The 275,697-nt window shown below is 36.7% G+C and overlaps 11 protein-coding genes across 15 annotated transcripts; 6 read left to right on the plus strand and 5 right to left on the minus strand.

Moving 5' to 3' along the window:
• The first annotated feature begins 12,464 nt into the window (after nucleotides 1-12,464).
• Nucleotides 12,465-17,049, plus strand: LOC133522730 (large ribosomal subunit protein uL24). The gene is made up of 4 exons (XM_061858155.1): nucleotides 12,465-12,549; nucleotides 12,783-12,964; nucleotides 15,046-15,186; nucleotides 16,873-17,049. The coding sequence occupies exons 2-4, from the start codon at nucleotides 12,797-12,799 to the stop codon at nucleotides 17,008-17,010; spliced, it is 447 nt and encodes a 148-aa protein (XP_061714139.1). The 5' UTR covers nucleotides 12,465-12,549; nucleotides 12,783-12,796; the 3' UTR covers nucleotides 17,011-17,049.
• A 2,093-nt stretch (nucleotides 17,050-19,142) lies between these two features.
• Nucleotides 19,143-22,666, minus strand: LOC133522731 (protein PBDC1). Its single transcript, XM_061858156.1, has 3 exons — nucleotides 22,508-22,666; nucleotides 21,430-21,528; nucleotides 19,143-20,513 (listed from the first exon to the last, which is right to left on the minus strand). Exons 1-3 carry the CDS (start codon nucleotides 22,508-22,510, stop codon nucleotides 20,124-20,126), a joined length of 492 nt encoding a protein of 163 aa, XP_061714140.1. The 5' UTR covers nucleotides 22,511-22,666; the 3' UTR covers nucleotides 19,143-20,123.
• Nucleotides 22,667-24,189: 1,523 nt separating this feature from the next.
• LOC133522733 (proteoglycan 4-like) lies at nucleotides 24,190-46,970 on the plus strand. The gene is made up of 8 exons (XM_061858159.1): nucleotides 24,190-25,965; nucleotides 27,222-27,337; nucleotides 35,779-35,945; nucleotides 36,297-36,467; nucleotides 39,116-39,243; nucleotides 41,479-41,619; nucleotides 44,492-44,609; nucleotides 45,115-46,970. The coding sequence occupies exons 1-8, from the start codon at nucleotides 24,712-24,714 to the stop codon at nucleotides 45,204-45,206; spliced, it is 2,187 nt and encodes a 728-aa protein (XP_061714143.1). The 5' UTR covers nucleotides 24,190-24,711; the 3' UTR covers nucleotides 45,207-46,970.
• Nucleotides 46,971-48,068: 1,098 nt separating this feature from the next.
• On the minus strand, nucleotides 48,069-49,977 carry LOC133522732 (bifunctional lysine-specific demethylase and histidyl-hydroxylase NO66). Its single transcript, XM_061858158.1, has one exon. The coding sequence runs from the start codon at nucleotides 49,822-49,824 to the stop codon at nucleotides 48,091-48,093; it is 1,734 nt and encodes a 577-aa protein (XP_061714142.1). The 5' UTR covers nucleotides 49,825-49,977; the 3' UTR covers nucleotides 48,069-48,090.
• A 5,914-nt stretch (nucleotides 49,978-55,891) lies between these two features.
• Nucleotides 55,892-58,048, minus strand: LOC133522744 (uncharacterized). Its single transcript, XM_061858176.1, has 2 exons — nucleotides 57,261-58,048; nucleotides 55,892-56,398 (listed from the first exon to the last, which is right to left on the minus strand). The coding sequence occupies exons 1-2, from the start codon at nucleotides 57,663-57,665 to the stop codon at nucleotides 56,138-56,140; spliced, it is 666 nt and encodes a 221-aa protein (XP_061714160.1). The 5' UTR covers nucleotides 57,666-58,048; the 3' UTR covers nucleotides 55,892-56,137.
• A 4,489-nt stretch (nucleotides 58,049-62,537) lies between these two features.
• Nucleotides 62,538-151,619, minus strand: LOC133522741 (potassium channel subfamily K member 1-like). Of its 2 annotated transcripts, XM_061858172.1 has the most exons (7): nucleotides 151,297-151,619; nucleotides 89,494-89,602; nucleotides 83,147-83,260; nucleotides 68,101-68,241; nucleotides 66,973-67,182; nucleotides 65,624-65,812; nucleotides 62,538-64,249 (listed from the first exon to the last, which is right to left on the minus strand). In XM_061858172.1, the coding sequence occupies exons 2-7, from the start codon at nucleotides 89,591-89,593 to the stop codon at nucleotides 63,939-63,941; spliced, it is 1,065 nt and encodes a 354-aa protein (XP_061714156.1). In that variant the 5' UTR covers nucleotides 89,594-89,602; nucleotides 151,297-151,619; the 3' UTR covers nucleotides 62,538-63,938. The 2 variants fall into 2 exon arrangements, with proteins under 2 accessions (XP_061714156.1, XP_061714155.1); XM_061858171.1 differs by lacking the exons at nucleotides 83,147-83,260; nucleotides 89,494-89,602; nucleotides 151,297-151,619 and adding an exon at nucleotides 79,376-80,236.
• Nucleotides 136,884-138,214, plus strand: LOC133522734 (uncharacterized). Its single transcript, XM_061858160.1, has one exon. It carries the CDS (start codon nucleotides 136,940-136,942, stop codon nucleotides 138,212-138,214), a length of 1,275 nt encoding a protein of 424 aa, XP_061714144.1. The 5' UTR covers nucleotides 136,884-136,939.
• Nucleotides 138,235-140,331, plus strand: LOC133523119 (uncharacterized). Its single transcript, XM_061858628.1, has one exon. The coding sequence runs from the start codon at nucleotides 138,235-138,237 to the stop codon at nucleotides 140,329-140,331; it is 2,097 nt and encodes a 698-aa protein (XP_061714612.1).
• Nucleotides 151,620-160,916: 9,297 nt separating the features above from the next.
• On the plus strand, nucleotides 160,917-166,707 carry LOC133522735 (uncharacterized). 4 transcript variants are annotated; one of them, XM_061858161.1, is made up of 4 exons: nucleotides 160,917-161,057; nucleotides 163,428-163,628; nucleotides 164,240-164,360; nucleotides 164,662-166,707. In XM_061858161.1, the coding sequence occupies exons 2-4, from the start codon at nucleotides 163,430-163,432 to the stop codon at nucleotides 165,143-165,145; spliced, it is 804 nt and encodes a 267-aa protein (XP_061714145.1). In that variant the 5' UTR covers nucleotides 160,917-161,057; nucleotides 163,428-163,429; the 3' UTR covers nucleotides 165,146-166,707. The 4 variants fall into 4 exon arrangements, with proteins under 4 accessions (XP_061714145.1, XP_061714146.1, XP_061714147.1 ...); XM_061858162.1 differs by having other exon boundaries at nucleotides 164,677-166,707; XM_061858163.1 differs by having other exon boundaries at nucleotides 164,255-164,360.
• A 1,278-nt stretch (nucleotides 166,708-167,985) lies between these two features.
• Nucleotides 167,986-176,029, plus strand: LOC133522736 (pleiotropic regulator 1). Its single transcript, XM_061858166.1, has 10 exons — nucleotides 167,986-168,263; nucleotides 168,754-168,878; nucleotides 170,117-170,341; nucleotides 171,122-171,208; nucleotides 171,401-171,486; nucleotides 172,657-172,779; nucleotides 173,517-173,588; nucleotides 174,175-174,349; nucleotides 174,800-174,945; nucleotides 175,702-176,029. The coding sequence occupies exons 1-10, from the start codon at nucleotides 168,148-168,150 to the stop codon at nucleotides 175,891-175,893; spliced, it is 1,347 nt and encodes a 448-aa protein (XP_061714150.1). The 5' UTR covers nucleotides 167,986-168,147; the 3' UTR covers nucleotides 175,894-176,029.
• Nucleotides 176,030-176,557: 528 nt separating this feature from the next.
• Nucleotides 176,558-180,660, minus strand: LOC133522737 (tubulin-folding cofactor B). Its single transcript, XM_061858167.1, has 5 exons — nucleotides 180,441-180,660; nucleotides 179,688-179,887; nucleotides 178,558-178,701; nucleotides 178,237-178,395; nucleotides 176,558-177,431 (listed from the first exon to the last, which is right to left on the minus strand). The coding sequence occupies exons 1-5, from the start codon at nucleotides 180,561-180,563 to the stop codon at nucleotides 177,314-177,316; spliced, it is 744 nt and encodes a 247-aa protein (XP_061714151.1). The 5' UTR covers nucleotides 180,564-180,660; the 3' UTR covers nucleotides 176,558-177,313.
• Nucleotides 180,661-275,697: the final 95,037 nt, after the last annotated feature.

Below are 275,697 nucleotides of genomic sequence, written 5' to 3' on the forward strand. Positions count from 1 at the left end.
GTAAGAATCCCACTAAGGGCATTCATTTGTGTGATGAGCGCAAATGATAGAGCGAGAGGTGCATGTTAGCAGTATTATGCATATAATGTTGTTATTATTATATTTGTCGTGTGTAAAAACGTGTAAAAATTCAATATAAAAAGTACAGTTTTGAGTTAGCCCTCCCTTAAACGGTACCTAGAATACCTAGATTTATAGTTTGGTATTGTCACGAGCGTGAAGCACGCTCCCGACTGAGAGTTAAACCGCACGCGTGAGCCGATTTCCTAATTTTTCGTTCAAATAATTTTTATCATAAAAGAACCGCCTTCTCAAAACAGTTTCAAATGCATTATTTTAGGCTTCTGCAGTTCAATTTGACAAAGTGCTTTTTATTAGCAAGTTAATGCACTATACAATATCACTTTACAACTAGACGACATTCGGAAGATTGCGGGTCACTTCTGGATGAGATTAGCTCAGGACCGGGACAAGTGGCATACTGGAAGAGATGCCTATGCTCAGCAGTGGGCGATAAAGGTCTGAGCAAGTATACACGAAAAAACATGACACACAGGAAAAGGAATAATTGAATTTACATTATTGTACTACAATAGCTCAACGTAAAATTCTATGGAGCATTTGCTACGCGCGCTGTGACAATAGGCTCGGGACTCTTTGGCATTTATTTGGTTAGCTACATAGACTGCACCTGACTCTCAGTTTATACAATAAAATACTTAAAAAGCTCCAGCTTTTTTAAGGATCCATCCTTTCATGAAATGTTTGCATTTACTCACAATTTTATTTTAAATGAAGATGTGCGAGTCGGAATCGCCCACCGAGGGTTCAAAACTTTTCAGTGATTTTTGTTATCGCAGCAACAGAAATACTATCACTGTTCGCGAGATATAGCCTCGTGACAGACGGACAGACAGACAGACAAATGGACGGACTTAAATCTGTCATGCAATAAAGCTTAAAGCGGTTTGGCCTTTCCAGATCCAATGTGTTGCATTGATTTTCTTTAAGTTATTTGAAAAGTTCCATATCAGGATCCTAAGTAATTCTGACTTGATGACAATGGGACCAGCCGTAAAAAAAAGAATTTCCCAAGTCAGTTCTACCTTAAGATATCGGTTATTATTCCTTTAAAAAGACAAAAATTCCGATGCCTATTTTTAGAAGATGGTTATTAAATTGATATCTGTGGGTTTAGGGTTCCGTAGCAAAAATGGCAAAAACTGGAACGGAAACTTACGTCTTGTATCCGTCCGTCCGTTTGTCTGTAGGTATGTCACAACCATTTTACTCGAAAACGGGTGTGACATAGAGCAATTTCAACGAAATAAGGAAGGCCGCTACAAAGTTGAGGAATTACATTTTTAAAATATGTACATACATACATATAAATAGATCTTTGGGAGTTTTAGATCCCAAGCTTAAGCTTAGGATTTTTTTTCTCGAACGTGTCAGATAGTGATAACTTGCAACCCGTGGAGATCTATCTCAGCCTCTTTTAGCCGTCTATGTTGGTGAGGTGCCTGGTGGGGGACGTAAGATCACAAAGATGCAAAAATGTTTAAATTTAAATGAAGTTATGACGTTTAAAGTAATACTTCCACAGTCTATGGTATCAGCAAACACGTAGCGAAGATAGTTTAGATGGACACCCGCTTTGTACTCGTAGGTACAAATAAATGTTACAACAATATTTTTTTGGAAAATAAAAACTAAATTTGAAATCAGATATATTTATTGTATAAGCTGTGTAGATACAAACCCCTTATTCATAAAATTGTACTAAAGTTACGACGCCGCTGATCATCGTTTGTCGCTTTCCATCATATCAAAACGTCGGAAAGGGAAAAACGATGATCAGCGGCATCGTAACTTTAGTACACGTTTATGAATAAGGGGGAAAGAGTATAACTCTCTACTCTCTACTCAATCTTGTTTGACCCGTCCGCCCCAGATTATCTCCGTTCGAAATTTAAATTTCTTACCCCACGTCCAGGCACAAGATCTTCTCTCTTCCCGTAGTCTTAAGCTCATTGTCCCCCAACACCGAACGGGTTTCATGTCCAATTCTTTCACTGTCCAGGCAATCAGACTTTGGAACGTTCTCCCACTCTCTATCAGACAAGCGCAGACCAAATTCACATTCAGGCACTGGTCCCACCGCCGGCTACAAACTATAAGCGAGTGAAACTATAAACTACAAACTAGTGGGCGAGCGGCGAGAAGCGAGTATAGTTTTACTAGTTTAGACGCTGAGCTATAAGCGAGTGTTTGCGTGCGACGGGCGATTACTCGCTCCACTAGCTCAGCCGGGTGGCCCAGCATAAAGGTAAAAAACTTAAGAGGGCCCTATTCGCCAATGACCTATACAGGGTGGAAATAGATTTTGGGTCAGTGAGTGCAGCCACCAGATTCCGTACTGCTAAGCGAAAATGGTCTTAGAAGACCTTCCTTCTATTTCAAATTAATAAAGATTGGCGTTTAAAGATTTTTGAAAAAACATACGGGGTGCGAGAAAATTTTTGACAAACTTTTTTATTATGTCTATCGATTCTATTCCTATCCAGTATCAATAGTTTCCGTGGGTCAGCTTTCGGTAATGTACAAAAAAGTCAGAAATAAAAAAAAATGTTTTCGTACATTTACTATGAAGAAAAATTTACAATTGAGTGTTACAAAAATAGGTACCTTATTAGTGCGGTAGAGACAGGTAGAACCCGCAATTTTTTCCTTTATATAATAAGTTCGATCGCCCACTTGCAAAGTATGGTTAACTATGTACAAGGTATATTTAATTGCCGCAGCCAAGGTGTTAAAAAAAAGAAAATCCTAATCAAAATGTTTGTTAAATAAATCGATCTCTTTCAATTGGCACATGGCACACGTCAAAATCTATCAATCTAAAAAAAGTATAGAATTTTTTCATTTTCGTATAAGCACTTGCTTATGCTCGGCCTCCTAAGGAATGAAATCTTGATATCCTCGGAAAAAATCACTTACTTATGTTTATACTATCACCGAGAAAAGTGGCTTGCTTCCATCTAAAAATGCAGCTTTTTTCATAACATCTTCTATGATCCTAGCAAGGGTCGGGATTACACTATCTGAAGGAAGGGGTGTATGACTAAACATACTGGACCCTTTTTTTAAATTTGTGATGTACGCAAACTATACGTATTGTATGCAAACTCGTTATTACTTATCTTTCAAGTTTGATTTATCCTGTCCACTTATGATTTTACTATCGTGATAAAATATAAACAGCATCCACCTCATAAGGTAAAATGATCGGTCTGATCGCCAAGCAGGCACCGGCGAGTACCGCTGAGCTAGTTTTATAGTCGATAGCTTTTATCCCCGCGGTCAACTAGAAAACAGTGGTCCCACCGCCAACTATCAGCGAGCTCGGCTATCAACTAGTAAAATTATGTACTAGAAACAGTTGACAATCAGCGGGCGGCTAGTAAACATTGTATGGAATTATCGCTTACTCGCCGGGCGGTGGGAGAGTGTCTTCGCCGGCGGTGTGAACAAGCCAGCTATGAACTATAAATATATATCTCTCTCTTTTATTTACACGAAAGCGATTATCTTTTGTTCGTTTCTTGAGCTAGAAAATAGCCGATAGTTCATGGCTTACTCGCTCGCGGTGGGACCAGTGCCTCAAGCGCATGTTGCGCAAGTATTTCCTTGACAAACTTTCTTCTTCATCAATTTAATGATTCACACGTGTATACGTTTATTTGTATTAATTACACATTACATGTGTAAGTTTAGTTGTGCGGTCATAAGCTACAATTTTGTCGGAGGGGTGCTGACTTGCGGTGAGTGCGGCCGTACATTTACTGCGAAAATAGGCTATGTCAGCCACCTGAGAGCTCATGATCGTCGTTCTCACTAGCCTGTACAAAATCAGTCGCCGAGGCCGAAACCGGCTAGGACGGATGATGATGATGATGATGATGATGATGTGTAAGTTTATCAATATATACTTAGTTTATATTCATATATAGTCTCGGTTACAAATTCATTTACTTTAAAAAACACTGCACCTACTTAATCTTTCTGGTTTAACCCATTGGTTGACTGGTAGACTGGTAGAGAATGTCTTAAGGCATTAAGTCCGCCATTTGTACCTTCATGAATTATGCAATAAAGATTAAATAAATAAATAAATAACTAGGTAAATTTGTTAATTAGTATTCAACAGTTTCACCCTTTTCGAGCATACAATTTAAAACAAACCAAACGTGTATTTATTTTTCCTTTCGATTCTTACGTAATACTCGTAGGAGGGACCCCTTGGTCTATTCTTATTTTTTCTTACACAGGGGAAGGAAGAGGTCAAAAACTGGCAAAAATCGTCTTACGTAATAAATAAATGGCGCTATTATTTCTAACCTAGCGACGTTTGTGTAAATATCCTTATGCTTAGTTCTGCAGTTTACTTTCAGGAGCGAGATTGGAATTGTATGTACCAAAGGATAGAAATCCTATGCAAGTTGGTTGGAAGGAGCATCTAAGTGCAACTGACATTTCTGAAACTTCGTAAGCACGATGTTCTTCATACTACGAATACTACTAATACTACGAAGCGATAATTATATGGGTGCTTCACATAATATGTTCTACTTGTAAATAGCACGGGAACGAGCTATTTGCAGATTAAGCCATTTGTAGGTTATTTTTATGCATTTAAAATTTCGAATCCTGTCCCCGCGAAGTTTACGGGCGGCTGGATCCGTATAAGGTCTATGGGATATAATTAATTATGTGACACTAAGATGATGTTGTATTATTATGAATGATGATGTTGGTGATGATGAGTATGAAGTTGTGAAGATGTTTTGGCAAATAAATAATAAATAAACTGGTTGGTGACATGTGCATGCGAACCAACGGCGATGTGGAGCTGAGCAGGCGGGCTTCCATCGAAGAATATACTACAGCCGAAAAACCTACATCGTTGTGTCCCTCAACTCCTTCGTCGTCAGTTTCCCTATTTTCTTCAGTTCCGTCATCACCAGCCTCTTACTTAAATATTTCAGAGAGCGAGAGAACGTCAGCGTGTTCTTCACCCTGTATTAATACGGCCGAGGACGTTGTGCAGGAGGCAAGTACTGCCAACCAAGCTGCACCCGCCGCGGATCGTCAGAATGTGCGTAAGAAATGGTCACGAGACATGAACATTTTCATCTTACGCGCATATTTTAGAATCACAGCTCTTGAAACTGAAACTCGAAAATACTTACCACAGCTCCACGCTGAATTCAGTGAAAAATTCCCGACTCATGAAGCTAGCAAACAACGAGTAGGTGACCAACGTAGGGCCATAATGCGGAACAAATTACTTTCCGATAAAGATATTGCAGAGATTAAGAAACTAGCAGAAAACGATCTAAATTCCCCAAGACCCTCCCAGCAGACATACACACATAATAGCAGCCAACGAATGATCTGGACCAACGAGATCAACGAATCGATAATAAAGGAATATTTCAGAATAACACAATTGGAAAGAAACATAACAGCTTATAGAAAGCCACTACATCAAGCTATTATAGCCAAGCATCCTCAAGTATCTCACGTATCCGAGCAAAGAATAGCAGACCAACGACGAGCTATCATTAACAATAAATACATAAGTGAACAAAGACTTCAAGAAATAAGGGTAGAAATATCACAAGGCTTAGCTTTAGACGGAGATAATTTGCAAAACAGAAATAATTTAATCCAATCTTTACCGACTGACCATACTGATAATTTACCTATAACTGAAAATTTCTCAGAAATAAATCATGACTCTCAATCTAATAATTTAAACCAAAGCGAACAATCGACACCACAGTATTCTCTTCCGACAGCAACTCAAGAGGAAATTGAACAAACTTTTCTATCTGCTATAGACCACTTTTACAATTCTGACCCCACAACTAGACCCAGTATACCTAAACAAAAAATATCTAAAAAATTTACTTCTATTGTTCACTTCATTAATAACGTAATATTGCCGAAATATTTACCCCAAGACTCAAATTTTGAAAATACCCAAAGTACCCTTTACTGCGCAGCGTTTGCTGCAGCCACCCAAAATGGATCTAAAATTACTGACTCTCACAATATTCGCCAGCATAATAACCAGCCCCCCCTGTGGCAAAAGAGACTACAAAATAGAATAACGGATCTTAGAGCTAAAATAGGTAGAGTAACAGAGTTTATTAATGGAAACTCTAGTCCGCGACTTTTAAGACATATAGATGCAGTTAAGCGACAGTATAAACTACATTCCCGACACGAACACGAAAACACACACCTAACTCATTTTTTGGACACCCTTAAGCAAAAACTTAGTGCACTTACAAATAGACTTCGTAGATACAAGCTTACAACCCTGCGCCAAAAACAAAATAAACAATTTATTAACAATGAAAAAGTATTTTACAGAAATCTTCAGAACAACATTACAAATGAAACTGGACAAAATTCAGGCCCTGACGGTGAATCCCCAACTGCTGAAGACTTGCACCATTTCTGGTCCAAGATCTGGTCCCAGCCAGTTGAACATAGAAATGCTGAATGGATTGAGGCTGATAAAGAATCTCTCAAATCCGTTCCTGACATGGTTTTTGATCAGATTACCATCGATTTACTACAATCAGTAATAGGTAAAACGCATAACTGGAAAGCCACTGGGTCAGATAAAATTCACAACTACTGGCTAAAAAAGTTTACTTATTTGCACCCAATATTGCTCAGACAAATTAATGAATTCATTAACGCTCCAGAAACACTACCGAAATATATTACCCAAGGCGTAACATATATGTTAATTAAAGATAAATCAGACAGAACGAATCCCGCTAAATATAGACCTATTACCTGCTTACAGACCATCTACAAAATTATAACATCATGTATTAGCAAAATTATTTACCATCATGTAGAAGCACACAATATATTGGCCGATCAGCAAAAAGGATGCCGCCAAAACAGCCAAGGCTGCAAAGAACAGCTTACAATAGACGCCGTCATCTCCAAACAAGCCAAAAGTAACAAGAAAGATATCTACACTATGTACATAGATTATAAAAAGGCCTTTGACTCAGTGCCGCATACTTGGTTAATCCATATTCTTAAGCACTACAAAATACACAGCTCTATCATACTCTTCCTAGAAAATACTATGTTACATTGGTCAACTGTTTTGAAAATAATCAGCAGTACCACTAGTGTCGAAACGGAACCCATCAACATTCGCAGGGGCATTTTCCAAGGGGATGCCCTGAGTCCACTTTGGTTTTGTCTTACGCTCAACCCGCTATCCACTTTACTGAACAACAGCAAATCTGGATATAAAATCCACTACGAAGATACCTCGTACACAATATCGCATTTGATGTATATGGACGATATCAAACTCTATAGTAACAACATAGATAATATTCATAAGCTTGCTGATATCACACAATCATTTTCATCAGATATACACATGGAGTTTGGCATTGACAAGTGTAAAATCCAGTCAGTTCGAAATGGTAACATAGAACGTAATAGCTACACCCTCAACAATGGAGAAATAGTAGATCCTGTCGACGAAGAAACTGGCTACAAATACCTCGGTTACCAACAAACACAGCAAATCCACCATAAAATAACTAAAGCTTCACTTAAACACAAATTTACAGGCAGGCTCCACAAAATTCTCAACACTTACCTTAATTCACGTAACACCATCAAGGCCATTAATACATATGCAGTTCCCATTCTAACCTACTCTTTCGGTATCATACAGTGGTCACAAACAGACCTGTGTAATCTTCAACGAATAATTAACACTTTAATGACCAAATACCGAAAGCACCACCCGCGAAGCTGTATCCAAAGACTGACTCTACCAAAATCTGAAGGCGGAAGGGGCTTAATTGACATTCAAAATCTTCACAACAGACAGGTAAGCTCACTTAGGAAATTTTTCCACAATAGGTCTACCCATTCCGTAATACATCAAGCTATTGTAACCGCCGATCAAAGATATACCCCATTGAACTTAAAGGACCGTAGGACACAGAAAAGTGAGGTAATAGTAGATCACCAGCAAAAACAACAAACATGGATCCAGAAGTCACTCCACGGTAGACACCGACTCGACCTGATCAACCCTAGTGTCGACAAGCTGGCGTCCAACATGTGGCTAAAGAGAGGTGAGTTGTTTCCGGAAACCGAAGGATTTATCATAGCCATTCAAGATCAAATAATAGATACAAAGAATTACAGAAAATATATAATCCGCGACCGTAATATACAAACAGACCTGTGTCGACGCTGCCATGCTGCGTCCGAGACAATACAACACATTACAGGAGCATGCCGATCCATAGCTCAGACCGATTACAAACACCGCCATGACCAAGTTGCAGCTGTCATTCATCAATATCTTGCATTTAAATACCACCTTATTAATAACAGGTCCCCTTACTATAAATACATCCCACAAACTGTGTTAGAGTCTACCAACTACAAACTTTATTGGGACAGAACTATCATCACCGACAAAACAATACATTACAATAGACCTGACATTACCCTCCACGATAAAGCTGCAAAAACTGTGTATCTCATTGATGTAGCCATACCCAACACACATAACCTCACCCCAACTCACACTGAAAAGATCAGTAAGTACACAGATTTATCAATAGAGATAAAAGCCCAATGGCGGGTGAATACCGTAAAGACTATCCCAATAATAATTTCATCGACCGGTGTTATCCCTCGTACTCTACATGCCAGCCTCAAAACCCTCGACATACATCCACTCACCTACATCCTTCTTCAGAAAGCTGTCATAATGAACACATGTAGGATAGTACGCAAATTTTTAGTTTTAGAAAATTAGGGGAAAATATATCCTTCTATATTCGTTTGGCCAAAAGCCCGCGAATATGGAAGTAAAATCACCTCCAATTGGAGAGAAAAACAAATATTGGAAAATAATAATAATAATAATAATAAAGACGTTTATTCAAAAAGTTTAAACATAAGTACATATTTACATATGTGCCGTTGAACTTTTTTTTTAGATTGTTGATTTGTAGGTGGTAGGTGATGTGCCGCAATGCTTGCATTTACTCATACTAGAACAGACGTGACGCTACGCCTATTTATAGACAAGGAGGATGAACGACAGAATTCGTGCAAAACGGCTATGATGCTCGGAAGTCGGAACTGTCTAGCCATTGCCATATATATTTCCACTGAATTCACTGTATTTATAACAGTCGCCAGGTGTAACGCTGGATTGACTGTCTATGGCAAAAGTACGTATAATTTTTAGATGTCTCCTTGAGTCATTTTTACATTAGCAAGTGCCAATTGCAGGCGTCCATAGAACTTGATCCCAACCGGCTTAACTAATTTTCAGATAGTTTTGCACTTTTACTACAGCTCATGAAGAAAAGCAAAGCTAAATTAGTTCCAACGTGCCTATGGATACTTTTGACGCACAGCTACTGTTAGGCTTAGGCGCTTGGTGAGCAGGATATCGCTTTAATACGTGCATAGCGTTGTCTCGCTCAAACATCGGAGGGAGCGACGTGCGAATCGGAACCAGTGTGCCAAGCGTCTTAGAATGCGGTTTCAGAACCGCAAAACAGCGTACGGCATGCTTCGCGCCCAAAACGCTCTTTGAAAATTGTGTGACGTCACAGTTTACGGTTTGACATATAACTATGTACATACAGAACTTGAGTATTAAATTCGCCATTTTAACATCCTGCGTGATTTGATCATATCCATTTTATTGCGTTAAACAGATGATTATGATGTACAGTCAACCACTTTGAATCCTAGGCCACTATAGAACCTTGTCGCTTTAACTACTAGATACTTGACACCCATCACTCAATAATTAAAGCACTGTCGTAGAAGTCATTATGGCGTGGTTCTATAGTGGCCTAGGAATCAAATTGGTTGACTGTACACATAAAAATGTCCTACATGCTCCTCTCAAAACAAAACTTTTTATTTGAATGGCTTTGAAACTTTATCCGACAGTTTCTCGGCCTCAGATACAAAGTTTAATACTTATACAGAGAGTTTAATTATGAAGTTTTATTAAACATTGGTTATTAAATACATTATTTTTTTAATTATAAATTTCATACAACGAGTTGGTCGAGTTGGCTCAAACTCTAGTGGCGCCATCTACAATTAGCTTTCAGCCGCCTTCCCCATTACCAAACACCCCCGACTCTTCGCTTCCGGCTCCCCATCGCTACACGCATTATTATTAAATAAGCACAAATTTTACAACGGCTTAGAATTTTTGTTGGGATTCCAACCCGAGCTGGTACCATTAGTAGATTACGTAATAAAGCGTTTATGGGGTGATTTCTCAAACAAAAATGTTGATAGCGCGATTCAGGATTTTTGCTTCATGTAACAGCGCCATCTAGCGTGCAATTTACAAATATAACTATATTTGCTTTGAACCCATGGTGATTATCCAAGGAAAAATGTTAATAGCGCGATTCAGGATTTGTACTACAGGAAACACCGCCATCTAACGTGTGATAAGTAAGCGAAAGGTTTCTTTTTTTTATTTACTCTCTGGGCAGGCTAAAGCACTAAGCCATCCTGCTTTGTCATAAGCTACCTATACTAAAACTATAATTTTCACTTTTGTTAGAGATACTGGCAGCGATAACAAAGGCGATAAACGAAATTTATTATCTGCCTTTCTATCACTCTTGCATATACTCGAGGGGGTGTCCTGTCGTTTGGCCAAAAGATGTTTAGCAAATTGACACTTGGCAACCAACTACTGGCAAAATTATATTTTAGCAAATCATTTTTTTACAAAAATATTTTTGACAAATTATTCTTATTACCAAATAATTAACTAATAAAATTTCATTTCATAACAGATCTTTTTGACAAATGATTATTTAACAACAAAGTTAACAAATAAATCTATCATTGGTCAAAAAATGTTTGCTATAATGTATTATTTGACATGTGTTTCTGTACTAATCATTAATATTATGGGTCGAATTGAAACATTTAATTTTGAAACAAATCATATATTATAATTATACATTTTACACACTTCAATCATCATTATTGTAATTTTAAATGAACTGACAGCGATTTTAATAATTTTACCTCTGAATAATCGTTTTCTTCAAACCAATATGCAATAGTTTTGCTATATTCATCAGTCAGGTTTTCTAAATATTTGTTAAAATATAGTGGAATATCTGTTTCGTTTAGATGGCTGAGCGCGAGTAGACATTTAATATCCTTGTTAAAATGTGCATTTTGTGCATACTTTTTCGCCATGCCGCTACTTTTGACTATCCTGAAAAAAAAAGAAAATTAGTTGATAACTATTGCATGGAATAATTAAAAAGTAAAGATATTTAACTTGCTCCACTTGAAATGTTGTAAGCGAGCGAGCCAGACCTGTCGGGGCAATCCGACTCGGACAGGTTAGGTTAGAAGCCTAAGGCGGGAGCAAAGCTCCCGCCTTAGGCTTCGAGGTTATTTTTTTTTTTAACAACGCGAAAAATGTAAACAACGATTGCTTGCTTGTCTTGCAACTAAGTAACTTACCTCAAAATAATCTGGCCCAAATGAAAATTGCAACCATGCAGAATAGTACCTTCAACACTGACGATTTTATCAAATAACAATGTGTTACATGACATTTGGTGAATGTATAAATTTGCTAAACATATTACTAGGTGACATGAAAAATATAAAATTGATACTTTGTATTTTGACATATTGTAATAATGTATTATTTACTAAATGATTATTTGTCAAGTGACTTTTTGTAAAATGATACATTTGCGGAATAATATATTTGCCAAATAATACTTTGGTGAAACGTTTTTTGTAAAATGAAAATTTGCCAACATTGTTTTGGTTAAACATTAGTGAACCACTCGAGGGACATAACGAAACGAAACAAATTATTATCCCAAGAAATACCTATTAAAAATCTTGACACGTCTTTTTGAGAAACACTTTAAAAATCAGTATAGCTACTTGCAAAAGAATGTAAAAGAGTATGATTTATAATTGTTACATACATTATTTGCCGTGATTTATTTTTCAAGTGTTTGTCAATAAAAAGACACGTCGAAATCGCTTACCTTCTTTCTGCTGCAATAAAAACGGACTGTAGATAGCGCGAGTATGCAAGATAAACGTTAACTTCGTACTATGGAACGCAAATATATCTAGTGTTGCCATTTACATCGTCCACGGTGAAAATTAAAGGAATTAAAAGTTACTCCTTTTTAAAACAAACTCTACAATATAAATTTAAATAAAACTCATACAACGTAAATTTAAAACAAACTCTAGCTTCAAAATAGTTATATCGTCTTTTATTTAGTTCTCATTACACAAATGTGTATTTAAAGTAGGTAACAAAAAAATTGTTAGTGTATGAAATGACATTTAGTCATTATTACTTTTCGAAAAATGGCAACACTAGATAACAAATTCTTTTTATTTCGGTTCTTTGCCGTGTTGTTTAGGGTACGTTGTTAAATCCTTAAGAATCTTACTAATTTCTACAAAACTCGTTGTGAAAATACTGTTGGATAATATTTAAATATATTTTAGTTGTTACACTATGCGTATTTTTGCCATTACGTTTGTTCACAATAGAAATATTAGTCGCGGCAGTTTGACGTTTCGCACGCAGAGTGGAACATTTAACCTAAACATTAAGCCAAAGTAAAGGTTAAACGTGATATTTCGGTTTTCAGCGAAGAGGACCAAGATGAAGTACAACAAGCTCGTGACTTCCTCGAGGAGGAAGAACAGGAAGAGGCATTTCAGTGCACCTTCTCACATCAGACGAGTTCTCATGTCCTCACCCCTATCCAAGGAATTGAGGCAAAAGTTCAACGTGAAATCTATGCCCATCCGCAAAGACGACGAAGTACAGGTAATTATTTTTATTAAACCTTATATTAATTTTCTTAATGTTGTTTTATAGAAAGTTGTTATAGGTTATGTTCGAAAAATTCGATATCTGGTAACTGGAGGATATTTGAGACGGATACCAAGTTCATCTTTAAGTTGACTAATTCGTGCTGATCAACTAGTAACACTCACATTAACATCCAAAAATCAATGTTGTACGAAGCCTTACAGCACTTGAGGAACTGCAAAATCTCATATCAGGGCAACAATATTTTAGATTCCTTAGAACTTCAGTGATATAATACATATTCGCTTCGAAAATGCCAATTGAGGGGTTCGCCTGGGCTGCGATGTTTGCGAACCTCACATATGCATCTGCGGCACTATGGTTGAGAGTAATGGTCACCATGCGTTGAGTTGTTGTCGGGGCGTGGGGAGGTTTCCACGGCACCATGCCCTAAATGATATTGTAAGGAGAGCACTTTTGTCAGCAAATGTACCGTGCTTGATGGAGCCTCCAGGACTGAGCCGGTCCGATGGCAAAAGACCTGACGGGCTGACTCTTGTACCATGGGAAAGGGGTAAGTGTCTTCTCTGGGATGCCACTTGTGTCAGCACTTTTGCCGCCTCGCACATTGGCCGGACTGTCCGGACGGCAGGAGCGGCGGCTGAATTTGCGGCACTCCGAAAGCGCGATAAGTACTCGGCGCTGCTGTCGAGATATATGTTTGTCCCGTTAGCGGTAGAGACGTCCGGGTGTTGGTGTGCCGAGGCCAAAATTTTCTTGGGCGAATTGGGGCGGCGGTTGAGGGAGAGGGGTCATGACCCTCGTTCCGGGTCATTCCTGATGCAGAGGCTGTCTATCGCGATTCAGCGTGGCAACGCGGCGAGCGTGATGGGCACCTTTGCGTCTGGGAGGGCTCGGGACGGGTTGTTTGATTAATTTTTGTATTTGTGTCTTTCTTTTTGTTTACTTTTACTCCTGTTTAGTTTATAGTCAATTTTAATGTTTTTTTTTTCATTGTATTTTAGTGGATTAGTTTCTATACATTTAGTACCTATAAAAAAAAAAAAAAAATTGAGGGGTTTGTCTTATTTTCATAAATGTAGATATATACAATACATGTGGTCAATTTGATGTTGACTTAAAACGTCACAGGTTATTTATTTAAAATTCCTAAGGCAAAATGAAATGATGATCACAAACCATTCACAGACTGCAATCACTGCTTCCTCGGGAAAGTGGTGCCGAAGGTTTTCTTCGGTGACACTGGAACTTGGTTGCCAGGTTGCACCATGGTTCAAAATATGGCTCTGATTGTTTTGCCTTATGTTTCATATTTATGCCAGGTTTCTTGAAAATAATTTTTAACAATTAACTTGCTAATAGGCTAGTAAATATAATTTTATTGCTTGTGTATTTGCCAGGTGCACAACTGGTGCTGCTGTCATTTTATTGGCTTTTCTACATTAATTTGTTCCAATGGCTGCCCCCTAGCCTTCATGTTTAACATTCCATTAGAATATAATATATAATAAAGAGTTTGTTTGTAACAACCAGGGCCACTTCTCCCTGCACTGACTTCGCAATTTACCAATAAAGGTTAACCTATTTCAAACTCTAAAACCCGACCGATTTTAACCACACATTCTTTGAGGTCATAAGGAGCAAAATATGTTATATGCGTTTTGTTAAAAAAAATTGAGTTTTTTGCACACTGCAGCTTACATCTTGGTGAAAAAAAAAAACTACAAAAAATAAGTAAATATTTTTTATTTTTCAGATTAAAACTCCATACCAAGTCACATAGTGGCAGTGTCCATAAATTTTCACATATCTCTAAAACAAGACCAATTTCAAAAAACTTTGTATGACATTTTAGTCTCTAAATGCACGCAAGAATACACCTTTAAAATCTGTCGCGTGAGGTCCAACAAAGGTACCAAAAGTAGAGACTTTTGGCACCTTTGTTGGACAAATTAATTTTTTTTTACATTATTAACAAAAAATACAAAGCAAGAGCTTAAATAAACTCCAAATCTGAACTCGCCTTAAGAGTCAACCTGTTGATGTTATAATGTTATTTAATTACATCTTTTCAGGTTGTCCGCGGTCACTACAAAGGCCAGCAGGTTGGCAAAGTAGTCCAGGTGTACCGTAAGAAATTCGTTGTCTACATTGAGAGGATCCAGCGTGAGAAGGCCAATGGAGCCAGTGCATATGTTGGCATCCACCCCTCAAAGGTAATTCCGAAACTTTGTTTGGTATTTTAATTATAAAGGTAATATTAAATTAATGTATCCTGTGTAAAGGAGTATGAGACAGCACATTAACATGTTCAGTCAAATAGATATTGCATATTATATAGCAACAATTAATGTTACTGGTCCAAACATGTTAATAGTTTTAAAAGAATATTTCTCAACTTTTCATGTTAATAAATAAGATATTAATAAGTTTTTTGTAAAAAAAAGAAACAAATTATTTTTCTTCTGCATTATGGGAATGAACTGTGTTAAGCAAATTTGTATTGCCCTTGTGATGTAGATTACATTTCTAACACATTGAGCGAAAGAAATCAGCAGTTTGGCTGTAACGATTTTTAAAAACTTTTACTTGCCTGCTTGGCTCTTGTGATAGTTCATTTTGAACATGAACAACAAATTACATAAGTACTATGAAAATGATGTGATTGATATAAAACTATATGCAAAAAATATATGGGTTTGTAATATGTTTCACCTTTTTTTTTTACCATGAGGGAATAAAAGGAGTTGTTAGAGAGGCAAATAAATGGTGCTTTGTCAGTATAGCATTTTTAGTAGCAATCTCAGCTAAACACTTTGTATGAGTTTGTATATTCTTTACAATTATTAATACAATTATCTTGTGAATATTGTGATGTGAGCTCAGACCAATATCACAACTTTTTAATTTGATTTTCTAAAGGGCAAACTAGTTGTGTTAACACTGTTAACCACAGGTCACAATTACCAATTTGGAATTGTCTCTCGCGCAAACTATTCAGTTTAGAAAAAAATATATATTAGAAAACTCAATATCATTTTTGCAGACCCATAGAAAACCGACATGTATGGGTTTGATGAAAAAATTTATTTTTATTTTGATGTATAGTAAAAACTACTTACTAGATCTCGTTCAAACCAATTTTCGCTGGAAGTTTGCATGGTAATGTATATCATATATTCTATTTAGTTTTATCATTCTCTAAGTTTAGAAAAAAATGATATTAGAAACCTCAATATCATGTTTGAAGACCTATCCATAGATACCCCACACGTATAGGTTTGATGAAAAAAATATTTTTTTTAATTTTATGACAAAAAAAAACTACTTACTAGATCTCGTTCAAACCAATTTTCTGTGGAAGTTTTCATATATATATTTTTTTAGTTTTATCATTCTCTTATTTTAGAAGTTACAGGGGGGGGGGGGGGGGGCACATTTTACCACTTTGGAAGTGTCTCTCGCGCAAGCTATTCAGTTGAGAAAAAAATGATATTAGAAACCTCAATATCATTTTTGAAAACCTATCCATAGATACACCACACGTATGGGTTTCATGAAAAAAAAATTTTTGAGTTTCAGTTCCGACAGACGGACATGACGAATCTATAAGGGTTCCGTTTTTTGCCACTTGGCTACAGAACCATAAAAATAGACATAGACCTTAGTTAGCCCTCTTCATCTTAGTTCCATTCTTTGTAACCAATATGTTTATTAATTTTAAATGATGATCATTTTTCAACTTAGACCGTGCCAAGACGTATTAACGCCTGAAGTCTCGACTGATGGCCAATACGCCTAGCACGGCTACTGCTGATACACTTCCATGGCTCTGATAAAAACCCCACCGATTAAAAAGATAACCTCAAACGCACATCATCTAACCATATGTTCTCTTTCAGTGTGTTATCGTAAAGCTTAAGATGAACAAGGACCGCAAGGCGATCCTCGACCGCAGAGCGAAGGGCCGTCTCGCGGCGCTCGGCAAAGACAAGGGCAAGTACACTGAGGAGACCGCCACCGCCATGGAGACCTCGTGAACACCTAGATTTTAAGCTAATAAAAAAGATAAAACACGCTATTGGATTTTATTTATTCTAGCTTATGCTCATTTTCGCCGTAAAAGCAAAAGCCAGCTATACTCAACATTTCTTTTATGAGGGCCGCTAAGACGGTTTTGCCTTTTAGCCCTAGGCCGCAAGATGAATTTGCTTAAAGTGACGTTGGGATAGCAAGGTTGTCTATACCAGGATCACCTGGCTACCGCCTAAAAAGGCCCGGCGGGCCGTAGGATGAGGTACCGCTGACCTGGAGTTACGAGAGGACAGCGTCGGCTATAATCGCAAACCTCTTAACAACTCAGTTTGAAGGAAATTAGGAATTTGGCTATTTTATCCAACAATACCTTAATGTGCCTTAATAATTGTCCTTTCATGAGTTTGCGACTAAAGTTCAGTCGGCAATAAATTGCATAAAATATCACCAACTTGTTGCGACATAAAGTACGTAAGTGGGGTTGTATCAATGTTTCTACAGTTGCTGCTGATGATAAAATTAAAATATTTTATAGGGTTTCAGCATACGAAACTCTGCTTACGCTCCACTGAAAAGCGCATTCGCATCTTACCTGCCGGCCAAGAGCATGTCGGGCCATGCTCAGTGTAGGGTTCCGTAGTTACCCGTCCGTCAAATAGGCTGCCTTAAACGGGGGTTATCATGTCGGGTATCTTATCAACAAGCAAAGGGAGTACCTTAGTAGCACTTTTACTAAGAAGGGAAGACTGCAAAAACGTCAAGTTCGTTAAGTTAATCACACTCTGATTTAATTTAAAAAAGCATGGACGTTATGACACGACTATAGCCCAGGATATATCTTGATACGTGTGCTCTCTAGCGTGTACCTACTTTCAACGAACTAATGAGGATACCTTGTGGATAGAAATTAGCTACCCCTTATCCTCGGAAAAATCTTATAGCTTAATTCAGGATTTTTACTACATGGAACAGCGCCATCTAACGTGAAATTCAGATACTATACAAAATTGCTAGAATCTGGGGCCATTTACCCAGACAAAATATTTAATAGTACATTACGATACAAGTGCGAAAAATAGGAAATTCGAAACGAGTGGCGATAAATTAAAACACGACCGAAGGGAGTGTTTTAAATCGACACGAGTTGCGAATTACCTATTCGCACATGTATCGTACGTTTTACAGTACATATGGCCCTTTAAATGTTCGACACAGTAACGTAATATGCTACTTCTCGCACTAGTGCTATAAAGTAGCCCCATATGTACTGTAAAAACTTTTATTATAGAGAATAGCGCTATCTAATGTACGATTTATAAACTACACAAATATGCTGATATCTGGGGACCTTATTGCATGAAAAATCTTGATAGCGCGATTCAGAATTTTAGCACATGGAATAGCGCAATCTAGCGTGCGATTAGGAAAACTGCAGGAATCGAAAGGGCTTACCGCAAACATATTCGTTAGATCTGCCTGTTGGAAGTTTACAAGAGCGACAGAGACAGATAACGAAATTTCGATGTAAATGTAGGTAAGAAAATCTTGATAGTATACGTAATTCACGTTTCTACTACACAGACCAGTGCCGTCTAGCTATCAATTTTATATATGTAATTTATATTATATTATATACCGGGTGTTTCCTGTAACACGAGCAAATAATTAAACCATATATTGTACTCCTAAAACGATATAACTTTTGATTAACAATTTTTTAAAATTATGAAATCTTAAGATTTTATCTTTTTCATACAAATTAAATATTATTTTCAATGTACGCTGACATCAGTGTGTTTGACGTTGCTTGTCACGCTTTAAACGTAACAAAATTCGCAATACATTGCGTCTTAGAATTAACTTGAATGTGTAATAAAAATTAAAACATAAGTTATTTTTAAAAGTTGCTGAACAAATGTTGGTGAGTTTGAGGAGTACAGCCTACAGTTTAATTTATTGCTCGTGTTACAGGAAACACCCGGTATATATTATAACGAGCCCATTGTGTCCCACTGCTGGGAAAAGGCCTCCCCCTCTTCTTCCACTCATCCCGGTTTTGAGCAGTTTGAGCTACGACCGACCATTATAATTGCTACTGGGCTAATTTCGGAAAGAGCGTGAAAATAATCCACCAAACTGTAGTATAAAATTTATTACACAAAATGTATGAGTTATTGAGCACCTCATTCATTTTACTAACCTATTCCTTAAACTAGTACTGAATACTTAGCAGCCAAAGGTAAACAGGTTATATCAAGGTATGTAGGCTTATTAATAATGATCTTAGCCCATTGAAATACGCTTTTCAACAATGGCTGTTTATTAGGTTTTTTTAATTATTCATAAACAGTTTGTAAGGACCAGTGATTTTGGCTATCGCGTTGATATGCGTCGTAGTCAATGGCCAGAGATCTTAACACTAATAGGCTTTTATGGAAATAATTCTACACGGCTGGCTATTGACACTTATGCCCGAGGCAATATTCATGTTTACATATTTATAATCAGATTCTTTCTTCTTCCAAAAAAGTGGTAATAACACTGAAATATTTCAGGTAATTATTGTAATGGCTCCTTGACACTGTACCAAAATTTCAGTATCCAAAATTCGAAATATTTTGTTACAACTCTCCTTGGTAGGTAGGTATAGAAAAAGAAAATAAATAGAACAATATTTGACCAAAAACTACGAACAGTGTAGGCGCCATACAATAAGTAAGTATTTTAAAGATTTTATTTTCAGAACTGCTGGCCAAATATAATTTCATGTAAATTTAAAAGTGGAAAAATTACTGCCTTAGTGAGACTTGTACCTACTTGCGGTCTCTGGATATTAAACTGACAGATAATTGAGAGAATAGAATTGGATCCAGAGGCCCTGAGTTCAAATCTACCCAAGGCAGTAATTTTTCCACTTTTAAATTTATTTTAAGCTTAATAATTTCATGTAATTAAAAAAATTCAGCTTATTTTGACTTCTTAACTTAATCTGTATTGGCAACACCTTAAAATTAAACGGCCATTTGAAAAAAATGCCTGCAGTGCTAATTGCCATGACTCGATATAAAATGTATCAAAATGTTGGTGGTAATTAGATAACAGACACATTTTCTAAGACCTACGCGGTGACAGCAGTTTTGTGTTCCTGAGCCTCTAAATTAGCTTTAGACTGGCATTTGAACCGTTTCTTCACTTCATTGTTCAATCCTTCACGATTCCGAGCAATTTCTATAGCATAGAACTGCACTCTTGGCACTAGTATGGTATTCTGTTCTGAGTAGTCCCCTTTTGTGTCTGCTCTCATCAAAGTCCCAAAACTGTAGTCTTCAATGATATTTTTGAATTTTTCGCAATACGCACGCCATTTTGCTTTGTTGTGGTTGTTTTTAATTTCATTTTCTTTGATGTAGGCTACATTAAGGTCGGGGAAGTCTTGCCTGAAGTGTGTGTATATTAGGTCGTCTTGCGGGGTGAGGCGTAGCAACCGTGTATCTACTGAACATAAGACCTGAAACACAAATGTTCTAGATGTTTACAAAAAAGAAATAACAATGAACCTTACATAAATTAAATTTATTGACATAAAATTAAATAACACGGGTATTACATTTGACTACAACCAAACAATACAAAAAGTTACATTTCTAAATAAATAAAACATGTCACGTTAAAATTAATTATAAAAAAAATAACATTAAATCTACAAACTATAAAACTAAATCTAAAATAATCCCCCCTGGGTCGTACCTGGCTCAAAGGTTCCTTGCTGAACCGCAATGGAGACCTGTTGACCAGATACGACCCAGAGCGAGGACCGCAGCCCGTCTCTTATTCCAACGCAGAGTACTTCGCGTGCTTAGAGTCCGCTGCTGAGCCAGCACAACTTGTGGTGTGCCTCAAATGGGACGCAGCGAAAGTGACACAAGTGGCCCTTCGCCATGGAATTAAGGTTAGTCCTTATTTATCAGGCCTTATTTATTTTTTACCTGAACCACTGAAGAACAACATTTAAACAGAGTGTTTTTTCAACCCTTCTATTCTCTGTGAGTTTAATATCCTCAAACATTCAAAAGGGACATAAGCTTTACATTGCATCAAGGAGTAACTTTTGTATTTATCTATTTAATTATTTTGTAAGTAGAATGTGTTTGAATAACTGGAAGTCAATTATCCTCTTAAACACAAGTTTTTTTGATCACAAACATGTATGACCAGGGTATTTACCGTAGGGCCAAAGTCATGGTCCGGGGCAGCAGGCTGATAATGGCGGCAAACAGGGTTAAATGAAATAAATTATCATCACAAAATGGGGCGGTGAATCTAATTGGTGTCAAATATTTCAATACCCCTCTGTGTATGACCCAAGAGTAAGGCAAGCCACCATTAGGTAGTAAGGTCTTTTTTCTGACAATTATGACACTTACGTTAAAGTAAATGTCACTGTGTTCCATAGCCTTTGCAGCCCACAGGTGCTCCAATGTTTCATCATTTCCAAACTCTTCCGCAGGCCTGGTTAGGACATCCTGAAGCAAGAAAACCAAATAAGAACAAATATAAACTCACTCGATAACATAATAAAAGAAATCAGAAATAGTCAGGTAGGTATCCCTATTTCTACAAGCGACCACAAAATTATTTTCATGTACCGAACATTTTGTCAAGATTTTTAGTTGCCTGAGAAGGTCTCCATTTCAGATTGGGCAAAAACGCTTTTGTATGTCCGGATGTTCTCATCTACAGGTCACATTTCTCAACCAATTCTCATGAAATTTTATGAGCAGGTCCAATAATTAAATAGTTTTTTTTTATGTAGATTCAGTTTTCGGAGTTTTTTCAGAATAGCCATACCATGGGGGTTCGCAAGGTCTACAGCTCACTGAGCCACTAGAATATTTTTTATAGTCAAATGAGGTAAGATTACTAGACTTGTCTGTGTACTTAAAAATGTTAAGTACTGTTAAAATAGAGTCAGACCATACTAAGTTATCATATCAAGTATGGTGATTCTATGAGATATGTATACATTGTCACCACCATGTCAGTGTAATCTTCGCAAGGTCTAGAATTGGGAATATCAAGTGTTAGTTTTGGTATGTATGGTTTTAGTGTATTCATGACATGAGACATAAGCAAAATTTAAATCAGGTGCTCTTCCGAAACTGAGTAAGGACAATTCTCTAATCTAAACTAAATAAATCTTAGAAGGCTTACAATGTACCGCATCTCGTAGACAAAACACCGGCAGTACAAAAGCCACAAAAGTTAACCTTTTGTTGCACAAAAGTTAACAATTTATTTAAATTAAAACAGTAGATTTTTTAAATACTTTGAATTATAATATATCACATATAATCTTCATTATCCATTTCACAACAGCATTCATTTCTAATTGAAATGCATACTACTCGTTACTATTGATTGTAAATGTTAACCCAAATTCTACGGCGACTTATAATAACTAATTAACTGTCACGATGTAAGTTATAGTCTATATATACGTACCATCCTTGTTGACTATATTAAAGTATATTGTTATAATAAGTTTATGAGATGATTTAACACGTGCTTTATTAATTTTTAACACAGGCCGTACGTAATATTCATTCACTCGGTCATTGACAATTTGTTGATAATGACATAAAGTAGATAGACTGACGTTTCAGTAGATGTTACCAGTGTTAGAAATTAGTAATTGTAAAAAATCTCAGTAAATCTCATAATAAAATTTAGATTTTATGTTAGATATTATTCTTCAGACAGCAATTGAAGTATCTAAATGAACCAGAATTACCTTCACATTCCCTTATTCTCTTAACAGTATTTTGAACCGTTTAGCCTATGCTGACGACTGTGCGAATGAAAAAAATCATATACACGGTAGAGCTATATCTACTTTACTACTTTACTTGATGTTTAACAAACTAAAAATTGTTGTGGCCAAGTTAATCTAAATAAGACCATTCCAAGTAGGTACTTATCACCTGCTAAGTGCTAAAAAAAAGACATTTTAACAATCGTTGTAATAGTTTATTTCATATTAACCTTTTAACCACCGTAGTCCGATATATAATACACATGATAGAGTCAGATAAATAAAGCGAATTAAACTAACATTTTCTGCTATGATCTTATATTTATTATGGGTCATTGACATATATCTAAGGACATGCCTTACGGGCAATAAGAATGGGGCCAGTACAGCAACGACGCGATTAGTGTATGCGTTCGCATCACGCGTGCGATTGGTTGCAACTAATTGCGTTAGACTGCACGATTGGCTCGAATACGAATTTGAGATTCGAATACGAACTCACGAGAGTAACACCTCTCAGTAAGGTCTTAGTGCCCGTAAGTGGCCCGTCCCTAAATATGTCAAAGATATGGTGTAATAAAATACGGGATATTGTAACAGTCTATCCTTCGGAGCCCCCTAAGGAAGGGGGGCCGGGCACGGGCCTTGTGTGTGTGATAATTAAACGTCATAATTTCACACAGACATCTCAAACGCTTCGATGTAATTTCATAGAAGTTTGACGTTTCAAATAACACTTGCACAGGCTGGGCTACCAAAATCGCTGCCAACTTAGCTTGGTCTGACTCTATCCAGCTCATTTCGCTGCAGTCTGATAAATAAGACAAAACTTCGTGTAACTTTGTACCGGCGGCGTCGTCGATGAAAAATTCTAAGTGGTTAAAAGGTTAAAGATGAATACAATGACTACCAATACTACAATGAGATACTTATTGATATGTTGACAACATGATTTTACTGTGACAGGTATTAGTTTACGAGATGGGATAAATTAACACAATAATTCAAAGATTAAGGTACTAGAACTGGATCCTAGAAGCTTGGTAAAACGCTTCAATAGGCTACCTACAGGTACTTTATTTGCGTACTCAAATTAGATCTGGCACTTATAATTTTTAAAAATGAATAAATTTTTGGGAATACATTTCCGTCAATCCCTTTTTCGTGCTCGTAACATTCAAATATGAAAGAAACGTTTTAATTTTATTTTGCTGCTGTTCAATCCATCATTCTTCAAACAGAATGTGACCATTATAGAGAAAGAGATAGCAATATAGATATCTTACTTCGTATCCTGTTGTAAGACAAAGACACGAGATTTTACTTCTCAGAAGGATTCGTTCGCTTGGGCTTGGTTTCATTGGACGAGCGCTAGAAGGAGGGTGGCGCATGCGCGTTCGGCCGACGCCATCTCTAACTACTGTGCGTACTTATTCCTAGAGTGAAATGAATGCTAACTCGTGTTAAAAAGTGTAATTTATCATGTAATTATATCGCCGCCGGTGAGATAAAGTGACACCACATAGTGTTTAACCTACGCAGTGCAAGCGTAATAAAATCACGGTCGTAAATTTGCGGAAGTTTCTTAGCTATACCAACGCATATTTTTTGCGGCCGTCTCCGCGGCCACCGCATACATCGGGCTACTTGATGGGCCTTTGTCGCCGGAGTGGCTAGTGGTAATTTACTGCCTTATTATCAACCGACGCCGCCGTAGAAAGCGTGCTAAGCGAGCCAAACGCGTTACGCGCCTATCGGCCGGGCTGAGTTCGATTACGTACGATTGTTGTGGGTCAAAGACTCCGCGGTGTTGGCGCGCGTCTACGACAGTTCTACAGCTCATCGCTTATGTTTCAGATTTTACGCTTCGTGTTCGTGTGAGTGTTCGCGTGATATGAATTCTGTAAAGCCCGTTTTGCCCCAGCCTGGGGCGCCGGGTGTGCAGACGAGTCCCGCGAAGGCGACTGTCGCCGGCGGCGGATTGGGCGCGGGCGGGAACTTGCCCAACCTTGGGGGCAGCCTTGTCGGGCAGAACCTGACGCAGCCCGCAGCCGTGCCACAGCCGCTGGCGCCGCCAGCTCAGCCCCTCGCACACGCCGTGCCTTCCATGGCGCCGGTCTCCGCAAACATGGCGCAAATGGCTCAAAATATGAGCCACCACGGTAATTTATCGCACGTCACTCAGAACTCTGTTCCACCCGTGGCCACCAGTCCTGCCAAGACGCCTGCCAGTGCTCCATTGAGTCTTGTCCAAGACAAACCTCCAGCACCAGTCCCTTCTCAGCCCTTAGCATTGACACGAACTCCAGAGAAAAAGGAACCTGACTCAACTGTCCCACCGGCACAGTCAAATGGCACAGTTGATTCTCCAAAATCAGCTGCAAATGTCCCCACCACTTTGAAACCACAAAATCCTGAACCAAGTAAATATATTGATATTGCTAAAACATCACCAAGTACACCAAAACCCCCTGAGAAACCTTCAAGTACTCCCAGTACTCCTCAAAAGGCTGAATCTGCCAATGCTAGCCAAGCGGCCGACCCTGCTCTGCCTAAAGTGGCCACTGCCAATGAGGCTCCAGAGAAATCCCCAGCCAAACCAACTGAACCCAAGCCTGCACCAACAGCTGATGTTGCACCATCCCAAAGCGACAGTAAGCCTGTTCCAGAATCGGCTAAAGACAGTCCGTGCCCTGAAAAGGCCCCAACTCCACAAAAACCAGAACCTCCAGCCCAACCGGCAGCCGGAAGTGCCAAGGTACAAAATGATGTAAAACCTGAAGAGAAAAAACCAGAGTCTGAACCGGAAAAGCCAGCAGCAAAATCAGTCGAACAACCAGCTAAACCAGAAGAGGCACCTAAAAAGCCAGAAACTCCTAAAAAGGAGGAGAAGCCAATAGAAACTGCTGAAAAGCCAGTTGAAAAAGTTGAAGAGAAAAAACCAGAAAAACCAGAGATAAAAATCCCTGCTAAACCTGAACCAAAACCTGCTCCAAAGTCTACTCTGAAGCTTGCAACAGTCACACCACCAATGAGGAAGAGAAGGCATGCAAGCCCAACCAAGTCAACTGATAGCCCCAGTGCAGCTAAGAAACCTGCTGATGATCCTTCTACACCTGACTCTCGGTCTAAGAGGAATAGGAAATCGGTAAGATATCACATTTACTCTTTTTATTGTCTAGTCAGCAATTTACTCAGTTTGATGGAAGCACATAGAATTACATCTTCTAAGAGTGCATACTGTAGGTATAACAAAGTACTTTACTTACTGTGCAGATAAAAAAATTATATCAAACTATGTGCTTATCTATTATGTTTTTTTTTGTTGATTGCAACTTTGCCAAAACAAATGAAACTACATTACATACACAAAACAGAAAACAAATTTAAATCTACAAATAGTTGCATCTATGAGAGTAACCTTGGTAACTAATTATATCTAAGTATAAGGAGTTTTTAAATACATAAGTATGTAACATCTTAATTAGTGTGTAGATAAATTATAGCAAATCAAACTGTAATTAATTGTTACTTGGTCAGTTGCTTTGGTATTTTAGGTGTAGTTATCACTTATCAAGTTATCACACATCACTTAGTAGTATTTTGTGCAACATCCTTTGTGTTTAAAGTCAAGGGCCAAAGTTACAGAACAAAACAAAGTTGACTTTGTAAAGACAGGCCCCAGAATTTGAAGACCTAATTATGTTCTGTTGCACACAATATTTTTTCTAAGCAAACACCTAAAATGATAAATAAAATTAAAGTAAACATTGGTTGGTAGATCATTGCTTAGAAATCAGCATTAAAAAAAAAATACAACAGTTGCATAATATTGTATGATTATTCCTAACAACTGCTGCTGCTGCTGTTATAATTGTATAAACAAGAGCCCCCCCCCCCCCCCACGCACCTTGCTTCCTAGGTATGGAGTTGATTTCGATCTGGCCATCATGTAATTGACAAACAGAAGTGCTGTAGTAGAAAAAAGTTAATAGAATTTAATATAATATTCAACTAGAGTTTATTGTGGTTAAAAATATTTGCTATTTAAAATCAAATGTCCACGGTCAAAGAGTAAAGTAAGTATGCCACAGCTCATTGAAAAGCCCTAATAATGTTATTATAGCATAGATATCTACAACAGTTATCATTTGTAAACCATTACAAAATAAATAACCTAAAAACTAATTTTTAGGGACCCTAAGCCTAATTTATGGTGGTGTTATGATAACACTTAGGGAGTACAGAAGGGTTAGCGATAGGCAGGGTATAGAATTAATATGCTACCAAATCTGTCAGATATGATAACTAGTTTCAATTCATGGACATATTAAGGCTGATGTACAATTTGTATCTCAATATTTTGTACCGTACAAAATATTGACAGTAATATTGTAATTTCAGGTGCAACTATACCAGTCACCGACTCCTGAGATCGCCATGGCAACCAAGCTGTCCGCCTCTGCTGGCAGATCAACCCCAACTAAACCCAATGATGACAAACTTATTGTGTTTTACAAGTAAGTCACTTATGAATCTTATTATAACAAGTATGTCCATGTCAACCTGGCAAATTTTAGCCTCCATAGGTTTTTACCAGTGATCAGAATAGGCAGAGTGTACACCGTGGGCTAATAAAACCTGACAGATTTTAAAGGTGTATTCTTGACCAGTTAAGAGATTAAAATGTCATACAAGGTTTTAAAGGTGTATTCTTGACCAGTTAAGAGATTAAAATGTCATACAAGGTTTTTTGAAATTGGTCTTGTTTAATGGCATAATCACAATTCTTTTAAATAAACATAGTTATTTGTGCAACAACAGGAAAGTTGGTTTTTCTTGCGAGTGTTGATTTTGAGTCCCGAGTAAGCGAAAGATTCTAAGTTAGAATCTTGAGCGTAGTGGGGACTCAAAAACACGAGTTGTAAAATAACTTTTGCTCTCGTGTGACACATACAACTTTTCACCTCAGTAGTGAGAACATATTAAAGGTTAAAAAAATTCAATCAAGTAAAGTTAACCACATTTATTTACATTCATGAATGAAAGGCATCATCATCAGCGGTCAGCACGCTCAGCTGAAATGGAACTTTGCAAAGGCAGACTATCCACAGTTATACGCGTCACTATCGTCCATTGACTGGACCCTGCTGTATAATTTAAATAGTGTAGAAGAATGTCTACTTTATTTTTACGCAATCATCAACAATAACGTTATAACCGAATGTGTGCCTAAAAAAACACAAAAGCCGTGTACTTTTAAGTACACTTATCGTATTAGGTATAGCGTTGATGTGATTCGTGAAATAAAGTCTAAAGCGGCCCTTCATAAAAAATATAAGGCTGAAAAATCCTATGAGAATTATGACGCTTTTGCGAAGTGTAGGGCACGGGTAAAATATTTGATTGAAAGGGCTTATGTGCAATATCAGGAGCGTATTCAAGCGCATCTGAAAGAGGACCCAAGGGCTTTTTGGAACTATGTAAAGTCTAAGACTACGCATGGAAGCACTCAAAAGATTTTTAAGGACGGGATGGCTCTCCACGAGAACAAGTGTGCTAAAGAATTTGCAGAGTTCTTTCAATCTGTGTATAGCACCGTTCCAGCTGAACTAGACGTAAATGCAGCCGTCGCGGAGGCAGAATGCGTGGTTAGCTCGGCGCGAATACATTTTGAATAGCTGCATCTGGCTGATGTGATGCGAGCTCAGACGAACCTTAAACCAAGTTACTTTAAAAATATTTTTAAAAAAGCTTACAGGATGATTGGTTTTGTACCGCGTCGATCTTATAGTTTTACAAACATTGGAGCAGTTGCGGCCTTATATAATGCTCTCGTCCGCAGCAGCATCGAATTTAACGCAGTCATCTGGGCTCCGCATGAGGCGAAGTACCAGTTTAATGGTCGAACGCATACAAAATAAATTAATTCGTTTTTAGGGTTCCGTAGCCAAATGTTTGTATTTACGGCAATATGGTGTATATCCTTTTTACCCTCTTATGTATCCCACGTTGTTTGTCCTGGGCGTGGTGGGTTACAACGAGTTGCAGGTGCACAGAGAGCTGAGTTTGGCGAAATACTTGTTTCGGTTGCTAATGGGTAAAGCCTACAACAGTTAAGTGTTGAGCTGTGTGAGCCTGTACGCGCCCGACAGGTACGTGTGGCGGCGGCGCCGGCCGCGGCTGCTGGCCGAGCGGCGCGGGCGCACCAACCTGCCCACGAAGGCGCCGTTGACGCGCGCTGTGCGGACCCTTAACCTAGTAGCCGAGAGCGTTGATTTGTTTTGGTGTTCTCTGACTGAATTCACAAAGTCCACATTGTTCACATTATGTTATATGCGCCATAAGTTAGAATATTTTTTTGTTAATAGTTACACTATTGTCTTAGGTTTAGTACCTGTAAAGATAGTTGTAAGTGTGGAAATAAATAATAATAATAAATAATCATTATGACGAAAGCTTCTAGAAATATTCCTGTATTCATGGCCTTCACTAAATTAAAAAGCTACTTTGTCTCACTCCCTGGAGTGACGAAAGAAGGCTTGTTCGAGCTGCTGAGGTGAAAAAAATATTTTTTTTTCGGCAAAAAAAGAAGTTTGAGCATAACTCATATAACTCATATAATCCGTCTTCTTTTCCTGACTTTAGGCCTATTTCTATCTTGCCATTTCTTTCCAAAGTCTTAGAGCGTCTAGTGCACTATCAACTTACTTCGTTTTTAAATAGAAACTCCCTCCTTAATCCATTTCAGTCTGGTTTCAGATCTGGTTGCAGTACGGTCTCCGCTCTAGTTAAAATTACTGACGACATCCGTTCAGGAATGGATAACGGGAAGCTAACGATACTGACATTGCTTGATTTCACCAACGCATTTAATACTGTAGACTTCGATATACTATTAGGGGTGCTAAGTACTCTCAATATATCTCCTGCGGCGTCTGGGTGGTTTCGCAGTTACTTGGAAGGTCGTCGGCAACGTATTAAAATAGATGACGTTCGTTCATCGTGGTGCAACACGCTAGCTGGCGTCCCGCAGGGTGGCGTGTTGTCTCCCCTTCTCTTTTCTATTTTTATTAATTCTATTTCTCTTAACCTCCTTTCTTCTTATCATTTGTATGCCGACGATCTCCAAATTTATTCTCAGTGCCCAATTGCCGATCTACCTTCTCTGATCCTTACCACCAATTCTGATTTGGAACGCATTTTATACTGGAGTTCTTGCTATGGAATTAGAGTTAATCCTACGAAGACCCAAACTATTATTATTGGTAGCCCTAAGAACATAGCTAAGGTGAACTTTGAGAGTCTGCCCCCTATATTATTCGATGGGGTTCATATCCCGTACTCGTCCCAAGTAAAGAATCTGGGCGTGATTATGGATCGTACTCTTTCTTGGGGTCCGCAACTTAATGAAGTTGGTCGTAAAATTTTTGCCGCTGTGGGATCTCTTAGGCGTCTCCGCAACTTTCTACCACTTTCAACTAAAACTGCGTTGGCTCAATCGCTTCTTCTTCCTATTTTAGACTATGCCGACATCTCTTATCTCGATCTGTCCGAAGAGCAATTGAACAAGGTTGAACGGCTTCAAAATGTGTGCATTCGCTTCATTTTTGGGCTACGGAAATTTGATCATGTCTCCAGATTCCGGTCACAGCTCAGGTGGTTACCGATCCGTTTCCGACGTAATACTCATATTCTGTCTCTACTCTATAGCACTCTATTTATTCCCAATACTCCTGAATACCTTAAAAAGCGGTTTAGTTTTCTTACGTCTGTCAGGTGTTCTCAGAATCTCCTTCTTGCTCCTCCTCGTTCGTCTACTAAATTCTACCTCAAATCCTTCACTTTCCAGTCTGTAAGGATGTGGAATGCTTTGCCCATTGACATAAGACGTGCTCAATCCCTACCCATTTTTAAAACACGTTTAAAAGAACACTATTTATCTCTCTCTTAGTCATGCTCCTTACACTCATATCTTTTTCTTACCTGGTCGTTATTTTTCTCTTGCTTGATTACTCATTATGTATTTATGTATTTTGTGTAGATATATGTAGTGTATTATTGTTGCCTATATAATATATGTAGTTTATGTAGTTTATTTCTCATTGTTTGTAGTTTCTATTTACTTATTTTATAAACTTTATACTTATGTGGTTTTGCACTGCCCAATAACTTTATTTCTAGCCACTGAATCGCTATCTGAAGGTTGTCTGGAAGAGATCGCTTTTTAGCGATAAGTCCGCCTGTTGTTACCTACTTACTTATGTCCTTTTTTTTTGTTTGTAACATGTATGTTTCTTTGTAGTGCACAATAAAGTATTTTATTATTATTATTATTATTATAACATTTTCTGCTCCTTATGACCTCAGGAATGAGTGGTTAATGCCGAAATTATACTTGGTTCCGTTATTGCAATTAAATAAAAAAAAGAATTTATTATTTATTTAAATAATAAATTTAATTTATTATTTTATTTTTTATTTTTTTAAGAAAGAAATAAAATTAATTTCTTGAGGAGTTGCAGGCGTACATAGGCTACGGAGACTGCTTACCATCAGGCGGGCCGTATGCTTATTTGTAGTATAAAAAAAAGGTCTACAGCTCACGGGACCACTCGTTTTTTAATTTTCCAATCTTAATCGTGAAATGGTCACTTGTGTTTGTTGTAAGTATATTTACTGCCATCTTTCGACACATAATTAAAACTTTTAGAACGCCATTTGACTTTGATCCTTATTCTTTCACTGACATATGTTCAATTTGTTAAATATTAAAAAGTGGCGCCATGTGGCGAAACAGTGGAAATACTATGGAGGGCGCTACTTGGTTGCTTTACATGAACCCGGTTCAAATCAGCACTTTAATTTTTTTTGTATTTTTTTATTGTTTTTTTATTAGCATTCCAATCACTCCTACCACACAAAATTTCACGATTTTAGGACTTCAGGAACCAATGTTTTCAGGTTTATAGGTATTTCTAGGTATCCCCATTTTAAGGAGTTGCAGCGTAAAAGTTACAGATTTCTCAAGACAATATGTTTTAGAATAAACTCCCGTCTCTACATGCCAAATTTCAGCCTTCTAACACTTCAGGAAGTAGTCTATCTTTCTATGACACGAATTTCATATGGCTCGGACAGTGAAAATTAAGGTATCTATAAAATCTAAAGTATCTATTATACTAAAACTTGGTATTTTTGATAAGTCTGCTGACTAGATAGTACCTTAAAAATTCCAGCTCTCTACCGTTATTCAAACCGAAACTACGAGGGTCTGAAAATACGACGAAACGTGTCGAGAAAAGATACGCACTGCTTTTTGCCCTTTGTCTCGTCTTGGCGGGGGCACGGCCGTGCCCCCAGATATATTCACACAACACATTGTTAACGTTCAATACCGCTAAATAGCTTATTTAACGTTTACACTAAATATACCTTAGGCTTGGCCCAATTTTAGAAAAAAAAACATGTCATAGAGTCAGACCAAGATAAGTTAAGCCCAGGCGGGGAAGTGTTATAGTCTGGAGGCAACAGGCCTTTTTTGAGAAAAGTCGTCGACATCTCTTCTAAATACCTAAAACTGGTATGGATGTGTTCCTCGTTGTCTCCAGAATACTAATTGACCAGTTTTAGTTCATGGAGAGGGGGACGGGTCGAAAAAGAGGGGGGGAAGAGATGGCGCCCGAATATTGATATTTATTCACATCTTGAGTCCTATGGTCCTATTTTTAATGTACTTACTAACCCCTAGCTATAACGATGGTACTAACAATGAAATGATAATCACAGAAATGCGCAAGCATGTTCTGCGACCTATCTAAAGCTTTCGACTGCTTACGGTATGACATTCTCATTCACAAACTACACCACTATGGTTTTGATGGCATAGCTTTAAAAATGATGACCAGTTATATGCAGAACCGGAAACAAGTGGTGGAAGTGAGAAAAAATGTCTCCTCCCCTGAAATGTGTAAAATAGGCGTACCTCAGGGATCAATTCTGGGCCCAGTATTATTCTTGATTTATGTCAATGACTTACCTGCGAATATACCAGAATGGGCACAGATCAGCCTTTTTGCAGATGACACACATATAGGAGTCAGACACAAAGATCAACCATCGATGGAAAGACACCTAAGATGCATCACAGACATATTGCACAAATGGTTTGAATGTAACGGCATTGTTTTAAATAAAAATAAAAGTACATTTGTGAACTACAAGACACTTTCAAGTACAAGAAATACTAATATAACAACTACTTTTGAGTACACTCACAATACATGTTTCATAGGCTATGAAATTGACAGTCAACTAGCACATTGCGTGCATATTGATAAAGTTTGTAATAGATTAGCATCAGCCAATTACGCATTGCTGAAACTAAAACCTCTAGTTAACAAAAAAACTTTAAAAACTGTATATTATGCCTATGTTCAAAGTGTACTAACTTATGCGATTACTATTTGGGGAAATGCAGTAGATGTAAACCGGGTATTAATTTTACAAAAACGCTCGATTAGAATAATATGCGGGGTAAATTGGCGTACATCTGCGAGGACCTACTTTGTGAAGCTTGAGGTAATGACGGTCATATCATTGTTTATATACAACTCTGTGTTGGAAATTCACAAGAATGCAAGCACTTTACTTAAGCGTTCGGATTGTCACAATTATAATACAAGGAACAGTAGTAAACTAATACTTCCATCACTTAGATTAAAAAAGTGTCAAAAACAGGGAATTTTCATAAAAATAAAGCTATTTAATAAACTGCCCACAAATGTCACAGATTTACCTTATAATGTATTCAAAAACACGGTCAAGACTTTTTTTCAAAACCATGCCTTCTATTCGATTACTGAATATTTATCATTACAAAATATTTTAATTGAAGCAAATTGTAAATAGATTTTTAATATTATTAATCGTATTTACTTCGTATAGTAAATTCATAGTGTAGAATATTGTGAAATACTGACTTACCATGTAATGATCATGTTACATTATGGTTAATAAATAAACTAAACTAAATATGATTTATGGAATTTTTATGGTTCTGAAATAAAAATATTTTATTTTATTTTTTTATTTTTATTTTATGGGACCGATCGGTTAGTGTGAGGTGTCGTTTGAAAGATAATTAAACGTACTATTATTGCTTCTTAATAATCGTAGTCATAACCTGTAGTCGTTTACAAAATATTTCGAAATATATGCTTTTTTACCGTGCATGGATGGCATAAGTTACCCATAAAACATTTTATTGGTGTATGATATTATGTAACGAAGTAATGGTGAATTTTGTTCAGCATGGGTCACTACGGACCGTCACATAAATGGCGGCCGACCGCCGTCGACATTTCATTATTACTTGTGTTCTATTGTACTGATTTTCTTACACACTGTAACATTTTCTTTAATATTTTTAAAGTGCTTAATTTAACGGCTCAGGTTTCAAACAACTGAGTATTATGACGGTGCGTAGTACCCATGCTGAATAAAATTCATCATTACTTGGTTATGTAATATCATACACCAATAAAACTTTTATATTTGGAAAGCTAATGAAAACCGTATATCTTGTAATAACATTAATTGCGGTAAACTTATAATTTAATGAGTTAGAAGCATGTTTTTTCAGTACTTATGCCATCCATGCATGGTAAAAAATCATATATTTTCATATATTTTGTAAATGACTAAAGTTATTAAGAAACAATAATAGTACATTTAATTATCTTTCAAACGACACCTCACACGAACCGATCGGTCCCATAGCACTCAAGATGTGAACAAATATCAATGATGGTCGGCCGCCATCTGTCCCCCCCTTTATTTTGACCCCCCCCCCCCCTCCATTAACTAAAACCGGTCAATTCAATAATATATATAACAATATTCTTGAGATAACGAGGAACACATCCATACCAGTTTTAGGTATTTAGAAGAGATGTCTACGAAAATCGTAAAGGAGACGACTTGTGGTTAATTTGACTATAGTCTAATAAGTACACGTCAAATTTTCATAGAAGTTTGTCGTTTAAAATAATTTGCCGAATTTGGCTTAAAGTCGTATAATATTTTTTGCTCCTTATGACCTCACGAATGAGTGGTTAAAATCTATCGAGTTACTCGAGCTCACGGTGTATACGTGTACATGCAAATAAAGGTACGAACTCATATTAAGGTACCTTTCGGATCCTCAGATATCAATTTTCATAATTATTAGAGGAAATTTGCCGTCGGACGTACCCGTTTCGTTCTGCAAGCAATAAACCGAAAAAGAGTAAAAAATTATACACACCTACCGCTTCGCGCAATCTCACGAGATTGCACTAACTCGGATACACGGATTTATTATTATTTGTATGTCTTTCCCATCACGGAACAATGGTGCTCAGGACCTTTGGGAGGCGTGCGCGGAGCCGAAGCCAACACGTAGAGGCCCTTTTGACACTTTAATGAAATGTAAGGGGTACACCTAGCAGATGTTGCCCTTGCCCGTGTCATGGGACGCACGCAGAGGCAGCACCCGCCAGGGTGCAAGGACTATTTGAGGGTTGATGGAATCTAAAATGAACTGGGCTATTGGGTGAAAGCGATGGACTAAATACTGGGCTATGGGATAAAAAACCGGACGCTTGCCTAATAAATCGGTATTCAATTTTATTTCCGGCAGACGGTGACTCGCCCCCACAAGATGGGCCCCCACAAAAAGCGACATCTAGGATGGCTCAAGGGCAACACCGGCGTGGGCGGCTCAGGGGTGTCGAGAGGTGTACGCCGCTTTCTACCCAGTGGCTGCGAGCATACAGCATTATGCCATACACGCATTTAGGGCCAACTGAACGTATTAAAACTATTTCCAGCTTGCTAGCAATTAATTCTTCGAAACAATCTAATTTGACTGGCCTATACAATGCTATTCGTTTGTTTAATTTGGTTGTCTCCATTACAGAAACGAATACCTAGCGGTCCGAAACGCCGAAGGTGGTTTTTATGTCTGCCAGGCCACGCAGAATGTGTACCGCACCACACGCAAGATCAAAATCCGCTGGCTGTCTCAGGACAAGACTGCGGACCCGTCCGGGGAGACTTACAAACCGGATTTTTATGACGTCACTGGTAAGTCAAGACAAGTGCCACGCAGAATATGTTTACAGTTCCCACCGCAAGTTCAAGATCCCTCAGGCTGGCTGTCATACAATGTCTCGTCGTATTCTGACTGAGGCTGATACACACAGCACGGCTCCGATTCCCTTCGCAGCGCATCGCTTGCGTTGCATATTTGTAATAATTGCGCACACAATACCAGCGATGAACCACGCAGAGGCCGGAGTCGTACTGCATACGTATTCGATGTGGCCTGCCCATTAACAGGGTAGTTACCCTTATCTAGTTTGCTTTTGTTCAGTCTGCAACTAATTTAGCTTATCACAATTTTTAGGAACAAGTTCTAATACCTTTTTGTTTCAGACATGGAGTGCGTATTAACAACGTTGTCCCTGGCACGAGCGCCAGGCGGCGGCGGCGCGCAGATCCTCAAGCCGGCCGAGCAGGCGCGGGCCCGCTCCATACTGGAGCGCGCGCTGCAGGCCGAGCAGGGCGACGCCAAGCCCGCCGTCACCGAGGAGCACCCGGACGGCTGTGAGTACTGACCTGACTAGATCCTCCAGCCGGCCGAGCAGGCGCGGGCCCGCTCCATACTGGAGCGCGCGCTGCAGGCCGAGCAGGGCGACGCCAAGCCCGCCGTCACCGAGGAGCACCCGGACGGCTGTGAGTACTGACCTGACTAGATCCTCCAGCCGGCCGAGCAGGCGCGGGCCCGCTCCATACTGGAGCGCGCGCTGCAGGCCGAGCAGGGCGACGCCAAGCCCGCCGTCACCGAGGAGCACCCGGACGGCTGTGAGTACTGACCTGACTAGATCCTCCAGCCGGCCGAGCAGGGTGACGCCAAGCCCGCCGTCACCGAGGAGCACCCGGACGGCTGTGAGTACTGACCTGACTAGATCCTCCAGCCGGCCGAGCAGGCGCGGGCCCGCTCCATACTGGAGCGCGCGCTGCAGGCCGAGCAGGGCGACGCCAAGCCCGCCGTCACCGAGGAGCACCCGGACGGCTGTGAGTACTGACCTGACTAGATCCTCCAGCCGGCCGAGCAGGCGCGGGCCCGCTCCATACTGGAGCGCGCGCTGCAGGCCGAGCAGGGCGACGCCAAGCCCGCCGTCACCGAGGAGCACCCGGACGGCTGTGAGTACTGACCTGACTAGATCCTCCAGCCGGCCGAGCAGGCGCGGGCCCGCTCCATACTGGAGCGCGCGCTGCAGGCCGAGCAGGGCGACGCCAAGCCCGCCGTCACCGAGGAGCACCCGGACGGCTGTGAGTACTGACCTGACTAGATCCTCCAGCCGGCCGAGCAGGGTGACGCCAAGCCCGCCGTCACCGAGGAGCACCCGGACGGCTGTGAGTACTGACCTGACTAGATCCTCCAGCCGGCCGAGCAGGCGCGGGCCCGCTCCATACTGGAGCGCGCGCTGCAGGCCGAGCAGGGCGACGCCAAGCCCGCCGTCACCGAGGAGCACCCGGACGGCTGTGAGTACTGACCTGACTAGATCCTCCAGCCGGCCGAGCAGGCGCGGGCCCGCTCCATACTGGAGCGCGCGCTGCAGGCCGAGCAGGGCGACGCCAAGCCCGCCGTCACCGAGGAGCACCCGGACGGCTGTGAGTACTGACCTGACTAGATCCTCCAGCCGGCCGAGCAGGCGCGGGCCCGCTCCATACTGGAGCGCGCGCTGCAGGCCGAGCAGGGCGACGCCAAGCCCGCCGTCACCGAGGAGCACCCGGACGGCTGTGAGTACTGACCTGACTAGATCCTCCAGCCGGCCGAGCAGGGTGACGCCAAGCCCGCCGTCACCGAGGAGCACCCGGACGGCTGTGAGTACTGACCTGACTAGATCCTCCAGCCGGCCGAGCAGGCGCGGGCCCGCTCCATACTGGAGCGCGCGCTGCAGGCCGAGCAGGGCGACGCCAAGCCCGCCGTCACCGAGGAGCACCCGGACGGCTGTGAGTACTGACCTGACTAGATCCTCCAGCCGGCCGAGCAGGCGCGGGCCCGCTCCATACTGGAGCGCGCGCTGCAGGCCGAGCAGGGCGACGCCAAGCCCGCCGTCACCGAGGAGCACCCGGACGGCTGTGAGTACTGACCTGACTAGATCCTCCAGCCGGCCGAGCAGGCGCGGGCCCGCTCCATACTGGAGCGCGCGCTGCAGGCCGAGCAGGGCGACGCCAAGCCCGCCGTCACCGAGGAGCACCCGGACGGCTGTGAGTACTGACCTGACTAGATCCTCCAGCCGGCCGAGCAGGCGCGGGCCCGCTCCATACTGGAGCGCGCGCTGCAGGCCGAGCAGGGCGACGCCAAGCCCGCCGTCACCGAGGAGCACCCGGACGGCTGTGAGTACTGACCTGACTATATCCTCCAGCCGGCCGGGCTTGGCGTCACCCTGCTCGGCCGGCTGGAGGATCTAGTCAGGTCAGTACTCACAGCCGTCCGGGTGCTCCTCGGTGACGGCGGGCTTGGCGTCACCCTGCTCGGCCGGCTGGAGGATCTAGTCAGGTCAGTACTCACAGCCGTCCGGGTGCTCCTCGGTGACGGCGGGCTTGGCGGCGCCCTGCTCGGCCTGCAGCGCGTGCTCCAGTATGGAGCGGGCCCGCGCCTGCTCGGCCGGCTGGAGGATCTAGTCAGGTCAGTACTCACAGCCGTCCGGGTGCTCCTCGGTGACGGCGGGCTTGGCGTCACCCTGCTCGGCCGGCTGGAGGATCTAGTCGCTCCAGCCATACTGGAGCGCGCGCTGCAGGCCGAACAGGGCGACGCCAAGCCCGCCGTCACCGAGGAGCACCCGGACGGCTCCGGGCGACGGAGTATATCCATATATACCATACTACTAGGATAAATAACTAGGTATGTATAAGGTAAAATAATGCAGGTACTCGGAGCCGGGAGCCGCGTCGTGTGTCTGATGTCATATGTCGTCAACCCGTATGATTCTGCAGTCCTACTTAGGTACTGATCGTTCCTAAAGCAAATAATGTAAGTTATTAACACAATCACTGCTAACATGTTTCTGATGTGTAGCGAAAAGCGCCTCTGAACAGAGAACCCGCCTAGTGGGTCGTTGGCAGATGTTAATAAACCCATAAGCACTATAAGCTACATCATCAATAGTCTATCTATGCCAATAGTGCTACCAACCAACTCTCTAGGTACTTACAAACCAAACTAACATATCGTCATCCCACAGTGGACCTGTCCCTGTACAAGGACGAGTCGCAGCTGGACAAGAAGTCGCGCAAGCGCAGCGCGTCCAAGTCCTCCCCCGGCAAGCCTTCCCCCCGCAAGTCCTCCCCGCGCCAAGCCGCCGATACACAAGTGAGTATATTATGGAAGCTTTGCCATGTTTGTACTAACTTTTATGGAGCCAATGTACGTGGACACTTAAAGCGCACTTACACGGTGAGAGCGTGCATGATAGTGAGATGCAGCGATCTCGCTCTAACTTGTGGCCACTTGTGGTAAAGGCCTTTTTCAGATATTCGAAAGCACTTTGTAAGCTCCGATATATCTTACAATAACTACATATAAAAATCGAGAACGGCTGCCGAAATAGGTAACGGTTATTTCGTCTGGCAAAATAATATTATAAAAGAAATCTGATATAGTTGCACTTATTCATGGAATTGCATATCGATTTCGAAATATTAAGTTAACTAAAACACTGCGTCTTTCTTTTAGTATTATTAAATTCTTTGCGCATATTTCGTGTGCATTGGCTCCTGGGATGTAATTAATGCACTAACAGCAACACACTTAACTGACCCTCTGTAGACCTTACAGCTTTGTATTAAGGTTTACACTGGGTCAATTAATTGTATCGAAATTGGCACATAGTCTTTAATCATTAACATGTTTGCCGCTTGATGTAACTCCATTTTTGACTCATCTTTGGGTTTTAAAACTCTCATTGTTCATTCGTATGTTTTGCATTTTAGCTAAAAGGGTAGTTGTCTGTCAGGTAATTTTTATAGTGTGTAAATAGGTATGTTCGTGCCGTGGACGTTAAATTTATACTCTGTATCTTAAGGTATTGAAATAAAAGTAAACAAACTATTTGTACATTTTCGGGTAGTTATAACATTTATTGGTTAACCAACCAAATACACAACCGCCTGGATCTGTCACTGAGCGACCTAACTTTATAACCTACATTATTTGATCATGTAATGTTTTCATCTACTCTCAACTGGCTTAAGGAGCCATTTGAGGGTAGATTTTGTTTACTTTTATTTAACTACCTAAAGATACAGAGTATAGTTAAATAAGCCGATATCGGTATTATTACTAGGTAGTTAGATTTTGGTATGGATAAATACAGGGTATTCATACAAAGTCTATCTGTTGCATATCTTTAGGCTGCGTGTCCGCCAGAGATGTGCGAGGATGCATGGCGAGGGGGAGGGGTGTGTTTGTTAAGAACCACTAGAATCAATTCATTTACCTATCTACGCTCAGCGCAGCTCTATTCGGCAATTTTCTATTGGTTCTTAACAAATACGTCCCTCGCTACGCATCCTCGCACATTTCTGGGTGAAAATGCAACCTTATTGTTGTAAGTAGCGTTCAGCATCTCTTAGCAAGGTCACACTCGTGTTTTATAAGACATTTTCATTTTTTATACGACAAATCCTCTAGACTTTCAAAAGTGTCATTAGATGGTGTTGTAAAATAAACACAGGGCTAAGTGTCTAATAAAATATAAGGCCTCGCTAAGAGACTGACGTCACCTATTTAAACCTATTTAAAACTAGTAACCCGGGCTTCGCACGCGTTATAGTACGAATTATCTCAAATGATTTTTCCCTCGAAGCCTGAGCTGTTAAACAAAACGCATTGTTTCTTTTATGCAGCGCGGTGGCTACCAAATGCCGGATAAGTGAGAAGGATCAAGCCTGTTTAAAAGGCAATATTTGCGCGCTACACTTACTCAAATTGATATAACAGCTTTTTGTTATCTCTGAATATTCTTAACTGTCGTCCTACATTACCCAAACGTGTTATGTTATCTCCGAATGCTGTTACCTGAATTTGAACAATATAAGTAGAATGCTAAAATTGCCTTTTAAACAGGCGTGATCCTTTTTACTAATGAGAAATTAGGTAGCCAAAAGATACAACGCCTTTTGTTTAACAGCTTAGGGTTTAAAGCGAAAAAAACATTTCAGATAAATCGTACTGTACACAAAACCTTAACAAATTAGACACCTAAACCTTCATCAAGAATCACTATTGATTGGTGATGACTGTATGACAATCCGTAAAGTAGGTTTTGAGTTTATCGCGAACATACATACAAACAGACAGAAATGGCGGGAGACTTTGTTTAATAAGGTGTAGTGATAATGGAGAACGACTTTTTTATTAATATTTCCAATTTTCATTATGTGTTTTGGTGGAGGTTCGGAAATTTAGTACTGGTATAAAGCGTCCACGGAATAACCTGTATATTACAAAGTAAAAACTCTACAAAGTATAATGTTAATTAGATTTTTAAGTATATTGACTAGCCAACTACCCTACCGCGTCCATAAACATCAATTTCCCTTCCAGAAGGAAGTACCGACGCCGGTAAAAAAGGCGCGTACCACACCAAAGCGCAGTCCCAAGCGCAAATCCAAAGCGACACCGCAAAAACCACAAACCAAACGAAAATCGGCAGGTACCACGCCCATAGTGGCGACGGCAAGCAAGGTAGGCATAGTACAACGGATATATAGAAATGTACGTATCCGCAATCATCAGCATATACATTCATGTCCGAGAGTGAGTAAGAGGTGTGTGGTTTATGGATGCATGTGCCGTCTCTCTCTCGCTCTAGCGGGATAGCGACACGTCTCGCTTAATCTTGAATGGTTACCGGTTTCTGTGGCTCGATTTGACAAATCGAAAGTGAAAACTAAGGGAATGCGGTCCAAGGGAATCACCCTAAAGGAAATTAATGTCAGTGTTCATGTTTGTTTGTTTGATTTACTTTTTCACCTTCTAATATCTGCGTTATGGGAATCTAGTACACACTCAGTAATCGGATTTTAATTTTATTTAGTAATCCAAATGGAAATATTTTGTTAAAGATTACCAAATTACCAATTTTGGTCCAAAGTCGGGTTTAAATTGACTGACTGGCCTTTTGCAAATTAATTTAATATTTACAAGTATAATCCCTGTAATTACCAGTACATGTCATTAATTTTAATAGGTAGTAATCGTAGTTAAAGTAAATTATTCAAAATAATGGGCGAGTTACAGAAACCGGTATTTGATGTAAATAATATTTATAAAAGCAGATAAAGGCACTGATTTGTATTGAAATAGATGGATTTATTTTCCTTAAAAAACTTTTTACTGAAGAATTAGACATAGATCTTTGAAGTTTCCGAAGTGCATGTTACGATGTTAATGCAAGTAATTGAAATATGCCAATGTATTTATATAATTTCAGTGTAACTACTCAACATTATTTTTGGGTCGAGGTATATATTATGTTCTTTATTCATCGTCATTCCATAAAATTCATCACATCATTAATTATTATAAATATTTATTGATGCCATGAGACCGTACATACAGGGTGGTAATGGACAAACTATAAAATATAATCTATTTGTTTATATAATATCATTAGCTTTACAATATGCATTTTTTGTCTCCAAACTTGGTTACTTTATCTAGGCCTGTAGACAGAAAAAAATATTTTCTTACAAGGAAAGGTACCCAACTGTCCGGTTCCGATTTGATTTATATTTATATATGCTATAGAGCAGTCTAAAATAACGGACACGTATTTTTTTAGCTGCCCAAACTCAATCTATTGAGAGAAATTGTCCTCCAAAGTATTAAAAAATTACTAAATCTTCTAACTCCTATAGAAAGTGATGTTCAAGCAACTTGCAAGTTAATGGCTTGTTTGAGTATATGTTTGAGAGCAGGAAAAAAATAATGAACACGTGTTTTGTTATATCTGCTTAAACTCAAGTTTTCCTAAAAAAACACCCGTCTTCATGTGTATCTTTAGCGATAAGATATTTGTCGCGAACGTATTGCGAACCGGCTAATATTTGCCAACGTCATGGAGTAGATGGCGCTAGTAGTCACGTTTAAGTTAAACAACCGCTTCTAGGTTATTGGGATTTTTTGGCTGATGTTGAGAGGGTAGATGAGAACGACAGTAGGAAAAAAGGAGGTTGTGTGCGAACAAATTTACGGCGGGGTAATATTTGCTTTTAGATCAAGTCAAGGACGTTCTTATGGTGTTATTAGAATAATGATGTGTCTCTTGTAGATTGTGACCAACATTATCAGTAAGGAAAGGGGTCGCTATAAGGGGAGGTTTGGAGGCGACTATTAAGCTCAAGAAACCAGGTGGATAATCATGTGAAACTCATTTACATGCAGATAATAAAGTCGGACACCAGCACAACTCATATCGTCATCTCACTAACGTCCAGGCCAGCGTACCGTACACTAGCCAGCTGTGGTACCATTTCACGAAACGATCGTTCAATAGACTTTCGCGCAATTGCGTTTCGTGCAATGTTACGGCTACCGTGGCGGTGTAGTGCGTCTGGTATGTTCGCCGAGAACAGAGTAGATGACTTTTAGGCTATAATGCGTAAAAGGCACTGGTCGTTTGTCGGGAGAGTGAGCGAAACGGCGAACAGTATTGTTAAAGTAGTGTATACAACCTGCTACTGTATGAGCAAGGTTTCCCCGCTGCACCTATATAATTAGCCTTAATTTTAATTGTATATTTTATTTTATTGTATTGTTGCGTTATTGTAATTTAATGGGTTAATACCTGAATAAATAACATTTTTATTTATTATTTATTATTACTTATTAGCTCATTCGATAGGTTAATAATAATGGTGAGCTTGACGACAATATTATAAAACTTCGAATGTCGATTTTTTACGAAAAAATGAGTTTCAGCCGATATAACAAAACACGTGCTCATTATTTTTTCCTGCTCTCAAACATATTATACTTAAACCAGCCATTAACTAGCAAGTTGCTTGAGTATCACTTTCTATAACTTCATTCACTCTCACCCATCATTGCTTGCTTGTTGTGTTTTTCTACATTTATACAAATTCTTTTTTTTCCGATGGTTTGCCTTTCCTTTTATATTTTGCTGTTTTATAGAATTTTCCTATATACAGCATGTTTGTATTGCATGTAAAGTCTAAACGAGGTATATTTTAAGAAAATTTACTTTAGACAAAGTAGTAATAATTAAAAAGGATCAATTTCTTCGAAATTTGGATGTCTTTCATCATGTTCATGTTTTAATAAAACTCTTTATTCCTATTTATTTTCATTTCAAATTAAAGAAATATAAATAAACAGATCTAAACATGAACAAACATGAGATTGATTCTGAAATATTTTTATAAATTGTTAGCGGTGAAATACTTTTAAAACATATTAAACTTAACTATAGAACCTAGAAGGATATACTTACACAGTTCTGTTTACCAGTAAAAGTAAAATTTCAACCAATCCCACCATAAAGTTCAAAAACATTTGTTTTTTCAGTGAATATTAACTCTGGTGACATTTTCAGACGGCCACGGCGGTAACGGAAAAGGCAAAGGTTAAGACGCCGAAAAGGACGCCGGCCAAACAAAAGGAGACGCCGCCGCCGGCCACGCCCACGAGGGGGAGGCGGTCACTTGTGAAAGGTACACACTAATACCTGAAATACCAGACTCATCATTATTGTAGTTTGAGTTTGGAACCTTTAAGGACAATGTGAGGAAGCTAGCATATAACTACATTACCTATAAATTATTGCTGGGAAGACTACATACGTCGCTTAGACACGGTCAGAAAGGAAGACTGGCTCCTGTTTTATTAGGAGGATAATACATGTTATTTGACCTTGAACACGTGTCATATCGATGTACAGATTCTGTTTATTTTTTATCCCTTGGGTATGTTTGTGCCACCGTAGTATCAAAACGTTTGCTTCTATTTTGGTTACATGCCAGCATTTACAACCTGACTTCGAAAGGAGGATGTTTGTTTTTTAAAACAAAAGCCCCATACTCTGGCTAAACATTTACAAACATTTGGCTTGCCCTTTGACCAAAGCCGTCTATTCCGACAAGGTTCACGGTGACGCACCGCACACGACAGGCGTGGTTGTCAAAGTTTGTACTTCTAATGGAAGCTCGTTGTCCGCAGACACTCTGCCCTCGCCCGCGGCGCCCGCGCCGTCGACGTCGAGCGGCCAGCAGGCGGCGCGCGCGCCGCGGAAGCCCCCCGCGAAGAAATAATACGAGACGCTCCGCGGCGCCTCGCTGCGCGGGACCGCACGCCGAGCGCGGTGAGGACCTCTAGTGAATATTTAAACCGCTTTTACAGACTATTTGACTACACTAGAAATTTATTTGAGATGTTTGTTTTCTAACTGAATGAATTGTTGAATTTTAATGTTATACCTCCTCCATGTCATCAAAATGTACGATCTCGCAAACATGAAATGTCGAATTGTGAATAAACTGTTCTTGTTTGGATGAAGGAACATGTGACAATGCCTCACGCCGAATTATTACAATTATGATAAAATTGATAGCAATAATGTAAATTAGTACAGTGATCGACGAACACCTAAGTGGACCAGACTTGACACAATCACTGCCAGCGCGAGCTATGGGCTACGTTCCTAGCCGATAACACGCTTTTCGGTATAAAGCGAACAGAGAACCTGACTGATATTGAATGTGTTATATTATAAACCATGGGCCCATATAACCCGACAGATTTTAAAGGTATATTCTTGACCGCATTTTGCGACTTGTGTTAAGAAAACACACACATACACAAACAACAACAAAAATCATATAACATTAACAACCCTCCTACACCTATAACTCCTTATAACCTCGGGGATGCGTAGTTATAATCTGTCGGGTTATATGAGCCCACGGTGTATATACGACATTTGGTCGAATATTAGATAAACCTGGCAGGCTATGTTAAGTTGACATTTATTTTGTACGTCTTATTTTAATTGTTCTATCAGACTTGTCTTTAGATATAAAAGTGTATTGCGGTTTTTATCGTCACGGAAGACTCACTAGTTGTCAATTGTCTCTACTCTTCTCGTTTTAATGCAATCATTGAAGCCAGTCGAGTAGACAAATGTTATCAAACGTATCGCCCTCGTGGTAAGGTCGTAACATTGTGTCTTAGAAGATATTTATTTTTACAACATGGACTTGCATAATAATGTTTTACATTTATATTGTTTTTTTTTTTTATTGTAACTGGACTCTATTCGCTTTAGCATTTTGACAGATGGTTAAATCATGTTCCAAATTGGAATACTATTGCTAATAGTTCTAATGTTCTCTTGTTTTGTACTTATAGGTGTAAGGAAATCCGTTAGATGTGCACCTGATATCATCTCTCGTCATAGCAAATAAATAAACTATATAACACTGTCAAAATGCAATTCTGTGAACATTTATTTAGTCATAAATTGTATGCCTAGTTAAAGGAGGGAAGCTAGGCATGACAATAATTGGCTTGCTCAAGAGAATCCATCTTATTTTACATATCTAAAACAGGATGGATGATTTAACCCTTTGACCACCAAATACGTCAACTGATGCGCGCTTCTACATCCCAATATTATCCTTCGTGCATTCCGACAAGGTTCTCGATGACGCGCCGCACACGATAGGCGTTCAGAGGGTTAAGTCACGCAAAAAATAGCATCCTTTATGTGCATATTTATGAGATGTTTTTATTTTATTGACTTTTTGATGATGAAGTACAGTAATCATGAAGCACAAGAATGATCAGGAATATTGTTATATTATAGGGAAATGCTAAGTGGAAGTAAATTATAATTATGTACTTTCTTTTATACACTTTTGTGTATGATTCAGTTATTGGTCAGGGGCCTACTAATGTAAAATGCCCGGTATATATTAGAATTCGTGTCAACGAAAGGCCACGTTATATCTTTTCAATAAGTGATCGACTGTAAGAATAATGTTTCTTTGTTACAATAAAATATGGGAAATCATGAATTCACTTTAATTTTATCATACTAACTTTTACTAACGTATTTGTAACAATTTTAGTATTCACTGTAAATATTTACAATTAACATGAATGTTAACAGTCTAATTTCGGTCTTCTGGATCCAATGCTGGGGGACAATTGGCTCCTCTAGCTAGGCAATAGATTTAAAGGTTTTTTTATAAGACTAGGATAAAATTTGGAATTTTGCTAGTGTATTGACATTAGGATATGGTACTCGATAATTTCGAAGTTTTGTATAAAATCAGTACAAATAACTAAAAAGTAATCAGAATGTTTAGTGACAACATTTGATTTCAAATAAGAATATATTTTGATACTATTGGTTTTATCATAATGTGCTGTCGTGAATTGAGGGTACTTGTCGTTTTAACTGCAATGAGACCGAAAGAAAATGGATTGTAAGAATTAAGGTTTCTCATAGTGGCTGGCAGATCCTCAAGTCTACAGAGTAAATGTGTATCTGTTTGGACCAAGCATAATATCGCGGATGAATTAAATACATTGAATCAATGTACAGTTGAATACTAAATGTTATGCCACTGCCTGTATCGAAACTTCTTCAATTGTAAAAATAGATAACTTAATCTATTTTTAGTTTTATACAATTTAGTTTTAATGAAAACATTCTCCCAATTTTGTTACATCACGTCTGTGAGTTGATGACTTAGGTTGTTTTGGCGCGCGCCGCACTGCATTTTGTTGAATGTTTCCATAAGTCTTATGTTGTTATTATACGTCAGATCCGAGTAAAGGGCGTGCGAGTGTGTGTGTTAGAAAAATTAAGTACCTACATTTTAGACGGTATTTCTAAATAGGTTAATTAAAGAAAGGATTAAGCTTAGGATATAAATTTGTGTGTGAATTTTCTGTTTATAACGTACCAAGTGGGAAATGTTTGCACCGGTCCTGTGGTACAATAGTTGTAAACATATTTTAGCGTTTTATACAAAAATATATCAGTTTGAGAGTACTATTGTAACAGAAAGTCCACAAATTACAAAATTTATATGCAATTCAGAATTAAATATAATAATTTAAGAGACAGAAGTGTTTTAATCTAACCCAATAAATAAAACAACAAGTACAATTCATGACATAATTTATTTACTCATCTTCAATGGTTTCTAAAGGGTATTCAGTCATAACCAGTCCTCTCCCCCACAGGGCATCTGCTATATTCAACTTGTCAGAATCATTAGGTACATCTAGATTTTCTACTGCCACATATTCAGGATATGATGTGATCAGAGTCTCAATTGCGGGTGCCATGTCCTCCTCAATCTCGAGATATGGTAGCTCATTAGCATGGTACTCCAAAGAATTCTCAGTGTAATAATACAATCTAATATTCTCTTCCTCGGAAACCATTCTTAAGATATTTTTACGCAGCAGCCTGATTTTAGTATCAAGACTGATCTCAACCCTGTTAGTGACTTTTCCATCGTCAACCATGACATCAGTGTCCCCATAAACAGTGACAGCTTTTTCTAAATCAGTTAAAACAGGGGGAAGAGCATCATGCTGGAAGTTCTTATTCATTTGATCCACAGCTTCATCAATTGGCAGATGATCTTTTATTTTATCAAACAGGGATACAATTAGTTTTTGAATCTCCTTTCTTCTCTGCGTTTTGATATCAGAATTAACAAGTCCAAAGTTATCATAAATATCAAAAGGCAGACCTCTTCTTAGCTCTACATTTTCATTCACAGCAAGGTGAAGGGCTGCTGGAATCATTTTCTCAAATAAATCTGCCCAAGAATGTTTCTGATACATACTGACTGTTATGTGAAGAGAGTGTTCACCATCTATGGTGATTCCTTGATGTATAAAGCCCCTAGGGAAGTAGAGCATATCTCCGGCTTCCAGAGTTATCTCCATTATTGGTTGACCTATTTCCTCCTGCTCAAAATTCTTTGAGGATACTCTTGGCAAAACTTCGTTTTCTGAGAGGGGCTTGTAAATGCGCCAGAGTTTTTTCCCTTCAACCTGTAGTATAAAAGCTTCAATATCATCATAATGTGGTGCAAAACCTTGGCTGTCAGGAGGGGTTAAATAGGCATTGGCACCAACAAATGAATTAAAGAACTCTTGCAGTGTAGCATTAAGTAGATGCAATTTTGGCATGTATGTTTGTGGATTTAACAATCTGATGCTGCAGCCATTAAGATAAAAATCCCAGACAACATGTGGGTGAGCCCTTCCTTCCGGGTTATGAGTTTCTCTCTTCCCATCAACATAGGATGTAACATCAATGTTTTTAGTAAACTGAATGTGTTCATTACGAAGCATATCATCAATGAAAGGAGTTGACATGATCTCTTTGTAGTATGCAGGTTTTTCCCTAGCAATGTGTAGTGGCTTCTTCTCCCAAATTTCATTAAGGAATTGGTCTGGATTGTATGGTGCTATCATCCACTTGAATACCTTTAGTCCTTCCTCCGCACTATCGGTCACCACTGGTGTGAAATCGAATGAGCCATCATTACTGCAGTTACTACAATCGCTGCAATCTGACTGGTTGGATACACCACTGATGGAAGTATACAATTTCTGACTCACATCAAATGCTGGTACAAGCTCAGGCACATCCTCTATATCCTCTTCACTGATGCTTTTCTTACTTTTTAAACTTTCCTTATTATGTACGTTTATCTTAACTAGTTCTTCGACATTTTTTGTCTTCTTCTTTTTGTGGCTTTTCTTTTTTAAGATGTTCTTTGTTTCTTTTATCTTCTTTTGTTTACGTTTCAGTTTCTGCGCTAATTTTTTTGAGTTTTGACCCGGTTTTCGGTTAGCGTTGTAGATCGCAAATGCTGATACCGGCGACTCTTCCATTGTGTTACTGTTAGAGAACAATTACTTCTGGAAAAAGCTAGACTGCGCTCGTATTCACTATGTTAACACATCACAAAACTTGAATATAACAAAAAAACTTGAATACGACACGGCAGTGAATATGCCCAAGTCGAACGAGTCGATTTTTTAGAGGTTATGTTAAATAAATAAAAGTTGCGTTTCGTTTTGTTCAATGTGTATCTATTATGTCAATGTCAAATGGTGACTGGTGTTTGGAAACAAAACGTTTCTGCACTTTCTGCCATGACTGGCAAGGCCTGTTGACTTCCTTAGAAATAAATGTCGCTTCATAATTGCGCATGTGTGATCTGACGATCTGGAAATAGATACCAGTTATTAATATAAAAATATTTTGCTACAGCAACATTGCTCCTATCCAGCGTTGCCAGATGGTCACAAAAGTCACATTTTTCGTGACTTTTCGCCTTCTTGTGTGACATGTGCGTGACTTACGATTTTGAGGCAATTTTTGTGACTTTTTAAGCTAGCCGATTTTTGGATAAGTTTAGTTTTGCAATTCGTATTATTTAAGATCGCACCCAAGTTTACTAGCCCTTGAACCCGTGTCCAGACAAGACAATTTTTCGCCAATCTGATGAAATTGTCCGATCTAATCAGGGCTATAACCGCGAAAATCGAAGTTCGTTAATTGCAGCCATTTTTCTCTGTCACTCTAATTAAGTCTTAATGATTTTGGTTGTCGCGGCAGGCCCCAGGCCGTGCGGACGCAAATGCCAATTTGGCTGCCAAATTCAACCACCGATTATTACCGATAATATGGAGGTGTGGACGCAAGAATACAAATTGGTGACGCTAGTTTTTGAGCATTTTTGAAGTGAAAACTTCTTTAGCGGCGCTGTGCACTATTTGTGATGGGGAAAAAATGTTAAACTCGCGACAGGTCACGTGACCGACAGATTCGTGACCTGATCGAAAAACTGTTACAATGTCATTGAAGCCAGTAGACCGCTGGCGCAACTTAAATATTAACGTTGTGCATTTTTAAGTTAAATAATTGTAATAGTTCTGAAGTGTTAAATTTTTAATGTAATATAAATTGTCATGTTTGTGTACGACAGCGCAATAAATGAATATTGTTTTTTACCACATAAATGATTGTACTTATATACTGATAATTAAAGCAATTCGTGCAAAATTATTCCCTAACCATTCCAAAATATCAAAAATGCACAACGTTATTATTCAAGTTTTCACTTCTGCCGGCACTTGTTGTTGTTGTTGTTTTTTTTATTTTACAACGCTCAAATCTTCCTCGCATTGTCCCGGCATTTTGCCACGGCTCATGGGAGCCTGGGGCCCGCTTGGGGAGCTGGGGACAACTAATCTCAAGGTTTGGCGTAGGCACTAGTTTTTACGAAAGCGACTGCCATCTGATCTTTCAACCCAGAAGGTAAACTAGGCCTTGGTAGGATTAGTCCGGTTTCCTCACGATGTTTTCCGTCACCGAAAAGCGACTGGTAAATATTAAATGATATTTCGTACATAAGTTCCGAAAAACTCATTGGTACGAGCCGGGGTTTGAACCCGCGACCTCCGGATTGCAAGTCACACGCTCTTACCGCTAGGCCACCAGCGCTTTTTAGGGTTCCGTAGCCAAATGGCAAAAACGTCATAAAATTTAAACAAAACAAACATGGGGGGGGGGGATATCTATGGATAGGTCTTCAAAAATGATATTGAAGTTTCAAATATCATTTTTTTTCTAAACTGAATAGTTTGCGCGAGAGACTTCCAAACTGGTAAAATGTGTGTCTCCCCCCTGTAACTTCTAAAATAACAGAATGATAAAACTAAAAAAAATATATGATGTACATTACCATGCAAACTTCCACCGCAAATTGGTTTGAATGAGATCTAGTAAGTAGTTTTTTTTTAATACATCATAAATGGTAGGGAACCCTTCATGGACGAGTCCGACTCGCACTTGGCCGCTTTTTTTTCAAATATCACCACGTATCGTTTTACAGCGTTCAAATATCACCATAAAACTAACATTGGAGTATGATGCCAGGTTATTTTCTGATCGAATCGGTCGATTTGATCATCCCGTCTGGGTGCCTCCATTATATGGGTGTTTACTATACTATAAAAACCGGTTAAAGTGCCAATTACATCCAAACTTTATCAGGACCCGATTTCGGGCCCGAAAAAGAATATTTTTCCGTTTCACGGAATATCAGCACATCGTTAACAATATTTGAAATGTTAAAAATAATTTGTCTCTAATTGCCAAAAATGTTCAACGTTTGATATTTTTGCATATGAACCATTTTTTTTACATTTCAAATATTGTAAATGATGTGCTGATATTTAGTGAAACGGAAAAATATTCTTTTTCGGGCCCGAAAACGATTATCATGCCCGAAATCGGGACTGATTTCGGACCCGAAATCGGGAACAGGAATGTAATTGGCGCTTAAGTGCAAGTCAGACTCGCCCACGAAGGGTGGGCAGCCTGGTGACAGACAGATAGACGGACAGTGGAGTATTAGTAATAGTTTTTACGTTTACGGTACGTTTTTACCCTTTGGGTACGGAATCCTAAAAATGTGACTTAAGCAGCAAAAATGTGACTTTTAGGGAAACGAAACGTAACTTATGACTCCAGAGCCCTGGCAACACTGCTCCTATCTGACTTTGTCTATTCAACTTTGGGAACAATTAAAATCATTTTTATCATATATTTTTATTTATGTGACACTACCATATGTAAATTATAATTATTTTATATAAATTATTACCTATTTCAGTTTGTCTTTGTCTATGTTCATAAAATTTATGGAGGTCAGAGGCACATATACCCTCCATAAAGCCTTGCACTTGGGTCTGGCCGGTTAGAACATAGACAAAAGTCTGCAATGTCAATGCTGTCAAAGTCATTTCCGCAAAACTATTTTCTTTATCAAAACTATCAGTTTTCATATTAAATGATTAAATAACGATTTATGTTCTTGAAATAGATTTATTGATTAATTTTTAAAATTAAAAATCCACCGCACAGTATCGCCGCTCAGACTCGGTTAAAGTTTAATCCGTACTACTAAACTAAGAAACAACAATTATTTCAAGGTAAGAAATATTTTAATCTATAAATAAAATAATTGTACTATTGCCAAATTCAAATACATAAAAGTTAATCTTACCACCCTCTTAAGTCGCACGGCCGCTCTATCGCGTCCAAAATTACAATCTAAATTCATCATAGATGTAAATTGTAACATTGTTTTAGCTGGCAATTTAGAACTCTGGTAGCTATTAGCAAGGTTAGTAATTAGGGACATAGGTTATAGTATTGTTTAAAATGTGACTGTTTTGTTTTAGATGGTGAACGTGAGCAAAAAATCCTTGGGCGTCATATCATTTCCTTGGAAAGGCTCACAATCAAAAGGCACGGATCCGCCACATAATTGTGACTAGTTGTAGTTTCCCGGTGACCATCAACAAGACCGCTGCACTGAGCTGTGGAGCAGAAAGTGTCCGACAATCGGATAGATGTAATAACAACTTTGTCTGTCATATATTCATGTATTTTTAGTTTTTTGGGCTGATATATGTGATATGATTACAAGTTACACTAATTGCAATTGTGGAGTAAAATCAGATGTGCCAAAGATCATGTTTTAGATATATAAAAAGCTATATTAAATGCAATAAATAGTATATGTATATATATAAAAAATTGTTTTTATCATGAAGATTTTAATGACTTCTATTTATTGTTATGAAGGTGATCTGGGAATTAAAACATGCGCTAAAAATAGGCGACCTAAACATAAATAACGCCTTAAAAAAATCAAAAGATAATCACACGCACAGGATAGGTTAACTATTTGGTACCCACATCAATAATGAACCGAAATTACCGACCTGTGGTCTCATTGAATAAAATTCATATAGGTATGTAGATATTATATGGAAGTGTCACAGTTAGTTCAACAAGCACCGTCCGATACATAAATTTGTATAGAAAATGACTTTTTTCCTGCCTATTGTATGTTTTTCGAACGAATTAAGCTCTTTTGATCCTAATATATAGGAATAAAAATATTTATAACTTGATAATAAACTGTATTGTTACCTTTTATATTGAAAAAACTTTAAAATATAGATATCATTATCTCTTAGGACAAAAGATGCCTGTGATTTTGATTAATATGTAACATAATATTTTTTTATTCGATAAATACTAATTTAAAAACCTCACTCCAACAAAAACAAAAAATAAAAAAATACAAAAAGAAATTCTGTCGCCGGGATTCGAACCCAGAACCACTAGCTAGAACTGGATCACTACCTACCAAAACCCGCCAGGCTAAACCGTTTGTCAATTTTAGTACTGAGATACAAAGAGAGCGCCACTAGTATAAACGAACTTTTGAAAGGGGCATTTTTTTGTATGGAGTTAGCGTTCTTCTCCTAGTGAGTATTATATTCTTTGCTGCAGGGGCAGGACAGTCGCCTGTAAAGCCCTTTATTCGAAAAAATTGCGCCATCTATTTCACTTAACACATTGGCAAAAAAAACAGCACAAGTTCACATCCCCGCATCCACGTTGGCTACACTTTATCTGGGGGCCTACCGCGAAAACCGAAATTCGCAAATTGCGGGGATCTTTCTCTTTTACTCTCACTAAGACGTATTTAGAGTGACAGAGAAAAATGCCCGCAATTGACGAATTACGATTTTCCCGGTAGCCGCCCTGTTATCTGAGGGCCTACCGCGAATCCCCGAACAAAATTTTGCCTCTGTCACACTTACGTACAAATTTACAAGTGTGTCAGAGTAGCAAAACTTCGTTCGTGGTTCGCGGTAGGCTCTCTGCCCTTGGATTCAAAACTTGTGAATACCCGCAAAATAAAAAATTGCGTAATTGAGTTTCGTGCTCCTTTTTATATTCTCCAGCCATTTAAAATATTTTATCCTGTAATTAACTAGCTAACTTTATTATAATTTTCTTGTTAAAATCGTACTATGTATAACATTGTATTGTACTACTTACTTGCATGTCTTTACAATATCTGTTTGCCAATATATTTTACATCAAGTAAATATTATAATAAAGTTGTTTGTTAATGGGTACTGGAAGAGCAAAACTTTTGATATAACAAATTATATATGATCCTGTTTACATATTGATTAGTGTTTAGTGTGAGTTTATGCATTTGTAGCAAATATATAAACTCGCACTAAACATTAATCAATCTGTAAACAGGGCTATAACAGCGAAAATCGAAGTTCGTCAATTGCGGGCATTTTTCTCTGTCCCCTAATTACGTCTTAGTGAGAGTAAAAGAGAAAGATCCCGCAATTTGCGAATTTCGATTTTCGCGGTAGGCCCCCAGGCCCTATAGGTACTAGATATTATACGTAGGTAATATTACAGACGTTAATGCTTTTAGTTAAGAATTACAGATGGCGCTTCAAAATGGATACACAAAAGTTCCACGAGACTCTCTTTGTCCTATATATTATACTAATACTACTCTCTGCATGACTGTCAACAAAGTTTCCGGTCAAGGTGACCTTTCCAGTTTCCAACCGTGTAGGCGGTGATTTGCCACTAAGGTTAGGGTGACTTTGGATTGGACCATCCGACGCTTAGTTAGTGACCTACTCTCAGTCACTATGGTCACCAACAGATAGGGCCAAAGAGTAAGTATATTAGGTAGACAGGGCGTTTGGGATATGGGTTCAAAAAAAAGTAGTCATTACAAATTAATTGCACCGACTTTACAGGCAAGTAGCCCAAGTAGGTGTATAGATCGTTTCATTCAAGACGCGACGCCGACGCGTACCTTAACTCGTATTGTCATATTATCAAAGATACTCGAACTATAGAGCCAATATTATGACGTGTCAGAGGGCTCTTCCATAATTTATTGTTGTAAAGCTTGTGCAGATTTAGCTTAAAAGTGAGAGAAACTAAAAGAGAGCTAAACAGGCCAAGTTTGCACAAAATAAATTACATATTAAGCTTTAACATTAGCAGAAGGTATTATTTACTAAGCGTAACAAAAAGAAAAGATTTATTCAGTGCACTAGTTCTTTATTTTAAAATTTAAATCAGGCATAAGGCCCATATTACAATTTGTAATTTACCTTATAAACTAACATACATATAAATGTCATACCTTCAACTAAACTCCATTTAATTGTGTGCTTTTATTTTGGATTTGGCAGTTTCTCCTAAACACACCCTTCAGTCAGAAGTCAATGCACAAGTGCTTATTGTAAGTGGTAGGAGTTTTATAATGTGCGTATTTGTTTTAGGCTAGGACGGTTCTGATACTTGTGGTGAAGTTTCATTTATTTTAACAGAGTGCCGGTGTAGCAGTCCTAATTGACCTTCTAAAATAATATCAGCAAATGCTTTCTTGGCATAAAGTTGTTGAGTCCGCTCCATTTTCCGAAGATCTGAAGCACATGCCATAGCCCAATGATAAAATTCGTCCCTGACTTCAATTACATTTGGATAGTCTAGCTCTGCTGGTTCTTCTGTCTTGCATTTTTTAACTTTTCTAGTTGAACTTTCCTGAAAAAAAATTAAGTATAAGATTACTAGATTAGCCTATTATAGCACACAAGACTACATGAATGATGAAACACCGTGGAATTAAGTGTGATTGTAAAGAATGAATTATTTATTGTTATGTTATTAATGATGAAATTGATAATTCAATGTATATTATATACCGTATTTTTTGACATTTAGATTTTATTCTAGAAAGGTTCTAGACTAGTATTTTTATACAATTTTGATGTTTGACGATCTTTTTGTGAAATTCTTATTATTAAGTTTACCATATCTATAATAGTTCAATGTTTTTTTTAGAACAATAATAACTGCATCAATAAATTGCTCTGATATTTAGATTAAGATGATATTTGTAAAATTTGACGATTTAAAAGTGCTTGTTGCTAGGCCTATTTGAATAAAGAATATTTTGACTTTGACTTTGACTCTTAAGGTAGAGTCACCAGGTGAATAAGATCACCGGCGCAATTGCATGGCAATGGCATGTATGTAAATAGTTTTTAAGTCTCATGAAGTGAAATGTTAACTTTTTTGAGAATAGTAAATATCTTTAACCCAAAAAAGCTTATATTTCAGACAAGATATCCATATTACAAAACACAAACAATTCACATATATTATTTAAAACAAAATATTTACAAATAAATGACTAATTATAAGAAGGTGCTCGGAGCTCAGACACTGTAAAGCCAAATAAAAATTTCGGGAATATTTAAAATACTTAATCAGGTACCTGTTCCTGATGCCAATCAAGTGAAAGGGCAGTCGTATTTGTATACAGTGTAAGAAATAAATCTGTAGAAGTATCTGAAGTATAGATCAATCCAAATAATAACCATTAAAACCAGTATTTATTTACCTCAAAATCTGTAAATTCATCATCTATGGTAAAACTTTGAGCATCCAAGATAGAATTTTCGCAAAATTCTTCAGATGATTCATCATCATACAGGAAATCCATTTCATGAAAGTACCATAATGAAGGTGTATATGATTCTCCTGCTGCCATAGCACTAAGGTATTTTTTGAATTCTTTGCGATAATTTGTTCGCAGAACGTTAAATTTCTTCTTTACATCTTCTCTTGTCGCTTCGGGAAACATTTCTCTGTACTTAGAGAGCAAAACAGCATATGCCATTTTTTTTCTTTCGCGGTCATAGTATACTTTGCTTTTTACATTCCACAAAGATGGTAAACTGCGGTATAGCTTAATACACTCTATGATAAATTCTCTCTCTTTTAATTTTGCCGCCGTTGTCGCCATATAAAATTACCAAGTCCAAATGAACTTAATAATTGTGCAATAACCCACAATTACTGTATACAAACTGCACAATATAGAAATAGTTATGGAACAAATTTTAAGTAGCACGGCATAATAGAAATAGTCACTGCTAAATCTTCAATAACGTTATAAATAGTCAATTAAATTAAAAAATCCTAAATTAAAATTGCACAATTTTATTAAACGAATAAAATTGTTAACTCTCACTGTCTCACTGTCAGTGGCAAGTGACAATGACAAACGAATGACGTTGACGTTTCCAACTTTTTGCTATTATTTTCATAGATATAATATTCCTACAGATGGAGTCTAAGCCAGCTGTCACCGTAGCCTCACACATTCAACTACATTTTTATTTACGATTCACAAGGAAAGGAGTAACCAGATAGAGGAGAGGAGTCTGGAGAGAGTGAGTCAGGAGTGGCCTTGTCGATAAAGTCATATCAATAAAGTATCGGCATTTTTTACAATTGTAACACAACTTTATATATTCCTATCAACCAGTATGATTTTGTGAGTTCGATATTACAATAATCAACAGCAAAAAATCCATGGTACACCAGCCAAAACCAAGCAAAATATGTTTTCGGCAATAATTGAGTTATTTTATTATATCATAAAGTATTAATTATCCATTAGATATATTATTATGATATTAATTTTTAGTGAAAGTAAGCTTTAATTAATCGCTATTCCGTTCCCTTCTGTGAAGATTATCGATATAAAACATGATTAAAATCGACAAGTCCACATCTCTAAAACATGCTAAAAATCCACTCCACATCGGTCGATTAGACTGGCTTACAATTTGTACTTCCCTGCCATGCCAACATGCAGTGTGGGGTTAACAGAGAGCATGACGTCATATTTTCGGGATAGGCGCAATAAAAGTGATGTCATATTTCAAGCTGGTTTATTTATGAATGATTTCAAGTAGGGTACAGATTGGGGTCTAATTTTATTTGCGGTTATCCACTTAAAGCATTTCATTTTTTTGTTATTGTTCTGCACTAATGTATATACGTTTCTATTCTACACAAAAATGTATCTACACTTACGTGAGTTAAACGATTAGGTATATTTTTTGTTTAAGTTATACGGTAGTAATTATTATTATGTCTAATAAACACTTGCCGTGAACACTATAAGTGTGTGTCCAGGTGGGACAATGTTTCACACAATTTGATTAAATAGTCATTTTAATTGTGTGGTGTGGACGCAAAATTAAATTGACTCGCCGATTCCACTTGATTATTTTGTTTTGACGAATGTAAGTTGGTAAAATTGTGTGAAAAACGTTCGCATATGCAAGAGCGATACAGAGGCAGATAGGTAGCCCTCAGGGTGCACAGACAAGATGCCAATCTTTCACGCTCCGTAGCGTAGGGCAGTTATCTCTCTGTATCACTCTTCCTTATTAGTGGGACAGAGACAGTTGTGTTACGTTCGCTATGGAGAATTAACGATTGGCATCTTGTCTACGCACCCGGGGAGTGCGTTAGGGGCAATTTTTTATTTTAAGCAATTAACTGTCACAATAAATCTAAAATTGGTGATTAAATTGTATGCGTGTGGACGCTAAATGAGATTTATTCTAATTAAATTTTGATGATATTGTGAATTTGTTTATCCCGCCTGGCCTTTACACATCTTTTTTACACGGCAGCTAAATTCATATCCAGTACAACTTTTGATTCTGAAATTTATATAAAACGATGTATAATCATCCTTAATTTATAATCATACATATATAAGTCTACTTATATTTATTATTCTTAACATTTGAAATAAAATCTTTTAACACATTGAAATCTATTTTTGATAACATGCATTAAGTAGTAAAGTTTTTTTTACAATCGTAGATAGTTCCCTGTAGAAATATTTTTTATAAACCACTAAGATTTCATAAAAAATAAAAAATAGGAAAAATTAAGTAGTTCTAGTACTAAAAAAAAGTTTTTCTTTAAAGAATATATAACATTTTTCGTAAAATAGCATAAGGCTTCTACAGACTTAGCAACAAATTGCTTGCGATTATCGTTAGCCACGCCCCCACAACATGGCATGAATTGAACGTTTTCGTTTCACGAAGTTTTCAACCCGTAACTATGTTTTTATTAGTGAATAGTGCCTAATTAAAATAAAACGTTTATTTTTTAAAATTTTACATGTTCAATCCATTATGGCATGTCGTAGCGGCGGAGCTTTGGGCGTTACCAACGATAATCACAAGCTCATTTTTTAAATGTAAGTAACTATAGAATCCTTAACACAACATACAAACGCTCCAGGGGGCCGTCATCCCTTCAATAAAAAAAAAACATGACTTTTTTATATACATAATTAGGTACGATCAGATATTACATCGCTTTTTAAAATGATTTACGTTTAATAATAAAAACAAATATACGTACAGCATTTTTATAAAAAAGACACTACTATACACATGAAGTCAGCGAATGAATCGACTGATTTCCTTCCTTTCATTTATTATTAAGATTAATAAGAAAGATGCGGCAAACCATAATTTTCTAATTAAAGTAGTTTACCTACATTATATTATGAAAATAAGTTTAAACATTGTTTCTTTTGTAATAGGTCATAAGTCAACAATATTGTCACTGCGTTTCGATTTAAAGTGAACGGAATATACTATTGCTATGCTAACCGTACTTTGTGGATTTTATTAATAGTAATGTATTCACTTTTGATATTAATTTAATCAGTCACAGCCACACTAGATGAACGATTAAAATGCAAATTGCAAAATTTGTGATGTTTAAGCGAAAAAGGACCACTTTCTGCATCCTACCTTCTCCATAGCAAAATATAAAAGTAGGGTATGTCTTTTGGTGACTGAGTCAACCATCAGTTTTGGTCTACAAAAGACCGAAAATTGCACTTTATATTTTCCCAAATTCGTACATTTTAGGTCTATAAGTAATCATGAAGTCGTAAAGGACAAAATAATGGTCAATTTTCGGTAAAGCTTCACTAAAACCGGTGATCAAATTATAAAACCTATGGGCTAAAAACGTTTATAGCTACGTACAAATTAAACTGCGTTATACGCCACAACAATCTACGTTTCTTATATCAGTAATATCAATATATTATCATTTAAGGATTTAAATAAAGATAATTAAATATATAATATTTTTTTGATAATCTCAGATAATCTACTAAATTATTGGTCAACTATCACACCGAATTGATACGTAAGTTACATGTAAATAAACTTTAGGTAAATAGGTACAAGATAATTTAAATTTCGTTAATATAGCACATACTCGTATATATTATTATATGAAATTAATTTTTAGTTCATTAAAGAACGGTTGTTTTGATTAGAATTAACCCTTAATATGCCCTTGTCAAAAAATTGTTACTGAATTAATAACCTTGAAATTGTAACCTTGTAATTACAGTCCAATTTGTTTGAGACGTATACGGGACAAAGCATGCGAAAGGTAAAATAATATTTACATTATGTATGTAAGTATTTATTCGTTTGATTCATAGCTACAGTACATAATATTTACTATTAGTTTGCACAACACCACTCTTTTTTGCAAGTCAGGCGTGGTTTTATTTTTTTATCAGATCAACTCTTAGCGCCTACACTTTTCATATTTGCCACCTTTTGTACTCACGGAAATGGACTATTCTATTAGACTATGAAAAAATATTTTAGCGTCTTGAAAATGAAGGCGGAGAGAATCGTCAAAAAATCTGCGCAGCTCTTAGTGGATGTAAATTTATTAAACTTAAAAAAAAAATTGAGACGACAGACTATGTTATTTGGTGGTCGGTATGAAAAATCTGTATTATTTCCAATTATGATTTATAAATTATTTTTCTTTAAATAGTATAATTAAAAAACGGTCGAATTAATATTGGTTTCATTTCACAGGATCAACAATTGATATGTTATTTAAATATTATAAGGTTAAGCCGTATACACAATTACACATCAGAATGATACAAGTCTATTTGCTGCCATACCTAGTACGTGAGGGTAGTGGATATAAACGGTATACGTCATCATTTTTAACAAATTCCTGAAGGCAAACGACCAGTCGAACCGCCTGATGGTAAGTAATTATAGACTTTGGCCCATGGATATCTGCAATACCAGAGGGATTGCAAGTGCGTTGCCGTTCTTTTTAGAGACGCTCTTTTTTTTTTTCTTTTTTTGCTTGAAAAGTTTTCCTTCATTCTGCTACTTCAAATGTGTGCATTTTAGTGTAATGTACTACATGTAACAGTCCAGGTTAGATTAAATCTGTATTGAGCAAAAAATTACATGATAGACAATGATATTATAACTAAAGATTGGTTCCAAAATTGAAGCGCTTACCTTATACAAATTGTACAAGCCTTTAGTCACGCCTAGGCAAGCGAGAAAATGCACATTTCTCGCTTGCCTAACGAGCTCCCGAAAACCGAAAGATGAATGGAATGCGAAAATAAATAAAAAATAACAGATTTCTTCGTAGGTATAGAAATAAACATGAAAGTAATTTTTTGTGCTCTTTATGTATAAGTAAAACCTATCTATATGTAGTTATAAAATATCATTGACGATAGATAGATAAGTTCGCACTACCCTCTGAATCGGAATCCTTTTTTTAAACCTTTTAAGTCATTTAGTCCCCATAAAAAATCTAATGTGAAAATAGAAAAGTGCGAAAATTTGTTAAATCCTTGTCAGTCTTAACGTGCTCAGTTCAGCTAGTTTCACCAGCGGTTGTAAAATTCACGAATTTTCGAAAGGATTATGTATGTATCACTGTTAAGTTTTAAGAGGACGGTCTTCGATATAATGCAATGGAATCAATAGACAGCGTGTGCAAAATTTGTGAAATAATTTATTTACGTACATTAATAGTATGTAAGTACCTATTTGAAGACTGCGCAGTACGCAGCCAAAATTCAGAAATTACGTTATGACCTACAATTTCTGCAGACTTTAATTTGGGTTGGAGTCACGTTATGTTGTATTTTATTGGCATATAAGCAGCAATTACAGCACTGATTTTGTAAAGTTGTGTAAAAACATGCAGGAAATGTTGATGACATATTTTTCCTTGCTCAAAGTAGATAAGTATACCAAAGTAGGCAATTTCAGCGCATTTCACTCCTGACGGTTACCGTCAACATAAAAAATAAAACGTTATCTATCTCATTCTTTGACTCTCGATTTTGCAAGACCGATAGAGAGGCTGATAACAGTTTTTCGATGTTGGCGGTAGGCCCTCTAAAATTCCAATAGTGCAATAATTAAGATTGCGTAGTCAAAATAATCTTTTTTTTATCTTATTTATGGCTTATAAAATAAATAAGATTAAAAAAATTATTTTGACTACGCAATCTTTTAGAATCTTCATAACTGTATTATAAACAACGTATGGATACCTACTTTGGCACTTTTTTCAAAGAACATTGACATTTCTTGTCATTTTTAAGTATTAAACTTAGTTAAGTATGTCAGTTATGTTTTGATGATCAGTTTTTTAATGTTTACATACTATTTTGAAATGTATCCTTTTTTCGTTATTTGTGAAATTCAGGTAAATATTTATAGTTATATTTATACTTAGGTAAAATCATTTTCATAATCAAAATAATTAGGTAAATCAAAATTATACCTACCGCAAAACTACTCTTATAAAAAGAGCATAGTCATGTATTAAATAGATTGAAATATATATCAAACATATATCAAGGAATACTATATGAACTATATCTTTACATAAATAGCATTCGAATTAGGTATGCCAATCCAATAGCTACGCGCCAAGTTCATTGTGCATATAAACAAAATGATTGTCAGATTCTTTTTTTACGTAGCACTTGCTATTTACTCAGGGAATATTCATTGACTTAGGAATCCTTATATCTGAAGTGTGAAGAGATTCCTAGTAGACAATACCACTTTGTTGCTCCCTTGCAAATGCTGTCAAGATAGCCAATTGTCCTGACGCTGTAAGACGTGCTTAGGCAAAATTTTAAATCACGTACTCAAAAACAAATGTATCTCGTATTGATATAATGGTCTCAAAATTTGTGTTGATATTTCGAGTACGTTATAAACGAAAAAAACAGCAAAGGTGAACAAATCTGACTCTTCGATTTTATACTTTCTAGAATCTAGATCTTCGTCTCTTTAGTAATCAAGATCTGTCCCCCCTGGCTGCCCTTTGGTTTACATTTGCAATTAATTTTGCCAGGCCAATCCAACGTAACCGTTTAATGGACATGAGGCACCCTCATATCCCTAGCATGGACAGGCGTGGTGTCCTCAGGGCTGGGACTGTCGTCCAAATGCGGCCGAATGTGTACGACGGACCGGCGCTGGTCGTGGTGGTTGTAGTCATCTCTCATGACGAGCCCGCCGATACCGTAGCCGCGGCCCATGACGCCGGAGCCGCTGAGACGCATTTTTTCCGGGTCCTCGTCCAGTTTCACGGAGGAGAAGACGGTGCTGAGGTTCAGTTGCGGGATGTCGTAGAAAACGGTTAACGTCAGCATGAGGAAAGTCAGCCCGGCCAGTAAGAAGACTGGAAAAAAATAGACATCAAGGACTAATCTCTGACCCTCTTATTCATACAATTTTACAACCCTGAATTACCTAGTTAATTTATGTTTTATCACTTTCTTACAAATATATAAGACAAACGATTATTAACTCTGTAACCGTTTGCTATAAAACCTTCTTCGCCTTAAGCGCTTTGTGCTGGTTGGTTGACAAAATAAAAACATTTGAAAGTCTCGTTCGGCACTCTCTCACATTTTTTGCACATGAGAAATGCTGAAGATTGGAGACATATTTTTTGCAAATAATTAACTGAATATAATATATTTAAAATACTGATGCACTTGATTCGGTCTATAATGTTATTTATCTCGGGGATCGAGTCTGGGACTAAATTTGACCCTCTCCAATTCCTATTTGCGGTCCCGGATCCGGAACATTGAAGTCGAACACCTTTCTATGGCGCTCTCGGATCCGGAACATTGAAACCGGTCGAAATCGAAACAGCTGAAGACGGGCACTACCAATTGCGACGTACGACTTGTTTCGCGCTAATTATCTATTGTCAGCTCTGTTATATACCGTGTTTTTATTTAATTCCGTTAACTTGGGGGTATCGGTAAGTACGTTTAAGGAAACTAAAGGGCATAGATAATTAAAAAAAAAATACTATTTTTGTTTTTATAATAAGTTTTTGGCAAAAATTTCATTTTTGGTACAAGCTTTTATCGCTGACTGTACTTTTTAGTCCACAGGCAACTAATACTCATCAAGACAATTCTAAAAACCCCAAACACAATTAGATTGCGTTTTCCTCCTCCTGTCTCCATCATCAGATCAGTTTGAAAATTTCAACCTTTTTTTTTAAAATACCAGTTTCATTTTTATTTTAAATTTAATTTAATATTTAAATTTAATTAATTTAAATTTAAATTTTAAGTACTTACGTTTAGTAGCAAATGTATGAACTCGTACTTAACACTAGTGAATATGTAAACAGGCTTAAGGCAAGTGTACACGCTCGAAAGGGCCTTATAAGATATAAATTAATTATTGATTATCGCCAAAATTGAGTTAATTAGAATACCGGTGTCTTTGAGAAAGTTACTTAATTTAAGCTCAGAGATGCGCCCTTGAAATTAACGAAAAAAAAACATGGTGTATAAGAACTCACGACCTTTATTTTTTTTAGTTTTAATATAAATTGTCAACTGTACTTTGGGTAGTTTTCTTATCTTTCTCTTGGTAGTCTCTCCTATGCGAAGCTAAAAGAGTTTGAGGGTTGTAGTGCGTTTATGAATAACACTATAAAAATCTACTGCCTACTTAAATTCACGGAAATGATGGATAATTCTGAGAAAGCTGACATATATGTAACTTGCAATCAAACCGTACTTACAAGTAGTAGCAACTTTGTACAACGGGCGGTACTCCTGCCCAGTTGAGTCTCCAGGAATGTAGTCGCCCAGCCCTATGGTGGTCAGCGAAATGAAGCAGTAGTAGAACGAGTCCAGGTAGTCCCAGCCCGGCTCAAGGGAGGCGAAGATCGCAGCTGGAATGACGAGGAAGAACACCACCAGGAACATCACTGGAATAGAGAATGCGACAATTTTTTTTTTTTTTTTTAATAAATATTATAGGACTTTATTACACAAATTGACTAAGTCCCACAGTAAGCTCAATAAGACTTGTGTTGAGGGTACCTAGACAACGATATATATAATATATAAATATTTATAAACACCCATGACTCAGGAACAAATATCCATGCTCATCACACGAATAAATGCCCTTACCAGGATTTGAACCCGGGACCATAAGCTTCGTAGGCAGGGTCACTACCCACTAGGCCAAACCGGTCGTCAAATTGATATCTTGAATTTATGTGCAGTCCGAGCGCAATTTCTATGCAACTGAAGGCCTATAATTTTTAATGTCCGCGGTGCGTCCTGTACGATTTTTTATAATTGGTACTACTACACAGGTCTCATCATATCGCGCGGTATATAAGTTAGGCTGACACAAGCTGATGAACATGGCGAGTACTCTAGGTAAGTGCACCCCTGCATGCTGCAGGTGATCAATGCCAAGGGAGTTGTGGTCATCGTCATGTTCTTCACTACCAATGCTACGCACAGAGCACGGGGACGTAAGGGGCAAGCGGGGCTCCTACAAGCCTTCGGGATTTGTGTGCAGAGTGAACATAGGCTCTACTGGCGATGTCCGATACTTTTTCCAACTTTCCACAGTCAGGAGCGAGTAGGATACAATTCTTACACAGTTTTAGAAATTTAACACCTTTCTTTAACTGTAAACTTTCAGCGTATTATAGGTTCTGCGTGGGCAGTATGCACATGCAAAGATAAAATTCATCTGTGAATCAATATTGAGAGCTAAATAGTTGATTCACAAATGGATTTTATCTACTTTATCTTGTTAAGGGCGGTTTCAGACTAGCGTTGATCGAGCGTACGCATACGCACGTGTATTAAACTCGTATAGACCAAAGGTATGGAAAAGTAACGCGCGTGTAAGCTCGTAAAAACCAAATGTAAGGAAATATAAAGCATGTAAGCTCGTACCGCCGAAACGACCGTATATGCGCAGAAAAAACGCCTAGTCTGAAACCGCCATTAAAATAAATATAATATTTCGTTTTTATATGTTATTGCTTTTACAACTACGTTCGCTTCTACGGGACAAGCCCTTTTCAAACGGCCTCCAGTTATTTAATCTTACGATACTTACCAATAATCGAAAGGTGCATCAGCCGTATAGTAAAGGGCCTGTATAGATGTCCAAGCTCAGCGTTCAAGGTGCGCAGCAGTGCCGTGGTCGGCAGCAGCAGTCGCTCCACCAGCGCCGACAGCAGGATCAGGGTAAGGGGGATACCCAGGACTGCGTATAGCATGCAGAACAACTTGCCCATCTTGGAGAGGGGGGTCACGTGGCCGTAGCCTGGAAAATAAAGAAATTTTATCAGTTGACAGATTATAAATAGTTATAAGAAAGAGTCCACAAAAGATCAGGTATAAATAGCATTCGTAGCATTTTTCCACTAACTAAGAATAAAGATATGTGCCTACGCCATATAATTTCCATGCAAGAAACAAAAACAGAAAAAGTAAATAAGCTGGCAAGGTGTACAAAATATGTTTATACCTACGCTCTTATATATTAGGCAAAAGGAGCCACTTTGTCAGTTGTAAATAATCCGCTTATGACGTATGGGTTTAGTGAGTTGTGTATTCTAGGTAGATTCATTCATAAAATAGAATATAAGGCGTAGGTACGTGAAGGTACCTAGCTAATTTGTGCCTACAACGGCGAACAACCAAAAAATACGTTCTCTTTAACAAAATTACGTATTAAAAGGTGCCCCATTCATTCCAATTTTATAACCCATGCTACAAGATAAATGATCATTGCCGTCCTAAAAATGTGGTCCATCCATCAATGTAGTCCTAAAAAATAAACTTGTAACATAAATTGATTACGGTCAATTTTCCATTCTTTTATAATATTTCACGTTCTTTTAAAAATCGTTAATGATTTCTAACTAAAAATTCTGGGTGATTCAGGTCACAGACCTTTAAAGGTCGCTGTCGCTTATTAAACAAGTGAAATTGACAATGTTAAGAACAAATGTTACATTTCTTATTTTTTGGTTTTTGATTTAAAAGACGAATTAAAGGACTTCTTTAATTTATGAAACGTATTTTTAAAGAAAAACTAAAAACTCAATTATGTAACTTGAAAACCAGTGAATTTAGATCCCTGGTTGACTGGGCTTAAATCATTGCAAATGGGCTATAGAATAACCCCTTTCAAGGAATAGGTCGAGTTACCAGTTACCCTGTATAACAAATTGCTTACCAATAGTAGTGATAACGGTAGAAGAGAAGAACAGCGATTGTCCGAAGCTCCAGTTGGGTCCGCCGCTTACGTTCTGCGCCGCCGGCACGCCCTGGTTGGTGGCTCGCACCACCACTTCTATCAGCGATTCCAGGTCATCAGCTGCGAAAGAAGGGGCTTGTTAGACCAACAGGAATTTGTTTTTCTCAAACATGCCCGGAAATACTCGCATTTGGTTCGTAAATCGACGCTATTTTTTATCCCAGCGTCGACAAATTGTAATTATTATCTCAGGCAGTTTTTCCTAAAAAGATAAAAGTATCTGGAGTAGCTTCTGTAATTTTGCAGAGCAACTGGGTATAAGGGGAAATTTTAGACAAAGCAATGCACTCGTCGTTTGTCGACGCTGACATACTCGACGCAAAATATATGACGAATTAATCCGTAAAACATAATCGTGCCTAAAATTTGTTAAGTAAAATTATTATTACGGCCACAGATAAATAAATATTGTAGGGGACATTCTTACACAATTTGACTGAGTCCCACGGTAAGCTCAAGAAAGCTTGTGTTGTGGGTACTCAAACAACGATATAATATAATATACAAATACTTAAATACACAGAAAACGTCCATGCCTCAGGAACAAATCTGTGCGCATCACACAATTAATACCCTTACTGGGATTCGAACCCACGACAAAGGCTTCATAGGCTACCCACTAGGCCAGACCGGTCTTCATAAAGCTAGTTTGTTTCTTTTAGAAGCACTTTATTTATGCACTATAACACCAGCTGCAGTGAAAACCACATTCGAGACCGTTTAAATAAAAAAAGTAAGTACTAAAATTTTCCAATTTGTAAATAGCTTTCCAGTGTTTTCCTGAAACCGGCATTAAGGCAACACGTCTGCGTACCAAACAACGGCTTTGGCTTAATAAGTAATGAGTTGGTAACAGAACGCGCTGCAAGCTGGCCGTTTAATGAAATAACGGGGCTTGGCACCGATTAATATTAATAAACTTTACCTGGAGTTATTTAGAAGATTGCGTAAAAAAATGTGGAGTCGTTATGTGCAGTTGAAATATAGAGTTTGTAACATAACATAGGACACGGGTACCGTCAACTTAAATAAATTGTGTAACTGATGTAATAGGTATAAACGTGAAATCGTCAATTTTTGATACCTACAGGTTTTCCAAACTTATTTTATTAATTAAAAAATATGAAAATACCAAATACTTATAAATAAGTAAAGTTAAATATCGAATAAAATAGTAAGTATATTTTTTATTTGTTTAACATTGTGGCGAACAGATCAGTATAATTTCATATGTGTTGCTTCTTATGACACATCAGCAGGCAAATCGCTATCTCAACTAGGTATTGCAAAAAAGAGTAATTCCCAGAGTTCCAGGTTCATCCTTTCATACCAATAATAACTTTATCCAGAACATTTTCACCTCGATACCACCTAGTTCCAAAACATGAATAATGGAATTTTCATTCCGCCATTCCATTCGCGGCGCCATTGTGATCATCATAAAGTTGCGTTATTGTTGTGTTATTGCGTGATTAATGGCACAGCTGATGGATTTTGTGATTTGGCCGCGTTGACCGCCCCGACAATATTGAATGTTTTTCGTGAGATTATCAATAAAACGTAAATGTTTCTTGGCAGCGATTAATTTCATGTTACCTTGACATTTGAATGGTACTTTAATTTGAAAACAAACCGGAGGGCGTGAAATCAGCGGTAGAAAATGTATACACACTAGCTTAGCTAGCACTTGTTTATTCAAAAACTGATGAGAAAGTTGATTTTTGTTTGGCCCAGAGGTTGACTGGTAGAGAATGCCTCAAGGCATTAAGTCCGCCTATTGTACGTTTTACTTGTATTTGTGCAATAAACTTTAAAATAAACAAATAATAAATAAAGTTGCATTTTATCCACATGTGTGGCAAAGTATTCTGAAGCAAATTTTGGGTTGTTTCTCTATGTTAGCTGGTAAAATTGACTTTTATAAATGATGATTTTGAATGATAAATGTTAATAACGTTCATTTGGATTTGGCTTGATTTTGTTTGATATTTTACAGTTAGTATTTTCATGTTTAATCCTCGTGCCTTGAAAGCCTCGCAACGCTTAATAAGATTCCACTTTTGGATTATTTCGCTTGCTCGGGTATCAATATTAGCACTAGCGGTTAAATAACAACTTTGCCCCCTCGTAAAACAAATAACTATTGAGTTCCGTCAGTTCATTCATCAGTGTATTTTGCATTCAGAGTATTTTGGATTAGATTCGAAGAATGATTAAGACACGTTTAAGATCTTGGAATGATCGATAACTAAACGACCTGTCAAAATTGACGTTTATTTCGATTCCGCTGTGATCCCAATAAGATCTATCTACGATATTTCTAACGTCAAAGTGACATTGGTTGCCCGAATCGAGCTGCTTCTGTCAATTATACGACGTACAAACGATATATAAATGAGAACTTATATAGTAACCGTAAAGGCATATTCTTGTTAAATTGAACGTTAAACTTTATTTATGAGGGTTCATAGAGTTCTCTGGGCAAAAGAATAATCTCATGTTTATTAATCTATCATCTTAGCTTAAACATTGAAGATTATTTTATTACTCGAAAGGTTCGCTAATTAGCAAGAAAGCAATAAGTAATATTCCAGACAGCGAACCGACCAATCATACACAAGTAGGTGACACGTGATTATGTGCGTGCATGTCCGCCCTATCAGAGCATATATTACCTACATTAAAGTAATTGCCCAAGCTGTGTCCAGGGGGTATTCTGATAACCTAGGAGGTCGCCGACACTTGGGAATGACCAGTTTCCAATCGCGTTAAGCTAAAAAGTCGTATCTTCATTTCAGTTTAATAATGGGATACGTCTTTTTGGTTCAAGGTGTTACTTTTAGCGTACAAGAACAATGCAGTAACGGCACTATGCCTTCATACAATATTAATCTTCTGTAGTGGACCGTAATGCAGACGTTACGAGGGCTTGTCTACTCCAGAAGCCGTTTGCAACATTTTAGACCTTAAGTTTATGGAATAAGATCCGAAATTGTGTACAATATTGAAACGTGACCATACATTGAATGAAATGTTTTACGTATTCGGCTACATAAGCCCGGAAATAATAAAGGCTTAGGCACAAAAGGGCACTAATGGTGGCATATAAAATTTGGTATGTAGCAGGAAAGAGGAGATACTTACTCCTGAATTCAGGTAGAAATCTAATAGTGCATTTAGTAAAAACAATTGTCATTAATCAGGTTTGTTTAAGGTTTTTGAGTCTGTTTGATTCAAACATAGGATCTGGATAATCTACATAGGTACCTTTTGTATAGTTCGTTACGCATATATAGTCTGGCAAACACAACTTGTCAGTCATTAAAAACCAGGAAAATTATACTCATCCCTTTCTTTTGTGTGCTAGTAGTAGCGTAAGACAAAGACAATATGATTATGTCTATGTTTGAAATGCCCCAAACTATAGGTACATTATGCATCATTAAGAGACGATTCAATAAGTAATAAAGTTTAGTAACACTTTTTCTAGGTAGTATAACATATTTAAATATAAAAGTGTGTAAACCTCTGCAAACGCATATTTTCTCGCATACAGATGGCCAAAAAACCGACCGATAACGTTACCCGCATCCCGCAACTAATCGACAAATTCTAGTCTTAATGGTGTAATTATATCGGAAATAAAATAATACCGGTACCGGTCAATAATATATCACCTCCATGTTTTTACGGTATAACTTTTTTTTATATTTGTGTGAGTGACTTCCACCTCTCTACTTTAGGTAGTCTAGTAGTAGTCTTTTGTGCAAGCGATGAGAAAAACTAACTAACCAACCAACTAACCTACTCAATACACGACTACACGTTTATACAAAACACACAAAGGTGATATATTATGGGCCGGTACTGTACCTACCTTACCATACCTACCTATCTACCTACCTACCGACCTATACCCTATCTTACCTTACCTATCCTTACTATTATCTTATACATTGTACATTAAAGGTTCAAGAGAGAAACAAATTTCGTATTAACATTGCAACATTGATGACCTCATGTGGCGTGCCACGTCAATAATTAGGTGAGTTCAAATACGCAATCAAAACAAGCATAAAGATATCAGTCCTTAATAATTCTAAGAAAATTATTTATTTACTTGTAATGCATTAATGATTTTACTAGTATTATTTGCCCAGACGCCAGAGTCACGATGTGTAACCGACTTATACATATACCTAATAAATTGCATTATTTAATTACGCACTGGCTAGGTTAGGCCATGTTTCAAAAACTTTGTAATATACTCAATACTCATGTATATTTGAAACTTCTCCAATAAAACAAGTTTTGTAGCAAAGTCTAGGGTTCAATTAACTAACCCCAGAATTTGGTTAATAACCGTTAAGCTACATTATTAATTTCTTCTAATAATTTACTCACCTAATCTGAAGTCATTAAGACATTTGTTACTTACTCTCCTATTCATTAATATATTTTCTATTAATTTATGTGTGTAATTTAATTAATTAACAATAATGATTGCTTATCACTAATGCGTGCTAATGTCAACTCTCTCATTAATCTCATTATGCTACCATTTCATATTTATCTTCGAAGCAAATCACATAAGCTTTTTTATGAAACACCTATTTCTCTAGTTAGGAAAAAAATAAGTACCTATAATGCCTATAAAACGTGTCATTCACGAAGACGCCTGCCTTGACTCGTAATGTCATGTTATTAAAGGTAAGATTTGACAAATCTACGTATCATCGTGGATGACACGAACTATTTTCTATTGATTAACAAATTGTGTAATGTGGATGTGAGACGCATCTGTTAATTTGGCTGCGTGTTGGCATCTTGGACGATTGCTCGTTAACGCTCCGCAGCGAACGAAACGCAACTGTCTAATATAGAAGAGTGATAGAGAGAGATAACTACGCAACGCTACGGAGCGTGAACGTTTGGCATCTTGTCTACGCAGCCTGAGCTGATTATAATGGTAGAAGAGCATACTGCAAAATTTCGTACAGACTTGATATCGGGATTAAATGCACAATGGTTTCCCATAAATGTGATGCTAAGTCCGAATTTGATAGTCTGTCACGGCGGAACTTGCCGAAGCCCGAAAGTACATAAAAGAAAGGCCACTTCTGGTGCGAAAAAGGGGGGCTGATTTAATTACCCATCTGATACCGAAATAATAGTTATGGCAGTGTATGTATATATAAATACACTGCCATAATACTCGTAGTTATGGTAGTGTATATATTACAGATACTCGGCTTGATTATTTCCTGTCAGTATTTTTTTGCCGGAAGTGCTTGGCAGGCGCTCTCAAAGGTGACCATCGGGACCCCTAAATATACCCATCTGATACCACCATGAAACCAATTCTAGTCGGTAGGTATGAACCCTCATTTCAGAAATATATAAGACTGCCAAGGCTTCTCCTGACGAAACACCTTGACAGACGAGACGAGATTATGTACGGATTTGTAGGTACACAAGTTACCTAAAATTCCCGACGAAGTGAGAATGAGTAGGTACCTTCTCTCTCAAAATGTTTTATTTGCTTAACATTATCACAGAATAAGTAATTACAATGCCTGCCGCTAATTTGTTTCTACACCTAATTTTACGTTTGGTTACATTCTTTTGATAATATTATTTTTAATTAAAGTTCACGAGTTCTGTCCTCGAGCAAACAGTTTTGGAAACTGGTTAGTTGCGTGGATGCATAACTATGTAGTTAAATAAAAAACCGGTTATTATAAAAGTAGTTTCGTTTCGACGGTATGTTAAGCAAGTTTCCAGTTTTTAGGTTAAACTGAGATTTTTTCACTAACATTTTGATTGTGTGTCAACGCTCTTGGTCTTGATACTGATATGGTAACTAAACAAAATACTGCTTTACTATATTTTATGATTAGGTACTTTAAAAGGAAAGTTTCTTATTATTTTTAGGTTTATATAGGTTTTAAGTACTATACCAACACGAGTTAATTATTTTGACATGCTCTGTAGCCCAACTTGTCGCCAAAAAGGAAACGGCAACAATTAAATAGGTACATATATTAAGCGTTTTTAGATTCGACTCGATTGTTACGAGCTTTTATTTAACTTGCCCTGTCAGTGTATGTATGCATGTTAGTTAAATTTGGGTCAAATCTTCGAAGCAAAATTTGACCCACTTCTCGATTTCCGATTGAGCTGAAATTTTGCATATACGAGTATGTGTGAATCCGATGACAATGCAATATTACGAGTATGATGACATGGAGCTGATCTGATGATGGAAACAGGAGGTGGCCATGGGAACTCTGTAATAAAATAACGCCTATGTAATTATTGTGTTTGGGTGGGGCAATCAGTATTAGTTGCATTTGGAAAGAAAAGTACAGTCCGCGATAAAAACTTGTACCTACCAAAAATCATTATTTTTCTAAAATTACTCGTTCCGTAAACTTAGATAGTTCAAGCGCAATAAAAACCAGGTTACCTCTTAGCTACTGTATAATGTAGGTATATTGCTAGCGGGTGGGCTTTTGATAAAGCACCTACCTACTCGACAAAGACTAATAGGCGATAGTACACTATATCTATTAAATAAAGTGTATATTACTTTCATACCCAAATTATAGAATAAAAATCGGATAACTAAAGTAACAAAGGTACGAGTTTTAATGGTGAATTATAGATGCAACACCAAATAAAATTGTTGTTTAATTTCGCCTGGTATTGTTGTAGTAGCAATCAATGTTATCTAATATTTTACGATATATTTCGATAACGATTAGTAACGCAATCACACAAAATGATTCGTAATGGAAGTAATTGATAGATTGGAAAGATATTAGATAATGAAGCATTTAAACACGGTATAGGTAGTACCCCGGAGTAGCCTACAAGAGGATCAATAATATAAGTAAAAAGGTACAGTATTACCCCTATCAGAAATTGTGTTAAAGTAGATATAAAACATCAAAGTGTTAATAAATACTGCCACTAGCACTTTCAGAAACTTTACACTTTAAAAACGCAGCATACGCAGAATAAATTACGAGAGTTACCAATAAGTAAACAACTTTGACCTGTCTGGGATCTTTAGAAGGTCACTATGTCATAAAGTTATTTCAATCACAGGAGAAGTATACCTATCGGTTGATTACTTACATGTAATCTCACGCGGTATAATATGTGCATAAGCTATATTGTATTCATGCATGATTGAAGTGCAGTCGATGACATAATAATGTAGGTATCTCTACATAATGTTTCGCGTTTATCTACCGGTTTTATGGTTTAGTTACCGTACCGATGAACTAATGAGTATATTATACCGTGTATGGCATGTAACAGGAGCAAACATGGAACTGTAGGCTGTACTTCTCAAACTGACCAACATTTGTTTGCGTTTTGATTTTTAGTACAGTTTAAAGTTTATCCTAAGACGCAATGTGTTGCGAATATTTTACGTTCAAGACGTGACACGTTAGTTATAATGATAATGGCATACATCGAAGATAATAATTATTTAATCTGTATTAAAAAAAGTCTAACGACTTCATGTTGTTTAAAAGTTATTGAACAAAAGTGTCTCCGTTTGCGTAGTGGAATCTGTTTTAATTATTTACTCGTGTTACATTATATGCCACACCGGGTATGTCAATTCTATAAGTAATTACGTATTTTGTGAACGTGTCTTATTAAACCCGTCACACGACAACAGTTTTAACTACCTACTACTGCATTTCAAAGTTTCTCTAGTTTTATTTATTTTTGTAGCAATAAACAATAATAAATAGTAAAGTATACTTCAAGAAGGCCGTAAACCGATGAAAATGAGCTTTTAAGTGGTTTCTTTTGTGACACGGTGTCCTTGCTTTTGATCTTTATATATTGGTTTATCTAAGTATTACTTATTTTCCATTCGTTTCTTTTCTTACAACGAATATTTTACTACCGCAATTGTGTGGAATCATTAATAATGTGCAAAGATTGACTACAAACAATATACTACAAATATTTTAGAAGACCAACGTATGATGATTATTTTATATAAATTAGTTATATATCAAATTAAGCACCAACAGAAAAATGTTCAAACTCTATAAAAAAAGTCTCCAATATCTAATTTATTTTTATTTCAACTTACTCACTGAAAACGAAAAAAATAAGGCTCCAGAGTTGACCTGATAGTGTCCAATTTTGCTACAGTTTCACAGGCAATATTACGTCCACCTTCTTTCCAACTTGATAGATGGCCAGCAGGGCTTAAGCTGGCTGGATATTGATTAGAACAATATATTTAGGAGACTCAACGGGGCTCTGAATAGACCTTTCACGTCAACTTTCAATTCGGTTAACAGCGAAAATCAGAATAGGTAATGGATGAAATTAACTTGTCTGATTGCTCTGCTAAGTTTTGTACCAAAATCAAATAGACTTGTTTATTTAACCGGCACCGTTGGGGCCCCCACCAGTTGAGGATTTTCACAGACCTTTGCAGGTTCGGCGAACGAGGAACGGATTAATGTTCCATTTCACGAAATGTTGGAACGTTGTTACCAATTTAATATTAAAAATTTCTAGTAAAGTTAAAATGTAAACAATATTTAGATTACAGGTTTATGGAGTCAACAAAAAGTTCATTTGGTGAACAATGATTAAACAAACAAACAACAATTTATCAAACAACAATTGACAAATATTATTCAGCTACAAACAAACTTTTACAAAATATTACGGCTTTTCATTTTCAATATAAACATTCGACAGCGAGGACATGTCACAAAATTATTTACACCTTATGTCACTTATCAGTGGCGGCTTTAACCATCGCGAGGCCCCGGGCGACCCTTGTAAAAATCTGTTCTTCGAGGCCCCGGGCCGCGCTTGTAAAAATCTGCTCTGCGAGGTCCTTGTAAACATGTGATCGGGTTGATGCGAGGCGACTGCCCCGTTCGCCTCCCCCTAAGGCCGCCTCTGTCACTTATTAACTTATAATTTATGCATTGTAGTTGTACTAACTATGAAATTGCGCACAGTACGGGCACCATGACTTTGACACTGACATATTCGCTAACGTCCGCGTAACTTACTTTCTATAAGTACATCTCGTTTGTACTAATATGCCAGTACAAGCGAGATGCACAGAAAGTAAGTTACGCACACGCTAGTGAATATGTCAGTGTCAAGCTCGTGGTGAGGCTATTTATACGTTAAGTAATTGATTATACTTAATATATTATGTTACACGTTACGCAATACGACATAGATTCGTTTAAAGGGTAGAATTACAATTAACCTAGACAAACAAGTGTCAGGTCATAACCTTCGCAGGTTAGCATTGGTAACCTTTATATATAAAAAAGACTATATTATAAATGGATATGTGAAGTAAGCAGTTGGTAGGTAAACTTAATTACCTACATAATTCCGAAGTTATTAAAAGTGATACCATTCTAAGTAATGCGCCGTCGGAAAAACCTGTCTGTCAATAAACTTCTTCAATCGACTTTTAAGTTTAAAAAAAATCAATAACTTATGAACTTGGGCAAAACTACCTATCCAATTCTTTAAGCTTTTATAGTTAATGGACTTAAATATGGACTTAATGGAGCCAATAAAATTATTATAGAAATGGAACGGAAGTTTAGTTATTTTTTCTACAAAATTTTACTCTTGTTTACTATCGTCCCCTATCCTTTACTAAACTTTACGGCGTATTGACCGAAACTATGAAACCCATAAAGTTTGTTCCTTCCGTAGGGGACACGTACCTACGCAAAGGACCCTAAGTTTTGCTCCTATCGTGTATGTTATACTTAATACGAACCTATATATTAATAACTTTATCTAAGTTATTATTCTTAAAGTTACTAAGAAGAAATAAATAGTAAATGTAAACGAGGAAAAAATATTTTTATAAATGGTGATGATGATCTTTTCACCCTTAGAGCGTTTTCGCAGATATCGGATGTCCTTTGGAGAAAAACAGGTGCTAAAAATTGCCCCATGGCATCAAGTAGTTTTATTTTTGTATTAAGGCTTTCTTTTCAATGTCAAACAATAATTGAATGTATAAAAAATATAAAAAATACACTTTTTTACTTTTTGTTACTACAACATCCGACGTCCGATATTGAATCCGACAAAGTGAAAACGTTCTAAGTTGTTATACCTATAGGCATGGATTTTCCGGTCATTCATAAGTTCGCTTTGCGGTACGCGATGTGAATCTCTGCTATGCGATGGGAATCCATGTTATTTCAATACCTCGACTTGTTATGGCGTGAGGCGCCTCTTTATCGCTGTAATTTGCAAGGTTGATAGAGAGGCATATACCGAAATTTCAATTTTCGCGGTAGGCCGTCAGACTGCGGTATAGATAGTATCCTGCGCAGCTGTACATGTAATAACCTCTATCATGTACACCTTAGGGTATGTTCATAGCGTACAATTAACCTAAGCGGTGGTAGGTAGCTGTCATCCTGTAATAGAAAACGAACTATGGTGACGTTGACAGATGGTTAGTGTAACTGGACCACAGATTTTGAGCTAGAGTCAGACAAGGTTTGCATGGCATTTGCAATGACAAAGTGTGGAAATGTCATAATTAATGTCAAATTTCTATTTGAATATGACTATAATGACTGTTCAAATCGGTGCAAAGTTAGCTTAGGCGGACTGTATAAGAGATTATCGATGTTACTTCGTCACGTTTATTTAAGACTCTTAAGGTGAGAAGAGTTCGCTGAACGCATAGACATACAATATAACGCTGAACGTTAAGAACAATTTGAGTTTCAAGTTCAAGCTGTCTGAAATCGTTAAGTTAAGTAGGTACTTACCTAAGATACTGAAGTCGTTGAGAACTTGACGAGATATTACATTATTAAAGTAAAGGAATAATTGAAAAGGAGTTTTATGAAATGAAACATTCTGGAAATGACACCTTGCGAAATAGTCTGGATTCCATATATGACAATTCAAAATCCAACGGTCACGAATTTAAGACTTTAGTTTTCTTCTTGGTTATTTATTTATTTATGCAATGGAGTTAATCCTTAATGTGGCGGTAATTGACAAGTTAAGAAAAAATCTTCATAACACAGAATACACCGTTTATTTATTCGGATGTTGAGTGCTACCCTTTCTAATAAATATACGAGTAGGTAATCTACCAGCTTATTTGATTAAACAAAAAACCCGAAATAATTACCTAAAATATTCGGATGCCTCATCATAAAATCCTGCTTCGCTCTGATCACATCCAACCGCACCTGGTTTTCCATGGGTGCTTCCAAAGCCGAGAACACCAAAGCACCAGAAATCAGATAGACGAAGTAGAACGCTACATAACTCAGCAGCAGGAAAGTAAAACGAGCCTTTCCAAACAATCTCTCAGTGGCTATTAAAGGTTGGAACGGAGGATGTTCCTCTTCATACAAAATCTCCCGATGCACCACCATTTTCTTCGGATAAGGGTAGAGTTGCGAATGCACCACCATATCGTCGTCACTTCTTGAGCTCATGCTCCCGTACGAATGAACACGCGCGTATTTATTACTCGCCATTATTAAGTCAATTTTTGAATTTCGAACTTCAAATGTCTAATTTCAAGTTTTAAAGAGTTCCAAACGGCGGAACGTAAAACTATGGTCAACTGTATTTAAAAAAGCGCTTAGGATGATTAGGTTCGAAGAATAATGGTATAGTCTCTGTCACTTTAAAGTTACGAATGCATTTTTCGAGATTAGAAACGACCATTTTGATACATTTTACGGTTGGAAGTAAAGAAGCGCGGCAGTACGTTCAGTGCGGGGGCCGTTGGATAACTGGTTGGGTTGGAGCGATGTATCAAGTATTTAATCTACGGCGTGTGCTGGTAGATAAGAGGTTCATTTACCGACCTACCTACTTAAGTTTTTTGTCGTTGGTGTGATAAAGACGAGTTGCTTAGATTTCTTACTTATATTGTTCTATTGTAAAAATCTATATTTATTTTAGACGGGCAGGAAAATATTTAGCATCACTATGCCCATATCTTCTTGAGCATGTTAATTAGATTTATAAGATCTCTTTATTACTTTTTGTCACTCGTGCGTATTTGTATTGAAAGTACCTATAGCAAGCGAAAGGTTGAGCTACGAGCGCAGCATGTGTTTCGAAAGTAGAAATTTGAACGTTGCTACTTAATTAATATGGGACTTAATTTACGAAAAGCAAACAAACTTTGCTGGCGAGGAATATACCAATTTTTTCATCTTAGTGCCGCAAGAAAGAAATCCTTATAAATTGTTAATGCTTTCCTTTGTTTTTGCTAGAATTATATGAGATCTAGATCAAGTATCAAGATAAATTAAATGACGTCAATATGCCAATTGTAAACAGAGGCGTGGCTTCTGATATAAACATAATAATTATTGCACTTATTTATTATTACCGGGCATCATGCTTTATCTACATGCATTACCTACGTTTTCCCTAAGATACTAAAGTTCACGCTCCAGATTGCATCATAGATAGCATAATATACATATACAATGATTTACGATTGACCGTTGCAAGGAAAGGTCTCAACTCTCAAGTGATTTTATTGAATCTCCTTTAACTAGATAATTCGTCCATTTTGGTGCTCATGAATGTATATACTTGTATAGTTAAGGACAAGTGAAGAATTACTGGCAGTTTCTATAGGTAGTAGAAATGGAAATAATTTATTCGTAAGCACAAACACAGAAGGGAAAAATCATACAACGCAGAAAAACATAGGAAGGAGAAATTGACATGAAAAGGTCTCATCTCAGCTTGATGCTGGCGACTTCCAGCGCTGATCTTAGATGTGTTTCAAATCGTAATTGTAAATGGATTAAAGATTAAGTTAAGATTAATTACTATATTGAAACTGCCTCAAACTCTGCTTTAATTATGTTATAACATAGGTACCTACCTAAATAGCTGGCTGGAATTATAAACACGATTTTATATGAAACCTACCAGTCTATATTATATGCGTCTAATAAAGTAAAACTTTTCAGGGTCTAGAAGCTAGTATATTTAATGTCAAAATGAAGAAAGACAAACGACAAAAGTTACGACATATCTCAAACTTAGTCACGTCAAGTAATATGATACTTTCGCGCTGTTGAGAAAAGCAGCAGAAAAAATAGGAATTTTCCAACGAAGTCTTTTCTGACATTGGATTAAAAATTACTTCACAATACAGATACTACTATATCACACAATATGATATTATATCAATTACTAAATAGATACAATGTAAACACTGATAACGTGTGTTCGACATACATACCTACATAAGACCGATAAACTGACCGAATAAATAAACATTTGGACCAAAGTCAGTCATGGTCAATTTTAGAATCACCCACACTAGTGCTCAAAAGACTGTATGCAAATTGCAAGTTAGGAGAATAGTGGACGATCGCTTCTATATATAGAGAGTCCCGTTTCCTCCCAGGATATTGACATAATATTTTTTTAAACAATTGATCCATTTATTATCCATAGCCAAAATCAAACTTCAAAGCTTACGTAAAAAAACGATACTTATGGCCGTTTTTGGCGACCGTAATCCCCCCTCCCCCCTCGTTGAGCTCTAACAACCTTACTCGGCAGGAACACAAACACAGCAGTTCAGTCGACGGTCCGTTTATTACTGGTTGATAAAAAAGGGGGCGCGGGGAGCGACACCGCGCCCGCGTCGGTTTGCATGCATATACTACAGTAGGGTCTAGTGTTATTTGGCTGCGGTTTTCTGCGAGGTACTTCCCAAGTCGGGCTCTGCTCTAGAGCTGGAATGAATCCGCTGTGCTGTGCCCTACCACACAAAGCGAGATGACATTCACAATGCCCATACCTCTCTTTTGGACGTAGTTTAAGGACGTACCCGGGTCCAAAAAACATAAAAAAAGTTTAAGCATGGAACCCTCGGTGGGCGAGTCCGAGTGGCACTTGTCCGGTTTTTTTCTATCAAGCCAACTTTAATCTTTTAAGGCAGTGTCATACGTGAGCGAATAACTCGCGAACGCGACGCGGCGCGGCGCGGGTGAATTCAATCCTTTGATACCTGTGGAAGTGTCCTACGTGGGCGATCTCCGAATGCCGTTGGGCGCCGCGCCGCATCGCATTCACGAGTCATCGCTCACGTAAGCCGCTGCCGCTGCGTAAGGTTTTAGTTAGTCCGTTCTTGCAAATATAGTCGAGATTCCGTGTAATTTTTATATGTTGTTTTCCCTTGTAAAACGTGTAACAATTCAATATGAAAATTACAATTTTGCATCTGCCCCCTCACAGAAGCCAATAGTTGAAATAAAATCAAAATTCCAATAACTCAAAAACAAAATATGCCACTTAAGGAGTTAAGACACACCAACAATACATAAACAAAGCTAGTAAAGTAACAAGTATAGTGGACACGTACAATATCTATGCACCAATAACAGCTGTGCAACAGAGGGCCTACCGCGAACCACGTTCGACATGTTGCCTCTCTGTCGCACTTCTACATTTGTACGTAAGTGTGACAGGGAGGCAACCCGTCGATCGTGGTTCGCGGTAGACCCTCTGCACTCAAACAGTTCGAGGCTTTTTTACACTACATTATTAACTACAACTATATTAATATTAATAGATTAAGTGATTGAAACGTGCATAGGAAAAAACTAACTACTATGCCTATGGATAAGTAGGTATCACTTTAAGTAGGTAGATATTTCAATAAGCGTGTACCCACTTGCAATATCTTTAGTAAGTAAATGAAACTATTAAATAGATATGACAGGGTACTTTATAACTGTCTATTCATTTTAAGAGTACCTTCGTCGATAAATCATCTTTTACAACCTTTAACCTGTGGGTTAGGTATTGATAAGTGAAAACCGTATGAAAATCCGTTCAGTAGTTTTTGAGTTTCTTGCGTACATTGTTTGTTTTATAAGGTGTACTTTATTAATTAAACAAATCTAACCTGAGACACAAGGATGGTCCCGCAAGAAGTCGTGCTTGTACTTCTGCACCTGCCGAGCCCTTTGGTCGTCTGGTTGACCCTTCTGTCCCTCCAATTGCTGGAATATCAGCGCTCCTGGAATAGAAAATAATAAATAAACAACTGTGATATTTACACTTTTTTCATGACTTGAAAATAATTTTCGCGACCACTTCGCATAGAAACCCCTTCCTAGTAGGTTATCTTCTGTTTGTAACCTGTATTATTTTCTCCTTTTTTACTGGGACTTTGTGAGACCCCCTTATGGTAAGTATCGTCGCGAGCCCCTGCGACTTTTCCAGGCCGTCGTGAGTGAGTCAAGTCGTACACGCCAGCTAAGCTACCGGTCGCCTTCACCGCGGCCCCGAAACCTGGCCCCGGTCAAACGGTATCACCAGGCTAGGGGTCGTGGGGGTGGGTAACGATCGGTAGCGAAGAGCTGGCCTACACCAGCAGCACACTCTGTCCCCCACACGAGGGCCAATAGACCTCCTCACCGATCGGTGGGGAGCGACCCGCCACTCATACCTCCCGTGAGGGAGGTATCGAATGACATCCATCCATCGTCGTGAGTCGTGAACTCGTGACCCACAGGTTAAAGGTTGTAAAGCCTAACTGCAATGAATTTGTACAACTTTGCTCTTTGGTTTTCGTGAGGCGTTTTAGCGCCGAGCATGTATTTTTTTAAATAACCTTCATGAGGTTAGATATTCATACTACCTATATTTACTTAGCAAAATAGACTTCCTTTCCATAGAATCGTAAAACAAACGAATTATCAGTAAGTAGGAGGTTACTTGTAATCTTTTTTTAAATACTTAATGCTCACAGTTATTGGTAAGAGGGCTTATTATGCCGAGTGTATTCTTCGTATAGTTATAATGAAGTACGTCTTAATGATACGGGAAGTAAGTATTAAGTACGTGTAAGAGGTATAATTAAAATAACACAGGCACCACGGCACGTACTTAGCCAGTTCGTGGGTCCTTAAACTCGCTTCGTTCAAGCTAGCACACAGATTTATAACAGTAGACATACGTTTTCTAAAAAAAATTAAATGACATTAAATTAGTTAACATTAAATGCCAAATAAGTATTCCTAATTGCTGTTTTGAAAGCGACTTTGTTGTAAAACCTAATAATAACCAAGTGGTGGGTGAACTTTAATGTACATATAATATAGATAGGCTTTGTTTATTAAAGATAAATACAATTTAAGATGAACGTTTTAACAAATACATAACTTTTTAAAATATTGACAGTTACAATAACAGTTAATTCACAACACAACAGTTCACCACAGTCAGGTCAGTTAGTTCTTTTAATTGTTATACTACGAGTATTAGTTATTGGATATTGCATTTCTGCCATCTGAAATAAGTTTTGATAATTTGATTATAATTAAGTACGACAAATCCATACTGTTTGTTTTGAGACTGACAACCAATCTCAAACTTTGCGGAGCAGGTGTTCCAGGTATTGGACAACTTTTGGGTCTCTTTTGTTCTTTCCCTACCTATATATAAATTAGCTTAGATTTATTGCATGTCTTCAGAGTATATATGTAGGTACATTATGTGCCCGTGTACCGGGTACGTTAAATGGAAACATCAATAACTTGAGGCATGGGTACCTATGTACATAATTGACAACATTTTATATTTCTGACCCTATAATTTTATTGGTTCTCTACATGTCGACTGAAACGTGGAATACGCTGATAATTTTTTTTTTCACTAGGGCTTGTATTTCATTTTTTTTTTATGTGTAATTATTCTGAAATGGCGTAACTCTAGTTCTACGCTAGAAGCTAGTCTTGTCTCAAACGAAAAAAAGTCACGACTTAATTAATCTGACGTTGTCATTGTCAATGTTTTAAACTGGTCCGTTGTTACTTGCTGTTTTTAAACAATTTTGATAAAATATCAGATTTCTACGACCATTTGGATATAATAACAGATGTTGATACATGAATATAACACCAAGGTTTTATACGGATTCGACGGACCGACAGAGAAACGCTAACGAATGTAATATAATGCAAGCCTCTTATTTACTTCGAACGAAATTATGAAGTTTGAACTTTAGGTACTATTACTCGTATATAAGTCACATATTCCTTATCTCTTTGAAATTTAATTAAGAGATTTGGGACTTTGACTCACGATATAGCCAATATCTTTAAGCCTTATCACTGTGCGCAGATGATCCTAATCTTTCCTAACTAAAAGCAAAAGTCGCTAGTTGACTTTTTCAATTGATTATAAGGGTCTTTAAACTTCAAAATTCACTGCGTAAAGTACGCAACATTGCCCGAAGTCGGCGTTTGGAGATGTCTGGCGTTTCGGCAATCGATCGGACTAATTTGATTTTATCCGAAGGTACCAATAATTAACCTGCGAGCGACGTGTGTCAAAGCTTCATTTTATCTATTTAAATGAAGAAAATGCTTGTTATTACTTTTGTGTGGAATAGTGGCTAAGCCAAAGCAAACTTGGGGTTTGAAATACTTGGGGTTTGTATGTACTAAACGTGTAATATAAAATATTTGAGTTGCTGATGTCCTCGTTAGTCATCTTAATTGAAATGGGGAGATATTAGACTATAATCCATAATTACGTGGACTAGTTTGACTAATAAAGTGAGTAATAAACGGCGCCAAAGAAATGAAAAAAAGTCGCGGGTATTATCTATGTTCGGAGTTTAGTCAAAGCATTTTATGAACATTTATTTTGTACAAATGGGAGAAATTCAAACAAAAATAATGTTTTAGATAAAAAAACCGGGCAAGTGCGAGTCGGACTCGCGCACGAAGGGTTCCGTACCATTTATGACGTATTAAAAAAACTACTTACTAGATCTCGTTCAAACCAATTTTCGGTGGAAGTTTGCATGGTAATGTATATCATATATTTTTTTTAGATTTTTCATTCTGTTATTTTAGAAGTTACAGGGGGGGGGGGGGGACACACACACACTTTTTTTCACTTTGGAAGTGTCTTTCGCGCAAACTATTCAGTTTAGAAAAAAGTGATATTAAAAACCTAAATATCATTTTTGAAGACCTATCCATAGATACCCCACACGTATGGGTTTGATGAAAAAAGATTTTTCGAGTTTCAGTTCTAAGTATGGGGAATTTAATATTTGATCACAAACTAAGATGAAATCTCTGCGTCTATCAGCAACACTGAAAATTGATAACACCATAAATGCCTAGGGCGGTAGGTATATACTTACATAAAAATGGAGTAACGGAGTATAAATAAATATTTGATATCACGCGAAGCAAAAACTTGTTCCCATATTACTTTATTCATTTAAAAATGGAATACCCAGTCCTCAGTCCAATCACGTCGCTAAAAATGGGCAAAAACCTGAGATGTTGCGGCTGGGACGATTTATAACACTTCCAAGTTGAAATTAACGCTGCGAGCCTTTGGAAAAAGCCCGCAATCCAGCGCAAGTCTGTAGATGAGACAATTTCAGCAGGGGTGATATTTTAAGAACATTGGCAATTTTGTTACTAATTTCATACAATTTAACCCATGCAATTGCCCGAGTATGCCTTGTTGCTCATGCATTTCTTAAATATTCTCTCTCCCACTCATGTTGTTAACAACTAAAATTCATTTTTATGTGGGTCGAAAACGGCCCACTTGGCAGATGGGTAGTGGGTACTTTCTGCGCCATTGTTATAATAATGTGACAAAGACTTGAAAGACTCTTTTAACATACCTTCGGCCCATCTCACCTTTGTATTAATAGTGTCTTAAGGGATATTAACTATCCATTATCATTAAATGTATTCATATAAGGTCAGATGGGGAAGAGAAACATAGTTTATTTTTCTCGGGACAAGAGAAACAATAGACTATGACTCTAAGAATGCATACAATAAACATATCCCTATTAAACTCCATACTTGACGTACTTGACATGAAAACTTAGCGTGGTCCGGTTCTGAGGATTCCCTACAAGTGTTTTTCTTGTCCCGATGTTTCTCTTACCTCACTTGACCTTACGTAATATAAAGTAGAACCCTTCTAGAAATATATGATCAAATGATAATTGTCAAGAGGGCGCTGTTATTCTCGTGTAAAGGGTGACAGTTCAGTTTAGTATGGAAAATTTAGCTCCAATGAAATTCCGCAATATGGCGCTTGATCATATATCAGGACCAGACTTTTGATCAGACTTTATTTTTTGATGAAAAAATGCTTTATGTAGATGTGGATTTCATGTAAAAAAACACTTATTGTTTTTTTAATCTTGTCTTAATAAGATACCGTTATCTAGGGCTTGAGTATTTGAACGGGGTTTTTAGCACGCCCATATTGTATGTCATATTACAATGGAATAGATCTTTCTAGAAAAATAAAATGATTCTGCAGCGATTTCAAAAGTAAATAACGATTCAATTTCAGAAACCTAGTACTTTGGTAAATAGCTTAACGCACATTTTCACGTCCAAAATTACAAATTACGGCTATTGGTCCGTCTATTCATTTTATACTCTGACAAGCTAGCTTTGTCAGTAAAAAGGCGGCATTTTTTAAAATGTAGGCGCAATCGATCTCCCAGTAAGTGTTAGTAATTATCACTTAACAAACAAAAGGAAGTATGTTCGCTTTATACGATTTTTTACTAAGAAGGAAAGACTTTTTGGCGATAACTCAAAAATGGCTTAACCGAACATATTCGCTATAGCTTTGATTGAGAGTGTTTATTAAGCTTTACATTCAAGATTTTTTTGGGTCCATGGTTCAGAGTGATTATTTCCGAAAACATTTACTTGATCACAACATGGTTGTTGAAGACCCGTATTCGTTTTGAAAGTCCTATCTAAAGGGTCGGCAACGCGCATGTAACACCTCTGGAGTTGCAGGCGTCCATATGCTACGGTGACTCCTTACCATCAGGAGGGCCGTATGCTTGTTTGCCACCGACGTGGTATTTAAAAAAAAATCTAACGCCATGCTATTCTATAGGGTTTAAGCGAAAAAAAATGACAGTAGGGAGGTACCCTAATAATGTTTTTTTTTTTCTATTGTAGCACTAACGATCACGGAGCAAAGGCGCGGAAGGACAGACGGACAGAACCCGAAGCACTAGGAACCCGTAGTCCTAGTTGATTTGACTTAAAATGGTTTAGTTTTTAAGGATATTTGTTCCTGACTCATGGATGTTTTCTATGTATTTAAGTATTTATAAATATGTATATATTATATATATATCGTTGTCTAAGTACCCGCAACACAAGCCTTATTGAGCTTCGCGTGGGATTTAGTTAATTTGTGTACTAATGTCCTATCATATTATATTATATTATTACTACAACTTATCCCACTGTAGTAACGTTTCCTCAGCGGCTCAACAAATTAAATTCATTACGTCTGCCTATTACCACTCAGGCGACAAGAACTTTTCCAGAAAAAAAAACCCAAATATTTAAGTGAAAGAAAAACTTCTAGATTGGACGGAAAATCTCCCTAATTCAACCAGGAGGTTGTGTTTAGCAAGAACCAACTTCAAATGATTTTAGTTATTTGAACTGAATTCCTTTTATATGAATATATATAATTATAGGTAAAAAATGCTGAATTGTACCATTAAGCTTACTTAATGGCAAAATTCAGCATTTTGCGTATTAGGTAAAATAAACTTAATTATTTTTTACTTGTTTTACCTATAAATAAAAATTATAAGTATAAGAAACTGGAAATTATATTCCTTTCAAGATAATGTCCCACATGCTACTTACCACTAGTTCGGTACAGGGCGATATTAAGGAGCCCTAAGATTAATACGCTCATCCAAGGCCTCACGCGTATATCCGTTATACACCCCGATCACTAGACGTCGTTTACACCAAGTCTCTACCTTCTACAGAATGTCACACGCAACTTACCACTCGTGAGGTACAGGGCCATAAGGAGCGCTAGGGTCAACACGCGCATCCAAGGACTTACGCGTATATCCGTTATACACCCCAATCACTAGACGTCGTTTACACCAAGTCCCTACCTTCTACGGAATGTCACACGCAACTTACCACTCGTGAGGTACAGGGCCATAAGGAGCGCTAGGGTCAACAAGCGCATCCAAGGACTCTCCGTTGTAAATCCCAATCACTAGACGTCGTTTACACCAAGTCCCTACCTTCTACGGAATGTCACACGCAACTTACCACTTGTGAGGTACAGGGCCATAAGGAGCGCTAAGGTCAACAAGCGCATCCAAGGACTCTCCGTTATACACCCCAATCACTAGACGTCGTTTACACCAAGTAGGTACCTACCTTCTACGGAATGTCACACGCAACTTACCACTTGTTAGGTACAGGGCCATAAGGAGCGCCAGGGTCAACACGCGCATCCATGGCCTCACGCGTATGTCCGTTATACACCCCGGCATCACAAGACGCATCGTTTACACCTGAAACAAATAAATGTATATTATTATAATTAAATTATTTGTCTACTTATAAAAAAAACTTGGTTATCGCCTCGCGCTCAGGCACTTATGTAATTACAACTCTATGTGACGTCTAAGAATCACCATGTTTCGGAAAATTTATTTTGGATTAAGATATCAATCAAATAAATTCTCAGCTACAAAATGCGTGTACCCATTTACCTTTGAGTTCAGCTGTCTCCAGTAGGTACTTATTTTTCGTTTTACAGTAACATCGGACCAATATCGCAAAATAACTTCACCACGACATAGAAGACAGCCTGCAAGTTATTTTAAATCCTATTCCAATGGCAGACATCTCAAATTCGTAAAAAAAAACTTATAAAGTCCAATTCCAAATCAATTTCAATTTGTTTGAGGGTTGTAAAATTTGCAGATTCATCTCTGGCCGAATGGATTTACTCCGTTGTTTTACCGAGTTTGAGTTGTTTTACTTATAAACGTTTTTATTTAGGCTTGGAATTAAATTGAATTTTGGGTCTGACAAGGGGAACATACATGTACAGTATAGTGTACTGCGTAAAACAATGGTGTAATATAATAACCAAAAGTATAAAATAATCACATCCATTTCGGGTACCAAAAATTGGTAAAAACTGTAAAAACAGAAACTACTTCTAAGTACATTTGAAGCTTACTTCCAATTTTTAATTCATAGTTTGGTAACTATTTTACAATAAAATAAAGTGTACAGTACATATGATGATACTTTACCGCCCTAGTGCGTAGCACTATACGTGTGCGTATGTCAAAAATTTAAAGTGCTATTATGTACTATTTTGTACAATACACGTGCGTAAAGGTTATTCGCATCTAGTGTCTATTTGAAACTCTTCTTTCGGTCGTGTTTTAATTTATCGCCACTAGTTGCGAATTTCCTTCTTTTCGTACTTGTGTCGTAATGTACTAATAAATACACAAAGTCATTCCCGTACCCTAAACACTATGTAAATAACAAAACATCTGTTTTGTAATATTATGATGCTTGAATAATAATACATTACGATACAAGTGCGAAAAATAGGAAATCCGAAACGAGTGGTGATAAATTAAAACACGACCGAAGGGAGTGTTTTAAATCGACACGAGTTGCGAATTGCCTATTCGCACATGTATCGTACAACGTTTTACAGTACATATGGCCCTTTAAATGGTCGACACAGTAACGTAATATGCTAATTTTCGCACTAGTGCTATAAAGTAGCACCATATGTACTGTAAATTAATTTTAACTTTCTCACTATAAAAATCTACTCAAATACGAGTATAACAAGTGAAGCAGTCATCCATCCGGCTGAAACGAGCTGAAATGAGCTTTTTCTGAGGTGCCGTGGGTTCAGCCAGTAGATTTTTTGAAGAAACGTAGCTTTTTTTTTCAAATATGATAACAGGATACCAAGAAATATGAATAACAATTTTGAGGCTTTTCTCTTGTAACTTCATCGATTTAAAGCCTGATTAAGCAACTCTCGCTCAATAGAAAAAAATCACGAACACGCACCATTAAAAATATGTCACAAACAATAATAGTTTTTGTGACATATTTAGACACATAGGCACAAGAAATTTACTTCTAAAAATGCGATAAGTATTTTATTTTTGATCAAACTCATTCATAAGGGGAGGGCGGGGCTAGCTTTATAAAATACAAAATTCAGGTATGAAAACAGTGTGATGAGATTGTGTTGTGGCTTGCGCTATTTTAAGGAATGATTATTTGCGTTTCTGAAAAGTTATATTGTTTTGTTCATCGTTAAACAGTGTTCTTGCCAGCATATTTTTATGAGATCGGTTGCGACGGTACATTAACCCCGTTATGGGGCGGGTTGTTCCGTCGATTCAAACACTAACTTATCCGTCAAAAATTAAAATCCCGTATCCCACACGCTAAAAGAGTGAGTGAGTGAGTGATTATTTTTCGTGTACTATTAATCGGTAATAAAATAAAAGTAAAAATATATCATTTCGTGGGGTACGTCGTGCCGTTTTTTTTCCGTAACTACTATTCTACCATAATGCAAAGCACGAACGGCTCCTGCATTGATATAATCCTAACTTTTTGCGACAAATATCATACGAATCGCTCCTTTACGTTCCTAATCTCATCGGAACAACTTACCGCCGGCACTTTGCCCCTGTCTCCCCTAGTTTTTTTGTTAAAATGGACCAAAAAGAATGATTCAATAACAATGGTATCCGCAATCCCGGGCACGCACGTCAGTCCGCTCAGTGCTCAGCTACTTGCGACCTGAACTCACGGCGCTTTAAGGTGTCAGACGCGCAGTTTTATAAAATCCGAACGTCACTTTTGTGTTCATGCATTTTACATAGGTAATGAAAACACGTATCACGAGTTATACGCGTGTTTTCTTTTTACTTATCACTTATCACAAGAAATCTATTTCTCGAGTTCCCGAGGCATAGAGTTTTTTCCCCGTCTCGACTAAGGACAAATTTCTCGAGATTTCTCTCCTCAAGAATTCTCGAGCAGGAACCCTAGCTAATCCAACCATGAAAAAAAAATGCGAATAGCGGCCCGATTGAACTTTTAAGATACCTACGTCAAATATTAGGTCTAAGATACGATATGGATTGGATATGTCAGTGCCAAAAGTGTCATTTTTGTTCGAAGGAACGTCACTTTACATTAGAGAGTCGACTATATTTCGCAAATCGGTTACGGCTGTCAACGCCTGACTTATTGTACAGTTGGCTTGGGAAATGGGAGCAGTTTATTTAGCTTTTAACGTGGAATTTCTCTTTTGTTCCGTGCTGTTTTAAGTTACGAGGCAACTGTCACATTGAAATAAAACTCTTACATTGTTCTTGCCGATTTTAGAGCTATTACAATTTAAAATTTCGATTTGAATTAGTTTTACTTTATAAGTAAGGTTACTAGTAGCTTTATTTACATAAATTATAATTATCTCCATAATTCTTGGACCTTATTATTTCAAAAAATAATTTAGATTTGCTATTTTAATTGTACCTACCGGTTGCTGATATTTAATTTTACCTATTTCTGAAATTTCATAGTTTTCAGGATTACTCAAATGATGTTTGCACGTTGATATTAGTAACATCTCTAAAATAGATGGCATATAACTTAGACTTCGACACATATGCATTCTTATCCTTATGTCAATCATATTTCAATTTACTGACAATTGATGATGCCATTGATGATACACAGTAATAATGACATCAATATAAATCGATTTTTTCATCATTATTGCTGTGGACATTGCCACTCGAAGAGATTTATAAATTTGAGCCCTCTTTCATACGGATAATCATCATATCTTAAAATTTAAATAACGTGATTTTTTGATACTGCAAGTCGCAAGTCTCTATTTATAATGTATTGCCTCTGGTACAATACAAAAGTAATGTATTTAGAAAGTTACGTAGCCGGTAGCCCCTCTTTACGCTTCATTTAACCTTCCATTTGCATAATTTTTCAGAAGCCTCCCTGAGCGTTGGCGAGGAATTAGCCAGAATTAGATGAAGTTATCCCTTAATTGATTTAATGGATGCTGATAAAAAAAAGAAAAGTGGGTAAAAATGATCATAAAAACGTTACAATAAGGATTTGTCTTCTTTTTTAATGGAATATTAATTGGTGTAATTAACAACCGCAAAAATTTTGGAACATAACTTGATGTAAGAGTTAGCAAAAGTTTACCGTCTCCATGTTAATGTATATTGTATCTTATGTTATCTGAATAAAATATAATAAATAATTACAGACATAGATATACCACATGTCATAGTATGTGCAAAGTTTCATTACATGAAATAAATATGTAGGTTAAAATTAGTTTGTTATTCCACTAACACTATTTTATAAGTTAAATGTAAATGTCAATAACAACTATGGATTGATACCCGATTTTTTTTTGTTATTAAAAGTAGATAAATAATCTTTATCGTTCCCACCTACAACCAGTGAAAAAAACATAAACAGATTCACAATACGTATGTATAGTGAAATGTACTCCAAATATTGACACCGCGCTGCCACAAGTAGATTAACTTTCTAATTGTTCATATTTAAACATAATCATTCCTTAATAAAGCTATCTTAGACTAACGAACTAGCGGGGTTCCTGACAACAATGCCTGTACCATTAATCAGCCATTGTGCAGGTTGTTCGAATATTAGACATTGTAGTCGAGCTGCAGGCGTATGATAGATACTCGTAGAGTTCTTTATGTTCAAAAAATTAAGGAATGATGACATTTTATAAAATACCTGTAGGTAAGTAAGAAAAATATTTCCCAAAATTATTTGTTCACATATTTTTGGACCACCCTGTAGGTATCTGTGAATTAGACTTGGCACGTCGTTCGTAATTGTTTACATTTAACGTTTACTACATCCGAGCCTAGTATATAAAAATACTACAGAAGTTGTACAACATAGCGAAATCGTTGGCAAAGGCGGTCGGAAAATCCAATAATAGTTATACCTCGTTATCGAACTCGGAACGTATCATAACCGGAGGCCTATTCAAACTTGCATTTTGATATCAAAATTATATCTTACTGATGTCATTTTGCTATCATACGCGCGTGCGTGTGTTTCGCTCGCACTTGTCCGTATATGTACTAGCGCGAGCGAGACGGCCCTCCAGGAGGCCAATTCTGTTATAACTATTTGATATGGTTTTCATTTCATTTTGATAACACCTTGAGTTGGGTTAATAGGCATCCCACGCGCCTCAATAACTGCGAGCCAAATGCCTTATGTGACGTAGCGTTAGCATCAAACAGCCTAAGTCGCTAATGCCGTGCTCACGGTTAAAGCCATATCAAAATAAGATGGGGACCTTATCAAATTGTTAAAACAAAATCAGCCTCCCGGTGAATTCGGCCGTTGTGTTATCAGTTCGCGGGACAGCGTTTGCAAATAGTATTTTATACAATCGTGATATAATAGAGAGCTTTTCAGTCGAGTATCTTATTTAGGCAACGAAGCTTGCTCAGTATACAATACTGAGTATAATAGTGTACAATAGTTTTTTCATTACACTTGCTCGAAAAAGATCTCCATGCAGGTGTACTGAAGGACAAATGCCTTTATTGTTCCCGTGGGAGTTATGGATTGTGAAAACTCCCTAGGGTGTTATAACATTTTTTAAATTATGTCACTAATTCATACAAACGAAGTAGCGTGAGTGAATGAGTTTTACTTTAAAAATACTGCCGTTAGTAATTCAATATGTTTTTTTATGTTGAAATATATTTAATTTGATTATTTTATTTATTTAAACTTTATTGCAAAGAAAACTTATCGTACAAAAAGGCGGACTTAATGCCAAAAGGCATTCTCTACCAGTCAACTTTAAAATAGCCTTTTAATAGCCGTTTAATTTTTTTTATATAATTTTCAATCGTGGCTGAATGCCGAATAGGTATGTTGCCTAACCTGTCAACATATGATAATATGGCGGACGATATTTGATATTTCTCCGCATTTGACCCGTACTTAACTGTCTGTGTTACTTAATTGTCTACTGATTCACTGACTATACAGTATATCAGTATTAGAATTTACATAGGCTAAATCATATTTATGTAAATATATAATTTTTAGTAAGAGATATATGAAAAATCTTACTACTACCAGAAAGGTACACTATTTGTGATACAACTATGATAATGATTTTAAATATAAAATAATTGCAAACCCCGAAAAAAACGCATAATTCGCATACTAAAAATCACAAATTTTCCAGATTATTCGCCATTTCATCTTGAAACTAATGTAATTTTTTAAAACTTAAATACTGCGCAGATTTGAATAAAACATCTGAAAGTGTATTAATTTACGATCAAATTAATAATACATGACTAAAAATTATGATTAAATTTAAATTTGATTTTAAAAATCTGTGAGCTGTCTAATGCTTTGTAGACATTTGGCAACACTATGCATTTAAGGGTTAAGAATAATTCCGCTTAAAATATAGTTTTTCCTTCACAAGTGTGATGAAAAACATTGTGTGTGTGTGTAACTCCGGGGGTAAGAATAATTACAAACTTGGGTCTTTAATTACCACCCTCGCTTCCAAAATTTCACTTACCAGTTTTTCACTTTTCGTTAAAATTTCACTTTTTTAAAATTTCACTTTTCGTTGCACAGTGTACAACTATTTTAAGAGTCATCTAAAATAAAACTTTTTCTACTCTAAAACCTAAATAATTAAATAAATTTAGGTAAGTATCTCAGTAGCGCAAAAGACATCAACTACTCATGAAATAATCGCGCGTTGGTGTCTTTGCCACTGGACTGCCACGTGATTGTTAAATTTCATTATAGTTCACTACAGCGTTTGCTTCAGAATATTATAGTCGAGTTGGGACCCCATACATGAAAAGTACCAATTACAGTTTGGTATACGTAATCATAATTCAACCATTACAGTCGAAGATTAGAAAAAAGCTATTTTAAAATTAACAAAGATATGCTTTTTGCTAATATTTGGATGAGCGGAATTCTTTATAGCAAAAATCAAACTGTCAGAGGGATTGACCTAACTGTTTTATCGACTTATCGATAAATATTTGTCACTTAACGAAACAAAGTTAAAGTAATGAAATCAGGCAATGAATGCAGATGACACTACGGTTGTTGAAAGCTACATACCCAATTCACGAGCTAGTGGAGTCCAAATACAGTCGCTCAGGGAGGCAATGGTCGAACGCATGAACGTGTCACTAAAGGCAGTCTCTGATTGGGGTGAAGCCAATTTGGTCTCGTTCAATGCTAGTAAGACCCAGGCGTGTCTTATCTCCGCCAAACGGAGTCCATTCCATCTGACTCCTACTTTCCGAAATGTATCCCTTCCGATAACCGACCATCTTGAGCTTCTCGGAATCTCGCTGACTTCGAAACTCAACTTCGGCCCGCACATCGAGTCGAAAGCACAGTTAGCAGCAAAAAAGCTGGGCATCCTCAACAAGGTGAGGCAGTATTTTACACCTAGGCAACTGCTCGACCTTTACCTAGCACAAGTGCGATCGTGTGTGGAATACTGTTCGCATCTGTGGGATGGTTCAGCAAAATACCAGCTTGAGGCGCTCGAGTCAGTTGAGAGGAGAGCCAAGAGAATCATTAATGATGACGATCTGACGAATGCTCGACTCCAAAGTCTAGAGCATCGTCGCAAGGTTGCCAGCCTAACGATCTTTTACAGGATACATTTCGGAGAGTGTGCCGAGGAACTGCACAACCTTATTCCTCCGTCCCCATTTCACCATCGGACTACCAGACAATCGGCACTCCGGCATCGCTTCATGGTAGGTATTCCACAAATACGCACGAAGCGTTTTGCTTCAACATTTCTTATGCGAACTGCCAAGGAGTGGAATGCCCTGCCCGAGTCTGTGTTTCCGCATGAGTACAATCTGGGTCTCTTCAAGGCTAGGGTAAATAGGTATCTCATAGGTAAGCGTGCTCCACCGTAGACCGCATCATCACTTACCATCAGGTGAGATCGTGGTCAAACGCTTGCCTATCGTTATAAAAAAAAAAAAAAAGGCTTTTGGATATACATACAAACAAATTAACGGTGTCCCTAATTAGCTGACCGCCACTGTATTTTGGTATAATAGTAAAGAATAAAACAGAAAATACTTTTATGATGTAAAAGAACGTAACATTTAGAGCAATATATTGTGGAAGAATCTTCTTTGAAACTGAAATAAGAATCTTTCTGTATCCATTTTTTTATTGTTTTCTTTTAGGATTAACCATTTTAGTAACACGGCACGGAAATCACTCATGAAAACTCAAGTGACATAAATGACATATGTGACGCTGATATGATTTACTTTAATACGGAGATGCAAGTTGCTTATCAAAGAGGTCAAATGTTACAGAATAATCTTTTAAGTTGATTATGGATACCTAATGCGATATTATTCCGTAACATCGATAAGTCGATAAAACAGTTAGGTCAATCCCTCTGACAGTTTGATTTTTGCTATGAAGAATTCCGCTCATTGAGTATGACTATTTGCTTTTAAGACTGCCAGAATTCAGTACTCAATGTCACGTCATTAGAGAAAATATGGATTTAAAGTAGCAGCCTGAGCCATTAAGCAAATAATAAAAGCCGTAATATGTATAAAAGCATATTTGCCGATTATGTGAGACTGTAAATGTAAATATTCAAAATCTATTTTTCGTCTCCGCGAGGGCTGTAGTTACATCAAGCTAAGTTAGCAAATAAATGCCCTTACCGGGATTCGAACCCTGGACCATCGGCTTCATAGGCAGAGTCACTACCCACTAGGCCAGACTGGTCGTCAAAAGGTCCAGCATATCTTTTCTCAAAACTGTTTGACTGCTGTGACGAATAGATTCGGACCCGGGTACGTCCTTAAACTACGTCCAAAAGGGAGGTATGGGTATTGTGAATGTCATCTCGCTTTGTGTGGTAGGGCACAGCACAGCGGATGTTATTCCAGATCTAGAGCAGAGCCCAACTGGGGAAGTACCTCCACCTTACAGAAAACCGAAGCCAAATAACACTAGACCCTATTCATAGTGTTGTGTTCCTGCCGGTGAGTAAGGTTGCCAGAGCTCAACAAGGGGAAGAGGGGTTTAGGGTCGGCAACGCGCATGTAACTCCTCTGGAGTTCCAGGCGTACATAGGCTACGGAAACTGCTTACCATCAGGCGGGCCGTATGCTTGTTTGCCACCGACGTAGTATAAAAAAAAACAAAAATAGTTTGACCTTAGATTCGTATTAAATATGTGTAATCAGAGGTCAGAATTATACTAGCCGTCTTGTAACGAAGTTATCAGTAAGCCCTTTGCGAATTACCGTCCCATTTCCAGGCGGTGGTCGATGTCGTTAAGAAGCCTATCAGGTAGCTAAAACAATTAGGTCACGTGAGATCGCTTAGGGATCCAAAAGGATGCTGCTATTCAGGTACTATTGCATCTAAGGTAAATAAGATATACCAGTTGATAGTTAAGCATAAGATATGGAGATATACCGTATGCAATACATTGACGACTAGTCTGGCCTAGTGGATAGTGACCCTGCCTATGAAACCAATGGCAGGACCATCAGGTCCGAATCCTGGTAAGGGAATTCATTTGTGTGACGAGTACAGATATTTGTTCCTGAGTCATGGTTGTTTTCTATGTACTTAAACATTTGTATATTATATGTACCTACATATCGTTGTCTGAGTACCTACAACACAAGCCTTCTCGAGCTTACTGTGGGACTTAGCCAATTTGTGTAAGATTAATATTTATAATAATTATTTACATTTATTGTGAACACATGACATGACATTATTTGAATTTTGTGGACTGCCTTGGTTTAGATGTTTTAAAAATATAGGGTTTTCTTAACTTTACGATGTCTACAGGAAAGATGCAAACGACAAAAGCAATAACCATAAAATAAAATGTGTTAGTCCTTTACATAATAAATTCGTCACACATACCATAAACTAACCTTGCTAAAAAAAAGGATATCACTATAAAGCCATTTTTTATATTTAACCCAAGATTGTAATTGTAAAGCAAAATATTCATGGTTGTATTTCGTAAATCACATTTCATACTTCGTTATACTAAATAGAAGAAACTTCGCAGGGTAATTCTTATCTTTGAAGCTTAGTATACGTTGTAGTTTACATCCTTTTGAGAGCACCACAGAAAATGTATGATGAAATATTGCACTGCTACAGGTCTATCTCAGAATGACATCGATTTTGTGAAACTCAAGACTCGGGATGTTCCTCAACTTTCCAATGTGCCGCCCCTGGCTACGCCTCAGGCCTCGGGCATCAGTGCAATGTTGCGTCGCTTCGATTCGAGTTTAGTTCGTAGTTCTGAACACCTGTGTAGGACTTACGTATATGTAATAGGTAAACTGTAGCATTATGGAATTTAGATTGTGCGTCACATGTAGGTAAGTGTTATATATTTCACAAGTAATACACAATTTACCCTTCAAATATAAACGAATAAGCTGCCACGGCGATGATTTGCGTTTTACATTAAGAATATAAATATACTAAAAAGTTTGGCGCATATTTGTTAAAACTTTGTCGGCGTCTTATTAAATAACACAGAAAGCTGGACTAGGTAACTAGAATAAATCCCGGTTATTTATTAACATTTATGACGAGTCCAAAATGTTAACCCGTACGTATCCGAACAAAACCTAACCATTGACCAAGTAACAGGCCAATTCGAGCGTACATTGACATCAGAATGATATATCTTAGTTTTAGTGCTCCAATACACATGTATTGGACAAGTACCTACGAGCGAAATGCATTTAGATGTCATTCTGATATTAGTGTGTACGTTAGGCTAGTTACAAATATTATTTTACATAACTGGCTCGAATGTATGTCGGGCACAGCTCGGCGCAGAGTAGCGAGAGTAATCCTTAACTATACCAATGCAAATCCGACTTAATCGTACTGCCCTTATTCGTCAATAAATACAGCGCTCGTGCTCTGATGGAATCAAAGGGCCTTTGCTCTCGAATTTGCAACTCAATTGACGCTTACATAACAAGATTATCTGCCATCGAGATGGATTTATACCCCATTTTGGAGTCGGCACGAGCTCGATACGACTTATTAAATAAATGACGGCGGAGGAAAAGTAAATCTTTTTAGTCCTGCGTTTGTAAGCGGGCTTATGTAGAAATGTATATAGAGTACTTGAAATACAATTACTCATACATTACACGCATAAAAATCTAATAATAAAATCTATAGCCTTGTATAACCGCTTTAAACCGGAATAAGGATTGAACTTTAGGTACGTACCCACGTATACGTTAAAAAGGGCTGATCTTAGAATATACTTTATTCTTATTTGATCAGATCAGCCTAAAAGCTTTAAATGGAAAGCCCAGAGCACGCGGGATAGTTTTTAGGGTTCCGTAGCCAAATGGCAAAAAACGGAACCCTTATAGATTCGTCATGTCCGTCTGTCTGTCCGATTCTGTCACAGCCACTTTTTTCCGAAACTATAAGAGCTGTACTGTTCAAACTTAGTAAGTGGATGTATTCTATGAACCGCATTAAGATTTTCACACAAAAATAGAAAAAAAACAATAAATTTTGGGGGTTCCCCATACTTAGAACTAAAACTCAAAAAATCTTTTTTCATCAAACCCATACGTGTGGGGTATCTATGGATAGGTCTTCAAAAATGATATTGAGGTTTCTAATATCATTTTTTTCTAAAATGAATAGTTTGCGCGAGAGACACTTCCAAAGTGGTAAAATGTGTGTCCCCCCCCCCGTAACTTCTAAAATAACAGAATGAAAAATCAAAAAAAAATATATGATATACATTGCCATGTAAACTTCCACCGAAAATTGGTTTGAACGAGATCTAGTAAGTAGTTTTTTTTAATACGTCATGAAATTAAAAAAAAAATTTTTTTTTCAACATACCCATACATGTGGGGTATCTATGGATAGGTCTTCAAAAATGATATTAAGGTTTCTAATATCATTTTTTTCTAAACTGAATAGTTTGCGCGAGAGAACCTCCCAAAGTAAAAAAAAGTGTGTCCCCCCCCCCCGTAACTTCTAAAATAACAGAATGAAAAATCTAAAAAAAATATATGATATACATTGCCATGTAAACTTCCACCGAAAATTGGTTTGAACGAGATCTAGTAAGTAGTTTTTTTTAATACGTCATGAAATTAAAAAAAAAATTTTTTTTTCAACATACCCATACATGTGGGGTATCTATGGATAGGTCTTCAAAAATGATATTAAGGTTTCTAATATCATTTTTTCCTAAACTGAATAGTTTGCGCGAGAGAACCTCCCAAAGTAAAAAAAAGTGTGCCCCCCCCCCTGTAACTTCTAAAATAACAGAATGAAAAATCTAAAAAAAATATATGATATACATTACGATGCAAACTTCTAACGAAAATTGTTTTGAACGAGATCTAGTGAGTAGGTTTTTTTAATACGTCATAAAATTAAAAAAAAAATTTTTTTCGTCAAACCCATACGTGTGGGGTATCTATGGATAGGTCTTCAAATATGATATTTAGGTTCCTAATATAATTTTTTTCTAAAGTGAATAGTTTGCGCGAGAGACACTACCAAAGTGGTAAAATGTGTGTCCAAAGTGGTAAAATGTTGAACGAGATCTATAGTTTAAGTAGTTTTTTTTAATACGTCATAAAGGAACCCTTCATGGGCGAGTCCGACTCGCACTGCTTTTTTACTACTTTATCGTACTAATATATCGTATTCGTAACATTCGAAACCATTTGCGTCTATCTTCATCCCTTCATTTGACAACATCAGGAGCTAGATAGATTGTCGGAGGATCTGCCAGAGAACCATCAGACTGACCTGACAAGGTTTGATAAGGGACTATTTCGAGCTAGTGACAGCAGGCCGAGGCAATCCAATGTGACATCAAAGAATTGATTGCAAAAAGGTGTAAGAAAGAGTAAAAAAAAAAATCGTATTGTAACCAAATTGTCTAAAGCGTCACTTTTGACATCCAGAGTTATCGTTTTGTACGAAGTCGGACAGCGTCATCTTGGTACTTAATTTACAAAAATCGAATTTGTCTTACACTACACTTTACATGTGACATGAACAATGACATATCACATCAAACTGCTCCTGGTACAATTATTAGATTTTTAAATGTACTTACACCAGTTCATTCTCTAGTAAGGTAAGAGATTGGCTAAATTATAATGAAAAACTTCAATATTTAACAAAATTAAATCTAATATAACTATTTTCGGACTATGGAATTTTAAAAACATCTAATTTATTTATATCATAGAAAGTCCCTCAGGGCTGAACACACGTGCCGGACCCTACCTCGCTTCTAATATGACTACTCTATTCATCTCCTATCGGAGGAAACTTGATTTCGCAATATGACTGCTATATTAAAAGGCTCAAAGGGGCCGTGTGAAGTTTACTAGGTACCTAATATATATTATTCGACATACTATGTTTGCTACAGTGACTATAGTCCATCATTGTTACGGTTCCGTAGCTAAATTGGCCAAAACGTAATCCTTATAGTTTAGTAATGTCCGTCTATCACGTGGCGACCATGACGTATCGAAATCCAAAAATGACTGTGCAGTTTTCTTTATATCTGAACACCGAACACTAAAATATCATTAGATGTTATAAAATAGATCTAATTTAGGTAAAGAAAACATCGTGAGAAAACTCGCATAGTAGTACGGAAATCGAAATAGTATTTTTTCATTTCTCATGTTCTGAAAGAGGGTCATTGTGGTTCTAAAAAATGCGCAAAGTGATACGTTTCTGCACTAGAGGAATTTATTTTCCAAGTATGATTTTTTCATGTTTTTACGATAAGCAATTTAAATTTGGTTTTAAATAGATTTGTTATACAATTTCCATTCTGATGTTTAACTCCCCATTTCATAAAATAACGATACTTTTACCTAAATGGTTAGTTGAAAGTACCCTCAAGAAATGCTATAAAAATTACACTTAATCATGTTTAAATGTTTTAGGTACTTTCCTGGTTTTCGGAATGAAAAGTAGAGTGTTTAACTCGGGTGAAAGGCATCATTTCATCCTCAGACTATTGGCACTAGAACGCAGTGAGAAAAACTACCTCGGCAGAAATGAGTGCCTTTCAGCCCTTGGTTAACAAGCTACTATTGTGGATCTTTGCCTAAAAGTCAGCATAAAAAGCTTGTAAAAAAATACAACAATTACATAATATTGTATGAGTAATCCCCACAACACAGCTGTAAGAATCCTAATATAGACAAATATTAGGCCCCCTTAGCCTTAGCTGAAATATATGATTCTGAAAATAATTTTTCGTTATTTCGGAATTGGTTACATACCTACATAATAAAAATTACTTAGACACAAATATAGACATTGCAAAATATGGCTAAGGTTTGAAAAGAAAGAAAGGAAAGAATAAACTGTATATACCTGGGACTGGGAGCTCGGTGTATTATGATAAAATATAATTCCTCACAGGGCAAAAATCGGATTTGGATTGCTACTTTGCGTCTTGAATTTACTAAATGGATATTCCATTAATATCAAATCGCAATTCCATTTATTTTAGAAGCTTATCTCACTTTTAGTTATACGTATATTGTGAAATATTTCGAGGGTTGCCGAAACTTTACTTGTTTACTGAAACACACAGGTAGGTATAAGAAAGTTTGCAAATTCTGTAATAATTTGAAAGGAATATAATATATGTAGGGATCGGCTCGACAGTAATAAAGAGCTAAACTTTCCGAAATTACTTCGAGTGATTTAAGTAAACTATTACTAAATACTGTATTAAATTAATGTCAAAGCATTAACGCGACAATCGAATAGGATTAGTAAAGTTAGAACCTAAGATTCATTGTAAGTATACAAAGTATAACCATCCAAGACAAACTTGTATTTCGAAATTCACAGCGAATGAAGATCGCGCTGTACGGATACATTATGCGGCAACTCTAATGGTCAAAAGTTGACCTTAAAAATTTGAGTTAGGCGCCATCGCCACATAGTGTTATGTTCTTGTCGGTGAGTAAGGTTGCCAGAGCTCAACGAGGGTGCGGGGTGCGGAGTGTTAGGCTCGGCAACGCGCATGTAACTCCTCTGGAGTTGCTGGCGTACATAAGCTACGGAGACTGCTTACATCAGGCGGGTCGTATGCTTGTTTGCCACCGACGTAGTATCAAAAAAAAACATATGGGCATATGGTGCCATAATATAGTGCCATCTAGTTTTCTGTCAAGCATGGGGGCACGATTTTTTCTTCTACAATTACTCGTAATAACTTTTAAGTTAGAAGAAGCCATATTTATGTTCCTGCAACTGTGTGAAGTTGGTTCATTTTGTGTGCTCAAAATATTATTTGGTTAAAGGTACGAGTACCTACTTAAGCATTTACATAAACTGTTTGTCTATTAGATAACCTGCTGTTAATCCGGTAGTCGGCTCGATTAGCTCGCTAATTCAGTTTATTGACAAATGGTGGGCTAATAGCCGAAGGCTAATTGAGCGATCGGCGCCGTGCGTCGTCGCTCCGTCATGATTATGCAAAATGTGCGTGTGTACTTAATGTATGCGTAGCCCAAGCCCAACAAACGCAACACATTTCGTATAACGTTATAGATTTAATGTTAATAAACCATAAGTCTCTATATAAGAGCGTCACCTGAACATGCCTAATTTATATCTTGAATATTGGTACCTTAAAGATCATTTACAGATTTGTGGTCCAGTGAATCGAGTAGATTTTCAAAATATAACCTGCCCGAAAACCTTCAGGGGAAACGGGTGACTTTCCTGAGGAGGTGCTTTTAAGAAGTAAAAGGTTTGAACATAAGGCCAATAAGGTTTCGGCAAGAAAATGGGTGAAATTCCATTTATTTTAGTATATAGGGAAAACCTTAACTCATACTAAAAGTTTTTGATCCATCTGCTCAACTATGCGCGCCCATATAAGAATATGATCTAGGTATCAATAAATATCAAAATTCTAAGTTAGTTTGGAAAGTTGACTTACTAGTTTGTGGAAAAGGTCGGTAAAAATGTATTTCTAGACTAGGCTTGTCTAGTTATTTCGGGGTGGTCAGTCTGAAGCCGCCTAATGCCTCTTCCCCGACATATTTCAACTTGATTGGTGAATAAATTTGCAGGGTAGTTGGGCTATTTACGGCCCGTATTTTACATTGTATGTAATTTATTTTAGCAGGAGCCCAACAAATGTATTTGCTAAAACAAAGTTAAAATACGGATACGCATGTTCGCAGGTTTTTAAAATTTTATAGTTCAAGAGGCTAAGAGGGGTGTATTAAAACATGATGCATTTCATTTGCACCAACATATATTATTAGGCTAAGACTAACATCAAATCAGTATAGTCATATTTTTGAAATAATTAAACTCCAGGTAACTATTTAAAGTGCCCTGTCGAACGTAAGGGTCAAATGAAATATGGACGTGGAGAGATCAAGAGATCATATTAACCTGGGTACCGCCAATGTCAGGATAGATTAAAAGCTTTTCGTAATAAAAATAAAGCAGTAATTGAATTTAAAAAAAACAGGAGATAACCGTTACTGAAATAAAGAAATGGGTTTCGCTTATAACAATTTCAGAATATAAGTTAAACTCTAACTTGATAGTTTTTCTAATCACAACTCTTATCAGTTTCCTATTTCCGAAGACCCAGTCCGATCCGATACACTCTTCCCGGATATCCGGTGGGTCGCACCCGCCACGCCACGGTTAACTGCGTACATAACAACTTAATTACGTAAACAGGGCAAATATTGGATAATTTTCTTCGCACACTGCTTATACAACTTGCCAAAATTTATCTGACGATATTTCATAGTCTGACCTAAAAATTAACAATTTTTGAAGAATTAATTAATAACGTTAGGTAATTCGACTCTAATGGAATCTCCTATAATATCCTTTCATTAATTTAATGGAATAGAAAAAAATGCCAGTTATAATGAAAAGTCGTATTTCCAACTAGGTCAATAAAATTGTCAAAGAATAAGTTTATAGATTTAAGTTTCATCATCTCAGATTTCGGCTATAATAAAGATAAAAACCATTAAGATTTTTTGCTAACAAACAAAGAAATCTTGAATTCAGTCTATTATAATGTTCTTTGGTAAAAAACTAAAAATGTTGCGAAATAGATAAATGATAACTTTATGATTTTAGAAATTCTTTTATAGAAATATTTAATTTTTTTTAGATCAAAAGCGATATCCTGATTTTAATATAAGTTAAAGTTGTGAAATTGCTATGATACGAAACTGCGAGTACTGCGACTCGTCACACCAATCAGCGCGAGCATCAATATCAAAACCTTAAGAAGGGGCGAACATAACATTGTAGTTTTTACTTATATTGAATTCCTAAACATTTTTACAATGGCAAATGCCATGGAAATATCACACGGGAACTAGACTATATTATGGTCTAAGATACGTTATAAGGAATATCATCATCACTATATCTACCATCATCTGTTATTTATTTGCGATAAGAAATAAATGATAGATAATATTTACATTGGCACTTTGGTTGCCTAGTAAAATTGCGTACGGACAATTTTTATTTTAAATAAAATCGATTATTATATCGAATGAAAGATTTATATATATATAATCTAACAGTAAAATGTTTAATAATGCAACCTATTTATTTGCAATGTGTCAATGTGAAAATTATCTATAATTTATTTCTTATTACAAATAAATAACCGATGAGGGTAGATATTCCTTATAACGTATCTTGCACTAATATTTGCAAGGGCAGACTCTAATCAAAACCTTAAAAGGTCAAAGTTGGCTCGATAGAAAAAAATCACGAAAACATGACTAACTTTCATTTATTTTCAGTTGCATATTGTTACCCTGCATACCACAGCAATGTGATATAGCCGAAGGACGTGACGAGAATAGTAAGTACATTGTGCAACGAGGGGGGTAAGTGAAATTTTGGATGCGAGGGTGGTAATTCCCGACAGCTGCAGGCTGGAGGGAATTAAAGACCCGAGTTTGCAATATTCTTACCCCCGGAGTTACACACAATGTTTTTCATCACACTTGTGAAGGAAAAACTAGTTTTTAAGCGAAATAATTATTAAATACGGTGACATATCAAACATTCGTCCTCCATTTTGTATTTTCTTGACAGGTTAGGTATCGAAGGCCTAGACCTATTCGGCATTCAGCCACGATTGGAAATTATGTAAAAATATTTTAAACGGCTGTTTACGGCAAATAATCAAACGGCAATTAATCGAATTAAATCATTTTAAACATAAACAAAAATATTAAATTGTAAACGTCATTATTTTAAAAGTAAACTTACATGGTTCGTATGAATTAGTGACAGAATTAAAAGAAAAAGCTATAACTCCCTAGGGAGATATAGCTTTTTTTCACAATGCATAACTCCTGCGGGAACAATATAATAAATAATAATAAATATCGTCCTTCGGCTATATCACATTGCTGCAGGGTAATAATAATAATAAATATTATAGGACATTATTACACAAATTGACTAAGTCCCACAGTAAGCTCAATAAGGCTTGTGTTGAGGGTACTTAGACACCGATATATATAATATATAAATATTTATAAATACTTAAATACATAGAAAACACCCATGACTCAGGAACAAATATACATGCTCATCACACGAATAAATGGCCTTACCAGGATTTGAACCCGGGACCGGGACCATCAGCTTTGTAGGCAGGGTCACTACCCACTAGGCCAAACCGGTCGTCAAGTACAACAATATAGGCCTTTTTCCTTCAGTACACCTGCATGAAATAAGATATTTTTTGAGCAAGTGTGATGAAAAAATTGTAAACAGAAGTATATTTTCAGAGTTATTGAGGTTAAACGTCAAAACCACCGCGATGGCCACATCTTTCGTCACAACTATCGCACGGCACGCTATATCTTTTGTTCCCTCCCAATGTCCTGGCTGTACATTCCCTCTTAACATATTTAAAATCAGATTAGCGCTTCACATGTCAAAAATATAATATGATCGTCATTTGCCGTTGCCTTGAAAATATATCAGTCGTTTCACGTGCAAAAACAAAACTTGGACTTCTTGTTAGCTTTGCCCCGTTCATCCGACATTCTGACCTTCACCGTTTATCAGACGCAATTGAGCAAATATTTTGAATTTCGAACGCCCCGCGAAAGGGTTGAAGACAAGCAAAGCAATTAACTAAGAAGCCTTAAGAATTTCTGGTTTAAATAAGTTCGTATACAAAAAACTGTTTTGATAAATTAAATTTCAAAATAAACTGTCTTTTTGTTTCATGGAATTTTGTTGATGTTGTTGCTAGATTTCCAAAAAGAAAAATGATGATCTATGATTAGGTAATTAATTCACTTCAATATTCCTTTGATGATAACACGATAATTCTACTCTAAATAATTTCTTAATGTCTTTGTTATTTTAAACCATTATTAATTTATTACACCAATATGAAATTCAGGGCAGGGTTATTTTATGCTACAAATATGTACGATCACTCAAGCTTATGTATGTAAATAAAAAAACATAAAAAGTAACTTAATCAAAAAATACAAATATTTCACTGTACACCTCTGAAACTTCTAAAACATTGAAATGTATACCTATTTGAAATGTAATTTTATTTCGCCTTTTAAAACGTCACTTTTGACATTGAAAGATCGGTATCGTATCGCTGTTACATCTTTTGTATTGTTCCAATTCGGCAGTTACATCATTCATACGTAATTTACTTATTCTTACGTAAGTAATATACTTCAATTACATGTATTATATTATGTTATCGCCCAAATATTATCAAACGTTTATTTAATTCAAACGAGAGAGAGAGAGTAACGTGTTCAGACAAAATTAATCGTTGTTAATGAGCTGCTAGTGTAGAGAACCCTTAATTGTAGTCATTAAGAACACGCAATTATGTCGTTTGCGAACAAGGAATATGTAAATTATTTAAACTTGCTTACACGTGACTTACATTTAAATTCCACGTTGGAGGCTACGCGTGGAAACAGACAAAATTTTCAAGAAAAACGCTAGGAATAATTAGGGCTCGCGGTCGTGTCCGTGATTCGTGAACCCGTAGCCGTGCGCCCGGTTTCGTGTTTCACGGCAACGGTTTTATGGTCCGTTCCGCACGTGACATTCGGCTACGTGAAATTAGGGTACGTGAATCCGTGTAAATCCGTGTAGGCGTGATCACGGCTTCACGTATCTTAAGAACACGCCGGTTCGGTCCGCCCGCGACGTTGAGTGAAGATACGATGCGGTCTCTAAGAGCTACGAATAAAAATGTATCGTGAGTTTTTTATTCATAGCTCTAATTCCGTTTCATTACTTTTGAATTAAAATTTATTTCCAATAGTAAGGCCTTTTAAATATTAATGAGTAATAAATGAAAAGAACCAAACATTGATTACAATGAATAGCTACTTTAATAAACGGGTTGCTAAAATACGACAAATAATACGACATCAGGAAAACTCATTATTTTATTTGTGCGATCATTGCACAAGGTACATAAAGCTGTATCTCCGACTCTGGTGGCATATCTCCACACCCAACTTCTCTTCATTGTTAATAGTTTAAACACACCATTAGAGTAACACTAATCATACACTAAAAATAACAAAAAAAAAAACGAAACAACAACAAAAATAACTTTAAATTCACGGCTAAATTAAAACTTGAAGACCAACTGTGATGTCAGGAGTAACTAATGACAATGAATGTGAGTTCAAAATTCTAAACTGCCCCCTCCAGATTAAATAAAAAATACCACGAATTTGTAAAACAAAACATCGCGGTCACTTCTTTCAACTTCACGAACAAAAGGTAAAGCCCACAGCTACTTATGTATATTGTTTGTTTCATTTTAATAAGTCGCTCGCAAATCTTATTATCTTTGTCTGCACGTGCAACTGCACTTATTATCTACAAAAAAACCCGGTATGTTGGCTTAGCTTGTTAGTCATACAATAAAACACTCTAACAATAATATGTCATTATTACCTTCAATCTAGAAACAAAACAGTACTCTTTAATGTGCCGAAAGTCCGAAACTGATAAGTACTGCAGCTGCGTACTTTTTTTTCCGTGGCCCCGTACATGTGTTTTTGTTGAATTTGTTTACCTGTATTATCTTTATCATACCTACCAAGAATTTGCAGAAATTTACCCTTTTGTTTCTTTGGATTAGGATTGCCTTGTTTATATTTAGGCTACGTTATATTCTTTGATAGTAGCCTTGATTTAATAATGACAACCAGTAGCACAGCGTTGCTTAAGTTCATAATTTTATAATGATACTAACAGGGAGTTTTACACCTCATATTTAGATTAGTGCAATGCAACGAGCAGGTTTGACTAAAATCAATAGCTGGTTATACAAAAAACAGAATAACCCCATAAATTATTTAGATATAACCATTATATTCAAATCGATGCAAAAATACAATTTAAGTTTAATTCACACGTAAATGTTTGTCCGATGTACGTCCCGTATTCAATATACTAAGTGGTAACTCAATTCAATAATACTTTATTTATTTTTCTCCCGGGCGTGTCGAACCTACGAGACGTGCGATAAGTACCTATCCAACGGAGCCGAGCCCGAAGCTCCGCGCACGAACGCAGGTACGGGCTACGTATCATGGCGTGTCACGGTCACGGCGTGTCACGTGAATCCGGTCGCGAACGCAGGTACGAGGTACGTACCTTGCCGTGTTCGTGAAATTCGTGATCTTAGTACCGCCGGGCTTAAGAACCCGTAGCTACGGATCGGCGTGTATCACGGATATCAGGAGCCCTAGGAATAATGTGTTATCGACGGAAATTGCGACGACAAATTCTTCTTGATTCTCTTTTAGAACATTTGAGATAATTCATACTATAACCAATTTTTATTATTTAATCTTAATAATATACCGATTGAGAGGGAAACCCTATACGAGTACATGTTTACAGAACTCTACATCCTACCGGTTCGGTATCCTAACTTGGAAGTTAGGTAAGTACTTATCGTCCAATCGTTGCAAACTTCTGCTGAGAGTAGCTAATTAGACTGGGACCTTTCTTCAATGGTGAGTTTTCACCGCCATATTTTTGCTGTAACTTAATAACTCTAAAAATATATATTAGTCTTTTGATCTTTTACGACGTGTAACATTTGTGTTGTTTACAATATTTTTAATACAAAATTTGAATTAATTCCGCATTATTTTGACGAAACGCTTACAAAATTAACATATGTATATATCACACAGGTATTTTTACTAAAAAAGCTATAATTATTAAAAAATAAAGTTTATATATTATACCTACATTTATTTAAGTAAATAAGAAATACTCATCTTCAATAAAAATCGAAAACCTTACATTAATAATTTATTAATTCGTGTACTTTTGTAACGTGCCGTTAATGATTAGAATACGTATTTTAAGTCACTTCATATGGTTACATTTTGTATATTATATCTTATTTTAGCTAAAATGTGTGTTATGTTGTGCTGACTTATGTATGTTTTTACATTTTCTGTAATTTAGCGTGAAATCAGCCAACTTTTTTATTTGTTTCAGCTGAGGTCATGTATAATTAGCTGTAGAGATAACTGCCCCCCCCCCCCCCCCCGGCATAGAACGTTGTTTGCGTGTTAAATACCTCTTCAGCTAACTGCGCATTGGTTAAAATAAATATTTCATGAGATCTTTGGTTATACATATACCTATTGCGTTTATATTGTAGTACGGCCGTATTCGAACAATGCTTATAAGAAGTCACAGGGATACGATACGATACCGATCTGTTAGTGTCGAAAGTGACGTTTTTGGTTGAATAAATGTTACTTTTGACATTGACCGACTATCGTTATTGTATCGCTGTACCATCGTATAATCAGTGTCCGAATACGGCCGTAAATCCGTGCAAGCATTTAATGAACTGATAGATACCTATCATATAAAGTTTTGGTGAACTGAATCTGTATAATTTTCAATTTAGAAGTTACGCATGTTGCTTTTCCGGTAGCAGTAACTATGGCCGTTATAAATAGCGGCCATGATTAATTCCCGCGCGTTCGAAATTTCAAATTAATTCCACGCTTCATTAAATTCCTATAGAGCGCGCTGACGTCTATCGTACCTACGCGTGCCGACCACGCACTCGCCTGGAAATAGGACTCGTATTTGTGAAGCCTAAACGGTGTTTTTATGCATTTTTTTCGCTTAGTTCACTTTACCTGTTGACGTACTAGCACACGTGTAAGACAGCTGACGTTCACAGGGCTTCATTATACATCTTCCCTAACCACTTTGGTGACGAAATAGGACCTGGAACACATTTTACCACATTGGAAGTGTCTTTCGCGCAAACTATTCAGTTTAGCAAAAAAATGATATTAGAAACCTCAATATCATTTTTGAAGACCTATCCATAGATACCCCACACGTATGTATGAGTTTGATGAAAAAAAAAAATCTAGTTTCAGTTCTAAGTATGAGGAACCCCCAAAATTTATTGTTTTTTTTTCTATTTTTGTGTAAAAATCTTAATGCGGTTCATAGAATACATCTACTTACCAAGTTTGAACAGTATAGTTCTTATAGTTTCGGAAAAAAGTGGCTGTGACATAAACGGACAGACAGACGGACATGACGAATCTATGAGGGTTCCGTTTTTTGTCATTTGGCTACGGAACCCTAAAAACCGGACAAGTGCGAGTCGGACTCGCCCACCGAGGGTTCCGTACTTTTTAGTATTTGTTGTTATAGCGGCAACAAAAATACATCATCTGTGAAAATTTCAACTATCACGGTTCATGAGATACAGCCTGGTGACAGACGGACGGACGGACGGACAGTGAAGTCTTAGTAGGGTCCCGTTTTACCCTTTGGGTACGGAACCCTAAAAATGGAAAAAAGCCAAACGATGGGGCAAAGATATGGTCAATGTACAGCTCAGTCCCCCTAAATACAATCAGTATATGCAAGGGGGGTCACCTGTGTCTGCATCTGACTGTACATCAAATTGTGTAAATACACTTGATATAATAATATTAATATCCAGTGAGGAAAATGAGGACTACGTTTGTATGGAGAAGCGGCCGTCCCCTTTCTTCTTAAAGTTTCTTTAATGTGGAGGACACCATCGTTAGCAAAAAAAATTCTGAAACCCGAAGAGTTATTCAAGAACTCACGCACTCTTCGGGACTTTATGACAGTATGTCACAGCCGTAAAACGGTTTATAGGTACCTTTATAGGTTTATAGGCACGTGCTTTTTTTCCTCTCAATACGGTAGTATTTCTACACGTTTTCGCCAATTCAGAAATATAACTTTTCATTCGGCATTGAGGCATAACATGTTATTTAAGAATTACCTATAGTCTTCTCATGTCGTGTCAAGTCCCACCCATGTCTTGAATGTCGCTAAAACCTAAATATGATAGGGGATTAGAGAGATTTGTATGTCAAAAGGTCATGCGTTCTGATCTCGCTTAAATGGCTAAATTCATTAAAATTTTCACCCATGATAAATACATGTATGTATTATTTCTTTTGCAGAAAGTTTGCTTAGATGTTATCGTATCAGTTAAAATCATCTTTAGCTGCCTATATCTTATAATATTCAATTGCACCACAAGACAAATTTACAAACTTCTATTTTGTGTGCTGTGCTTCTTTTTGCTTGTATGTAAATTCTATGTTGACGTGTAAAAATGCCCTTGTGGCCAATTTGCTGAATAAATATTGAAGTAGAAATGTTTTAAATTTCTATGTCTATGCAAAATACTACCAACGACATAATACATTCACTATAATTAAAACCTTGTTGGAAATATGAAATCCTCGGTGCGGTTGCGTGCCGCACGTCCGCTTGAACAAGCAAACTCTAAATACCCGTGACCTTGGGCAACTTTATTCTGTCCGGCAGATTAGGGACAGTTTGGGAGGCTGTGGGCAAGGGGTGGGCAAGGTCAGAGGATGTTTTATATTTAAATCTTGTTTAATGAGTTTCGTGATTAATGCTACTAATACCCCTTAAAAACTTTAATAGCCTTGGACAAAAACAGATCATTTTTTGGTACTTAATGTATGATGTACAATATTCATTAGGTAAGGTAGAAGTACTAGTGCTCGACGCTGCACTAGTCACCGACATGTGGGCACTTTATTTCATGGAAATATAGGCTAAATTTGAACAACGAAGATTTTTCTGTATTCGAACTTATTAATCCTTGTCACTTTGACATAAAGTGCCCATGTCGAGTACTAGTGCAGCGTCGAGCACTAGTACTTCTACCTTACTCGTAATACCAGAATGTTTTTTGTTTCAAAACCCTCTCAAGAATGTTTTGATAAAATTTTCAAACAAAAAAATTAGTACCTATTTCGCAACTATCTACCGGAAGACAAATAAATATTTACATCCTGAGATATCAGTATGGCGTTGCTTGGTATGAGTAATTTGAAGCACGATTTTGGTAAGGTTTATTAAAATAGGCACCAAAATATAAAGTTCAATATATCGGTCATTTTTTTTTAATAAAACGCGTCAATTTTGGAGTATTCTATATGATAAAATCATAAAAAAACTTGTGTTAATGACATCCCATCGATAAAAAAAGTTCTACGTACCCTTAGCGACACCCCGACCGGAAATTGCAAATGGATTTGTCAGATATGATGACACCGAGAATTGGCCTCGCACCTATCCGTATGTGGGTTGCCTGACTACATGTGAAGGGGTCAAATGACTTGTATGGGGACTTAATTGAATTGCTCCCATTGAGTTTTGGACCAGCCAATTTAATTTGTTTCGCTAAGTGGATCTGGCGTTGACATTCATTAAGGGTTTTTGGTATAGAATGGTTATGTTTTGTAACAAAGGCGAACATTGAATTATTTAATTGATCATAAATTTAGCATCAAGCTAATTAAATTGCCTACTTTAAAAAATCTGCAAAAAGAACGATCTTTAAGTAGAGGGTTATGAAAAAAAAATATTTAGGTACCTATTTAAAAAACCGGTCAAGCGCGAGTCCGTTTTATTCGCGCACCGAGGGTTCCGTACAAACTTTGAATTATCTAGTGTCTATCTTTTGATCAGAAGTACATATACTAAGTATAATTGTGTACAGCGCCATCTATCGGCAAATTGTCTAGCTAATTTGCGCGATGTGCACGTATGTTGGTTTTTCGAGGATAATTATCATGTGAACCGATTTCAAAAACTGTTTTATTTTTTGAAAAAAGGTGTCTTTAATGTAATCTCTTAGAAGTTTCAAGTGTAATAAACAACGTAAAGTTGGTTAAATTGCATACTGAATTCGCAAATGTTTTTTATTAATTATAAAGAAGTTACCAAGATGGAGGTCTGATTATATTTTTCCTGTAAAATAATAATGTTAATATTACGTTAAAATTTCGTATTTTTTCCTAGATAAACTTCGGAGATAAGGGGGGGGGGGGAATGGTATTTTTTGTATGTGCAATTTAAGCTCTTTCAAATGATACCCCACTTGACCTAGTCACTAGACTTTGAAAATTTTGCCCCCTGTTCATATTGGGCATATTCCATAGTTGATAAAAAAAATACTTTCAATGGGTCCGGGTTCGCGTTGTTCTTAACTATTCCAAATTTCAAATCGATAGCTTAAATGGTTCTCGAGATATTTAGAGATGTGTCAGACAGACAGACAGACGGACGGACAGACAGAGTAGCACCATAAGGGTTCCTTTTGTACCTTTTCGGTACGGAACCCTAAAAAAATGATTACAGTTGATTATAATGCCCGAATCTAGTGATGATAACATCGTGACCTTAATAGCCATCGTTAATAATATAACAATATAAACGATAAATATAGTATAATATACTTTTCACCATAAAAAATATATAATTATATAATATTATATTTAGAATCATAAGCCCCGAGACGCCAAAACACCCACGACATGTAATCCGCTTATATCATGTTAATTGTTCAAATGAGTATTAATTTCGAGAAGAAAAGATAATATTTCGTTTTAATGGTCAATATTTTTATTGAAGGCGTATTTCAAACCCACGCAAAAGGAAAGAAACAATGAACACCTTTCTACGGGAATGTGCCCAAAATATTCTGTATAAATAATTTCTCCGCAGTCAAATTCTAAAACCTGAAAGCATCTGAAATCAGCAGGCAAATTTAGGTATTAGGTATTTTATCTTGTGATTTAATTTCTTGTGTAAATTGGGCTTAGAGCAATTAGTCCCCTAGGGTACCTAACGTTTAGATAAAATTAATAAGCTGTGAAAAATTATTCATTCTTGTAAATGTTTGACAATGTGGTAATTAATATTTAAGTATATATTTTTTTATTAATTATATTTGCGGTTTAGTGTAGTTAACCGAATACAAGTATGAGTAGAAGAAGAATAAGTAAGTAAGTGAAAAATTCTTTATTACACTAACAATGCATGTAAAACTACAAATAAATTTTAAAGGAAAATTGAAACAGGTAACAACAGGGTGTAATGTCTTATCGCTGAAAACAACAGACAACCTTATAATACTAGGTAATAAGATAAGTTGAGCAATACTTTAAAAGTCAACTGCCAAAACGTTCATCACTTTTTTTTTTTTTTTTTTTTTTATGGCATCGCGCTCCTGGCGCATTCAGCCAAACGAGTAAAACGGGGGTTCATCACTTTATAGGGCACACTTAGATAGTCTACGGCAGGGGTTCCCAAAGTGTGCGCCGCGGCGCCCTGGTGCGCCGTAGAAAGTAAAGAGGGGCGCCGTGAGTTCTATCATTATCCGAAACCACAAATATTCGCGGGTACCTATTTAAGCGCTCGCATCGGTAAATAATATAGCGTCGTGTCACTCTTTTTCGACCGTGATTTTAAATTTACAAGGGCGCCGTTGCAAAATACTAAACTTGTAACTGCGCCGCATGTTGAAAAAGATTGGGAACCCCTGGTCTACGGTAAAAATTACTAACCCAGAAAATAATCTTTTTGTATCTTTTTCTTATGCAGAATTTTTAGGACTTTAAACAGATGATGAGCCTTGAATCTTGTATTTTTGTGTTAAAGGGATAGTAAAATATAATTACGGTTTTCAAAATAGCTCCGTTATCTTAAGAGCTAATTATACGCAGTCTACGTAATCCTACAATCTCCATACAACACTGTGTTGGCATGGCATAATCCTTGTAGCAAGATACGCTAACTACAATTTTTGCATTTGAGCTTTATAAACATAATCATAGTGACCACTTTTATACGTAAAAAAATTAAATTTAAAAGTAATATGTGGCACTCAGCAATCACTATTCTCACGGCATTTGTATAGGGGTTGTCAGAATTCTCTACTTACATATATACTAGACGCTTTGGTACGTATGAAAGTCCTGAGCTCATAGAATTTGTGCGCTTACATGCAAATCACGTAAGTCTACGCAGGCCCTAGCCCGATTCGTTCATAAAGCGTGAAGTGTTTGATAAATAACAGGCCGGATTAAAATCAGTTAATTTTGCACGCCATTGTTTTCTTTGCTAATGAACTATCATTGTGATATTGTAACTGGAAATGGGAAGTACAAAATTTCAAAGCTAATAATTAATAATGATTGTTAATGGCATCGTGGCACGTGTATACTTTGGTGTAATTGTAAATTGATGATATTAGTATTTTTTTATTTTAAAATAGCCACGTCGTAACGTGTGCCTCTAATAAATTGAAAAGGCCCCCAAATTTTTGCTAAATCGAAATCTTGTTGATAATAATGGCATGACACAAAAAGTTTAAAAACTAGTCAGATACAAAAGAGCACCTCATTACTTTAATCCCTATTTAAAACGACTTATTTTATTTTCATCTTACATGAAGTACCTACTTATAAGGTTAATTACTTCTTAATCTTATAGAATATAATAAGTCGATTGTTGACTGTATATTTGCGAAAAGGTATACTGCTATACATCTACACTGCTTTTAAATACGTACATCCTATATGCCATATGCTAAAGCGTATGTATGTTAGGCGCGTCCCACACAGGCTGAAATTAAGCACAGGAATTTTTATGGTCACATAGAATATAAAACTAAAGTTGCTATAAGAATCATAACCGCTTGCCATTGTAAGTAGGGATGGATGAACGTGACAAGCAAAAGAGTCAATTTTTACATTTTCAAACGGTAAATTTTGTATTACGTGTGAGCTATGGTAAGCTCAATCAAATCACTTTTTAATACCAGACCTGTCGTGGTCCTGAAATAATACCTTAGTGTGGAAATATTCGAAAAGTAATAAGAATTAAACCGGTATTAAAAAGGTACTCTCAAAGACTGCAGCCTCAAAGTGCCCGGCCGAGCGTAGACCATCCGACTCCATTGTTTCAACTTTTACTTTTATTGCAGGAGCCTTTGCCTTTTCTAATCAGTATTAAGGGCTTATTGGTCTTTATTGGTTTCATATCCGTTCATTGAAGCCGTGGCTGTACTTTCCTATGTTGTGTTAACGCAAAATTGTAGGTTTTACACATTTTAATCATGGGCAAATAATCCCATGATATGAGAAAAATCACATGGAAGCGAGACTATATTTACAAGGACAGGCTGCAACCCAAACTTTAAAAGGTTAAAGTTGCCTTGATAGAAAAAAACTCACGTATACCTATTATTTTCAGCTTAATATCGCTACCCTGCATACGATAGCTGTCATCATTTGCTGGCCCTCATCCCATTGATTTGGGGTCGGCGCAGCATGTCTTTCTTCCACACCTCTCTCTCGCCCGTCATCTCATCATTCACTCGCGTTCCTTTCATATCATATCATCTCTCACACAGTCCATCCGTCTATTCCTGGATTTTCCTCTCCCGTTCCTTCCCTCCACATGCATTCGTAATACCTTTCTCGTCACATGATTTTCATCCCTCCGGAGTACAGTCAGCATCAAAAGTAGCGGATCAAACAAGGTTTCAAAAGTATCTACCATTCTGTTAAAACTTAACAAAATGTGATGGTTCTATAATGTAAAACAATTAAGACTGTATAAGATATACTTTTGAATGTAAATTTTAGAGATTTATCTATATTTGGAAAAGTTATCCGGAATATCAGATACTTTTGGCGCGTTGTTTCATCCGCTACTATTGATGCTGACTGTACATGCCTGTACCACGCTAGGCGATTCGCTCTTACTTTTTCTACTATAGGTGCAACTTTCAGGCTTCCTCTTATATAATCATTTCTATCCATTCTTATCATGACACAAAGTACCATAGGAGTATAATTTTAGTAAAAAATAGTTAATGATATAGCCAAGGGATCGGACGTGCAAAATTTTAAACAGAAGTAAATTTTCAGAGCAATTGTGATAAAAGGTATAAAGTAAGGTCGTGTACCGTAGTCTCAAACATGAATGTTGTGCCTACACAAAAATTTATATTTTTTTACATTTTTACCCAAATTCGGGAACGGATTTTCTATCGAAAGATAGAGTGACCTGCAACGAACTCCGCGAGCCGATCAATGCAACTGACGTCACGGGACGCCGGGTGCATTATACCGAGCACATGCTAAATGTTGACCTGACATAGTCCGTCCAACAAGCTTGCAGTGATATTTGGCAACACCATTACGACATATTAACGTCACATTTTATTAGAAGTTTGACGTTCATTGCTTAGTTATTTCCATAGCCCAGTCTATTGGGTGCAATTTACTTAATACTTCAATGTCGATTTTAAGACCTATCATACCACCATTATAAAATTCAAAACTATTATAATCGAGTTTACAATGATATGAGTTTTAACTGAATTAATATACAATGTGATTTTAGAGTTTATTTGAGCGATTTGAGCCGGGGTTGTTTGATATTCATAGTTATGATAAGAATAAATGAAAAAGATTTGTAAGTAGGCAATGAAAAAAATATTAGGTTTGACTTACCTTCAATTTAAATATGTGATTTTAAAATTAGGTTATTCATTGGTACCTCAAGGGTCAAACTAGCGACAAATGGGGCGGTTACCTGTTGAATTTATTTTTAAATACACCAGACATTAAGTAACCCAATTTTGTCAAAAGATGTAAGATATAAATATGTTGTGTCTAATTTTAGAATTGAGTATATTGCGCTGCCTGACCCCATTATATGCACGTTGATGAAATTGAGAGAGCGCTATTTGCATCCCAGCCCCTAATATACTGTGATGTCAGACATATCGATCGCGGAGGGTTGGAGCAAAACCCAGGCATTAGTAATTTCACAAAAAAATTCACTGTATTCACTTAGGCTTTTATATAGTTAACTGGGCTTTAATCATTGCAAAATTAGCTCTAGAGTAACCCATTTCAAGGTAAGGTCGAATTATCTGTTACAATTAATTAAAAAAAGCTACTGTCCACTAGCAACGCAACCGATCACCACCAGGAAACTATGCATCACCAGGAAAAAATATTTTTCCAAGATTTCTTATTATAGTAAGTACAATGAAGAACAAAGAGTAATAAATAAAATCATCGTAGTGTGACAGTATGTACCTTTTTAAGCAAACGTTATTTATTTTCCTAGATAATTCAAAAATTTAAAGTTATTAATCGGTAACAGCATACATTACGATACAAGTGCGAAAAATAGGAAATTCGCAACGTCTGGCGATAAATTAAAACACGACCGAAGGGAGTGTTTTAAATGGATACGAGTTGCGAAATACCTATTCTCACATGTATCGTTCAACGTTTTACAGTACATACGGCCGTTTATTTTTTTTACATAGTTACGTAATGTGCTAATTATCGCACTAGTGCGGTAAAGTAGCTGTACTGTACTGTAAAGAATATTTAGATACAATAATCGCTGACTGGAAGGAGCTAAGTTCTTAAATAAACTATAATCCTACAGTCGATCAGGTTTCTCCAAATTACTTTCTAACATTTTTTCTCCAATTTAATAGGTCTCCAACTTGCATTGGGTTAGCGTGGGGACTATAGCCCAAGTCCTGTCGTGCTTGAGAGGAGGTATATGTCCAGCAGTGGGACCTATATAGGCTGAATTATTATTATTATATTGGTAGGTGTATGTATTTATGTAGCAGACATATTGTTTAAAGGTTGCTTTTTCTGTACGTCGTTAAGAATTAATGAGTCTAGATACCTGATTCATCAATAACGTAAATGGCTTCTGTGATGCTAATTTAATTTTTAATTTTGCAACCGGAAATATGCCAAAGCACACTAAGGGATTTAACATGACATGAATCTGGAAGGGCTTGGGAGGATCACGGGATGCCTTATCTTGAGACGAGATTTTATAGAAAATCTCCTGTGTTCCGGCGTCCTTTTATCGGATGGTCCTTGACGATGAAAGCCCTTCAGGTATTTTTATATTCATGATCCATTTGGAAATAACTCAACCACTTGAAGTTTATTTTTACTTCGTGAAACGATTGGAGTTTGGAGCCTGGCTTATGCTATTGTTAGTAAAATGGCAAAATCATACATCTAATATTACTCAATCGCATTTTTTAACCTTTTGAGCTCTTTATGTCATAAACACAAACATCACTCAAACCCCAAGCTCCCGGGCGCAAGCGAGTTAATGTAAACCTACTTTGACAGCGTAAGTCATGACACCTATAGTTGTCCTTGGTGCTGTGGGCACAACTAGTAACGACGCCTTTAGGGGTTCTAGGCGTTCAAAGAGTTAAAAGTAGCGAGAATCACCCAGAATGGTCCCAACAAGACAACAAATATATTTTGTATAAACTGTAAAATAAAGACAAGCGTGACTATTGAAAATATTAGCACGATCCAGAATTCAAATTCCAATCTTCGGTTTGAAAGTCACAAGTCTAAACCTTTCAACTCCTACGATATGAATAATAGATATGGCAAAGCAATCATAGGCCAAGAATCGATCGGAGGTCATCGTTGTCGCGATTAGAAGCAACACGGTGTAACACGAGTTCTTTAGTTTTCTCGAACCTTCATTAGGTATTTCAATTTAACACGTTCCGGTCACCATACAAAATGATATGACAAAATCACACGTCCAAATTGTGGGGTCATTTAAAGTTGTGAACCCATATTGGAAGCACGGACTTCTGAAAAAAAGCTTTATCAAATGTGATTATTTTGGCGCTACGATTCACGCCATTACGCTTTTTGTTCTTTTTATCCTTATTTTTCTTTTTTTATTTATTTATTATTTATTTTTCTTTTTTCTGTTTTATTATTACTTTGGGGTTATTAATAGGGGAACGAATATTTGATTATTTTTGCACTACGACGCACGGTTTAGGAGCAGCCCTATAAATATTTCTGCATGACTGAAAAAAAACTTTATAGGGCCTTTAGGAAACCCTGAAATAATATTTAACAAACACATAAAAGAAAAAAAAAAAAACACAAAAATAGAAAAAAAGCATAATGGCAGAATTTTGCTTATAGGTTTTTTTTTACGGTTGAATGCCAAGACGTGCCATAATTTGACGTTTAATAAAAACAAAAGAAGGTTGCCTTACAGGCCTAGGTGTCTAAGGCTGTATGAAATTTTTTTACAAATCATCTTCACTCATCTCACCTGATATGTAGTATTTCCGGACCTAATTTGACGTAAGTCATGTCAACATTTCATAACAAGTTTGAGAAAAAGTAGTTTTATTTGAGAGTTGTGCTCAGATGTATGAAAACATTGCCTACTAAGAAATGAGAACTTCAAAACAATGCGATATTTCATGTGATCAATAATTTACAAAGTAAAAGTAAAGCTGTAAAAGTGTCGCCATTGTGCCAATGGAGCGAAGTTGTGAATTACGGGCAGTTCGGCAAATCTGAATGAGTTAAGGAGAACATATTTTACATTTAAATAAAAGGATTTTTTTCTTTTAGACTTGCGATTAATTATACACTTAGGGGACTTGAAAACTTTTGCAAATAATATTTTAGGTAGCTATATTCAAAGTTATAAAAGCTAGGTCTTCAATCAGGTTTTTTTTTTGTATTTTGTGTTATCATTCGTTCGTTTTACTGAAGTTTTATGTTCTTAACCATAAAAAAAAATACATATCGCCGTTTCTATAGTAGAAAAGTACGGGAAGCTATTAAAATAAAATATCATTGCAATTTCAATTGGGACGATGTTTCGGATCTAATCCACATGGAATCCAGGCATTAGGAAAAAGTGGAAACGAATATCGCCGGTTGAAGAACCGAATATCTTTAAACGGTCAAGTTGATGAACAAGTGCGAGTAGTTCGAAACACTCACGCATTTAGAAAATATTGATATAAATTTTAGCCATCATTTCTCCCAGCCCATGGAGACAATGCCGTCCTCGAAACGTCGGAGGTAATTTTACAGCTTAAGTGTACACGATTAAGTTCCGCTAAAGTAAATAAATTTAAAAATCAAAACTTTTATACATGCTTACTACGATATTTAAATAAGTATAAATCAGTGCACTCAAATCGATTAAGTAAGTACTATTAGCGAGTGCGGAACTACTAGGCATGAGTGTGAGAGAGAGGCATTGAATTACAGACATTTATGAAGAAAATTGGGTAAATCGACAATTTCTGGCTATCGTTTAATAATTGGCCACCTGAATTCTGCCCAAAAATGAATTCTATTCTAAACACGAAAAACATTATTTTTCAGGATTTCATAAATTAACTTCTTCAACCTGTGAATCTGTGGCATAAAGAAGAATTATAAGAAAAAACATGAAAACTTTAGAAAAAAGTTGAAGAAGCTTTGCCGATGAAGTTGCGAATAATGAGCGTTAAGTTCAAGCGTGAACTGAATGAGTAAGTAGAAAATGCTTTTTAAGGTTCCGTAGTAAACTAGGAACCCTTATAAATAAATAAATATTGGACATTCTTACACAAATTCAAAATTGACTAAGCCTCACAGTAAGCTCAAGAAGGCTTGTGTTGTGGGTACTCAGAGTTTCAGACAACGATATATATAAATACTTAAATACATACAAAATACCCATGACTCAGTAACAAATATTTATGCTCTTTGCACAAATAAATGCCCTTATCGGGATTCGAACCCAGGACCATCGGCTTCATAGGCAGGGTCACTCCCACTAGGCGCCAGACCGGTCGTCAAAAATCTTATAATTTTACCATGTCCGTATATATCTGTCCGTCTGTCCGTCCGCGCCTTTGCTCGTTATCGTTAGTGCTAGAAAGCTGAAATTTGGCATGAATTTATAAGTTAGGCACGCTTACAAAGTCGTACAATAAACTTAGAAAAAAATTTTTTTTAGGGAAACCATCCCCACTTTTTGTGTAGGGGAGCTACGTACACGTAAAGTGGGGATGTTTTTTTTTGTTTCAACCCTATAGTATGGGGTGTCGGTGGATAGGTGTCTCAAAATGAATAGAGGTCATCAAAAAGCATTTTTTGATAATCGCTCCCAAAGAAAAAATGTGTCCTCCTCCACTTTAACTTTTGAACCATGAGACCAATAAATATAAATATAAAAGGTTAGGCTGTTTTTGAGTGTTTGCAAAGTCTTCCCTTCTTAGTAAAAGTTTTACAAAGGTAAGTACTCCCTTTTGCTTGTTATGTAGGTACATGTAGCCCCATACGTACTAATAGCCCCCATTCAAGGCAGGCTGCCTTGAAATGATATTAGTGCGTATAGACACGTCAAGATCGCTTTCCTTCTTGCTTAAAATAATTGAACTATAACTACGGAACCCTACACTGAGCTCGGCCCAACATGCTCTTGGCCGGTTTTTTTTTTTAAATGTCATAAATGGAAATGTTCTCTGACTTACGGGTATTTAATAGTGACATTTTAATCCAGTTAATCTTTAGTGATAATTTAATTAATCCTTAAGAAATTGATTTTTGTCAAACCAGGTGGGATAAACCTTAATCTCGTTTAGGTACTTATTTTTATGAAATAAAGTGTATATTCCTACATATTTTAGTTTCTTAATGTGGTGGGTAAATCAACTGTTTACTGACACTAATGCCATAAAACCATGGCATTGGTTACGTTCCTCTGGAGAGCTCTTAAAACCCTGATATTTGCTATTTAAATTTACCAAACATGATTGATTTTTGTGGTAGTTATAAGCCATCTTAGGAACCTGCGCCAAAGAAGGCTCATTTTTTTCACTCATACTCATACTTATTTATTCATAAAGTCAATTTACATGTCAAAATAAAATTACTACTACATTTAAGTTAAAAACTAACTTAAAATTAAAAACAAAGCCAGTTAACATGCCTTAAATTAAAAATAGAATTACATTTAAATTGAACGCAACGTTTTTTAAGTTTTCGGGTGGATGAGGCCTAAGAACAGGCCTTCTTTGACAAAGGTACCTTACTAAGCATTAGTAAAACGTCAACATTTATTCTAACAAATCGTACCACTATTGACCGTTGGATACCGGGATAGAATAATAAAACGAGAAAGTTGATCCACCCGATACCTATTTTGTAAAATTACGAGCAACATCCTTCCAACTAGGGATTTGGGTCACGAGGACCTTAATTAAGTCCATTGCACCGTTAACAGTAGGAACATTGAAGCATTATACGACATTTTCAGACTTACGGCTTAAAATAGAATACAAAAGGCTAAACTTGGGACATGCCGAAGGACTTACACTGGGATGTGTGGTACATATAAGAGAATCATAACATCATTAGGTATCTGTTCCATTAGTTGCCTCGCGTATGATATTATGTTATATAACATCTGCCGTATTGCTTAGAAAATATAAGCCCAGTTCTGCAAACATGAGAGACAAGAAGCTACGGGGAACGTGATGAATATGCGATTGACTCCTGAGATCGGTTTTCTGAGTAGGTAATCTGTTTCAATGATTTACTCATTAATAAAGGATTACTTATCTGCCAGGTGCATGTTTTAGCTTAGGTTAATAATTAATTACAAGCTCCGGTTAAGGCGAGTTCGAAGTTATACACAAATATTTTGTTTATTCTAATAAATGTTACAAATATAGATCAAACGACTCACTAATGGGAATGGTAATGGGTTTCCTGTAGACACACATGCGGTCGCCATGTGAGCAATGCAACGCCAGATAACCGTATACACATAAATTTTATCAATTACAGTCGGTTCGGTCCATGGGGCCTTATTCTCCGAATGTCTAGTGGAGTTACGTCAATTCCCCGAATGTCTAGTCACCATACGTCCATTTACTGAAACGACCAGTGTGTCCACAAGAATAATTCCCCGAATGTCTAGTCGTCATACGTCAATTCCCTGAACATCTAGTGTCCACAATCCTAATTACCCGAATGTCTAGTCTAGTCACCATTATGTCCATACACTGAATGTATAGTAGCCGTAAATGGTCGCAAATGTGCTACTTACTATTTTAAACATTTGTACAAAAATCAAACGGGATCTAAAAAGGCACTATTTTTGTATGAAATATCAAGTTTCTGGCCCACAATGACGAAAAGTGCAAAAATGAACAAAGAAAGGTACAAAAACTTAAGCACGTGTAAGAAGGAGTACCTCAACATTACTTTCAGGTAATTCGCAAAAAGTATTTTCGTGTTCTTCGACATAGATCCATTCTACTCTCACTTTATTGGATGTAAAGTAAAGATGCCTTTGCGAGCTTGTCGGATAGACCGCAAGGTTACACAAAATTTGATACGTAACAAGCAACAACAAATAAAAACTGGCGTGTCTGATCTGAGGTCACGCACTACCCGGGGGACCCTTGTTTCAGACGCTCACGCGTTTATTCTACCGAATACAAGTATGTTTCTCTTTTCTATAGCAACTCTCATAGTCATTTAATTATGAACTTTCTATCATAGAAGTTAAAATTGATTTCCGCTTGTGTTTATTTACGAAAATTGGATTGGAGTTCCGCTATATATTTGCGAGTAAATATTTTATTAGTATAATCATGATATATTTGAAATCAGCCATTTGAGATATGTATGAAGATATCGTAGTCTTCGATTCGAGTAAGTTTCATATGTCGGGTTCAGATCAGATATGAGTCTATTTACTCTCCCTACTTGCATAAATGATCCTCTTTATGTGTTTCTGTACATGCGATTTCACTCGAGATACACGCTTCACAGCAGTCTTCGTATCCGAATTTTACTGACGCCCGAGCTGAATCATTTCAATTTCTTGTTTTCTATTTTCTTCAGTATACGCAAAAGAAGCAGGTGCAAATACAGATGCAATAAATTATGTTTCACATGATTTTAAATTATAACGCTGCTTAGTATTTCTACGGTCATGTCATTGAATACCGTCATACATCAAATTTTGTAAAAATATTTAAAAATCCAGTGTCAATATCTAGAGAAGAAAATGGGACTACGTTAGTTTGGATAAGCGGCCGTCCACTATCCTATCCTACTAAATATAAGTATATGTAAATTGAACAAATTAGACCAGAGCCCCTAGTGTAAATTTATTCGATAGCGTGACGTACGCGTTTGCGTTAAGCCTCATTTTGTAAGGGATTTAGAAACAGCGCGCCAAGCGGGACGTTTAGGAAACTCAAAATCCCATACAAAATGAGACTTAACGCAAATGCGTACGTCACATTTCGCTATCGAATAAATTTACACTAGGGGTACAGATGTTTTACTCAAACGGAGATGTATATCAGGTAGTTGCTCTCAGGGTTTCATTACCTGTAACCAAGCTTCAAGTTTTAATTGCAAATCTGTTAACTTTTTACATTTCAAGTGTCAATGTTGAGCGTGAGAAGGGTTGCCGTTGTGCGGCTTTGTTTAGGGACTTTTAGTAAAGGACCTATGTATACATTTTCACAAAACAACGAGGCATTAAAAAAGTAAGATATGTGCCTTAGATAATACTTCAAAACGGCGTTGACTTTATAACTTTCACAGATGCATTGTAATTTGTGTAGATTGAAAATTAAAGAGTTGTGATTGTACTTTTGACTTTCATAGGTGCGGTGCGCAAACGTATAATATTTTACTCAAAACTAACATTACAAAAATTTTGCCTTATTTCAGTGTTTACTTTATGCTGTAAGAAAATATATGTTATTTACAAAGTCACATTTGTACCCATAGTTCATTCGTAACGTAAGTTTGTGCAGTGAGCGTTCAATAAGTTGTTGGATTTAAATTCCTTCATATTCTTTTCTAAATAGGAACGTATTAAATAGAGGCGTAGGCATTTTTTTTATAAAAGAATATCTTAACAGATCTGTATTACAAGGCGTAGTTGTAATGAAAAAAGCTTTGTAAAGTGAGTGGAGATTTAAAATAACTAAGAGATGTTTTGTCGCCTATAAAGTCGTCTCTAATGTGGCTAAACTGCAGGTGTTGTAGACAACTAATACGTGTAAAGCCAATGGCTAAAATTTTTCAGAGCACGAAAGCACTTCTAAGCGATAACATTTGCCTATTTGGTGACCGATATCCTTCATTACAAATATCCTTATTCCACCAATTCCTTTGTCGTGAGGATATTTTTAGTCGAATCCGGCTCGACGTGTATTGATCTGAATACATTAATGTGATTTATTCAAGTCCCACCTCCGTTCATAAAATATGCCGACACGTTCATCGGGGCCTGTCTTTTGAGGATTAAATAATGTAGATAATGCCACATTTTATTGTAATCTGAAATGTTGGCTTATATAATCTATGAGACCCACAGCCAAACATACGCGTCGCGTATGTTTTAACGTTTTCCGCTACGTGAGTATTGTAAGGGATGTTGACCTAATTAGGACGATGTCGTAGATTAAAATAAACACAAATTAGACACTCTTCAACATGCTTTTTATAACCTTTTAGGTACGTTACAATGCAATTCGAGTAGTTTTAATGTCTTAATGACTGCCTATTCTGTACAAGTCGCATACCCGTTCCATCTGACAGCAAGATCCGATTCTTAATTCAAATACGAGTATGTAACTGTTGCCAGTCATCGTCCAAAAGGCTGTACATAGCAAGTAGGTTAGGGACTATAAAGCCTAATATTCTGGTCCTCTTAGCCGCATAAAGGATATTTACTTTTCTATTAACACAAGCCATTAACGATTATCCACAGAGTTGTCAACTTTTGCTCTGGTTTGTACTTAAAAACTTTGTAAGTATAACCTACGTGGTGAAAAATGGCTGCCACGGATTACTTCATAGCCCATCTAGCTTTCCTTTTAACGACTAGAACCCTTCAGTTGTCGTGAGTGGCGTCGAGAACGCTTATAAGTATTATAGCGTATGCTTTTGCAGTAATTTTCATGCTTTCAAGTAATATATCATGCTAGTTTAGTTTGTACTAATGATTTGGACTTTATAGATAACCGTCAAAAGTAAGGGGTTCTTGGCGGCCTTGTAAAGTGGTGGATGTCATTTATTGGAAAATAACAGCATTATGTATGGCTTTCGTTGGTCGTTCCTAAACGTAATATATTATCCAAATGGTAACATGTCACTGGTCTTAATATTTATTTTGGTTTCGCTTTTAATCTAAGGATATTAAAAATGTTCCGATTCTATAAACGACAGTGGTCGTCCTCCGGGTTCTCCCACTAATAAGTGTCTATAATCTCGTTATATGCATGAAAAGAGGCTTTTATTAAGTTCAGAAGTCAGACTGCAGCTATTACTATGCGTGGGTGTACTGCATTCAGGGTTAAAACGCAAATAGTACAACTATAAATAGAATGCAGAAGATTTCTTTGAGCACTTATTATTGAAATGTTTCCGTCTAGGTACTTTTCTTAATTTAGAATGTTTTATGTTTGAAATTAAATTCTAGCGATTTTCCCTCTTCATGTTCCTCGTATTGCTCCGACTTTTTACTACTGCTCATGGGAGCCTGGGGTCAACTTGGCAACTTTTGGGAAAAATTGACATAGGCAATTTTTCGAAACCGATTGCTATCTGACCTTCCAACCCAGAGGGGAATCTAGGATTGGGGATTAGTCAGTTTTCCTTCGCCGAAAACCTGATAAATATTAAATAACATATGTTCCGAAAAAGTCATTAGTCATTCAGTTGGTTTATCTTATATATTTGTAAAACATAAATTAACTAATTAATGCTTGTAAAGTTTTCTGAATAAGGGTGTACCTGTACCTACCTAAGTCTTGACAATACACGCTTTGCTCAGATATTTGTGAGTACTTTGATTTCTCGTATATATCTGATGGTGACTGTACACATTTACATAATATACCTATCTAAGTACTATACGTATTTGTCTTTATTTTTGCTTTATTTATTAGATTTGGTTCGAGAGCGAAGACATCTATTTTAGGTAGACTAAATACGAATAAATAATATTATTTAATATCATAGGTCGACTAAGGATTATTGTGGGTTGTTACTACTATTGCCTAGATATCCATCGACATAAAATATGGGTGGAATGCTCAAATATTCTACGTAAAATTAATTTAATCCCACACACATCCCTTTGTTCGCTAATTATAACCCAATTACAGAAAATTTATAGTTCTGTCAAGTTCGCACAGTGACATTGACAACCGGCATCATGGGCGGGACAGATAATTATGTGCTTGCAATAGAGATAGCAACAGGCGGGTCTATGTGCGAAAATCTATATGGAAAGCGTCTTTGCTTTAGACCACTTTCTCATTAGGCATTTAAATCGCGCGTCGACCCCTAGAAGCGCTCTACAACCCCAACAACTGTCAAGTAGACTATGTTAATAATGGTAGGTAGAGCTGTAGAGGGGCGGTCTTCCATAGATGTACCTTAGCTTAACTTAGTCTATTGGATGGTAAAAATATATGTTAGTTAATGTTTTGAACTACTTAAATTGTCTGAAACTATAGGTAGCTTCTTATTTTATAATCTTAAGTTTTGTTTGTAAGAGTTGTTTCATTTTGAAATTATGTAGTTCAACTTTTGTATAGATATTTGTACTTAAGTCCAAATATTTTATTTTCTTGTTTTATTCAAATAAAAAAAATGCTTTTGAGAAGTTAACCACATCCCTCTGATGGGCCGTGCGCTTGATGGTGGTATTAAAAAGTGATAAAAGCAAGTTTAGAAATTTTGAGGCTTTTATCAAACAGTGAAAAACGCAATACGCTTATTTGACATTTTACCTTGACAAATATCCTCACTTTCCTGTCTCGGATTGGCCTTGAAGAGCTTTTAGCGAGTTCGAGGGACTCGGTACAAAGGATCAAAGGTGTGTCGAATCTTGCGGTGTAAGGGACGAGAGAATTGTACAAACGAGGGGATCTCAACAGTGGGTCAGACGCCTCGGGACATAGCGGAATTCGCGGAGTTGATTCAGGAGCTTCGGATATGGTTATACCCTTTTACCAGGTCTAGATTCTAGAGACACGAGGTTATCTTCATAAAAAGCGAAAAAAATGAAGACGTACATAAAAGGAGTCGCACTAAAAAAATATTTATAGCTCCTTGTAAAACCAACATGGTATGAGCACGGTACGTTTAGACGGTAATTTGTTTAGATGTCTGGTTTTTTAAAGTATTAAATATAATTAAATCATAATACATGTGCATGAACTCCACTGGAGTTGCAGGCGTACGGATACTGCTTACCATCAGGCAGGCCGTATGCTTGTTTGCCACCGACGTAGTATAAAAAAAAAATACCTACGTACCTATACAAACGAACTCAAGTATTTTAATACCTATACCATCTGAATAAAGTATATTAGATTCACTAGCTTTCATTCCTTCCAATATAACATGACGTGCGAAGCGCAGCAACCAATCAATGCCCGTGTATAATATAAATAATGTACTACCAAAAATATTTTTGGTAGTACAGGTATACGTCATGCGAGGCGAAAGAGTTACAATTTGCTTGTTCCCTCACTATAGATAGGCCATAGTTTGCAATCGGGATCCGAAATATATGATATTATCTGGATCTAGAACAGGATCCACGGATCTTCCCTTACATTTAAGATCCGTCATGCAAATCCTACCCCTAGGGTAGCAGAAAAATCAATGAGTATGAATACCTAATATTTTATAAACTATACCTATATGTCTAATATTTAAATTACATGTAAAAATATTGGTATACATAATTTGATAACACGGTAGCATTTACCAATGAATCATGCCAGGTTATTAGGTACAGTCAGCATCAAAAGTAGCGGATCAAATAACGCTTCATAAGCATTTAAGATAGAACAACTAAGACTGTAAAAGACATACTTTTGAACGCGAATTTTTGAAATTTATCTTTATTTGGAAAAGTTATCCGGAATATCAAATACTTTTGGCGCGTTGTTCCATCCGCTACTTTTGATGCTGACTGTACTATAAAAAATACCTCTATTCCACGGGACGGCTCTTCAATAATAAATGAGTTGAATGCTATATGGTTGTCGCCAGTCATGGCCAAGGTCGAGCTAGAGTGCAAACACGGTGAGCAAACAAACCTTCTCGAGACTGATGAGCGAAACCCCTGCCTCTGATGTAGGCCGTGGTTCAAATTTAGTAAACAATTGCCGGCTTTTAACAGACAAATTTGAACCTTAGCCCTTTGAGTTTAAGTTTGTAATGTAGACAGCTGTTCTTATTATATGAGGCAGAGAACAAAAAGATTTTTGCCTCAAGCGACGATGGTAAAACAAATTTATCACACTCCCCTGATAAGAAATACACAAAAAGTCTTCAAATGGAATTACATTTTTTAAAATCTGTGTCATTGATTCTAAACTCGGCAGCATGAATGCGTGACTAACGATGCTAATTGCTATACCAGTTTGTACTGAAATATTGATATCAGAAAACCAAAAGTATCCCTAATAAGACCCATGCTTAAAGCCGTGTTCATTATACTTATCTACAGCCAATATAAATCCAACATACTTACTCGTATATTTTAACAACGATATATGTAACTCACAAATCAAGCTAACTGACTGTAAAGTTCAAATGTTCGCTAATCGTTGTTCTCTGGTGCGCAGTGGTTGTTAAGCCGTGTTAAACCGAAAGGTCGTAGAATTATATAGAGCTCATAGTGATATACTCGTAGGCGATTTTGGCATAACGGCTCCCACTCATATCTGCACGAGTGGATTTGGACAAAAGTGTCATTCGAATTGCTTGCGAGTTGATGGTTTGGACCAAGCCAGTACTATTCATGCCTGATTGATTATTTTTAGTGGGTCTTGTGATCATGTGTACTGAAGTACCTTAGTTTCTTCAATAAATAATGTAAAATGAAAATCGTAAACCACCTAGGGCGAGATTCGAACTCGCAGCTCTGGAAGACCGGACTACCGCTCTATTGAGCTAATCAAAGCTATTTTTAACTAGCAATCTTATCGGAATGTATAGTTTAAATTTCGCATTGTCATGTATAGCAGTGGGAGGCAGACAATATATTAATAGTTTCACCAAATCTGTGACTTCAAATTCCTTAACAATAACCTATACAGGGTGTCCCAAAAAGGACACGCCATAGCGACACTGGAGGTAGACCAGCCTGAGAGGGTTCCAACCAACCTAACATGACCCTAGTAAAAGTTGCACCGTTTTCAAGTTATTGGCAATTTAACGTTTTTCGTGAATTTTGACCGTTTTCAGCATTGTTAGGCTCAGTGTGCACTTATAAAGCCCTTATAATAAGTTTTTTTTATGTGTACGGCACCATGAATAGTTAATTAGGATAATAAAAGAGATATTTCATCGATAACCTACGTGAAATGTAAAAAAACAAGGGCTTGATCTAAAGTTTTATTTGCAGCGAAACATCAATTTCAACTTTGACCACCTGCCGTGAAAAAAAACTACTTAAAAGGTAACAAAAAAATAACGCTATAATATTAAGCATTTTATGCAGATTCTAAAATGGTATAAAACATGCACCTTTCTGCCATAAAATAATGAGTTATTATCATCTTTCGAATGCCTTATAAAGCTAAGTTGGCCTAGGGAATCTGCAATGCTTTTTGGATATGTTTCGAGCTGCCTCCAATGACGCGTACCTAATTCATCTTGGATTCTTATTGGCTTTGAGTGCAAGTTCTCAAATGGTTAAGAGAGTGAGACAACATGAAATGCACTCGCTCTATCTCGCTCTTTTTATCTCAACTTTGTCACACGGTCAACTGCTACCTGGGATTATCCTGCGGATTATCTCTTTAAAAACAGAAGGAGGAGGGATAGCCACTAGTCATCCTTATCTCTAGTAAGTATTTAGGAATCCTAATCCTGATTAGTTCGTTACCGTGTGTTTCGTGCAATTGTTGTGTTATCTTTGCTGCTGTGTATTCGTGGTCCTAAACAAATCTACTTGGCTTTCATCTGGACTCTGATTTCTTTTTGACTTGGTATGTTTGTGGGACTGAAACGACAACTTGGCACCGCTCACGGACACTGATTATTGCTTTTTGGAACCTCTCCATCACAATGGCAGATCACAACTACACCGATCGTGAGTACAGTGACATGCACATGATCTATGGAGAAACTAGGCGTGTCTCTAACAGAGGAATTGTCTCATACAACGCCAGATCGGCTGCAAGATTGTACAATCAAAGGTATGCCAATCGTCATGCCACGAATCATGAAATTATTTTAAGAGTTGTGAATGCATGTCGAAATGGCAGAAGGCCAGGACAGGCTTACGCTGAAGGAAGGCCCCGGACTATTGACGACGACGTGGTTTTAAATATGGTACAAAGAGAGCCAGAAATTTCTCTAAGAAATATTGAACGTCGCATCGGCGTAAATAAATCCTCAGCACAGAGAATTTTAAAACGTCATAAATATCATGCGTATCATATTCAACGCCTGCAAACACTTCTTCCGACGGATTACGCACCCCGCGTTGAATTTTGCCGACAAATGCTTCAAAAACTGGAAGAAAATGAAAACTTTTTTAATGAAGTGATGTGGAGCGACGAATCCACGTGTAGAAGAGATGGGTATCTCAATCTCCACAATATTCATAGCTGGCAAATTGAAAACCCACACGAAGGGAGAGAAGACCGGTCCCAACATCAATTTAAAATTAATTTGTGGACGGGAATATTTAATGGCCAAATAATAGGACCGGTCGAGTTACCAGCTATTTTAAATGGGAGAAATTACCTGCAGTTCTTGCAAAACGATCTGCCAGTTTTACTTGAAGACACACCGCTCGCACTGAGACAGAGGATGTGGTACCAGCAAGATGGCTGCCCAGCACATTTCGCTCGCGATGTTCGCGACCATCTCTCGCAGACATTCCCAAGAAGATGGATCGGCCGATTAGGACCAGTATTATGGCCACCGCGTTCGCCGGACCTAAATCCATTGGATTTTTTTTATTGGGGATGCTTAAAAGACAAGGTCTACTCCGAGCCAATAAGGTCCCAAGACGAACTACGGCAACGTGTATTTCAGGCAGCACGAGACATATCCGAAATTAACTTAAGGAAATTAACAAGAAATTTCAGAAGACGCTGCCAAGCGTGCATACGAGTCGACGGAAAACAATTTGAGCACCTGTTGTAAAAAATAAATAAATCAATGAAACTTCAACCTGTATTACATTTTTTTCGAACCTTTCTTACTTCATGATATCCTTACTTAGTAGCAATGATATCATAACAGCTTACGCATTCCGGAATGCTTATTAGATATATGGATGACACAATTGTACAAACAAAAGCTTACACTTCTGTCTTCAAAGAGATAAGCCCTACGATAATCCCAGGTAGCAGTTGACCGTGTGACAAAGTTGAGATAAAAAGAGCGAGATTCTCATGTTGTCTCACTCTTTTAACCATTTGAGAACTTGCACTCAAAGCCAATAAGAATCCAAGATGAATTACGCGTCATTGGATTGCAGATTCCCTAGTCCAACTTAGCTTTATGAGGCATTCGAAAGATGATAATAACTCATTATTTTATGGCAGAAAGGTGCATGTTTTATACCATTTTAGAATCTGCATAAAATGTTTAATATTATACCGTTATTTTTTTGTTACCTTTTAAGTAGTTTTTTTTCACGGCAGGTGGTCAAAGTTGAAATTGATGTTTCGCTGCGAATAAAACTTTAGATCAAGCCCTTGTTTTTTTACATTTCACGTAGGTTATCGATGAAATATCTCTTTTATTATCCTAATTAACTATTCATGGTGCCGTACACATAAAAAAAACTTATTTTAAGGGCTTTATAAGTGCACACTGAGCCTAACAATGCTGAAAACGGTCAAAATTCACGAAAAACGTTAAATTGCCAATAACTTGAAAACGGTGCAACTTTTACTAGGGTCATGTTAGGTTGGTTGGAACCCTCTCAGACTGGTCTACCTCCAGTGTCGCTATGGCGTGTCCTTTTTGGGACACCCTGTATGTTTGTTTACCAGCCCGTCTTGGGTTGCGATGAGAATAGCTGTTAGCATAAACATTCGTCCCACACTCGCCAACTTGTAATAACTTAACTTTGTTAGTCTGATTTTCTACATTCTGAATGGACGGTTGGCCTCAAAAGCCAGTGGGCATTAGTACTATTTAGTACTTTAACACTGCTATCATTTTGTTTAGGTGTTAGATACATTATGATAAATAAAAAGTAAAATGTATTTAACGCTGAATCCTTATAAATTACAAAGATAAATTTAGCGAATATGTTTTTCTGTGCTAAATAAATGTACACTACGAGTATTAGCATCAGTCATGCGCGAGCGCTCATCCGTGTGCGCGCATTGCTTTCAATACGCGTCACCGCTGTGTCGTTTAAAAATGTTATCGAACACTTTAAAGTGCAATACGTGCAATATTATTATTGACGAAATGTTATCATACATTCAAAATAAAATTTCAATAAGTGACGAAGATACTTTAGTGCGAATATGTGAAAAGTCGTTTACAGTTGATGAAATTCAAAAATCAAAATCATTGTTATTCGATGCTCTGCCTACAAATGAGCGGAATATTAAAAGAAAGGGCGGAGGCAAGGATCAAAGGGACCTTCGTGATATAATACGTGTTTTTAAAGCAACGGAACCAGATATAATTCCGACTTTCGTGGCTCACCAGCTTGAAAAACTACCCCCATTGACTTTTGATCATCTTGACTGTTCCAAGCTTTTAAAGGACATACTGCGGATCCAGGCTGAAATTAACACCATAAAGGATACTTATGCCACGAAAGGCCAGATAGAGGATTTAAGGAATGAAATGCAACTATCTTATAGGTATGCTTCTCCACCGCATATTCCTTTGTCCACTATTAACGTAAAAAGGGGTGCTTGGTGTTTACAAGCAGACAGTGGACCTTATGGTATGTCACAACATCATAACTCAACCTTAAACGATAATGCTAGTTCCATAAAACAAAATGTGTCAATGCAAATAAATCAGATGGAGGAAAATTTGCAATATAGAACCATTGTGGATGAGTCATCGACATCTGTTCCGCATGAACAACCTATATCCTTATCTAAATCTATTAGTACGAGAAATGAAATGGCCGTCGAGACTGATAAGGAAAATAAGTCTACTCATATCGGAACTGGCTCGCCACGAACAACGGAAAGTCAGGTGATCAGCTGTTCTACCTCCGGCGCGCAAAACGTCATGATTAGTAACAGCGACCCCATAAGCAAAGAGTGCTTGCATAATAAATACGGGGATGAATGGAAAACTGTTACATACCGAAAAAAGAAATCGTCAAACCGATTTAATGGACAGGTGGGAACGGCAACTAGTGATGTCAACAGCAAGTTCAAAGCGGCAGAGAAACTGATTCCTATCTTTATATCAAAAATACACCAGGATACGAATGAAAATGACATAATAGATTACATAAAAACAAAAACTCATGAAAATGTGTCATTAGAAAAAATTATAATGAAAAAGAAACAAAATCATAAGGCTTTTAAATTTTTTGTATACGAGAGTAAATTGCCATTGTTTCTAGACACTAGTCTGTGGCCTAAAGACATTGTATTTAGGCGGTTTGTGCATTTCAAGCACAGATACTCGAACAGAGTTGCTACTGAAGGCGGCACATAAGTACATAATTACATATATTAATGGAACAACGCACAATTAAATTAACTAGTTTTAATTGTAAAAGTGTCAAACGATCAGTCGACTACGTTAGACAACTCTGCCAAATCTCCGATATAATCGCTTTGCAGGAATCGTGGCTATTACCTACTGAAATTCCATATTTAGGCAATATTAGCAGCGATTTCTCGTTTACGGGAACATCGGCGGTGGACACATCCTCTGGTATGCTGAAAGGGCGACCGTACGGCGGAGTGGCACTTCTGTGGCGAAGTAATCTGTTTCAATGCGTATCAGTGTTACAGTGTAGTAATTCACGCGTATGTGCGGTTAAAATAGTGACTAGTGGTCGGCCGTTTATAGTTGTCTGTGTGTATATGCCCACGGATTGCTCAGACAACTTGCCCGAGTTCACGGATTGCCTTAGCGCGGTGAGTGCAATAGTGGATGAATGTGAAGTGGAATCAGTTTATATCTTAGGGGACTTTAACGCACATCCAGGTGAGTTATTTTTCACGGAACTAAGTAATTATTGTAATGAACAGAGCTGGGTGTGCGTAGATATAAACAGATTTGGACTTTCTTCTGATACCTACACTTTTATCAGTGAGGCGCACGGGTCTAGGCGCTGGCTGGACCACTGTATTGTGACACAGTCGGCTTTAGGTTCTGTTCGGAATTTACATGTTAAGTGTGACGTGGTTTGGTCTGACCACTTTCCCCTCATAGTGGAATGTAATATAGGTGTATTAACACCTAGATTAACTGCTGCGCCACTTAATAACACTAATTACGCAATATGGGGGGAGAGAACAACAGAGCAGATTGCGGCATACACAAAAGAATGCGATAACAGATTAAAAAATATCCATTTTCCTTCTGATTTTATTCATTGTGGTGATAAATGCTGTAGTGACCCATATCATAAATTAATCTTAGATGACATGTATAGGGACATTGTATCGGCGCTCAGCCAGTCTGCCATAGTTAGTAAGGGAAATGTGGGACCTAAGAAAAAGAATAGAAATCGTATAGTGGGTTGGAACAGGCACGTGAAAGATGCTCATTGGCGGGCGAGGCAGGCATTTCTTGTGTGGGTGTCTAGTGGCAAACCTATGGTGGGCACTGAGTACAATAAAATGTGTGAGAGTCGACGTATATTCAAGTCTCGACTAAAATGGTGCCAAGATCATCAAAATCAAATACAAATGGACATAATAGCGTCACAACACGCAAAAAAAGATTTTAAGGCATTTTGGAAGTCAACTAGCAAGCTAAATGCTAGGCCTGGCCCGCCGGCGAGCGTTGAAGGGGCAACGGATCATGAGACTATTGCTAATATATTCAGAGACCACTTTATTGTGAAACCAAGCATAACACCTTCGCAGGAAAGGGAGGCCTGCGCTGGGGCGATAGTGGATAGACAGGCGACAAGGATATCAGTCTCAGAGATAGCCAAAGCCATTAAATCCATGTCTGGTGGCAAGTCGCCTGGTCACGATGGTCTCAGTGTGGAGCATCTACGGTTTGCTGGTCGTCATATCCTGCGTGTACTTGCAATGTTTTATTCTCTGTGCATATCCCATTCTTACCTGCCCCTCGACTTAATAAAAACCTTGGTCATACCAGTGGCGAAAAACAAGACAGGAGACCTAACTAGTAAAAATAACTATAGACCGATATCGCTCGCTACTGTTATGGCAAAGGTACTGGACGGTGTGCTTAATGCGCAGTTGAATAAAAACCTTTCATTGCATGACAACCAGTTCGGGTTTAGGCCCGGGCTGTCAACTGAAAGTGCTATCCTGTGCCTTAAGCATACCGCAGCGTATTATGTTGATAGAAATACGCCAGTTTATGCCTGTTACCTAGATTTATCAAAAGCGTTTGATCTGGTTTCCTACGATATACTTTGGAAGAAACTTGAGGGAATTAACTTAGCGCCCGATTTGATAGGTATATTTAGATATTGGTATGGAAACCAGATCAACAACGTGAGATGGGCTGGTACATTGTCTGAGACGTATAGGTTGCAATGTGGGGTGAGGCAGGGGGGGTTGAGCTCACCATCGCTTTTCAACCTATATATGAACGAGCTTATGCATATTTTCTTTGTATAATTTTATTGTAGGTATTAATGCATGTGTACTCGTATTTGTAGTATAGTGTTTAAGTCTAGTGTTCCAAATTAATATGTATGAGTCATTATGTTACTCGAAATAAACGAATTTTAATTTTTTTTTTAATTATACACTTTCATGATTTAACGGCATTCTGCCAGAGCCAAGAGATAGGTGCGAAGACGAGCGCGGCGAAGAAAGCAGCACACAGGCAGTTTTAACTAGGGAAAACGCGTTTTCACTGAGGCGATACGAAAAAAAAATTAAACTGTTTTAACTAGGGCAAACACAACAATCTCTGAATAATTGTAATGTTATCTATCAAGTATTATATTCTGTAGGAAATAGAAGTTCCATTAAGCTTTCAAGGGTACGGGGACGTTTCTTCACGTAACTCCTGTGACATAATATTGCACTACCGGCCCGGCCCGATTTGAACAATGCTTATAAGATAACATCTGTCACATGTACCATGTGTGTAACATCTTATAAGCATTTTTAGAATCGTGCCGTACATAACTGTCCCAAAGACAGCCAATTGCGTTACAGACCATGGCACTGTAAGTAGACTTTTCAATTTTTATTAATCGTTACTTTCAGTGTAAACTGTCTACTTAGTTATATTATTTACTGCGACAATTAGCTGATTCATCAATTATTTAACCATACATGTACCGGGTCGAATGGACCCCATTTCATACTCGTTTCGCAGCTACCAGAGAGATTCCTCTATTTTCATCTAACGAGTATTTCCAGTTCGTAACAAAGCCAAAGTTACTACACTACTCTTGGGAATAAATATCCAATTGAAGTTTATTCAACAAGCCTGTTAAACGTGTTTGTTTTGGTGTAAACAAGGTATATGTTGCCTTTATTTGGCGACCGGTTTGGCCTAGTGGGTAGTGACCCTGCCTACGAAGCTGATGGTCCCGGGTTCAAATCCTGGTAAGGGCATGTATTCGTGTGATGAGCATGGATATTTGTTCCTGAGTCATGGGTGTTTTCTATGTATTTGTATTTATAAATATTTATATATTATATATATCGTTGTCTAAGTACCCTCAACACAAGCCTTATTGAGCTTACTGTGGGACTTAGTCAATTTGTGTAATAATGTCCTATAATATTTTATTTTTTATTTTTTATTACACATGTATACACTGCAACCTGGAACTACCAGTATTAGCCAGGTTGATATTAAAAACTTACCACTGCCTACCTGTCCACCTACATTTTGCTTCAATTTGATATGTTTAATTCGAAAATTCTACGGCCTCCTAGCCTAATAGTCGGCAAAAAATAAGGCCAAAGAGCTATAGGTTTAGCGGCTAAATCTTACTAAGCTTTTTTTTTTTTCTTTTTTGTATAATTATGACTGTAAAATGAAATAACAACCCACCACCAAAAGTACAAACCTCGACACTTGTTTCGCCTCTCTACGTGGCATCCTCAGGAGATGCTGGAGATGTTGACGGTCTGACACCCGACAACTGAACTGAACTGAACGTTTTGTTTATATTTATTTGCGTATTTATTTTTGCGGTGGGAGGGTGGGAACATTAATTGCATGTAAAAATACGCAAGTAAGTATAACGGGTTAGCACTGATTGACTAACACGTTATTTTCTCGCGGATTTGCAAAGTAATATTTCTTGCTTTAATTTGTTGTATTTTATTTTAAACCTTTTTTTGTGAGATCAGAATCACTACCGAAATAATTCAAATGACTTTCAATGCCTGCCTCTTTGTCCCTAATTTGAATTCGATAATACTTATATATTTTTTTTTTAATACCACGACGGTGGCAAACAAGAATACGGCCCGCCTGATGGTAAGCAGTCACCGTAGCCTATGGACGCCTGCAACACCATTCATATACATTATTCGCTCGTGTTTTATAATATTTTACTTGTATCACAAACTATTGTTAGAAATCTACTACTTTATTGTGTCCCATTGTCGGTTGCAGTCGTCTCACTAATGAGAGAGCTAGTAGGGCTACATACAGTGCCCACGCATTGTTACAATTCAACAGTTCTCTGTTTTTCTTTTCAATGCAATATGTTTTTGTATAAATAAGCTAGTTAGTAATGGTTGAGTGGTTAGTGGCGGCATGATGGTTTACCTATATCTGATCTGATTTCAATCTATAATTTGAATACAATAACTTCGCCACGACACGACGCATGCGTTAAGCGTCAGAATCGTGCACGCTCGACATTGACATGACACCACAAATGTATGGCGGTCGGCATGCGTGCGTTCCATGGCCGCATAAGCGTGTTTGGGGAGGCACGTGCAAAATGTTTTTATATGTAACAATGTCTTCAATATTAATACACGCTCTTCAGGTGTCTACTTAAAAAATAGTATGTCCAACAAACAACCTGCCCTTTGAGGGAAAGAAATGTCTAATTAACTTGGAACTTTCGGAATGTTTTAGTAACGGCCCAATTCGAACTTCTTCAAACAAAAACGTCATTTTTGATACTGACATATTCAATCCATATCATATCTTTATAAAATTTCTGACCTATCTGAAAGTTCGAATTGGGCCGTGAGGAATTAGGGGTACGCACACCGGAACCAAACCGCAGGGTAACTTTTAACGCGGTTATCACACTGAAGCGAATTTGTACGTTACCGAGAACCTGGAATTCCCGGTTCTGTATTTGTATAGAAAACCAGTACCGGGAGCAGTACCCGACGTGCCGAGTTTGATTTTAAGAGAAAAGGGGACGCCGCTTCCCCATAAAACGTAGTAATGTAATGAAGCAAAATGGAGCCCTTCCTATGGAAAAGCGACCACCCACTAACCTATTAAGGATTTCAAAAATAGAAAACGCAGCAAATCAATTAAATTGACTTGTTTATTTGCTCTAAGTTCTTCTTGATGTTGAACTTTCTATTTCTATTTCTGGCACGGTATCGTACTGGTAATGGTACTTCACAGTCTGGTACTTCACAATATGGGCGTGTACAGCTTAAAGCTAACAACTGAATTGAAAATCAACATTCGGCCCACGCGACGCCAAATATTATCCGCAACAAACTTGGCCCTGGATTCTATGACTCTTAATCTAATCAAAATCTCGTGACAAAAGAGTTAAGTATATCGAATTTCTATTTACAGTAAGTTACCTACAATTGCAGTTATCTTGGAAGCGTGTCCAATTTAGGAATCGTAACCGAATTTTTAGTCGGCAAGTGATATATAATAATCGGTTAAAATAAGTATGTAAAAACCATTACGTTTCAATTTCAATTGTACTTGTTTTGTAAAATATTAGGAAATAAAAGAAATATTTTTTTTACATCAGATAATGTTATATTATAAAACTACGCTCATGGAACTAAAACTTACATCTTATATCAATATTCTATAACTTTACCTAATATGTAACAGCTATTTACTTGTAACTGGAATCTCGCGTTATATATATACCTACTGAAACACGGTGAAATTTAATCGGTGATCAGGAACCAATTTTTATAATTCAGTGATTGATGGTGATCAAATTTATGTTGCACTGATACAGCTAAGTTATTTTTAATCATACCTAAGTTTTAAGTTGAAATTAAATTTTCAATGAAATTTATTGTCAGTTTAGTCTAAAGAGTTTAAAACCTCTTTCCAAAGTAACAGCTACAAAAAACTCAAGACTTATGAGCAATATGCTGTCAATTTGTCAATGTCAATTTGGAATATTCCCCGCCATAGTGTCATAATTTGACGTACACCAATATCCCTTCTGGCTCAGTTTCATTGGTCGATAACTCGGTCGATATAAAGCGTGCGGGGACTCCCCGCAGGCGGTATAACGACTAGTAAAACTCATAAGTCGATAGTTCGGTCGATATACAGCATGCGGGTGACTCCCCGCAGGCGGTAAGGTGGTATAACGACTAGTGAAACTCATAATGGCATACGTTTTGGAAATCTCCCGCACCCCGCATACGGGCCCTATCAACCAATGAAACCGAGCTATTCAATAAAAGTAGGATGTCCGTGTATCCAGTGATTAATATTTTTTAACGATTTAATTAACTGTAATTAATTAGATGGCGATGTAAATTGCATGAGATCTCGCGTGTTGTATTTTATTTAGGTTGGTAATTGATGTTTTTTAACTCCAGATCACCGATTTAATTTCACCGTTAAGTAAAGAATAAAACCAACAGAATTGGTAGCACAGTTCTTATTCCAATCTAAATATCAAAGCAAGACATCTTTTTCAGAACTAAAACGCGTTTGGAGTGATGGGGCGAGTATAACTTGAGGCGACCCGCTGAACATGAACATACACCCACGCTAACAAATATTAGGTAACCATACTAAAGCGGTTACTACATTTTCAATGAACACCCACGCTCCAGACAGAAAATATCCATTATGTATTAAAACCGGCCGGATAAATGTAAGCACTATCCTTACATTTCCATTCTCCAGAAAGGTTTTAAAATAAAAGGTAAGTGGGATATGCCGAAATTTTACATACAGCTGGCGTAGAGCTTTCACATCGTGCTCACATTCAACACCGAGATTGTAAAAATAATAATATTAAATAAAATAAATAGGCCAAATGAGGCGCTTAAACAAGGGAAGGGATATGTGATAGTTGCTTACAATTTGAACTTTATTGTAAAGATTGATTTAGAAAAGTGAATTTATTTGAATAATATGTATTATATAAGAAACCGTTAGAACCAATTTTGAGTAAGCGATTGTGAAAAATCGGTCTGTTAAAATGTACCCATTAATTCTTTTTTTACGAATATTTGTAACTCTACATCGTAATAGCAATAAAAGTAGATAACTTAAAATAAAAATTTCAGCACAACTTAGCACACTATTTTAGAATTCAATTACGTCAAGAATAAATTACCTATATTTAAATTGAGAGTAGACATATGCCAGTTCCCGAGGGGCTGAAGCGTTAGAAAATGCATTAATAGTAGCGGTGACAAACCCGGCCATATTCGGAAACTGACATAAACTGTAACACTTTTTAAACATGAATATTTAATTTTATATTTTTTTGTCACATAAAATCTGTTATTGACTTTAGTAATAATTATACAATACAACCTGATCATTTAAAATTCAATAATAAAACATTGTTAATTGTACTTACATAGCTCAATCTTTAAATGTAAGAATATTGCCGTGGCCTACCAGGGCCCATGTGAAGCAAACTATTATGTAACACCTGTGTACCTACCATGGATGCAATAAATATGTTTCATTATTTGGTATAGCTTCTCTATAGTAATAATAACTCAATGGACGTAACATGTCGATGGAAACAATATAGAATACACGCATAATTCCGTTTGGAATAATTTGACCAAATACAACTGGGCGTCGCGTGCCGAAGGTCCCGTAATACTGCACAATATTGCGAGGTATAAATCACAAATGATGACATGTACACTCAGCTGCAAAAGTACAAACTCACTTTATGAATGGACTGCATCCATAAAATGAGTACATAAGTTGTAATTGTTTTTCTGCTCCGATTTCAAATATCTCGGTTCGCTCGTGCAGTGCGATGGCGATATTGACCGTGACGTGAAAAACCGGATTAGCACAGGATGGATGAAATGGCGACAGGTCACGGGAACAATTTGTGACGCCCGGATGCCCCTCCGACTGAAGGGTAAAATTTATAAAACCATTATAAGACCTGTCGTCATGTATGGATCAGAGTGTTGGGCCCTAAAAGTGACGGATGAAAAGAGATTGCATGTAGCGGAAATGAGAATGTTAAGATGGATGTGTGGTGTTACAAGAATGGATAGGATAAGGAATGAGTATATAAGAGGAAGTCTGAAAGTTGCACCCATAATAGAAAAAGTAAGAGCGAATCGCCTAGCGTGGTATGGGCATGTGATGCGGAGGGATGAAAGTCATGTGACGAGAAAGGTATTACGAATGAATGTGGAGGGATGGAACGGCAGAGGAAAACCTAGGAAACGGTGGATGGATTGTGTGAGAGATGACATGAAACGAACGCGAGTGAACGATGAGATGACGGGTGACAGAAAGATATGGAAGGAAAAGACATGCTGCGCCGACCCCAAATGAATGGGATAAGGGCAAGCGAATGATGAAGTTGTAATTGTTTTTATAATATACAATCAACCAATACGTTTTCAATATAATATCATCTGATGTCAAATACACCTTCAATAATTAGATCCCAGAGGAGTTTTGTATTTAAATGAGCCCTCTATTTTTTATTTATCTGCTACATATCAAAAAGAAGCCCTTTAAAGTAAATTGCTCCCATTTGCATTATAAAAGATCTTTGATGTGTTAGAATATAATCCTTGAAATGAAAAGCACATTTTTAAATTTTGTGGGTAATGTAGAATTTTGTTTTAATCCTGTAAATCTAATTTACAAAAGTTTTTTTAAAACGTATCTTTTTAACCGGCTTTAAAATGAGAATCATACTCGACTCGGTTTTAATCCAGTTATTACACTATGGGACTCTGTAATTTTAGTCATTTACTCGTATTAATCGATTTGGAAAGAACTATCTTGCTCTCCAAATTAGGGACTGTTTTTAAAAATTCTTAAACTTCTAAAACATCTAATCTTGTAAAAATAGATAAAAAAAACAGTACTTATACTCTAATGTGAGATATCGTTTTGTGATAAGATATTTAAAGTAATGCCCAAAATATTAAATATATAGATTTAAAACTCGTTGCGCGACATTTCGCTCTATAACGAAGGGCTTCAACTGGATCTAAACGCGTTGGCTGACAGAGGCAGAGAGTATGCGTTGGTTATTATTCATCTCCAATTTTACAATTCCAATGAATTTTCGACTTGAAAACGTGAAAATGTGAGCTCACGTAAGTTTCTAAATCTTAATACATACATATTAAAAATTGTAAGTATGGCCCAATGGTTGAATGGTAGAGAATGCCTTAAGGCATTAAGTCCGCCATTTGTCTTTTTTGTTATTCTGCAATAAAGGTTAAATAATCAATAAGTAAAATAATAAAAATAAGTTTTTAGCTAAACCTTTTTATTTTTGCGATAAGCTTTTATAGCTGACTGTACTTTTCTTTCCACAGGCATCTAATACTGATCGGGGCAATTCTAGGAACCCCAAACACAATTGGTTTGCTTTGTTTTATCCCAGAGTTCCCATGGCCACCTCCTGTCTCCACCATCAGATCAGCTCGATGGTACCATAATATTGCATTGTCATCTGATTTACATATATGTATGCTAATTTCAGCTCAATCGAAAATCGGAAAGTGGCTCAAATTTAGCTTCCAAGATTCAACCCACAATAAGTAACTTATAAATGTACATACTAATAGGGTAAGTCAAATAAAAGCTTGTAATAAAGAACGTCTGTAATAGGTACATAACCCTGCTTATGAATTAGTAAGGGTACAAAAAGTGTTTGGCGAAAATTTTATTTTTGGTACAAACTTTTGTCGCTAATTGTACAGGCAACTAAAAATCATCGAGGCAATTTTAGTTTGCGTTGTTTTATCACAGAGTTACCATGGCCACCTCCTGCCTCCATCATCAGATCAGCTCCATCATAATAATATTGCATTGCCATCCGATTTGGATATATGTATGCAAAATTTCAGTTCAATCGGAAACTGGGATGTGGGTCATATTTAGCTTCCAAGATTCGACCCACTAACTAACTAATATAAATGTACATACTAACAGGGCAAGTCAAATAAAAGCTTGTAATAAAGAACGTCTGTAATACATAACCCTGCTCGTTAGTAAGGGCACAAAAAGGACGAAAACGTTCCATTACCTTTAATAGAATAGTGGCATTGTAGCTTAGTTAGCCCGACGTAATGTCCTATGCCTAATTCCTAGAGGTAATTGGTTAGAAAACAGATAAAGCCGGCTTATCCTTTCGGTTTGTGCTGACCTTTTAAGGGGTATATTATTTAGATGGAAATTAATCTCGTGTCTCGTATCAACTTTTTCTCAAATGAGTGGTTTCTGGTTTCTCGACCTTTTTTATTTCTCGAGACACGGGAATTCTCGACCACGATTTCTCGAGTTTCTCGAGTATCTCGAGAAATTTTGAAAGATTAAAAAAAACACGATGTTATTTTAATTTTTTTTTTGCTTTATTACAAATCAGACGCATAGGAGTCGTAGGTGAGGTGAACAAATGGTATATTTTTAATTATCATAAATTGCACTTAATAATCAAAAATTCAACAACAAGCAGAAAACTATATGTGCAGGCGTGCAATGCTATAGTGTATTTCTTAGGGTATTTAATAAAAAAAAAATGTGGTATTTTTTTAGGCAAGAACTTATAGAAGATTTACTACGTAATATACTTACTCAACGTAACAATTAAGCTGCTAAAATTGGGCTATTTTGCCAATAGGAATATATCGGAATGATTTGATTTATTAATTGTATTTTAGTTTTATAACATTTGTTTGTATGGCCCTATAATTCATCTTTCAGCATTAGAACAATTTTGAAAAATAAGTCCAGGCATATGTGTAACAATTATAATATAAATCATATACGATTATTTTCATTTTTTTATCATAAGTAATAATTACTAATTTTTTAAAAGTGCTTTCCAATAAAGAGACGCTTTTTTCTAATGCTGAACAAAGGAAGCATAGTAATAAACCTAAAACAAGACGATATCTTTTGATATCTGAGGATAGTAGTTCAAAAGTTACACAACATGAAAATCTGTTAAGCCAGAACGATAGGGAACAGATCAAGGCAGTTTTTTTATTTGGCTGGTTAACTAAGAAATATTTAAGGACCTGAAAATGTAAAAAAAAAATGTCTTACATTTATTTAACTATCTAAAGACATACACTAGAGACACATCACGTGTTTTATTATACGTGTGTTTTCTTTTTACTTATAACAAGAAATTGATTTCTCGAGTTCTCGAGGCATTAAGTTTTTTTTCCGCCTCGACGAAAGACAAATTTCTCGCCTCGAGAAGTCTCGAGCAGAAACCCTAATAGGAGGAAAATAGAAAAGAAAAAATGGACACCATAAATAAGCCCTTGCCATGATACAATTTATTTATGTTAGACTGATTAATCCATTCAGCGCTAATCACGACACGTTATCGTTTTGCCCCTACGACGCATCACAAATCGCTACAAACCCATATGGGTAAACAAAGCCCATGTTATCGTCTACGACGTAGCGCTACAACCGTAGCTCAGCGGTTAATGTGTTAATTATATTGCGAATTTAAGGTTCGTATGTATAGCAAGATTGACGGGGGAGTTGGAGCCTCCCTGTCCATATGGAACGTTGAGTGAGAGCGAAGACAAAGCCGTTAAAATTACCTTAGCGAACTACTGCACGAGTATTCCACGCCGAGCTTTTGGCCATCCACAGAGCGGGTGAGGAGATCCGAAAGAGGAGGCAGGTAAGTTTTTGCATGTTCAGTGATTCATGGTCAGCACTATTTTTTTCTTTTTTTTTTATTGATAAAAATGTTTATATGACATTACAGTTGAACAACAATAATAATTATAAGTATTAACAATTATAAAACAATAATGGCAAATTGACAAATTAAATTGGAACAGTTGAGCACCTGGCATCCATCGCATATGCATTTGAGACGTTGACAAATCCGGGAATATACCATCGTCTGGTGTTAGTTGCTAATTTAGGGTTCGTATTTATTCCATCCCTAATGTTCAATAAACTGCATGAGTTTTCCTTGATCATTTGTCGTAAAATTACAAAAAAAAAGATTTTCGTGAGTATTCAAATATTTATAAGTTTCGATATTGAAAAGTCTCAGATTGTAACCGTGTAATCACTCACTGATAAAACACGTGAATGCTACAACGCCTACTCGTAGCAGTCTACGCTACGTAGCACGCCACGCTTAAAAACATTATACAGTGATTGGAGATAATAGCAACAAATGTAATTAATACCACAACCGGTATTTAACATTCATGGAAGTAAACAAAGTTTGAAACTTATAAGGTTTTAAGGATTTGATATTTACATTAGATCAGAATAAGATCAGATTTATCACTAAGTACGAAATTAATACGATATTTTGTTGAATAGCAACAGTAGGGAGGTTTCCTATATTTAAAATAAATTATTGCACACCATGCAAGAAACAAAGCACCAGAAGAATATTAGAAAAATCTAGACCGCAGTTATTTTCAGACCCAATATCTATTTAATAAATCCGAAAGAACTATAAAGGGTAATTGTTCTGTATTTCATAGAAATTCCATAGTGGCTAATCGTTGTGATAGTTTGAAAAAAGAAACCTTATTGTAATGATACACCATCATCAAAATAAGTACATATTTTATCAAAGATTAACGAGAAATTAAACACATTGTGCGTGTTCATGACACCGCGACCGAAATTCTCAGAATAACTTTGACCTTGTTATTAGTGTAACCTAAGCAACAAGCAAGCTATCCAACCAACACTTTAAACACTTGGAAGTTTGAACGATCCTCACTTATACGTCAGTTGTCAAGGGAATTGTAGTGTGAAACATAAGGACGATGGAATCATAATACCCTATTATCAACTCGCTCTTCAAATTGTCTCAAACTTTCAACTCAACTGACAGCCTGACACTTATACAAGATTGAAACATCAGCACAATAGAATAGCTATTGTTAGTATTGAAAAGTTTCTTAACAGATAATACTATTCAATATATTTATTATTGGTACTCACACATTTATTTATCATATTTTTATAACATAATGAAATAAACTTCTTAACACATTGCGTACCGGGAACCCGCTCGGCGGCTTCTCTATTCGTAGTCGCTTTCCCCGACAAAGCGGGAAAATGCTGGTATCGGCTACGATCGTAGCGCTACGTTGGTAGCGAAAGTTTTAACTGTACTCAATGCATTTTAATAAAAAAAAACTTAAGTTAAACATAATAACAAAAATCCAAAACAATAAACTTACCAATTCACACCAACGCGCTCAAAATCTTTAACCGGTTACTTCGAAGTTTAAACCGTATTCGAAATTCAAATTACAAATTGTTTCGCGGCGTTTTGTTACTGGCAGGCGTGCGACCCGGCGGCGACAGGGGCGGCATCTGAGGCAAGCCTATAGCTATTATTGCTCTGTTTGAAAATAGGCTGCTCTTGCAAAAGTGCCTTTACAGATAACGATTGACAGGGTCGTACGGATTACTTGGCAGTATCGCAAGCATTTACTGGGCATTGCATAAACTGGCGTGGTTTATTTTCAGTCATACTAACATAATAAAAGGATTAGATAAGAATATCTTATTATTATTTATTTTTGACGTACATAATATTAATATATCGTTGCCTATGTACCCACAACACAAACCTTATTGAGCTTACTGTAGGACTAAGTGATTTTGTGTAATAACGTCTTATTATAAAAAAAGTAACATTATTTTAATATTTAATTTAAAGCTGGATTTTCAGTGAGTTTGTTTATGGTATTATGAAATTTCTTGCAGGAATTTCTAATACGTACTATTGTAGAGATCACCATCTACGATAACGTATTTGCCTGACTAGTCAAATCAGTTTCCTTTTCAAACTGCCAAAACGGCCTAGCCATTATGAAAATTTATATGAAAACCAGAACAAGTGACGTCACGGTCAAGTTACGTAGGTAGCGCAACGCGCCAGCCATTTTCCGTATTTGTCATAAAATTGGAATAGTTTTGCATGTGTTTAGTTTATATATTGTCGAAAATGTCATATCCAAGCATTGAAAATGAAGAACACATAAAATTGACGCTGCCAGTAATACTAATAGACGCAAGAGCCGAGAACGATAGCCTTTTACCATCAAAATCGTGTGAAAAATAATTGGCGGCATATCAAACTTTTATTCAATGGAAAATCACCAAAACCGCCCAGTTTTTCATGGAAAACGTGCTGGTAATGAACTGGCGAATAAGTGTCTACAAGGCCAGCACGCTTTGGTGCAATTATTCGATGTTAAAACTGTAAGTAAGCCACCATTTTGAAAATTATACTTATACTGTTTTGTCAAAAAAAATCTAATTTATAAGTTTTGTTTTTTCCACGCAAGTGTGTTGAAAAACGTCGTATGAAACGCGTGTGCCATGGTCATTACACACATCGGCTTCCTTATTGCGCGCTCGCTTACAGCTCGCGCGCACAATAGCGCCTCGTGTGTAATGACCAAATTAGCACACTTGTATCATAATGTACTATTTTATACAGATAAAAATCCCTATTACTGGCCTTTGCAGCCATCGGGAAAAACATACGAAGGTTATTAGATAGAACAATATCACTACATCTTATAAAAAAAAGTCCCCCGCCGCGTCTGTCTGTCTGTATGTAGGTATGTTCGCGATAAACTCAAAAACTACTCAACGGATTTTCACGTATCAATAGAGTGATTCTTGAGGAAGGTTTAGGTGTATAATTTGTTAAGGTTTTGTGTAACCTGTACGAAGCTAGGGCGGGTCGCTAGTTTATAACAATTTTGTCAGCAGATAGATGAAATCGCGGTAATCTCCGAAATTGTTGAAAAAACCTAAGCAGTGCTTTAAGTAGACGCAAAAAAATTGTGTCGTTGTCGTGTCGTACTAAACAATGATTCTTACACTCTATCAATGGCTGTATAGCCCGCAGGCCTGCGCCTTCGCGCCAACGCCGCCGCCATGACACTTTATCAATGGACCCGCCATCTTGTTGACGTCATACGCCGTGCAAACTTAGTTTTGCAATTCAACCACGGCGCCACTGTCAAACTTTTAAGTCACATTTAGTACTTAGCAACGTTGGTTCTTAGTTTTCCCGGCTGCATGGAATAAAATTGTATACTCGTAATAACCATAGACGATTGTGTAATGTTTGTTTTCTTTTGGGTTTATGGTTGCATAGCCCGCGCAATGTTGATCTCCAAATTTTATATGATTAATTAAGTAATGGAGGGTAATTAAAATGACTATCACGCATGAATGCCTTCGGGATCGGGAATGAAAATAGGAAACTCAAATATAGGCTTTAAATTAGGTAAATATACCTGAAACGAACACTTAATTAAATTTTAAAGATAATTATGACGGGTGTATTGTCACTTGGCTATATACATCATCATACTTATTTTACTTTGTTGTTGTCGCATTCTACAACGTATGTATTTAAATATGCCTGCACCGTAGCCACCACCGTAGCTAGCGCGCGTAGCTTTTACAAATATATTTAGGATTCAATCTAGAATACGTCGAGGATTTTCTGAACATTGTTAACAAATTGGCAGATTTGTCAAATAGACAAATCTACCAGCGACATTTTTAAAAGATTTGCGGTAGACAATGTGATGGCATCTAAAAAGACGTTGCTGACCTTCTGATCCTTCGATCGCTGAAATGTTAAAGGTCACCGTTTATAGAATTGTTTGAACTAGACCTTTGCTATAAGAATATTAAAAATGTAATAAGGTGCCGCTCCATAGCGTTTAATAACGATGCATGTTCATGGCCGTGAGCGGAATAACAAGTATGGGCCTCATTTTATATGCGGCTTAGGGTTGATCCTATCCTGGAAAGTGTTTCATCTTCGGATCATAGTCGGTTCTCAGTACTGAGTCGATCTATATCCAGGTTAATCTTGGCAATAAGAACAGTAGGTTAATTGAGTACAGTTTGAGGGAAGTCTTTCCCATGCATAAAATTTTTATACAGGGCAGGGGAGGTGGAGTTAAGTTTATTATTATTATGAAATATTATTTGTATGTCTTTCCCATCACGGAATAATGGTGTTCCGGACCTTTGGGAGGCGTGCGCGGAGCCGAAGTTTAACACGTAGACGCCCTTTTAACACTTTAATGAAATGTAAAGGGTACACCAAGCGGATGTTGCCCTTGCCCGTGTCATGGGACGCACGCAGAGGCAGCACCCGCCGAGGTGTAAGGACTATTTGAGAGTTTATTATTAAATTATTAAAAAAGTTGGGATGGAAACGTGGACAAACAAGTAATCGGGTTGATTTAGAGTTATTTTTCTCTTATATATCTCCAAGCATATACATACTGGTAGAACACTCAAAAATTCCAGTAAAGAATAGACAAGAGAAGGCCAGATCACTGCAGCCACCACTACCATACCTAATGACAAAAATCCTGAATTTATACCCTGAGACAATTATTGGCGCTTCTATTGACATATATATCTAAGGACGGGCCTTATGGGCACTAAGAATGGCGCTAGTTCAGTTGTGTCATTCTCGAATTCGAGCCAATCGTGCAGTCTAACGGAACTAGTTGCGACCAATCGCGCGCGTGATGCGAACTCATCAACCAATCGCGTTGCGGCGTTAGACTGCACGATTGGCTCGAATTCGTGCGCGTGACACCGCTGTACGGGCCCCATTCTTATTGTTCGTAAGGCCCGTCCTTAGATATATATGTCAATGGGCGCTTCGCTTCAGACACCATAAATGTGCTCTCCGCTGACAATCATATGGATGTGACGAATCTTGAAGTCTCAGTAAGGTAACTTAATTAGTTTCGCTGAGCGCTCAGTATTAATGATGACTCAAGCTAGAACGCGGGCCAAGGCGTCCGACATTTCAGTTTTCTACAGAAAGCATCACGTGACCATCGATCACCCATCATAGAAACCGAAGTGTCAGAAGTCTCGGCTCGGATATGGACCGTTTTATCCCAGCAATTGCTAAACTTTTTGAATACGGCTTAGCAAACCGATTAAGATTGTTCCTAGAAAATTTCAGTTTATTAAGTGACAGACAATATGCTTATAGGAAAAATAAATCATGTTTAGACGTTATTCGTCAAGCCCTAAAAAATATATTGACAGCTAAGGAAAACCAATGTCATGTCGCAATTATATTATGTGATATGACACGGGCATTCGACCTCTGTAATCATAATGTACTTGAAAAAAAATTCGAGCACATTGGTATCCGCGGCCCTGGTCTTAAGTTAATGCTGGACTTCCTGCGCCAGCGGCATCAATGCGTTGCTATAAATAATGGCCGCACTAAATCTGATAACGGGAATATTGATATCGGCGTGCCCCAAGGCTCGTCTTTAGCAAATTTGTGTTTTCTGATCCAGGTAAACGATTTACCTAAAATCGTAAATGGGGACATGTATATCTTTGCGGACGATGCCTGTGACATTATAACCGCCAGTGCAATTCCGTCTCTAGAGAACATTATAGCCTCAGAGATATTTAGGCTACAGAGGTGGTTCTCTGCAAATGGTTTAGTTTTAAATCTACACAAAACCCAAGTGATGCACATAAGCCTAGGGGGTAGGCCCCCGCGCCCACTAAGTGTTAACGTGGATGGCCACGTCCTTCCTCAGGTACATAGCACTAAGTTTCTTGGCGTGACGTTAGACACGGCCTTGAAATGGAATGCCCATATTGATGTCGTGTGTGGCAAATTATCTGGTGCCTGTTTCGCACTGAGCAGGCTGGCGCGTATATTGCCGCACCAGCAACTAAGGGCTAGCTACTTCTCGCTGTTCCATTCGGTGATGTGCTATGGTCTAGAGTTCTGGGGCACGGCTGCGGAATGGCAGCGTGTATTCATTTTGCAGAAACGTGCAGTACGGATTATATCATATGCCCCACACGGAACACCCGCTAGGCAACTCTTCGTAAATAGTAACATAATGACACTCACATCACAATACCTATTTTACATAATTAAATATATTAGAAGTAACATACACCTATTTCCAATAAAGACATTTAAAAGTTCACGTATTACACAAAAACACAAAAATATGTTGGACTCGACATGTTGTCGACTTGCGAAATCCAACAAAACGGTATATGTTGCGGGGCCAGGTATCTATAATAAACTACCCGGCAACATAAAGAATATTGAAAATGACCTGATATTTTACAATCGATTAAAAAAATGGCTGACTACCAATGCCTTTTATGACATGTCAGAATATAATGATTTGAATTTTAATTTAATTTAATTTATTGGATGTATGAATTGTGTTGATTATTAATATTTTATATTGTTATATTTTATATTATTTAATTTGATAATTTTGACATGTCAGAATATTATAATAATAATTTAATTTAATTTATTGGATATTTGAATTGTTTTGATTATTTTTATACTGTTTTTATTTTACTGTAATTGAATTTGATTATTATTATTTATTATCTTAATTGTACTCTTAATTGACATAGACCTAATTATATATTGTATTACCTTTTGACTTGTAAAATTTGCAATTTTATCAATAAAGGAATATGAATATGAATATGAATATCGTGAATGATCCTTTAAGAAATTGCAAAATACCTACGTACGGACGTAGGTATTTTGCAATTCCGAGTCTATGACATAGACTACAGGGGTCGAGATGATAATGATGATGAGGTTATGAGGCATATAAAAATGTGTCGAAGTCTAGTCAAAGTCGCTTAACATAAAGACGAGATTTGCTTGTATCTTTATACGAATAACCTGTCAAGGCGTCCTTATAGCAAGCGACAAAGTGGGATGTTTTGCCGGCCGCGAACACAAATATAATATTTAACATATTTTACTTTCAGCCGTAAAATAAATTGGTTCCAATATAAAATGGAAGTTCTAATTTCCCGTCTGTTCTCTTTCCGGGGGATCTAATTACGCAGACTTTTGATACCTTTCCTTGAACAAAAGACTCATTACACGTGTTTTCTTAGCTCAGACAAAATTATTTTAATTATTGGAATTAGTATTAAATCATATCGATTTGTAGTCGTAGTGGGTAATCCATGATGACGTGTACTCTCAATTGGATTCATTTCGCGCCTGCTGAAGCCTAATTGTGATGTAACAATTTGTTAGGGTGTCATCTTGTTTTGATACGACCCTCAGTCGAATTATTAGGCGCTACATAATAAGACAAATGTGATTAGATACATTTCGTATCAAATCAGGATGAAAACCTTAACAAAATGTTAGGGTGCTGTAGGTTTAGAGAGTGGAGTTTTTTAGATCACAATACGATTGCCAAAAATTTTATTAGCAACCTTGAGGATTTTCTCTAGGTACTCAGCGATTTAAATCCTGATATTTTTGACTTCTGTTTTATATAAAAAAATCACGAACATAGGTCTAAAACGCACTTTGAAAATTTTTAACAATTTATACATAAAAGTTAAAAATATGAAAATTGCTTTTAAAAAAGCGCTATTTTATTTTTAAGGGAATAATTTTTTCTTTTTTTAACTTACAACAAATTCAAATTCAAAAACATGATATCCGCGGTCCCGAGCACGCATATCTATCTCGCTCACCCTTGTGCTCAGTGAGAGTGAAGAACACAAACCTACGAGGCTGTAAATCAGAATCGGCCTCATGTGCCACTCAAGTAAAGTTAACCAACCTTTCACACAACTAACGTATTTTAAAATATGGAGAACACCATAATTAGAAATTACCTTATGCTAATATAAGGGCCGCATTAATATCCACATCCATCACCCCCACGCATTTCCTTGAATTATAAATAAAGATTTTCGAATTGGAAACTTTAACGAGGGTAACAATTGGTTACAGGAAAACTTCACGTGAACGTTTTAACACCTGCTTGGTGTTTAGTTACATGTTTTTTTTTGTTTATATAAGGTTTCAAAGTTGATATGTCCGTCCATAACACGTTACTTTGTTTTATCTCTTTTATACAATATACATAGAATTTTAATAGACATATATACTACACGATGTATTACGACTATCACGAGGAACCCGAATGATTTTATCATGCATTTCTGAGGCCAAAAGAAAAAAATAGTGATTAGGGTGAATATCATCAAAAAAATTTGTTTAATTTTTTAAATGTATTTTTACCTACATATAAATCAAATTTTATTAGTAAACCTGTCACACAAAATAATTTATTACTTTTTTTATCTTAAAACCTACAGTTTTTGCAAAGTTTTATTATTTGTCACTTTTTTCATCTATCAATAAGGATATTTAGACTACGTCCCATAGTAGCAAAATCGCCATCAAAAGGCGTTTAGCAATAAGTAATAATGTAATTATGTATTTTTTTCAATTGGCATTAACTCTAGGCGAATTCTTAAAACCTATAAATTAGGACATTTTAGTTTTCTTCACTATTAAAATCTTTTGGGTTCCTCGTGAAACACCGTGTATAAGTCACTCACCTACATGGTAATTAACTACCTAACAGATATTTGAAACAATAATTACCTACAATTAAGAGGGACTAACGTAAAATAGTAGGTATATATTGTATTTTTACACAATTTGATCAAGGCCATTCAAATTAAAGTCGGCTCGTTAGAAAAAAAATCGCTAGAATATGGCTAATTTTCATTTATTGTCAGTTGTACAGTTACTCTACATACATGCCATAGCAGAATACATTAGCTAGTGATATTGCCTTGGGAGTTGACGAGCAAAATTTTAAACGGAAGTATATTTTCAGAGTAATTGAGATAAAAGGTAAAAATCCGCGCGATGGCCATTCCTTCCGTCACAAGTTTTGTGCGGCGCGCCATATCTTTTGTCCCCTTCTAATTTCTTGACTTTACGCCGCCTCACTCGCGGCGTAGCATTTTTACACCAAGATCCCAGAGCCTCCAGACCTTACTTATTTTCTCATGAATAATATGTATGGGATAATGTAGTGTTAGTATGCAAGACGAAAGTAAAAGTTACCGCCGGTGGAAATGGTCTGGCAATGTTGATTATCAATTTGTAGCAATATTTTGTATACTTAACATACATCAAAATCAGTCATGAGAATTTAAGAAAAGTTAGTATTATTTTCACTTACCTTTAGCACCGTGTACCGGACAAATGGCCGTTGGGCCAATATAACAATTATCAGACATTAAAAATACATACTAACACTACATTATCCCATTCATTATATTCATGAGAAAATATTAAGGTCTGGCGGCTCTGGGATCTTACTCTAAATACGAATGAACGTATGTATCGCGATGACTGTGATGACGGCAATAAGTAAGCAGACAGTATTCGTATAAATTGACTCGATAAAAAGGCTTATCTTATTCTCACTCAATTTTCTTTGCATGTTACACGTACCTACGATATTTTTACATAAGTATGTACTTATACCAATCGGACCGATCCATCATTCCACTTTAGTACCTATCGATATCGTAATGTATCGTCTGTAAATAGCTTAGGATTATTATTGACTGTGGTGTGAATCTACTTGGCCTAAAAACAAACTGTTTCCAAAAATGACGCCAGCATTATTGATAACATACAACTTTTACCAACACCAAGTTGGACCGGACGGGACCGAACCGGACAAGCCGAACACCCGGCACCAATGAGGTTTTGGGAACGTATGTATGGTACGAAATATAGAATTTAAACATTGGTCAAAGAAAAGAAAACTAGAGAAAACCCAGAAAACCTAGTTTTAAGTTCTAGTTCATTGAGGTCGTATTCATACGGCCCGATTAAAAGAAGGAGATACGATAACAATAAGTTCTGCGGCTGTAGCACGGTCGTATTTTTATCATTTGTCTCTATGCCTGTCACTTTCGCACTTACATACTTGTTAAAACGTGACAGGCATAGTGACAAATGATAAAAATGCGACCTTGCTAAAGTTCTCATTTAGATATCGTTTTTATGTCGTATAATTGACAGAAGTAGCTCGGTTAGCTTGGGCAACCAATGTCACTTTAACGTTAGAAATATCGTAGATAGATCTTGGGATCACAGCGGAATTGAAATAAACGTCAATATTGACTTGTCGTTTAGCTATTGATCTCTTAAAGATCTTTCCAAGAATCGGGCCGTTAATATTCTTAGGGTTAGGTGTGGTGTTTGCCTCACACTAAAATAGGTACTTAAAGTTAGGTAGGTAGGTACCCCCTAGTTAAGGACCCCTGACTGCAACTACTACTCCTAATTTGATCAATTATTTAGATACCACTAGCTTCTGCTGCTGATGATGATGATTGATAAAAACTATCCTGTGTCTTTTCTAGGGGCCTAAACTATTTCCATACCTATTAAATTGTGTCCAAATCGGTTCCGCTGTTAAGCGTCAAGAGGTAAGAGACAGACAGACAGACAGACATACTTTCGCATTTAAAATATTAATATAGATTAGGCTTAATGTAAAGCTGTATGGTAATCGTGTAATCTAATTAATCTAATAAAATAACAAAGAATACAATTTAAATTATAATTAGAAACGGTCCATAATAAAATGAAAACCAATTTTAAACTCAATTACAGCTGTGATCAAATAAAAATATAACGATATTTAAAAATAAGTAACCGCACCTAATTGTATACTTTCTCTTTTTCTATCCGACACAAAAATCTAAAGCGTAAAAGAGATAACCATACAAAACATCCCTTAAATGTTGCGCCCTAATCCATGGCGCGAAATCTCAACGCGCAGACGCGAATCAATACCCCACCCTCCACTAACTCCCTACTTCACGCTGTAGGAATCGCTCGCGCTCATATACATTGCGCGCTTTTAATGGAAAGTCATAAAGCGGGTAAGTGCAAAAAGTGCAATGGATTTGCAGTTAAAAAGTGTGATGTGCTAGTATCGCGTGTTTGGGGATGTCACGGAAGAGTTTCGCGCTTGCGCTCTGCATCCGTGGACCAAAATTTTGAGACAAGTGTAAGCCGTGTGGTAAAGTGCGTCCATTTTGCGAGGATTATCGAGTTTTAATACAATAAGTGAGTATTAATTTAGTGAATTTATTGTGTAACTACTCGTGTATAAACTTGATGTAGGTAGGTACTTAAGTTTGAGTTCTAATATTTTTCTGGTGATTGAAAATCTCTTTGTTTAAATTAAGTATTTCCAATGTCGAAAGTCAATTAATTTAATTAATTAATTATCTAGAATAAAAAAGGAACTCACGACCATACTCAATCAAACTTACATTTACTAATAATTACTAATTTTATTAGCATTATTTGAATTCAGTTTCGTTCGTCGATTTAATTAATTAGTTAATTAAATCAGGTCTTCAGGTCTAGTAAACCTACGTAAATAAATATTTTATTTAGAACTATTTATTTAAATAATAAAGTTTTATAGATGAAAACTGTTAATGTTGTTATAGCGACAACAGACATACATCATCTGTGAAAATTTCAACTGTCTAGCTATCACGGTTCATGAGAAACAGCCTGGTGACAGACGGACAGACGGACGGACGGACAGACGGACAGCGGAGTCTTAGTAATAGGGTCCCGTTCTACCCTTTGGGTAGGTACGGAACCCTAAAAAAGCTCAGTATGCTTGCGTGTTGTAGCACAAAACAAAACATTGGAAATCCTTACTTACCTGAGTACCTACGATGAATTCCCGTTCTCCCAGCGATGTCATTGTGCTTACCCAAGCACAATGTCAAGCACCCGCCTGGTACGTCTTGAAATCATCGTCCTTGTTATATCTTTCAACGCGCATTTATGAGGCACCTAAGACGCGTGACGCTAATTTATTTTGGCGGAGTACGAATAAGGAAACGGCATTCTAATAAGCTTATTATTCTATTTAAATTTCATCTCGCTATACTTAAGATATAACACAGACTTTAATGACAGTTGGTGTCACAAGCCCTTTAACAAAAACCAGCCAGTTCAAAGTATGCGATAGATTGCTATTTAAAACTTCTTTTCCTTGGAAACTTCTTTTTCTTTTGTTTTGATCTTGTTTTGATCTTGTTTTGATATGACCTTAAGGCCTCATTCGCACGAGAGTTTAAAAAGCGTCGCGTTAATACCTGACGTTAGTAGTTTCGTTCGCTAAATTCGAATTAACGGCCAACTTGCAAAGTCGACAATGCTCGATAAAAAAGCGCAAGCGCCATTGTGTGAATAAATTGCGTGGGTATCCATTTTTGTAATATAAACGCTTTTATAACGTGCGTTGTAAAGGTGCTTGTGCTAATGAGGCCTAAATATCACTCGCTCTGATTGGTGTGCTCGAAATGCAATCTGAATCGTGTCATTGGGCATCCCGCTGGCACTTACTGGTGCTCGCTTATTGATAAAACAGAATTGGCGTCACGGTTCGGTTAAAAATGCTTCTATCTACATATTATTAAAATTGGGGGAACATATAGTAGATACCCCTATAATGGAACAGGAACCGGTAATGGGACATAAAACCACAAATTTTGTAAAATAAGTACTGTAGCAGTATTGCAACGCGACATTATTGCTGGCCGCATTTTTGAGGCAGCAATGCAGTCGGCAGTCATATCGCGCTGCAATACTGCTGCAGTAATGCTGGTGCAGTCTGAATACGGACGGTACTTTAGGGTCTTGTTTAGATGGTGCGCAAACCCGCATGGGATTTTAGCAACATTGCGGAATTCTGCCGACCGATCAAATACCGCAATGTAATGAATCTCGTATGCGACTTCTCTCATAGTCTTAATATATTGAATTGTGGAATTAAATACATTTATTTTAAATTAATATCGTTGTCTCTATTCTCATTCTAATATTTCAAATCGCTAGGGTCATGTATTCATGTCCCATTATAGGGGACCCATCACTGGTTCCTTTCCATTACCGGGGATTCCATCACTGGAGCTTTATGGTCCATGACTGGACATAAAAAAACATAGTTTTAATTTGTTGATTATGTGGAAACGAATTGCTGCATCTTTTGTACAATACGCCTGAAACATAAAAGACCCTATCCGTCTTTTAACACGATAAGGAGTAGAATTTTTACATATATCAGGGAAATGTCACAAATGCTACAAATTTGCTCTTAAATGTTCCATGACTGGTGCCGTTTTCTTATACTTAATACAAAAGTCGCAGTGAAAACCTACCCTTAAAATCGTCGTTCCAATCCAATATTTTGTTATACGAAGACTTTTCATTGCATATGGGTTGCGAAGCGTACCTTACGAGCGTACTTAGCATATTGGTCACCATAATTTAAGATCCTAGCTCGAAAAATAGGCGCTGCTTTCCACGGCCATATCATTTCCGTCCTGTGAGTCACGCTACATAACATTTAATTAGCAGAAAAGTCTTAAAACAGTAAGCAAATATTTTTGTATCTTCTGTCTCTTCCAGTCATGACGTGCGGAGCGCAATGCATGTCCCTAGGCCCGCCGCCAGATACTATCCTGTATTTGCCACCACCACCGCTACCGGCGTTCGTCGCTAACGTTGCGAACCTGACTCCACCCTGCCGCACATCGAAATGCCCACCGCCGAACAACGAGGAGAACTCCTTGTTTCCGGGCGTGGAATATCATGAGCTGCCTAGACACGGTGAGTGCTAGACATGACTTGTAGATAAAAAAGGTGTACAGATTTTAGGTAATGCTTCGATTTTTTTATAATCGATATGTGTGGAAGGAAAACATCTGTAAATCCTACACCAACTAAGAAATTCTGAGTATAAGTTTATACCTGCGAATGCTCTCGGTAATATAGATAAAGCTATGGATGGTATCTATCATTTCATATCTTGTATCATCATCTCATCACGTAAGATGTAGTAATGATTTGGTATTTAAACCTACCATGTTTAATACACTACACTATTTATTAAGGAAAGAATAGGTATGTCGGGCATAAAGGCAAGTGTTAGGTAGACTCTAACCACGATAACAAACATATAAACTTGGCAGTAAGAATACATACATACCTATCCCTATAAGCTCCATACTTGACGTAGCACTTGGTATGAAAACTTAACGTGGTCTGACTCCACCTTTGTGATCAAGAAGAAGGACGTTATAATAACACTGGATGTTGCAAGAAGAGCAATAACCCTGGAATTACTGCATTCACTTATTGAATCAAATTATTGTTAAACTTGCAACTTCCACTGTTTACTCGTACATGTCTCTTGATGGTGATGGAACCGGTGTTGGTAGTGGCGGGTGTTGCAGAACCAGGCGGTGGAGACGATACTTGGCTGCTCGTGCTCGTCACTTGCAGCGTAGCTGTTCTCTGCATCGCTGCACTGCTGGCGATATTCCTGTTTAGGTGCCGAGAGTAAGTGTCAGACATCTAAAGTACCTATATCCTGTTAAAAATTCTCTACCTCTAGGTCGATCTCTAATATGATAAAATATACACTTGTTGGTTGTTGTTGTTTGTTTGTCTTGTTGTTTTGTTTGTGTAATAACATTGACTGAAAATGTTTTTTTATTAACTACTCAATAAATACCTCTTCTAGACTTATGATTAAACAATAATAGGTACTCACTACAATATACCTAACCTTAATGTCGGCCTTCTTTTAGACTTTCAGACTTACAATATCTTATACTCATTATTTTCCATTACCTACAAGGTTATCCTTGTACAGGTCCCGAAGCGGTTGCAAGAGCAGCTCAGGCAAGGCTGGAGGCTCCAACGCGCTCTACGGAGGCGCAGCTCTCGACTCCCGCGTCCTCTGGGCCGCCCTCACACCTAGGGGCACCCGCCACTTTGTTGCCGACACCTACCCCCATGATGAAACTGAAGATCATCACTACGAGTGCGTCGAACCTCCACTTTATAAGTTGGGTCCGCCAGAAGACCTCGCTATAACGCGGCATTTCAACGTCGAATACGAAGATCCAGCTCCATTGATTGAAAGCTATGCTGACCGCACTGAGGAATACTTCAGAAACGGCATGGAAACCCTTCGCAGGGGAAGACCACTGGTTTCCTCTCCTACCAGAATCGAACGACCCAACTTGCCACCTCTTAATCTCCAGCCGAGGACCCTCCGCAGGGCACCGCATTCTCGACGGGTGAGTGACGCCAACAACCCAGAGAAAGCGGCCATCTGAACCGAGGGTGGCGCGGTCTTCTCCGTCGCCGACTCTACCGATATCGACTACGATTGGCAACCTGACACCGCCAACGTCGATCGACTCGTGTAAACTTCCAGGACGTATAGGCAGCGACATACTAAAGAGGATTCCTGACGACGAATACCCGTACTCTAGTGCAAGAATTGTGTGTGCAAGAATTCTATAAACATCTACCTGTCTCCTTTCACCCTTCTAAGGTTGCCGTTGCCTGTATTTTCAACTATATCACTCATCATTAGTGTGAAGGAAAATGTTATGAGCCGCTTATGCGGCTGATGGACCACTTAATTCATATAGTTTTAGTTTTCAGTGAATGCAAAGCTTGAAGTGCAAGTTTATAGTGAACAACATTTTCAGTGACTGCGTTCTGTGTAATAATGCTCTTTAGAGATAGGTATATATTGCTGGCATAATGGTGAAACGTTATGATTATATTGCGTTAAAACCAAGTATCTACTTATGGCCTGGGGGCCTACCGCGAAAACCGAAATTCGCAAATTGCTCTTTTACTCTTCGTAAGACGTAATCAGAGTGACAGAGAAAAATGCCCGCAATTGACGAATTTCGATTTTCCCGGTAGCCGCCCTGTTTCCATACTACGCCACACACACCAATCCTTTCCAATTTAATTAATCTAGCAGGAAAGGACAGAAGGTATACACCAGTGTTTGAAAACTGGTGCTGTTTTAGCAGCATGCATTTAGGTATTTCTATGCATTATTTTAAAATTAATTATTTAACTTATTTATACCAAACTGTAAATACCTAGACCATAGATATTTTATAATTTTAATGTTTAACAGCTGTGCAATGTAAAATGCAATGCCATTCTTTTCTAGTCTTATTAGGGACACGTCTTACTGATACTCTGTAGTAAAATTGGTGGGGAACCCTTTAGCCTTCTATCACTTTGTTTATTGTTTTTGAAGTAGGTGAATTACGGCTCGATTCGAAGAATGAGATACGATATAGATAAGTTCTGGTTTAGATAAGTTCTCATTTAGATATCGTTTGTGTGTTGTATAATTGACAGAAGCAGCTAGATTCGGGCAACCAATATCACTTTGACGTTAGAAATATCATAGATAGATGATATTGGGATCACAGCGGAATCGAAATAAACGTCAATTTTGACATTTCGTTTAGCTATCGACCCGTTAAAGATCTTTCCAAGATCTTAAACGTGTCTTAATCATTCTTCGAATCGGGCCGTTTAGCTTGTGCTGAGAAGTTTACTATAAATTCGATGTTGAAATGAAAACTGCTAGCTTCAGGTTGAGTCCTACCGCTTTTATCCCAATATCACTTAAAGGGTTAACATCAATGTTTCTAGTCAATACGTATAAATGTCACAATGTATTTTTCACAATAGTACCCTGTACTCGATGTCTATTTCTACTCTATATTTAATTAATACTGCAATTACTGCACTAAAAAAACGTAACGTATTCATATAGACGAAACTGCGTAATGTCTGTGTTTTACATTTTGTAATGACTGCCTTTTATACGTATCAATAAATCATTGTTTTACTCTTATTTTTTGTATTATTTTCAATGTCCCTTTTTAGAGACGTAAAATGAGCGTGACGTCATTAAAGATCATATTATCACGCAAAGTTTTATAATATATAGGAAATCACCACGTCTCAACGGAAAATGGCCTAAATGCTCCTAGAAGGAATATTTAACCCTAATTCAATCCCTTCAGTTTGAGAAAAAAGATAGGGTAGGTAAAGATAGACTCCGATTACGCTAATATAAGTTTGCACCGACTTGGCAGGCCATACTACAAGTAAAACTTAATGGGTGACCAAAGGGTGACTTAGATTAATAATCTAATAATCATTTTTACTCTTTGGCGCCACCCTATTTAGCGAGGACGAAGCATATATAATAATATTCCTAAAGATGGAGTCTAAGTCAGCTGTCACCGTAGCCTCACAAACGCAGCCACATTTTTTATGTACGATTAACAATGAGTAACCAGACAAGACAAAGCATCTTACATAAAATCAATCATTTTACATAAAATTAAATAATATATACCCTGCAAGGGTACAGACTGCAGACGTTGTGGCCGTGTCGATAAAGTCATATCGATAAACTATCGGCACTATTTACAATTCTATTTTTACTTGAAAGGATTTAAACTACCTATCTAAAATGAACAGGTAACAATTATAATACAACTTTATATATTCTTATCAACCAGGATGAGTTTGTGAGTTCAAATGACAAATAAATATTACAATAGGTAATCAATGGCAGAAATCCATGGTACAGCGGCCAAAACCAACCAAAATATGTGTTCCGCAATAATTGAGTTATTTTATAATGTCATAAAGTATTCATTATCCATTAGCTGCTAACCAGGATTTGAACCCGGGACCATCGGCACGGCTTCATAGGTAGGGTCGCTCCCACTAGGCCAGACCGGTCGTCGAAATCATCGTTATCATCGTTATCGATATCATCATAGAAATGCTAATGATTAGCATTTCTATGACCCTACCTATGAAGCCGTGCCGATGGTCCCGGGTTCAAATCCTGGTAAGGGCATTCATTCGTGTGATGAGCATGGATATTTGTTCCTGAGTCATGGTTGTTTTCAATGCATTTAAGTATTTATAAATATTTAAATATTATAAATATCGTTGTCTAAGTACCTCCTAGTGAGTATTATATTCTTTGGTATTATATTCTTTGCTCGGGACAAAGTCTACCGGATATAGGGTTCCGATGTAACTCTATGGAACCGCAACCACAAATAAATTCATTCCTGAACGAAAAGTTCCTGTCATGTTTAGTTGTCAAACTGACAGTTCAAAATTGACGCGACGCTGTATGCCTATTAGGGCATTTACGGAATTATTATTTAATAATAAATTAATATGACTAGGTATCTGTAGCTTAATAAGTAACTAGTAAATATTGTAACATTAAAGTTTAATTAGTGTAAAAGTATAACGCAACAAAATGGCTGACGACGTGATAAAGCACTCTGTTCACACTTTGGTGTTCAGATCGCTAAAGCGGTCTCACGACATGTTTCTGGCTAACCAGGGAATGCTGCCGCCGATTGATGAGAAAGCGTGAGTATAGAGCTTATACTTAGAAAATACTGTATTGGTTTGCACTTCAAGGTATTTTGACGATTAAACAAACCGTTGTAGGTTATATTTTGGAATATGTTTACCCTCAACTTTGAGCGCAAACTTCAATAATGTTTCTCTACGATAAAGTTGGAGAAAAAACTAATACGCGAATGTATTCCTTAAACTGTATGTTCTCATGTTTCAACTGCAGTGTAATTTCTCTAAGTCTATCTTCCCTAACCTTAATTAGGTGTGAACAATTTATACTGTTAATTATGCTATGGTTCTGTGCATTTGTAAGGTTCCTTGAATTGATATTCTTGATGACTAGAGGACCTAGCATGCTTCAATTTATTAATCATATCATCATTAGTTAAATAAAATTGTTAAAAACAATACAACAAAAATATGACAACATTTACAGTTTTCTATAAATATAATTTTGGTAAAATGTTGTTTTCTTTTTATAACAAATTAAATGTTGCAGCGAGAAAATCTTAAAGACTGTGAAGGCCAGAGACAGCTATGGGCAAGTTATGGCGGCTGTGCAGAAGGCTCAAGCTGTTAAGCAGCAGGAAGTGCTGAGTCGGCCGGAGACACCACATGATACAGGTATGATACCACTGGAGAGCAGCATCATTGAGATTGCTGGGAAAGCCTTCCATTCAGGAATCAATTTCATTTGGGTGGTATTATGACTGCATACTCATAGTCATTTATTGATAACATTCTTAAAATATTACAAGTCAACAACAGAAATAGTACATTTCGATGCTAGTGCGGAAAGTATGTCATTACTTCACAAGTACCGAGATATCTTGCCATGAGTAAGAGTGACAAGACTCGGGACAAGTGAATAATGACATTTCTGCATGTGTATTGAACGACGTTTTTTAATACAGTTGCGAAAAAATAAGAAAAACAACAAGTAATTTTTTTTTGCATGTTCTATAAGACAGAAACAATTGTAAATATAAAACATTGTACCATTATTACCTAAGTATCGTTATTTACGATTATTTGTGTATATTGTGATTATTTGTGTATTTAAATTGTATAAAAATAATATCGAATGTTGCCTTTAAAACATGCTTGCAGTAAAAAAAACGCCTCTTTTTTGACAGGCGTTTTGGCAGCTATTCCGTTCCATTCAGACAACTTGTTAAGGACGGTTGTTCAATATCCAATATTAAAAAATAAATGTGTTATAATGATGAAGAGGTAAGTAATAAAATATGAAATATGTATATTTTTATTATTCTTACATGAACAGTAGGTTTTTATGTTCATTATGACTTTTAAAGGAAACTATCATTAACAAAAGTATGAATTTAAAAGAATTGGAAAAGTGAAAAGCACTAGTTTGCGTAAACCAACTTTCCGCACGCTAAACAGCTACGTAAAGTAGCACTTTTTCAGCAACTGTATTAAAAATACATTTAAAGCATTGGAAATAGTATAAATAAAAAATATGTATGTATATTTGTTAAATAATAATATTAAGGCTGGTATATATATATATTATTGTAGGTACTGTTCACCTACAATATATTCCAGTACTACTATATGTTTATAGGTGGTTGGGTAATTGATTAGCATTTTATAGCATTGTTTTTATTATTATTTTTGTATCCTCTACAATAGTTATTATTATCCTTTATAATAGTTTGCTTAGAGTTAATTTTAAATGTAGACAAAGGATGTACTGATGCCGAGTTGCACATTGTCCTTAAGTTGTATAAGATTATGGTGAGAAAATATTGCCAATCTTGACAATTCAAAAGTTGTCTAAGTCATGTTCCATAGGGAACCATCATATGTTATAACACATATGTTATATTTCCCAACAGAAATGGCAGAATCAGCAGCCCTAGGCTCCGACGGCGCAATGCTCCCATTCACAGGACCTGCACCTTCGGCCGTGCCCACATCCACTGCTCTTGCGCCCCGGAAACCACCTACCATGCCCAAACCCAAGTGGCATGCACCTTGGAAACTGTTCAGAGTTATATCAGGCCATCTTGGCTGGGTGCGCTGTGTTGCTGTTGAGCCCGGGAATGAGTGGTTTGCTACAGGTAAGTTCTTCTTCAGTCGCTCCCTCAATGCTGAGGATCGTGACATCATATCCTTCTGCACAGTTAAGTTAGCTTTTGGGTATTCTGATGGTTTTTCAATGTTTCAGTTTTTGTGTAAATTTTATCGTGTATTTCGTATTGACAATAAATTCTTAAGAATGTCGAAAACAGCCATATTTCAGGAATAAATAATTTAATATGCTCTTATTACATGCTGATTACATAATTGAATTTCCTTCCTGAAAATCCCGCCCAGGATTACCAGCTTCACAAACAGGAACTCACTATTAGCCGGGTCCACACAGAGCGAGCATACGCGCGAGGCAATTTCCTTGCGCACTAACCGGCCAGGGTAGACGTGCCTCTGCCGAGCCGGCGCGCGAGGAAATTGCTTCGCGCGTATGCTCGCTCTGTGTGGACCCGGCTAATAAGTTAGCTAGCTAGCTAGTTCAGTGAACCCATAATAGATAAAGTAAGAGCGAATCACCTAGCGTGGTAAGGGCATGTGATGCGGAGGGATGAAAGTCATGTGACGAGAAAGGTATTACGAATGAATGTGGAGGGATGGAACGGGAGAGGAAAACCTAGGAAAAGGTGAATGGATTGTGTGAGAGATGACATGAAACGAACGCGAGTGAATGATGAGATGAGGGGTGACAGAAAGGTATGGAAGAAAAAGACATGCTGCGCTGACCACAAATGAATGGGATAAGGGCAAGCGAATGATGATTGTGGTTCAGTGAACATTTCTGGATTTGCAAATTCCATTCCATGTTTCAGGTGCCGCAGACCGTGTTATCAAGATTTGGGATCTGGCGAGCGGTAAACTTAAGGTGTCACTCACTGGACATGTCAGTACAGTTAGAGGTAAGAAACACCATACTTAGCAAAGTTTCTTTCTCAAAACAAAGCAACCCTATATTACTATTTACTTGGCCACTATTTCGCGCGGAGTGGCCAAGCTACATCAAACACAATTAGCTTTATCAAAGAAATTAATTCAAATTAAATTAATGTAACAATATAACTTAGGTAGTAAAATTAATTAAAACATTTCAGGATTGGAAGTGTCATCAAGACATCCATACTTGTTCAGCTGCGGTGAAGACAGACAAGTCAAATGTTGGGACTTAGAATATAATAAGGTAAATATGTGTTAGCATTTACTTTATGGCAATGACTGAACAATTAAAATTTGTTGTCCCGTATTGTTTAATTACTTCTATGTTATTTGTATCTTTTACCATTTATGTGACGGTGCATAGTAGTAACCCATGCTAAACAAAATTCATATTTTTGGAAAGCTAATGAAATGACTCGTATATTCTGTAATAACATTAATTGCGGTAAAGTTATAATTTATTGAGTTAGAAGCATGTTTTATCAGTACTTATGCCATCCATGCACGGTAAAAAATCGTATATTTTCAGATATTTTGTAAACGACTACAGTTATCCCATAGCACTTAAAATGTGAACAAATATCAATCATGATCCGGTTGTGGAATGAGCTACCTGCCGAGGTTTTCCCGAGGGTCTACAGTATGAGGTTCTTCAAAAAAGGAGTGTACAGATTTTTAAAGGGTCGGCAACGCGCATGTAACACCTCTGGAGTTGCAGGGGTCCATAGGCTACGGTGACTGCTTACCATCAGGCGGGCCGTATGCTTGTTTGCCACCGACGTGGTATAAAAAAAAATGGTCGGCCGCCATCTGTCCCCCCTTTTTTTTCGACCCGTCTCCCCCTCCATAAACTAAAACCGGTCAATTCGTATTCTGGAGATAACGAGGAATACATCCATACCACTTTTAGGTATTTAGAAGAGATGTCTACGAAAATCGTGAAGGAGACTACTTCGGGTTAGTTTGCCTATAGTCTATTATAAAGGCTTAGTCAAAAGCCAACTACATTAGAAATTACCATCGAAGTCGATTTGACTGGTCTAAATCCTCTTAGTGTTCATTGTTTGGATGACAATCAGTGATAGAAAACGCCAATCGAAACCAAAATAAATGAGTCTCTTCACTTCAAACTCGGATAAATCCAACTGTCGAGATTTGGGTTTTGGCATTAAGAAAAGGTAATAGGGTTGATATTTCCTAAGAGGGTAGAGTGGATTTATTCGAGTCTGAAGTTAAACGACTAAAATAGCCACCTGTCTTTTCGTAGCTGCTGTCATCACGATACATTTTTTCTTTTCGTTTGGCGTTTGTCGATGTACGATTGTCCTGAAGAGCCGAAGTTATAGACACAAGGAGCCGCGGTTCGCATGGCCCTAGTCTAAATAAGACTAAGCCTTAACATTGTATTGCCCAGGTGATCCGTCACTACCACGGGCACCTGTCGGCGGTGTACACGCTGGCGCTGCACCCCAGCATCGACGTGCTGGTGACGGCGGGGCGCGACGCCACCGCGCGCGTGTGGGACATGCGCACTAAGGTACGACGCCGGTCACGTGTGTTACAAGCAGTACACAAGACTGAAGTGGACTGCGATTTTGTACGATATTCATAGTCCGCGATCAAGTGCTGCGTTGTTCATTGAATTTTGATCTAGTGACACAGGTTTTTTTGGCCATACCACTGACTGCAATTATCAATCCTGGCCTTATGTTATAGCGCGATTACAGCTCGCCTTTGGTTCGGTCGGCTACTCACATACTGGGCCAGGATGGCTTACTTGTGGCCGGATGCATCAACCGCACCTTGACCACAGAGAAATAAGAAGTAAGCATAGAGTGCTTACTCCATACATCAGTTTTGGTACCAAAACGCTTATTATTTTCGTAGTTGATATCTAACATCTAGTAGCGAGTAAACTGTAATATTAATATGTATTGTATATGAATATTAATATTAGTTGTGAATTGTTGAGAAATACAATCTAGTGTCAAGTAACGATACTGATAATTCCGCTACTTGACACTAGATTGTATTTATCGAGATGTCGACTACGAAAATAATAAGCGTTTTCATATCAAATCTGATATAAGGAGTGATTACTCTATGCTTACATCTTATTTCTCTATGCTTGGGACTGATCAACGCCACTCAACAGTGAACTATGAAACTTCTCATATAGGTGGTTTGGTGTAACCGAACTTTACTGTAGTAATATTATTTGATTATACAAACTTAAAGTTAATTCTGCCTGTTCAATTTTTTTTTGTTTAACAGGCCAATGTCCACACACTCACAGGGCATACAGACACTATCGCATCGTTACAATGCCAGGCAGGCGAACCACAGGTAAGTTGCAATAATGTTTTTTGTACATGCTTTCTTTTCAGCCATTAATAATATAGGCCACTATACCCACCACATAAACCTCCAGACTAAGTGCCAGTTGCACCATCTGCACTTGACTGACTGATCAACGTCACCGGGCGTGCCGCGGCAGTTTACTATGAAACTTTCCATACAATAAAATTTAGCGAACGCTTTAACGGTGACAGACAGTTTGGTACAACTGGCCCTAAGAGCCTGTATATTTAAGTAAATCGAAATTTCTTCAAAAACTATCACTATGATAGATTTCCACGCCTGCAGCGGCCCTGCAGGAGTCAACACACACCATTATAGATCCGCGATAGTGTGTTTAAGCAATTTCATGTCAGGTACCTAATTGTATAAAAGGACTGTAAATGGAAGGAAATAAAAGTATAAAAATCCATTTCTTTCCATCATGGTTCGTATTATTTTTTGCAATTTTATAAGGCTTGTTATTAACTTGGATATGTGAATATCAGATCCTAATTATCTTACACTACATTTTCCACACGATTATAACAAATTCACAATATTTCAAGGCTGATTAATATAATTTGTGTCCCAGATCATCACAGGCTCACACGACTCGACAATCCGTCTCTGGGATTTAGCAGCGGGCAAATCTCTATGCACTCTCACCAACCACAAGAAATCAGTCCGCTCCATCGTGATCCACCCTACGCTGTACACCTTTGCTTCCGCTTCGCCAGACAATATCAAGCAGTGGAAATGTCCAGAAGGTAACTAAGTGCTAATAAATCTTAAGCAATTATAAGGGGTGTAAACTCTGTGCATCCTCAAACTCAAGAAATCAGTGCGGTCCATTCTGATGTATCCTACACCCTACACTTTCGCTATATAAGATAAAACATTGGAAGTTCCAGAAGGTAATTCAATATAGTTACAACCATGTTGAACAATAATAATAGTATCTTATAATCAAAAAAAAAGAAAAAAAAATCATCAAAAGTTTCAAGTAAAAGAGTCATTGATAATTGGCGTTCCCTGGCTATAGTCACACTTTATTTCAACATCTAGTAGTGTACTGAATACCTACTTCATTAGACAAGCTTTTGCTTAAAAAGAGCCATGTTCAAGCCAATATCCCTGATTCGGGTATAGACAAACTTCTTTAGAATTTATATGCGACAAATTATCAATCTGACTGAATGTTTACTATAATCTTCTAGGAAAATTCATCCAGAACTTATCCGGCCACAACGCTATCGTGAACTGTATGGCGGTCAACCCTGAAGGCGTCCTCGTCAGCGGCGGAGACAACGGCACCATGTACTGCTGGGACTGGCGCACCGGTTATAACTTCCAACGGTTGCAGGTTTGTTTATTCCCTCTTCTTTATCCTACCCTCCTTGGTGATGCTGAGGTTCGCTTCATGTAGTCTGTCTCTCTTGAGTGCGGACATAATCCATATTGTCCGACTTCTTCAGTGTTGGACCAGCTTATACGTATTGTACATACGTATTCTACGCACCGCACTACTTGGAGACCGCATAGTGTTTTGGTGTGTTCGAAGAATCTGAGCGTTTAGCTTCCTGGCATACCTTTAGGGGACTTGCGAGGTACCTGTTTGTAGGACTCCCTAACTTACCTAACCGGGAGGGGTAGCAAGACGCATCTCAGGTCACACAAAAGTTGGATAGATCTAGTCAAGAACGTAAGACCCCGTTAAGAGATCCGCAAGATTAGTTGCCGTCTGGGTTCGTAATTCATTTTAACAGAATTACTTTTAGTTTGTGATTGACAAATGAAGTTTTAGGGCCTTATCACACTGGCGATTTTCACGCGAGTTGAAAGCGAGGCTAGCGCGCAACGTTCTCGCCTAGTGCCCAACGATGTCGCGGCTTATTACCTCCTCGTAATTCTTTGCAAATGCGTTGCGCGCTTGCGGCGAACTCGTTGCGCACTCGCCTCGCTTTCTACTCGCTGGAAAATCGCCATATGTAATAGGGCCCTTAGAAATTTCATTTTGTATTATGCAGAATGCTTCCGTCTCAAAATTGACTTAGTCTGCCCTACATGACAGTATATCTTCTGACCTGAAACAAATACCTATGCCCTTTACGATCCCCAGTCGGCAGTGCAGCCCGGCTCCATGGACTCGGAGGCCGGCGTGTTCGCGCTGACGTTCGACCGCTCGGGCGCGCGCCTGCTCACGGCCGAGGCCGACAAGAGCATCAAGATCTACCGCGAGGACGACGCGGCGTCAGAGGAGACTCACCCTATCAACTGGCGCCCGGAGATCCTCAAGAGGAGGAAGTTTTAATAAACTGTGGATTTTTAAACTACTTTCTTTTATTTTTACCATTTTGCACATGTCAAGTGTGATCATTCCCTTTACTTATAAGGCCATCTTTGCGATGACCGGACAAGAGGAAGTTTGAATAAAATATTATTTTTTACATGCCTTTTTTCTCGGTACCTACCTATGGTTTGTTAAGTAAGAGTGTTTGTGGTTGGATCAGTAACAAAAAAATATTTTTATTATTATTTTTTAATATTAATAAAATAGTGCTTTATAAATTAAACATTATAAAGCCAATTTATAATTACTGTTAAGCGAATACAATTTAAAAGATATGCATGCCTTGTGGAATGGACTTAACATGATTGTTAACAATGAAATAAAAATCCTTTAGAGAACAAACAAATTTACAAAATTAATTTTTTTTCAAGTTTACAAAAAACAAGTTGGTTTATTTAATAAAAACAAAGCCTGTTCTTCCAACCAGGGTATGGTCCTTTACAAACACTTGATAGGATTCTATACCAAATTTATTTTGAGTAATAAAGTAAAACATTCATGTAATGCGAGTGGTGGTGAGTACCACCCTGGATTATTTTCAATCCAGATTCAAACTGTATGGAAGATCATTCATACACACGAGTTAGATCTGGGTGGCAAACTGATGCTTCAATAATAGTTTAACTATCATGAAGAATTTATTGAGTATTTATTTTTATTTCTAAAATGACCATTTGTTAAGTATTTCATAAAATCATAATTTTAGTACACCACAAAAAATACATAATAATAACCTCACTCCATCAGTCTTCACGTCTTGCAAACTTATAAGTGGTAAGTTAACTTGCCCACAAGCTATACGTATACGAAAAATAAATGCAACCATTTAATGTATCACATGAGTGGATGTACAGTTCGCAGCAAATATTACTAAGCAGTTTTCGCACAAAATTTTAAAGTTAAGAGAGCAAGTCATTTCCTATTGAACACTTCGTAGGCTTAGTAACTTCTGCTGTTCACCGTATAGCGAGCTGTAAAATTGCGTAGACTATTGACATATATCTAAGCACGGGCCTTACGGGCACTAAGAATGGTGCTAGTTCAGTGGTGTCACTCACGTATTCGAGCTAATCGTGCATAACGCAACTAGTTTCGACCAATCGCGCGCGTGATGCGAACTCATCAACCAATCATGTTGTGGCGTTAGACTGCGCAATTGGCTGGAATTCGTGTGCGTGACACCGCTGTACTGGCCCCATTCTTATTGCACGTAAGGCCCGGCCTTGGATATATGTCAATCGCATAGATACATTATTAATTAATTTACTCGTAAAGTACCCATGCAATTTTGCGGCTGGGTGTACATCGCGAAGCTGAATTTTACGAATGCAGAGGTTGACGTTAAATTTATAAAATGAACAAGCGTTTTCACTGATCGCGATCATATTTCATCGTCGAGATCAAACTCCTCTTCGGGAAAGTCGCCGACGGTGACGTAGGCTGGCTTGACGAAGCCGCCGTATTTCGGAGGGCATGTGAAGTACCGCTTGCCGTTCACCCTGAAACGATAAAAGAAATACTTGAATTATTATACATAATAATATACTAACATTAACAACTAGAGATGCACCGAATGTTCGGTTACTATCCGGTATCCGGCCGGATGTAAAATATCTACGTACTATCCGGCCGGATACCCGATTGTAATTTTGGCATGTACATCACTCTTGGTTGATGGTAGCATCAAGGGTTCGTGCGACTTACAAACTTGTTGAGCGACAGAGACGCCACTCGTAGGTAGGTACATATCCCTCGGCTATCGGTGGGGTGTATATTTGAATTAGTAAATTAGCAGTAGAAACCAGTAGATGTGTACTAGTATACACGGTGGTTTTTAAAAACTCCATTAACTTTGGGGTATGGCTAAGACCATTTAAGGGAACAAAGTTAATAAAATAAAAAAATTAAACCATTAAAGTAATTAATAGCGTTGTTGTAACACGGACATTATATTTATATCCACCAAACAATTGAAAACATAATAAACATACCAATGACATTTCGAATATCGATTATCCGAGGTAGTAAATGCGTTTAGTAGCAAATGTATGTAGCAAGTCATGCTAAACACAAATCAATATGGAAACCAGCCCATAAAAATAAATCTTAGATCATCTCCGAAATGGAGTTAATTAAATCATAGATTATCTCCGAAATGGCTTATTTGATGATAATGTTTATTTGAGCAAGTTACTTAATTTAAGTTCAGGAATGCACCCTTGAAATTAACGGACTTCGAAACAACGAAAACATCGACAAACATCGTGTGCTTACTTTGTGACGTCACTAGTCACAAGTACTCACTCGCCGTCGTTCTTGCCGCGCGGCTCGTCATACTGCACGCCGATCCACAATCCTTTAGCGCCCTCTAGTGGCCCGTTGTACCGCACTGTCGCCCGCCGTACGCCTTGCGACGGGACGCGCACTTCGCAACGCGCGCCTACAAGCACCGCCGCTGCCAACCTACAAAAATATTAGATACCACATTCAAAATAGTGCTATTTTATATTCTAGTAGAACATAGTACAACAGTAACTCTAACAAACTGCAAATGTCGTCCCCTGACTGACAGGACCAAATAAAAAAATAAACATGGAGACAATAAAAAAGTCATAGTTAGCATACCTTGCTTCCTCCTCCAGTTCCTTCTGCTGCTGCTCCTTCATTTTAGCCATCTCCTCCTCATTGTACTTGCCGAGCCTGTTCCGCTGCAGGAATGAGCGCACAGTGTCTCCTTTCTTTTCATACTCCTCTTCTGACAAACGAAATCTGAAACAGTCATAAAATTGGTTTTATTATTACAATGCATGATTAACATGGCATTTACTTATTAACAGACATAGGCATCCGTGGGGCAAAATTGTTTGACAAGTAGGGAGTTCCTGTATCAATAAACTCGACTATCGATGCTAGTTCTATATACTACTACTAGTGATCACTCAAGGGTTTGCTTGTAAAAATACGTTTTTATTAAGAGTAAAAATAATAATTAAATAATATCTTAATGTACTCTTCTTCGTTTTTAAGACAAGACAAGACAATTTTATAATTTTACGCATCACAATTTTTTTCTTCGTGAATGTCCCATGTACTATTGTTAAAGTAAACAACCAGAATTTGTTCCATATTTTCAGGTATTAAGTGTCTAAAAGAGTAAAATTATAAAATTGTCTTGTCTTGTCTTAAAAACGAAGAAGAGTACATTGAGTTATTATTTAATTATTTTTTTACTCTTAATAAAAACATATTTTTACAAGCAAACCCTTGAGTGAACACTAGTATGTAGAACTAGCATTGATAGTTGAGTTTATCGATACAGGAACTCCCTACTTGTCAAACAATTTTGCCCCACGGATTCCTATGTTTGCTTATTAATAATTACTGTATAAACTTAGTGCACTGCACATTCTTCATTTTAATTAGATTATTACTATGATATAGACCTCAAGACAAAGGAAAAGGCAGACAAGAGAACTGAATCTAGACAAGTGATAAAGTAAGCCTTATGCAATAGTATTCAAGAGGACATAACATAATATATAGTCTTTTACTGCCATAGATTTTCTAAAACTACAATATTCTACAAACTAACAATTGGTTTGACAAATGCTATTGTCATTTGTTAACCCTTCCAATCCCACAATGCTTGTTGCTAATTCAGAGTATAAACTTGAGTATTTTTAAATGTTCCAGGATTAAACCTAGTTTATATATTATGAGTAGTAAGAAAAGTGAAATAAATCATGCTAATATACCTTTCTGCACTATCTGATGAACTAACATCACTGAGCAATACAAATTTATCCTCCACATGTATCCTCATTCCATCATCTATTGGGTAGGACCCGATCAGGGCATTGTCATTGTCTATGTCACACACATAATTGTTTTTACTGTCAAACAACTTCAGTTTCATTGTGGTAGCATTGCCTCCGGTAACAAGTTCTAGCTTCGTCTAAAAAAAGAATGGGTTTGTTAATGTTAAACTGAAAGCAATTGACCATAGTTCTGTCGAAATCAAGACACTTTTTATTTTTGTCAAAGTGACTTACACAATAACTCAGTGGATTTGGTTGCATTCTACATTTATAAAGGAATGGAGTAGGTAGTTTTCTGCATAACTACGGTCAATTAATACTTATGATTTTTTGTATATTATTTTGTTTGTAGACAATACTGTTCAAATTAACTGGGTAATAAAATTGATATTGATATTCTTTTGTCAAGCAGTAGGACAGCAAGATAGCAGAGCCTAAAAAATAACTGCATTTTGCCGATTACGCCTTACAGTAATAGCGAAGTAAAGTAAAAAAAAACATATACTAATCTATGATTATGCCGCCTGTTATAATTTTATTCAGCTTTAGAGACGTCTTTTAAAATCAATTATATTTAGGCTCATATAAAGATTTCTGAGGAAAAAAATAAGCCCGTTCTAAATGAATGTGTATTTATAATATTTTTTAACGTAAATAAAAGGAATCTAAACGGTAGGTGACTCATATAACCTTAAACTCGGAGACTGTTATTCCTTTTTTGAAACGCCTTTCAACTGGGGCTCCGACATCAGCGTCAGATTTCGTGATATGCACGTTCACAAAATCTTGGGTAACTACTTGTATATTCTCCATAATTTACAGTATTGAATACACACAAACAAATCTATCTCAAAATTCTCTTTGTACCATCTGATCTGTCAAATATATGTCAATGTCAAGCATAGCGCATAAAAAAGAAAAAAAACAACGTTCCGTTCAAAAACTTGATGATAATTTTATTATTAACTACTTTAATACTTTTAACATAATTAAAAACACAACCAACTTTATATTATATTTGAATATCAAATATGTTGCTTGGATTTTGAATTGCTGTCACATTGAATTATATTTTAATAGTTTACGTTGCACCATCTAGTAATTTAAGATTTAACTTTTGTAGTCGTATCGAGCATCGTTACACAGTCCAATGCCATTAGATGACACTTATGTGTTTCGTTTGATTGTAGTTCGCGAAAATAGTTTTAAGCTTGGTGTACAGATGGCGTGAAACTCAAATTAAGCTATTTGTTTCTTAACATGCACTTTCAAAATGAGTTGAAGCCAAGTTGAGGTCAAGTGGTAGTCGTGACGTCATTATCGTCGTATCAACTTTTTTATTTTTACATTATCTATTTACGAGGCCTCGTTGTTAGCTGCTCAGGCTCTACTCATGCGATTACAATATTCTTATACCACCATTGTGAGGGATATATCAGTACTTAAAGAGGTGACGTTAATTCATTTTTAGAAAACGCATAGTTCTTTTTTTTACTTCGACGCGTGCCGAAGCCTAACCATCATCCAAAAATATTTTGGAATGTACAATTTGAGATATTTCACTTGACCTAGTCACTAGACTTTGAAATTTTGCCATTTTCCATAGTTAATAAAATAAATTAAAAATAATAATACTTTCAATGTGTCTGGGTTAGCGTTGTTCATAACTATTCCAAATTTCAAATCGATAGCATAAGTGGTTCTCGAGATATTTAGCGTTGTGACAGACAGACAGACGAACGGACGGACAGGACAATCGCACGAGTATTGCCGGAACAACTAACAACTTTCGTCGTGGTAACCCTTGTATGTAGGTGTCTACTCTAAATACAAATACGGGACGCGGTCCTTCAATACGATGAAAGTCCCGTATACTGGACGTATGGCAACCCTAACTATCGGTGTCATGGTGGATGCTGTCAAAGTAACCTTTACACTTTCAAGTAAGGTTTATAAATTACGAGTATATTCGCTCCCTTGTGCCCGTGAGCTTTGCTTAGTTTGGGGCTAGGTCGATCTGTGTCCGATTTTCCCCAAACATTTATATACATAATTTCGTCATTTCTGTCTATCCGCCCGTCTTTGTACCTATATTACCTACGGGATTTGATTTGTTTATTTAATTACTGTCTACTGCTGTGGCGCAGCGACCTAAGTGCATCATCGACACCAAAGACCGCCATGCTTCTCTGTCCAAAGCCGTCCCTGTCCAGTCGACGGCGCCGAGTTCGCTGAGGTCTTATTGCATTTAGTCTCTCCAGTGGCACCAAGGGCGTCTAGACGGGACGGGAAAATTCAAATATAGGTATATCTTGTGCGAGTTAGGTAAAAGTCGTTACGTTAGTTAAATTCTTAAATATTTATTTAGGGGGCACCCCATAGCCCATAACCTGTGACAAAATGTAACACAAATTGTAACGATCACATCATGGTATGATATTATAACACCTATATCTACACACCAATATACTTACATACTCGTATAGAATTATTCAAAATATTTTAAAAATATTTAAAAAAATACCTTGCACACCATGGTCTTTATTTAAGATATATGTTTAGATGTCCAAACCTATTAACAAAACACAAACCTTCGCACATCCAACCATTTCCCGCCGTCACAATCACAAGTAAAGTTCCTCAAGAGCGCCGACATAAATAATATCCGGCATACGCCTTCCTTTGTCCTCTCAGTATCCTCTAAAATGGAGCTAATTACACCTCCGGTCCCCATTTAATTAACGACAATGTAAACAACATTAGGACAGCCACAAAAGCGCAACTTGGTCCATCGGGACGTGGCCGCTCGAGAATGGACTCTTGATTAATTAATAGTTCTACAATGAGGATTAGGTCAAGTTGTCTTTGGATTTAGGATGCCTTAATGGCCTGGGAATAGGACGACCCTATTAATCGCTATACTTGGTAAACCCCAACTTGTCAGTAGAAAAAGGCGGCAAATTTTAAAATTGTAGTCGCGAAGGGTAGATCTCCCATAGAAAATTTGAATTTTGCGCCTTATTCTACTGACAAGTTGGGGTTCACTAAGTATATTTACATCTTTTTCTTGGGACACTTCATGATAAGAGGGAGAGAGGAATGTGTTATTGTTGTTTCGTCCCTCTCGGCAGAAAGATGTCTGAAAGTGTCCAAGAAATGGTAGTTAGACAACTGAGAGCAAAGGGTAGGCTACATGCTACATATGTGTGACCGCGGCCGGCCTAACGTTCCACATTGTCACTTGTACAGTCAGCGTCAAATACTTTGTAGCAGTCAAAGTGGCCAAATAGTTCGGTACACCATACTGCATACTAAATATATGGTGTACCGAACTATTTGGCCACTTTGACTGCTACAAAGTATTTGATGCTGACTGTACATTGTGCTTGCTCGTCCTTACGAGATTTGCTTGTATCATTATATGAATAACCTGACAAGGCGTCTTTATTGCAAGGGACAAAGTGGGACGTTTTGCTGGCCGCGGTCACATATATCTACTTAGATTAATTTAAAATAGGGTTTAAAGCATATTAGTTACTTTATGATTTATTCCATAATAATAAACTCTATTATTCTTCAGATTCTTCTCTTATGGTAATTATCTATACGTAAAGGTTTCCATCGGTTTTTTTACCACAGAACCCCAAAAATCGGTTAATTTGCGAGACCGACTCGTTAGGTACTCTGAAGGATCCGTACCGATTTAATTTTCCTTAAGATCAACTTATGTTTGACCGGTTTTATATAAATTGTTTTTTGTGTAAACTATTACTGAAATAAGAATATGAAATAAATACAAAAAAATCCCGCTTACCTATTGTATGTTTAAGTCTATTGTTTCCGCTACACAGTCTTTCAGGAGGCTGTTTCTTAGGGAGAGAGCTTAGGCTAAATGTACGAATACTTCCCGCCTCTATTAATTGATAATTTTAATTTAAAAAAATGTAGAAAGTAACTTTAGGTACCTTCTGTAAAAACGTGTATCGTACCTCAAAAGGATAAAACGGAACCCTCATAGGATCACTTTGTTGTCCGTCCGTCCATCCTTCCGTCCGTATGTCTGTCTGCCAAAAAAATTTTATCTCGGGAACGCGTGGTGGTATCGAGTTGAAAATTTGAAATGAAAACCATAGACTTAGGTTTATAGTAACGTAAAAAAACGATACGGCCATTTTATGCCGCAAACGTATATTTCGACAGTCTCAAGGGAATCAAAATGTATAGGCTACTTCCCGTTGACTTAGAAGTCTTAGAACTATGAAATTTGGCAAGAAATTTTGTCTTACACTACAAGCACAGGGAATTATCTGTAAACTATAAATCTGTAAAAAAATTAAGTCAAATTTGTTCGGAATCCTCTGTGGACGAGTCCGACTCGCACGTCCGTTTTACATACAAAGTAGGTATTCCAAGTTAGTGCTTACTTCAACAGGAAAGGTTAGAAAGGAACAAGACTAGCCCTTATTTAATGCTCCCACGTTTATTAAAGCACGCAAAAAGCTTGGAATTATGCAAACAACAAAAGATAAAAATTATGTCTCACATTGTTTTCCTAATGAGATACTCAAGTAAACTGGTATTATTCCAAGTCTCCACGCGGCACAGAGGAGCGTAAAAGCCAGTGATAAGGTGCTTGGTAATTTTTATGGGTATATTCGCCGTAACAATAATAACAACTCGCAACTAATTAAAAGCGAAACGCGAACTCACGGAGGGAAAGAGCTCACCTTCTGGTAGGGTTGGCAAAACTGGATATTCAACATGCATGTCAGTTTAGGTCACCATGTCAATTTTTATGTAGACTATCTACAGTAGAGCCAAAAAGGAATAAAATTGTTTGATTTTAGCAGTCTTTAGAGTTTACTTTTCCCACCGTATTCTTCATCATTCAGTACCCCTAGTGTAAATTTTATCGACATCATAACGTGACGAACGCGTTTGCGTTAAGTCTCATTTTGTATAGGATTTTGAGTTTCCAAAACGTCCCGCTTGGCGCGCTCTTTCTAAATCCAATACAAAATGAGACTAAACGCAAACGCGTACGTCACGTTTTAAAATCGAATTTATTTACACTAGGGGTACTGACAGTCAAACTCTACAGTTAACAACAAAGTAGAGGGTTTCTTTTATCCAGATCAAATGATAATCTCTGTAATTATTAAGGTCCTTTATCATTTTCTTGCGTTTGCTCCTTTTGATCACGACACGAAAAATATTCCTTTGATATTCCACTGAATAAAGTATACATGCATATATGTATTTGCTAATCATTAATGAATGAAGATGGTAGTTATATGCGTTTAGGGCGAGCGGTTGTTCGTGTGTTGGTGCACAAACCAATTTTTCCTGAGGCAAGATCGTCTTATAAATAGGCCGTCACTCTCGCGTTTGTAAACCAAGAAAACGAAACACAGCGATGGGTTTTACCAACCATGTTTCAGCATCGTATTCTATTGCCTTAACAGACGGTGTTACCAAAATCGATCTTATCCCAAAAACGGATTGATAAATTTAGTTGCGTTTTCAACAAAGTATTTGGTGATCGGATCGGATCGGATTTTATATTGCACCTGTAACTTATCTCAGGGGGTTATGACGTTTTAAAATTGCATTAATGCATTGTATTAATACCTACTTACTACCGTTATCCAATGCTTAATTAAATAAATGGACCAAATCTCGCCAAAGTGGCTAATCGGTTATTAGCAAGAGTTGAAAACAGCACGTTAATATAAAAGCGTTTCGCTGTCAGTATTAATAACAGTTGACTCAACTAATTTAAAGAAAAATATACTAATGAAACTTTTCTCCTAAGGGAGTAGTTTGCGCGAAGCATAGACTAATTTAGTCTTATAAGTAATTTGAATTTATGAAAGCAGAAAATTCCAATAGCACAACACAATTCTTGGTCTTGTTAGAAAAGTATTTATAAAGTTATTCTTAGCCTAGGCTGGGTCTAGGTTAGGTGTCCAAAGTTGCTGATAAAGATTGATGATGCAGAATAATTTGTGAGTGTTGAGAACAAGGTTTAACTTTAGATCCTTAAGGAGAAGAAAAGTTGAGGTTCGAAAGGACACCGAACTTTATAAGGACTAGGGGACTATTTAGGCCACGCTGAAGCTATTTAGAATACGAAAGAAGTTATGCCTCTCTGTCAAACTTATGAATTCTTACGTCAGTGCTACAGAGAGGTAACATTTCGTTTGTGCTTCGCGGTAGGCCCATTGGCAACATCAAGAATGGATTCAGTTAGTACCTACATTTCACATGAGATTGTGTTTGGGATTTTTCGACAGTTTAATGTAATAAGATGTCGTTAGAGTAATATGTAAAGCGGAAAAAGACGATTCTTAGAAATAACTGTTTAAAGTTTTTCTTCTGGGTTAGATTGTTATTGACATTACTTTTATCATTTAACTATTAATTGAAAGTTGTTACGTAGAATCAAATGTTTATACGTGGTTTATACGAAACCGTAAGGGGTTTAATGTTGTTTAAATGTATATAGGTACTATGGAACAATTTCAATCCTGACCCATTGTGAAACTTTTTCACATTTACTAAGTCATTTAGAAAGTAAAATTCTGCCATACCTAATCACACTTGAAAAGTCATGCAATTGTTTATCTTATTCTCATTTAATAAATTCATTATTTAAACGCTGTTTGTTGTTACTACACGTACGATAAGCAGCGCAGAATTAGACACTTGACACTTAGGTATAGATCGTGTCATTCATGAAGACGTGTGCCTTGAGTCGTAATGTCATGTTATAAAAGGTTAGATTTGACAAATCTGCGCGTCATCGTAGATGACACGAACATACTGTGAAAACGTTCTATGATCGAAATCACTTTGTTCGATTATACTTTTGTATCACTTACGTAATATTTATTTGGCATGCTCAAACGGCTTGACGGATTATAGGTACTTTGTGTACAGTGGAAAAGTGGAATGACATATACACACACCCAGGTTACTATAGCATCTATTCCGGTTACATTATGCTATATTACGCTGACAATTAAATCTATCATTATCATAATTTTTATTATTTTTACCTACATATATCCTAACTACCTACATGTCTGTTAACTTTAAATGTACTCCCCTGTAAAGTTGTCTTTAAATTTGTTACTAGTTAAATTGAATATTTGTTCCGAGATCCATGTCGCTACTGACGCTACATAGAAGTCTACTCTAATTAGCAAGTTGGAGCTAAATATTACATTTATGATATGTAAATTTTACTGAGCTAACTAACAGCGTCTTAATCTCAACTTTGCCAGAAAATTTTGAGTGAGACTACTTAATTTAAAATAACTGTGTACGTACTTAACCTAGGTCTCCAAATTTAACCTGGCTGCGTAGACAACACGCAAATCGCTTGCGCTCCGTAGCGATCGAAACGCAACTGTCACTGTCGCACTAATGGAGAAGAGTGATAGAGAGACACAAAGCGTTTCGTTATCGTAGCGATAGCGATTGTCACCTTGGCTAGGCTGGCTGAAGTCAAAGAGAATTGATTGCAATAGAGAATTAAAGTCTAAGAAAAAAAATGCCCCTTAGTTTGTAATCCAAAACAGATGGCGCTGTACTGCGCCATATGTTTTTGCGGTCACTGAATTATCAAACGTTAACTTTTGATGACTATCGTAAAATGTATGGAGCTGTACTGTATAGCATCATCTCGTTTACCTATCAAGTTCGAAGCATGAAATTGTCTTAGATTTTACACATCTTACTCAATCAATGTATCTTTGCCTGAAGTAGAAGAAATTGTAATAACAAGCACTTTAAATTTTTAATAATTTTCACTCTTTCTAACCCAACATTTATGATGCTTTCTCGTAATTTTAATACCCCGGTTGCGCTAGTTTCAATGTTTAATTAAGTTCTGCTCATACCCTTGTTACGTATTTAGAGAACAATTATTTTTACAACTATTCATAATAAGACTCATCATAATCGTTGTAATATAAAGAAAATACTTTCTATAAATGTTAGCATCATTGATCACGTCTTTTCGTATCCAAATATGCGTAACAAAATAACAAAGGATCTCATAAAACAGAAGAGATCAACCGTAAACTTTGTTTGTGCCTTTCTTATCAACGATTGAGACGTTTATTGCTCCGAAAACAAAATAATAAGAGCATTAATGGAACACGTTCTCTCTTGTGGATTAGAAAACTATTTCTTACAAGTGTTTATTAATGATTTTTGTTTTCCTGTGAAAATGTTAACGCCTACGAATGCAATTTGTAGAAATTTTGCTCATTACATTCCATCAGGCGTTTCCGACAAGGTTTATCAGAGGATTAAAATCTATGAATAATCCATAATTAATCCTTGCTATTATTTATGTGAAATTAACTCTATCTGTCTCTGTCTGTAGTTATGTCTGTCTGTCTGTTTCCTCTTTATGCTTTAACCCACTGTGCCGATTTACATAAAATAAATAAATATTTGGGGACAATCTTACACAGATCAACCTAACCCCAAACTAAGCAAAGCTTGTACTATGGGTACTAGGCGACGATTACATACGTAATAGATAAATACATACTTATATACATAGTCAACAACCATGACTCAGGAACAAATATCTGCGTTCATCACCCAAATAAATGCCCTTACCGGGATTCGAACCGTGGACCATCGGCTTCATAGGCAGGGTCACTACGCACTAGACAAGACTGGTCGTCGGAGACTGCGTTGGAGAAAACGGAGACAGTTTGAGGGCCGAGGACGGACAAATGTTAACAGCACAGTCATGGGGCATTTAAGAGAAAATTTGCAATTTTCTTGATATTTTCTCGTCACTTACGTCGAAGTTTCTATCACTGTATGCGTTAAAAGTTGAATGTTCTATTCGCCCTTTATGTTTTCAATGTAATATTATAGTTTTCATTAATAATCATCATCATTATCCCACGCAGACGAAGTCGGCGGCAGAACAGGGGCCCATTTCTCGAACGGTATTAGACTCATATTATTAGTCCACGAACTGTCAAGTTGTATGGGTTACCGTGGCAACACACTAATAATATTAGACTACAATACATCACAATAATAATAATATTAGACTAATACCATTCGAAAAATGGGCCCCAGAAGCTACTAAAATATATACTCATATAATTATTTTTAGTCTCGTGCAGATACTACTAAATAGTGAATACTATACGATTGTAATTTGAACGTAGTCTAGATAGACAAGTCGCATTTTAATTTTAATAAATATATACAAATAGTAGGTGCGCCATGTCACCAGCGCATGCAAAAATAGACATATGAATGGAGTTTATGTGAGTTGGCGAGATAAGGGCGGCAAATGCAGCAAGGGACCAATTTTATTAGAGCAGTGGTTATTTGGAGGAGCCTATCTTTAGTAATTGGAAGTTTATCGGCAGATACGAATAATATTTTTGTTTTCAAAACAAGAATTCACAGTGACAGTCTATAACGCCCTTATTCATAAACGTGTACTAAAGTTACGATGCCGCTAATCATCCTTTGTCCCTTTCCGCCGTATTGGTATGATGGAAAGGGACAAACGATGATTAGCGGCATCGTAACTTTAGTACACGTTTATGAATAAGGGGGTAAGTGTTTACATGATATAATAAACCAAATAATATTGTAGTTCAAGAGGATAGTCGACGACCGTTTCTCCATACCAACGTCCCATTTCCCTACATGGGTTATGGAAATAATGATAAATATTTTTTAAAAATATGCAGGTATTTACCATAGCCCCTTCGTATGCATATTTTTTAGAGTTTTTTATTATTATAGAGTTAGGAGCGAATAACAAATTCCATACATTTTTTAACGCTCCCAACTATTATAATAATTATAAATCGCAAAAAATCTAACGAAGGAGCATAATTGTGGTTTTTTTTTTACACCACGAGGTTGGCAAACAAGCATACGACCCGCCTGATGGTAAACAGTCACCGCTGCCTATGGACGCCTATATGAAGACAGGTCTGACCTAGTAGGTAGGTGACCCTGCCTATGAAGCCGATGGTCCCGGGTTCGAATCCCGGTAGGGGCATTTATTTGTGTGATGAACACAGATATTTGTGCCTGAGTCATGGGTCTTTTCTATGTATATATATGTATGTATGTATTTTTCTATATACGTATGTATATCGTCGCCTAAGTAAAACAGTGAGCAAAATCGTATTCTGCTCACTGAGTGAGACAAAATAACATTCAAGTGACCTTTATATTCGAATGTCATTTCAACGTGCGGGGCCTAATACAAGTTCGAAGTATTTGGATTCTACTGTCTTTGTCCCTTTCACGTCATTACCACTCTCTCACTACGCTCGTGAATCTATTATAGATTCTTTCGCTTGCACGGGACTCAAAACAAGCACTCGAAGAAATATCAAACTTTTCTCTTTTGTAGTAAAAATAACTATTAAACAATTAATATATTTATACTTATTCGAAAATTCGAATATATAAAGTTAAAATTAACTTTATCTATTTTTAACTATGAGAACTTTATCTATGACTCAAACATATAGTCACAGAATTCTTCAACATTCCCAAACACTTAGTCCTAGGTGTTTAATTTAATAAAACCGCATATTTTGTGACTCGCTCCGTCTCAACCACAATTCGCAATACGATTGTCATTTTGATGAACTCCTTTTTAGGACATTTAAGCCAATTAGTGGATCGATCCGGTTCTTTCTTTTAATGCTGAGGCTGAATCAGCAATTATGGAATTTTAGTCATCTCTATACAGTGGAAATCGTTAGTGATATGGTTTTTAGCGTTCATATTATTCGTTGAAACTGTTTTTTTTAAGTAGGTTATATAGTAAACACTCCTATTCAATTCAATTCGTTTATTATTTTTAAGACAACATTACAGTGATCTCATTTCACCATTTATGATGGGCGTGGCTCCAGTAATGGGATATGATGGTATTGGTAAATCCTGTAAAATAAGTTACATATTTATTTTCAAAGTCTGGCAACATTTTACCATAAACAAGAGCCATAGAGGTGCTTAAGTTTGATTTTTCATCGATTTTTGTTAGTTTTAGAATTATTGGCGCCATACATTCCATGACTGCAGCAAAAGAACATACCTAGTTTAAATCACTGACTTAAATTAATGTACTAGACAGGCTATCGAGACCAAATTGTGTTCGACATTTTTGGCGTTTGACGTCTGTCACTAAGCTGAAGAATAAGCATAGCTTGTTGTACATAGAGTTTTTTCGCAGTAGATTGTTATTATATTGATTTTATTTTGTTTCTTGATAATATTAGAATACATTTTCATAACGCCCAAAGGCTTTTTAATTTCCGTTACATAAGTGGCATCTCGCCAGTAGTCGGAGACGTACTAAACGCAATGAAGTGACGGCACTTCATTGAGGTGCGGTAACATTTTGTTAGAAGTGCCGTCTCTAGTAAGTACTATACCTCAATGGTTTAAATTTGTTAATAATAATGAAATCATTGCAGTCGTCAGCGCAACGCGGCACGGTGCATTACACCGCTCGTTAAATAAATAAGTAAATATGTCACTAAACGACAACGAACAACTCAAAAACTTGCTAATAAGTGTACTAAAACCCTTTGAACAACAGTTAAGTGAAATATCCTCAAAACTGAACGAAATCTCTAGTGAAATATGTGAAATTAAATCTGTTATTTTTGTGAAAAATCTTAGCAGTTCACAAAAACCGGTTGATAAAAATGACAATGAGGGTACAACCTCGACTCCCGAGCCGTCCAGTAATGCATCGACGCCAACTAGCCGTCCCGCTCTAGCGCCAGCGCCAGGCCGATTTCAGCGCGTCACAGCAGTGCGAGCGAAAGAGAAGCTGGCCGCACAGTCAAAACAACCGACAAAGAAATCGAATTCGTCAGCCAAAGATAACCCCCCGCGAATACATACCGCGGAAACAACTTATTCAAAAGTAACGGCAACGAACAAACTGACGAAACAAGAATCACCTCCTATATCAACTACAAAGTTGTCATCCGGCACCCAAAAACTGGCAATTCACGATTTAAAACCAGATACCCAAGAACAAACCGATCAAACTATTGATAATGAACGAAAACCCGAACAAAGACAACGGGGGTCGTATAAACCCACCGTGATAAGGGGAACTGCCGAGAATACGAACATAAAAGGAGTTGAAGTATACAGATATTTACACGCATGTTTCTTTAATAAGGAAACCACACCAGAACATTTGATAAACCACCTAAAGAGTATTCGCAGTGGTTTTCAGTATAGTGTAGAACAAATCACGTCGAAAAGGGATACTTACAACTCGTTCAAAGTTGGAATACCAAATACGATATACGATGAATTTCTCACAAACACCGCTTGGCCGGTAAATATAAGTGTGTCAGAATGGAGGCCCTTTCTCCGTCCCCGGGCAAGCGGGGCGCCCGGGAGTATTAGCACCCGTAACGCCCCGGAGCAGTAAATCTAACGACACGACTATAACAATCATGCATCAAAACATCAACCGACTTGAAAACAAAACCCATAAACTTGAATGCGAGTTACAACTGTATAATGAAATTGACATATTATGCCTAACAGAGCACTGGCTCCAGGCTGATCAAATATCTTCTGTGAACATCTTAAACTATAGTCTACGTGCCCACTTCTGCAGACGTAACCGTAAAGGAGGAGGTGCTTGTATCTATGTTAAGCCGAACATCATTACTATGGAACGACAGGAGGTCAACGACCTATCAGTTGAAATGAACTTTGAAATGTGTGCGATCGAATGCATCGGCCTGGACCTGGTAGTGGTGTGTATCTACAGACCTCCGTGCGGTGATGTACCTTTGTTTCTATTTAAATTAAATCAATTACTTAGTATGCATATATTTAAAACATCTAAAGTTGTACTTATTGGAGATATAAACATTGACTCTCTTACAAAATGTAGTAATATAAAAAACCTAACATACCTACTAAAACAGTTGGGTTTCAGACAAATTAATGAAAAGCCAACAAGAATAACTGACATTAGTCAAACCTGTATTGATCATATTTATTCCAATTTAAATAAATCACTTATAATAAATGTTTCATGTGTAAATATGTACTTATCTGACCACCTATGCCTTCTTATGTCTGTAAAAATGGATAAAAATGTTGTAAAAAATAAATGTGTAGAAAAGCGACAATTTTGTAATAAAAATTTCAGTAATTTTCAATTAAGTCTTGATTTCTATGACTGGGATGCTCTTTTGTGTAAAAGTTCTTGCCCTAGTAAGCTTCTTGAATTAGTATTAAATGTAATTAAACATTATTTCAATGTACATTTTCCTCATAGAAAATGCGTTGTAAGAAACCATAAAAATGTATGGGTTAGTGATGATATATATAGATTACGTCAGAAAATTCATTCTTATAAGCTAAAACTTTCAAACAACTTGAATAACGAAGAGTTTTCTAACTTATTGCAACTTGAAACTACTTACTCGATTGCACTAAAAAGTACACGAAGTAATTATCTAAACGAAAAAATATCTAAAAGTACCAATAATAATATGAGTCGAAATATATGGCGAATTATTTCTTCTGAAACTTGTAAGAACAATAAGCGAGGAAACGGTGCGTTAGAAGTGCTGGTGAGCCGGTCGGAGGGCGCGGGCGACGCCGCGCGCGCCGCCGCGGCCGCCGAGCGGCTCAACAACCACTACGTGTCGGCTACTCACGGCGGTGTCAAACCGTCCACTAGTGATGCATTTGCATATCTCGAACATTATCTGCCTCCGACACCGTTACAATTTAATTTTGAATTGTTCACACTTAACGAAATGATAAAGTGTGTTAAAGAAATTAAACTTAAACACTCAAAGGATGTGAATGATATGTCAACCCACATATTAGGATACCTACCTTCAATTTTGGTGTCCCTATTATTAAAGTTATTTAATGATTGCGTTCTAACGGGAAAGTTTCCAGATGCACTTAAAATTATAAAAGTGCAACCGGTATATAAAGGGAAAGGCGAAATGCATCTTCCAAAATCTTATCGTCCAATATCGTTGATTCCTATAATTTCTAAAATCTTTGAGCGCCTACTTAGTGCCAGAATTCTAAAACACTTAGTCTCTAATAATGTTTTAAACGAGCATCAATATGCGTACCGACCGGGCCGCTCGACCGTGAGTGCAGCGCGCGACGTCGTGGCGCGCGTGCTAGCGCACCTGGAGGGCGGGCGGCAGGTCGCGGCGATATTCTGCGACCTCTCGCGCGCCTTCGAGATGGTCGACCACACGCTGCTTCTGGCGAAGATGTCTCGATACGGTATTGAAGGCCAATTTCACAAATTAATAGAATCATTTTTGAGCAATCGTAAGCAGTGTACCTACGTTTTAAACGCAAAGTCTAACCTGGAAACCATGGCTGATGCTGCTGTTCCCCAAGGCTCGACAATGGGAAATTACCTGTTTCTTCTGCTCGTCAATGATATCACATCAGCCTGTGTCGGCCCAGAGTACGTTATGTTCGCGGATGACACGTGCATCATAGTAAATGCAGATAATTTCTTAAACTTACAATCCAAACTGAAAGAAGTTATGAAACTAATATCTCGCTGGTTCACAGTCAATGGTATGTGTCTAAACGTAGACAAAACGAATATAATTCGCTTTCAGCTGCGTAAAACGAACAACGACAAGCTCGATATAAGTTTGGACGATATCATTGTGCCCCAAGTCGATAGCGTAAAATATTTAGGATTTGTAATCGATGAGGGCCTAACGTGGGCATCACACATAGATGAGACTTGTAATAAGCTGTCTTCAGCGTCCTATGCATTGTCTAGGTTGGCTCCCAGTCTGTCTATAGATAATATAAAGAAAGCATACTATGGGTACTTTCATTCCATTTTAACCTACGGTATCGATTTGTGGTGTACCGCAGCTGATCGTGACAAGATCTTTAAAATTCAAAAACGTGCCATTCGGGTTATTGCTAGAAAACCTGTTGATTACCCGGCACAAGAATTATTTAAAAAACTCAAAATCTTAACTTTGCATAGCATTTACATCCTTGAGGCTTGCAAATACGTCAGACTGAATCTCAGCTTGTACATGACCAATGCGCAGCGCCTCGGCTGCAAGGCGCGCCGACCGCACCTGCTGCTCGCGCCATGCGCGCGCCTAGCCAAAACTCGCAAGTCGCTTGCTGTGTTTGGCGTTAAAATCTATAACGCTCTTCCGGCAGATATAAAAAAAACACCAAGTGATACAATCTTCCTTAACAAATTAAAAACATATCTTCTAGGGATGGCCTTTTATAGCACTGATGATTTTTTCGAATCATAAAAATCATCACTAACCCAAACAAATAACAAGTAATTAATTATAAATTTAAATGTGATAATGTAATTAATATGAATTTGTAATAATAATTAACTGGTACCTGACATGTAAAATTATTTAAGCATAGATATGTACATTTATTTATTGACTTGTAAAATTTGCCCTTTATCAATAAAACATCTGAATCTGAATCTGAATCTGAGTATATTTCATTAAATATAGGTACATCGATAATATAAAAGAAGAATAGGGCAATCAATTTTAACCCATAAAGCGATATAAATATTATAGGTGTCGGTGAAATATCAAAAATACTCCAAATTAACCCATGACTGGTGCCGTTAACATATGTATTAAGTAGGCATATCTATGTAACAAGTTCGAAGTACATAAAGGGGGGGCGTTTTAACTTAACTGGGTGCCATTAACGGCCGGTCAACAATCGTCACAAAACTAACGGTCAATGTCAAATCCCATACATACATTTTTTCATGAAAGTGACATTTAGTCGTGACTCAACACAATGTCATGTCAGGCTATAAAGTACAAGTTAAAACGAAAATGCCCAAAAATAGCATTCCAACTATTTGTTTGTACCTATCAGCATAACCTTTAATATACCTATATAACCTTTAGGCATTTGTAATTCATTGTTAAATAATAAATTTAGACAATACTAACAAACTTTTTTATTTTCCTTTATTTTCTGTTCTTTGAATGCTTTGCAAGCAACTTATGGGCCAATTCGATCTATCACATTCTTCCATTAATAAATTTAACTTTCTGTCACACGGACAGAACGATTTTATTGCATTCATCGGTTATCTGGAATTTAATTCGTTTCCAATGACTAACGCGTCGCATGTTTTCACTGGAATTTTAACAAATTTCCGTCGTCCCCACCGCAAGAGGACAGTCTCCGTAAAGAAATCCCACTGTTTTACACATTCATGTGCTTAAAAAATGCTCATTAAAATATTTTCTCTATTACGAGGAATTTTAGGTCGCACTTTTTGTCCTCACTGTTATGCACATAAAAAATCCCTATGACACCCCTTGTGTTCCATTTTAGACCTTAATAACATACAGATTAAAATTCAAGTGGTTAAAATACGAAAAACGCTGGTAGAAAAGGTGTATAATGAATTGAGTGACGTAATAGGATCTTTTGTGTCAAGAATGTGACATTTAGGAGCGAAAAAACTGCCTCCCGGAAGACTATCTTTTGTGGAGATCATAAGGACAAGTCGAGGCATCCAACACAATTAAAGTTATCAGCAAGGCTATTCATTAATAATGTTTTTAGGGCAAAAGCGAGCATTTTGTTTACATTTATTACTGTCGTGGTGAAGGATCATCCATCAAGAGGGTATTAGGGCGTAGCTGCGTTTTTGAGTTGTAGGCCGAAAGAATTAGACCGTAGACCTTATTCAGAATATCTCATCTGGGTTAGGTCTATGAAATCCTCGGAATTGTAGGGAATAATTGTTTGCTTAAACGAGTAAAAAAATAAGCGAACGTTGGAAAATGTTTACAAAACGGATTCAGACTAAGCTCTCCCTTTAATAGAAATCTGACAGTAAGTACAAGTATATATGATAAGCTACAAGAACTATGCCTAACGATTTTTTTTAGTAAAAAAAATAGTGATATGTTTTACAAGGGGGGAAAGTTGTTAATTAATCGCTCGTGCTAATATTGATACCCAAGTAAGCAAAAGATTCCATTGTTTGTTTTGCTCGATTATTTCACTCGGTGGCAAAATTTGTTTAACCCTCGTGCTTCAAACCTCCGCAACGCTTAAGATTCCACTTTTCGAACCACTCGCTACGCTCTTGGTTCAGTTATGGAATCTTTTGCTTGCTCGGGTATCAATATTAGGACGAGGGGTTAAACAAAAATATCCCCCTCTTGTCCCCTTTGTGAAACAAATAACTATTATCTATTCGTTTACATGTACATACGTCGTAAACGATATATTGAGCTTTTATTAAGTCAATTTCACTCCATTGACCTAATTGAAGTTTTAGCACAATTTGATTAAAAAACTTTCTAATTAGGGAAGTTCAGTATCCTCGATGCTCATTATCGTGATTATTCAATATAGACTTTATTCGCCTTATAATAATGTTGCTTTTTTAATTACTTTACTGTGAGATAAGAGATTGATAAAACAAAACTGTGAAATGTACCAAATGGTCATTATGGAAGTAAGCACGCTATCCATATAGCTATAATCGTTAATCTCGCCCAACGCAATAAATTTAATTAGGTAAATGTTTTGGAATTTCGGTACAGTAACCATACCTTTTGTTTTTTTTTGCACGCATGGCTAGCAGAAATATTTCTTTTGTTAATTGTCGTATTTTAAAATTAACGGCCAAGTGTACAAAATAGCGATGGGATCTTTGAAAGCTCTGCTTTTTTATTAAAGTACTTAACGAACACGCAACTTTATACTATACGTTTATCTGTAGTTTAAGATTGAAAAATGGTTTTTATATATTGCACTTTCTACCTTATTTTAATGACCTTAAAGTTAATATTAAGAATCATACGATTGGTTGTTTTAAATATTGACTTTATTTTTATTATCATAGAGCGGTTTCAGGCTTGCGTTTTATACGATTGTACGCGTACGCGCATGTAAGCTCGTATAGACCACATGTAGGGAAAATTAACGCGAGTGTAAGCTCGTAAAAACCAAATCTAAGGAAATGACAAGCGCGTATAAGCTCATATCGCCCAAACGATCGTATACGCGCAGAAAAATACGCAGGTCTAAAAGCGCTCTTAAAGTAGAAAGTCAAATTGATTATTAAAATTATCTGTCAGACACAATTTAGCTTTAATTGAGTAACCTGTAAGTTTTTGATTTCCCATATAACTTCAAACGTCGGAAATTATTAAAAAATATCTAGTTTCCGATATTGTAACGCCACTTAGTCGACAAGTGATATATATTCACAACAAAAAGCGCCCTATTAATCGTTAAGAGAGTCACATTTCTAGACAACACACTAACGTCTCATTATCGAGCACATGCCTTTTTCGGTTTAAAAAGTGACACTTTTTGTAACACTTCAGTCACAAAAAATGCCAAATTAACTTTTTTAAAGGAAACGATCTGTTTTCGGCGCGCCACGTGTGACGGTGAGGAGTTCGCCTCAAATTCTATTTGAGGACGCCACATGGTCCGCTCCTGAATACTTTGTCGTCAAATATCCCTCATCAATACAAATACCTATTTTTGGCTTAAGAAGAATTGAGGACTAGTTTAAGAGCTCTACTTGACGTTAATATGCCTGTGATGTATGGAACGTCGTTACTAAGCTGACGTATTGAAATGATTTCCCTCTATGAATTATTAGTTGGCTCCTTAATCACAGAGGCGATTTAATACTGTACGTGACTAAGTTCGTTGTACTTAAAGCCATTAAAAATGGGGATTTTGATAATGAAACTTGCACTGTATTCTCTTCCTTAAATAAATATAACCAACTGAAACAATAGGAAAGAAAAGACTCACTTATTTTGTTATCTTAATACTTCCGCAAAAGATGTTACTCAAAAAAACCTTGTAAATGTAACACGACATCGCAAAAAAACTTTCGTCGGAATAGTGTACATTCAGATAAAGGAAAAAAGGAACGGTCTTAACTGGTTCCGACATTATATTCGCATTTGAGAAGATCAAAGAGTATGTTGTGACACACGGGAGGAAAAACTTCTGCAGGCGGCTGAGGTGAAGACCGCCCGAGGCCTCTCGAGTAACACCGTCCTTGAGGGAGCCAGGCTTTGAAACAAAATGCGTTTGCATACATTAAACTGTAAGAATGTCGGAGATAGGGAGGGCACACCGCCGGGTCCCGAGGGACGGTGTTTCGGCGATTACGCGGACGGAATTTAGCATCGCCAACTCGCCTTCTTGCCGAGATAGTTTGCACGTAACACTAGGCTCTTTGCGTATTTTCGCAGTCAAAGCGGCTCTCTTGAATACTTCCGTAAGTGTTTCCAAGTATTTGAAAGGCAAATTAGGAACATATCTCGGGCAAGTTTCTCAAAAGGGCAGCTCCAGTTGGAGTGCTGTAAATATTTGGAAGTAATAAAGTTATCGCCACATGAAGTGTGTTGTGGGCTGTTTCTGCGTGTTTCGCTTTATGGACTGGAGTGTGCAAACAAAATTAACGATACAACAGTTACTCCTAGTACAAATAAACGGGGTAGGTATAACACCAAATACAGTGAAGCGGGGTCCGTAATCTCTGGGTAAATTCGTCAGGTCCTTTGGGGATATTCTCTACCGCAACGCATAGCTATAATTTGTAATTATACAATGCAATATTACTTACATAGATAATTGATGTCACTCCCCAACGATTTGCATATTTTATTACCCGGAATAGGTTAGCTGTAGTGTTATGGTGCTGTTAATTATAACCACTGACGCAGTATCTGTGACTGTTAACTGTAGTCTGGCTAGTTAACAGTATCAGAAGTCATGTGAAACAAACAAAATTCAGATTTTAAAACTTTGCCTATATGCAGCAATGTACCAACAGCATGGACTAGATTCTTTAGTCTCATACCTACCACTTTTCTTTAAGGAAAAGAAGCAGGAACATAAAATATGTAAAACAACAATGAAAAATGCAGTAATTAATAGAGTAGTGCTGTTATACCATGCAAGGCGTGAGGCAAGTGAAGGGCTGAAGGCACGATTATAGTATATCTTGAAATTAATATGAATAAAAATGTTACCAGCAGATAGTACCTCAGCGTTTTGTCCCCTTTTTACATTTGTCAGGCTAGATTTATACCTATAATATTCTCAGCAACGCTGTTGGAATGTTTCACCCACAAGATAACGAAGTTAGCTAGTTTTATCTGACGATAAAGCTAAGATTCTCCCCATGATTACCCCCTAACTATTAAACGTCCTGCATCAAATGCGTAACCAAGGGTCCGTCATCGTGTGCAATAGCCGAACGCAATAACCAATAAAAGTCACTATAAACTCGCGGGTGCCGTCAGGACAAAGGGTCTCTAGTGGCCAATGAAGACCCGTAGGGCTGCGTCGAATATTTTTACGACTATGACAGTCTAGCTAGATTTTGGTGCGTGACAGGGATTGTAATGTATGCTTCCGTATTGTTGTGTGAATGAATATATGTACCTACATACGCGAATTTCGTAAAAGTCTGTTTTGTATAGTTTATAATATAAAAATATAGTAGACAAAAATTTATGTGATTTTGTGGAATAAAAAAAAACTTTCCAAAACGATTTTCTTTTCAAATAAACACACGAGCGCACCAATTTATTTAGGTGCAGTGCAGATCCTAACGGTGAGAGCATTTTAGAAAAGTTTCATATTTTCTGAAAGTGTTCGCTAATAAGGACAAAATACAAAATCAGTATAGTTTTACAAAAGTGTTGGTTTATCTTGGGTTATGTGGTTTTATAAGAATCTCTGCTAGAAAGTAAAAAAAAAACTGGTTTTATTTTTTATTTTTTCCACCCAGTACTATTTAAGATATTTTTACATATTATTAGTTTATGTATTATAAATTAAATGTAGAAAAAGAGAATATAACTTCCAACATTCGACCAGTCTGGCCTAGCCAGTGGTAACCCTGCCCTATGAAGCCGATGGTTCTGGGTTCGAATCTCGGTAAGGGCATTTATTTGTGTGACGAATACATACATATTTGTTCCTGAGTCGTGGGTGTTTTGTATGCATATAAGTATGTATTTATCTATATACGTATGTATATCGTCGCCTAGTGCCCATATAGTACCAGCTTTGCTTAGTTTGGGGCTAGGTCGATTTGTGTAAGATTGCCCAATTATTTATTTACGTTATGTTTTCCGTGATTTTCTATTTTTCATAAACCTCGCAATTTTTATTACGCATTCAGCTGCGAGTAAAAAGTGGCTAAATCAGTCAGCTTTCAAACAATATAACTTTAATGAATTTGAACTTTATAATTTGAATACTATCTACCTATTTTAATAATGAGTTCTGATAAAATGTTACCCCTAAATCTACGGTGACGTTCGTTTTCTTAGCATTATTTAGCACACATGCTCAAATTTAATTCTTCATTTGCGCAGCAAATCCTCACTAGTTTTAAAACCAACTTAACCTCCAAGTTGGACGTAACTCGCGCCGTGACAGTCACGCGAGACTTAAGAACTTCCCGCGTCTTGACAACCCTGCTCGGCAATTTACCGCTAACACTGTAAATCCACAGCCTTTCAAACCCATGCGATATTGCGTTTTTCCTAACCGCAACAGAGCTTTTTGTAGTCACGAAAGTATGTGTGCTGGTTTTGATGGAAATTTTAACAAATTTTTCACTGGACGAATTTGTATTCCGGGCAATAAAAACGCGCGTTTGATCGCTGTGAAGCGGTTTTGTTTTTGATCTTGATAATAAAATAGCGAAAATTTAAACGATTTTAACATCTCTTAACGTTTTAAGAGTACTTAGCTTCGCTTTTAGTGCATTTGCTATTAAATAAATAAGAAAAAACATAAAAGCTTTTCCATTAAAACGTCGCACGCGACTAGCATACTTTATTCGCCCTATGACAAATATGAAATGAAAACATAGGAATGACTCCCACGGGATTCCTCTAACACTTACATTTTTCTCTTAAAACCATAACAAATTTTCGGATTACACGTGCAGGGGTCTTCTGTCTCTTTCTATTGCTCTATTTATTGCTCTCTACCCTAAGCTAAGTTATCGAAAATATAATCCCTCTTACGCACAGAAACTTCTACAGCTGATTACTACTTGGATGTGATAAGACGAGACGGTATTAGGGAGGATAGGCCGAAAGAAATACCTACTTCAAAAAAATTATTTTTATAATTATATAAAGCCAAATAATGACGTCTGTAACCACTAACCAGGTAGGTCAGTGATCGTCCTGTAATTTAAAATTCAGCTGTTTTATAAGTGAAGCTTCATGATTTACTCTAGAATCTTGTAAATCTTCTATTAGTTTTAAATAAAGGGTACCCACCTAACTACGTAGGTAAGGATAATAAAATAGCATCAAATGAAAATAAAAAGTTGGAGGACGATAAAAGTTTTAGCGCGTACAACGGAATAAAATATTCAATTAACAATATGTGGTACAGTAAGTTGTTTTGTTTTACTTTTACTCGTTAAGTCCAATGTCCGCCATAAAACAGTCATTATACTTTCATTAGCGGATTGCCTATCCACATTATTCCATACGCCAACAATGTTTGAGGGTTATTTTCCAAGTTCCGACTTGCAGACGAATAAAATCCAACTGTAATCCCCCTGAGATTAATATTATTTGATCGTGCACAATAAATAACGAGAGGAATTCAATGGGAGCGGAATTACAAGTTTTTTGACACAGTTGCAAAGAAACTTTGACCGGATTCAATCTTCGGGGGATTTGGAGGAGTAGGCTTTGTTGTGTCCTAATGTATTAGTAGGGGCTGGCATTCATCAGCCGGCACTGAGCTTGGCTCATTTTACTGCTATATTAGAATTGTACAGTCACTTGCACTAATATGTTACACAACGAAGGCCGCAGAAATGTCTGACACGATCTTATTTGTAGAGACATAAGAGCGTGTCCCATATTTTTGCGGCCTTCGAAGAGTAACATATCTATTATTGCAGGTTGTAAAGTACAATAGAGACAAATTTTTCATGCATAACACATTCAAAAATAATGAAAATGGGTTATTTTGCATTACAAATTGTCCCATTTTAAAGTGGCTTTATTAAACTCCGAGCGCATTTTTTGGGTCTAAATAGAAAACAAAATAAATAAAGGAAAAATAACTTATATACTTCGGGAAGATTTCGGTACTTCTCTGAACTCGTAATTTTTGGAAAACGAAAAACAGGTAGGTACAAGGACAACGTATATATGTAATTACGTAGTTCATGTCCTAAAGGGATTCTAAGAAAAAAAACAAGTCATATTTAGGTCGTACTCAGCTATTATTTAGGTTCACGTCTCAACTGTACCTAAATAATGTTGAGGTCTATAAAGTAAAATTTTCTATTTGAATGTTTGTATAAAAGAGATTACATTTCTGTGCGAGTAAATCATTATATAACACAATCATTACATAACTGTTATTCCACAGGAGTGGAGACAAGTAATAACTTTTGTTTCGTCCCGTTTGTAAATAAGTCTTTTCAATAGTAAAAAAATCAATATCCCCCAATAAATAAATTTAATTCAATAAAGTGATGCAGTCAGTATGCACGGGTCACTGACAGACCTCTGATATGACGATTTATGCGATTCGGGCGCATACAGTCAAATAAATTGTGCTTATGGGTTATTTGCTGAAACTAATGTACGGGAAACACCAATAATTTTGTTAAATTGTATTAATTTTACCCCAGATTTTATGTGGTCCCTGCAACCCGAGTGATACTTAAATAACAACCCGAATAGATAAGATTATGTACTCGTACTTACGTTTCATCGTATTATATTATTAATTAGGTAATTATTTCAGTTTGGAAGGGAAGTAATTTGTTTTCGACTAACAAAATATTGCTATTTACGTACAGAAAAAATGTCAGTCCGTATAGAAAAAAAATCACATTCTAGTCACGATATTTTAATTCCTAGAATGTTGCAGTCAATCAATTTCGTAAAAAAAATCCTAGAATGTTGCAGTCAATCAAATTCGTAAAAAAAACTAACGTCATATTGTTCTTCTAATTCTATTTTTCTAAGATAACTACTAAGTACGATATTTTTCACGTTATTATTTTCAGCAAATATAACTTACAGTCTGCCACCCTCTAATGTAATTAATAACATTATACCGATATATACCGTGGTATTATTATAACTAGCTTAAATCTAAAATAGGCCCTGCATCAAGGCATTATACGCCGGCTGCTGGCGGCATTTCCTCGTTGTATCGCAATGCTGATACTTAGTGCGAGAAAGCCGCCAGCTTTTCGGTCACCGGTTACGTCAACCAGACGCTTCGCGGTTTCTGCAAATTTTATAGTCCGTTGCATACGATAACTTTTCACTGTATTAATTTAATCTTTACAGTTTGCGTTCAAAGTATCTATTTTAGTGTGTATAGATTCATGTTTTTTATAAAGCTATTAGATATTGGTTATACTTGTAACGCGTAGTACTTATCAGCTACTATTGATGCAGACTATACAACAGTCAAACATTGAAACTCGTCTCCGAAAGCCGTCAAATAATTTGCGCTCATAACGGCGGCACATTACTCCCGCCTTCATTATGAGGAATTGCCAATTTTCACGTGTCTCATTTTATGTCGCCATAAGATTGAGTCATAATTCACGGAATACATTTCATTTGCATCATCTAGGTGGAAAATGGCAACGTATTTTTTAAGAAAAGCAAATTATGGTATGTTTGAATTAGGTATCACGCTGTGTTGTTTTATGAAAGTATTTTGATTCATAGATAATGACGTTACTAGTAAGTAGGTATTTTGATAGGATCTTATTTTAGGGATCCGCATTGAAGCGACCCTGTTGGCTAATCCCTAAAGATTTTTGAGATAAAGTCTTCTGACAGACTGACACTTTAAGCCTGGCACAGGGCAAGGGTCGGAAGACTGAAATCTCTTATGGAAATATCTCGAACCGATTTTTATAAAACATATTATGTTAAGATTCACGGATTCATTTTTCGTTTTTCTTGCTAGGCCCTCAGAGCTCTTCTTACTCGTTTTTAGGATCGATTCACTTTTTCATCTCTAATAACTAATAACTATTAAATAAAAAAAAAAAAACCCTAAGCTACATGCCAAAAAAATCCAATTTCATGTCAAAAATGCGTTTTATCATTTGGGAAATAGCTGATACTCATCAAACTGCTGGATTGATTTCTTACGATAAGAACCGCAAGGAAACTTGCTTGCATGTTAAAAAAAAGCCTCATCGAAATCGGACCATGCGTTGGAGAGCTACGACGCCACAGACAGACAAACAGATAGACATTGGCTTCAAATATAACACCCCTCTTAAAGTTATAAGACACCGTTTCTTAGATAGTTCATATAAAAAAGATTAGGTATTACAAAAAAAAAATGTGTGGTAAATTTGAGCCCCGTCAAATTACAAAATAGCTGTCGCAAAAACTAACTCGTCACTACTCGCTTTCCATTAATTGTCAGCGATGGGAAACATGCTTGGTTAACGATAAAACCAAAAGACGATTGCGAGACGCGTTTTATGAAAAATAAGACTTTTCCTTGAAACGATTCATGTTAGTTACATGCCAAACCCGTTATTTATACCTACCCAATTTTAATTCCAATTAAGTCTCGACAACAATATAAATCATTAACACATTTAACCTTCCCGGGATTAACACTAATTATGCAAACAAACAACCTACACACGACCAATAAGCAAAGTTCGTTCACCCCGAATATGAAATGCACCCTCTCCAAGACAAATTATTTCATTTCCCCACCCTAAGGGCTACGTGACTGCAACCATCATCTGTACGGGTAAGTCTAGTGATGTAATACAGCAATTTATAGTAACGATGGGTGATGATTAGTATAGTCGTTTTAAGTGGGAGCGACAGAAGTTATTAGGTCAAAGAAAACCGACATATACTACTACCGATACCGATATATAAAGGCTATATTACTTACTAAGGGGCGATTGAGGATAGATATTGATAGATCGTCAAACTGCCTAACTCTAGTTAAAACTCCCAACAATGGTTCAAACTTAACTTGAATATCTTCGTTTAGGTGGGACTATTATTTGAATATACGCAGTAGTTAAATTGAATAATGGACAATACCAGGTGGACGAAACAAGTATGTGAATGGAAACCGAGAGACGAGAAAAGAATAGATGAAGGCCAAAGGAAAAGATGGCGAGAAATTTTCACCCTAAGTGTTGGGCCAGGCTGGATGTAAATCCCCCCGCGGGTTGCCCACCCTGTCGTGGTGGAGGGGCTTAGTAGCCGTGGCTTGGTCACCCACGGTGAAGCAAAGAGGCAACCAGGCCCGGCCTGTTTGAGGTGCGGGCTGGCCCGAGGAGGACGCTCCATGTGAGCTTCGTAAGCCCGCTTGTGACGCGTTGGAGGTGGACCGTCGAGGAAGAGGAGTGTCGGTGTTGCGGTTAGCCGTTCTCCCTATCCTCGACGGCCGAGGTGGGATCGTAGGGGAAGAGGCGTGATGGTATTACGGTGCGCCACTCTCCCTATCCCCTGCGACTTTGGCGGGGCCGTTCCGCTGTAGCGGCGTTGGTGGGGCTGCAGAGGAAGAGGAGTATCGGTGTTACAAGCGTTCCTGTAGTTCCTGGGGTTATTAGTGGGTATACCGTGGGCCTCATTAGCCTAGACACGAGTCCCACATAACCACTCGGGTCATCTCGGGGCACCCGGGTGGTATGCGGAATGCATTTTCCCCCTAACAAAAAAAAAGGTTTGATGTAAATGGCTAGAGAATGGCAATTGTGCAAACAAATGGGAGAGGCCTACGCCGCTGAGGCGATTTCTACCTAATCGAAATATTATGTAGATAATAGTTAAATAACTTTTGTAAAGTTTTGGTAGTAGAAATAAAGGCTTTTTAAATATTTTATGTGACCAAACATAATTTACTTATTATGAATTACGTCTTGAAGTTGTTGACCACAGGTGTAGTACTGGACTATAAATAGTTAATATAACCTAGTTTTACGGTACCTACTTTGGAATTGGTTTGAAAGGTAGCAATGCAGTAAGTTAAAATTAAGATAAGAATACCCAAAATTACTTTAAATAAGTCGTAGATATAGCGCAAAGTATTGATCTTTCATGGAAAACTTAAAGCTATCAATTCCCACTAGCTTCAAGGCATAACAGGTATTTAGAGAGATGTCTCTGTTTTGCTCTCTCTATCTCCTTCAACCATAAATAAATGTAACAAACTAGTAAAGTCCGTTTAAAATTATATTATCAGATTGTCAGCTACTAAAGTGACACAAAAGTCCTTGGGGAATTACGCTGACAGAGGGTTGTCTATTGGGATTTTTGACGCGGCATTTTAAGTATAATCTTACGAGAATATATCGAGACATTAAACACGCTTTGAGCAGAAAATTACTAGTAATAAAAAAAGAAAACCTAATTTCATTTAAGAAATATATATTTAATTTAGATACCAATGACATTAAAGATATTCGCCCCATTACAAAGTGTAATATGCCTGCTACGTGTGTAGCTAAAATAAAGGAACTGGTGTCGGTACCCTCTTTCAATTACAATACATATTAGCACGTTCTATCTTACACATGAAGGAACTTGGCGCCCATTGTGGGTGCGAAAACGAATTGTTTATCTTGCGGTGGTTAAAATAGTTACTATATGCCATATGAAAGACGTGAAAGTAAACCTTTTATCAATATTTTAAGTAATATATTGTCACGTCTCACAAAATCTGTAGGTGCGAGTATTTAACAAGTCGTAGAATATGTCAAAAGTAATATTTTATAACATATCTTAGTATTACGAAGTTTTTAACCAAATGCCATCTTAGGCTGCTATTTAACGACGAGCTTAGCTGCCTGGGGAAAAATGTATTGTATACATGTGATCGCAATTAGGATCGTCTGATTACATATAGCTTACTAAACTTCTTGCGTTTCGTAGCCTTAAAGTTGTCTGATATAAAAGCGCCTTGGCCAGTTTTTCATCGATTATGCACTGCCATCTGTAGCGAAGTTTTACCAAGTGGAAAGCGAAGTTTGCTACGGAACCCAGACACCTGATCACGCCTTAATGCAGGTTACAAATATTACCTATATGTCTTAAAGAGAATATGGTCAATCCTTGACATTCATCAGATACCTACATATAACAGAGTAGTGTTGAAAGAAAATGTATCCATTAATAAAACGCAATAAATTTTGCGGGTTCTTTCTTCGTCTAGCTTGCCCATATATATTGCTGTGGACTGTAGATATTTATTGGGCATTCAGGTAATAAGATAATTACGTATAGGAATGGATTGGTTTGCTTCTTTGTTTGCAGGATAGAATTAGCTCGAGTTGAGATTTGAGTTTAATAGGTAGTCAGTCTAAAATAGCTCAAGCTGCTCAAAAGTTTCCTTGAAACATCAAATATAAAAAAATTAATTAATTTATAATTATATATCTTTCCGCACTTTCCAGTTGGCTAATAAGACATCACCATTTACGTGAAACACTTTTTCCACCCTCACCACTTTGTCACCGTCAACGTGAAAAAGGCCAGGGAAATTGACCCCAGTTCAAGCGAGCAGAGACATAATTAGAACAGGCTAATGTCCCGGAAAAACAATTTCATAAAACATCTCATTTCGTCCGAGCCACGGGAGCTGAATAAAAAGAAATAAGACACTAAATAAACGTCTACTTATACGCTCGGCTACACCTTCATTTAGGGTCCACCATGAAAAATGTATGCTGATGTCCTCCGGACGACAACATTCCGCTTTGCGTGAAAGAACAATTCGCTTACAGCCAGAACGCAAATTAAAATGGCGCCCAAGCCACAGCATTTGGAGACCTCACCGCACATTCAAACGAGACAAAAATACTTCCTAATACAATGCGATAGGGACTATAAAAGGATTCTCGATAAGAGTGTTTAAATTTGGAAATCCTTTATAGCTTCGTGTCACACAGTAACCGTTTGTGGAAAATCGCTTGACGCGTGCTTGCAAAATTATCTATGGTCTGGTGAATACGATAGGTTTTCACTGATTTAATTTATTTATAGCTCAATGTGACGCGGGATTCTAGGTTTGCTATTGAAATTACAGATTTATAGCAAAATCTTGCCTAGTTTTTTTTTACTAGTTACTAGGTACCTTCCGAATTTATTTGTAAAGGTGAATGGGCACTTTTGTATAGCGAGTGTCCCATACCTATTACGCATATGAAAAATTGGTTTTGTCATCATTCCAAGTACACATAATTAACCCACTAAACTTATAAAAAAAACATTATTTCTGTACCTTTAGGTATTTAAATATATGTAAAAGTAAACACAAAATTTGTATTTATTGGTTAACCAAATATTTATTAACTAAATATAAAACTGCCTGGATCTGTCACTACTCTGAATTTAACGTTGAAATAATAAAATAAAAACAATATAAATCAAATGAAAGAATGTACATTTTTTTGTAATATTCAATGTAAATATGTACATAATTATAATGTTTGACGATAATTATTTAAAATACGTATAAGTTTGAAGTGCAAATTTATATTGTGTTTTTATAATGAATAAACTATTCTATTCTATTCTATTCTACTAAACGATCTGACTTTAACCTACATTATTTGATCATGTAATGTTTTGCTCTACCCTCAACTGGCTTAAGGAGACATTTGAGGGTAGGTTTTGTTTACTTTTATTTAAACACCTAAAGGATACAGAGTATATTAGTTAACATACTCTATTTTTTTTTTAATTAACGAATTGCTTCAAAACACGCTAGACAAGATACCACTGCTTTCAAATTAAGATAGCCGTAAAAATACACTAAAATACTGAGAACCGTTGAAGCAAAAGAGGAAGTCTGGAAAATGTCTGTAGCAATCAAATCTACTATGTTGCAAAATTAGTCTAAAGCGTCCGATCCAAATTACGACAACTTTGAAACGTCTTGAGGAAGCTGCCTGTTTTTAATTATGCTTCCAATATTAACATTAACGATGTCAAATTGAATTGAAATAATTACGTTTGTCGTCATGCTCCTAATGACCCCCGTTTGAAGTTTTGTTTTGTCATAGAAATACTATGTATATTTTCAAATTATGATCCGATTCGAACTTTAAGATACGTCAAACATTTGTTCAAACAAAAACGTTACTCTTGACACTGACATATCCAATCCATATCGTTGCTTTAGGAAGTTTTTGACATATCTTAAAATTCGAATCAGGCTGATAGACTAGGAGTATTGTGATATTCAAGTAGGTTATAGAGGTGTTGTGATCTTCAAATACTTATAGATTATAGAGGAAAGATGCCGGTAATTTCTATATACATATACATTTACGAGCGATTTCTATGAATTTTTATACCTGCAGCCAAAGGTGTAAGTAATACGCCTAATAGGTTGTTTAAAAGTGTTAATCAGACACTCTATATTTAATTTTATATCGACAGAAAAGTGGGTAACAAAGTAAGGTTCTATGGGGTAGGAAAAACACTGTAGGGAAACCTCATACTAACTGTTTCTCTAGCCCCGAGCAAAATAAAATACATTTCTCTTATCCGACATGATCTTAATTTAAATACTAATTTTATTAAAGCATAGTTATGGCTTGTGTTTCTTACTTTTATTGCAGTTGATATTAGAAACTTGGCCTTCAGCCAAATAATAGAATTGCAAAGAGAGGTCGTTGATCAGTTTGCAAAAAACTTGTAAGTATAAAAAAATAATTTGTGAGTACTATAGGTGTATTTGTTTCGGTATTAAACAGTGTGTAAGCAAACCACAAAAAAATTCTTCAAGTCAATTAATTTAACTCAATGTGTCAAAACTTACAGAAGTTTTTCTACGACATATTGCTTATTCAACGTAACAACGAAGCTGCTATACTCCTGCTATTTTGCTAATAGGAATATATCGGAATGATTAATAGTAGGTAATTAAGTTTTGTTATATTTGCTATTATTTCGCCCGTAGTAAAGAACCTATTAAATGAAATAAGTTAAAGCCAGAACGATGAAGGAACAGATCCAGACAGTTTTTTATTTAGTTGGTTAACTGATAAATTTAATGTTTCAAGTACCCGAAAATATAATAACCGGCCAAGAGCATGTCGGGCCACGCTCAGTGTAGGGTTCCGTAGTTACTCTTCCGTCACAATAAGCTAAACTGGAGCTTAAAGTATAGTAAATTTTTAACCAAGGGATGAAACGGTACCTTTCACCCGAGTTAAACAAATAGGCAAATTTGCATAATCAGTACCTAATTAAAGTAAGTCTTTTTACTATGAAGGGAAAACTTTTTGCGATAACTCAAAAACAGCTAAACTGATCATGTCCGCTATAGTTTTCATTTAATGTCTTTCTTAAGCTCTACTTCCACGATTTTTTTCATATTTTTTGGACCAATGGTTCAAAAGTTAGAGGGGGGGACACATTTTTTTTTCTTTCGGAGCGTTTATCTCCGAATACATTCACTTTATCAAAAAATGTTTGATGAAGACCCCTATTAGTTTTGAAAGACCTTTCCAACGATACCCCACACTCTAGGGTTGAAGCGAAAAAAAATGTCACCCCCACTTTACGTGTAGGGGAGGTACCCTAAAAAAAATTAAATTTTTAGATTTTATTGTACGACTTTGTCGGTTTTATTGATTTATATATCCATGCCAAATTTCAGCTTTCTAGCACTAACGACCACGGAGCAAAGCCTCGGACAGACAGACAGACAGACAGACAGACAGACAGACAGACGGACATGGCGAAACTATAAGGGTTCCGTTTTATGCCATTTGGCTACGGAACCCTAAAAACATATTGCTTACATTTATATAACTACCTAAAGAAATATACATAGTTGCAGCATACGTCATACAAATGTCAAGGAAAGATAAACAACCTAAGTCTAATTTCACAAATAAATACTTTTCTATAGCTTTTTCCACGTGGGTTCATTCACCCTTATAGTCGTACGTACAACGTTAACCCCAAAGGACGCAACACAACATCTACTTAAATATATGTATGTACTAGATAAAAATAACGACTCGCGCGTTATCTACGGAAACTTATTAAGATAAGCCGTCACGAATAAGGGCTATTTGTCTTATTGGGTAAATGGATAAATTACCTCACAGCCCTGGTATTTCTCTTGGATGTGCAGTGCACGCGAGTATATATAATGGCGATCCAGCGTAATTGTAACCTTGAGATTCATAAAAATATCCAGGTTTTAAAATCTCAACTTCATTTTGTGATTGTTGTGATACAAATTTAATACAATTCGCAGTGCATCTTGAGCTGCGATTGTGTTAAAAATCTCACCTTGTATTTAACTACCAAATGATATTGTCAGTGCATCTCGCTCGCACTAATATTTAAGTGTGTTAATATTTAAGGGCATCAATCAGTACCAGATTTAATCGAAATTATTAAGAAGGAAGATTACCACGTGATCTTTCGTTCAAAAAGAGAAAACGTTTTTGCACTTCATAATTTTTAAGTATGTATTGATTGACAGAATGAAACACTCGGTTTATAGGTTTTCCTTTATTTTCAAAATTTTCAAAACAAAAAAAAAGCGAAACGTATAAACCTAGAATATAATTATGGTGAAGCGATCGACATCAAAATTAAAGTGATTTGTTAAGATTTAGTTAGTGGAAAACGTTCTCTTCCGAAATGCAATTTCATAGAAAAAATACCGTTATTTCGCTAGATTCGAAAAGCTATTCTTCCCTCTTAAAGTGCAAATAATGTACGAGGAGTAGTACTAAATGAAAATTCACAAACATGACGCTATAGAGCCAGCTTGGTGATCTTTCGCACCCATTCCTGGCGACTCAATGCTCTTCACTGCCACTTGAGGCTGCCACGCAATGTAGTGGCTGAGCGTTTGTCTAGCGTGCTAGGCAAGCAATTGGAACGCGGTCGACGATACGTGTGATAGACAACCCTAGATTGTGAGGTAATCCTGTAAAAGGATATTAAGTGATGTGTTTGTGATTACCAATTCATGTCGGTGCTCAATCTGTTTAATGGAATTTATTTAATAGAGGCGCCTCCCGCAGCGGATGCTATGATGGCTGAAATGTGGGTTACCTAAGTGAAATTACGCGTACATACGTATAGGTACTTATTGAGTAGCGCTGCGGCGGCAGCATGGTCCCATTTTTATCGCCTGTCATCAAGCTTGTCACGTTCTAACAAGTTTGTAAGTGCGAAAGTGACAGGCATAGTGACAGGCGATAAAAATGCAACCATGCTGCCACAGCTGTACGGTGGCAGAAGCAGGTGTGCATATAAAACGAGCTTATAGGTTCGCGTGAACAAATGCTAGTGTGAAAGCTTTTTCTCTCTCTCTTTTTCTCCCTGTCTCATCTGCACATGACTTCCGAGAAGTCACAGGGGAGCCCAGCTTTTCTCCATAAGACCTATTGCCACAGGTGACCAACTAGATTCTTACAGGTGTAGGAAACTCAGATGAGTTAAATACTTTTTAAAGCAAATAAACAAAGTGTACTATTTAAAACGATGAGCAAAAAACAGCACAGCAAAACAGCATTCTGCCTCAAATCAGTTTTTTTAAAGTCGTCTTTTTTTGAGGCTCGATTCAAATTATTTCATAAATAAATAATGTCCATAACTTTCGAAAGATATATTTTGTGATTCAATTGGTATGCCAGACCAGTTTTAACATTGTTAGAAATTAAAATGTTCATAACAGCGACGCAAACTCGCGTAGCTAACATTGAAATATGCTTCTGTCAGGGAGAGCGTGGACAAATTGCAAGTGACGTTTAGTCACGCTTAGTGATGTGCCGTAGGCTATTCCTAAAGACATTCCCAGGATTTATTGAACTTTTATAAGCTTTTTTTAAGCCGAGAGAAATATTTTTAAAATATTTTAGTTATATACGTATATAAAAAAGAATACCATCCAGAATGGTGCATATTCCCGGAAATATCTACAGAGGAAATGGGAATATTTCCGCAGTAAATTACGCTCAGTTGTGCAATTGCATTCAGTCTTGCCATTTATGCAGACTTATCACAGATTTAGGATTAGAGTTTTTTTACGATTTGTCCGGTTTAATTAGAGGTCTCGGGAATAGGTGAAACTCACTAGACTTAAATCGATCGGGATATAAACCGTGATTACCTCACCATCATCATCACCTCGTCATTACCGTGGTCAATTTAAGTTTAGTGAATCTAACCGTGAATAATTCAAAACTGTTAGGTGAAATTCCCCGTAAAAGATGCCAAATAAGAGACGGGAATATTCTCTTAGCAAGTCACTAATTACGCTCAGTAGTGCAACTGCGTTGATCGGTGGACCGGGGGCGTTTATCAATGTCTGGTTAAATTTGAGGTCCTGACAATAGGTATCCCACCAAAAACATTCTGTAAAAAACTAGCCAAGTCTCGATGGAGCTGCTTGTTTATCTCTAAAAAGTAATGAAATCTAGACAAAGTCGTGCCAAGTCTAAGGTTCCTTACTGCGATTTCTTTATCATTATAGTTAATGTTGTGTCACTTGGCCGTTGAAGGGTACACAAGGGTACAAAACCAGGTGCTCCATGACACCATTGCACCAATCTGTCGCCAGAACCGCTACCCATTGACGATGGAAAATTGCCACTTGGGAAACGTTGATTCAATAACCAGTCAATTGTATGCTTGATAAAGCTGCGTATTTCAATAATACTTATGTATAGGCGAGGCTGAAACAAACAGTACAGACGGACTTCTATTAATAATTAGTTCGGCAATTTTCCATCGTCAACGGGTAGCGGTTTGGCGACAGATTGGTGCAATGGTCGCGCTCGATTTGGCGGGGGCACTGCCGTGCCCCCAGATATTTTGGGAACGGGAATATTCTTTTAGCACGTCCCTAATTAGGCTCAGTAGCGAAACTGCATTGATCAGCGGACCGAAAATGGCTTTTATCAGTATCTGGTTAAATTAGTGCGTGAGTCCCACTAGAGGTGTCGGGAATAAGTAAATTTTCCCGTAAAATTTGTCAAGGAGGGATCAGGAACATTCTCTTAGCACGTCCCTAGTTTCGCTCAGTAGTGCAACTATCGGTGGACCAAGAATGGCTTTTATCAGTGTCTGGTTGAATTAGTACGTACGTTCCACTAGAGGTGTCGGGAATAGGTAAATATTCTTGTAAAAGTTGTCAAGTAGGGAACAGGAATATTCTCTTAGTACGTCCCTAGTTTCGCTCAGTAGTTCAACTGCATTGATCGGTGGACCAGGAACGTATGGCTTTTATCAGTGTCTGGTTAAATTAGCGCGCAGGAAATTTGAAATAAAAGTTGCTTTTAGTTTTTGATCGAGCGTGTTCCGCTCGTGTGGGAGCTGTTATGTTTTTTATTTGCAATACTTTGGAAATGCGCCGGAAAACTGGGAATTAAAAATATTTGTCGTATGCCGAAAAGTTTAGGTGTAGTTCGATTTCCTTAACTATCAAAAATAGTGATCAAAATCTCATGGCAAATATATTTGAACGAATGCCAGGTAGGTAGGTTTGTTTAGAAAATCAATGGTTATGAGTTCGTAATTACATAAATAAATTAAAATAAATGGGACTGTTATGTTATACAGAATGTAAAAAAATTGTAGAATCCGTTTAAGGGCATATTCGGTATCGTGTCCTGATTAAGAAAAGTAGAAGAAAAAATGTTGGCCTTTGAATGAAGGGTTGGCTGGCTTATAGAAAGAAATTAGCGTCAAACGATAAACGCATCCCCATTATTTGTGTTACACCTCGTATGCAATTATGCATGTATGAAGCTGCAGAATGGGTACTTACCAATAAAATGTGCCTATGCTTTGTAGGTTTAAATCCTACTAAATTTCCAGAATATTGGCTTTTATGCCCAAATAAGTACCTACATTAATGGCCTGACCGATATTCCAACCGAGGACCATCAGTTGCATAGGGTATAACTCGGGACATCAAACTAAAACTAAACCATCTTGTCAGTACAAAAAGAGGTAACTAAAAAGGAGGAGGCAATATAGCGTAGGTATTTTGACGTGCCTAGTTTGCTAGATTATAACAGAATATACTACAAAATTCCCAATGATATTATATCTTTATTAAGCGACACAATATTTGATAATAAACTTAAATGTAAATGGGGACTAATAAAAGCATGTTATTCTGTAGACACAACAAAAAACAAGTATGTAAAACATAATAAAAAAACTTAAATTAAAAACTGATAAGACTGATTCTGTATATAGATGATCTAATAAAAGAGTTTGGCTTTTTTAACAATTGTTGCGCGATTATCAAATTATGGAACTGTACAATTTTGCTAGTGACCTATGTAATTTATCGAGTATTGTAATTGATTAGCTTATTTAAAAATGTGTGACCTGTAATTTATACTTTACCAATAAATAAACTATAGGTACAAATAAAGTAAAGGAAACTTGTTTCTAGGTACTTAAACCTAAGCAAAATCTTTTATTGTATCTAAGTAAGTACATAAACTAACTAAAGCAACGTGTCTCGCTCTAAATAAATTACGCAAACAATTAAATATCTGCAATAATGCCGCTATGGGGTGCGACAATTTGTCTGGACCGGTCGCTGGGGTAACTTCTCCCTGTAGCTAGAATGCACAGCGTGTTATGAAAGTGAAGTTGTTTGTTTTGTGTGTATTTTGTGATAGGTTTCTTTTATTGCATTTGCACCTTCTGACATGTGTAATTTTTTAAGAGGGAAGTGTAGCTTTGCGATTCTGCTCTATGAAATTCCATTTCGGGAGAAATCTTTTTCCACTAACTAAATCCAAATCACTTTGATTTGGATGTCGATCGCTTTAGCATAATATTTAATGGTTTAATGGTTTCGCTTTTTTTCAAATATTTTTTTTTGTTTTACAAATTTTGAAAAAAGGAAATCTATAAACCTAGTTTTTTTATTGTGTCAATAACATACTAAAAAAACATGGAGAATGCGAAATATTTAGAAGTGGAAAAACGTTTTCTCTTTAGCAGTAAGATATCCGCATTGCAAGCTATGTTACAGCCACCACGCCACATAATCGGTTATCAGTACCAAACCCCGTTATCAATGTTGGCAAGCAGGGTTGGCAAAAGTATCTACCGGGGACCCTAACTTAGCCCAATTTAAATGTACCTAGAAATAAATTGCCATTGATTTCACAATAAAATGAGCTGTGTAATAATAGTTATAAGCAAATTAAAAAAAAACACACACATTTAAAACCCTAACTTTGCTTAAAACTTATTTCAAACCAAACGTTGAATTACTAAACGCGCTAAAGTTAAGGCGAAGTTATGTATTAAAGTCGAATTACTTATTTTCAATGATCTGCACAAAAGCGGGTTAATTTTGTCCTCGGTTAATTTAGTGATTTTTTCCTATATATTTCTGTTGATTGGTGCAGAGAAGAATTGCAACACAACAGGACCTATAGATTTTCTATTGCAAACATCAGCCTGTATAACGGTCGTTCCGAAGCACATGCAATGCGTAGTTAATGTAATTATGAGGCCGGAGCGTAAACGGTTCGGACTTGTTACCATTAAGAATTGTCTTTTATCCAGGGGTCGTATACATTTTCATTAATATGTTATATATGAATTTTTCATAGCATCATTATTAAAGATGGATTTAGCATACTAAGAAAGAAGATCAAGCATATTTCCAATAAAAAAGATATTAGAATAATAAGATACATAGACATATGTGTCATATTTTATGTGACCTGGAATTAAATTAATACATTTTTCATCAACATGTAATATATTTGATTCCATTATAATTTTACGAAGCCATGTTTATAAGCTATCTGCAAAAACGTAAAGCAAGTAATCTGATATATTTCGAACCAATGGTTTGCAATAGGCGTTGCAAATTGGAGGCAAATGCTTGTATTCATTGGAAAAGTTAATGAATCTCGCCCTTCAATTTAACCGTCCCCACTTGGCATTGTCCTATGTAGGTATACATAGGTACCTATTGGTACCTGCATTGTATTGGTAGTATTGTTTTTCATTCCAGTAGAATGTGCCCAAGAAAGAGATTTGTAAGAATCAGGTTTTCGATATTTATTTTTAGAAAAAGCCCAGATCGGTACGTTCGAATTATCCTCCTGATCAAATTCTTAACCAATTATTATTTATTACAGTCAGAATAAGTCCCCGTATAGATTGCTAATGTAAGTATAGACCTAATAAGAATCGTTAGCATTCTCCATTTTACCTAAATGTCCATTCCATTACGTCATTATATAGTATGAGCGTGACGTAGTGGAAACTACAAATACCATACAACTTTTTGGGACATTTTTTTAGCATCAAGATTGAATATGCTAGTGATTCTGAGTTGAAAGAACCCAAAAACTTCTCGTCTTCAATATATATTTTTTGAAAAGATTCATCTTAATGATGTCATTTAGTGATCATTCGCGTGTGCATCTCGACATCTGTCAGCTGTAAAGAGTGATATTTCTGATTGAAGAAACAGCGCGGTTTTCACATTGTATGCGGTTGTGTCAGCAGGACATAGCTATATGCGTACATAGCGCTGTTTTGCTCACACACTACGCTGCCTAGCCAAGGTGATATACGCTTGCGCTACGACAATGAAACGCTTGGTGTCTCTCTATCACTCTTCCATATTAGTGGGACAGAGACAGTTGCATATCGTTCGCTACGGAGCGTTAACGATTGGCATGTTGGCTACGCACCCAGAGCGACGTGCGTATGTTTCTAAGTCGTTCGATGGTAAATTCGCCGTTTGCGGTATTTTCTTAAATTAACGTTTTATGTAGTAGCGTAAGTTTGACGTCGTCACTCAAGGAAAAGAGAAATAGATAATTAGGTATCGGGAGTTTTTATCGCACGGTAAGACGTTAGCGAGCTATGGAGTCGACATTAGCAATAAAATTCAACTCGTATTCATACTCAGTCATTTATTTATTGAATTAGTGATTTTAATTGTACAATCAAGGACAAGAATTTTGACGAGTTCGTAAACGATTTTACAGTACATATGGGGCTACTTTATAGCACTAGTGCGAGAAGTAGCATATTACGTTACTGTGTCGAACATTTAAAGGGCCATATGTACTGTAAAACGTTGTACGATACATGTGCGAATAGGTAATTCGCAACTCGTGTCGATTTAAAACACTCCCTTCGGTCGTGTTTTAATTTATCGCCACTCGTTTCGAATTTCCTATTTTTCGCACTTGTATCGTAATGTACTATTTTAATTTCGTCTTTGAGTATATGTATAATTATTACAAATAAGAATAGATCACGCAGCCGCGGTAGGCCTAAGAAGCGCTGGCTGGATGTCGTGACAGCGGATATGGGAGAGAACAATCTCACATCTGAGGATGTCGAAGACCGGGTAAAGTGGAGAAGATTAAGTAGGAAAGCGGACCCTGGCGCTAGGCCGGGAAAACGCTAGGTTGAAGAAGAAGAAGAAGAAGTATGTTTATAAATATTTAATTTGATTAATTTAATAGCCGTTTAAAAAGTTTTTACACAATTTTCAATCGTGTCTGAATACCGGATAGGTCTGTGCTTTCGATGCCTAACCTGTCAAAAATGACAATATGGCGGACGAATATTTGAAATGTCACCATATTTAACAATTATTTCTCTTAAAATTTAGTTTTTTCCTCACAAGTGTGATAAAAAACATTGTGTGTGCCCCCGGGCGGTACAAGAATGACCGAACTCGCGTAAATTAACACTTGTTCGTAAATTCTTGTTTACCGCCCTTAATATGTATACAATGTACTATTTCAATACTGTATATGCAAAATATTGAAATGTAGTTGAGTTTATATGTTTCTAGTTGGGATTGTTTACATAAAAGCAGTTCGACATTTCAATGTTATTGTTCCTATACTGCAATCGAAATAAGCACAGTACGCTAGGAAAATATTTGAACGGGTCGGTATTGTTATTTATTCAAAATAAAACAAAATAACGGTAAATTTATTTGTTGAACGATTAATTGTGTTAAAAATATGTGCACTTTTGCACTTATGGTGACAGACAGACTTATGGGTACAGCGAAACTATAAGGGTTCCGTCCGTAGTTAAGGTACAGTGTGTTGAGCCTCTGAGGTTTTGAAAAATCGTAGCGCCTTTTTAGATAATAATACGATTGCCAAAAATATGAATAGCAATCTTTAGACCTTTCTTCTTCTCGAATCTTAAGTTCATCGATTCGAATCCTGATTAAACAATCTTCTCTCGATTGAAAAAAACACGAACATAGGTGTAGAGCCACTATTGCACAATATTAATTAAATTATTTTATAGAACTCATTGATTTAACTAAAAATAATAATTCAATACCTATGATATCCGCGATGTCAGGCACACACGGCCGTCCACTCAGTGTTCAGCGAGCTCCGTTCGTACAAAGACCAGGGTGCTTAGCCAACGTGCCAATCGTGCACACTCTACGCTGACGCCAACCACCATACATTTGGTTTAACCTATGTTTAGACTTGACAAGAAAACATTTATGGAAAAACTGTCAATGTCAATTTTTTTTTGTCTTTTTGGTACTTTAACAAAAAAATTTAGAAACATATGTAACAATTAAATAACATAAATACGGTAAAAGCCTGTTACTTCATTATTTTATAAATTAAGTCTATCCAAAAGCGAATTTGTAGAATTGTTATATGGATCAACATTCGCCGTGTCAAGTATAGTGGTCGGAATCAGCGTCGAGCATGTACGCTCGGAGTTTACGTTTCGTGGCTGAGGCGTTATATTAGTTATACAAAAAAATTGATTTATTTACTGCACACGTAATAAAAATAATTCAAGTAGCTTAGGTATAAAATGTTGCTAGTAAAAATATTCTGTTTGCGATGTGGGTCGTTGAATGAGACAACTTGCTCATGAGGTACATTCGTGTATTCTGACTTAAACAACGCGTATATATCATTATACATACACGTGTGTGGGTAAGGCACAGTACACACATTACAAGTTGAGATAGGTAGTATTTTGTAGAAACAACTTTATTACACCCTAGAGCAACAATATAAAGGTTGTTGTCGCATCGTATTCTTAAGTACTAAGTACGGAATAGTCTCTAGTTAGTTCTGCAGTAGGCAATTACTTACAGCCATAGGGCAATTAATATGGCGATTTCATTCCGCCGGCCTGCAGCTAGACTGTAATGATCAGTTGAAACGTAACTGATGAGAAAATTCGCGTTTGGAATTTCGGAATTCGGAATTGTGTTTGGGCCATTTTTATATTTATTTCGTCGATACAATCACTTCTATGGATCGGTAACGTGTCCAACACATTTTAGAAAAAGGTTACTTCTGTGGACAATACAGTCAAAATTAACAGTTTTGGTACATATATAACCCGTTTTTCTTATTTGAGCCTACTGAAAAAATGTATCCGTGAGGTGCAACTTAAAAATTAATTTTGAATTCCCTTAACTTTTCAACGTCTTCAGAAAAGCACGCGGTGGTGGCACGCATGGATTTGACTGTCACGTTGGTAAAAAAAAATCTAACTCGAATATACTACATTGGTGTAGAAGAGATTTAAAAAATATATTTAGCATCATTTGCTGAATTAAAACTATGAAGAGTCTTTCATTTTTGTTCTACTCTAGAAAACCCTTCTCAATTGTCATCATTTAAGTAGGTACTAACTATCATAGGTACCTACTATTTCTAAGCAATTTCTAAATCCTTTACAATTTGTAAAGTAAATTAAATATCTAAAAACACTAATCTTGTACTTAACTGGCACTAGACAAAGATCACTGACAAGACAAGTTTATCATCACGTTAATACATTACATTAATAGTTAAATATTCAAATTTATAACATTTGCATCTTCAGTTGAAAGTTTGATATAAAAAGAAACGCTGTATTTCGCATGCCGTCCTCGACGTTAAATTCTCCCATTGGTTTAGACATTTGACAAATAGTATATCTGCTCCAGCGTCATATCTGCTTTGCGTTCAACTTCATCTGCTTGAAATGAAACTTTACATATTTTAGAGACGTGAAAAAACATTTTAGTTTACATATATTTCCAATAGAGATTTTGGTGTTTTTAGTTTTGATTGCTTTTTGTAGGCTGATAAATATCTGAGTTTGATGGCTGGCAAGGACGTGTAAATCCCGTATAAATTATGTGTCCAAATTGAAGCAACTAACGTGAAAATCAACGAGTGAAAATATAGCAGCAGTGGCAATATCCAATGTTTTTATTGTTAATATATACGGCTCTGTAGTATCGCTTTTGTTTTTTTAAGGTTAGAGATACACGGCATGTACTTAGGAAAATATGGTGAAATGTATTGCCAGCAAATAACTATTGCCATTACCATCTAGTCTAGTCTGGATGTAAATGTAAATCTAACATAATAAAACGTAAGGGTTACGTTGTCTTTAACGTTCCGCTGCAGCAAAATACTGACTCTGCAGTGAAATAAGAGCTTATACTTATCGTTTCGGACAATTGAAAATCGATATATTATTTTTGATTAAATTAGGGAGGATTTTATGGTCCTGTCCTTAAATCTGCAGCAAGGGTTAGAAGGGGACTAAATATACCATTACAGACACCTGCACCATGCAAAATGCTGATGCAATTTCAAATGTTCAATGGATTGAAAGCTAAAACGGTAATACAACATCTTGTAGTAGATAAGAGTTTATTATACCTATTGTGGTTTTAAAAAATACATTCGCTAACTAGCATTTTCTTTAAATAGCAATATGGTAGATTTTTTGGCGCAACTGTAACTCAATTTTAACACATGTCTTGACTAAACTCATCTTCGGATTTGACTATATTTATTTGGAAAGATCAATAACCGGTCGATTGACAATAACATTTTTAATATTAGGTGTCTACTTAGGTGGTGCTCAATAAATAAGTACTCGAGTCTATACTGGAATGTTATTCCCATTGTATTCCAACCGTGGGGGAGTGTATGCCTCAGAACCAGTATAACGTTGAGTTTGAGATCCGTAACAACTATGCGACCCCAAAGGCAAACTTACACAGGTAACCCCGAGTTTCGCTTTAAGTTGTTTTTGGCAATACTGAGCCTAATTCTGTTGCTGAATTTTGAGCGCCGCTTAGATGAGCTTGTCAGTTAATGGACTAACATTGTCCAGGCATTAGAAAACGTCACAGCTGTCACAAACATTGCGATCTGTTTAATTGTCAATTAGAAACTTCCTAGTAATGACACAGATTAAGTTATAATTACGTTAACGGCACCAATCATGGGACTTATGAGAAAATTAGGAGTATTTAAACGTTACGAAAGCTACTGCAATTTGTTTCAATATTATTAACAAACTTAAACTATGGTTTTTTTGCTCCAGTCATGGGATGTATGGTGTCATAAATTTAAAAACTAACAAATATCAATGAAAAACTCAACTTAAGCAGCTCTTTGGCTCTCGTTAAAGCTCAAATTTTGCCACCGTTTAAAACTGATGGTAAATACTTGTTTTACAGGATTTGTCTATACCATCCCATTACTGGTGCCAATCCCATCGTAGGTATAAATTAATTACTCTTTGCGATATATTAAGGCTGGAATTTGGGAAAACCCAAGGGAATTTACCTCCATGACCATACAAACGTTCATTTTGCTAAAATAATTTGAGCCGTTGGTTTTTTAATGATTTAGAGTCCGTTTAAGCTAACTTAGAACCGCATTGAATATAATAAAGTGAGGCAGGCTTAGAAATTCGAATTTATTGATGACATTCTCACAATTTGTCATTGCAAATGCCGTGCAGAGTCAACTTGGTCCGACTTTATGATTATTTGAATTGTTTATAATTATTTCAAGTATTCAAGTAGTTTATTTGCTGTTTCACGTAACACGGCTTGTTTTTAAAAGTAACATTCGAAATGACCACGTTTTAAAACCCCCAATGCACATTTGCTGTGAATACTAACAACTACCTACCTCAATAAAGCTCGGATATCTAGAAACCTTACCCAGTATTGACGGAATTCCAAAACCAAATAAATCAATGGAACTATTTTTAAGCACAGCGGGAAAATAAAACGGGCAGGTTTGTCTAACAAAGAGATTTAAAGGAGACAAACAAACAGATGAATTCTGTTTACTGTGGCCTGTTCGCATGGCCTCAGGGCTGAGCCGGCACGTGCCGAATCGAGTGCTGTGACGTACTACCCCATTTTGACGAGTTACCTTTCGCTTTATTCATTTTTAGTCACGTTTTTGAAGTTGCTTAAATGAAATTTAAAAAAGTTTTTACTCCCTTATTCATAAATTATCTGTTAAATTTTGTATCTTTCTGTTAGAGACACAAATGTCAAAATGACGGATAGGTACAACCAATCAACAGCATGTCTATTTGACAGATATTTATAAATAACATAGGTACATAATGATCATATAAATAATAATAATCATGGTACATTTTAACTAATTGATTTATTGTAGTTGTAGTTCGCAGTGCCTTAGTAGTAATACTGTAATGCTGTGTAACGAATTTGAATAATAAAATAAAAATAAAATAAAAATTGTGGGCATTGTAATAGTGAATTTAATGCCTTATTAAGTCAAACATAAATTTGTATGTAGTTGATAAAAGATCATAGACTTCCACATGAAGTCAAAAAAAGACACCCAGACTCAAATGTATTAACACGTACAAATAAATACAATCTATACCATACATAATACATTAATTGCGGCGTCAGTTATTTAATTAATATATATTATAAACCATAAAAAGATATCTATGTAAATAAACTAAATATTACTTTTTGTTGTGGCTTCTCAAACTCCTTTCTCATAATGTCTAAAAATTGACATTATGATATTATGTCAGACACAATGTTCATATACCCTACTGAATACAAAAAAAATATCATGTAAAAAATGGGCGTACCTGATTCAGGTGCTACTTAGTTATGATAAAATGTAAAAAGTATAACTTTGTATTAGAATTTTGAGGTATTTTCGTTCGTTATTTATATAGGACTATAAATCTAACTCGACAAACCTATTTCAGATAACGTTTTGAAAAGTCAGTCCGCATGGAGTTACATGTATAACATGAATAAAATATGAAAAAGCGGCCAAGTGCGAGTCGGACTCGCGCATGAAGGGTTCCGTACCATTTAAGACGTATTAAAAAAAAATCTACTTGCTAGATCTTGTTCAACATTTTACCACTTTGGACACACATTTTACCACTTTGGAACTGTCTCTCGCGCAAACTATTCAGTTTAGAAAAAAATGATGTTAGGAACCTAAATATCATTTTTGAAGACCTATCCATAGATACCCCACACGTATGGGTTTAATGAAAAAAATTTTTTTTTTAATTTATTGACGTATTAAAAAAAACTACTCACTAGATCTCGTTCAGACCAATTTTCGGTGGAAGTTTGCATGGTAATGTATATCATATATTTTTTTTAGATTTTTCATTCTGTTATTTTAGAAGTTACAGGGGGGGGGGGACACACATTTTTTCACTTTGGAAGTGTCTCTCGCGCAAACTATTCAGTTTAGAAATAAATGATATTAGAAACCTAAATAGCATTTTTGAAGACCTATCCCTAGATACCCCACACGTATGGGTTTGATGAAAAAAAAAAATTTTTTTTAATTTTTATGACGTATTAAAAAAAAACTACTTACTAGATCTCGTTCGAACCAATTTTCGGTGGAAGTTTGCATGGCAATGTATATCATATATTTTTTTCAGATTTTTCATTCTGTTATTTTAGAAGTTACGGGGGGGGGGGGACACAAATTTTTTCACTTTGGAAGTGTCTCTCGCGCAAACTATTCAGTTTAGAAAAAAATGATATTAGAAACCTAAATAGCATTTTTGAAGACCTATCCCTAGATACCCCACACGTATGGGTTTGATGAAAAAAAATTTTTTTTTTAATTTTTATGACGTATAAAAAAAAAACTACTTACTAGATCTCGTTCGAACCAATTTTCGGTGGAAGTTTGCATGGCAATGTATATCATATATTTTTTTCAGATTTTTCATTCTGTTATTTTAGAAGTTACGGGGGGGGGGACACACTTTTTACCACTTTGGAAGTGTCTCTCGCGCAAACTTTTCAGTTTAGAAAAAAATGATATTAGAAACCTCAATATCATTTTTAAAGACCTATCCATAGATACCCCACACGTATGGGTTTGATGAAAAAAGATTTTTTGAGTTTCAGTTCTAAGTATGGGGAACCCCCAAAATTTATTGTTTTTTTTCTATTTTTGTGTAAACATCATAATGCGGTTCATAGAATACATCTACTTACCAAGTTTGAACAGTATAGCTTTTATAGTTTCGGAAAAAAGTGGCTGTGACAGAATCGGACAGACAGACGGACATGACGAATCTATAAGGGTTCCGTTTTTTGCCATTTGGCTACGGAACCCTAAAAATCACGATCCGTACAGTCATTTGTTTTATTCGTACCTCAATTTGTCGCAATATCCTTTAGGCAGGCATTGTTACGAATCAGCTTCCAGTGTGACCTACGTATTCGATATTAAACATGTCTGCATGTATCTGGCATTATAATCCGTCAGTGAATATCCTTAAAAATACCCTCCAGCCTTACCGACATTACTTGATATAGTTATACCCTTCATCAGCGTAAATGCAGCCGCATTAAGTGGTCGGTCAAGAAACACCCAAACATACAAATTTAAAAAAAAAAATATTGTAAAACCTTTTAAATTGATGATATATAATATTTAATCCATAGGAAAAAATATTATGGCTGGCGTATTATCAAATATATTAGATATAAATAAAATAATTGAATGCAATTTAAATCACGCATGCAACACTCAATGATATGCGTGCTCCCCGACGCTTGTCACATTGAAGAAACTGATGAGAATTTTATGCAATCCCGATCTTAGATAAAACGGCGAGGGTGCCGAGGCCTAGATAACCGCTTCATTGTAAGTAAACGAGAGTAACTCTGCACAAAGCGCGTAGGTAGTTACTGCCTTTTCCGCAGGGTCTTTATTTTAATGCAAACCGACAACAAATAACGAATAAATATTCCCTTTTTTTATTGTTCGGTTGTGACGCGACGAATGTTTTGATTTAGGGACAGATGAGAGGGGTTGCGCGCGACGAATTGTGGTCGAGATTATTCCGGACAGGGATTTATATTGCACCCACTGCTTGGAATTTGAGCAGTATCATGTTTCATCAATATCTGTAGGGTGTTGACCCACGACGTCGCTTAAAGCAGTGCAATTTGCAGATATTACAGAATTATTGATGAAGATGTTATAAGTTAGCAGTTGGTAAGGTTTTTTTTTCATTAATTATTGTAACTACTACTAACGTATACACGTAACGTATAGCAGTCCTTTTACAGTACATTTTATAAAAAAAGTCAACCTAACGCTCCCATCCCACCCTTACCCTTAATCCCACAATAAGGAAAACGAGCATCATTTTAAACAGTTCCCAGCTCAGTCACCATTTCCCTCCAAGATTTTCCAATAACGGGACACTTTCACTACAAACCCCGATATTTCCTACACGTGTTCCAGATAGATTCAAAACTTTAACACTCCCCACCGGGTGCCGATAAAAACAATCAGTTCCAATTCTAGCGCGACTCGGGAAATAAGAAACAGACGTTCGGTGCACTCCGCAAGGGAAACTTCACTTTTTATAGGGGACCAGAAATTATGTTCGGATGATATATAGCGACACTTTCCGCAGGATTTAAACGTACCGTTTTCGTAACAGTTACTTACTGCAGGGCGTGAGTATGACCCTTAATAAATTCAGCACGTACGGGAGGATTGGTGGGAAATTATTTCTTTCGGCATTTGGAATTTTCCAGAATTATGGCTTGAGGTCGAGTGTTGGGCTACTTATACCTTCATTTTACCTCAAGATTAGTTTATTCTTATAAATTATGAGATCGTGAAACGTTTATAAATAAACCTTCAATACGTTTTTGTTGCGTTAACAGTATGTTAGCCATCAATAATCTTTATCTTGACCTTTAATCTGCTAGGTAAATATAAATAATAAGACATTACGATACAGGTCCGAAGAGTAGGAAATTCGCAATTAATTATGTAGATCCTGTAAAATTATTAAGATAACATAAACATTCTTTTGTTATTAATGGGTTAGTTAGCCAAGTCACGGGTTGTACCTAATTGCAAAACCAAAATGACTATAGTTCTGCTGCAAAGTTGTATCGAAGACCAAAAATGCTCAAGAGTCATTGTGCCAATTGAGCAACATTAAAAACCTGAACTTCTCTCAGTAATCTTAACCATCTCTCAATATTTTTTTCAATAAGAATCAATTTGAGTAAACAAGAAGTACACGTTACAATCAAGTTCAAAAGACAGCCGTAAGCATGAAGAACATAATTATATTTCTAAGTTAGCAATAATATCGAGATCAATATTATAGTTAGCCATCTCTCGGTCGACAGGAAGCGATGCAGTGATAAAACAATGCACGATCGCTTCTCATCGAGTTGACCCTCACCTTAGAGAATATCGTTAGAAATAGGCCATGAGAAATATTTATATGTCAAATAGAAATATTGACTACACGTCTCTTCAAATCACTTTTGATCACCTTCTTATATTTGAGTGTTGCAGTTACGATTTAGTTCAGATACAGCTTTTGTATGATTGATAGGAATATTTTATTTTATAGAATAAAATAATTTTCAAGCTTTTTTCACAAAACCAAAAAAAATTTCCCCTCTTGCAAAGCTGCTATTTTTGTTATGTTGTGTTTTTGGCAACTAGTCCGATGGGGATACCCATACATCCCGTTTGGGTATGAACTATTTGTTATACCTATGCAGTAAATATGTACGTACATGATATGTACATATACATACATGATATGTGTAAGTATGTATGTACATGGTATGTGTATGTGTAGGTTGTCTGGAAGAGATCGCTTTTTAGCGATAAGACCGCCTGTTGTTATCTGGCTCTATTTTCCTTTAAAATTCATTTGTAGTTTTACATGTATGTAAAATGTATAATTGTTGGTGCAATAAAGAATATTTACTTACTTACTTACTTACTTACATGTTTCTATTGTTAAATATTACCTGTTTGTTCCCAATAAATGAATAAAAGAAATAAATATTATGGGACAATCTTACACAATTCGACCTAGCCCCACAGTCAGTTCAAAGAAGCTTGTGTTGTGGGAACTAGGCGACGATAATTATAACAAATAGACAAATACTTAGATATAAGAAAACATCCATAACTTAGGAAGTAATATCTGTGATAAACACAAACATTTGCCGTTACCAGGATTCGAACCAGGGACCTCCTTCGTCGGACGCAGGGTCACAACCAATTAGCCTAGGAGCCGGGACCAAAACCAGAGAATCCAAACGACAACCACCTCAAATACAGACCGAACAACCAGAACTAGGCCAAAACCACCTTAAAAAAACCGGCCAAGAGCATGTCGGGCCATGCTCAGAGTAGGGTTCCGTAGTTACTCCTCCGTCACAATAAGCTAAACTGGAGCTTAAAGTATAGTAAATTGTTAACCAAGGGATGAAACGGTACCTTTCACCCGAGTTAAACAAATAGGCAAATTTGCATAATTAATCAGTACCTAATTAAAGTGTCTTTTTACTATGAAGGTGAAACTTTTTGCGATAACTCAAAAACAGCTAAACTGATCATATCTGCTATAGTTTTCATTTAATGTATTTATTAAGCTCTACTTCCACGATTTTTTTCATATTTTCTGGACCTATGGTTCCAAAGTTAGAGAGGGGGGACACATTTTTGTTTTCTTTCGGAGCGATTATCTCCGAATATATTCACTTTATCAAAAAATGTTTGTTGAAGACCCCTATTAGTTTTGATAGACCTTTCCAACGATACCCCACACTGTAGGGTTGAAGCAAAAAAAAAAATCACCCCCAATTTACGTGTAGGGGAGGTACCCTAAAAAAATTTAATTTTTAGATTTTATTGTACCATTTTTTCGGCTTTATTGATTTATATATCCATGCCAAATTTCAGCTTTCTAGCACTAACGACCACGGAGCAAAGCCTCGGACAGACAGACAGACGGACATGGCGAAACTATAAGGGTTCCTAGTTGACTACGGAACCCTAAAAATCCAGGAACATGTAAAAAGTTTTTTGGTAAAAAGCAGAGAAATGCATGATTGGGAGAAAAAATAAAAATAGCTAAGTAATACATATGTATTATAAAACGAGATAAAGTGCTTCGTCAATCAATTTTTACACGGCTTTGGCTCAGTCCATTAGTGAGAAACTGTCGTCTCAATTAAGTTACTAATCGATTGCCGCCATTCACCATTTAATCGATTTGCACCCTTGAAAAAAACTGTCGCCACGCGAGAGCGGCGCGTGCCCAGCCGCGGGCGATTCTGTCGGCGACATATCCTAATGCGTTAGTAGAATAACAATCACTCCTTCATATCCCACACTATCTTTTACACAAGTTTCAACTTTACTATCAAGGAATAAAGTCACATTTTTAATTAACTATAAAATGAGATGCGATTGTGCGAAATTTAGGTGATTTCGTTCGCCATTTGCAAAATGGCCCAACTAAATGGAATTCAATTTAAAAACACAGTTTCCTGCTCACGGCTACAAACGTGTTAGGAGATCGTTAGGACTGTTAGCAATTTTCTATTGTTCCAAGGATGAATATTTCCACAGGATATTTTATAAACAAGTCAAAAATATGTGATTAAAAAGAAAGCTAATTATATAATCTAATTAGTAAACCCCAGCTCTTGTGTTAATTTAACATTTTGGGGTGGTAAAAGGAAAAAGAATTTTAAGTTAATGTAGGATGGATGTACGAATTCTTGTTAAAGAAAAAATAAGGTGAAAGGAACTAATAATAATGAAAACTGATCTGTCTAAATGCCTTTCTTTTCGACTGGTAAGTTGCATCCGTTTCCTATAATTGAGAACGATGTTAGCAATCCTTTTCTTATTCCATAACTATAACTGTTGTATAAATATACTCGTATAACTGCTAGGTACTAAGGCATGTCACGCAACCGTGAATTTACTAGGTCCATCCGAAGGGTCCGTACGTTTACGCTTCGGCAGTAGCTATCTCCTTGTAAACAGTAATCGTAACTACTGCTGACAAAACACGTATGCACACATTCCACAGCAGTATTTTAGTAATGCAGTTAGATGTTTGGGGAAACATGAATTAGTATAATTAAATATAATGATTATTATCAGTTTTTGGTCTCGGTACTGATCTACAATTCCACATAACCCTATGTCTTTAAGTTGTTAGATTGATTAATTTGAAACAAGGTTCACGTAGTTAAATAAAAGCTAGCTTTGGTCATGACAACCCGTGCATTCAAGGCACGGCTGAGCTGTTTGTTGTTGTTTATTTTTTTGGGAAAGAAATGCAAACCTATTAAACATGTAAAGAAAAAAAAAATACACAACTTATGCAATACATAGATATATTTTTTTATATTTAAACATTGTATTTATACTACATGAATCCTTTTTTTAAACATCCACTTTCAATACTGAATTAAAATGCCATATCTACGTGTAACGTACCTCCATCCCAAACCCTCTTAGCGCCCTAACGACGTTTAACTCCAGAAACATGTCGTCTTTGCAGAGTGTATGTAAATTGGTAATTGTAATAAATTGCATGTACATATTTTTATCGCTGTACTGGGGTGACAATCAATATTGGGTTATATTGGTTCGAACGCGTGGTAAGAGGTGATTTTAAGCTAAGCGTGCATGTTAAAGGAAACAGCAGGATTTTATATTCGGTTGACGTATACGCCAGACATGTCAGTTCAGTAATATCGTATCGTTTTCGTAAAAATCGTGAGGCGGTAATAAAATTTATATATGAATTAATAAAACGTGATCACAAGTAATGATTATTAATGAAGGTGCAGATAATTGTTAATCGCAATTTTTATAGTGTGAAAGAAATTGAATTGTATTAAATACCTATGTAAGTTTTATCTCATATTAAAAAGCATTCAGTTGTTTTCTGGATGTATCACTGGCGAAGCGTAATAACATTCGAAACTAAACAGGTTAGCTGGGTATAACGTGTTTCAAGAGCACAGAATCCAAATTGTCAACAAAGTGTCTCAGCATTGGAAAGCAAGAGCCGAGTTCTTTGGAGGTCCCGCATCTGCAACGAAGTCATCTAATGAGTCTGTGCCTACTTATTTTGTTAAAAACAACTAATTGATTTTATTCTTCAAACATTTATTAACGAAGGCCGTTACATCACTATTATTGAACAATAATTAAGAAAGTAATATGATAGGCATTTTCCATTAATGATCAAGATTAATTTTAAGAGTTTGAAATTTCAAAAAGTTTTACACAAAGTTTGTTCCATGTTCTTGTCAGTCAAACATCGAATTTAGAGACCTATCGATTTTGGATAAATTTAACTGAAATTTATCCTATTTATGAATAAATCAGAAATAAAATCATGAAAAAAAATCTTTTTTATAAGCGCTATTTTCTGAAAGATCACTTTTTTTTTTTAATATGGCTTACTGTTGATTGATCACAAATTTGACAGTTGTCTATTGAAGTTTGTAGTGATGAGGCTAAGACGTATCGTTTGTCAAATCTAGCCATTATAATCGATTTAGTAGAATCGATTTCACAGCCGATTTTTGCATGTTTTTATTATTTGTTTGTATTGTTTCAATAAAAAAATTTTCACATCGTAATTCATTTTATTGTTTTTTTGTTTCTGTTTTAAATGTAACGTTTATTATTATATAATTATAATTTTTTATCAACTTACGGAAATGCCATATAAATCGAAATGACAGACTCGACAACAACACTGTTTAAAAAAATAGAAAAGACAATAGGTAACTGTTTGCGGGATAAATTAGTATATTTATTTACAATAACAATATACATAATGGATATATACAGATGATTACTATAACTAGCTTATATCTAAAATAGGCCCTCGAGGCATTGTACCAAGGATGCTGGCGGCATTTCCTCGTTGTATCGCAATACTGATACGTTGTGCGAGGAAGCCGCCAGCTCTTCGGTCACCAGTTACGTCAACCAGACGTTTCGCGATTTCTCCAAAAAACTTGTGCGCACTGGAACCCCATGGACCTAGAGTTTCAACGCCAAATGGTTCAAAATGGTACTCTCTACCGAGGCTCTTATATTTATTACGTTTCAAAATTTCGGCGCTTTCCGCCGCTGCGCCCGCTTTCATATTAGTCCGTTGGAGGTGGGACGGTGCCAGTGTGTCTACGCAGGTAGCATCCCACACTAACATCCGTCCCAAACTCCAAGGAACCAAGGACACCCCATCAGGTCTCTTGCCATCATCCCTGATAATGCCAGTCGGCTCAAGAAGAGCAGGCACATTGATGGTGGCAAGAAATCGACGGATTATGTCATTAAGCGACGCATGTCTTGAAAAACGACCTGCACTTTTTTGACAAGATAAACCATGGTGTCCCAGTCGGTCCACGTCTGTGCCACAAGAGCATATATGTGGCGTACATACCGAAACCTCGAGTCGCAAACCAGTCGCCAGTCTTAGGGAGGTCGGATAAGTTAAGTTGTGTTACAGAAAAGCGGAATATTGTTTTTAAATACTTGACAAACCCTAATATTATCACGGGATTTTACTCGTATTTATAATTGCAATGTTTACTTTCTACGGGCGATGTCATGGGTCAAATGTATGAACTTAGATCTCTGCAACAATAATCAAACTAAGCTACCTGATTTGTCCGCATTGATTTGGCTCTTTAACGTTTATAACATTGTATCAGGCAGCAAATAAAGTAATATATGTCAATATTCATCATAATAAAACTCTTAATCAGAATATTTATCATTGCTGTGATAATACACAAAATTAACCGGTTTTACGACATGCGGGTGCACTCAAACGTATCTGCAGCCGTTATCAAACATTCAGAGGGGACGGATTGATGCATTACGTGTGCTTGTTGCGATATGCAGTATTTGTATCAGCTGTGATCGATTGCCTTCGAATTTATTAGTTGTTGGAAGTCGAAGAAGGACCAGGCAGAATAAAATAAGTGCTGTATCTATTCGCCACAAACAAGTACATATAAACTATAAACTCAGTTGCTTGGTCAGTTTGAATTCCAAACTGCACTGTTATAGCGTTAGCTAAAACCTAAAACGAATCTGACAGCGATTGCTCCCCATCCCGCAGCAGTCCCCGCTAAAGCCATACGTTTCATTCCAACAGTACATAGTTAGGTATATAATGGCTTTGAAAAATGGGGGGTCACTCAGGAGTATGGAAAACGTTATCACGTTTGAAAACCTATTGCAATAGTTGGAAGACAATGTTTAATATTGTTACAAAGTATTTTTCTCTATCGTATACATAAATAGCCAATAGCCATAGTGACAAATAGCCGCCGAGGTTATTTATTTATATGTAATGTATATCCACTTGTCCACCGTCTTTTAAAGGTTCCTTCTAAGAAGATCATATAAACAAAACGAACGGTTGGAAATAAATAGATCCCAATGGGGACTATTTGTCCTTTGCTATTAAACTGTTGCTGTCTATCTAAGACAACATGATGATGAGATTAATACCTATTACACGAGCTTTTTTCAATTACTGGTAAATATAGCTACTGGAAAATTATATTACAGCGGCATTTTTATATTTTACCCCAGCAATCAATATCATTCGATTGCGCTATTTGCATCTCTTTTCTCAATATTGGGAACGAAAGTGACGAAGCAACTCATTGCAATAACAAACTATAAAAGGGATCGTTAACGGGTTTCTACTTTTCTATTAGTCAAATATCTAATTGGACACATGTGCTAAGCTGCTAGGTATATCTATATAACAATAGGCATTATTTTTCTATACTTATTTTTATAATAGCAATAAAGTTAAAAGCATACGTAATAAGTCTGTCTGTTGGTCTGCTATAATATGTATCCTTATCTCAGGTCCATACATTTTGCAGGATCGGCAATTACGCGTATTCTGGTAGGCCCAGTCTGGCGCGGATAATAACGCGTTAATTATTCCAGGCGCAGTTGACGGCTGATGACGATAATGGCGCGTTCAATAGACTAAGATTAACTAAGGGCTGAAAGGGAATTCGAAACTATAGCTAGTTTAGAATTCTCTTTAAGCTCTTAGTTTCGAAACAAACGGTAGGGTGTAGGCAGTTTGACCAGTTAAGGGCGTTACTGATTTATACTTAGAACCAATATTTAAAAAAAATATCGTGTATTATGTTTTCAGTTGCAGAACAAAGACACAAGAGAGTCAATAATTGTCGAGTGCTGTGTAATTTCGTTGTACCTATTAAATAGGAACCTTACAAAAGTAAATAAGGAATAAGAATGAAAATGATAGTGGTCCCACAACACAAGCCAGTAAGCTCAACTGTAGGACTAGGTCGGTCTGTGTAAAAGTGTCCTATAATATTTATTATTTTTATTAATTTAAAGTTGTCTTTATTAAAATTAACCAGAGTTTCTATAAATGTTCTACGTTATAATATTAATCGTATTTAACAAATTACGATTTTTTCAGTTTGATATGTTTAAAAATTTTTAAAGAAAAAAGGATTAAAGGTACCTCCACTAAAGAAAGCCCATCGTCTTTTTTCTTATGTTTATTATGAACTTACAGTTTTGTATATATGTTACTAACGAACATGAACGTAAATTAGAATACATTCACACTTAAACGAAGTAGGCAAGCTCAAGAACCGAGCCTTCTTAGGCGCAGGTACCTTATATCTAGTCATTGTAATATCAACCCACCCACTCTAAGCTACCAATATTTTATTGTCTTAATATTTGCCAGGAAAACGTTATATACAAACATCGGATATTTCACAAATGATATAAAAGCTTATAAAGAAAACTCACCTATTTTACTTGAAGCGTATCGAAAAATGTATTATGAAATTTCACCTATCAACCTGTCGCAAAGAATACGATCGGAGCGTGCAAAACGCGATATATGTCAAATAAAACTTATTTCTCCCCTGTGAGGGTGCCAATTTAGTTGCCAACGCTAAATATGAAGGGGCGTTCTGGGGTGTTATTGGAGTCGCTAACCTTATGTAGGTGACTTGAACGTGAACACAAAAACCAGTCTACATGGATCACAATAAAAGGTTTTGGAATAAGCCACATCAAAACGAAATGCAATAAAACGATATTTAGAAAAAAATAAGATCTTTTTAAATTACCTACTTACTTACGTACTTCCTCCTCCCATCGTCCTGTTGGTCATCCTAAATATCGTTGGGCGGATAGAGTGGAGGCAGATCTCCGTGAGCTCAGCGTCAGCGAAAGCTAGCGCGAATCCGTTCAGCCCGCGTAGCCAACGTGCATATCGTTCACGCTCCGTGGCGAACGAAACGCAACTGTCACAGTCGCACTAATATGGAAGAGTGATAGAGAGAGATGACTACGCTACGATACGGAGCGTTAACGATTGTAACGTTGGCTATGCGGCCTGGACCGAGCAAAATGGCGTGCTCTTGTGTTGGAGGCCAAGACTCATTTTGGGTAATCGCTCCAGCCAACTGACTCTAGTCAAACCGTGTGCGTATTACTGTTACAAATTATGAACAGACTGGAATTGTCTCAAAGATATATCCTTAGCTTACATCAAAGCTATGTAATTCATGACAGAGACAGAATTTTTTTTACATGTCAGTAGATTCTAAGAACTCTAGGACAATAATACTGTTTTGTCTATTTTTAATATTCCAGAACTTTCAGCGTGACCCTCCTAAGTCGTTACAGATCTTGAGGGCAGAGAAACACTGGTTTGCTTGAACATTTGTCTCGCTGGTGCTCTGTATGTAATAGGAAACATGTCCTGATCCTTCCCCTTTGCGGAGTTAGTCAGACACTGACTTTAGCACAAACACGCGATGGGGTAAGTTTTTCTTTGTTTGGTCGCTAGTTGGAAAAATTATGTATTAAGTATTTTGATCATAAAGCGTGGCGCATTAATGTTCCTACATTTGAGTTGCGTTAATGCTAATATATGTCACAAATAATAAATAAACTTCCCATGTATAATTACGACTAACACAACGTAGTCCACAGTATTATTGAAAGTAGTGTATATGGAATTATGTATAGGTAATGCAATTTCATATGTGCATGTAGCTACAGGATGGCCCAAAGATAATTTGAGAAAGTTTCGTTAAGAATAGTTTTTTTTTGTTAGGTGAACTACTATTTGAAGTGATTAAAAATTAAAACTACAATCATTTCACTAAAACAAAACTTATTATTATCAAAATATTCTCCTTTACCCTAAATACACACGGCCTGATTCGAACTTTAAGATACCTACTGACATATCAGATCCATATCGTATCTAGACCTAATATTTGACGTATCTAAAAGTTTGAATCAGACAGAAAACCGCAAACGTTTGTTAAAATTATCAACAATATGTCGCAGTAAAAATCTTTGTCATCGTATTTTTGGGCAACACTGTATTTTCTTTTACTATAATTAAAATAGAAAATGATTGAATTACGCGCGTACACAATATTATACAAAATTCAGTTTGTGAAAACGTTTACCCCCATTTCAATGTAAATATATGATTAACTTATAAAAATAATGACTGCTATTACCATTGAAAATAATTCCATCTAACCGACAAATTAACAGAGGGGTGACATTGACAACTAAATAACGGCTTTTATAAAACCATAATTCACGGAGGAAGGAAATGTTACACTGTTGGCACGTGCCCGTATCCCCATGTTCCTTATATTCTCCATATTCCCTGTATTCTCCATTCATCGGACAATAATAGCGATTCTTCCTGTCGCCATTTCCACAGTTCTTATCGGAAGCGATTCACCATTGATTTTTCCGAAAACAATACAGAATGAAACTCAACTACGGTGAATTAAAATCCTTTGTTGTTGTTAATACTGCCAAGAACTGAAAGATATGATACTGGTATGTGCAGGTTTATTGAATCTGGGATAGTCGTATAGTGAAGTGGATCTGAACGGTGTGTATTTACTGACGAAAATATCGAGACTATGGTCCACTGAAATACAACATGTCGGCAACTTTTTAATTAACACATTGGAGTTCCTGATACCCGCTCGGCGGGTTCTCTGTTTGTAGTCACTTTTCTCTACAAAGCGGGAAAACGCTGAGATCGGCTACGAGCATAGCGCTACGGAAACGTTTGTAGTGAATGTGTTTAGTAAACATTGAAATAGTTGGCACGAAATTACAATGTCGGCAACGCGTGTGCAACACTCGAGCCGTATTACAAATCAAATTCAATTTTTACAATCAGAATATGCATCCTAAGAGGCACAAACACGCTAGGTGACCACTTACGAGTATTATCAGGTGGGCTCTGTGATTGTTTGTCACCGACGTGGGATAAACATAAAAATGCTCATGAGCTTAACAGAAATTCATTGTAATATTGTCCATGATTTCAACGGAGCTTTATTTTAAAATAATATAATTCAAAGAAGCTATAATAAAAGTGTCGTGTACTGGTAGCAGTAGTATGTATGCTACATATATGCATATACATATTCAGATGTGCAGTAATTAATTGTTATTAAGGGCATTACTAAGTTTACTTTACCACCACATCTCAATATTTTCAAAATAATTCAACCATGCCTTTTGTTCGCATGGCGTTACTTATCTCTTCAAGTGGAATATCTCGTTTTTGAGTTATTGGAAATTTGATTTTATTTCAGTTACTCAAATTTGAAATTTAAATGACATAATCGGTTGGGAGTCGACGGCCTACCACTCCAAGGGTTATTTATAATCTACCCTACACATTTACGACGCGAAAACTTATCAAACGATGATAAAGTAAGCTCTCAGCTTCTCACTTACGGAAGTCTAAATGTGAGAGAAGGAGACGCAGAGGATATTACGCTATAAATATCTGTGTATACGTATATATGGACGGGATAGAGGCCGCATTGTTTCGTGCTTGGCACCCTTCTCTACGATGTCACATGGATTTGAGTGCATTAGATTCGCTCGAACGCTGCATGTCGGTTTCCTGGACGGTGGTCGACACGTGACTCCAAATAAAAGGCTTCACGCCTGATCGACTGGGCAATACAATGTGAATAGAATTGCCCGTATTGTATAATAGTATTTAGGAGGGAGTACTATGGATATTATTAGTTTTTTATTACAGTGTTATAATTTTACTCATTTTTGAGTGGCTATTATAGGAAGTAACGACACATTTTGAGTCACACAATTCGTCCATTTCAAAACAAAACCTAGAAACTGCATTGTTTTAAGATTAAATACAATGTTAAAACCGATTTTCTTATTTAGCAGCTGATTTGTGAGTGTTGAATGGCTTGTTCTTGTTAAATTTTGCTTTAGAGCAACCTCTACTTAAAATTAAAATCAAAGATGGAATATATAATAAACGAAATACGTCAATTAATTTAATTAAATTGAATAAATATAAAATACGAAGTTCTGGTTTTCGTTTTAACATCAAGTTTTAGAAAAAAAATCACCTTATTACGCCACCACTTTGTTTTCACTTACAAATTAATTGGGGCTCTGTACACCCACAGAGTTATAGTTATAACAGATAAAAATGTTAATCAGAAACTTATTTATTTTTCCGATTCAACAAAATTGTAGCACTTCTACACAACATTAATGAATAAAGTGTACCGACAATCCAGTAATTAAATCCCGTTTCAAGCCAAATTCTAAGGCGTCAACCATTTTGAATGTCTATAATGATTTATTCGAATCTACATATTTAAGGAGTCCGTCTCGACAAGTACCCGTAATCAACTTTGACGTTTCATGTAAATCTGTTTCGGGCCTTTTTTATCTTGAGCTCTTTCATGGGAGTAATGTGATTAGCCCAGCCGGGGTTCGAGTGCCCTCGTTCGGTAGGGCGCTAAATAAGATGCGACATTTTCCGCCTCGGGCACCTTTGATAGTACTTTTAAAGCTGCGACACGAATTCCGAACCTCTCTTTTATTGGTCACCATTATGATAATTACATTAAGGGCCTTCCTTCGATACTTCGTCTTTCGAATTTGTTCTGTTGTTACGGTAAGGCGTTTGCCGCTTGAATATTGAGCAGCTCATTTGTGAAAATCGCACCTATTGTCTACGTGACACTTTTCTTTGAAGGGATCCTTCAAAGTCTTTAAGATCTTACGGTTCAATCGAATTATATGAAATTTAAAAGCGTTGAAATTATTCAGAGTTTCAAAAGTTGCGATATATATATGAAAAAAAAAAAGCCTTTTGAACGGACATCTTTTTTAGGATATCCAAACAAATCGGAAACTTTTTGTCATTTGTATGTTTTACCTATAATTTTATGATCAATTGCAAAGAATTGTAATTTAGCAACAAAAATGTACTTAAACAATGGGTAAAATTCGTATCAAATATAATTATGCCTAGTTGCCTCTTATATCACAATTAATTTTGCCTGTTTAGAAGTAAAATAATTATTTTTCAATCTTAATTCACAAAAACGCCAAGCACCCAGTTTCGGACGGCGCTCAATTGAAACTGTTCTATTGGAAAAAACAAAATCGAAACAATGCTTCAATTAAATTCCATTCGTTGGAAATACCTAAACTTTTTTATTAGTGAAATAAAATAGAATTTTTAATCTATCTGAATGTTGTAAATTTTTCGTTAAACTATTTACTGTATGTTTTATTGAACAGCCTGTTTTGAGTAGGCATAAAAAAGAATGCTAACATATTTTAGAAACCCTATTCCACAGATTAGGTTTGGTGTTTTTTAGTAACCTGCATACGTAGTTGAAAATATTTAAAATTAATTAAAGCTCTTTAGGTAATACAATCAACTTCAATATTATAATTTACTAGACGTGCCCGCGGGTCCGCTCGCGTGAGATAAAGAGTTTGTCTTATGTTTAAATACCAGCTATATTATGTAAAGTATAATGGATGTATACAAACATTACTACATTGGGCATGATTTTCTCATGAAATTTCTCTTTACTTAAATAATATTGATTAAAGCTTGATTGTCAGAGGCGATAAAGATATATTGCCCCAATTGCCAGAAAGTTAGGAATATCTCGTTATTTGTTTGAAGGCTCTTTATTTTTTTGGAAAGAATATGAAATAACCTTTGAATTCAACCCCACCAAGGTTTATAAAAACTAAGATTAACAGTTGTATGATACTTCTTATTTGTAATAGTTATATATTTATGGCGTTATTCATAAACGTCTGTTAAATTTAAAATGCCGTTGATGATCGTTAGTCCCTGTCTGCATTATTGACATTTATTTTGTGTTTGTTAGAAAGTGGGAAAATTTAACAGAGGTTTGCTAAGTTTTATGAATACAAATTTGTCAATAAATGATATGATTTAGGAAAATGAGAAATTGTATTTTTTCATACATAGGTATATTTCCAAACTATCACACTTCTCGTATGGGCATAGACTAAGGTTGATAGCACTTTTGATTTTTAATGTACAGTTGCACAAACATCCATTAAAGGCGGTATTACATCGGAAGGAAGGAATATCTTCCACAAACTATGACACTTCTTGTATGGGCTAAGACTAAGGTTGAATCACTTTTGATTTTTTATTTCACTTCGAGTAAATACACCGATAAAATTGCATACCAGCTTGACAAACATACTTTCTTCTTCCTCGTTTCATCATGACTGAGGGTCGCGACCACATGAGATCGTTATTTTGTGCACCAAGGCTCTTCATTCTGCACGATTTTCCGCCTTCCTAATAATATGCGCCTGTGTAGATCCCTAGCAGGCCTTCTTTACAATGTCCACCCAGCGGGTTGGTGGATGTCCACTACCCCGTCCTCCATCTACCATGCCACTTTTCGAATAATAAATTTTACTTTCCTCGTATTCGAAATGAAAAGTAGAGTGTTTAACTCGGGCGAAAGGCGCCATTTTAGTCACAGACAATTGGTAAACTAAAACTACCTTGACAGAAATGGCCTTCAGCCCTTGTTTAACAATCTACTATAGTATTATCATTTGTAATATGCAATAAAGATGAATCCGCTTATTTATAAACTTCACAAGTCTCGATTAGTAAAAGTACTTAATGAAAAAATTAAAAAGAAAGCTTTTACAATTCTGGATATTACTCGTACAATAAAATAAAAAAAATACAGCCAATAAACAGTATGGTCGCCAGCGTGATAAACATAGCCCGATTTTTCGGGGGCACAGACGTACCAGTGCTAGAGATTAATAAAATATCGACTCAACCGATATCGATAGCTAGCAATTTCTAAATCATAATCGATCATAATCTGGTTGACGTAACTGGTGACCGAAGAGCTGGCGGCTTCCTTGCACAACGTATCAGTATTGCGATACAACGAGGAAATGCCGCCAGCATCCTTGTTACATTGCCTCAAGGGCAACATCTTTGATATTTTTTAACAGTGTAATTAGTTTTTTACAGAAATACAATTTAAAGACGAATATTTGAAAAGGTACAAATACAAATCCAACTTAATACTAACTACGACTAATTATAAGAAAAAATCTAAACAAGCAACAACTTGATAAAACCTATTTAATTCAAGGCCTATTTTAGATTTCAGCTAGTTATAGTAATACCTCTGTATATAATATATCTATTATATAAATAAAGAGTATATCTTTGTAATTAGTATTTCTAATTGTAGCTTTAATTTTAGATTAGAGTAATTTAATTCAAAATTTGGCATGTAATTATTATGCTTTATTATTTAAAAAATAAATGTATTCTTTTTGCAACTATACATATCCGACATCTAACATTGACTTAAGTGATTTTAACATTAATTAAAATTACATCGATTAATAATTTCATTAATTGTTAAAGCGATTATAATATTTAAACATTTCATAACGGTACTGTCTTGCGCCATAATTTTATCGACTTACAATAAATTTCTCTTTTCCTCGCACTTTTTAAACGTCAAACCAAATTGCACCCGTCAAACCAGTATATGGTGATGAATATAGCCCTAATCCCCTTGGTGTAGGACTAGGCGTGTATTCAGCAATATTTCTGGTCGGTCCTGCATGTCTGAGGATCGTGGTCAGTGGCGGATTTGCAGCCTAGGCCGCTCTAGCACCTTTCTACGAGTATATAGACTCCGGCCCTCATAATATCTTGCCGCCCTAGGCCAGGGCCTACTCGAGCCTTAGGGAAAATCCGCCACTGATGATCAGATGATCTGCCTCCACTGGGTTCTATCCAGTGCGCGTCTAACTTGATGGGTCCATGTTATCGGTAAAATCAGCATCAAAAGTAACGTAATGTTATCTGATAGGTTATTAAAAAAATATATTATGTTTCTATATACAAAACAATCCAACCAGTAGATACTTTTAGATACCTTTGAACACGATTTATCAAGAGATACCCAACAATAAGATAAATGATAAAATGTTAAACATCAAATCAAGTCAGAATCCATTGAATAATAGATAAAATTAGGCCTGCTTAAACTCAGCAATGCATTTGTGAACCACGCCCAATAAGGCACTAACGTTTTGGATCAATCGCTTAGGGAGACAAGATTGTACTGTTTTTGCTACATCACTCACCAGGGATACCTTTACTAGTCCATAGAATGTGAATTTATTCTTTATTATTTGGCATTAGAGTAGCAAATTGATTGGTGCATTGACAGATGACTGGCGAAGTAATCCCGCCCGAACTATCAAATCACAGCGTTACAGATATGACTTAGCAAATAAAATTGCGAAGTCACGGCATTGATCGAATATAGCTTATTATAATATAATAAATTGGAAATTTATTTTGAAGTCGTTTCCATAAATTTTAAAATTCTCATGCTCATGTCACTCTAGTGCTCATGTTATTTACGTAAACAGTTTTATTATTAGTTGTACTTAACTTAAAGGTAACGCTTTATGAATCCTTAATTAAATCATCGTAAATATGAACAGGCAAACTTCTAACGGCGCAGAGATCAAATTAAAATCCGATCTGTTTTCACGAATCATTAGATCAGTGTTTACTGGAACATGCACGGGCGTCTCAGAACTGTACAAAAACGTTGAAAAGGCTCCGTGATCCCTTTAAAGCGCTATTTTCTTTTTATAACCAATGAACCGAGAAATGCGGGCGAATACAAGGCCGGATTGAGTTAGCGCTATATCGTAAGCAAACTGTTAAACATTTCCAAATAAAAACAAATACTTGGGCCTGAAACGAAAATTATAATTTGATTTTTAAATGGAATACTTTTTGGGGTCTTTGTCCATATTTGTTTTTGAAGGCAAGTGAAGCTTTCTGACAGTCCCAACAGAGTTATTTTTTATGAGGAAAATAATTTGTTAAGAATTTCGACCTTGCCGCAACAATTATGCGAAATTGTTCCCATTCAAGGCTTTGTTAAAAGGCCGGTCTAGTAGTGGTTGATATCAACGTAGTGAAGCCGCTGTGGAGCGAATTTCGTTACATCAAACTAAGTGAGAAATTATTAAGCATAACTATAAATAATCATTTTGTTTATTCGTAATTATTTATAGCGTAAGTATTAAATTTTAGTGCCAATAAACATTTTTGTTTTATATTTTACTTGTTATTAAAAATAAAAGGCGTTTACAACAAACACAATCATCGCTACACAAACAAGTTTTCATAACCAAAGAACAATTCAGAAAATTACTCGTGCAAAGCATAGCCAATTTGAGAGGCGACCCAAACTTATTATTCTTACCTATTTTCCCCAACAAGAGAAACTAATCTAAAGAAAATTTTCGAGTCCCCGTGAAGAAAATAAGCTTATAAGGGAAGTGCAGTTCGCGCACGACTACCTAGGAATACGGGTTGGCAACAAACTTTAAATTAAACTTATTCACGGAAAATAAGTTTTTTACGATTCCGTTGAGGCTGCCTTAATAAGGAATCTTGTGACATAATTTCTCGGTGTGCGCACGTTGAAAGTAACACATCTATTGTACATCTAATTCAAATTTTCACGACTACTAACTACTTAATTACCATTTAATGTACGCTTGTCTATCTGCTGTTAAATTATAAATCTAAGTAATTGTGACCGTTTCTAGTTGATTCATTGAATTGTTTGTATGTTACACATAAGTCGGACAACAATACATACCTATTACGGTGATATAAGCAGAACGAGTAAGAGGCATGAGTGAGTTACTGAATCAAAGAACTAAGCGAATATACAAATTATTTATGAATCCCCAGTAAAGAAATGCAAGCACGGTAATACAGCAAAATGCGCACATCGCAAAAGTGTTCATGCACCGATGGCCGCTTCGGTGATGCATCTCGGCTATCTCAGTTAATGCTACACATCAACTTTAATGGATTGGCCATTTGTGTTATTAGAAAATTTCAGTCTACAGTTTGGACGATTTGGGGAACTACTATAGTACTATCACAATAAGTACACTAGTTTTTAAAGGTAATGAAACTCTGAAGTATTAAATATTGGTACGTATATGTGACATTGTAATTATGCAGCTTAGGTAGGAGGTACGTAATTTAATATACTAGGTAGGAGAGATACGCAATGAAACAAACACTTAAAATTTCTCAAGGAAAATATTAATGTATTTTGGTTGTTAGCAACACTGATGACTTTAGATAAACCCACAATAACGATAGATACCGGCAGCAATTATGTCGGTTACTTTTTCGCACTTAACAAAGTTCAACATAACCGCATGAGTATTGTAAAAAATATGGTATATTTGCAAAATTTCATTAAGGTAGCGTTTTCATTAGAGATGTGCGTGTTTGTTAAAAATAGAATCACTTCATTTGTTTTGTTTTGTTTTTGTGTTGCGTGTTGTGATTCTATTGGTTCTTAACAAACACATCCCTCGCTACGCATCCACGCACATCTCTATGGAAGCACAGCCTTAAACATGTGTGTGATGTTTGATATTTTTGTTCATGTAGTTTTAAGTAATTTTATAATAATTATAATTCAAACACAATGTAAATATTGTTTTATGAATAAATAAATAATAATAAAACATTGCCGTGTAGTATAACAAAAATTTAGTTGCACGCGTTTTTGAAGTTTACAAAACAAGTTTGCTAATTAGGTAAAATATAGCAGATGTAATTACAATTTTACTAACATTTCAAATGACAAAACATTGTGCTAAGTATATTGTGCGCTGAATTCGTAGCAGTACGCTAAAGTTGTTGAAATAACTCGCAAGCAACAATTAGAATTCAGCAAACTCTCCATTTACATTACCAGTTCGAGCAGGTAACTAAAGCGCCCGAAGACTTCAAATTTGAAGACACGTCCCGATCCTCCCGTAAATCGCTTATAATTAATTAAGGAAAGGAAACAAAATTTAAAGAGCAAATTAAAGTTCAAAAGCAAGCATGCGTTCGCTAAGCAACAAATGCGAACTGACAAAATGTTAACTTGGCATGAATTATGAGTTCCGTAGCTCCGCGGCTCTAGGGAAATTAAAGTGTCTTGCACCAAGTTTAAGAAGAGCAGGCAGGTAACAGGTACAGCCTTGAGCCGGATTAAATAATAATCGTTTTGCTGACTCAACACGGCAGTGGGCTCGATATGAGCTATGCAACATCTGTGAGAGTAGGTAGATATCGTAGCCGCCTTTAGTAATTGTTTTGTAATATATTTAGTGTAAGGTACTTCAAACTTACGCCGCTTAATATTCGTACTCAGATAAAATTTGCTCGATATATAATTGTATTCCACATGTTATGTCATATGGGCAGGAATTGTCTTCTTCATATACCTAATTTTCAGGCCAATTCTAATTATACATATAATGTAATACTGATCTAACATGGATCTGACATCATTCCAATATGAGATGATTCCAATCTCCTTTATTGAGATGATTCCAATCTCCTTAAGATCTGCTGAATTGCGCATTATGTCAATCTAATGCGCAATTCAGCGAAATAAATTAAAAAAAACTAGTTACTAGATCTAGTTCAAACCAATTTTCGGTGGAAGTTTGTATGGTAATGTAATGTATATCATATATTTTTTTTAGTTCTATCATTCTCTTATTTTAGAAGTTACAGGGGGGGGGGGGGGGGGCACATTTTACCACTTTGGAAGTGTCTCTCGCGCAAACTATTCAGTTTAGAAAAAAATTACATTAGAAACCTCAATATCATTTTTGAAGACCTATCCATAGATACCCCACACGTACGTATCAGTTCTAGGTATGGGGAACCCCCAAATATATTCTTTTTGTGTGAAAATCTTAATGTGGTCCACAGAATACATCTAATTTGTTTATTATTAGAAGTAATATTTTCTCAGTATAAAAAATTTCTACTCAATTTTGCGTTCGAATGTTAGTGGTATACCAGCATCAAACCCGTTTAATGGTAAGCGATTATAGTAGCCAATGAACACAAGGCAGACATGTGACTGTTAACAGCTGATAGATCAAATCTATAACTGTTTCAAAACAGAAATTAAGATCAAAATCAAGTTTTTATAACTCATAAAGTAGTCCGAGTGAAACCTTGGCGGGTAGTCTTTCCACGGTCGAAGCGTGTAAAGAGTAAAAAAGGAAATTCCTCTGAAATAGTAAAAAAATAAAAACTACGTTTTTAAAACACAATTTGATTCCTTTTTAGGCTTTATGCTTTTAAACATAGCGAATTGATAAATATCTATATATTGTTTAGCCTTTTGTGCACGATGTGTATTTAAGTTAGTCGTTAAAATCTCTAATATTTAAAATTGTATGTATAATTCATAAACGTGCTACAAGCCACAATTAGAGAAACAATCGGCCCGAATCGAACCTAGACCTAATATTTGACGTATCTTAAAGTTCGAATCGGCCCGTTAGTTATTAATCGATGTCTTGATCTGTTATTATGGTTTGAGTATTTCTAAGAAGGCGATTAAATATAAATTAACTAATTGAGGCCTGTAAAGTCTTATAAATAAGGGGGTTAGTCTCTTTAATCTGTGTACTTTCAAACAGAATTATATAATAGGTTTGTAAAGGCTTAGCACTAATTAAATTTCGGCTCAAAATGTTAAGTCAAATTTCCGACTAGAGTAGATATAAATATCAAAGTAATACCCTAGAGTCTTTACTAGAAATATTAATAACCTAAGTAGACAACAAGACTAACATTGGTAGATAAGTTAGGTACCTATTTATTAACTTATAAAAAAGTTGATATATGTGACTTTTTTATACTACGTCGGTGGCAAACAAGCTTACGGCTCGCCTTATGGTAAGCAGTCTCCGTAGCCTATGTACGCCTACAACTCCAGAGGTGTTACATGCGCGTTGCCGACCCTAACACTCCGCACCCTCGTTGAGCAGGCTTACTCACCGGCAGGAACACAACACTTTGTTTAATTTTATAAAATGTCCTATTTATGAGATAAATCTTACGGCAGGGACAGTTTATGTTTTTCACTGTTCAACGATGCAAAACGGCGATTCACTGTTTGTTCCGGAAAATAACCAGACTTTAACGTAAAGACCATAAAATTTCAGACCCGGAGACTAAAATCGGGTCAGACGCACCACCAAGTAAATTTAGTGAAATGAATGAGCGGAAAATAAAATGCATTAAAACCTACTTGGAACAGTTCCAAAGACATTTGTTCCTTAGTGGCTTTTACAGTTTATTATATTTTTAGACAAAAATACCAACCGCGACATCGATGGGCAGTAAAGTGACAGATTTTCGAGTTCGCTCAAATATATTTTTAGTCCATAAAATAAAATTGTGTTTTGTGATAAGCCAATTAAGTATGACAAACATGTTAATACTCGTATTATGTGTATGAGTATAAATAATGGCTAGGTTCACCATCATGCTGTGGTCGTGGCTAACAAAACTAAACTTAGCTTAAATTAACAACTGAGAATTTTATCTAATTATCTAATCAATCATTCTTATCCGTATTGCAAATATAAATCAAAATCAAACAGTTGTTTAAATAAATAATTCAAAACAAATTCCCTAATTCAACTCATCCCACTCATCAGAGTAGGTATAACGATTATTGCGCTGCTACCATTTTCCCACCTGAGTTCCTTATTTCAATCTGCTGTAGCCACTAAATTTGAAACCACTGTCAAATAGCATCTCTGTTCAAGTGATTAAAACCTTATTTTAAAAGAAAAACTGTTTCAATGTTAAAATTTAAGGCGCTTACTCACCATCATCGGCCGACAAATAGGATCGAGGTGCTGAGCTGGCGCATGTGTCGGCACCCTGGGGAAATAATCGCAAGCGTCAGATTGCGCTCAAGCCTTTTTACCTTTCTGGAACTGTACTAAAAACGGATTACTGGTTTTCATGATACATATTATTTTCAAGGTTTTAGTATATTCAATAAATTAATAGTATTAAAATGTCAATAATTATATATATATATTGCAATTATTGTATGACAGTTCGTTAGAAACAGTGTACCTAATCCTAAAAACTTTGAAAGTGGAGTCTTATTTTCATATCCATGTATTAAGGAAATCTAAGTTTTAACAAATTTGAACAAGTAAGCTGCTTTAATCTTCTTCCTCGCGTTGTCCCGGCATTTTGCGATTTGGCGTAGGCACTAGTTTTTACGAAAGCGACTGCCATCTGACCTTCCAACCCAGAGGGTAAACTAGGCCCTGTTGGGATTAGTCCGGTTTCCTCACGAGGTTTTGCTTCACCGAAAGGCGACTGGTAAATATCAAATGATATTTCGTACATAAGTTCCGAAAAACTCATTGGTACGAGCCGGGGTTTGAACCCGCGACCTCCGGATTGGTAACAAATAAGGTGTGAGCTGACACATGTTACATGTGTCGGCACTCTGGGAAAATAATCGTTAGCGTCAGATTGCGCCCAAGCCTTTTAATCTTTCAGTAACTGTACTATAATCGGAATACTGGTTTTTATCACACATATTATTTTCAAGGTTCAATATGCATGTGTGCAGTATTGAAATTTCGTCGTAAGTAGGTAATTACAAATACATAATTTCAGTCATTTTCATTCAACATATACAACTTATATGTATGGTACAATATGTATGGTACATCAGTAAGAATAAACTAGATTATTTATTAAATTATTACATTAAATGATATTAAAATTTATGCCTTTATATTATATGCTGAACTCTTTATATATGACATTCTAGTATGAATTGTGAAATTTAATAATTTATGTATTTTGAAGTACCTGGGTAATTTTGATTTAGTATAATTTTGAAAATTAATGTAAATGTCTGTGTAGGTACTAAACTAACTAAAAAGTAGGTATTCTGTGTAAATATTGTTGTAATAGTTAACTGTAGGAATATATGTTTTATGATGTAAATAATATCCTATGTTATGTTGTGTAAATAATTAGCGTAAGAAATTGCTTTGCATGCCCTTAATGTTGGCGAGATGTGTGTACCTTATTACCTTGTGTAAAACCTTACAACACCTTATATAACCATGTCTCTGGCAAAATAAATAATTTCATTTCATTTCATTTCAACTTCAGCTGTGATTGTAGTGAGGTTGAAAGCTCCAATTGGATCAGCAAGGAATATGGAAATTATAAGATACAGGAAATTTTGTCTTACGATATACGAATTTACGATGTAAGGAATTATATTTCTTATAAGGTACTATGATTTTCAATTAAACTACCAATTTTTATTACATACCTTCTAAGAATTTGATTTACCGAGAATTTTTCACTAACGAATTTGTAATTTTATTTTTATTGGATTCTTAAGTTTATTTGACGACCGGCCTGCCCTTTTGGGTAGTGACCCTGCCTATGAATCCAATGGTCCTGGGTTCGAATCCCGGGAAGGGCATTTATTTTCATGATGAACACAGATCCTGAGTCATGGGTATTTTCTATGTATATAAGTATGTAGGTATATATTGACAATTGTCGCCTAGTACCCATAGTACAATCTTTGCTTAGTTTGGGGCTAGGTTGATCTGTGTAAGATGTCCCCTAATATTTATTTATTATTTTATTTGCTGCATCATTCATAAAATAAATTAGTAAATTAACTCCCTTTAAATAGTCAGAGTTAAATCCAACCTCCATTTGCAATCATAAAGCCCACCAAAAACAGAAATTCTCGATATAACTTAGCTCCGTTTCGGAAATAGCGACAGTTCCTATCTCATTATATCGCAATTATCCCGAAGCTGAACGGAGTGACCCAGTCCGTTGTGCAAGAAATAACTCCGCATTAAACCTGTCGAACTGTCCACTGCAACAACTTGCTTTTAGTACAGGAGGTAGCGTACTAAACCTGGTAAAATTGCTTCACGATTTAACGAGTCTGCAGGACGCAATGTGAGTAATATCAAATCAAGTTTGCATTTTTATATTTTCCATGCCGCTCGAAAAATTACATCTAGGCCATACTGAGGGCCTACCGCGAAACACGAAAGTCAAATTTTCGTTATCTGCTTCTCTATCACTCTTGCATATTCGGGCGATAAAGAGGCAGATAACGAAATTTCGATTTTCGTCTTTCGCGGTAGGCCTCTGTAAATGAACCGCCTTGCATGCATCAATGTCGTAGTGAAAAATTATCTAAAAACTGTTTAAGGCTTAGTATGTTTAAGTTACTTTAGTCTTAGAATATGTAATAGTGCGGCTCTCTGGCGGCAGAACATTGCAGTAATACTCCCTATTGCACAGATCCGAGAGTCATATATTTTCGCCAATCTTTATTTTCAATGATATGCAACATCAATAACAGGGTTTGAGCCGTGGTAAAAGGTCGAGACAACGCCAGAAAGATGATGATGATATTTAATACCATTTTTTACAGACCTTCTCAGCAGCAAGTACCTACGGCACACCATCGTAGCACAAATTTCCACTTAGGTCGGGGTTGACAACGCTACGCACCGTCACCGTCACCGACATGGGCACTTTATTTCATGGAAATATAGGTTAAATTTGAACAACGAAGATTTTTCTGCATTTTAACTTAATCCTTGTCACTTTGACATAAAGTGCCCATGTCGAGTACTAGTTCAGCGTCGAGCACTAGTACTTCTACCTTAGCAGGCAATAATGAACCTCCCACACATATCATTACCTTAAAGAGGATAGTAGATGACCGCTTCTCCATACAATCGTAGTACCCATTTTCCGCTTTGGACATTAACATTATGGGAAATATGTTTACACTATTTGATGTACCCATATTAACCATAGGTTTTGCCCCTTCATGTTACTCTTTCAGAGATTTTGATTAAGTATTATAAAAGTAGGGAGCGAACAAAAATACATTTTAAAAACTCCTAGCTCTTATAAAATATAGACAATTATCAAACGAATGGGTAAAGAGTTGGTTAATATACTTACCTACATCAAATTCTGTAAAGATAATTTCTACAATGTTAATATCCAGCGAGGATAATGAGGACGACGGCGATCGTCCAAATTGATGCTTAGAAAGTTTGTACATAAATGTAAGTTGGGAATCACAAATATTATATGTTTGCATATTTTATAGTTAGTTTTTTTTACTAATCATTATTTCAGCAATAAAAGTTAAAAAGACAAATCATATTTTGATTTATAAACACGTAAACCGTAAAATTCCTTTAACTTGCATCCAAAAACCTTTAGCAATCGAAACTCTAATCAGTGTACACGTCAATTTTAATTCTGCTCAGACCGCTACTTGTCGAAATTTGTTCGGAATTCAAAATCTGTATTGAAATTTCTTGTTTTCTGCTAGTTTTTAGGGTTCCGTAGCCAAATGGCAAAAAACGGAACCCTTATAGATTCGTCATGTCCGTCTGTCTGTCCGATTCTGTCACAGCCACTTTTTTCCGAAACTATAAAAGCTATACTGTTCAAACTTGGTAAGTAGATGTATTTTATGAACCGCATTATGATGTTTACACAAAAATAGAAAAAAAACAATAAATTTTGGGGGTTCCCCATACTTAGAACTGAAACTCAAAAAATCTTTTTTCATCAAACCCATACGTGTGGGGTATCTATGGATAGGTCTTTAAAAATGATATTGAGGTTTCTAATATCATTTTTTTCTAAACTGAAAAGTTTGCACGAGAGACACTTCCAAAGTGGTAAAAAGTGTGTCCCCCCCCCGTAACTTCTAAAATAACAGAACGAAAAATCTGAAAAAAATATATGATATACATTGCCATGCAAACTTCCACCGAAAATTGGTTCGAACGAGATCTAGTAAGTAGTTTTTTTTTAATACGTCATAAAAATTTAAAAAATTTTTTTTTTCATCAAACCCATACGTGTGGGGTATCTAGGGATAGGTCTTCAAAAATGATATTTAGGTTTCTAATATCATTTTTTTCTAAACTAAATAGTTTGCGCGAGAGACACTTCCAAAGTGAAAAAATGTGTGTCCCCCCCACCTGTAACTTCTAAAATAACAGAATGAAAAATCTAAAAAAAATATATGATATACATTGCCATGCAAACTTCCACCGAAAATTGGTTCGAACGAGATCTAGTAAGTAGTTTTTTTTTAATACGTCATAAAAATTAAAAAAAAATTTTTTTTTCATCAAACCCATACGTGTGGGGTATCTAGGGATAGGTTTTCAAAAATGATATTTAGGTTTCTAATATCATTTTTTTCTAAACTGAATAGTTTGCGCGAGAGACACTTCCAAAGTGAAAAAATGTGTGTCCCCCCCCCTGTAACTTCTAAACTAACAGAATGAAAAATCTAAAAAAAAATTTGATATACATTACCATGCAAACTTCCACCGAAAATTGGTTTGAACGAGATCTAGTGAGTAGTTTTTTTTTAATACGTCAATAAATTAAAAAAAAAATTTTTTTCATCAAACCCATACGTGTGGGGTATCTATGGATAGGTCTTGATATTTAGGTTCCTAACATCATTTTTTTCTAAACTGAATAGTTTGCGCGAGAGACAGTTCCAAAGTGGTAAAATGTGTGTCCAAAGTGGTAAAATGTTGAACAAGATCTAGCAAGTAGATTTTTTTTAATACGTCTTAAATGGTACGGAACCCTTCATGCGCGAGTCCGACTCGCACTTGGCCGCTTTTTTATATAACTCATCAATACCTTATTAAATAAAAAATAATAAGTAACTTTAATCGCAAAAATATTATACACCTATGGTGAATTCAATTTAAAATGTATGAGAAAAACTAGCTTTTAGTCCAACGAGACGAGTGCAGACTTAATATTCAAATTGAAGAAACAGCAACCCGCAACCAACATTAATGTGATTTAGTTTCATTTTTCCAAATAGTTCTTACGAACTCTTCTCATAACTCTCTCGGGCCCGCCTAAAACTTCTCCCAAGTTATCATTCAGGTAAATAAAGTTAAACAAAAATTGCGCCTTCGACCAACTTGGTAATTCAATGCTTTTGTATAAGACCCAAACTTAGGCTCTTATCAGTTCCGTAAATGAAAGAATTTTCACGTTCGTGTGCACAAAACGTTATCAGATTTTCGGTAAAATTCCTTTAATATTATTGTTTTAGCGGAAAAGCTTTTCGCCGAATTATAAGCGCAACATTGCCGCAACGGAAAATCACACGAGGTCGCGTGTGTCACGGAACTTCACATATTGTTACTTAATATAAACACACAAAACTGCGCGTTTAATGAATACCGTTATAACGAATATGATAGTTTCGAAGAATCGCTAGTTGTCTATAATAAAATACGAAGCAATTATTGCTAGTAATTCCAATAAGTCTTACATTTTTTGCCATTTATTTACCTGGTAATTCATAAATCTAACTGCGGACTTCACTGACTCTAATCCACACACTTTATAAATATTTCGTGAATATTAAAATTCCGTACTTCCTACTTACGAACCACGGGAGTACCTACTTCAATAATGCATAGCTCGGCCGTAAAACGTACTGGGTGAATGCGACGCGGGCCCGCTAAATGGCCCACGGTAAGAATTTAGTGTTAAAACGTGCTTCAATTTGCCAACGATGTGATAAAAAGAAACCGCAGCGTTGCAATGTGTAAAGTTTATACGATCGTGTGTGACACGTTCGAAAGTTTGGGTAATCGATCAGACGGCCGGGAAGTGCTAGCTAGACGGACAGAGTGCCTCAAGCTCGATTGAGATTTAATAGGTACACTCGTACAGACAGCATCAATAGTAGCGAATGAAACAATGCGCCAAAAGTATCTGCCACCCTGGAATACTTTTGTAAAGTACTATCTTAGTCTAATTAGACATAGGCAAACATCATCTTTTTTTACATTATCAATGAATGACGAATAGTTTGGCCGCGTAGCCAACGTGCAAATACGCTCCGTAGCGATTCGAAACGCAACTGTCAATGTCGCACTAATATGGAAGAGAGACACAAAATGTCACGTTGTCGTAGCGAAAGCGATTGTCACCTTGGCTAGGCCAGCAGATCCGCTACTTTTGATGCTGGTTGTACATGTACATACAGTATAGGTAGGTAAGTAAAAAAAGAATATTTAAGGAATTTTTTAAAAACATTGACATTGTGGAAAACATGCATACAATCCGTGTAGTCCCAGTTAGCTAGATGCTGCAACACTAGAGGTAGCACAAGAACCTTGGCATGTCGACTCGAATTTCAAGGGTATATTCAATATGAACGGCATATGCAGTGACATGCCTTACCTACTAGTCATTCATATTTAATTGGGAGTGCCTAAAACTAAAAATCTGATAACGTCTAGCGCGTTACCTATTCGTAAAATCCAATCATATTATTTCGCCCACAGGCTGTGTAAATTGTTTTTACCTTACACATTTGAAAAACTTTACTTCTCTTTTATTTCGCTCGAGAGACTAGCTAGAGCTAGAGTTAGGTAACCATAAAATTAGATATCAAATATATTACATGATATATAAGCTTATATTTTATTGAAGCTAACTTTGGACGACGTAAACACAGAAACGTAGACTATTAAATATTTTTGGCCTAATTGAATTCTGCTTGGTTTGATGGAATACCTAACAGATTTCTCGTAACTCGGATTAGGTACTTTCAGGGCAACTTATATTAATTCTAATACAAGTACAAACGCTAGCTCTTAAGGGCTCTCGAAGTAAAACGATTTTCACGTGTACTCGGTTAACAAAATTGAATGTTGAAATTGAAAGAACAGTTGCGAAATTAAAATTGAGTAAATATTTTTAGACGAGCATCAAACAAGTGTATGATTACTTTCAAGATTAAACTAAATTATGTGGAGATTCTATGAAACAGCGAAAACTTATTTAAAAAAACCATCACGTGATGTTGAGAGAATCAACTTTTTCTTGTCACCCGTTGCCACGCATACCTTTCCCCTAGGTAACTTTTAAAACCCTGATAATGTGGTATTAAAACTTACCAAATATGGATTTTTGTGGCAGTTATAAGCCTTAAATTCCATAATAGGTACTCTACAAAGCACGTTAGTAAAATAGAACATGTTTTCTAACAAACAATACAACTATTTAATTGTACTTTGGACAACGTGTCAGAATAAAAATATAAAAATGTTGATCTACCCTGTCTATATACCCTTATCAATTTATGTGCCCAATAAATGCTATCATCTCTTTTCCTCTACGTCAAGGCTCACGTCTACTATTAATACCATGTCACGGTATAATTTCATATTTAGATTTTTCATTTTGTGTGTCATATTCTATCCATATTAGTATTTTGGGATCATATAAGCCATTAAGTGGAGTTTCTTTCCACATAATTTCCCACGAGATAAGGAAAATTGAAGGAGTCGCTTAGGGCGTCTTTCAATTTGTTTCGTTATTCGTCAACAAATGCCGATCAAATAGATCAGTATGATTACCCAAAGGACAAATTTCATAAGACAATTTCAAATAAGGGAGGACTGTGAGTAGACACATATATTAATAGGGTGATTGTGTTTAATAAATTTATTTCGCATAGAAGAATAAACATAAATAAAACGAGTGCGCCCGTATTTACAACAATGTCCCGCAATGTATTAAAATCTTAATAATTTTATTTAAGGTTATCTCCTATACTTTTTGTTTGTGAATTTTCATGTTTTTGTAATCAGAAAAAATTTAAAAAAATTCCATACATTTTTAGATTTTTCCATTCCGTTAGTGCCATACAAATTCTTTGAAAACTGGTAACGGAATGGAACTAAAAACCTTGGGACACTTTTTATTCTATTAGGATAGAAAGAGCTCGTAATTATGAGTAGAATAAACGTAAAAAAATCTAAATTTGAAAGAAATTGTTAGTGTTAGTACTTACGTTTTAAGGTTCAGATGATTTTGACGCAGGTATACCTAATACAACTTCCATAGAAAATTTTACAATATAATTATCTGCGTTTGCCGCTTTGGCCCACCTCATTTGATATGATGAACTCATGATCAAAGCAGAATATTTTACCTGATTTTTCATACATTAGTACTGGATATTTACTATGTAACGTTTGCATGTTTCCGAATCGACTTCGAGTAAAATGTTTCACTATATTGCCTGAAGACATGTCTCACTTCGAGGTAATTTTTTTCACTATAATGCTTTATTGTTGTCGGACAACATTATGATTTTGCATCGTTTTATCAAACCGCTACATGCAACTGTTATTACTGACCTGCGTTGTTTAGAAACGCCCAACATAGATTTAACCTACGTATGCTTTGGCCATAATTAAACAAAACAAACATTCAGGACAGCAAATAGTTACTCAGTCTAATTAGCGCATTCGGGCTGCATTACAAACAGTATGCAATTTAGTTGCACCCTAAAAGTTTAATGAATCAATGATTTGATTTGACCCCCGTTCGTTATTTATTGAAATAGCTAATCAAACAAATGGCTAATCCATTAGGTCCACAGTCCAGTGCTGGCAATTTGATGAGAGCAAGGACATTTATTTGTCTGGTTAGCTAGAATATGGGTTGATTTAAAACATCTGAAAGTCTATTTTTACAAAATTTTGACAGATTTTCGTAATGGGGTAAGTGTAACTCTGGCCTTCATACCGGACCCTGTTTGCATATTGATTAATATTTAGTGCACGTTCATAGTCCACTAAACGTAGGCAAATGTATGAATTCGCAACGCAATAAACACTAATCAATATGTTAAACTACTGCAACTATGTGTGTTATGGACTGCAATTATATTTATTGGAAATAAAACAAATTTTAAAAGCCTGGTGACATTTGATATAAGTTGTTTTAGTGATGACAATATGCGGACGAATGTTTGAAATGTCACTGTATGTATTTAATAATTATTTCACTTAAAATATTTTTTTTTCTCAAGTGTGAAAAAAAAATCATGGAACTCCGGGGGTAAGAAAATTTGCAAACTGCGGCTGTCGTGCATCTAAAAGCCTCGTTTACAAAATTTCACTTACCTCCCTCGTTGCAACAGATAAATAGACAGCCTTGTCGAAACTATAATGGGTAGGTAATTAATATGACTCTTCAAGCATTATATGAGTTTTACATCTACAGCAATGTTTAGATCAAACCTAAAAGCTTGCTAATGTAGCGATCTGTTTTAATAGAAACATCAAACCGCGCGATTAAAAAGAGTCTTATGTCATACTAAAACCCTTATGCGGTATAGCACTTTTAAACTAACTTTGTAGATCACCGGCATTGGTTTTATCAATGAAAAGCTAATGCCTTTTATATACATCGGACGAATACCTATTCACTATGCATCCATTCGACTCCATTGAGGCACATATCCAATTTATTTAGACCGATTTAAAACGTTACTGAAGTAACTTCAGTATATTTACTCTCCCGATTAATGTTTTCGTATCATACTCGTATTTACAGGTTTTTTTTTCACGGTTGACACATAAATTGACCAAATATTTGTGTTAATGTTAAACCAACCAAAGTGACGCTGCTATACAATAGGTACAAGAACAAAACTAGAATTAAATTTCTGGTATCACATAATTAAATTATTCTCTACTATAGGTACAGTAAGTGTATTTTCATCACACTTGCTCGAAAAAGATCTTATTTCATACAAGTGTACTGAAGGACAAAGGCCTATATTGTTCCCGCAGGGGTTATGGATTGTGAAAAATAAAGCGATAACTCCTTAGGGAGTTATAGCTTTTTTTTTAATAATGTCACTTATTCATATATACCAAGTAGCATATATGAGTTTTACTTCTAAAATACTGACGTTTATAATTTATATTTATTATTTATGTTATAAAATATTTAATTTGATTAATTTAACAGCCGTTTAAAATATTTTTTCATAATTTTCAATCGTGCGTGAAAAGGCCTTCGCTGCCTAACCTGTCAAGAAATTACAAAATGGAGATGGATGTTTGATATCTATGTCATCGTATTTAAGAATTATTTCCCTTAAAATTTGTTTCTTTTCATCTCAAGTGTGATGAAAAACATAACTCCGGGGGTAAGAAAATTTGCAAACTGCGGATGTCTTGAATCTAAAGGCCTCGTTTGCAAAATTTAACTTGCCCCCCTTGTTGCACAATATACTAATACTGCTCCGGAAGAAATTCAATGAACGTAGCACAACACAACAATAACTTTAGGACAAATAACAAGTTTTTTAAATAATGCTTCTCATAGTAGTTTCTATGTAAACACGAATCGAGAATGCGATATTATCTGTAAACATTCCAGGGCAATATCCTAAAGAGGAATGTACGTTTGTAAATATGTTCAGCAGTTAAAGGGTTAAACTAACCTTCAACAACTTATTACCATTTTCATAACATCCCCAGCACTCACTGCATAATATTTCAATCACAAATCAATCTGCACACCATAGAACATTACACCGCAATTTTAAGGGGTAATAACAATTAAAAACAATATCCCCAGTCTACCCATCGGGTTATTGAAAGCGTCGACAAAGGGTGAAATTGGCGAGCGCTAATTAATAAATCAGAGCTCGTCTGGGCAAACAGCGGCCGACGGCTGGTGATAATTTCCAGCCGTCATTATGGCAGAGGTTGAGAGCCTGGTGTAGGTTTTATAGTGTTGGACAAATTGTACTGTAACACTTTGGGGTATCCACCCAGTGTTATAAACAGCTGAGTAGCATATTATATAGGTACTTTATAGGTTAGAAAATGGTATGTTTATTTTGGTAAGATTGGGTAGTTGAAATGTCTTCGACACGGATGTCATAGTGGGTCAGTCAAGGACTGAGACCTGTAGTGATATTTTCAACTTTACCTATACGCTTTTAGCTATATTGAGTGGACAAAACTTACCGGAGCGGTAGGTCAGTATGTGCGTTCACTCCGTTGCATTTTGCGCATCCATGTCGTGTTCCTGCGTTGTGCTAGGACACAGGCACTTTGTTTGCGTTGGGATATATACATTTCACAATTGAAATACATTTTAAAACATAGAAATACCACGTATTAACAGTATGATTTCGATAAAACCGAGCAGTTGTTTATTTCAGCGGTAGACACTGACGGCTGTCAATGTCATTTGGTTTTTTTTTTGTCCATGGTTCCGTAACAGACGGTCGGTCACACTTGTTGTACGACAATAAACATATACTTGTGGTTCTTTTATCTTTTTATAATTTCCAATTATTAATATAGTCCGTATTATTTGCTTCCTAAAATGAGTAACTCTTTTTATTGTTGATATTTCGAATTATTCCGAGAGTCAAACCGGTCAGTTGTGGTATCCATTGAATGAGAAGGTTTTCATTCATCAGTTTGTCTGTAGTTTCTCGGATTGGAATTTTGATAAATGATTGTTCGATCGATCTTCAAGATGTGAAGTATATTAGAAAATCTTTCGGCAATCAATCTTAGGGCTCGTCCCAAAATGTGCATAATTTAGAGTCTTAGAGCCTACCTAAAATGGCGGCTGCTAATCTTTTCCCTTCAATTTAACATAACTTGGTGAGTTTCCACACTTTTTAAATATATAAAGAAGGAAAGGAGGAGGTAGTGTGTCCTTTCGCAAATGGGTTAATATAGTGTTTTATGTGGATTTTCCAGCAAAACCTAATGTAACGTCAACCACCTCTTCGTCTTGCCACGCGGTCTGCAGGCGCCGTCGTTGGTATAGGAAATAATGGACCCGGCATAAACCCCGGTAAGTCATTTAATCGCTTCATTGCCGTAATTTAAATCGCGCTGTGCCTCAGTTTAAAATATAATTTTTCTATAAAGCTAAACGTGTTAAAACATAATTTTTTTTAACCTAGAACATTTTCTTTGTTCTTAGGGTTTTTTCCTGGACCCTGGTTTTTTCCTGGACCCTGGTTTTTTCTGGACCCTGGTTTTTCCTGGACCCTGGTTCTCTAAGGCTGTGCCATCCGGTGGCAGCGTTCTTCTTGGCAGTGTCCGTGAAGTTAAGACTTTTATGATATACCTTTAGTTAAATATGGACCCTTTATGCTGAACAGGTAACCTGTAATCCCTGTGAGTAATTGCTTACTGCTAAACATCCCCGGAGGTTGGGGCATAACTTTTACTGTAGACAGTGTTATGTTAGTAAGACAAATTTTGATATTGTTGTCCGTAGACACAGAGATGCCTATGATGTATTAAGTGTAAATTTCAAGAAATAGTGTTGTCACTAAGAAGTATTTAGTATTACTTATTTACTAATAAATAACTCGTGTTGACCATAGCGGGTCATATATATTTAAGGAATAAAAGGTGTTTATTAAATAACTTTGGGATTTTCATTTGGATATGTCATGCGCTTGATGAGGATAGTATCCTGGCGTCCTACCTTAAATTTTTGGATACCTATTCTCACTCCATAGTGGCCTGAACCGCGACCCTATCTATGATTGTAGTTAGCCGAAGGTATTTGTGAACTTTTCAGTAGTGAAGTTTGGTGAGTTCTGGATCACTCCATAGAAACACGTTTCCTTCTATGGAAACGGTCTTTAATAATAATAGAATCAGATCTTCTCCATATCCAGGGCTCACCCACACCTATTACAGTGGCATGCCCAACGTATGGCCTATGGAGTATGACATGTCCAAGTGAAACATTTTTGCATTATTTTAGTATTAAGGTTATTTTATGTAAAAGGGATTGCAAGTTATTGTTTTAAATTGTTGCTTGAGTTGGAGGTTAAACTTATAAATTTAACCAACTTATAAATAAAACTATACTACGCTAAATAATTAGCCTTACATAAGAGAAATTTTCTCACTATTTTAAAATACTTTAAAAGGGTTAAAATCTAATAAAGTTTTAACTTACTTTAAAATATTACAATTCAAAACCTGACACTGACTTACTTCTGATATTAAATATCAATCTTAAAAAATGGATTTCCTAAATGCGGGATGTAAAATCATACATTTACATAAAGACGAAATGGCACATGAACTGGCGATTCGCAGACTTCCGGTTAATCCTGTATCGCGTCGGTCCAGCTTATGTCAGGCGTTAAAACAGACTGCAGATTTAGCCAAAAAGGGTAGTTTGAAGTGCCAGGACTTGTTAATAAGTAACGAAGTTGCCGAATTGGAGCTCTGCCAACGTAAGGTAGAGGAAATAGATTTAGAAGCGAAAGGAGACTTGACGGCGTCGGCGATTGATAGACTATCCTCGCGATGCAAATATCTTTTGTGTCGTGTTTCACGGTTACCTCAGGAGACCGAAGCGGTACTTCTGTTGAAAACATTAATTACTTCTTTATTAGATCGGTTGAATGAGCAAGGCTCTTCTGCGTCGTCTGGGTCAGATGATGATTTTCAATCTCCTAACGAATCTCGTATTGTTAGGGAAATTATTTATAAAACGGACAAGACTTTCAACATAAATTCCTTGAATTTGAAATTCAAAGGTGACACCTGCGTTCGTACGTTTCTGTCTCGCCTCGAGGAGTTGCGAGATGCCAGAGGAATCTCAGAGAGTCGTATATATAAGGGATTTCCTGAAGTTCTTGAGGGTCCGGCGTTGTCGTGGTTCCGGTCGCAACGTACAAAACTTACTACATATAAGGAGGTCACCGCGGCTCTACAAGAGGAGTTTGACATACCTGATTTGGATCACCAATTGTTGCAGGAAATACGGGCTAGGACTCAAGCCAAGTCCGAAACAATTGTCTTTTTCGTATCAACCGTGTTAGGGATGTATGAGCGTCTGACGAAGGAGGTTCCTGAGCAAGAGAAGCTGGATACTATGATGCGGAATATTCGCCCAGAGTATTCCAAGGATTTAGCCTTACACGACATAGAATCGATAGAGCAATTGAAGTCTTTGTGTAAGCGCATTGAATTGGCGCAAGTCAAGGCGAAGCAGTTTCGCGAACCGAGTCTCTCAAACAAGACTAATGATTCTTCCTCTGACAATCCGTCGAAGAATGTAGAACCTCGTAATAAGTCGTTTCAGTCTCGTTTCCCTAATTCTTCCAGAAACTTTGTTGCTTCTGTGGCACAAAGCTCTTCTCACACGAAATGTTTTCGATGTGGTAGGTCCAATCATAACACTAAAGAGTGTAAGAGCTCTCGAGATATCATTTGCTTTAAATGCGGAGAAAAAGGGGTGAAAACTCCAGAATGTGTTAAATGTAACTCCAAGACAAAAAACTAAATAGGGTCTTTTCTGCTAATAACAATTCTAGATCTTCTGCTCCCTGTCGTGCAGAAAAGACAATCTTCTTTAATCCTCCGAAGGGAGATGACAGGGTATATGCTCTCTTAAATATACTTAACTTGAATTTCAAGGCGTTATTAGATTGTGGAGCCAGTGTTAGTTTCCTGGGCCACAACAGCCATTTAGTATTCGCCACCGGTGGGATACCTATTCAAAAACATACTAAACCGGTTATGGTGAATGTAGCTGACGATCATCGAATCGTAGCCACTGAATATATGATTATACCAGTAAATTATAAAGGTCAAGTTAAACTTATACATTTTAATATTCAACCGGAGATTGCTACTCCAATGGTACTTGGTTTAAACTTTTGGAGAGCCTATGGATTAGCTCCTGGCCTCATTACTGATATAGAAAAGACTGATTCTCATTATATTGCTAGTCTTGACGTTTTACCGTCAGAGACAGGACTTACTACATATGATTCTTTATCTTCTGAACAAAAATCTCAACTTGGGACTACTAAATCTCTTTATGATCAAATTGATACGGATAAGGTTGGTCTGGGAAAGACTCACTTAATTGAACATGTTATAAATACTGGGGATACTCCTCCGATAAAACAAAAATATTATCGACTTAGTCCTTTTAAACAAGCTGCTTTAGCGAAAGAAGTTGATCGGATGCTGAGGGAAGGAATTGTCGAACCTTCGCATTCTCCATGGAATTCTCCTGTCGTTATGGTGGAAAAACCTAACGGAGATTTAAGACTTTGTTTAGATAGTAGAAAAGTAAATGCAGTTTCAAAATCTGATGCGTATCCCGTACCACACGTTCAATATATACTGGACAACTTACGCGATGCGAAATTCCTTACATCTCTTGATTTAAGTGCGGCATATCATCAGATCCCTCTTAGTGAAGACTCCAAGGAGAAAACTAGTTTTACTGTACCAGGGAAGGGATTATTCCATTATAAGAGAATGTGTTTTGGTTTAGTAGGTGCCTCTGCTACTATGCAACGTCTCATGGACGATCTCTTTACTTCTCATTTTGATCACAAGGTTTTCTGTTATATTGATGACATAATTATTTGTACTTCCGATTTTGATGAACATATAAGGTTGCTCAATGCCGTTTTTGAAAAACTAAAATCGGCAAACTTAACTATTAATATGAAAAAATCATCCTTCTGTAGGAGTGAACTTAAATATCTTGGGTATTTAGTTGATCGATACGGTCTGCGAACCGATCCGTCTAAAATTGATGTAATTTTAAATTTTCCTACTCCCAAAGATGCTAAGGATATTAAACGTTTTCTGGGAATGTGCGGTTGGTACCGACGTTTCATTAATAATTTCGCAAAAATAGCTCGTCCCTTATCTCGCTTAACGAGTAAGAAAGTAAAATTTGAATGGACAGATGAAGTCAACGATTCTTTTAACATACTTAAATCTGCCTTAGTGTCTTCTCCTATTCTTAAATGTCCTGACTTTAATAAATGTTTCTATATCCATACGGATGCATCTTCCTACGCCGTAGGCGCTGTTCTGATTCAACCTTTTAATGGAGTCGATCATCCTATTGCCTACTGCAGCCGTACACTTAACCAACCAGAGACGAACTATTCAGCTACTGAGCGCGAACTCTTAGCTGTGATTTATGGTCTTGAGCAATTTCGTGCATATGTAGAAGGGAGAAAATGTTATATTGTAACAGATCATGCATCTTTAAAATGGTTTCAAAACCTAAAAAACCCTACAGGACGATTAAATAGATGGGCGTGTAGATTGAGTCAATTTAATTTTGAAATAATTCACCGGAAGGGCAAAGAACATGTCATACCTGACTGTCTTTCTCGTATTCACGTCAGTTCTTTAAATTCTGCTACTATTCAAGATCCTTGGTATCTTGATCTATATAAAAAGGTGTCTGAAAAACCTACTCTCTTTCCCAACTTTAAAATTGAAAATGATAAACTTTTCCGTTACTCTAAGAATAAGTATCGTCTGACAGCTCAATTTGACTGGAAGCTGGTACTTCCTTATGAGCATCGTAATGAAGTCCTAAATAAGTGTCATGATGATCCTACAGCAGGTCATTTTGGCGTGGGTAAAACTCATTCCAAAATAGCCGACATATATTATTGGCCTACTTTATTTCAGGACGTGAAGGAATACGTCGACTCTTGTGAAATTTGTAAAACTTATAAACCTGTTAACTTAGCTCGTCCTGGTTTGATGGGTAATCCACGACGTATATCGTCGCCAGGCGAAGCAATATCTTGTGATATTCTTGGTCCCTTTCCTCCATCTTATCTGAGAAATCAGTATCTCTTCGTATGTGCTGATTATTTCAGTAAGTATGTGACTTTGTTTCCACTACGCAACATAACTGCTAAAGCTATTGTTAAGTGTATGGAAAAAGGGATATTCCTTATACATGGGGTTCCTAAATATATATTCTGCGACAATGGTGTTCAATTTACTTCCAAAGACTTTCGAGACTTAATGTCCAAATATGATGTCCCTCATATTTTCTATAACCCTAGGTATCATCCTCAGACGAATCAAACGGAACGAGTGAACCGTGAACTAGTAAGAACCATTGCCTCATACGTGCGTTCTGATCACCGTAACTGGGATAAGAACGTATCGGAAATACAATGTGCATTGAATACAGCTCGTCACGAAGTAACTAAAAATACACCGTATTTCTTAACACATGGTCGTCAAATGATTCTAGATGGTTCCCTTTATAATAGCGAAGGTCCCATAGATCAAAACGCGCTCGAATTAGATACCAGTGGTGCTTTTTCTGAAAGACTTAAAGAGCTCAAAACTGTATTTCAAAAAGTGCGTAACTCGTTGATTGCCTCCCATGAACGTAATGCTAGGTATTATAACATGAGGAAGCGTCACGTAGAACTGGAAGAAGGACAAATCGTTTATAAAAGATGTTTCCCATTGTCAAATGCAGCAAAACATTTTTCTGCTAAATTAGCGCCCCGTTATGACAAATGTGTCATTCATAAAAAATTGAGTCCTCTTGTATACTCTTTAAAATCCTTAGAAGGAAAACTTCTAGGTAACTTCCATATAAAAGACATTGTACGTCCTGGTGAAGCCGAGCCGTCTTCCTAGCGGTACTCGTCTTAACACCAATTGGATACTTACACTTGAAAATATCCTATGTGATACTAAATATTGAACGTACCTACTAAACTGAATGCGACCTGGCACAAACTGGTTTTCATCAGACTAGGTATTTGTTCCATGTTTTTGTTTTTATTGGTACCGGGTGCACACGGACCAACATTAATCTTTCATGTGTCCTTATAAAGACATAAAACTTTAAATAATCTGAATAAACTGCAGAAACTTACTTTACTTATAAACCCTAAACGGGCCTATTACATGAAATATTATTAATTATTGAAAAAGGGACTACGTTCTCGCTAAACTGTACTGTAACTGAACTTTTGTTTGTAATTTTAGGAATTGTGTAATAGCTAGAGAATGTAGCTTGTTACATATTTCCACTACTGTCGGTGATAGGCAATTTCTTTAATAAAGGGAAGGTTGTTAACGTTGCCGTCTTTGACGTTTTCTTTTAGGTTTAGGAAAGCGCGCACTAGGAATAAGAAGGTTCGAACCAAAATTAGTCGTTAGATTTCCTTGGTCGAACTGATCATTCACCAAGTCATAGGTATAACTTTGGTTGTAAGACTTGTTTTTCTTTATAGATTATCTATGGTTTCTTATTTACGTTTCGTAGGTTAAGGTGTTCACGTCCTATTGGGCGTATAGCATTAAAAAAATTTTTTTTGTTTGAAAAAAAAATTTTTTTAACCCAACTAAAGATGAACTGTAACACTTTGGGGTATCCACCCAGTGTTATAAACAGCTGAGTAGCATATTATATAGGTACTTTATAGGTTAGAAAATGGTATGTTTATTTTGGTAAGATTGGGTAGTTGAAATGTCTTCGACACGGATGTCATAGTGGGTCAGTCAAGGACTGAGACCTGTAGTGATATTTTCAACTTTACCTATACGCTTTTAGCTATATTGAGTGGACAAAACTTACCGGAGCGGTAGGTCAGTATGTGCGTTCACTCCGTTGCATTTTGCGCATCCATGTCGTGTTCCTGCGTTGTGCTAGGACACAGGCACTTTGTTTGCGTTGGGATATATACATTTCACAATTGAAATACATTTTAAAACATAGAAATACCACGTATTAACAGTATGATTTCGATAAAACCGAGCAGTTGTTTATTTCAGCGGTAGACACTGACGGCTGTCAATGTCATTTGGTTTTTTTTTTGTCCATGGTTCCGTAACAGACGGTCGGTCACACTTGTTGTACGACAATAAACATATACTTGTGGTTCTTTTATCTTTTTATAATTTCCAATTATTAATATAGTCCGTATTATTTGCTTCCTAAAATGAGTAACTCTTTTTATTGTTGATATTTCGAATTATTCCGAGAGTCAAACCGGTCAGTTGTGGTATCCATTGAATGAGAAGGTTTTCATTCATCAGTTTGTCTGTGGTTTCTCGGATTGGAATTTTGATAAATGATTGTTCGATCGATCTTCAAGATGTGAAGTATATTAGAAAATCTTTCGGCAATCAATCTTAGGGCTCGTCCCAAAATGTGCATAATTTAGAGTCTTAGAGCCTACCTAAAATGGCGGCTGCTAATCTTTTCCCTTCAATTTAACATAACTTGGTGAGTTTCCACACTTTTTAAATATATAAAGAAGGAAAGGAGGAGGTAGTGTGTCCTTTCGCAAATGGGTTAATATAGTGTTTTATGTGGATTTTCCAGCAAAACCTAATGTAACGTCAACCACCTCTTCGTCTTGCCACGCGGTCTGCAGGCGCCGTCGTTGGTATAGGAAATAATGGACCCGGCATAAACCCCGGTAAGTCATTTAATCGCTTCATTGCCGTAATTTAAATCGCGCTGTGCCTCAGTTTAAAATATAATTTTTCTATAAAGCTAAACGTGTTAAAACATAATTTTTTTTAACCTAGAACATTTTCTTTGTTCTTAGGGTTTTTTCCTGGACCCTGGTTTTTTCCTGGACCCTGGTTTTTTCTGGACCCTGGTTTTTCCTGGACCCTGGTTCTCTAAGGCTGTGCCATCCGGTGGCAGCGTTCTTCTTGGCAGTGTCCGTGAAGTTAAGACTTTTATGATATACCTTTAGTTAAATATGGACCCTTTATGCTGAACAGGTAACCTGTAATCCCTGTGAGTAATTGCTTACTGCTAAACATCCCCGGAGGTTGGGGCATAACTTTTACTGTAGACAGTGTTATGTTAGTAAGACAAATTTTGATATTGTTGTCCGTAGACACAGAGATGCCTATGATGTATTAAGTGTAAATTTCAAGAAATAGTGTTGTCACTAAGAAGTATTTAGTATTACTTATTTACTAATAAATAACTCGTGTTGACCATAGCGGGTCATATATATTTAAGGAATAAAAGGTGTTTATTAAATAACTTTGGGATTTTCATTTGGATATGTCATGCGCTTGATGAGGATAGTATCCTGGCGTCCTACCTTAAATTTTTGGATACCTATTCTCACTCCATAGTGGCCTGAACCGCGACCCTATCTATGATTGTAGTTAGCCGAAGGTATTTGTGAACTTTTCAGTAGTGAAGTTTGGTGAGTTCTGGATCACTCCATAGAAACACGTTTCCTTCTATGGAAACGGTCTTTAATAATAATAGAATCAGATCTTCTCCATATCCAGGGCTCACCCACACCTATTACAGTACAAAGAAATTTCTGCTAAAGCCTGTTCGAATGGTAGAGGCCACCGTAACGTTGGGTAACATCCATCGCCTACGGGTCGTACGGGATCAGTTTAATTACAAATTCGGTTTTGATTCATAGAATACTTTTTCTACTAGGTTCCCGTGACAAATTCAATATTTGCCGGTTATTTTTCCGCAGAACCCAAATCAGCATATTTAATAATAATAATTGAATTTGTCCTATACTTGTACTCACATAAATGGCGGACTTCTCTCAGAAATATAAATATTCCTATAAAATAAAAAGATTGAAAAGTATACATTTTGACACCTGGGAATTGTGTCCAGGGGATTATACTATTAAAACCTTTTGAAACTAGACATTGCAATGTCTAGTGGCACCTGACCATTCCGGCAGTGGGGCACCATAACAGTTTGACTTAATACAGTAGGATATTACGACACCTAGTCTTTCTGGCATTAAGATAATAATAATAATTTGACTTCTGGCAGTATGAAATTGTGACTGGACTTTTTGACAATTGGAAATATAAGGGGTTTAAGCCCGTGCACCGTGATCCGTTATCCAGACGGTTATCACAAAGTACTCCCTCACAAGTAATTGCCAAATAGTGATTGAGAGGAATGCTTTGTTTCTTCAGAACACTGAAGTAGTGGTCAAGCGGAACTTTCTAATTATGTGAGGCACGAGCCCGAACAATTTAACGAGAACCAAGGTTTGAACATGCAATCCAAAGATGCAATCCCGGCTCTCCAGACTTTCGATCGCAATGAACACATTCGTTTGCAACGGAAAGCACTTCTGGCTCATGAAAAATGCATGAAACTGCGGAAAACATTGTCTCTTTCGATTGTTTACGCTTATTCATAGTCCGAACATAACTTTATGGTCCATAAACAATATTCGCGGCGCATTGTTTGTTCAAAGAAATGACCAAAATTTATTCATAGACTTTTGGAGATAAGGTGAAAAGTAAGCTTCACATACGGAGTTACGAGAGAAAAATGAGTTCAGCGACATTTTCTTGTTTATGTAATCAAAAGTTGGAAAGTATTACATTTTGTTTTTCTTGATTATTAATATATACTAAAATGAATATTACCTAACAAAAATAGTGGGCATCCGTTTACTCGTAATCTTCGGTATCTAAAAGATATTTACGCAAATTAAAAAATTGTTTTTTATAGAGAAGGTCGTTCAAGTTGGCACACCCTCCATAAAAAGGCTCAAAATGTTTCGCCTTAAAATTTTTTTTTCTTCGTATTCTTAAAATTTGAAATTATACTGTTTATCTTATAAACAGTTTCTTAAAAGCTTTTAGAATCGTTGTCAATGAGTATCTCTTTTTGTAAACCTAAATGTATTCTGGAATATTAAATGCTTTTAACGTCTTTATTTATGCCAATCCCGTGACACATTAATCAGAACAATAGCCCGAAAAACGGCAAAATATCAAGCGCCGGAGCGCTTTAACATAATTTTTCGGGCTCCCGTCTGGCAGTCATCTCTCAAATTAGGGTCGCCTCAGTCGGTCCAGGAGGTCCTTTCAAATATCAATTATGTCGTCGACGGTGCTGTCTTCGCAGACACTGGTGATTAATTAATTAGGGATGCCTGCAATTATGTCTCCTGTGGAGCTTCACGATATTGTCACTTGCTGTCGCAGAGCAAATACTGGTATGTTGTTTCGATTTTGTAATCGTATTACATCTGGTATGAATTTGCTGTGTCATTAAAATAAATATCTTGTCAACATGCGCGTTAACAAATTGTGACGAAACCACCCATTTGTCAAATGATAGGTAATCAATCAAGTTTAATGAAGTACTCAAAGGTATAAATAGAAGTATTTACGTAGGTATATTAAAAGATATCAGTTTTGAAGAATCAATATAAGTCAGAAAACTCTAGATGATGGATGCTCAATCCGGATTAATATGACCTACTATAACTAATAAAATATACTTAATTAATGGCCGAAGTTAGTTTCGCTAAGGTCAAATTCTATTAACGCTAAAACTAGGCAAAAGCTCACAACATTTATATAGCATCATATGGCAGAATAAAGTATCAAACAGTCTCGCAAGAAATCAGTTGAGGAGCAAAACGCCAAGTGTATCCCGAGGGATCTGCAGGCGAAAGATCTGTGATATAATATTAAAAACTTTTTTGCTTGCGCAGGTAGCTCATATGATGAATTGAGTAATACGACAGAATATACATATATCGCTATTCAATTTTCGTTTGTATTTAGAATATTACGTTGTATTTCGTCATCGTAATACATGGTAAAATGTATAGTTAGTATATATAAAAACAAAAATAATGTATGTACGTTTACATTACAACTAATTGAACGTTCTCGCAACTGTGTTTAAGAAGTTTATGATTTTTTTATTTTTAAAACATACAATTAAAGACAGCTGTTGGTTTATGGGTTTATACTATAATTACAAACTATATCATACATTAAAAGCAAATGCTATCATAAAGTAATTTGATGAGTTTTCTAGTTTTACCAAATACCTAATACCAAAAGGACAAAAACAAAATAATATAGGTAGGTACCTAATAAGCTATTTATAGGAAAGAGAGACTGCCTACTAATTAAATAAATTTACAGGACAGACAGACTTCCAGGAATACCTTTATAAATATAACTTAATAATTGGTATACATTTAAGAACAGTTCTTGTATATTTTGAACTTTAAAGAGAACAACAGTATACCGACATTACATCTTATCTTATTACATTATCTTCTTCCTCGCGTTGTCCCGACTCATGGGAGCCGAAGATCCGCTTGGAAACTTATCCCGAGAATTGGCGTAGGCACTAGTTATTATGAAAGCTACCTAAGCTGACCTTTTAACCCAGAGGGTAAACTAGGCCTTATTGGGATTACTCCGGTTTCCTTACGATGTTTTCCTTCACCGAAAAGCGACTGGTAAATATCAAGTGATATTTCGTACATAGGTTACCTACATACATGTTCTTATTATATTATACATCAGAAGGTTATAAATGAAACAAGAAAAAACTAATAGTACATATCAATCATGCTTAAAGTACAGTCATATAAATATTATAAGACATTATTACACAAATTGACTAAGTCCCACAGTAAGCTCAATAAGGCTTGTGTTGAGGGTACTTAGACAACGATATATATAATATATAAATATTTATAAATACTTAAATACATAGAAAACACCCATGACTCAGGAACAAATATCCATGCTCATCACACACATACATGCCCTTAACAGGATTTGAACCCGGGACCATCAGCTTCGTAGGCAGGGTCACTACCCACTAGGCCAAACCGGTCGTCAATATATTTCAATCATTTTTGTAAAGTAAATAAAATAAAGAAATGACCAGATGAAACCCATATGAGCGATTATTTAACGCTGTTATTGAAAACTTAATTAGGATTTTTGTTTAATTTTTAACTCCTAGTACCCGCAGAAGAAATCTAACAGGAACCATATTTAATGAAAGCAACTTGGTAAACAGAACCTAAAGGGCAGTCAAATATTTAGGTAAGTGCTCTCGAAATCTACTTACATGAGATAAATGGACTTTAATTCAACCTTTGTAATTAAATAATCCGTTCCATTACTACAAATACCACGAGAACAAAATAAGTTGGTTAGGATTTGGGGCTGGAAAAGCTTTTAACATTTTACTTCGCTTGCAGAAACCCGGATAAACTTAACTGTTGCAGTAATTTACAGCACCACTGGTTGTTAGTTTTATACGACTTATAACTAGCTCATTATTACAGTCTCGACATTACCTATGTCTGAAAATATTTAGAACGAAGAGACTAGGGAACAAATCAAATTATTTTTATTAATGTTTTTGATTTGTATATTTAAGTAGTTATATGTTATATCTTATATACTTACTATGGTTACCATTAAATTATGAAGTGAAATAGATGTCATATATTAGAGAAAAGGTGAGAAAGTCCTCCGGTGGCGAGGTGACATTCGGGATTGCCACTTATTTTTTTGATTACATGTCTCTCTGTTGCTCCACCGGACCGTTCTTTGTGATAGGTTCTTGCTTGCGGTACCTGTTTCTATATATACTCGTAGTAATGGTTAACATATTCAAACGTTGATGTTATGTAGGTCAGTGAAGAATTACTGTCTGTTAAGTCAGTTTTCGTTGTTTTCGCGTTATTTATTGGCACCGTTTTGCGTTATTTGGCGGTTTTGTATTCGTTCTTTGTGGATCGACTCCTGCCTATGGTCTTGAGTGCGAGTGACAAAGTCGTTGATACGTGGAACGCGGCACGGTCTAGTTGGCTCGTAACCGATCACAACCAGGACTGCTGAGAAGCAGTACGACTGGCAGGGTTGCCATGAAATGTGCGGCGTTAGGGTAGTAATTAACACAACGGAAGTCGGTTGAATCCTAAACGATTTACTTAGGGAAAACAAGGTATCATCATCATCATCATATCAGCCTTTTATCGCCCACTGCTGAGCATAGGACTCTCTTCTAGTACGCCACTTATCCCGGTCCCGAGCCAATCTCATCCAGAAGTAACCCGCAGTCTTCCGAATGTCGTCCACCCAACGAGCCAACGGACGCCAGGCACTCCTTTCGTCTGAAAGCGGCCACCATTCCGTTAGCATTTTGGTCCACCTGCCATCACTCTGCCTGGCAACATGTCCCGCCCAGCTCCATTTTAATTTGGTAATGACGTGTCCGACGTCTTGCACCTTGGTGCGACGTCGGATCTCGACATTCCTCACTCGGTCTTGAAGTTTGATGCCGAGCATGGCGCGCTCCATGGCTCTCTGTGCTGCGTGCGTGCGTGCCATTTAGTTGGCATTCAACAATATTAAAAACAAATATACTTAATTATAATTTTACTAATCAAGTCGTGTAGCCTTGAAATATCAAGGCTATACATATAATATAATAATATTGTGCTATTAATTAATGTATTTTCTATTTCCTAAATGCCACATGACTTGTGTACTACGAACATCCACCACGACACGTCATGAGCATACAGCACGTATGACTATTCCAGATTTTATCGCAGATACATGTATATTTTTATATTTATTGTATAACTTGTGAAGCTTTCCATTAAACATTTTATGTTTGTAACTGTATCAGCAGGCACATTATGTAATTTCAAGGACGAACTAGTTATAGTGTTACCTTACCGCCATTTAAAATAAACTACGTCCCCCATATTTTAGGAAGTCTGCAAAATCCTATTTTTTTATTTTTTATTTTTATCTAAGGCTTTAGGCTTAAGTGGGACGGGGCTGGACATGTTTGCCGCATGCACCCTGAACGGTGGGCCAAAATACGAGTAGTTATCGAGTTGAACCCACGGAACACCATAGATGGTACAGGCCGAGGTGCAGACAGACCGAAAAGGAGATGGCGGGACGACTTGGACGCATTTTATCCAGATTAACGGGAATGTACAAATAACAGGATTGGGTGAGAAAAGTGGGGTGAGGCTTTTGCCCAGCTGTGGGCCACTAAATTGAGCCTAAAAAAAACCTAAGTTGGGTCTAATTTAATAACATCGAAGTATATAGTTTCAATGTGTCGTTCCCCGCTACTACAAAAATAAAACGAGCACAATGGACCAACACAAAATGGTAACAATCCGAAAATGGATCCTAATAATACCAATTTCGATATAGTGAGGGTGTGAGCTTATTATACTGTCATATACACTCGACGCGTCCCGTGCAGTGTTGAAAGAATGCCACCTAATGTGGGGAGGGATTATAAGTACAATTGCAATGTTATCCATTCAGTTCTGGATTTGAGGGACACGTACCAATCATGTTGTTATTGGAACGTTATGGGATTATTTTACAGATTTGCTAAAATGGGGTTGTTGAGGAATCGTTTTAAGACTTTGAATGAACTGCCAACTACATATAAAGCATACAAATTGTTTAAAAAAATCTCATATCGAGTTATGTATGACGCTAAATAGGACCAGGATGCGGTTCTTCTTTTGGGATAGGGTGTAGGGACACTAACGGTACTATTACGTGATAATAATAAATTCTTAGGTATCGTAAAATGGGGTGAGTAGGAATTGCGGGGGGAGTAGGGATGCGGATCCAGAATTTCTTTTTTCAGTAGCTACTTTAATTTTCGGGCTCAGGATGCTCTTAAACTAATTTGATTATATTTTTAGGCATTTTTTCTTCTTTTGGTAATACTGAGTTGCCAATCATACAATTTTAAAACACCAATTCACTGTCAAAGTTGATGCTCTATAGCGGCGGAATTTGTTTGAATTTAACTTCGTTTTTATGTAAAATTTGCCAAAGTGAGTGTTCTTCAACTTTTCGGATATCATTTATATTCTTACG

The sequence above is a fragment of the Cydia pomonella genome, chromosome 11 (genome assembly GCF_033807575.1).
Source record: "Cydia pomonella isolate Wapato2018A chromosome 11, ilCydPomo1, whole genome shotgun sequence".
Classification (NCBI taxonomy): domain Eukaryota; kingdom Metazoa; phylum Arthropoda; class Insecta; order Lepidoptera; family Tortricidae; genus Cydia; species Cydia pomonella.

What these genes read in the sequence shown, in the direction of transcription:
- LOC133522730 (XM_061858155.1), top strand. Translation starts at nt 12,797, where the DNA reads ATGAAGTACAACAAGCTCGTGACTTCCTCGAGGAGGAAGAACAGGAAG. An exon ending in GCAAAGACGACGAAGTACAG is followed by an intron (nt 12,965 to 15,045) that starts GTAATTATTTTT and finishes ACATCTTTTCAG; the next exon opens with GTTGTCCGCGGTCACTACAA. An exon ending in TTGGCATCCACCCCTCAAAG is followed by an intron (nt 15,187 to 16,872) that starts GTAATTCCGAAA and finishes GTTCTCTTTCAG; the next exon opens with TGTGTTATCGTAAAGCTTAA.
- LOC133522731 (XM_061858156.1), bottom strand. An exon ending in ACAGTGACATTTACTTTAAC is followed by an intron (nt 20,514 to 21,429) that starts GTAAGTGTCATA and finishes TTTGTGTTTCAG; the next exon opens with GTCTTATGTTCAGTAGATAC.
- LOC133522733 (XM_061858159.1), top strand. Translation starts at nt 24,712, where the DNA reads ATGAATTCTGTAAAGCCCGTTTTGCCCCAGCCTGGGGCGCCGGGTGTG. An exon ending in CTAAGAGGAATAGGAAATCG is followed by an intron (nt 25,966 to 27,221) that starts GTAAGATATCAC and finishes TTGTAATTTCAG; the next exon opens with GTGCAACTATACCAGTCACC. An exon ending in GAGGCGGTCACTTGTGAAAG is followed by an intron (nt 44,610 to 45,114) that starts GTACACACTAAT and finishes CGTTGTCCGCAG; the next exon opens with ACACTCTGCCCTCGCCCGCG.
- LOC133522732 (XM_061858158.1), bottom strand. Translation starts at nt 49,824, where the DNA reads ATGGAAGAGTCGCCGGTATCAGCATTTGCGATCTACAACGCTAACCGA.
- LOC133522744 (XM_061858176.1), bottom strand. Translation starts at nt 57,665, where the DNA reads ATGGCGACAACGGCGGCAAAATTAAAAGAGAGAGAATTTATCATAGAG. An exon ending in ATGAATTTACAGATTTTGAG is followed by an intron (nt 56,399 to 57,260) that starts GTAAATAAATAC and finishes ATTTTTTTTCAG; the next exon opens with GAAAGTTCAACTAGAAAAGT.
- LOC133522741 (XM_061858171.1), bottom strand. Translation starts at nt 79,730, where the DNA reads ATGGCGAGTAATAAATACGCGCGTGTTCATTCGTACGGGAGCATGAGC. An exon ending in GAGGCATCCGAATATTTTAG is followed by an intron (nt 68,242 to 79,375) that starts GTAATTATTTCG and finishes CTTCTTTCGCAG; the next exon opens with CTGATGACCTGGAATCGCTG. An exon ending in GTACAAAGTTGCTACTACTT is followed by an intron (nt 64,250 to 65,623) that starts GTAAGTACGGTT and finishes ATTTTTTTCCAG; the next exon opens with TCTTCTTACTGGCCGGGCTG.
- LOC133522734 (XM_061858160.1), top strand. Translation starts at nt 136,940, where the DNA reads ATGTTATCGAACACTTTAAAGTGCAATACGTGCAATATTATTATTGAC.
- LOC133523119 (XM_061858628.1), top strand. Translation starts at nt 138,235, where the DNA reads ATGGAACAACGCACAATTAAATTAACTAGTTTTAATTGTAAAAGTGTC.
- LOC133522735 (XM_061858161.1), top strand. Translation starts at nt 163,430, where the DNA reads ATGACGTGCGGAGCGCAATGCATGTCCCTAGGCCCGCCGCCAGATACT. An exon ending in TCATGAGCTGCCTAGACACG is followed by an intron (nt 163,629 to 164,239) that starts GTGAGTGCTAGA and finishes CGGTGTTGGTAG; the next exon opens with TGGCGGGTGTTGCAGAACCA. An exon ending in TTCCTGTTTAGGTGCCGAGA is followed by an intron (nt 164,361 to 164,661) that starts GTAAGTGTCAGA and finishes ATTACCTACAAG; the next exon opens with GTTATCCTTGTACAGGTCCC.
- LOC133522736 (XM_061858166.1), top strand. Translation starts at nt 168,148, where the DNA reads ATGGCTGACGACGTGATAAAGCACTCTGTTCACACTTTGGTGTTCAGA. An exon ending in GGAGACACCACATGATACAG is followed by an intron (nt 168,879 to 170,116) that starts GTATGATACCAC and finishes ATTTCCCAACAG; the next exon opens with AAATGGCAGAATCAGCAGCC. An exon ending in GAATGAGTGGTTTGCTACAG is followed by an intron (nt 170,342 to 171,121) that starts GTAAGTTCTTCT and finishes TCCATGTTTCAG; the next exon opens with GTGCCGCAGACCGTGTTATC.
- LOC133522737 (XM_061858167.1), bottom strand. Translation starts at nt 180,563, where the DNA reads ATGGAGAATATACAAGTAGTTACCCAAGATTTTGTGAACGTGCATATC. An exon ending in TAACAGTCTCCGAGTTTAAG is followed by an intron (nt 179,888 to 180,440) that starts GTTATATGAGTC and finishes TTCTTTTTTTAG; the next exon opens with ACGAAGCTAGAACTTGTTAC. An exon ending in CGCGGCAAGAACGACGGCGA is followed by an intron (nt 177,432 to 178,236) that starts GTGAGTACTTGT and finishes TTATCGTTTCAG; the next exon opens with GGTGAACGGCAAGCGGTACT.